Source organism: Grampus griseus, assembly GCF_964374135.1.
Source record: "Grampus griseus genome assembly, chromosome: 4".
Lineage (NCBI taxonomy): Eukaryota > Metazoa > Chordata > Mammalia > Artiodactyla > Delphinidae > Grampus > Grampus griseus.
The window spans coordinates 142,386,298-142,674,655 of NC_138997.1; the positions used below are offsets into that span (position 1 = coordinate 142,386,298).

Sequence of the window (288,358 nt, forward strand, 5' to 3'; positions counted from 1 at the left end):
CAGAAACTAACACAACATTGTAAAGCAACTACACTCCAATAAAAATTATTAAAAAAAAAAAAAGACTATGGTTTAGAGACTGCACTCTTAATTGCTTCTCACCAAATGGTCTTCCTGTGCTGATGAGAGGATTCTCCAGTCCAAGGGTCAGTACTGGGTAGTGGACAGGCCCTTGGGCTAGGTATCAGTGGTTAGTCCCACTTGTTCCACTGTATAATGTCATCACTTACGAAGTCCTCATCTATAAAGTAAAAATATCTCCCTAACCTAAGGATTAAATGAGACAATGTATCTGAAAGCACCTTAGGGAAAACATGATAAAACAGGATAGAGGCATAGTCATCATCTCCATGACTCACAAACTCCAAACCAAATATTCCCCAAATCCAGTTGAGGAGAATGCAACTAGCAAATGCAAAGGATCAGAAGAGTGACCAACACGTGAATTTTATGAGGACAGTACCACAGGCCACTGTAGAGTACACGCTTCCACACAGACTCGTTCACTCAAACAACCCTGCGAGTTCCCAACCTGCAGAGGAAGAGCTGACTCTGAGTTTCAAGTTCCTGAGGCCACAAGATAAATAAAAAGCCGAATCAGGACCTGAACCCAAGACCGCCTAAACCACGCTCATCCATTAACTGCCACACAGGAAGTCAAAATGTGGATACTGGCTGAGAGCAGGTAGCACACCGGGGTCTACTGTCTAACTCAGCACCATCTCCCCACTAATTAGCACATTAACAGGCCTCAATAAACATCGGGTAAGTGGGTGAATGGTAGAAAGGAATACACAATCATTCTCCATTACTAATTTCACAAAATTCTGCTTTCATCCAAAAAAAATGTATCTGAAGTAACATCCACTACTTTCAGATAGCATGTGAGCAAATATTGATCAGTATACTCTTAAGTGCTTTCAAGAAGAAATTCCACAAAGGAAACTACAATTCAGATTTCAGGAGAGGAATCTGGGAGAAGTAATTTTATACATGGTGTCTCACAATTTAACAAATAACCACCACAACACAGGACGGTCTCCACTATAGTTACTATACTGATGCACATATTGAGTTACCCACGCCCAGAACAGCTACATGTAGAAAAAAAGTAGAATTCAACTTTATCCTCTGACAGCATCAACCACTTTCTCTATTTTAGATCCTTCATGATACTGTTACTGTCCTTCAATTACTTTACTATTTTTATTTTTTTAACTATATTTTTGCTGAACTAATGAAGACTTTCAAAATTTATGGTTTTATTGAAACAAAACTTTTTCTGAATTTCATTCCATGAGGGTGCTTACAATGTAAGCGTTTGAGTTGGATTTTTGCTTATTTTTCTGGGAAGGAGGAAGGGGGGAAACCTTGGCAGGGCTGTAAGTAAAGAAGATTAAAACACCACAAAAACAGACTTCCCTGGTGGCGCAGTGGTTAAGAATCTGCCTGCCAATGCAGGGAACACAGGTTCAAGCCCTGGTCCAGGAAGATTCCACATGCTGTGGAGCAACTAAGCCCGTGCACCACAACTACTGAGCCTGCGCTCTAGAGGCCACGAGCCACAACTACTGAGCCTGCACTCTACAGCCTGCAAACCACAACTACTGAGCCTGCGCTCTAGAGCCCGTGAGCCACAACTACTGAGCCTGCGCTCTAGAGCCCGTGACCCACAGCTACTGAGCCTGCGTGCCACAACTACTGCCCGCACGCCTAGAGCCTGTGCTCTGCAACAAGAGAAACCACTGCAATGAGAAGCCCGCGCGCCACAACAAAGAGTAGCCCCCGCTCGCCACAACTAGAGAAAAACCCGCATGCAGCAACGAAGACCCAATGCAGCCAAAAATAAATAAATAAATAATAAAATAAAATGAAATCACAACAATTAGTCTAAGTAAAAATCTGCCAAAGGTAAATTTCTCTGAAAAGTAATCAGGTCAGCTGATGGAAACTGAAAACCCTTTATGCTATGAAATAATTATGAGCACACAAATTCTTAGATAGTCTCATTTTCACAAAAATAAAGACATACTATCAAGTGAAAAAAGCAAGATACAGAGAATGATGTATTTATAGTACCACTTGGTGGGGAAAGGAGGGATAAGAAAAATACTCACATTTGCTTGTATTTGCATAAAGAAATGTAGGAAGAATGTACAAGAAACTTAAAATGTTGGTTTATACTTGTAAGGAATGGGATCTGGGTGAATGGAGGACAGAGATGGCCAGGAGACTCTTTACTGTTCATATATACTTTTTAAAAGTTAAATTTATAAAAAAAGAAAAATTTAAAAATAAAACACCATTAAGAACATAAATAAAATCATAAGCATCCTTGAAGGTATAAATGAACAGAGTACACAGTACCTTGTACTTCCAGCAGCATGATGACATCGAACATTTGTTTAAAGTTTAATATATATTCTGTTAAGTACTTTACTAGAGTGGCCCTATCCTGATTTTACAGGTGAGAAAATGTAGGCTCTAAGAGACTGTTTTACCCTAAGGCAGAGATAGTAAGTTAACCAAACTCTCAAGTTGAGTTAAGAATGTATAGGGTTAATGAGCCCCTCATAGTCAGTCCTCCAAAATGATTCTGTTCGTATCAGAAGCATTTACGGCTGAATATTTCCATAAATCAGTACCGGCTTTACTGTGCAGCCGCTACGTACTTCCATCTTACAAAAAGCAGTGGAGTTCCTGGCTTCTAAGCACAACAGAGCACTTCATCCTATAAGTAATCAAGGGGATTTGATGCACTTCCCTTTGCACGTGAAGGTACGACAGGCAAGGTTTACTACTGAAGAACAGGGCACTTAGCACACTGGTCTCAAAGTCTGAGGCTATTAGGGGAACACACCATCCTGCTAATTCCAAGAGGCAGACCAGGTTTTCTGCCCTTCGTCGTCTGAGCATCTTACACTGCTGTCTGGTGCACAGGAGGTGCTCAATAAAAGTGTGATGAACTAAAGAGCTGCCAGCAGCAGAGCAGCCATGAGGACCCTTAGAGCCCTTCTGAGTCAGTGCTGTAAACATCTCCATCGTAGTTTAAATCTAACCCCTTCATTTGAAAAGTAGGAAAACTGATGGGACTTCCCTGGCAGTCCAGTGGGTAAGACTCCGTGCTTCCAATGCAGGGGGCGGGGGGGCGTTCGATCCTTGGTCAGGGAACTAGGATCCCACATGCCGCGTGGTGCAGCCAAAAATTAATTAATTAATTAATTAATTAAATTTAATTAAATAAAATTAGGAAAACTGAGGTTTGGAGAAGGGAGAAGACGGCCCTGGGCACACAGGGAGTATAACAGGCAGAAAGCAGCAGCCTGGTGTGTCTGGAGTCAGGCTGAGGCCAAGTCTGATGTCCACTGCGCTGCTTACTACTGTGATCCTGAACTTCTGAAGTTGTTTAACTTCTCTCTGGACCGCAGTTTCCTCACCTATGAACGGGTGTTGTCATGGCAACCTTGAGGGTTATCGTAAGAATCAGAAATGCCATTTGAAGAGCATTCAGCTGAGTGTCTGGTAGACAGTGGACACACATTAAAGGGTGGCTATGATTCCTGGGCAAGGCTAGGGCCAAAGTGTCCTGGCCAGGTTTATGGACATTCCACAACACCAAACTGCTTCTTGCTAACATGGTTTTTATTGTTTGTGACAAATAATTAAAAATTTCTGATCTCTGTCACAACTGCAACTGGTTTCAAAAATATATTAAAACATATTTTCTAGGGCTTCCCTGGTGGCTCAGTGATTGAGAGTCCGCCTGCCGATGCAGGGGACGCGGGTTCATGCCCCGGTCCGGGAAGATCCCACATGCCGCGGAGCGGCTGGGCCTGTGAGCTATGGCCGCTGAGCCTGTGCGTCCGGAGCCTGTGCTCCGCAACGGGGGAGGCCACAGCGGTGAGAGGCCCGCGTATTGCAAAAAAAAAAAAAAAATTTCTAGTATATATAATTTATTTCTCATTATCACTACCACCATAGAAATTTCCTATGTTAATATCGAAATAACTTCTGAAGCCTTTAAAAATTCCAAATGATATTTGAAGGGGAAAATTATGGAAGTCTTAAACCATATGAAAAAAATGGCCAAAAACAAATTGAGACAAAGGAAAATCATGCCTCAAATTGCATATATTAGTTTTTTTTTTTTTTTGCGGTACGCGGGCCTCCCACTGTTGTGGCCTCTCTGGACGCGCAGGCTCAGCGGCCATGGCTCACGGGCCCAGCCGCTCCGCGGCATGTGGGATCCTCCCGGACCCCGTCACGAACCCGCGTCCCCTGCATCGGCAGGCGGACTCTCAACCACTGCGCCACCAGGGAAGCCCCATACATTAGTTTTTACTTAATCAAAATGGCACCATTTCAACAAACATGACACTACTGAGGTAGAGGGGAGAATTCAAACTCTAAAAGGCTCCATCCACACTTGGGCCACAGACAGAGCGACAGATCCCACATAATTTTTCAAATGTAACTGAAGTAGAAGCCAAAGGATAACGTCATCAAATGCCTACTGCGCTCCTACCATGAAGCTAACACAGGCCAGGCACTGTTCTTCAATCTGGATGCTTGGGAGACGCAACGCACAGAACAAAGATTTCTGCCTTCAGGAAATGTATATGCTGGCAGAGGGGGCCAGGCAATAAACGTGCCACATAAGTAAATCACATAGTGCCATGGAAGGGGACTGGGAAGACGCGGGGGGGGGGGGGGGTCAGTGGCAACATTAAGAAGGAAAGGCTCCCAGAGGTGACATCACAGGTGGCAAGGGCGAGAGGCACTCCAGCAGAGGGACAGCTAGAGCCAAGCCAGGAGCGAGGACTGGCTTCTGTTTGGAGTGGGAGAGGGGGACAAAACTAAATCCGTTTATCATCATTTTCTTTAAGCACTGAGATATTTCAGTTATATTTTGGTAAATAAGCAAACAAAGATACAAGGAGGGCCACTCATACCTTACGTCCAAAACAGAACTCTTAATCTTCCCCCAGCCTAGTCTCCCTTTTTGGACTCAAACCCTTATAACTCATTCTGCATAAAAATGTGATCAAATCAGGTCCTGCCCCTGCTTAATTCTTATCGAGGACTTGCCATAGTCCCCAGAGTAAAATCTGAAATCTTGATCCCAGCCAGCAAGGACCTTCCCAGTTTGGCCTCCAGACACCTTTCTGCCTTGTTGTCCCAGATACACTAGCCTTCCTTTGGTCTGCAAACACACCCAGCTCCTTCCTGCCTCAGAGCCTTTAGACCATTCTCTGCCCAGAACAAACTTATTCCAGCTCCTTTGAGCGCACTACTCCTTATCGGTCAAGTTCCAGGTCAAATTTCACCTCCAAATTCTGAGACCAAATTTTGAGATTAGGTTCCCTTACTCCCCTATTTAGAGTAGCCCCCACTCCCAGCCCTCTCAAATCACCCTGGGTTTTCTTTCCCTTCAAGGATTTATCCCTACTTTCAGAGCACAGACTCTGGAGCCAGACTGTTTGAGTTCAAATTCCAGCTCAGCCATTTACTGGCTCTGTAAGCTTGGGAAAATGTCTTAACTCCCCTGGTCTCAGTTTCCACATCTGAAATCATGAGGCTAACAAATGTACCCCCTCAAACAGTTAATGAATGTAAAATGCTTAGAACCAGTGTCTGACACACTAACTACACACACTAAGTGTTAGTTATTAGTACTACCTTCAGAAATTCACCGTCTGTCTCCCCTAGTAGACTGTAACCCCCCAGAGGGCAGCAGACTCACCTGTCTCAGTCACTACTGTTTTCACAAGGCTAACCCCTAGAAGTCCCTCAATAAACACACACTAAGGACCAAATACACATCCAGGTCTCACATCTTGGACTGGCAATGCTAATCCAAGTTTGGATTCCAGAGGCATCTGACTAAGAAAAGCCATCACTTTGCCTCTTTCAATCACAACTGATGTACAACTGAAGAGACTCTGGGGGTACAAGCAGCTACTGAACAGACTCCAAATCCCAGTCTACCACTCACAAGGTGGTTCCAGACTGCACACCAACAATCTGTATATCAAATTGGGTTTTGTGTTTTGAGTTACCTGGGTATTATGTTTCCAAGAATTACGTCAATTCCCAAAGTTGGTACACAAAGCTAAAGGTGTATCTGTGTCTAGCTGACTGCTTTTGGAGACTCAAGCACGTATAACTCCCAAAGGTCAGGAAGTAAGAAAAGGAGAATTCTAGACTTAACGGTACTAGAGTCAGGCCCAGAAAGACTGCAGAGACCCAGCTGAGGAAGTAGGAAGCACAGGTTGACCAGCCACATGTGAGTACAGAGAATTCTACGCAGATTTGATAAGGAAGAAAAAAGCCACTCTGCAATCTAGTTAAACACATCAGGAGGGACTAACAACATTAGCCTAAGATGAGAATGTTTTTACCTTGAATTCATACTTAGCTAAGCAATACTGTCACATCTAACCAGAACTTGATCCAGTTTTGAAATGAACAAATAATTCATTCTTTCCCAAATATAGTACACTGTGTGTCTAGGAAAATCTTGGCGCTTTGGCCTTGCAGCCTGACCTTCTGGGGTTAATACAGGAAAGAAATGGTCCATCTAGTCAAGTGTCCAACCCCAAGCCTCAAATGAATAATAATGCTTCATTTACTTAGGGGAGGTAATTCTCCGCTGGTGCCAAAGCCATGACATACTTCAAAATGATTTCCACACAGTTCAGAACACTTCTGAAAAACTACAGCATATCTTATCAAGCCAATAAAAATGCAAAGCACACTCTCAAATAACTGCAACAGCACGAATAAAATAAATATCCCCCAAAATGTGACCCTTTTAGAAAATCCTAGTTGCAGGACCTTGCCTAGAGTGGGAGCTCAAACAGCAGTTGCTAAACGAAACAGTGGAACATTGGAAAGGAAAGTTTACAGTATAAGAAACCCTCCAAATGGGTTAGGATTAAATATAAAGTTTCACTTCCTTTTTGGCTCACATACTCTGAAAAGAAAGCAGAGGTATCAGAAAAATTTCCCTTCTTTGATGGATCGGAAGTGGCTGCTTTATTTGGTATTTCTCTGATTAGTAGGTAAGAATGAATGTTTTTTATATGTTTATTTACATCTGAAATTTCCACTAGGGTCTATTAATTTCTCTGTCTACCTATCTATCTATTGAAATCTTGATGTATTTATTCCTACAAATGTGAAAAAAATAGTATACCTACACTGACCTTTTATCATATTTGACATTCCCAGACTATTACCTTCTATAATTTTATTTTTCAATTAGCAAATATTTTAACATTTTACATATTTAGGTCTGCAGACCTTTTCCTTTGAATTCTTCTGCTTTTAAAGAGAAAGTTATCATTGCTTCCTAGGCACATGTCTAATAAAATGTTCCAAGAAAGTTTTAGGCATTACTCTGAAAAACATTTTACTTTGCTTTTTCTCTACAGTCTCTATAATTTTAAACATTTCTCCTGAATCCATCTGGAATTTATTTTGATGAATGTCTTCCAGTTATCTCATTGCCAATAATCCCTTCTCCCTGGAAACCTAGAGGTGTGTTTCTTCACCCCCCACCAGGCCCCACTGATGAACCTTCCAACTCTGCACCAGCAGCACCCCACTACTGCCTTGTCATCTACCCTATCACCTTTTCCACCTCAGTTTCCTCATTTGTAATAAAATACACTCCAGTCATGTTCCACGGTTGTTGGGGCAATCAGAAATGATAAGTGTGAAATATCTAGCGCAATGTCTGGCACATAGTGGGTACCCTATAAACAGGAAATATTTTAATTATCTAGTATCTGATGAGGATGTAAAAGTAACATGCTAAAAAAAGTTCATTTTAAAAACTTCAAGAACATTAAGTTTAACCAACTAAAAGTTAAAAAACATCATTTTAATTAAAAATAACATTTTATAAACACTATCGTGTTCTATCAACACATGGAGCACAAATTAATAAGTGAAGTTTCTCACTCTAACTCAATCCCTAAACCACTACTGCACTGTAACTTACTGAAAGAGATTTGGGTGTGGTTTTGAAAACAACTCTGGGTGAGGCAACTAAAGATAAGTCAACCAAACATCTGTTCAACTGAACAAATTTAAGTGAACTTTAATGCACCCTATCCTGTTTATATTTCCAAAATATGTGAGATAACACTGGTACAGAAAGAATCTGGCTTGGGTCTTCATCAAAATTCCATTAGCCTCTCAATGCTAACTGATTAATAAATGTGCTCGATTCATATCTAGAGTTTAGACCCTAAAGCCAAGCTACCTGGGTTCTGATCCCAGTTTACCATTTACTAGCTATGTAACCTTAGGCACATGTTACCTCTCTCGATGCTTCAGTTTCTTCATCTGTCAATGGGAATGATATTATTAGCTACTTCCTTGGTTTAAGACTAAATGAGTTGGGACTTCCCTGGTGGTCCGGGTCTAAGACTCCACACTCCCAATGCAGGGGGCCTCGGTTCGAGCCCTGGTCAGGGAACTAGATCCCACATGCTGCAACTAAGAGCCTACATGCTGCAACAAAGATCCTGCATGCTGCAACGAAGACATGGCACAGCCAAATAAATATTTTTAATAAATAAATAAAGTTTAAAAAAAGACTAAATGAGTTAATTTATGTCAAAAGTTTCATACAATGCTTGGCACACAGTAAACAATAGAATAAATGGTAGTCATTATTATCATAAGCAGCAGCAGCATCTTTAAAGACTGACTGAAGCTCTTTCAAAAGAACGCTGGAAGAACATTCTATGACGGGCACTAATTAACTGTCTTCCTCAACGTGCACAGGGAACACACAGCCGCACCACTTTTTAGAGTTCCCTCTCACAGACTATATCACTGCTCTTTATTGTCAGTTTTTAATACAATTCCTAGACTGCAAGCTTACTGAGGCAGCAGCTATTACAATGCTTTACCTTCCAAAATTCCTAACACAATGCTCTGAACACAGATCTTAAATAATGCTTTTTAAATTAATATAATAGAAATAAAAAGCAGTAAGAAGAAACCTTGGCAGTATACATTTTTAGCACCAGAAAGAACTTGAGAAGCCACCTGATCATTTTACAGATGACAAAACTGAGCAAATGACTTTAGCCAAGTCTTATATGCTGGCCAACCTGTAGCCAGCTCCTTCCTGTACCAAGAACATCAACACCTCACTCACTCCACTGAACTCTAACTGTGCATTTTAGAATCACCTCATACTAAACATGCTTTTCTTAAGTTTTAAACCAATGCACAACCACTATTTCCATTACTAATAAATACCACTTGGAGATCTCAAGTAAGAAATATGTGAGGCCCTACCACTCAAATAAGATTTGCAAGTACGAAATACATAAAACCTCCAAGGGCTAAACAACAACTACAACAACAACAGCCAAAACCTTGAGACTAAAACTAGAACTCTGAATTGGAATCACTCACAGAAAGTGACATTACCAGAGGTCAAACAACAAAAATCTGCATTGGTAGAGGCAAAAAAGGAGGAGCTGACGAGCTGAACTCTGCAAGGGGATGGAAATGGTCTCAGGCTGAATAACCTTGGCTCACAGTAGAAGTAAATACAATCTTCTCAGGAAAAAACATCCTCAGTGTTGACTCCCCAGGTTCTTCCACAGGTTAAGATCAACCAAATAGAGGTCCAAGTCAAAAATTCAGTAAACCCAAAAACAATCTCCATGAGTGACAGGCACTGAAAAAAATAAATTATACGTCCAAGCCCTCAAAGACTTCAAATACTAGAATTATAACACAGAACACAGAATAACTATGTATGAAATGTTTAAAAAACAAATTAGTCATAAATACGACAAGTCACAGAGACTACCAAAAATGAGCAGGCAGAGCTGAAAAAGAAACCACAGAGAACTTTTAGAAATGAAATAATTTGAAAAAAAAAGTTTAATCAACTAATGAATTAGTAACAGCTTTGAGAGAGATTCCTGTTTACATACAGGAATCAATGAATTAAAAGACAGGTTTGAAAAAAATTATCCAGAAACCAGCACAGAGAGACAAGGAGATGCAAATTATGACAGAAAAGATATGAAGGACAGAATAAGAAAATCTACTACACATTTACTGAGTTACAAGCAGAGATAATAAAGAATAGAAAAGAGTCAGTATCCAGAGAGAATGGCTGACAATTTTACATAACTGAAAGACACGAATCCACAAATACCAAGCAAAATAAATAGCAATCCATGCCTCATAAATACTGTAACAAATCTTCAGAATAGCTAAGGCAAAAAATTTTTTTCTAAAAGCAGAGGAAGAGTGGCATGGACATATATACACTACCAAACGTAAAACAGTTAGCCAGTGGGAAGTAGCCGCATAGCACAGGGAGATCAGCTAGGTTGTTTGTGACCACCTAGAGGGGTGGGATAGGAAGGGTGGGAGGGAGGGAGACACAAGAAGGAAGAGATATGGGAACATATGTATATGTATAACTGATTCACTTTGTTATAAAGCAGAAACTAACACACCACTGTAAAGCAATTATACTCCAATAAAGATGTTAATAAATAAATAAAAGCAGAGGAAAAAAAGACATCACCTACAAAGGAATTACAATTAGACTGTTGGCAAACCTGTAACAGAAACAACAAAAGTAGAGAAACTACTGAAAGGGAAATAACTGTCAATCTAGATTTCTATACCAAGCAAGCCTATCTTTCGAGAATGTATGTGAAATAAGGTCATTCCAGATAAACAAAAACAGAGGTACCTCCTACAGACCTATAGTAAAGGAGCTTTTTTTTTTTTTGCGGTACACAGGCCTCTCACTGTTGTGGCCTCTCCCGTTGCGGAGCACAGGCTCCGGACGCGCAGGCTCAGCGGCCATGGCTCACGGGCCCAGCCGCTCCACGGCATGTGGGATCCTCCCAGACTGGGGCACAAACCCATGTCCCCTGCATCGGCAGGCGGACTCTCAACCACTGCGCCACCAGGGAAGCCCAGGAGCTTTTAAAGAAGAAAAAATGATCCCAGGAAGAAAATCAGAAATGCAATAAGCATCGTGAGTAAAGAAAACGGGAAAGTAAATCTAAAAATGTTTTTGAAAAACATAGTGATGATGCTGTCCAATTTATGAGGCTAAAAAAAAAAAGGCTAGACTAAAATACTGGATCAGAGTAGCATGTAACTTGATCATTGAGTTTAATTGGAATTAAAGTATTTTAACATCTTTGTTTTCTCTTGTAGTGGAATATGAAATTAATTTCACTTTGTTAAATATGCATGGTAAAACTTCAAGGGCAACCACTAAAAGAACATAATAGAGTATGTAATTTCCAAACCAAACAAAGGGAGTACATAATGAAAAACAAACAAAACTACTTGGTTGTTCAAAAAGGCAAGAGTGCAGGGAAAAAAATTACAAACAGAAGACAAATTGTAAGATGACAGAAGAAGTACAAATTTATCAGAATCACAATAAATGTAAATGTATTATGCCAGTTAAAAGCCAGACATAATACCCACTGTAGTAGGCTAAAGGATGGTCACCAAAGAAATCAGTCTTAATCCCTGGAACCTGTAAATGTTACTTTACATTGCAAAGATTGTGGAAATGTGATTAAGGTATTGGGAATGGTGAGATTATCCTGGATTATCTGGGTGGACCCTAAATGCAATCACCAGTATCCTTACAAAAAGGAGGCAGAGGGAGATTTGGCTACACAGACATAAAAGAGGACAATTTGATCAGGGACACAAAGATTGGAGTGATGCAGCTATAGCCAAAGAATACTGGCAGCCGTAGGAGTCAAGGAACAAATTCTCTCCTCTAGAAGGTCTAGAGGAAGCATGTTCCCTCCAACACAGATTTTGGCTCAGTGATTCTGATTTTGGACTTCTGGCCTCCAGAACTGTGAGAGAAGAATTTCTCTTGTTTTAAGGCACCAAGTTTGTGGTAATTTGTTATAGCAGCCACAAAAAAGCTAACATCCCCATAAAACGTAAGAACAGAACATAGAAAGTTTGAAAGCTAATGGATGAAAATAGGTATACCACGCAAACAACAACAAAAAAAAGCTGGAGTATCTATATCAATGTGAGACAATAAAGACCATGGAAAATAAAAGCATTACTTAAGAATGGAAGTGCTATCCTAAGTAACGAAAAAATATTTCAATTCAACAGGAAGATACATATATATGCCTATTAAAATGGTGTCAACACATATGAAGCAAAAACTATAAAAACTCAGAGAAAAATTGACAAATCTACCATCATAATGGATAGATTAACCCATAATGGGTAGATTAACACCAAAACATTGCTCAATTATTAAAACAGGCAAAGCAGTCAAAAAATTAGCAAACAGTAAATAGAAAAAAAAAGAATAATGTAATCAAAAGATCATTATAAGTATAGAGAACCTTGCACCTCCCTGCTTTCCAAAACAATTAAATTTTATGGGAGTTCCCTGGTGGTCTAGTGGTTAGGATTCAGCACCTTCACGGCTGTGGCCCAGAAATGAATGGGGAACTGAGACCCTGCAAGCTGTGAGGCATGGCCAAAAAATAAAAAATAAAAGCACAAACCACATGCTCCTTCACGGGAAAAAAAAACATACATCACATACGATGTAACTCATGTTTATCTATTCTTGCAACTATCATTCAGCCTTGATTTTTACTGAGAATAAAGATGATGTCATGGGGGACTTCCCTGGTGGTCCAGTGGTTAAGAATCCCTCTTGCAATGCAGGGGACGCCAGTTCAATCCCTGGTTGGGGAACTAAGATCCCACATGCTGCGGGGCGACTAAGCCCACGTGCCACAACTACTGAGCTCGCGTGCCACAACAAGAGAGCCCACACGCTGCAATGAAAGATCCTATGTGCCGTGACTAAGACCCAATGCAGCCAAAAAATAAATATTAAAAAAAAAGAAAGGCAATATACCCAAAACTGGATTTTTCCTTTTTGCCTTTAAAAAAAGATGATGTCATGGCTGTTTTCACAGCGCAATAAATCTGGGGTCAAGAGCTGAAATAACGTACAAGTAACTCATTTTATGAAAAAGGTACTGGCAACCTGCCATAGTTGTAGTCAGCAAAATCCGCACTATTTTCATGAGGATTCTACTTCACCCTAGTGCATCACAAAGCAATCAAAATGAAAACTATCCACCAAGAAAAAGTAAAATATACTTTAAAACTGCTAGTTTGATTTTTATAAAATAGAAATGGTAAAAATAACTGTGAGTGAGTGATATGAAACATCTCAGTGATCTGGACACCTCTAACAGAGATCTACCTCGTGTCCCTACAGAGAAGGCCCTAGCAGCAGTTCCTGTGTACTCATCCTCATGGGCTTCCTCTCTGTCTGACCTGAAGAGCCAAGAGCCCTTGAAGTGGGACCTGTGTTCTTGTTATGTTTGATTCCCAATGCCCAGTGCAATGCCTGGCACACTAAAGGCCTTTTGAAAGTTCAGTGAATTAATAAATCTCCTAAATGTGACTACTGTCATTTACAAACTAGAGACAAAGAAAATTCATACTATTATCGCTTGATGAAATGCTGGAAAAGAAATGTTTCCCTGAAGAAATTCCCTGCTTTCCAAAACAATTAGTCAAACACCCTATGCAGAAAACGGAGCACATTCAATATTCCAGACATCCTGGGTCAGAGACATTCCCAGTGGTTACATTGTCAATGTACGTTGTGCTTCAGTTCCTGAGGACGATTCTCAGAATAAACTGAGATAGAGAGTATCTGGATGGAGGGGTCATCTAGTTCCCCTAAAGATGGACGGACTACCTTCACATCTCTCCTACTGAAGTAGACACTCAGTCTTAAAAGGAGTTCATTCTATGAGACTCAAGAATCATTTCTAGGGCTTTCCTGGTGGCGCAGTGGTTGAGAGTCCACCTGCCGATGCAGGGGACACAGGTTCATGCCCCAGTCCGGGAAGATCCCACATGCCGCGGAGCGGCTGGGCCCGTGAGCCATGGCTGCTGAGCCTGCGCGTCCGGAGCCTGTGCTCCGCAGCGGGAGAGGCCACAGCAGTGAGAGGCCCGCGTACCGCAAAAAAGAAAAAAAAAAAAAAAAAAAAGAATCATTTCTACCCTCCCTTCTTGCCTGAAGCTCTATACAATAATAACCTGATTAATGGTATCACCTGGGAACAAGGTTGGCCTATTAACTAAAACATTTTCTAATCTTGGAAAGCATGGCTTAACCACAAAGTTCTTGCTAAGCTGCAAATACATACAGCTGTAACAAAACAAAAATATCTCTGCACATAGCTTTATTAAAAAAAAAAGAGTGGGAGTAGCTAGTAAACAGGACTCTTTATTGCCTTTCTGTGCCTTTCCCACTTAACATCTGCTTCTCCCTGGTCTATACACTGGAAAAGGAGGAAAGGAGAGGAAACGCACACTGACAGCATACCTATGTACCACATGCATTCAGAAGTTCTCTCACTGTGGCCTCACAACACTTCTAGTTAGACAAGACTGTTACTATTACTACTTCTGTTTCAACCAAAGAAAAAAATGAGTTCAGAGAATTTCACCAGCTTGATCCAGGGCTACACAGTTTGAGTGGCAAATTGCATCCAGACACTATATCCCTAATACCCAGCACTATACCAATAGTTGACAACTAACTTACTTCAGTGAGAATAAAATGCCTAATGCAGCATTCGCATTTTTACAGCTTTACTGATATATATTCACATATCATAAAATTCACCGACTTAAAGTGTACAGTTCAGTGGGTTTTAGTATATACAGAGAGATGTGCAACCATCATCACGATCTAATTTTATAACATTTTCAACACCCAAAAAGAAACCCCACACACATTAGCAGTCAGTCCCCAATCCTATTCCTCCCCTCCCCTACCACCTCTGATTCTCTGGCTTCTTTCATTTAGCAAAACCTTTTCCAAGTTCATCCATTTGCAGCATGTATCAGTATTTCATTCTTTATTACCGGGTTTGTTTCCACTTTTCAGCTATTAAGAGTAATACTGCTACGGACATTCACATACCAATTTTTGTGTGAACATATATGTTCTTCAGCATTTGCATTTTCAAAGGGTTTTCGCAACATTCTCTCCTTTGCATCTTATAACTGTTTCATTTTGTGAGAGAGAACTGAGGCTGGGAGCAGTTAAGTGACTTTGCCACCCACTGCTGGGTAACCCTCAGTGAACCTGCAGTAAACTCGCACCTTCTGGCTGAAGACCTGCTCATTCCTTACCACCACACTGCTTTGTTTCCTCCACAAGACATTTCAAGCAACAGCATGCGGATGAGAAAAACCGCCTGCTTTGCTGAGGAGCTCCCTGAATCATTCTCCGTAAGTCAGTGCAAAAGGCAAATTTAAACTAAGCCTTATCAGATGAAGAGAAGGGGAGAAAAAGGGTTTGAGACACGGTATTCTACAGGTGCCTCCCAGCGCTGGCCTCCTCCCCCCCATGGAAACACTGAAGGTTGCTACTGCAGGGTGCTGCGGAGGCACACGTGGAGTCAACACCCACTGTGCGCTGCCTCTGAGGGCACCCCGGTCCTGTCTGCATGTGCCTGCGGGCTCGATTCCCACATCAGCCTGAAGCTCCCAGGTCCCCACAGCTCCCAAGGCCTTGACGCAGAGCTAAGCTGTTCTGAAATGGGGACAGTATTTGGGGAGCATATACGGTCAGTCGTATAAACCCCCTTTTCCAACCTCCTCAAACAGTTCCTAGGCTTATAATATTTTTGGTAACAAGGTTCAGAAACATGGTTAATAATTATATTAATAATATATAACAGCCACTTACTAGGTAGCTTTTATGCATTTAATTCATTTAATCTTCACAATAACTGTGTAAAATAAGTACTGTGATTACCTCTATGTTACACGTCAACAGTTTCTTATGTGGGGAATACATGTAGTTGGTGGGAATATAAACTGGCATAACTCCTTAGGAGGGTAATTTGGAAACAGCTATGGAAACTAAAAGTACAAATATCCTTGAACCAGGCAATTTCACTTCTGCGACTATATCTACAGATATACTTCAGAGTGCTCAAAGACAAAGAATATTAACTGAAAAAGTTTACAACAGTAAAAATCTGGAAACTAATACCTATCAATACAGCAGTGATTAAACAAATTGTATTGTTACGACGAAATACCTGAGACTATTAAAGAGAACGAAATAGATTTATCTGTGCTGCTACGGAGTATTCGCCAAGATGTATTAAGGAGGAGTAAAATCAATATCATTACGCGTAACAATTTATTTTTTAAAGGAGGTATAGGTACACACCACCACTCTGGCTGTGTGCTCTTGGACAAGTTATAATACTTAACCCGTCTCACAGCTCCCTCATCTGCAAAATGGGACAACAATACTTCCCATGGAGTGCTCAATAAAAATTAACTGTGGCTATTATTAAACTTCATGATTTAATTATGACACTACTAATAATAACAATAATTTTGTCATTATTACATGGGCTCCACCAAAACAATCAATGTCATATCTACACTACCCAGCGCCAGGCCTTACCCAAGTATAGGGAAACGGGCAAACAGCACATGCTCTGCTTCCCCATCGAGTTCACAGCCCACGAGGGTTTTCTTTTCCAGATGTCTAGCCTACATGGCCTGCCCCCACCAACAGGCAACAAGAAACCATGTACAGTGAGACGGGTCTTTGCTGCCCAGATGCCTTCCCCCAAATGCACACAGATTCGATCTCTGATCAAACATCACCTCCTTAGAGAAGCCTACCTCCCTCCCCAATCTGGAACAGATCCTTGCTGCCACCATTCTCCATTCCCTTATCCTGTTCCCTTAACCAGTTACATGGTCTTCACAGCAGTTGTTACTATCTGACATTACAGTATTTCTTCATTACATAACCTCTCTTTCTAGAATATAAGTTCCCAAGAAAGGAAAATGTGTCTCATTCCCTGCTCTGTTCAGTGCCCAGAATAGTACCCAGAGTACAGTAGGTGCTCAATAACTACAGGTGAAGAGATGGGACTGCAAGTTAATGAAAGCTACAGAATGGAAAACATGCTTGCAAAATAACATTTTAAAAATTACTGTCATTTTATCCTGGCAGACTACGTTCTCAAGACACTATTCAGTTAAAAGTTAAGTGACTTCCCTGGTGGCGCAGTGGTTAAGAATCCGCCTGCCAATGCAGGGGACACGGGTTCAATCCCTGGCCCGGGAAGATCCCACATTCCGCGGAGCAACTAAGCCCATGCACCACAACTACTGAGCCCGCGCTCTAGAGCCCATGCTCTGCAACGAGAGAAGCCACGACAATGAGAAGCCCACGCACTGCAACAAACAGTAGCCCCTGCTTGCCTCAACTAGAGAAAGCCCATGAGCAGCAACGAAGACCCAATACAGCCAAAAATAAAAACAAATTAATTAATTTAAAAATAAGTGTCCTCCACACTCCAGTCCTACTGTATTTAAAAATGCTATTCTTCTCCTATGTAGCTTAAATTCATACAAAATCATGTCAAAATATGCTCAACACTTTGAAGCTAACAGATATCAAAGACAATATTATACATTAGTCATAACACTTGTTTAAAAAGGTACTTCTGGAATAAATAAAGCTCAAAGGGCAAAACTGAGTTAAACTTGCTTCCCTTCATTCCTTCCAACTCAAGTTTCCTGCATGTAGGTCAGAACAAGCATTAACTATTAAACAGTTTTGTTAAAGTTTAACATTATGCTATGTTAAGATAACCTAAATATTTTAAGGAGCCATGTGTTAACCAGCAAGCACTGAACAAACTAAGCAAGTATTAGCATGTTTAATCTGTCTGCTACTTAACCAAATCTTAGATTCAATTTTTAAAACCTCAGACGATAGAAAATTCAAAAAAAGACATCCCTTCTACTTGCCAAAATAACTTGCCAAAGCATGGGGGGAAATAAAAAACAAAAGGATAAATATGATTCAAGGTAAAGTGCTGTTGTTGTTGTTTCACTAACTTTAGATTCTCAAGGAAGCTAGGAATTTAATAGATTAAAAAGAAAAAGAAAATGTTGCCATTCACCATCTCCAACGCAGGAAAAATTCTGAAGTCCTACTGCTAACATAACAGAACAAAGCTTAAGAACGTTTATAGGAAGAAATAATGATTCAGAACCCAACAATGTAAAATTTACGATGTCTGAAATCCAATAAAAACTTACCCAACAAGCAGAGAAGCAGGAAAATATGACCCATATTGAAGAGATAAATCAATCAAACCAACCCAGGACTGAAAGAGGAGTTAAAATTAGTGGACAAGGCCACTAAAACAGTTAGTACAACTGTATTACATATGTTCAAAATCTCAAGTAGAGAGATGAAAACTATAAATATGATATGAATTGGACTTCTGAAGATGAAGGCTACACCATGTAAGATGAAAAATTACATTGAACAATATCAATGATAGATTAAACATTGTAGAAGAGAGAGTAGTGAATATAAAGACAGAGCAACAAAAAACAACCAGAACAAAACATAAAGAGAAAAGACAAATAAATGAACAGAGCATCCGTGAGCTGTGGGGCAACTTTAAATGCTCTAACATGAATGGGACTGGAGTCCTCAAAGGCAACATGGAGAAGGAAACGTGAAAAAATAATGGCCAAAATTTTCTCAAGTTTGACAAACACTATAAACCCACAGATCCAAGAAAGCAACTCAATGAACCCCAAGCACAAGAAACATGAAAAAAACTACTGAATACAAAAGCACATCAAAATACTATAAAATTGCTCAAAACCAGTGACAGGGAAAATCTTAAAAGCAGCCAAAGAAAAACACACGTTATGTAGAAGAACAAACATAAGGATGACAGCAGACTGCTTGTAGGAGGTGATGCAAGAAGACAGTGGAGGGCTTCCCTGGTGGCGCAGTGGTTGAGAATCCGCCTGCCAATGCAGGGGACACGGGTTCGAGCCCTGGTCCGCGAAGATCCTACATGCCGCGGAGCAACTAAGCCCGTGCGCCACAACTACTGAGCCTGTGCTCTAGAGCCCGCGAGCCACAACTGCTGAGGCCCAAGCGCCACAACTATTGAAGCCCACATGCCTAGAGCCCGTGCTCTGCAGCAAGAGAAGCCACCACAATGAAAAGCCCACACACTGCAGCGAAGAGTAGCCCCCCGCTCGCCGCAACTAGAGAAAGCCCACGCACAGCAACAAAGACCCCAACACAGCCAAAAAATAAATAAATTTATTAAAAAAACAAAAAACAGACAGTGAAGCAACATCTTTAAAGTAAAACTAAAAGATTTTACCCCAAGGTTTTGAGCTTCCAGACCTTTGGCTCAAATCTACAATTTTGTGTAGTAAGCTTCTGTGGCAACGGTACCTCTGAATTACAAGCATTACATTTTCTCAAACAGTATCATCTCATTTGGCAAGATGAGCTACAATATGCATAGCATCTGCTTTTTCAGTACAATGTTTCACACGCAAAAGGCATGAGATAAATAATTGTTGGGGGTGAATTTAAGAGAAGTTACTGCACCATCAGCAATGGTTCCTCTCTCCTTTTTGCCCCCAAGTATATTCTAAATATGTGATAATAAATCACACACTTGAGCAGCACCTATCACTTACAAAGTACTTTTTCATTTACTCATCATACAAATTCTTTGAAGTAGTTAAGGAAGGTATTATCATCACTGCACAAATGGGGAAACTGACGTTCAGAAAAAGGGAAGTGATGTGCCCAAGGATAAGAGGTGGAGGAAGTGATGGAGGTAAGGATAGGAAAGGGGCTTTGCCATTTCTTGGGTTCTTCCTCTGGGCCAGGTTTAATGCTAGCTTAAGATTAATTTGGCAAAATTTACAGCAATATAGATGGACCTAGAGATTATCATACTAAGTGAAGTAAGTCAGACAAAGACAAATATATGATATCACTTATATGCGGAATCTAAAAAGATGATACAAATGAACTTATTTACAAAACAGAAACAGACTCACAGACTGCAAAAACAAACTTAGGGTTACCAAAAGGGAAAGGTCGGGGGAGGGATAAATTAGGAGTTTGGAATTAACATATACACTACCATATATAAAATAGATAATCAACAAGGACCTACTGTGGCACAAGGAACTCTACTCAATATTCTGTAATAACCTATATGGAAAAAGAATCTGAAAAAAAAGGATATATGTATATGTGTAACTGAATCACTTTGCTGTACACCTGATACTAACACAATATTGTAAATCAACTATACTCCAAAATAAAATAAAAATTAAATTAAAAAATATTAATTTGGCAAAGAAAGTTATACAGCTAGGTGTAACCAGGTGTTTCTAACTCCAAGTAGCTGTTACTATGGAACCACAGCTGAAATACATTAAAGGACAAACATGAAATATAAAAATTCATTCTGGGATAGAACTGGAATAATGAAGTTGAAAATTCTACTCAAAGAAGAGTAAAGAAGATTTCTTGAAGAATGAACAGTCTTTATTTCATTTATTATAATGGACAAAGCCCCCAGTGATAGCCCTGCAACCAATACCATGTGGCATCTCAGGACAGTATTTCTCCTACATAGTTCCTTACTGTAGACCAAAGCAGGATGCAACGAAAGAAAGTCCACTGGCAGACAAAACAATTAAGTCCAGGAGGCAGATGTCTAGTTTGATCTAATGATAAAATTTAAACTCCGGGCAGAAATCAGCAAATGATGCCCCGCCTGAAGCCAAATCCAGCCCACTGCCTGTTCTTAAAAGGGTCACAAGCTTTGATTTTTAAAGGCTAAAAAAAATTGTATGAAACATAAATATATGATAGACACGAAAATCAATTCAAATTTCAGCAACCATAAATAAGGTTTTATGGGACAGTCATGCTCATTCACTTACATATCATCTATGGCTGCTTTCATGCAACAACAGCAGAGCTGAGTAGTTGCAACAGAGATCATACAGCCCTCAAAGCCTAAAATATTTATTATCTGGCCCTTTACAGAAAGTCTGTTAACCCCTGCTTTAAGGGAACAGATGAACCTTTAATAATTTGCCATGAACATTATTTCTCACAAATAAGCTCTTAAAAAATTAGGGCTTCCCTGGTGGCACAGTGGTTAGGAATCCGCCTGCCAATGCAGGATACACGGGTTCAAACCCTCGTCTGGGAAGATCCCACATGCCACAGAGCAACTAAGCCTATGCGCCACAACTACTGAACCCACACTCTAAAGCCCATGAACCGCAACTACTGAGACCAGGAGCCACAACTACTGAAGCCCATGCACCCAGAGCCCATGCTCCGCCACAAGACAAGCCATCGCAATGAGACGTCCGCGCACTACGACGAAGAGTAGCTCCTGCCTGCTGCGACTAGAGAAAGCCCACGCACAGCATCAAAGACCCAATGCAGCCAAAAATAAATAAATAAATTTATAAAAAAGAAAAAAATGCCATTATCAGACAAGATATTTGTGTTGAATGTTCATTAAAAAGCAGTCATATCTTCTTGAATAAAGTATGGTACAACCACATAAAGGAGCACAATGCAACTGGAAGAAGGAATGAGAAATATGTCTATATTATAGTCTGGCATGGATGCCAAATGGTAAGTGAAAAAAAGCCTGGTGGGATTAGGGAAATGCACATCAAAACTACATCAAGATACCACCTCACACCCATTAGGATGACTATTATGGCTACTATCAATAAAAAGAAAACAAATGTTGGCAAGGATGTGAAAAAACTGGAGCCCTTCTGCTCTACTAGTGGGAATGTAAAATGGTACAGCCACTGTGGAAACCAGTACAGTGGTTCTCCCAAATTTTTTAAGCAGAATTACCATATGATCCAGCAATTCCACTCCGGGGTATATATCCCAAAGAACTGAAAGTAGGGTTTCAAAGAGATATCTGTACATCCATGTTTAGAGCAGCAGTATTCACAACAGCTGAAATGTGGAAGCAACCCAACTGTCTACTGAGGGATGAATGAATAAACAAAATGTGGTATTTACATACAATGGAATGTTATTCAGCCTTAAAAAGGAAGAAAATCCTGATACATTCTATAACATGGATGAACCTCGAGAACATTATGATAAATGAAATAAGTCAGACAGAGAAAGACAAATACCGTATGGTCCCACTTATACATGGAATCTAAAAACAAAACAAGACAAAAAGCAATTCCTTAGTCGGTATTTTATAATAACTATAAATGGAGTATAACCTTTAAAAATTATTTATCACTATCTATAACTTATATAATATTGTACATCAAATTACTTCAATTAAAAAAAAAGAAAAAAGATCAAAAACAAGCAATTCCTAAACATTGAAAGCAAAATAAAAAACGAACACTATGCATCCAGTGGTGGCAAAATCATGGAGTAACTATTCAAAGTGACTTTAAAACACGGTAATTTGACTACATATTCCAAATAAGGATGCAAAAAAACCTCTTAAATACTTTATGTCAGTTGGTGGTAGTGTTCATATTACTCTTCTGATACTGAATATGTACAGTGTGGGATAAAACAATGAGTAATTAGAATCAAGATGTTTGTCTTAGAAGAAAAAAAGGTACAGGTGCAAGATTAAGAAGGTTAAATAGAATTCTGTCCTCTTGCTTTACAACTAGAAGTATCAGTAATCCATGATGTGTGCACTGAAAAGACCTAGAAACAATGATCAACTTAGTAGCAATGAACAACTCCAGGGCACAGATTGTGATTACTAAATACTATTTTTTCATTAAAAGAAACCAAGGCCCATTGGAGAAATGATGATTCCAGGGCTGGGACAGAAAATGTACAAGGTGAGCCTGGTGCAGTTTGTCATACCAGAAAGAAGAGCAATCAAAGACCATTAAGAGTTGTGTCTAAAGGATTTAGGAGCCGATTTGAACAGATTCCTATTGGACAACGACGGAACAAGTTGAGCCTCAATAAGGGTCTACGATGAATTGAACCATATCAAATACGTTTAAATCCATGAGTTCACAAGAACACAAATACATATACACAATTCATTGGCTATTTTGGGGGGACACCAACGCATTATTTTGAAAACTAATAAAAAATGGAGCAGAATTAAGCATTTATCTTGCCTTTCCTTAAAGAGTTATAATTCAAGATAACCAAATTACGAAGGAGGGGAAATTACTCTTTATAGAAATATTCAGCTAATCAATGATGAAGTTATATAATTAAATTATCAACATTTTTTAATGCCTCATGAAATAATGACTCTAAACATTGAGCATCAAGGGCTCCTAACAAGAAGAAAGACTACTTACAGCAACATGGATGTACCTAGAGATTATCATACTAAGTGAAATAAGCCAGACAGAGAAAGACGTATGATATCATATATCACACATATTACAGCATATGATATCACTTTAGTGAAATCTAAAAAAATGATACAAATGAACTTATTTACAAAACAGAAAGAGACTCACAGACTGAGAAAACAAACTTATGGTTACCGAAGGGGAAAGGGGGATGGGGTAAGATAAATTAGGAATTTGGGATTAACAGATAGTACTATGCATAAAGTAGATAAACAAGTGCCTACTGGATAGCACAGGGATCTATATTCAGTATCTTGTAATAACCTATATTGGAAAAGAATCTGAAAAGTACATGTGAATCACTTTGATGTACACCTGAAACACTGTAAATCAACTATATTCAATTAAAAAAAAAAGACTACTAATCCTTACCTGCCTACTAACCTATGAAGTCTTCTTGCCAAAAATAAATCAAACCTGAATCTGACTACTCCTTCAGCTCTAACTAAATTAGATTACATTTACAGCAAATTCTGTGTAAACTACAGAAGAATAAAATCCAGACTGTGTGTAATTCCACAGGACAAACCACCAATTTCAGCAACAAATAAATTACAAGAGATAACAAAAGATGGAGGAGCCTATGGATTAAAATAAGCCACAATGTATGAAGAGCATTTGGATCCTGATTCAGACTGTTAAAATCAAGAAAATTTCAACACTAGTTGGATATTTGAAGGTAATAAGGAATTCTGTGATAGTGATATCTGTATTTATCTTTTTAAAAAGATGTATATAGGGCTTCCCTGGTGGCACAGTGGTTGAGAGTCCACCTGCCGATGCAGGGGACACGGGTTCGTGCCCCGGTCCGGGAAGATCCCACATGTGACGGAGCGGCTGGGCCCATGAGCCATGGCCGCTGAGCCTGCGTGTCTGGAGCCCGTGCTCCGCAACAGAAGAGGCCACAACAGTGAGAAGCCCGCATACCGCAAAAAAAAAAAAAAAAAAAAAAAAGTATATAGATATACATACAGAAATACTTAATGGCTAAAATGATATGACATCTGGGTTTGGGGGTACAGATAAAGCAAAACTGGCCATGAGTTAATAACTGCTGAAGCTGGATGAGGGTAAAGAGACGTTTACTATACTAGTCTCTCTACATGTGTGGGAAGAATTAAACATGTAAAAATAAATAAACAAGTCCACATACTCAGCAATAAAAAGGAACAAAATTGGGTCATTTGTAGAGACACAGATGGATCCAGAGACAGTCATACAGAGTGAAGTCAGAAAAAGAAAAACAAATATCGTATATTAACGCATATATATGGAACCTAGAAAAATAGTACAGATGAACCGGTTTGCAGGGCAGAAACAGAAACACAGAAGTAGAGAACAAACGTATGGACACCAAGGGGGGAAAGTGATGGGGCTGGTGTGATGAATTGGGAGACTGGGATTGACATGTATACACTAATAAGTATAAAACAGATAACTAATAAGAACCTGCTGTATAAAAAAATAAATACAATAAAACTCAAAAATTCAAAATAAATAAATAAACAAGTCCAGTTAAACTCTAAGTTTCACATAATAAAAATGTCTTTTTTATATTAACTGTCAAACTGTTAAAAAATTATGATGATCAATAAAATTTTAACACTGGCTGGATATTTGATTATTTTTAATTTTTTTAAAGTATCTTTTAAAGCATTTCAGTATTTTCTGATTCAATACAAGGACTACTTGAAAGAACTAACTAAAAACTAATAACCGATCTAAAGAAACAGTTTTTATAGTAAAATCAATAACAAAAAACTGAATACCAAACAAAACCTTACCAATATCGGATAGCATCAAAGAGTTAAAGGAGAAACGGTGAGGAGTATAAATTATATTTTAGAAAGGAAACTATCCCACCTTTTGGAGACTGGGTGGAATTTAGATTCCTGTCATTCAGTGAGCCTCTGTAACTAAAACCACACAAGCAGTAAAACAAATCATACCATTTGTCCTGCTGTAACCCACGTCAAAACTCTGAAAAGGGCTTCCCTGGTGGCGCAGTGGTTGAGAGTCCGCCTGCCAATGCAGGAGACACGGGTTCGTGCCCCGGTCCGGGAAGATCCCACATGCCGCGGAGCGGCTGGGCCCGTGAGCCATGGCCGCTGAGCCTGCGCGTCCGGAGCCTGTGCTCCGCAATGGGAGAGGCCCGCGTACCGCAAAAACAAAAACAAAACAAAACAAAACTCTGAAAAGCAGTTGGGACTGCCAAAACCATCCACTTCTCTAAATAACAACTTTACTATGGAATATTACTCAGCCATAAAAAGAAACGAAACTGAGTTATTTGTAGTGAGGTGGATGGACCTAGAGTCTGTCATACAGAGTGAAGTAAGTCAGAAGAGAAAAACAAATACCATATGCTGACACATATATATGGAATCTAAAAAAAAAAAAAAAAAAGGTCATGAAGAACCTAGGGGCAAGACGGGAAGACGCAGATCTACTGCGTCTTCTGCGAATGGACTGGAACAGATCTGCAAATGGACTGGGAACAAAGTGAGAGAGTGGCACGTACATATATACACTCCCAAATGTAAGACGGCCAGTGGGAAGCAGCCGCATAGCACAGGGAGATCAGCTCGGTGCTTTGTGACCACCTAGAGGGGTGGGATAGGGAGGGTGGGAGGGAGACGCAAGAGGGAGGGGATATGGGGATATATGTATACATATAGCTGATTCACTTTGTTATACAGCAGAAACTAAAACACCATTGTAAAGTAATTATACTTCAATAAAGATGCTAAAAAGAAAAACCAACTTTACTATTCTAGTTTAACCCACAGTCAGAATACTAAGATTCTGGATTTTAAAAAGTAATTTACACGTGGGCTGGCACCTGCCCATTAACTAAAGACTGCAGTTATTACAATCCCACCCTCATACAATTCACCCTCTTTGCCTGGGATGCCCTCCCCTCTTTGCTGCCTGCTGAACCCCAGCTCACTGACTCCGACTCGTTTTCACTGGGGGCTTCTACTGATGTGTTCAGCAAAGAGGACAGCAGCCTACTTCCTATCCCCATTAAGATTTAACCTATTTTTCACCCGCAAAAAAACCTTTCTGTAACAACTTATCAGCACTGCACACCGCTCTCAGCTATGTTTTTGGTTCTTGGGGATAGGACAAATTGCTTTATGTCATTTAGGCATAAAATCATATGGTCACACCACCAGCCGTTGGAGGTTAACCAAAATACTTACTTTAAGGTAAGACTGCATGAAGTGAACACAAAGACCTGGTAAATATCTTGAGCCATGAATTACAAGAGCAAAAATAAAAGTAATTGCTAAAGGCAGAGACCCTCTGACACCCCCCCCCCCGCCCCACTAAAAGAAACGAAAAAGAAAGGAAGGAAGGAGAGGGCGAGATGACCAACAGCTCCTTCTCTAATAAAGTTGCAGGACAACCCTGTTACCATCCGTAGGCAGATATGGCTTTTGTTTGGGCAGAAGCTGTCGTTTTTTCAACAACACGAGAGCAGACGGGCAGAACCCGGATGCCCGCGTCTATCTGCGTCTGTGCTCGAACCCTGGAGCCGTCAGCCCTGCGGGCCACTGACCCGGCGGCCGCGAGCACCGCGCTGACCCAACGTCCGGCCCGGATCCTCCTTTCCCACACGGGCGCCCGAAGCCCACCACCCAGCCCACCGACGAGCTGCCCAGGCGCTCCCACAGACTAGCCCGTGCGACGAAGGGTCTGCAGGGCGTCGGCCCCTCTGCGCCAGTCAAGGCCGACGGCCGAACGACGGGGACCCCACCCCCGCCCGCCCAGGACAGACCCCCGGGGCCGCCTCCACCCTCCGCGCCGCCGCCACAGGCCCCGCCGCCCGGCCTGGAGCCCCGGGCCTGCCGCCGTCCTGCACACGGGCCTCACCTCAGAGTCGAATCGCGGGCAGCGGACAGGCTACCAGCTCTGAGCGCGGCCGCCGCCCGTCGCTCCGGCTCCGCCCCCTGTCCGCCGCGCGTACCCTGCCGGCTGCCCCCACCGGCCTGCCCGGCCTCCCGCCCCCTCAGCCCTCCGCTCAGCCCCAGAAGCCCGAGCTGGGTGCGGCCTGAGGCGCCGCAGCCCAACAACGCACCACCCCATAGGCCCAGCCCTTGCTGCACCTCCCAGCAACGCGTGCTGCTATTGGCTGAGAGAGGGCGGGAGAGGTGGGGTGGGGCCTGGGTGGGAGGGGTTACAGCCTCTGGCCACCGCTTTTCCGGGGACGGACTTCGGGGGCCGCGCCCTCCCCCTGCGGACGAAGCAGGGTCCAAAGAGTGGGGACGGCCAGTTGCAGTCCCTCATGCCTCGTCGCTGAAGCAGGCCGGGCCGTCGTGCCAGCGGCGCCCGCTCACCCAGAGCCGCTCCGTCACTCATTCATTGTTGCTGGTCAGGCTCGTGGAGGTCTCCTGCGGGCCAAATTCGTGCGATGCGCAGGAGAGCTTACCAAAGGGTAGTTTGCAGGCCCTGCTCAGCCTGAGGCTGGGGGCCTCTCCCTGCCCTCCTCGCCCACTCCTCCAGCGGACGGACCCTGCCCCCTGCCCCCTGTGCCCAGCCCTGTGCTGGTCTGCATCCAGAAGCCCTTGCCAGGGTGCCCGGGACCACGGGCAAAGTTTGGGGTCGGGCTGGCAGCCAGGCGGGGCCCGAAGAGCGGGGCCTGTGGATCCCGATAAGGCTCCATCGACGCGGCCGCTGCCTGATGCCTGGAGCCTGGCCTGCTGATGCTGCTTGAAAGAGCACAGTCACTGCTGCAGAACCAGGGCATTGGTGAGACCAGGCCACCTGCCAGTGACCTGAAGGCAAGACTAGAGATCACATCAGCACCTGCCCCAAAACTGCCCCTCCTTGTCTCATCCGAGTCCCCAAAAGACCCGGGAGACATATGGGCTAGCTCCCTTTATACCCATAGAAAGTTGAGGCCCAGAGCTGAGCAATGGAAGAATAGTGTGGAATCCAGACCTTCCCTCCCAGCAGGGTCCCCTTTGGCCTTATCCACAGAGGGTCGGGGATACTGTCTATGGATAATAGACAGTAACCTCTGATCTCCTGGACACTGGCTTTTCTCAGAAGACTTTTCTGACAAGACTCCACAATTCTGCATCTATCACTTCTGTTTCCCTTGCACCCAGCAACAAGGCCTGGCCCACAAGAGGTGTCAGTGGGGGCTTGCTGGAAGGAGGAAGGGAGGAGTAGAAGACGACTGAGCATGTTAAGTAGAGACATAGAAGATACAAAAAAGACCCAAGTCAAACATAAAGGTGAAAAACAATGTCAGAAATGAAGAATACACTGGGTGAGATCAACAGCAGATTAGACCCAGGGACTTCCCTGGTGGTACAGTGGTAAAGAATCCGCTTTCCAATGCAGACTCCGTGCTTCCACTGCAGGGGGTGTGGGTTCAATCCCTGGTCAAGGAACTAAGATCCCACATGGCCACGGGGCAACTAAGCCTGCGCACCACAACTACTGAACTCGCATGCCTCAACGAGAGAGCCTGCATGCTGCAAACTGTACAGCCCATGCACTCTGGAGCCCATGCACCGCAACTACAGAGCCCACATGCCCTGGAGCCCACAGGCCACAACTAGAGAGAGAAAACCACGCCACAACTAAAGAGAAGCCCACACGCCACAACTAGAGAGAAGACCATGCGCCACAACCAGAGAGAAGCCCACGCACCACAAGGAAAGATCCTGCGTGCTGCAACTAAGACCCAACGCAGCCAAAAAAAAAAAAAAAAACCAGAAAAAAAAACCCAAAACAAAACAAACAACAGATTAGACCCAGCAGAAGAAAATCTTAGTGAACTTGAAGACATGAAAAAAGAAACTAAATGAAACAGAGAGAAAAGAGCTTGGAAAAGAATGAACAGAGTACCAATGAGCTGTAGGACAACTTCAAGAGGGCTAGTATAGATGTTAATTGGAGTCCCTGAACATAGAGGTGAGTGTTGGGAGGACAGAAATACTGTTTGAAGATATAATGGCTGAATTCTTTTAATTTCATGAAAACTACAAACCCACCCAGATCCAAGCAGCTCAAGAAGTAACTGGGGACTTCCCTGGTGGTCCAGTGGTTAAAACTCTGTGCTTCCACTGCAGGGGGTTTGGGTTCAATCCCTGGTCGGGGTATAAGATCCCACATGACATGCAGCATGGCTTCCCCCATGCTGTAACTTCTGGCTTGCTACTGAGCTCCGGTAGAAATGCAGTGTTTCTATGGGACATCTGAGGCCAGAACTGCCCATCACTTGGTTCTGTCAGACCACCAAGGCATAAAGCCAGGTAGATAAATCATCATCTGAAAGCATCTGATCCAGGATTGGATTCATGTACTTACTCTTATAGCTGTGATACCTCTCCCTTAGCTCTCACCTGTGGTCTCAGGGGATTCCCTGTGACACAGTGACAGAGGAGGAAAACGTATATGCTTGGTCCATGGGAAGGTTGGCTAAATATGTTGGTGTGGCCTGAAAATGGCCTAATGCTGCACTGTATCCCCATTCAGTGGTCACCCTGAAAGAAGGTGGCAAAGGGAAATCATCCCGATAGGCAAAGCTTGCAGTAGTGAACTTGACCACTCACTTTGTGGGAGGGAGACATGGCCTGAACTCATGGGCAGTGAGAAATGATTTAGCTGGACGGAGCCTGGACGGAGAAACATGGAAGTTCAGGGACAAGAGGTATGGGGAAGAAGCATTTGGATGGACCTGTGAGAACTGGCACAAAGGATGGAGATCTTTGTATGGCATATTAATGTCTACCAGTGAGCATCCACCACAGAGGCTCTAAACACCAAGCAGATGGAATGGCTCAGCCAATGGGGATCAGCTGGGATCTGTCCTCTGCCACCACAATTGTCTCATCAATGAAGTAGCCATGGTGGCAGGGTGGAGGCTATGCATGAGCCCAACAGCACAAGCTCCTCATAACCAAGGCTGATCCAGCTACTGCCACTGCCAGTGTCTAACCTGTCAGCATCAGAAACCAAGGCTGAGGCCCCTGGAGGAGCCAACCGGCCACTTGGTGGCAAGTTAATTACACTGGATCACTTTTACCCGAGAAAAAGCAATAACCCATACTCACCAAGATAGATTGCCATGTATCTGGGTGTGGATTTGCCTTTTCTGCCTGCAGTAATTAAGCCAGCACCATTATCAAGAGCTCACAATGTATCTGGTTTGCTGACCTGAAATCCCACATAACTGCCTAGCACTAAAGGACCTGCTTTATGGCAAAGTAGGTATGGCAATGGGCACATGACCTGGGACCCACCATTTCTACCACAAACTGTACCATCTAGAAGTTGCTGATCTACTAGAGATGGACTAGGCACATGGAGGCTCAAATGAGGCTCCAACCTGGAGATGGCATCCTGGGAGGACAGAGCACTGTCCTCCAGGAAGTGGTACATACTCTGTACCAATAAGTAACCACTTGGGACTTCCCTGGCGGTCCAGTGGTTAAGACTTCGCCTCCCAATGCAGGGGGTGCGGGTTCGATCACTGATCAGGGAGCTAAGATCCCACATGCCTCGCAGCCAAAAATACAAAACATAGGGCTTCCCTGGTAGCGCAGTGGTTGAGAGTCCGCCTGCTGATGCAGGGGACACGGGTTCGTGCCCTGGTCTGGGAAGATCCCACATGCCGCTGCTGCGGCTGGGCCTGTGAGCCATGGCCGCTGAGCCTGCGCGTCCGGAGCCTGTGCTCCGCAACAGGAGAGGCCACAACAGTGAGAGGCCCGCGAACCCAAAAAAAAAAAACATAAAACAGAAGCAATATTGTAACAAATTCAGTAAACACTAAAAATGGTCCACATCAAAAAAAAATCTTAAAAAAAAAAAGAAGTAACCACTTCACGAGGCTCCGTCCCTAACAGGTGGACTACCCAGTCACCGCCTTGAGGAACTTGCACTTCCTGCTCTGCGACATTAGGTACTGAGCCTAGAGGTTTGGATTACCAAAGAGGACATTTCTACCCATGGACCTAGTAAAGCTGAAGCTATGGCTGCCACCTGGTCACGTGGGACAACTTATGTTAGTAGATCAGTAGGCACAGAAAGAAGTGGCCACGTTGGCAGGGGTAACCGACCCTCGTTGTTGTATGTAGGGCTGCCAGCCTCATGATGGGGGCAGGCAGGAGTGCCTTTGGCACTCAGGCATTCCGAGGGGCAGGGTAGCTCTTGGTTCTCCCATACCCAGTGACTGTAAACAGGCAAGCATGGCAACATGGCCCAGTGAGCACAGGCTCCCAGGGACTCGAAGAGCCAAAAGCCTAGCCATCAAGAAGAGAAATCTAGAAAGGGTGGTGGAAAAGGGAGGTGTTGGGTATCATTTGTGGTTTTGAGTCCAACTGCAGCAGTGGGGGCCACACAGTTCATCCCTCTACCCATCTCTCGGAAGTTCTCCCAGATACTGGGACCAGTGAGAATACTGAAGAGTCTGTGTCTGAATGGACTGAACTTAATATGAGAAACAAGTGGATCTCAGCACTTCAAGGGGTGGACTTGGTAATTGCCATTGATGCCCGGTCCAGATCCCCATTCCACGTTGGTGCTAAAAGTGGTCCCCTCTCCAGGTGCTGTGAATGTTAGCTACTAATTGCCCAGAGAGCCCCTTTTGCCAGAGTGCTGCCCTTGCCCAGGAGATTATCTCCCTACCCAGACAACCCCTGGCTAATAATGCTGATCCAGGGTCACACAAGTCTGGTCCCCTCAAAGCAAAACCAACTCTGTAGGACAAGGCGCATTCCAAAGCTTCCTGTAGAACCAGGCTAAAGCTAGTCTCCAGCTGAGACCACCTCTTTCCCGTGTTTTTTCCTTTGCACTATCCTGATTCCTCCATTCAGCTTATCCTGAGACTACTTGCACAAGAGCAATAAATCACTTGCACAAGATCCCTGTTTCAGGTTTTCCTTCTAAAGAACCCAATCTAAGAAAACTGTATATAAGAAATACTGTCGGGACTTCCCCGGTGGTCCAGTTGTTAAGACTCCGCGCTCCCAATGCAGGAGGCACAGGGTCAACCCCTGGTCGGGGAACTAGATCCTTCATGCTGCAACTAAAGATCCCGCATGCCACAAGGAAGATCCCACATGCCACAACTAAGACCCGGGGCAGCCAAAAATAAATAAATAAATAAATATCTAAAAAGCAACAACAAAAAAGAAATACTGTCTACAAGTCAACACCAAAAAAGCAAACAACCCAATTAAGAACTGGGCAGGGCTTCCCTGGTGGTGCAGTGGTTGAGAGTCCGCCTGCCAATGCAGGGGACACGGGTTCGTGCCCTGGTCCGGAAGATCCTACATGCCGCGGAGCGGCTGGGCCCGTGAGCCATGGCCGCTGAGCCTGCGCGTCCGGAGCCTGTGCGCCACAACGGGAGAGGCCACAACAGTGAGAGGCCCACGTACCGAAAAAAAAAAAAAAAGAAATGGGCAAAGTGGAGTTCCCCAGTGGTCCAGTTGGTAAGACTCCATGCTCCCAATGCAGGGGACCAGGATTTGATCCCTGGTCAGGGAACTAGATCCCACATGCCACAACTAAGAGCCAGCGTGCTGCAACTAAAAGATCCTGCATGCCATAACTAAAGATCTCGCACGCTGCAATGAAGATCTGGCACAGCCAAATAAATAAACATTAAAAAAAAAGAAAAGAAAAGAAATGGGCAAAGAACTTGAATAGACATTGCTCCAAAGATATACAGATGGTCAATACGCACAAGAAAAGATGCTCAACATCACTAAGCCTTAAAGTGCAAATCAAAATCACCATGAGATACCACTTAACATCCATTAGGATTGCTATTATCTTTTAAAAAGAAAAGAAAAAATAAGTGTTGACAGGGATGTGGAGAAATTAGAACCCTTGTGCATTGCTGGTGGGAACATAAAATGGTGCAGCCACTGGGGAAAATGATATGGTGGTTCCTCAAAAAGTTAAAGAATTACCATATGACGTAGCAATTCCAATTCCTGGTATATACCCAAAAGAACTGAAAAGAGACTCTTAACACTTATTTGTACATCCATGTTCATAGCAGTGTTATTAACAATAAACAAAAGATGGAAGCAACTCAAGTGTCGTTGACAGATGGATAACAAAATGTCCATCCATACAATGGAATATTATTTCTTTCCTTAAAAAGGAAATTCTGGGGCTTCCCTGGTGGCGCAGTGGTTAAGAATCCTCCTGTCAGTGCAGGGGACACAGGTTCGAGCCCTGGTCTGGGAAGATCCCACATGCCGCAGAGCAACTAAGCCCATGCGCCACAACTACTGAGCCTGTGCTCTAGAGCCCGCGAGCCACAACTACTGAAGCCCACATGCCTAGAGCCCGAGCTCCACAACAAGAGAAGCCACCGCAATGAGAAGCCCGCGCACCACAACAAAGAGTAGCCCCTGCTCGCCCCAACTAGAGAAAGCTCTCACGCAGCAACAAAGACCCAATGCAGCCAAAACATAAATAAATAAATATTTTTTTTAAAAAAGAAGAAATTCTGACACATGCTACAACATGGATGAATCTTAAAGACATTATGCTAAGTGAAATAAGCCAGTCACAAAAGGACAAATGATGATTCCACTTGTATGAGGGAACTAGAATAGTCAAATTCATAAGACGGAAAGTAGAATGGCGGTTGTCTGGGCTGGAGGAGGGGGAATGGGGAGTTACTATTTAATGGATACAGAGTTTCAGTTTTACAGGATGAAAAGAGTTATGGGGATGGATGGTGGTGATGGTTCACAACAACGTGAATGTACTTAATGCCACAGAACTGTATGCTTAAAATGGTTAATTTATATTATCTATATTTTATCATCATAAAAAAGTTTAAATGCTATTAAAGTACACCTTCCTTTTCCAAGAAAAAAAAGAAAAAAGAAATACTGTCTTATGTAGGAGTTTAAAAAAAAACCCAGAAAACTAGACACATACAACAATAAATATCAAGTAATGAGGAGCTCAATGAAGTTAAAAGTCACCTGAAGGGAATTCCCTTGCGGTCCAGTGGTTAGCACTCTGTAATTCCACTGCAGGGGGCACGAGTTCCATCCCTGGTCAGGGAACTAGATCCCACATGCATGGCACAACTGAGAGTTTGCATGCTACAACTAAGGAGCCCACATGCCGCAATTAAGACCCGGCACAACCAAATAAATAATTTAAAAAAAATAGTGGGCATGGTGTTATTTGGGTGGTGTCATCCAATAAACTACATTTGAAAAGAAAAAAAAGACATAATTAAGCAACAGTAAGTAAGAGAGCTTGGCACTGGTATAGAAACAGACAGACAAATAGAACAGAACAAAGAGTCCAGCCACAAACCTACACATATATGGATATATGGCAAGTGGCGTTGCAGATGGTTGGGGAAGGGACAGGTTATAAATAAATGATGCAGGGGTAGGTGGGGTAACCCTATGGGGGGAAGATGAAAGTGAATCTTTATCTCTTGCTATGTGCAAAAAACAATTATACAGTTGGAGAAGATATATATGATACATTTCGCTGACAATATTGAGGCTATATAAAGAATTCTTATAGACTAATAAGAAAACAACAGGAAAATAGGCAAAAGATTTGAATAGACACTTCACAGGAGAGAAAATCAAAGTGGTTAGTAAATACATGAAAATGTGCCCAACCTCATTAGTAATTAGCTAAATGCAAATTAAAGCCATAATTAAACACCCACCAGACTGGCAAAGATGAAGAAAAGTCTGACAATACCAAGTGTTAGCAAGGATGTGGAACCAAGGGAAGTCTCTTTTACTGCAAAATTCTTGGAAAACAGTGAAAGGCCCTAGAACTCTGGAGTGAGACTCCTAGGTACATACCCTAGAGAAACTTGTGCACACATGCATCACAAACACAGATAAGACTGTTCCTAGTAGCACTGTCTGTGATTGTCCCAAACTACAAACAAACTAAACGTCCATCCACAGTAAAATGGATCCATGAACTACAATACAGTCAATGGAACAGTTTTCAGCGATGAATCTGAACAAACTACAGCTACGCACAGCAACCTGGACAAATCTCAAAGATGTAACGAGCAGAAGCCAGACGCCAAAGGTTGCATCTGTATGATTCCATTCACATAACGTCCGAAAACAGGAAAGCACTGTGATGGATGAAGCCTTCATAGCAAAACAGGAATGTGAGCCTCCCCAAAGCGAGGGCAGGGGTTGTGAGAGAGGAAGGGGGTGGCGCTGAGCTGGGGAGGGCACACGGAGCCTGGTTCACTTCATAGCAATTTGTTACGCTGTACATTTGTGTTCTGTTCACTTTTCTGGATGTGTTTCATTCCACCGGAAATGAAAGGAGAAAGGAGGTGCCTCAGCTCTGAGTAGCTCAGAGCGTGACCAGGGATGCAGCTGGAGGGCGACGCAGGGGCAGCTGTCAGGCAGCCTCTGCAGTTTCTGAGGAGCAGTCTGAGGGAGGCAGATGGGTCAGGTCTGCTTTGCATCCCACAACTCTCCCTCCCGAGAGAGTGCTGGTGGCTTGATGCGGGATGGCCACTAGCAACCATCTCCGGGGCACAGACAGGGGGGCCCGATGTGTGTGCAGGTTGCCCAGCCAGGGGCTCCCTGCTTCTGAGTCACAGGCAGAGACAGGCTGCGGCCTGCCCCTCACTGCCTCTCTAGAGACACACAGATTTGGTTCAAGGGCCAGCTCTGCCTGATATTCCCCGGGTGGCCTTGCTGTCCTCTATGCCATGCCCTGCAGAGGCCAGCCCAGTGCAGCCCAGCGGGACGAGAAGCCCCTTGGGCCCAGGCCTCTGGTGCTCAGCCTGGGGTGCCAGAAGTTCCCCCTCGGACCAGCAGGGGGCGTCCATGCAATGGGACCCAGAATTGGCGTGGGGACTGGAGCAACCCTGGCTTGTTTTGTGAGGTCTCTTCTGGTTCTAAAAACATCTTTTGACAATAAAACTCTCTATGAACAGAAGGTACAGAGGCTCACTGCACTCCTTCCGATGAACTGCAGGAAAAGTACAACCATGTTCAGGGCTCAGCTTGGAGAAGCTTCCCAAAGCGTCCAGGGCCCTCTTCCCTGGCACAGGAATTGAACCATCTCTGGACTCACCATCAGGATGGGCAGGTCAGCGAAGCCTCTCTGAGCCTCAGTTTCCCTATCTGTAAGGTGAGGGAGCAGCACAGCACCTCGGGTGGGGCCCCCATCAGTTTACCCACAGACTGCGGCTGGGAGGACAGAACAGTGAGGCAGGTCAGCCTTGTCCCCCCCACCCCGAGCTGTGGCCCCCTCGCTGGGTGAAGGCATGCCCAGAACCCCGGGAGGCAGGCTAACCAGACACCCTAAAATGACTGTCCGAGGCCACGCGGGTGGCAGGGAGCTAGGCGGGGGCCAGGGTCTGGGCTCAGCAGCGAAGGACAGATCGCAGGGCTGCGTCTGGAATCCAGGCCTCCCTGAGCCTGGGTTTTCTCACCTGTAAAACAGTTCGCCTGGAGGGCAGCTGCTATTAGACCTAAGTCAAGTGTGCAGCTCAGCACCTTGAGTACAGGAAGTGCTCAGCCAGTGGTAACCACCCTCCAGCCCTACGTGAGGAATAGAACATTCATGGCAAGTCTCGGGGGAGTGGGACCCCTTCCAGCCCCTCCTGTGTGCTGCAGGACCGTGCCTGGGGCCCCATCCACTACCCTCCACACACACACTCTAGCAACCGAGGCCCTGGGCCTGGGGTGTGAACTCAGAGGAGGGCAGCTGTCCCGTCAGGCCCTGGGCTGGGCTCTGGGGTGGGCCTCTAGTAGCGACAGGTCTCATCTGTCCAGGTGGCCAGAAGGACCTATCACCTGGCTCTGGACACCAGAACCCCCCAACCTTCCAGCTCAGGGGTCTTCAAGTATGAGCTGGCTGCCAAGTGGCTGCGTGTCAGCTAAAAGCATTAGTGTCATGTGTCCTACAGCAATGAGCAGCACAGCAGACCCCAGAAACTGCTGGAAATGCTTCTCTGATTTCACAGAAAGGGAAACTGCAAGCCACAGTGGGGACTGGTGTGCGTCACTTGGGCTCAGGGCAGTGGACTGCAACTGCAGGAAGGAGGAACTGCTGGTTTCCCACAGATGCTGCGGAAGGAACACCAGGGGCTCCGGTTTCCCCAACTCCACCGGGTGGCTGAAGAAGAAACATCTGTAGAGGTGGTGCTGGACACTCGGTTCCTGGGAGGAGACGGCTGCTGTCTTCTCTGCTGCACCTCCAGGAGCCTCCCACCTGACTGGACTTCTCTCTCCTCCTCCAACGACCTCACCCCGGGACATGCCCAGGGCAGAGGAGGGGACGTCCAAAGGGCCTTCCTCTGGGACCATTAATCAATGGCTAGTGGGCACATAGGCTCTTGTGGCTTGGCTTTTACATCGCAAATTCCTCATTCCCAACGCAAAGTGCAGTGAGGAGCAAATGACCCTGGGTTCCCTGGCAGCCCTGACACCCAGTTGAGTCTGTTTTTATGAGGAAAAGAAAACATTCCAGCCTGGATGGCCACGCCAGGGAGAGCAGGCTGCTGGGATTCCGTGACAGGAAGCAAGGGGATGATCGGTGCTGGGCCTGCACCAGGCATGAACCAGATGACTTGGGCATCTGGGTACCACTGTCCCCACCCACCCCTGGCCGACACAGGGCCTACTCTTCCTGCAGCACTGTAACCATCACTTCCTCCAGGAAGTCTTCCTGGAGCCCCCAGCTGCGTTGCAAGCTCCCAGCCCCTGCACACCCCGCTGCCACAGACGGTGGGCGCTGTGCGTACCTTCTGCCCGGTTGTCTCCCAGTAACCACTGGTTAAGCCAACGAATGACCCGGTTACTGATGTGAGGGGCCTCTTAGCTCTGTAGCCTCACTGCCCTGGACCTGACTTCTGGCAGCAGAACCTGGCATTCTGGATACAGGCTCTGGGCCCAGATTGTCCAACTTTTTGGGTCCTGTTCTGTTACCAGCTGTGGACCCAAGGGTAAGTCATTTAGCGCCCTGTGGCCTAGAAAACAAGACCACCTCCTAGAGGTCCCGTGAGCTGACCTGCTACAGTCAACACTTGGAGGCTGACGTGCCCCCTTCCCAGTGCAGCCCTGGCCACCGGGGCAAAGGTCATCTGCGCTTTATTGTGCGGCACCGGCCCCTCTCGGAGCCTGTGTTGTAGCGTTCCTGGGGGTCCAGCCCCTGCCCAACCCCAAATACCTCAGCCCTGCCCAGCTCCCAGCCCAGTGCTGGGGGGGCGTGCCGGGGGGGTACCAGAATTTCTGTAAATCAAGTCCAGACTGGGCTCAGTCCTAGGCTCCTGGGAGGTGGGCGGGGTGAGACAGGAGAGCGCCACACAATTCCCTGGAGCCCAGGGCCTGGCCGAGCCCCGGGGGACCCAGCCTGCTGGGCGGGGCCTGGCCTGGCAATCTCTGTGAGGTGTCCACCGGGGAGGCCCCGGGTCAGAGCACGGTGCTGGCTCCCGCGTGTTCTCCCGTGCAGGCCGGTCTCCTTCTGCGTGGCCCAGGGCTGTGGCCCCGTGGCCGTCTCTGCCCAGTAGCGTGCAAGCACAGGCGTCACCTGGGCCTGGCGTAACCGTAGGGGTGCCGCAGCAGCAGGCTCTGGTGGCCAGGCAGCACGTGAGTGTGGTAATGCTCCACCAGGCTGCCCACGCTCACAAACAGGACCTCGCCCTCCAGGTAGAACTTCGCCTCCTGGGTGGGGAGTGGGGCAGGGTCAGAGGGGCCGGCCAGCCCCCTGAGCTGTAAGACGGGGCGGTCGGCAGTAACGCTCTGCCCAGGGGACGCAGGCCAGGTCTGTAAATAAGCCTAGGGCCGAGGGCTGATCATCCCATCTCCTCTAGGGTCAGTGGAGGACACAGAGAAGCCAGGAGCGGGGGGAGGTGGGGCCACGGAGAGAGGGGACGGCGGAGGAGGAGTGTTTGGGGGTGCTGGCCTCAGACCACCCACTACCTATGCTCTCCCAGGGAGACTCTGCCCCGACCCCAGCCGAGCCCCGGACCAGGGCTCCCCTCCTGCCCAGGGCCCTCAGGTAGGCCAGCCCGCTCACCTTCTCAAAGATGCGGTAGTTCCTCACTTTGCTGGAGGTTTCGTCCCACACGACCAGAACCTGCGGGGAGAGGAGCGGGCAGAGGACGGCTCACTCCCCTCAGGAAAGACACAGACTCGGGGTGCGGGGGCAGCAGCGTCGAGGCTGGGTCCCTGGGAGAGGGTCCCCCTGCCCATGGACAGCAGGGTCAGGATGGGCGGCCCCTTGCCCCGGGACTCCTGCCCTCAGAGCGTCTGCTAAGACGTGAATGACAGTAGCAGGTGCCTGGTCCACACTAGGACCATCTCCGACACTCAAGGGGAAACAGGCTCAGTGAGGTCACACGAGTCACCCTTGGAGGGGCCCAGGCAGAGCCAGCAGACCTCCTAACGTTCCCACGGCCCCAGGCAGCCTCCCCTTCAAAAAGCAGGAAGGGGAATCCCCTACCCCGTCAGAGCCCCGGGCCCCCCAACCCTTCCTGTGCCTCACACCCGTGCTGGGGAGTGGGCACCACTGCAGACGGTGCTGAGTTCCTGAAAACGGATGGGGAGAAGGGGCTGTAGACCTCAAGGATGAAACCTGGTTGAGAAACCAAGTAAGAGGCTGCGTGGGGAAATGAGCTACGAACTGTAGAGTTCTGTGCTCGCCTGTCAGCCCGGGTTATGTAGAGGGCGGCAGACCCCACCACGCAGCCGTCTTGGGGGCCTTTGCACAGCAGGGTGGCGGCTGAGCACCCTCCCTGGGTGCCTACCTTCCCCGCCTTGGTGGAGGAGTTCCGGATGCAGTAGAGGCCGTCCAGGGGCTCTCCCCGGGGGCTCGTGGCTTTGAACAGCCTACAAGAACACAGCCGTGTGAACAGGTGAGCCCCCCTCGGACAGCTCTCTCAAGGACCCTCCAGCCCCCACCACCACGTGGCTTTCTGTCGTCCCAGATTCTGCAGTTCAGGTTCCGAGAGCACTGGGGACCACGAGGGCCGGCCGCACAGAGCCCAGGGCGAGGCCAGAGCAGGGGCTGAACTGGCAGGAGTCATTCTTTCGCCGGGTTTCTCGTGGCACTCAGCTGTGTTCTCGTGCCAGTAACTGCCCAGCACCGAGGCTGGGTGTGTGTGTGTGCGCGCGCGCACGCAGGTGTGTGGGGGGGGCGGCAGAGAACCTCACGTCTGCCAAGACAAGGCCTTGGAGAAAGAAGGGCTTCACGCTGACCTTTCCACTTCACAAGATTCCGTGGTGTTGATGAAAACGGAGCTGGGCAGTGGCACCTGGAGGGAGGCCGGCATGGTCAGCGTCAAGGCCCGGGTGGGGCTCTCCCCGCTGGCTGCCAGCCTGTGCCGGGAGCCGGGGCTGCGCACCGGGTCCCGCGCCCCCAGCTCCCCCGCGGCCGCCCATCCCGTCGGACATCTGGGCGCCCCACCCGGCCTTGCCTTCTCGTAGTCCTCATCAGAGTCCTCCCCGCCAGCGTCCGCCTGCGGCGTGTCAGCCTGCGCGGGTTTCCGGGGTTTTTCAAAGGAGAAGCTCCTGAAGCTCTGCCCGTCGGGGGGTGATCTCCTGGACGGGAAGCAAACGGAGGAAGGCCGTGTCGCTGCCAGACGTGGGACAGGCCCCCTCTGCTCCCCCCAGACGCTGATCCCCGCGCCTCCAAGTGACCACACCAAGCCTGGGGACCCATGAGGTCTGGCGCCTGCGGCCCTGGCGGCTGTCAAAGGCCCAGGACCACAGAGCTCTGGGGGGCTCCACGCTGACCGCCCTGGGGTGGCAGCAGTCGCCTGAAGCCTGGCCGCCTGAGCCGGCATCACCGGCAAGGGGGGTCCTGGGCTCCAGACGCTGTGGGCAAAGGGCCCAGTGCTGCCATGGACCAGCTCTGTGACCTCAGCCACGTTGCACTCCTCCCAGAGCCACGGGACGGATGTGAATGGGTCGAGCCAAAGGGACACGCCCCTCACTGTGGCCACATGGTCCGAGCCTCCAGGGCTTCAGGGAGAGTTAAAGGAGGCCACCCTGGGATGGGCTGCCAGGCTGTGGGTGAGGCTGTGCTGTGGACGATCAGCTCTGCCACACGCAGCCCCGTGGCACTCAGGTCCAGACCCAGAGCACGAACACATGAGCCAGCCTACAACTCTGTGGCCCCTCACAAAACAGAACCATGAGTGTGCCAAGGGGTTCTCCCAGGCACTCCCGCACGGGTGGCAGTGCTAACAGAGCCCTAGGGAGAAGGGTGCCGTGGTCAAGAGTACTCAGGAGGAACCGTACTAGTGTGCCCACTCAGGCTCCCCGCTGGGGCTCCCGGAGCCTTCCCTGCTGAGGGCCCTGCGGGCTGTGGGTGTGAGGACACACCAGGCTCCCGGCACTGCCCAGCAATAAAGCGGAAAGTGTTTCGAGCAGGCCTCGAGGTGAGTCACACACACGTCCCACATTCCACTGGGAACTGGCAGGTTCCCAGTCGGGAAGGGCACAAAGGCAGCCTAGGTGGCGTCAGAGCCAGGGTGGCATCTGGAGCCCCAGACAGGGCCAGGAAGGGCACTTCTGGCTCAGGAGGGCTCAGTCCCACACCTCCCCAGAGCGCCCGTCCCTGGGCAGGCTGGCAGCGCCTGGAGGGCCCTCACTGCACGGCAGGGGCTCTGGGAGGCTGGGGTGCCCAGAGCCCCGCCTCGCCCACTGCTCCCCAAGGCAGCCACGGGCTCCAGGCTCACCACCCACAGGGCTGGACCTCAAAGGCCAGGCGGGACACCCCTGGGAACACCCGCGTCAGGTGTAGGGGAGGCCATTCAGCCTAGGCAGCCCAGGGCCATCAAGGCGCCTTCCTCCCCCCACCCAGGCCAGGGCCGCCTGGTGCCTGTCACGGGCTGTGTGCCAGAGGCAGGGAGGCTGGGTCACCGCTGGGAAGACAGGCTGGGGGGGGGGGGTCCCAGTGGCACCAGTGCGGCACAGACTCACTGGAGGTGGGGGAGGGGCGGCTTTTCTGGCCTGGGCAGGATCGCGGGCCGGGCTGTGGCCTCGGGCGTGGGCAGCTTCAGTGCGGGAGGCCGGGGGGCCACGGCGGGCACGAAGAGTCCGGGCTTGGCTGCCTCCCTCGGGGGGGCCACTTCAGCCACCTTCAAGAACTTGGGCTTGTTGGCCGGCACGGGAGGGGGCTCAGGTGTGGGTGGCCCCCGAGGGGACAGGTGGAAGGACTTGAGCTTGTCACAGTTCCTGGAGGTGGTAGCAGCTGCGCTGGCAGAGCTAGAGGAAGAGCTGGCGCCGTGGCCAGGGACCCGGGGCTCTGGGCCGGAGCTGGCGTCCTCGCGGAAGCAAGGTGGCTTCCGGCTGGGCACGGCGGGCAGGCCGCCCGGTGGGGGTTCACTCACCCTCCGGGAGGGGGCGGGCACCCTGGGGCCGGGCTCGAGCCACCTCGGGCCCAGCAGCTCCCTCCTGGAGTCCTCGGGGGCCGGGCCGGCATCGGGGAGGCTGCGCTTAGGGGGTGCAGGTGGCAGCAGAGGGCCTGGACCCTTGGAGGAAAAGGAGTGGGCCCGGGGCACATCAGAGAAGACGGGCTTCCTGGGCGTGGGCACCGGAGGTGGGGGGTAGGCCGGTGGGTGGATCAGGGCATCTGCAGAGCGAGGAGACCCATCTGGTGAGCAAGTGTCCCCTGCTGGAGGCCAGAGCAGCAGCACCTCTGCCGGCAAGGGCCGGCCAGGGCCAAGCAGGCATGCAACCCCCCAGCGCCCAGCCCCCCAGCCCGGCCACGCGGCCTACAGCCCCGATGCAGCCTTCCTTCTGGGACGCTGGCCCACCCCAGGCCATCCGGCCCTCCCGATCTGTCCCCCATACGGCAGCCTTCCTGCAAACTTCCTGAAGCCCAGGTGTCACATCAGGAGCCTTCAGCTTCCGGGGGAGCGGGTCGGGGCGAGAAGGACAAAGGGGCAAGGAAGTCTCCCAGGACCGGGCCTCAGCTGGGGCGGCTGGGAGTCCCAGTAACAGAGGTGAGGAGGAAAGGCGGGAGCAGGCTGGGGGAAGCTGGGGGTTGGGTTTGCTCCTAACAAGTTGACAGTGCCCCGAGACACCTAAGGGACGTCGAGTGGACTCCAGGGGCCCAGGCCCAGTTCAGAGGAGGGGCCCCGGCTGGAAATGTCAGGAGTCAACAGCCTGTCGATGACACTGGCCGTGGCCCAGGAGTGACGGGAGAGGAGCGGGCCAGGCCTGAGCCCCGGGGTCGTGCGCGTGGGCACCCCGGGCAGCACAGGGCTGGGCGGGAGGGGACCTGGAGCACGAGGTGTCTGGGGCTGGCGAGGCAGGTGGGGGCAGGGAGGGGGCCCCGGGCCAAGTGCCACCCTCGGGCGCTGGGGTGGGAACCCTGACGAGAGGCGTTCTGGGTGAGGAGCTGGGAATGCGCAAGCAGGTGTGCAGGGGCACTGGGCCCCTGGAGGTCCAAGGTGGGGATAAGGGTAAGGCCTCCGTGGGCTCTCTCCAGCCAGGGGTGGGGCAGACGAGGCAGGGCTTCACCAGGGCTGTGGTCACAGGCCCGAGAGATGAGAGCCCGAAGCGGGCGAGCGAGGGCGCAAAGACCAGAGAACGGATGAGGGTCTGATGTAGGCTCGGTGCTGGCCTGCAGGTCCTGGTGGGCTGAAGGCCCGTGGGAGCTGGGGCCCCAGAGGGAGGAAGCCAGTAGGAGGGAAGAGGGCTGGCACCGGGCGCACTTGAGGGAGGCAGAGCTAAGAGGAGGCCACGAGGAGTTGGGGGGGGCAGAAGACAAGGTGGCTGGAGAGGAGGCCAGGGAACAGGGAGTCCCGGACCATGATGAAATCAACGAGAACAAGAGGAGCTGGGGGAGGAGAGCTGGGGGCGGAAGGAACAGTGAGTGATGCGACAGACGCAGGACAGAGGCGTGGCCCTCCCCCACCCGTCCCTGCGCTTCCCTGGGATGCCTGGTACAAGCCTGTCCCCTTGCCTGGCCGAGGGCTCTGGGGGGTGGGGGCAGGGTGGGGCAGTTGAGTGACCATCTGGCCGCAGGTGCTCACGGCGAGCTATCCTCCTTCCCTGTTCTCAGCCCCCAGGGCCAGCCCTGGCTCAGCGTCCCACGTGTGGGGCTCCCCCTCACCTACCTCTGCACCGCCCCTCCCCCATCCCAGGCGAACTGGAGGAGGTCAGAGGAGCAGGTGAGCAGAGCCAGCCTCTTCTGCTCCGTTCCTCCCAATATTTGGGTTGAAGGAGGAAAACTGAGGCCCGAGGTGGAGACGGTCAGGCCTCAGGCCACCCGGAGCCATACCCAGGCTGACAGCCCCAGCCCAGGGTGGGGGAGCCTCTGCTCCAGGCCTCAGCCCCTGTTCTCTACTCCCAGCGCTCCCCAGGCCCACCGGGTGCCCCACCCACCCTCGGGCTTCCCGGACTCGGGGCAGTCGGGTTCCATGTAAGAGTCGTCCTCATCGTCGTGCTCGTAGTCTGTGGGGCAGATGGAGGGTCGGACTCAGGGCCACCCAGGCCAGCTGCACCCAGGCCGGGGTGGCCGGGCGGGGCTCTCAGGACCTCGCTCCCTCAGGGGGGTCCAGGGCCAGGATGAGGTGGGCAGGATGGGAACCCAAGACCCAGGCTGCCTGGGGAAGCCGAAAAGACGGAGCAGGGAGGCCAGCCAGCTACGTCTCCCTCCGGGGCAGCAGCCAGGCATGGAGAGGCGGCGGGCAGAGGATGGGGACGCGCCTCACCTTCATTGTCCGTGGGGTACGGAGAGAGGCTGATGTCCACGGGCCGCTCAATGGCACCGTAGAAGCTGTCTGTGTCCGAGCTGGAGTCGCTGAGCGCAGGGCGGGCAGGGCCGTGAGTACCGGGCAGGGGGTTTCCTGCACTCACACCCTCGGACACGCAGACAGACACACACACAGACAGACAAGGACGCAGCCACACGCACGTGCACACTCAGACACGCGGATGCAGACACACACACAGATAAACACGAGAACACGCACGGAGACGTGCGGACACAGAAAGATCTAGACACACGTCTACACACAAAACAAGGGCAGACAAGGGGACTGGAGGCTGTGGTGTCTCCCTCCTCAGCCCCACCGTGGTTCTCGCCACAAGTACACCCCGACCGCCCAGACGGTGCCAGGCCTCAAGGCTGGGCCCACGTCCCCACCTGCTCCTGCCCTGGGGGCTGAGGCAGGGGCCTGCGGGACCGCCTAGGTGTACCCAGCCCTACCTGGGCCTCCCTATTCTCATGTCTGAAAGGCCCGGATGGATGCAGCTCCTGCCCAGAGAGCCCCCGCTGCTTGTTGAGCCACCTTCACCGTGCAGTCATCAACGCCCAGACAGGCTGGGCCACTGCCCCGGGCACTCAGCCTGCTCTCACTCCCTAGTGAGGGGCGCTGGGAACCTGAAGGCCTGAGCTGCTAGAAACGCCGGGCTTCCTGGGTGCGCAAGTAGAAGCACGTGTAATCCCCAAATAGGAACTACCAGCGGGGTGCACGCACACACATGCTTACACACTCGGGTGCACACACACAGGTGCACACCCCGCACACACGCGGCCCAGCTGGCACCTTCAGAAAAGCCTTCAAGGAGGGGATTCTGGGCCAAGCCCCCAGGGGTCAGGAGGCAGGCACACGTGTCAAGTCCAGGGCCCTAGTGACACCCACCCACCATCACACCCCCAGGCCCACCTGGCATCCAGAGGCAGCTCCTTCTTCTCATGGAAGTGGCCAATCTCCCTGCGCAGCAAGGTCATCCAGCTCTGCGGGTCAGTCAGGCCCTCAGCGGGCATGATGCTGCCCAGGGGAGGAACCCACCCTCATCCCTCCTCCCCTGCCTGCACTGGCTGGTCTGTGTCGACCACCAAGGTTGGGGAAGACGACCCTGGCTGGCCCTTCTGGGGCCGCGGCCCCCCTTCAGCCAACCCAGGGTTCCTCCTGAGACAGCGTGCTCTGAGTGTGAGGGGGCTGGCGCCAGGCCCTGGGCGTGAGGACTGGAGACCGGGGGGCGGCACCCACCCAGCTGCCCATGCCCCAGCCACGGCCCCTCAGGGCCTGGACGGGGGCCCTGACAGTTCCCCGTCCCCACAAGGCAGGTCCAACCCGGCCCCCCATCACCTTGCGCTCGTCCTCAGAGGAGGCAGAGAAGAACCACGTGCGGTGCTTCTTGCTGATGTGGACGATCTTGAAGGGGAAGACGTTGCTGGACGTCGTCTCCTCAGCTGCCCGCATCACCCTGAGGGCAGTGCCAGTGGTCACCATGCGGCCCATGCCCGCAGGGACGGCCCAAGCACAGCCCCGCCCCTGGACAGGTCTTGGCACCCAGCACCACGCCCCGAGGGACATGGGAAGATCTGGACAGTTGGCCCATCGATGCTGCTGGCTGAAGGCCTGGATGCGTCAGGCAGAAGGAAGCGTGTGGGCAAGGGTGGGCAGTGAGCGGAGGGCACAGGGGTCCAGGAGGGCTTCCAGGGAGCAGCGCATGCAGGGCTCTGAGACGAGGACATGCCACCCTCGCTGCCCACCAATGCTACTTTACTTGGATGCCTCGGGCCCCGCCTGGTCCCTGGCCTACCTCCTGGGGACCCTCATGGGGCTCGTGTCACCCTCAGCCCTGCCCCTGCTGCCAGGTGGCTGGCCTGAGAACATTTCAGGGAAGTGACTCACTGCGGCCGCTCCTGCAGCCAGGACATGGAGTTTGCGTAGAGATCACAAACTCTACCATGGGGGGCGCTGTCAGGCTGGGCGCCTGGGGCAGGTGTGTCCCTCCGGCCCATCAGACGGCCTGGACCATCCCCTGCTGCAAGGCTGCACTCCCACCAGGCCAGGGGTGGTGTGTTTGGGGGAAGGAAATGTCCCTCCCCAGGGGACCCCAGAGTCTGACCCACCAGTGCCTGCTGGCAGCCACAGGGCCCTGGAGCCTCCCCTGACCTCCAACTGGGGGATGGGCACTGGGCTGGGTGCTTGGGGGAAGTTTCCCTACAGAGCTTGCGGCCAGCATGTGAGTGCAGGCCTAGAGTCACCCCCCCGACGGGCGCCAGTCCTGCCACTGACACCACGGGACCCTCAGGTTCTCAGAGGCAGGAAGGGCTGGGCCCTCCCGGGGTGGGCAGGGGCACAGACTAATGCCATTGGGTGCAGGGCCTGGGTGGTGTGACACCAAGACCTAGAGTCAGGAATCACACTTGACCCCCCCCCCGCCCCCGTGCGTGCAGGCGAGGCCGTGGGTGGGCCCACACGTGCCAACATGCCCCATCCCCGGGGAGGGGGGGAGGGGGAGGCCCAGTGCCCATGAGTCAGAGAGCTCCTTGAGGGCAGGCTCCTGGCCAAATGATAGACTGGCAGCCCGCAGCAGGGAACTGGCCCCAGCCTGGGAGGCCCCGGGAACCAGGGGGCCTGGGGCAGGGCCTGGGCTCTTGGCCAAAAGGAGGCGGAGATGGTTGAGGGGGAAAAGGTGGAGAGGAAGGAGGGACGCAGAAGTCACTGGGCTGAGACCGAATGGGGACTCTGCAGAGCAGGCTGTTGCAACCCTTGAGGCTGATAAAGCGGCAGGAAGCCCCAGCCTCGACCCCAGGCCCTCGGCAACGGCCTGAGGCTAGGATGGAGCGGCAGAGGCTGGACCCATCCGAAGGGCTGGGGGTGTGAACCATCTCAGGAAAGCCTGGACTCGCCCTGGGTGGGAACCGGGGGCGAACCCACTGGCCGTGGGGCTGGGGGTCAGTGGGGCACTTACCGGTTGTAGCCACTCAGCGAGAAGGCGCCCTGCGGGGAGGCGGACGTGCTGCTCTTGAAGTAGTAGATGCAGCGCTTGTGGATGATGACGAAGCGCAGGGGCCCTGCGGAGCGGGGCGAGGGCAGGGGCTGAGCCTCCGGGCAGGCCCCACTCCAGGGACCACGCCTGGAGGCCCTGGGCGACTCCAGGCCAGGCCTCCTGCCCCCTCCCCAGGAGTCTACCACGGGGCCAAATGCTGACAGATGGGTGGGCATGCTGGTCCCTCCAGGGCAGGGGAGATTCAGGGGGCTGTGTGGCGCTACCGCAGGCCCTAGGGACAAGGGACTAAAGTGGCTCAAGGAAGGGCAGAGCCAGGGCCAGAGGCCCAGGGAGGCCACAGAGCCGCCTTGCTGGGTGGAGCGAGGCTGGGGGCAAAGATGCCCAGAGATCTTGCCAACAAGAGCCACTGGTGTGGAGCCAGTTAAGGTGAGAACCCCTGGGGCTACTGCCCCATCCCCGAGCAGCCCCTCCCAGGCCTGGAGGCGGCTCACTTACAGCCCCTCCTTGGAGGCTCCCTGTTCAAAGAGGAGGGCAGACCAATCGGAGCCCACAGAGAAACCAAACCAGTCAGCCTGGGGCACCTCGACCAGGCAGCACAGGGCCAGGGAGTCCCTGGCAAAGGGCACAGCTTGAGCAAAGGCACGGGACGCTCGTGGCTGGTCAGAGGGGTGGGCGAGGCCCTGATGCTCTTGGGCTTCAGCATCTCCTAGGCCTGGGGGCTCTCTCCCTCTCCCAGCCTGCTGTCCTAGGCACCAGAGCCCCGGTCTCGTGAAGCTCTGGAGGTCCAGCACCCAGATGGCTGTTGGCCTGGTACGTGGGTTCATTGCAGACAGAGTGACTGCCTGACTCACTGAACACACACCTGATAAGGCGAGGGCACCACCCAGGGGCCAGACCTACCAGGCCAACGAGGGCTCCCGCCCCTGGCCACAGGCTGAAGCTCCCTTGTCCAGCTGGTCAGCACTGTGCACCAAATGCCCTCCTATCTCCACCCGCTGCACCACCCCAGACCCTTCCACAGTCCTGGGGGCTGGGGAGGCCAACCTCAGGGCCCCGAGGGGGTGCCGGCAGGGAGAGAAGGGAAACTCTGGAGGGCCCACCAGGTAAGGAAGGAAAAAGAGGCTCAGAAAGGAAGGGTGCTTGGCCAAGAAGGTCCAGTGGGGCTCAGCCCTGTCCCCACGTCCTCCCATTATGTTCCCCACCACTCAGGGGACTCACACTTGAGCAGCTGCAGCTGGGTGCCGCCCTTCTTGTGCAGGTAGCCAGCCTTGGCCACACCCCCAGGCATGGTCAGCAAGTTCTGAGCACCAATGGCCTTCATGGGGACGGGCCAGTGCATCTCCTCGGCCGCCATGAAGCTACAATAAAAAGGGAAGGGGACATGTCTCAGCCAGGGTTGGGGGCCACACCCTCGCCAAACAATCGTTTGGTGGGTTGGCTGGGATCCACAGTGTCCCAGTCAGCCTGGGGCATCGTTCGGGCAGGGGCCACCCAGTGCACGGTCTCCAGGGGCAGGCTGCCTGCCTCAGGGTTAACCCAGGCCCTCAGGGCCCTACATTCCAGGCCCGGCTGTAAGGCCCCGCTGCTCAACAGCCTCTTACTCATGTTCCAGCTGCTCTCCCAGAAACCTGGCAGGCTCTTTCAGTTTCACACTTCCGGCCTCTGCCTGGAATGACTGCCACCCCTTCTCACATAGAGAACTCCTACTCGCCCTTCAAGACCCAGATTCAGACTCCCCTCTTCTGTGACGCACCTCAATGCCCAGTCACATTCGGGGCCTCCCGCACCGCACCCCTGGTCCCTCTGAACAGCACCCACCCACCCCGCACTGTTTTATCCAGTGCCTGCCCCCACCCCACCCGGGGTATGGTCCGTCCGGGGGCCCCAGTGGAGTTGGAGGAGCAGTTCGGGTCAGACCCAGAGGCCCAGCCTTGCTGGAACTCCTGCCCCATCCCCAAACACACACACACACAAAAACCCACTCCGCTTTCAGCAAACTGGCAGGCTCCAACAGATGTTTACCGTCTCCCGCCTCCCGCCTCCCCGCACGCCTGCTCCTCGGCCCCTGCCCAGGTCGCTCGGGCTGCCCGCTCCAGCTCCACCTAAGCACAAAGCCACCCCTCTGGCCTGCGCCCCAACCAACAGTGGAGCCTCCGACAAAGCGCGCCACCCCCGCGCCCGCCCGGCGGCCCGCACCGGACAGAACCCCGCGGGCGTAGGGAGGAGGGGGCCCCGCGCCCGCCCGCCCCGGGAGGTGCTGACAGACGGACAGGCCCCCGCCCCGTCCGAAGCCCCCAGACCCGCCGGAGCCGGCCCCCGCCCGCCTTTGTTCCCGCCGGAAGCGCCGGCTCGGTCCTCACAGCGTCCACGCGATGGGCACGGCCGGCTTCGGGGGGTCGGCCCGCGCCCGCCTCCCCTGCGCGCACCGACAGGGCATCGGGCCGCGCGCCCGGGCCGCCGCCTCGCCTGCAGCGCCCTCCTCCCGCCAGCCCCTGGCCCGCGGCCGCGGCCCCTCGCCCGCCATGCCGCCGCGCCCCCCGCCCCGCCCCGCCCCGCCCCGCCCCGCCCCGCCCCGCCCCGCCCCCTGCCCGGCCGCCGGCTCCGCCCCTCGCAGGTGAGGCGCCGCCCCGCCCGTCAGCCCGCGGGGCCTCAGTTTCCCCGCCGGCCGCTGCGAGGGTGGGGCTGCGGGGGCGCGGGAACGCGGGGGCGCGGGGCGGACGCCTGAGGGGCCGCCCGAAGTCGGGAAGCCACGGAGGTGAACGGGCAGCCGGCCTCACGACCCCGCGCGGCTGGAGGGCTCCCGACCGCCCCCACACCCGGGCCCCAGCCCCTCCGGCTCCTGGCGGCCGAGACCTTGGGAAAGTGCCTCCTCCTCCTCCTCCCGGAGCCCCGGCCCGCAGCTCTGTCAAGGGTGGTGCGGGCCGCCCCGCCTCCCGGGGCTGAGCTGGAGTTGAAGCGGGGCTGGCTGGCGAGTTTCCCCTCCCCCCGGCCCCCCGGGGCGCGAGCACTCAGGCTCCCGGTCGGGGCTGCCGGTCCTCCCTCGTTCCTCCCTCGTTCCTCCCCCGTGGCCCACTCTGGGCGGGCTGCGTCGCCTCTCTGACCCGGGATTCCTTGCAGGGATCAGGGCTCCGGTCCTTGGCAGCTCCTTCTGCCTGGAAGGATGTGGGCACCTCTCCCAGGAGCCCCCTAGGCTGGCTACAGGCTGGCCTCCCAAGCGTGCTGCCTTCTCTACCTCCACTTGCATACAGGCTGCCACCGAGATGGGCCACCTGCAGCAGAGGGTGGGTCTAACAGCTTCCGCCCTGCTCCCACCCAGCGGGAGGTCCCTGGTTTCCAGGCCTCTGCCTCAGGCCAGGGCTCTGGCCCCTTCCCGCTGCAACCAGCCCCTGCCTCTCACGCCTCTACAGCAGCCTCCCTACACTGAGGCTCCAGCCAGCCTCTGTGCCTGTTCCCAGTGCCCTTGCCAGCCCCACGCCCCCAGCATTCCCAGCCCTCTAGGCTGCCTCCTCGCAGCCCCCTGCCTGTGCCCCCCTCCACCACCTCCGGGCAGCCCCACCCCACCTCCTCAAGTCCCTCCCTGGCCTCCAGTCTCTTTCCTCCATCACCCTCCCCTCAGCACAGGCTCCAGCACACACGCCATGCCCATCACTGCTCTGTTCTAAAGCTCCAGGACCTCCTCATGTCCAGCTGGCCCTTCTGGATCCAGCCCCTGTGGACCTTTCTCACGGGCTGTCCTCCAGCCCTCCACCTCCTGTGTGTGTGCCTGCACCAGCCAGGCCCGTGGCTCCTGTTACTCAAATCCACTGCGCTCCCCCCTTCAGGCCTCTGTCCACACTGTTCCCACTGCCTGCTGTTACAACTGAACTAACTCACCCTCAAGAGGTGGTTCAAATGAACACCAGTCCTTCACAAACTCTTCCCCAAACCGAAGAGCAAGGCACTCATTCTAAGAGGTCGGCGTGGGCTTCCCTGGTGGCGCAGTGGTTGAGAGTCCGCCTGCTGATCCAGGGGACACGGGCTCGTGCCCCGGTCTGGGAAGATCCCACATGCCGCGGAGTGGCTGGGCCCGTGAGCCATGGCCGCGAGCCTGTGCGTCCGGAGCCTGTGCTCCGCAACGGGAGAGGCCACAACAGTGAGAGGCCCACGTACCGCAAAAAAAGAAAAAAAAAAAGAGGTCGGCGTTACCTTGATACCAAAACCAAAGACCTCGCAAGAAAAGAAGACTACAGACCAATATCCCTATGAATGTCGGCGTAAAGTTCCTCACCAAAATACTAGCAAACTGAATCCAGCATCATATAAAAAGGATTCTACGCCACGTGGGATTTATTCTAGGAATGCAAGTTTGATCTAACATTCAAAATTCAAAAAATGTAGGAAATTGCGTGGTGGTCCAGTGGTTAGGACTCAGCGCTTTCACTGCCAGGGCCTGGGTTCAATCCCTGGTGTGGGAACGAAGATCCAAAAGCCTCACGGCACAGCCAAAACAACAACAACAACAAACCCAAAAAACAAAACTCAAAGCAGGTAATACATTATGTCAATCTAATAAAGAAAAAAAAAAGAACATGCTTATGCTGACAGATGCAGAAAAAGCATTTGACAAAATTTGACAATCCTTCATAATGAGAACACCCAACCAACTAGGAGTGGGAGGAACTGCCTCAACCTGGTAAAGGACATCTACGAAGAACCGAGAGCTAACGTCATAAACAATGGTGAGTGACTGAAAGCTTTCCCCTACAAGCAGGGACAAGGCAAGGACATCAGCTCTTGCCACTTCTATTCAACATTGTACCAGAGGTTCTAGTCAGGACAATTATGCAAGAAGAAGCAATAAAAGCTATGCATGGGCTTCCCTGGTGGCGCAGTGGTTGAGAGTCTGCCTGCCGATGCAGGGGACGCGGGTTCGTGCTCCGGTTTGGGAAGATCGCACATGCCGCGGAGCGGCTGGGCCCGTGAGCCATGGCCGCTAAGCCTGCGTGTCCGGAGCCTGTGCTCCGCAACGGGAGAGGCCACAGCGGTGAGGGGCCCGCGTACCGCAAAAAAAAAAAAAAAAAAAAAAAGCTATGCAGGTTGGGAAGGAAAAAGTAAAACTATTCAAAGATGAGATGATTAGAAAATCCAAGGGATCCACTAAAGAAGAATGATTAGAACTGCTAAACAAGCTCAGCAAGGTGGCAGGATACCAGATGGATACACCAAAATCAGTCCTATTTCTCTACACTAGCAACGAACAATCCAAAAATGGAAGAGGGTTAACTCAAGTGCCCCTTCTTTCAGGTGGTCCCACCAGCTCAGGCCCAGCACACAGGGGGCACCCAGGCAGTCCCAAAGGAGGTGTAGAATGCTGACCCCGCTGGGTGCGGGAGACTGCACGTTGCCTGGAAGGCGCAGGAAGCTGGAACAGCCCCACCCTGCTCCATCGCCTCCTCCCCCATCTGTAAGGAGACCTGGCATCTGTGTGGGGCAGGGGGTGCCAGAGGCAGAGCTGAGGATGATGGGGCCCACCCCTCGTCCTGGCTCCACACCTGAGCGAGCATGGGGAAGGAGCCGGGGTGGTGCGCGGTCCCACCCTGGTCAGCTCGGTGGCCAGGCAGGTGCAGGCCTGTGAGGGGCTCAGTCTCACCTAGCCTCCGTCCCTCTGCGGGCAGGAGGAGGGCTCTTGGGTGTCCACGGGCTGACCTTGGGTGGGGAAGGTGGGTTGTAGCAGGCCTGGTCGTGTTCCACCTTCACCTCCCCTGGGAATGTCCCTGCTTCAGGAACAGACATCCACCGCCCTTCTCCAGAAAATGGACCATCGAAGGGGAAGCTCATCCTGATGGCCGGATATCCTCTGGCCGCCCGGCCCTGCCCTGCACCACTGGGTGAGCTGGGTTGGGACCTGCCCAGGAACACAGTGCTAGGCACGCTCCCCAGTCTCTGCTCCGTGCCCACCCCCACCTTCTCTCCCAGCTGCGATTGGTCTGTGTGACCCAAGGCCCGAGGCTGTAGGGGTGAGGGCAGAACAGGCCGGAGAAAGCTGCTCTTTCCCACAGAGAGAGACAGCTCCGTTGGTCTCCAGGAAGCGCAGGCTCTGTGGCTTCCATCTGCCTTGGAGCTGCGAGCCTCTGGGGCGTGTGGTCACATCCCCTGCACAGGCCCACACAGGAGCCGTGGCTCCGCACACTCGGTCATTGTCACACACGGTGCACCCAGACAGGATGTGTGTATGAGCCGCACGGCCCGAAGGCAGAAGGTTCTGTGTGTGCACACGCGTGTGTACCGGTGTGAGCCTGTGCACCAGGTTGCCTGGAAGGTGCATGAGGAAGGCACTGGAGGGCAGGGTTCCCTCGGCTCTCCTCTCCTGCACCCGCAGGTGCGGTCTCGGCTGTGGTGAGGGAGCTGGCACTTCGTGGGACCACAGGGTCGGGGTTCCGTCAGTGGTGACCAGGCCGCCCATGTGTGGGAGCTGCAGGGTGAGGAGGGTCTGGGGGGTCCCAGCCCCGAGGGAGAAGAGACCAGATCCCCCAGTGCACTCACTCACACCTATGCACACACTCATTCGTCACAGGCCTGCATGCACGCTTATACACTCACGCCCGAAGACACACTCTCACATACCCACCTGCATATAATCATACGTGCACACGTACACACATGCACTCGCACATACACATGTACTCGCTCACACAGGCTCACACGCATACGTATGCACACACTCATCGCACATGTACACGCTCACATTCATTCTTATACATGCACTCATTTTCACACATGCCTGCTTGCACTCAAATGTACTCATACACACACACTGACTCACGTGTATATTCACACACACACACACACACACACACACACACACAGCCTCCAGGGACTAGCAGGACCTTTCATGGGTGGCCCCAGTGCCCTGGGCAGGCAGCTTGGGCACAGGTCAGAGTAATCATCACTACCCCGCAGCCCTGCACTGGTGCAGAGCCAAGTCTGACTCGACAGCTCATTAAACCCCACAGGCGTTGCTTTACCTCCATCTCACAGACTAGGACAGTAATGAACAAGCTCAGCAAGTCGTCAACTCGCATGGAGCGCACCGGGCACTCACCGTGGGGACCAGACTCTGTGCTTCTCGAGGACCACCCCACGTCACCATCCTAACACCCCCTGACGTGTGAACCTGTGTCACCCCCACGACACTGATGAACACACCAAGGCTCGGAGAAGCTGAATAACTCAGAAGTCACACAGCCAGTGAAGAGTGGAGCGCTCAGCCTGTCCCGCCCGGCACAGAGCGGGCGCTAGGTGGCGCTGGAGGGGCGGGGCCGCAGCGCCTCTTGGTTCCGTCTCTCCTTTCAGTTTCTCCTCCCCCTTCCTCTTCCCAGAATCTTTCTCCATAAAAGAATGAAAACCAAAAATCTCCAGTAAAGGCCAGTGACGAGCCATGCCAGAGGGAGGGAGGGAGGCACGACCTGGGCTGGGGTCCCTGAGACCCTGAGGCTCTTCGGCTCCCTGCCAGGCCCCCCAGCACTGCGCTCCCAGGGCAGGCAGGCAGTGGGAGCTCACACAGCTCTCCGTGTCCCCGCAGTGCAGGCACGGTCACGCTGACACATCATCACACTCACACACGCACACACACAATGTGTGCACCCAGGACCCAAACGCCAAGGCCACCCAGGCAGGGCAGCACATGACCAGGGGGCGGGGTTGTCCTCTCTGGGCTCCCACTTGCCCCGTCCAGCTGAGGGCTCTCCTCTCCGCGGCCCAGGGCCAGCGTCCTGTGCGCCCCACCGCGGGCCCCGTTGAGGGGGGTTCTGACTCGTCACGGGGACTCCCTGGGCGGCTCTACAGGTGCTGGGCCGGCACCACCTCCCGAGCCCCCCAGCCCCAGGACCGACCTGCTGACCTGGTGGCACTGACCCAGCACATGACTGTCTTCCTGCCTGGCGACGGCTTGGGGGCAGGTGTCCTGGGGCCCAGGAAGGCCATGTGGCTCAGGGGCCACGAGGCGGGGCTTCAGCCGGCCTCCCCTAGGCAGGCGCGGTGCGGGGCCCCGCGCAGCCCAGAGTGCTGGGCCGGCTACGCCCGCGGAGCCTCCTGCTGACAGCCGCCTGCTGCATCTGGGGCCCGTGGCCTCCAGGGCTTCCTCCCCGCCCAGGGCTTCCTGTTGCCGGGCCCCTGGGCAGCCCCGGGTAGCCAGAACTTCCTGCCTTCCACCCTTTGAGGTCCTGAGGCCCAGCGCTGTGCCCAGTCAGTGCGGTGTGGCCTGCTGGCTTTGGGCCACGCCCACTGTGGCCAGAGACCACAGCTCGCCAGGCCCCGGGATGAGGCCAGCTATGCCCCCGGGAGGCAGCTCCCTGCCGGTCCCCCCCAGGGCCACCTCTGTACGTTTGACTTCTTCCCAGCAAATCGCTGAAGCCCCAAAGCCCAGGGCGCCAGGCCTGGCCTCCCTGACCCCAGAGACAGCCACACAAGAAGTCGGTGCTTATGCCCCGCACGAGGAGCTCACTACTACCCGGGCGTGCTCCCACCACCACCACGGGCGCCGCTGCCCCGTTCTGCCTTCCGAGGCTACACGGCGCAGCTGTGCCTCTGGCACCAGAGCCTTCTGCGTTTCAAGGTGGCCACCTCTCTGCCCTTTGACACCAAGGGACCAAGGGATGGGTTCCGAGCCTGGGCCCAGGCGTCGGCCCGTCACCTTCCCTCCTTCCCCCAAGCCTTCTGCCCCACCCCATCCCCCCATACCAGGCACAGCCTCTGTGACACAGCTGCTGTGACAGAGCAGTGATCGCCACTCTCTGCTGCCTCTGTGAACACTTGGCTGGCTAGAAAGCACTTACAGCCCCAGTGGCAAAGCACAGTCCTGTCACTCCCTGGTCCCTGACCGGGTCCCTCCCAAGCCTGCTCTGCCCCACCAAGCCGGGCTTCCTCCCCGGCCCGGGTCCACAGCCAGGAAGCTGGGAGCAGGGATTCAAGCCCAGGCTGCTCAGTGCTGAGCCCCCAGGCCCCCTGCCTCTCCTCCCCCGAGCTTGGGTCTCAAGGTCACACCTCGCCCAGGGAGGACAAGACCAGCTGGAGGAAGGAGTGCTTTGGGGCCACGCCACGGCAGGATTTGAGGGTGACACAGGCCGCAGACTACGGGCGTTGCAAAGGCCTCGTCCTGCCCGCCAGGTTTACCAGGGCATAGCCCCACAGCCAGCTGTGCCAGTGCCTAGTCAGCCTGCATCCCTGTGTGTCGGGGCCTGAGGGAGGCCGGCCCTGGCTGGGGGGCCTCCATCTCCCAATGTGTGCACAGCCCCAGACCCCTGCCAAGGTCCCCGCACCACCCGGGGGCCAGTCTGGGGTGTGAGACTACCTGCTATCTCCTGGAGGATGGGGCTGTTGTGTACGAGCTGTCCTCAGGGCGGGACCCTGGCCTCCGCAGCCTCAGTGCCCTCGGCGGCAGTGGGCAGGCCATGCCTTCAGGAGAAAGCTGACCACAACAGATGGACGGGTGGTGGCAATGGGGAGGTTCAGTGGGGCCCCCTGCCCTTCCCCTTCGCAGCCTGCCCAGAGTGGGGAGAGGGCTCCCAGTCAGACTCAGCTGGGCACCCCGCCCACCTCTATCCTCTGCCAACTGTGGGCCTCAAGCTACTGACTTAGCCTCTCTGAGCCTTAGTTTCTTCATCAGTGCTGAGGGTTGAGATAAAATAGCAGGTTAGGAGCCCCTGGGGCTTGGGCAGCCAGGACAAGCCAGTGGAGCAGTTCTGGGACGGGGCAGGGGCTTCAAGGGGCCGTGAAGTCCAGAGGAGGTGCCCAGCAGGCACTGGATCAGGGGAGGCCTCCAGACGAGGGGCCAGGTTTGACTGAGAAGGAGTTTGCTGGGGCAGGGGTGGCCTGAGGAAGTCAAAGTCCGGGCAGCAAGTGGCCAGAGCCGGGGGAGGCTGGGGGGGCGGGCGGCAGGGGGGGAGGGGGAGGGTGTGGGCACAGGCCTGCAGATGAGAACTGCCCGAAACGGGAGGCCGCCAGGCTCTCACTGGGACATCCCATCCCTCACTGGAGAGACAGAAGGATGGATCAGGAGGCCTGGGGTCTAGGAGCCACAGCCTCCCCTTGCCCCTGCCCCAGGAGGGCCACCAAGTACTATCCACAGCAGAGGCAGAGTAGGCAGAGGGCCACACCTGCTGGAGCCCCGGCTCAGCACTAAGAGGCCTAGGGGCAGTCACGCCCGAGCAGAGGAACAGGGGTCTCCGTGGAAGTCAGACCTGCGTCGACTCCTTCCCCAGCCCTACTCCCTCTGGGAGTCTGAGGTCAGGATTCCCGGGGTTGCTTTGCGACCTCTGAAGGCCCCGCCACTCCAGGCCTCTGTTCCTCCCTATGTGCCCTCCCATCTCCCGAGGCAGCATTTCATCCCTGCAGCAAATAACGCAGCGATTCACATTCCTCAAACAGAGGACATTCAGGGTCCCTCCTTCAATAGTGGGAGCTCCACGACCTTTCACACTGTGCTGAGAATAACCAGCCCCCAAGCAGCAAGATGTGTGGGGCTGGGGTCCCTGCCCTCAGCAGCTCTGGTCTTCCACCCAACCCTCCCCAACTTGCAGCTCCTCCCCCAGTTCCCAGGGCGGCTGCCTCTAAGTTCCAGGCTTGCGGACCACCCACCATGCCGGACGCAGCACACTTAGCAGGGTGGGTGGGACTAGACAGCGGCGGGGCAGGGGCCAAGAGTCGGCCTGAAAAAGTGGAAAGGAGAGCCTTCTGGGTTCCAGGGGTCCTCAGCCTGCCCTGGAGCCAGGCAAAAGCCCAGGCAAATGCCCACCACCTCTGCAGCAGGCCATGGAGCCTGCCCCACCCTGATGCTCACAGCCCACTCACCTGCGGTGACCCTGGGGATGCTAGGGTTCAAAGAGCATGGCACTGGCCGGGCCAATGGTCAGGGAACAGAGGTGTGGGGACTGGAACCACGTCCCTGAGAACCCCAGCCCGGTGTCTCCCGCAGTCTCCCAGAGCCCTGTGCCCAGTCCAGTGCCCACCTGTCACCTTCATGCCAAGGAGGGCCTGACAGGCTCAGGGAGGGCCCTGGGGCCAGGGAAGGGTGGCTGGCACCTCCATTCGTGTGAAAACCTCAAGCTCTCAAAATAAGACGCTTTGCATCAGTCCCTCACAAAGGAAGGGCCCAAGGCCACCCACAGCCACCCACCTACTTAGTCCCCACCCTCCGGGGCCAGGGCCACCAGCCTTTCCCCTGTCTGAGCCTCACTCCTCTCTGCACAGGTGCTGTAAGCTGCCTTCCTGCGCAGGGCTGCAAGGATTCCCGGGTATTTGGTCCTGGGTGCCATCCAGCTGGGCAGAGGGAGCGGGTGGCATAGAGGGCAGGGTCCTGGTCACGCCACCCAGTGTAGTGGGCTGAGTGGGGGCCCCCAGAGACATATGTCCAAGTCCTAGACCCTGGGAACTATGACCATGACCTTATTCGGAAAAAGGATCTTTGCATATGTAATGAAGGATCTTACCATGGGCCCTAAATCCAACAACAAGCATCCTTATAACAGACAAAAGAGAAGGGGGAAAAAAAACCCGGAAAAAGAGATCAGACTTGCGGTTACCAGAGGCGGAGGGTGGAATTGCAGGAAGGTGGTCAAAAGGTACAAGCTTCCAGTTATGAAATAAGTAGGTCCTGGGGGTGGAATTGCAACACGGTGACTGTAGCCGACAGCGCTGTATGATGTGCAGGAAAGTTGTAAAGAAAGTAAATCCTAAGAGTTCTCAACACAAGGAAACATTTTTTTCCCTTTTTTCTTTTCTTTTTATTGTCTCTGTATAAGAAGGTGGATGTTAGCTGAACCCTATTGTGGGAATCATCTCACAGTATATGCAAATCAACCATCATGCTGTGTGCCTTAAACTTAAAAATAAAAAGAGAGGGCTTCCCTGGTGGCGCAGTGGTTGACAGTCCGCCTGCCGATGCAGGGGACGCGGGTTCGTGCCCCGGTCCGGGAAGATCCCACATGCCGCGGAGCGGCTGGGCCCGTGAGCCGTGGCCGCTGAGCCTGCGCGTCCGGAGCCTGTGCTCCGCAACGGGAGAGGCCACAGCAGTGAGAGGCCCGCATACCGCAAAAAAAAAAAAATTATAAAATAAAAAAAATTAAAAGAGAGAGAGAAAAGACACAGAGGAGAAGGTGATGTGAAGACAGAAGCAGAGATTGGAGTGATGTGGCCATAAACCAAGGAAGCTGAGGGCTGCAGGCAGCCACTAGAGGCTGGAAGACAAGGGAGGAAGGAAGGATTCTCCCCTGGAGCCTCCCGTGGGAGCGTGGCCCTGCTGACACCTTGATTTTGGAGTCTGGCCCCAGGACTGTGAGAATAAATTTCTGTTTTTTTCAGCCCGCAGCTTGTGGTACTTTGTTAGGGCAGCCGTGGGAAACTATTTTACACGGGGACTGGCTGAAGTTCTTCCCCTGGATGAAGTTCTTCCCCTGGATGAATTCACAGTCAGTTTGAAGTCCTGGGCGTGCCAGCAGGGCGAGGCTCGCTCTGTGTGAGGCATCCAGCTGGATAGGGTAAATCTGAGCGGGTTTCCACAGCCTCACCACCTCCCACCCTTCCCGTGCACGGGGTCGGAGGCCACACCCAGCCTACACCCACCAGACTTGCTGGGCCCACCTCCGGACCCTGGTTCCCACCCCTGGCCAGCCCTTCCTTGGCTCTGTCCAGCCATTTCCACCACGAAGCAGAGGCCAGGCTGGTTCCCTGGCTGAGTGTATGGGGTCTGGCCCCTGCTTGCTGCCCTGAGCCCTCGACTCTGGGCCTGTCACACAGGACCACCGTGCCCCACCCTGAGTACGCGCAATCTTCTCCACCTGGAAACTATATCCTCTCCAACAAATGCTCCCTCATCCTCTGAAAACAGAACCATGTAGAACCTCACCCCCTCCTCTGCAATCTCCAAGTCAGTGGCACAGCCTTGCCCACCAGGGTGTCACATGTGTTTGTATCCCTAGCACTCCCCATGGGCCTGGGTCCCACTGAAGCCCCAGAGCCCGGTGCCTGGCCCACAGAAGGGGCCAAGAGCCCGATGGATGGGTAGACAGATGGGTTCAGCGTCACATCTACACACACAGCCATACCCCTGACGTGGCTATACAAGCACATGCCTGGACCTCAGAGCCAGAGTGAAGCACTAATCTGACCCCCACCAAGAACTGACGCCCAGTGGCTGTGGCAAAGTCCCATGGCCCAGGACCCCCCCACCGCCTAGTGAGGTAAGCCGCCAGCCAGCACTGGGTGAGCACTGGAGTCTGCTCATTGCAAAACAGAGAACAGGCCAGCATCCCCCGAAGCCAGCAGTGTGCTGGGGTCTAGGAGGCCCCCAGGGGCTTCTCAGGGCTACCCAGGGTGGAGGCGAGAGGCAGTCCAGCCACTCCCGTGTCGGCGGCAAAGGGAATTAGGGGAAGTGCAGAAAGAGGCCCACATGCACAGCTGCCCACACGGAGCCTGGGCTTCAGAGGGTGGTGGCCAAATGGGGTTTCTACTCTGGGACCCTCGGCCCTCGAGCTCTGTCCCCATAGAGGACTCGTAGAGCCCACGTATCCCTGGATGCCCCCCACCCCGCCCTGTAGCAAGTTGGGGCCCTCCTCTCCAGGCCTGGCATCTCTGCCTCTAGCAAACATTCCCAAACTGAGCAGCATCTCTCAAGGGCTGGGGTCGAGGGCTGGATTAGCCTGGGGAGCAGAGCTGGGGCCCCTCAAAGAGTCGGGGCTGCTGCGCACCGCACACCAGGTGCGGGACACACTCAGCAGAGCCCTGGGGAGGAGGGAGCTCGGGGCCTGGCCAGGAAGGAGCAGCACGTGGGTGGGAGGGAGGATGGCTGGGCAGGGGCTCCAGGCCCAGGGTCCCTGTCCTTGGATATGGCCATGGTGGGCAGAGGTCGGTCCGGGGGAAGCATAGGTTAGCATCGTCACTCTCTTGTCTCAAACCACAAGCCAGCAGAGGCGTTTCAGGATTCACACTTCAGTTCATCATGACACTGACAAGTTTCCACTTTTTAATTGCTTGAGGAAAAAGCTCTCCAGAGTGCTGACGTGTGGGCCAGGTCCGCCCCCGTGTTCCTGGCCCCTCGCCTGCCCGCGGAGGCTCACTGCTGCGCATCACAGCCAGCAGGCACCACAGGTTCCCAGCCCCGCCCGCCAGGACGGGGCTGCTCCACCATGGGACCTCGCTAGGCAGGACGGCGCGGTGGTGATGGCTCAGGCTTCCTTGGGGACAGGATGGGCTCAGTCCTAACCTTGAGGCCCACAGCTCCTGTGCGGGGCTGTCCTGAGGGCCACCGGGCATGGCTGGGGGTCAGGGTGACTCCAGGGATTCCGTGGGCCACGCCGTCATCACCGTCGCGTCAGGAAGGGAGAGCGCTCTCCTGAACCTCCCCTGCACAAAGCCAGGCGACACCTTCCTATCCTGCCCCCGTGGGTCTGGAGCCCCGAGTATTCCCGCCTCCTTGCTCACCACTGGCCCCATCTGAGCCAGGCTTGCAGGGTTGAAAATTCCACCTGAAGGTGACGGATACCTTTGCCCAGTGCTGTGCTCAGCCTGGAGCGACATCTCCCTTCCCCTTGGTCCCACCCCTGCCACCTCCGCCCCACGTCCAGACCCACTACCTGCACACACAGCCCCTGCCCTTCTCCTGCGTAGGCTCCGCCCACGTGCAGGGCCACACTGACTGCGGCATTTTCAGCCTGTCTGTTGACTTTCTGACCCTTCTTCGATACAGCTCGATGGGGGGTGACATGACAGCCACTCCTTGTGTCTGTCCCCTGCAGTGTCCCCAGCATGAAGCTGCCCTGGGCACCTCCCGCAGCATGAACAGATCCCACCTCCTTAGCTGGACACTCCCGACTCCACATGGGGTCCCATCACGGAGCTCGTTCACTGAATGAAACTGTTCATCTCTCCCTAAGACCCCCACTGCTCTGTCCCTGGGGGGGCCTCTGGCTGCAATGACAATGCCTAGTGCGGGGGCTCTGCCACCCACGAGCAAGGCCTGCACACACCGGGAGTGACCTCGGCCAGGCGCTTGACCTCTCCCAGTCTCACTGTCCTTGTCCACAAAGCGACCAGCAGGCACCGGCAGGGCAGGTGTAGGGCCTGGACAACGCACCCTCACACCCCGAGCGCCCGGTGGGCTGAGCCCCAGGCAGACCAGGCTGCCCGACACTGCTGCCCACCCTCCAGGGGCCAAGGGGGTGTGGCTGGGCTGGAATCTGCAGAGCCCCGTTGTCAGGTCGCCCAGAAGGGGACAGACCGTCTCCTCTGAGGTCACTCTTGGCAGACGAGGAACACGCAGACGGCAGGACTTCCCCAAACCCAGCCCGCTCCACCGTCTTCCCAGCGGCCACCGTGCATGCTCCTTGGGTCACGTCACCGTGCCTCCCTCAGCACTCCAGAGCCTGGCCCTCAGTGGAGGGTCTGGGCCCCGACAGCAGCCCCAGGCCTCAGGAGCACAGGCTACCACCAGCCAGACCCTCCTGGGGACACATGTACATGTCACATCCTGTGGGGCCACGTCCCCACTTGCTGAAGCCAAGGCAGGGGGGTCACAAAGGCTGGGGGTACTTTCCTGTCTACGGTCCACCTCTCGTGACAGGAGGGCCAAGTCAGTGCGCCAGGGCAGGGGGCACCCTCCGGGAATGTCCGCCCAGTGCCGAGCCGTCAGCCCCCATGGCCCACTCAGTCCCCGGCGGCCCGTCTCCTGCTCTCCCGATGAGGAAGCTGAGGCTGAGCGGGCTGCAGCAGTGGCCACACAGCCAGCACCACCCATGTGGCCCAGAGCCAGGGCCACTTCACCCGCCACATGCAGCCTGACACTTCCCACCAAGCCTGGGTCTCAGGGGCATGAGGAGGAGCCCCAGGGCCTACTGTCAGGAAGGATGCCAGCTCCCACCCGGCAGAGAACCCAGCAGCCCAGAGGAGGGCTCCAGGCTCCGGCCAGAAGGCTGGGGCACACGGGGCTGGGGATGCGGCACATGCCAGCCTGTCCTCGTGAATTCAGAGTCTGCTTCTGTTTTACACGTATCTCCGGAGCCCAGGGGGAGCTCGTCAGGAGACTGTCCCGGCCACAAGCCCCCACCCTGAGCCCTGTTCACCGCTGTCCCCGGTGCTGGGACAGAGGGAGGCCATCAGGGCATCGCCACCTGTCAGCAAACGCCGCACCCTTCACCCCCGGATCCAAGCTGGGCTCCTGATCTGCTGGGGAGGCAGCCACCTCTGACTCACATGCTTGTGACAACGCTTCCACCCAGATGGGGTGACACATCAGGCAGCGTCCGCACGCCATAGCCAAGCAAGAAGGTTACACGGAAAGTGTCTTGAGTAGCAAAGAGCTTGTGCAAAGGGCCTGGGGTTGGGGAGAGAGGAGGTATCCAGAGAGACCTGGCCCCACTGCTCCTTGCAGGAGCCAAGGGTGGAGGCCAGAGGCTGGCCCTGACAGGCACGCTGCAGGGACACTTGCTGTCCGCGGGTGCCAGGCCAGGGCAGCTGTGCGAGCCCTCCACACTGGCAACCACCAGCTGGGGCGTCCCAGCGTAGGCCACCAGGGGCACTGACCTTGACACCAGTAGCGTCTGTTCTTTCACTCATCTCTTTAGGGTCTTTCGTGCCATGGTGGCCTCCCTCAGACCACAGGAGCCAGAAAATTCCTGAGTGCCTTACAGCATTATCACCAAGTCAGGGCTCCCGGGTCAGGACAGGACAAAGGGCATCAGGACCCAGGGGCATGAGGTGTGGCCCCGCATCTCAGCTGCTCCATATACCTCTGGGGGTCCCTGGACCACTCACCTACCTAGGAACCTGGTTCACCAATTGTCCAGCAGTATTTTGGTCTCCTGCCCACCCTGCCACAGGCTGGAGCCCGTCAAGTCCAAGTCCATACCACAAGGTCCCTTCCCTCCTTCTTCTCACTTCAGCAATTTAGGGTTTGGTGTCTCTTCAGTTTTAATCCGTTTATTTTTATCCTTTTATCACTAATGTTCATTTTTTTCTTGGCCGCACGGCCTGCAGGATCTTAGCTCCTGGACCAGGGAGTGAACCCCGCGCCCCCTGCGGTGGAAGCGCAGAGTCTTAACCACTGAACCACCAGGGAAGTCCCCCTAATGTTAATATTTTTAGGCTGTTTTCAAACATTTTTTTCTTTGACGCTGTAGATTAACCTTCACTCTCTGAGTTTTCTATTTTTATATATATATTTTTTTTAATTAATTAATTTTTTTTTGCGGTACACGGGCCTCTCACTGTTGTGGCCTCTCCCGTTGTGGAACACAGGCTCCGGACGCGCAGGCTCAGCGGCCATGGCTCACAGGCCCAGCCGCTCCACGGCATGTGGGATCTTCCCGGACCAGGGCACGAACCCGTGTCCCCTGCATCAGCAGGCGTACTCTCTACCACTGCGCCACCAGGGAAGCCCCTGAGTTTTTTATTTTATTGCATTGTTTCTGCTTTTGCTCACCTTTTATTCCTCGGTCAATTTTAAGTTGGCCTCAGGAGGGTCTTGCCCTCTCACTGGCTACTTCCTGGGGTTCCCCGCAGGCTTGGGGGGGGCGCCCCGTGACGGGGCAGCCCCTCCGCCGGGCTGCCATGGATGGGGGCTGGGGGAGCAGGCCGCAGCCACTCCCAGGCCTGGGTCTCTGGCTGGACAGAGGCAGGGGGACAGAGACACACCCAGAAGGGAGGGAGCCAGAGAGAGGCCACGGGAAGAGGCACGGACTTGGGGGGGGGGGCAAAAGATGGAAGGAGGAGCAGGCCGGCTCCCCATGCGGTGTGGGGACCCGAGAACGCTGTTCCTCCTCAGCCTGGGAGCCCTGGGCCGGGCGCTGGATGGATGACTCACAGCCCTGGCTCCCCTCCGAGCCCCTCAGCTGGGCCCACAGGGGGCCTGGCTGGCCTGACTGTTCCCAGGCGCCCTCACACTGCCCCATTGTTCAGAGGCCCAGTGAGGAGAAGGGTCTGGCGGTGGGCCCAGGATGGCGGGAAAGGGGCCCAGCCCCAGCTCTCCTGCCCCTCTTGGGCAGCCTTGACAGACAGGACAGGGGACAGGAGGGGGTGGGGGAGGGCTGTCTCCATCCAGCCACGCTGCCATCCTCCCAAGGCTGGTGGTCCTGCAGGATGCTGCGCCCCGGCCCCTCTCTCTGAGCCGCTGTCCCAGCCACAGCTGGGAGGCAACTCTCAAAGGCAACTGGGCTCAGTCTCAGGTTCAAGGCCGTCACCCCGTTGGTGCTCAGCCACGATGACGGACGGCTCGCACGCCTTCCCTGACCGCCTCGTGCTGTCCCCACCCTGCAAACTGAGGTCACCCCGGGACACCCTGATGCCCCACAGTCAGGCTGGGGAGTGGTGCCCTCAGGGGACCTCAGAGCCCAGTGCAGGGCTGGAGGAGAGGGCCCCTGCTGAGGCCCATCCCCCCGCTCCCTTCCTCCAGGCCCACCCCTTCCACTGGCACAGCAGCCTTAGAAAGCGTCCCCAGATCCCACAGGCAAAGTGCCCGCGGGGCCCCTGTGGACAAGGCAAACGCTCTCATCTAACCCTCAGCCTAACTAAGCCTCCCAGAGGCAAGGTGGCTTCTGATGGTCAGCAGAGCCAGGGGTCAAGCTCCCGAGTGCCAGCCCCTAAGGCCTCCTCCTGGCTGGGGACCTGCCACCGGGCTGGGGACGCCTGCACCGGGTGGGGGAGGGGCACGGCTCGGTGGTGCTATAGGGACACCCTCCCCTCCCCAGGGAAACAGCCATGGGGTCACACCACTCTCGCCAGAAAAGCCAGCAATGAGGACTGGGTGTGCGGGGGACGGAGGGCAGAGGCAGTACGACCAGAGCCGGGTGCTACCCCACGTCTGCCTTCCCCCGGCCCTGGCGGCCCCTCAGCGAGAGTCACTGACTCCACCCTGGTCAGCTGAACCCCTGCGCCCACGGCACACCTAGCCCTCCTGCAGGTCCAATTCACCTGCTTTTGCCCAAGCTCCTACAGCCCCTGCTGCGGTGCGGTATGTGCGGTGGGGGGCAGAAGGCAGTCTTAAGACCCCAGAGTGAGCTTTCAAACCACAAACCAGCCCCTACTCAAAACCCTCCCACGGGGGCTTCCCTGGAGGCACAGTGGTTAAGAATCCTCCTGCCAATGCAGGGGACACGGGTTCGAGCCCTGGTTCAGGAAGATCCCACATGCCGCGGAGCAGCTAAGCCCGTGTGCCACAACTACTGACTGAGCCTGCGCTCTAGAGCCCGTGAGCCACCACTACTGAGCCCACACGCCACAACTACTGAGCCTGCGCTCTAGAGCCCGCGAGCCACAACTACTGAGCCCGCAAGCCACAACTACTGAGCCCACGTCTCACAACTACTGAAACCTGTGCACCTAGAGCCCGTGCTCCGGTGGCAAGAGAAGCCACCGCAATAAGCCCCCGCACTGCAACAAAGAGTAGCCCCTGCTCGCCACAACTAGAGAAACCCTCGTGCACAGCAACGGAGACCCAATGCAGCCCAGAATAAATTTAAAAATTTATAAATAAGTAAATTTATAAAAAAACCCTCCCATGCCTGACCTCTCAGCCTGGCCCCTCCTGCCCCCTTCCTGCTTCCAACCCAAGAAGGCCCTACCCCAAATGGCACCTCCTACACCATTCTTGGGGGCCGCCCCCCTGCAGGGCGAGAAGATGCCTGCTGCCTCTGCAGGGCTGGGCCTGGGGCTGCCTGTGGGGGGGGCCCCCGCGGGTCCTCCAGGCGGCAGGGGCATCAACACGGAGGCCACTGGGGTGGGGCCATCCCCTCCTGCTTCCCAAGGCCTCACTCTGGAACAACTTCCTGTTGGTGCCCGGCTGGCAGGAACCTTGGGCTTGGGGCCTCCTAGGTCCTGCGTGTGTGCGGGGGATCTCGTTCTCAACGCTCTTCCTTCCCCCGCGACTTCCTGCCCCAGAGCAGGCACGGCCACCACTGACCACAGAACTTCACCCTCCTAGTCACATTCTCGAGAGAACGGAAGGCTGATCTCAGAGAGCTCCCGTCCCAGGTGGCAAACCTTCCAAGGCTGGTGCCCAGGAACCCCAGGATGTCTGGGCAACTCAGGGATGGGCTCCATGCCTCACTCCATTTTATAACAAGTGGACACCAGGGCCACCGGCGCTGAGGCCCAGCTGGGCCAGAACCCGGGCCCTGAGCGCAGCCTGGGGCTCCCCCTTACCCCACCCTCAGGCCCGGCACACCTCCTCTGACAGAAGGACCAGGCATCGGCCTCCTCTGGCAGCTGCAGCCCAAGGTCTGGAACCAAATTAGGCTGGGTCCTGGTGAGGCCCCGAAGGGAAGTGATTCCAGAGTCTCCTGCCCCCGTGGCCCACCCCTGAGCAGCTCCCCTGTGTGGCAAGGAGCCGGCACTGGGGGCCCCAGCCCTGGTGCACCAAAGTGCCAGGGTGGGGTCCCCTGGAGCAGCATATCCTTCCCCCTGGGTGAGCTTCCAGAGAAGTCAGGAGGTGGGGGTTTGGGGGAGGACTTCGTAGGGTCTGGCTGCTTAGTGGGGCTGCAGCACAGCATCGACAAGCTCCCGAGGTGGGGGCTGTAGGGGTACGTGGTGGTGATACCTCCTGTGGGAGGCTGAGGCTCTATCCCCAAGTGCCTTCGGCCCCGCCCAGATCTGGGTGGGTCAGCAGGGAGGCTGTAGTGGCCTGGCGCTGACCCTGGGGGCTCTGAGGCCCTCTCGTGCATCCAGCTCACAGCCGGGCACCACCATGGATCCCGCCCAGCACCCGACGGCCACCCTGCGCTCCTAGAGGTCTCGGGCCAGATGGCGATGGCAATGGGAAGCCGCCTCTCGTCCTGTGCTGAAGGGCAGGGGGCGCGGTCACTCCGTCCTCTGCCTACCGTGGTCAAACCCACCAGCTGATCACTGACCTGCCTGCCAGGGCCCGGCCCCCAGCACTGTGTCTGCCTGGCCATCAGGGGACCCAGCGGCTCTGTGCCAGCTGCCCCTTGAGAAAGGGTCTTCCTTTTCTGGCCTCAAATAGGAGGAGAGGAAGCAGCTGGGGTTACGGAGGACATTCCTCAGGAGACAAGGTGAGTTTCCTGGCAGGCCTCCCTCCCCCTCCCACCTGTCCACGCAGGGCTCCCGGCCCGCTTTTCTGGCTCCTTCCCCACCACTCTCCTACTGGTGGCAGATCTAATCTTGCCAGGCCCCATCTGGGGCACGGGGTCTCTGGGACCCACAGACCAGGTCTCCGCAGTGGCCGGTGGGTCAGGGGAGTTCAGGCTGACCCCAATCTTGGCCCCAACGTGTCTCTAGGAAAGAACAGCCACGGAGAAAGGAACGGCTTCCACTTAGGGTGGAGCGCCCCAGACTTCCCGCCTGTCTCCCCGTCTGAACCACTGCTGGGGCCCCTGAGACCAGGTGACCTCAGTGGTGACTATTAAGGGCTGTGGCTGCTGCAGCCCACGGCCTGGGGCCGTGATAGAAACCTGGAGGGGTTCACACAAGGCCAGAGCACAACTACCCACTGTGATCTGATTGGAAACGTCACCAGCCGGGCGGCAGACTCCTTCCAGGATAACGGGGCACCTGTGTCTCTGATGTGGAAGCAGGAGGTAAACACGCCAGGCTTCAGGTCTCTGGGAGCTCCTGGGATGCTCTACAGGGGGTCGTCCCTCTTCTGGGCCAGACCCACGTGGGCACCGCTGGGCAAGGGCACTCAATTGTGTCCCTGTCCTTCATGAGTCCCCGGTTGGGCAGGGAGAAGCAGATAAGTAGACAAGGTGACCAGGGAACGGGCTGGGGCTTGTAGAAGGCACCTAGCTCCGGGAAGCAGGGGCAGGGGCCAGGGAGGGTCCCTGAGCACCAAGCAGGACAGACACTTATGCCTTTTATTAAACTGCTTCCGAGGGAGAGAGTGGCAGGGTGGGCCAGACAGGCTGAGCTGCTGCCTATCCACGCCTGGCCCTGGGCTTGGTACACAGGGCACCCAGCATGAACAAGAGGAGCAGAGGTCTGGGGGCAGCAGCTTTCTGAAGGGCACAGGGGCCTAGGCAGGGAGAGCTGCCCCAGGAGCGGAGCTCGGAGTGGGGTGGCACGGGCCCAGGTGCCCAGCCAGGGCCCTAAGTGGACTGTGGGTGCTGCCCCTGGCTCCCAAGGCTTTGGGGTCAAGCCAAGGCCTACCCTGGTATTCCAGGCCCCTAGGTCGACCCCTGACCCCACATCACCTTGCAGGGGGCATCCAGCAGTGAGGGCTGGGGCCACAGGGGCAGCCGGGGTATGAGGACACAGAGCTCTCTAATGCCACAGAGCAATGTTGCCAGATTACAACATCCCCTTGGGCAAGGCTAGAGGAAATCCCCCAAATGGAGCTGCAGGGCCGAGGGCAGGGAGGCCCCAGCCTGGGACAGGGCTCCGGATCCCACAGTGGGGGCTCCTCTGCAGCATCTCATCTAACTTTTCCGAGGACACCATGAGTTGTAACTGTTTTTAACCCCATTTCACAAGGAGGGACGTGAAGTCCAGAGAGTCACTGAGACTTGAAGGGGACAGGCTGCTCCAGTGCTGGGAATGCGGCCCCCGACTACTTCCTGGGAGGAGCTGTGCTGGCTCCAAGAAGCCCCTGGGAAGCCTTCCCTGGGCCGGCCCAGCCCCCAGCCGTGGGGCAGCCCACCCTCCTCCCAGCAGGCACGGAGCCAACTCGGAGCGCTCACCCGTCAGCCTGGCAGCTCCTGGGGACAGGGACCTCCCCTGCCTCTGCAGGTTCCAGCAGGCAGACGCCCCACACCCCAACCAGCGGCCTGGAATATGGTTGGCAGTGGGCCGCCCCTACCCTGTTTACTGCAGCCAGCATGCAATAAACATCTGATTCACAAGGAAGCAGAGAGCACTTCTCGGAATTGCAGCACAGCTGCAGGGGAAGGAGTACGGATACCAGGAGGGTGCCCTGCCAACCCCTCAGGCCCCGCCGACCTCCCCAAGCCAGTGTCTCGGCCACTGAGCCCACACCCTTCCCAGAGGCCGGCAGGCAAGGATCACTGACTGGGACCCGCTGTGCCTAGCCCACGGGGGCCAAGGATCAGTCGCCTCTGGACCTGGAGACTGGGTGAAAGAAGCCCAGTCCTGCCAGCAAGTTCCAGCATGGTTCATGACCTGGGACGGGGACGGGCAGGGGCCAAACTGCAGGTGGCCCCAAAGCTGGAACCTCAGGGCTTCCCTGATGGCGCAGTGGTTGAGAGTCCGCCTGCTGATGCAGGGGACACGGGTTCGTGCCCCGGTCTGGGAAGATCCCACATGCCGCGGAGCGGCTGGGCCCGTGAGCCATGGCCGCTGAGCCTGCGTGTCCGGAGCCTGTGCTCCGCAACGAGAGAGGCCACAACAGTGAGAGGCCTGCATACCGCAAAAAAAAAAAAAAGCTGGAACCTCAGAAGTTCTGCTGCCCAGGGAGAAGCTGGGCAGTGGGGGGACCTCAAGCACCGTGAGGCCCTCTCCCTGATGAGGGCCCAGACTTGTTTCGCACTTCACTGGGATGGCGCGTGGAGTTCAAGGGCAGCTCAGGAGCCTGGCTCCCGAGCCCAAATCCTTCAGTGTGGCCCAGAGCCAGGGGCTTGTATCACTAAGGAGGCTCAGGTCTCCTGGCCGTGGCTGAGAGGCAGCTCCATTTCTCTCGGCATCATCCTGGCTGCCCTCCGGTGCCTAGGCCCAGGGGTCGTAAGGAGGCACCACGAGAGTGCCCTGCCAACCCCTCAGGCCCGGCCGACCTCCCCAGGCCCCCGCCTCAGCTACCGAGCCCACACCCTTCCCCCTTCCCGGAGGCCAGCAGGCAAGGACCAGGAGGTGGGCGCTGCTGAGCCTGCCTGCCTGAGGCTACAAAGAGCCCAGAATGCTCCCCCTCCCCACCTCTGGGACTTAAGTGGCCCACATGTGGGACTGTCCCCAGCCCTTGGATGACTGGTCAGGGCCACTGGAGAGATCCAGAGGCCTTTTGGAGACAGGCCACTTACCTGTGGGTAAGATTCCAGCGTCCTGACAGCCCCCTCTCCCTGCCTAGGCCCCTGTGCACTTTCATCCATGCCCCCATCCACACTCTCACCACATCCGGTGCACACCAGGCCACTCTGGTCAAACTGGTCTGCCACTCTCCCCGCTGCCAGCCTCTGGCTCAGTCTCTTCCTACCTTCATGGTTGTCCGCCTGGCTCAGACAGCCCTCCTTCTGATTGCAAACCCTACTTTCACTGGCCACCTGCCGCCCACCTCCCTCAGCCAGGCTGCCGACTGCTGACCATGCTACCTGGGATTATTAGAGAACCACATATGTGCATGCCCAGGCCTTACTGAGGCCATCTATTAGCCAGCCAATGAGGGGAGAGTGGGGCCTGCCAGTCACTGACCCTTGGTGTCCCATGATAGAGCTTCAACGACAGAAACCAGGAGGACCCAGGTGGTTCCCTGAGCATGGCCACTCCTAAGACACTCTAGCCTTTGCCATGAGACCCAAGCGGGCAGGGACCTAGGAGCCTGCCCTTTGCCCCAGATCTCTCCAGGCCCAGTCCCACCCCCACTCCCAAGCAGAGGTGGCCCAGCTATCCCTGCTCTCCAGCCCTGAGGGCCAGGGAAATCACCCCCAGTGGCTCACAGTTACTGAACACCAATCATGTGCCACCACCAGCCCCTGGACATTCAAAACCACCTATAAGGCAGAAAGTGGTTCACTACCCCCATTTTACAGATGAGGAAACTGAGGCTCAGCAGTGTGAAGCCCCCTGGGCAAGATCACACAGCTAGTAAATGGTGGCAGCCGGATTCAAAGCCAGGACCCAGCCACTCTGTGTGTCTCTCTGTGCTCCCTCAGGCTTCCCCCATGTAGGCCTGCAGGCTTGCGGGCAACCATGGAAGGGGAGGGATGGTGGTGGCTGACTCAGCATCTCACTTTCCTCTGTCCATGTGAACAGGAAGGGCCAAGGGAGGTTTGGAGCCGCCCACCCTCCTATCTCTCCCAGGCTGGCCTCCTTGTTGGGCTCCTCCCTGACTCTGCAGGCCTGAGGGACTCTCCAGAAAGGCCAGGCCCTCTGTCAGCACCCCTCTTTCCTGATGGCCAACAGGAACTAGCCTGGGCCATCTACCCATCTGTCCTTCTGTCTGCTGCCTCTGGCCAGGGTGTGCCCCAACACGGGGAACAGAGCCAAGTAATGGAGTGGTGGCTGGGGGGGGGGGGCGGGGGAGGGAGGGGGAATTTGACAGAATTCTCACCTTGGAGCCCCCATCCTGGCCTCCTGGTCTACCTGGAGTGGAGCCCTGACTCCCAGAGGGCCCTCTGCGTGGGTGCCCTGGGTATCGGACACAGTGGGAGGAGAGCCAGGAGATAATGGAGCCCAGCCCCCTCCTCTGGTCTCGCAGAGCCTGGGCCAGAGAGGGCAGAGGGCCGACCCAGGGTTACACTGAAGTCAATGCTGGGCTAGACTTAAACCTGGAAATCTCCGCTGACTCCAGGACTTGCCATGCTCCCTTGGCTGTCAAACTGTCGTGAAAAAATTCTACACATCATCATCACGGCAAGTAACGTTTCCTGAGCCCCTCTGTGCTAGGGCCTGGTTACCTGCCTCGTCAGCAAGATCACATGCGTGTCCTCGACTCGGCAATCCAGGGGGTCCCACACGGAACCCCGCCCCAGGCCAGGGTCACTTAGAGGGGCCCTTTACTCCGCGTGACCTGACCAGCAGGCACGGACGTCATCAGTGTTGACAGGTGGGCAAACCGCGGCACAGAGAGAGGATGTGAGGCGCTCAGGCTGCAGCAGGGCAGCAGGGGGAGTGAGCTCCAGGCTCTGCAGCGGGGCTCAGGCCCCCTCAACACTCCCAGTGGGAACACTGTCTGCACTTCACCAGGGGAAGCAGAGGCCCAGAGCAGCAGGAAAGAGCCGGGCTGCTGGGAGGGGCCGGCCCACATGTGGAAGGACAGCTGTCCCTGACCCCCAACTCTCTGACACTCGCTGTCCCCCAGAATAAGAGTCGCAGACACCCCCAGAGCCACTGGGCTATCAGTCACTCACACTTCAGTGTGAGTCAGCTCCAACAGGCAGCTTTTCTCCACCCTTCGTTGCGCGGCTTGAGGGAAGGAAAGTTTGGATAACCGGCAGGAGGTGGAAGCAAATTCCCCGCCCGGGGCCTTCGGAGGCCGGGATGTGTGGGTCGTGTAAAGCGGGCCTGCGGCGGTCTGCGAGCCCCAGGGGCCTGGGAAAGCGGAGGCCAGAGGGACGAGGGGGACGCGGGACAGATGCGACGCCTTCGCCCCCGCCCCTAGGCCTCCAGGGTGCACCCCGCGCACCCTCGAGCCCGCGCGCTTCCTCGGGCAGTGGCGCCGCCAGGCCTGGCGCGAGCTGGAGCTGACCGCCCCCCGCCCGCCCTACGTAGATGACCCCGGCCCCGGGGACTCCGGCCAGCCCGGAAGACTCGATCGCGCCCCGCCCGTCCGCGCCCCGCTGCCGTGCCTTACCTGCCGAGGCTCTGCTCCCAGCCCACGGGTCCTGCGTCCCGGCAGCGGCTCCCGGCTGGGCCGCCAGGCTCCCGCCCTCCCGGCGGGTAGCCAGGAGCCAGGTCCCGCCCGGAGCTGTGCCCGCCCCTTCTGCCTGGCCCCGCCCCGGCCCCGTGCCCCGCCCCGTCCTCCCGGCCCCGCCCCTTCGACCTGGCCCCGCCCGAGGCTCTGGGCCGCGCCCCTTCTATCCTACCCCGCCCTTTGACTCCCCTCCCAAAGAACCTGGCCCCGCCTCCTCGGGCTCCCTGGGCCCATCCCACCAACTCCTTTTGCAATGCGGAGGTCGCAGACGCAGCCTGCCGTCCTCGGAGTTCGAGGTTGGGTGCGGGGTGGGGGGTCAAGACGTCGGAGTCCGGGGGATCCCCACCTTTCCCCACTCCTGGTCCCGTGGAGAAGGCGGGAGTTGGCTGCGGGTGTGGACAAGCCATCCCTGCACGGCACACGATAGATGCGCCGTAAATAAATGCAAGTGGCACCTGGTGGCCCCACTGGAGAAGGCGCTGCCCCCCCAACCCACTGATCCTGATCCTGCAGCAGGAGGCGGCCTCTGACTCAGGTCAGGAGGCCAGGGGCAGGGGCAGCGGATGACCCCTCCCCCGCCCCCGGCAGAAGAGGGCTCGCTGGGAACCGAACCTCTGGAACCTCGCCCTTGTTTCAGAAGGGTCTCTAGGGCACTTTTCAGCCACTTCCAAACGGGGACACAGCCCTTGTACCAGGTCTGGACTCCCAGGGCCCAGGGTTCTGGTTCCAAGAGTGCGAGGCCCAGAAAACAGGGTACTTTAAATTTTACTTCCTGGGAGGTGCCCATCCAAGGCCCTTCCCCACAGCCATGGGGGGAGGGGGGACATAAGTCCAGCTTTAGACCCAGGTTACCCTGTTTAAGGGGCAGGGGCCTAGGGAAAAGGGGGCTTGTCAGATCCTGTAGGGGAAAGGGCTTTCTGGGAGGAAATGGCTTCCTGAGGGGAGCCCCAAGGGGTGGGGTAAGTGGTGGAGATAGAGTGAAGGTATTCTTGGGAGAGGAAACAAGGCCAGCAAGCTTGCAGGGGACTGGAGCCTTCCAGGGCAGGGGTCAATGGCTTGCGGCACGATGCGGTGGAGGGGATGGGATCCCTGGTCCCAGAGCCTAGGAAGCTGTGAGCAGGGGAAGGACAGGATCTGGCTGGGGCCTGAAGGGGCTGGGAGAGAGAGCAGAAGGCCAGCCCAGCAGAGGCTGAGCCTTGTCCGGGTGGGAGGCCAAGGTCTGCCCCTCTGTGCTGCACTGGGTACAAAGGGCCAGAGTCCAGCAGGGCAGCAACGGCAGGGGCTGGACCAGCTACTCCAAACCAGCAGGGTGGGGGGCATCCAGGGGCTGGACTTGGGTTATGCTGAGGCTGAGGTCCCTGAGGGGTGCTCAGAGTTGCAGCTGGACAGAACTTGGGCCATGTCACTGTCCACCTGTCCCAGAGCTGCCCAGCAACGGGTCCCACACCCCAGAAAGAGGAGACCTGGCTGCAGCAGCACACTCGGGGTCAGAGAAGTTAACTGAGGGTGGGGGGAGGTGGGAAAGGCCAGAACCAAGTGGCTGTGTCCACTGGGAAAAGACACCACTGTACCCTCTGGCAGCTTGCCCGCTTGGCTGGGGACGGCGGGAAGCGAGTTCCCACCCACCCCAGACCCTCCAAGGGGAGGCCACTGGGAGTTGCCCTGGGCTGGGGCTCTGGCTCCACAGCCCAGCTGGTGAGGGAGGGGAGTGAGTGAGGCTGAGGGGCTCTGCCTGCTGCGCTGTGGGGAGGCCAGAAAGGCTGCTGCGGTGGCTGTGAGGCCAGGGCCCGGGGCTGGGACCCGCTCCAGGGGACTCGCTGCCAGTTTGTGCCCTGGCAGGGAGGACAGGCTGGGCAGGGGCCGTCCACCTTGGGCTCCAGGCCATTCCCACATCCCAGCCCAGCCCTGGTGCTCTCTTGCACCGCCTTGCCCTGTGCGGGAGGTGGATGTGTTTTGCCTTTGCTGGAACCAAAGGGGAGGGCAGCAGAGTGGGCACCAGGGCCAGAGAGTGGGCAGCGGAGGATGGCTCACAGGATGACCGTGCGCTGGGCTAGATATGGGGCGTGTCGTCCAGCCTCCGTCCAAGCCATAGCTCCTGCCGCTGGTTTCCCCTCTGCCCCCCGGCCTCCTCCCTCTTGCATCGCTTCTGGGCGCACCTGTCAGCCGTCTCTGGGTCCCAGCACAGGGTCCTCCTTCCTGCTCGGAGGCCGCCCTCAGTGGGTGGTGGCCCATCCCGTGGGCTTGTAGTCGGTGGCCCGCTGTGAGCACCCAGAGGGCAGGGCCTGCACCCACCTGCCTGCTGCACCTCCTGCCCAGTTCCGGCCCGGCCTGAGTGCGTGGGTCAGCACCTCCTCGCCATCGGCCAGCGGGCCTGAGCTGGCCCTGGTGACCTGGAAGGGCTCCCCCGGCCGGGGCCCAGCCTCTGCAAAGCCCCAGGGCAGGAGAAAAATGGAGTCATGGGGCTGTAAGGCCAGCTCAAGGGCCGGCCAGTGCCCCCCCCTTTCCCCACAGGCTGCACCCTGACTGCGGGCCTCCATCAGCACCCCCAAGCCCGGATCAGCTGCTGCTTTTACTCTCTGAGAGGTTTGTTTGGGTGAATTTTCTACCTACCAGGCGTCAGGCAGGCCCCACTAGGAAGATCTATTTTAAAACACCAGCCCCGCAGGTGGAGGATGCGGGGCCCACGCAGACACTCGTGTTTCTATTTTTACTGCCTCCGGAGCCCAGTTTGGAGCTTGAAAGCAACCCATTCTATTTCGGGTGGCTTCCGCCCTCGTGGCGGGGAGGTGGGTGTTTTGTACACAGGAGCCTTCTCTGCCCTCCTCCCTCCCAAACACTCACGTCCTGGCAGCCCCTGCCCCCCCACCCCGTGGACCACGTGACTTCCAGGAAGGCACTGGGGTCGGGAAGGGGAAGCCCATGTGGGGCTTGGGAAGGGGAAGCTGTGGCCCTCAGGATGCAAAGGCCTGACGTCACCCTCAGGGGGCCCCAGTGGCCTCCCCAGCCCGGGGTCAGGGGCAGCCAGCCCTTCCCTGGACAGTGCTGGACACTGGGATGAGGTGCCTGAGGTGAGAGGGGGTGAGGTAGCCTCTGCAGCTGTGAAGCCCGCCTGGACCAGAGGTGGGAGGAACAAGGGTAAGCCTGGGCGGCTCCCAGGAACACGGACCCCCAGGAGGGACTCAGCTCCCCAAGGCCTGCCCTGCAGGCGACGTCAGGCTGCCTGGCAGGAGCCCACCAGGCTCCCGGAACCCACTACCTGGCTGGCCCCCTCTCTGGTTCTGGGTGGGTGTCCCCAGACTTTCAGCCAGTGGCTCAGCCCAGGGCCCCAGGGGGCCACCCCCTTCCCACTTTCCCTCGTCCAGCCTCAAGAGTGGATTTTGGCCTCCATTCCCACTCCTGTGGGTCCCTCAAACCACAGTAGGCCGCTTGAAGGCCCCCAGCTGCCGCCCTAGGTCACTGCCCTATTAAACGTGCCACCATCTGGCCCATCAGCCCAACTTGTGAAAGGCATCCTGACACCACAATGCCCGCCTGTGCTTCCGTCACCACCCGGACTGAGCTGGGGGTCCCCTGTGCCCCAGCTTAGTACCCGGGCCAGCACCCAGCCCAGTAGCTGAGGATGGCTCGGTCCAGCCTGCCCTGCTTCTGAGCCCCTGCCCACAGCCCGCCTCCTCCTGTCCTCTGACGGTGGGATGAACAGGGTCCACCCCCAGAGAACTTGTGAGCAGTGCCCAGCCCGGGACCGGCCTGGCGGGGGGAAGGAGGTGCAGTCCTAGGGTGTCAGGGGAAGTGGGCAGAGTCTGCCTGACAATGAAGACTCGGGAGCAGAGAGGTTTCCGTCACAGGGAAGCTGGAATCAGCCTGTGAGGAAGGCCCGGAGGGGAGTGAGGTGGGACTGAACTGGGCCCAGTCTGGGGGGCGCACCCATGGCCTTCCCTGGGACTCCCGTGGGGGAGTGGGGCTTTAGCCCAGCAAGTCTGTCTGCAGAGCCTGTGTGCAGCTCCCACAGAACCACTCAGAAACACAAGGTCGCCTTTTTTTTTGTTACATGTTTCAAAAAATTCAGAGCCTGCTTATCTCAAGTTGTGCCTGCTTAACTCATCTGTAAATAGTGTTGGAACGCCTGTTGATCATTAGGTAGAGAAAGAGACCTACCTCACATCTTATGCCAACATAAACGTCAGCCACACCAGAGACTTAAAATGCGAAGGGAAAAAACCCCAAAAACCTATTAAAAGAAAATGTAGATGATTCTATGCTGTGGAGATGAGGCAGGATTTCTAGGTACCAAAGATAAAATAACTAACATTTGAGTGTATAAAGGAAAGAACCAGTAGGTATGGCAGCATAAAAGTGACCCCAGAAAGGTGAATGTCAAAAACACCACAAACAAAATTGAAGGGAAAACTGTAAACTGGGAAGGAATACGTGCAAAGTGCATGCATTAACCAGGGGTAAATATACAAAGCATTTTTATAAGTTATTTGCAAGTTTCTACCTTGACTTGAAAATGGGCACAAGTAGCAATTCATAACAAAGAGCTATGTGTGACCAGTAAGACACGTTTAAACAGGTTCTACCTCACTAGTAATTAAATAAATACCAATGGGAAAAATGAGATAGCATTTTTTGTTTTTGAAGATAAAACTCTCACGTGGCACCTCAATAGCCCACAGCAGCATGAATATACATTCACGTATTCCCCTATTATAAGGAGAATCTGTATTCACTCTTTCCAGGGCTGCCCCAGAATGAGTCCACCCTGAAGCACAAGTTCACATCCTGCTGATTTACCAACAAGGTAGAATTGAGCGCGTAACTCATGAGAGTGTGTGTGTGTGTTTGTTTGTTTGCTTGTTTTTGCCATGCAGTTTGCAGGACAGTTATCGAACCTGGGTCCCCAGCAGTGGAAGCACGGAGCCCTAACCACTGGACCGCCAGGGCAGTCCCTAGGGGCTGTGTTTTAAATTTAGTTTCTACTCATTATCCGAGTTATACATGCATGCAATTTAAAGAGCGAGTTTTACAAGCCTTCTTACAAAACACAGCAGTCCCCCAACCCTCATCTTCCAGTGCAACTTTTAACTCACTCTTTTGGTTTCACCTTTGTATCCCCAGACCACACACTTACACTGCGACTTCCTGACCTCGAAAATCATCATACCTTCATTTTGTTCAGATCAATGGCCATGGCTGACATCTTCATGTTACTACATAAACACTGTTCATGTCTGAGCCACATAATGTATTGTGATAACTTTTCCTTCCTTGCTCAACTTCTCGTTTCCCTGGAGTTAATGTCATCTTTTTTATTTTGCTTAATTCTCAGTACTAATTCAACTCCAAATTCTGCCAAAAGTTCAAATCTCCCCAGAGGCATCCCGGTGTATCAGGTATTCTATCACCTGGAAGTAGACTCTGCTTTCTCAGCGGGGGCACAGCCTGCAGTCTGGGACCACCACACCAGCACCCTGAAGTCCCCTTCATCCTTTGCTCCCCGGCAGGATCCCCTGCTTCCTGCTTCCTACGACTTCCTCTTTCTTGCTTTCCTCCCCCTGTTTGGTGGAACACACCAAGGAGCTTCCTGAGAAAGGGTGCAGGGCTGTAAATTTTTTGAGACCTTATCGTTCTGAAAATATCTTTCTTCTACCCTCACTCTTAATGGTTTGGCTGACTATAGCATTTTGGCTTAGAAAGCATTTAACTTCAGAGTTGAGAGATTTTATCCGTCGCCTTCCAGCTGTGAGAAGTCTGAACATTCTGATCTTAGTCATTTGTACGTCATCTGTCATTTCTCTCTGGACGCTTGTACAGTCTTTTCTTTTCTCTTTGTGTCCAGTGTTCTGAAATTCCCCTTTGCTGTGCCTTTACTGTGCATCTATTTTCGTGTTTGGATCTGAGCATTCAGTGGCTCCTTTCAATCTGGAAACTCAGGTTTAATTTCTGTGAAATCTTTTTTTTTTTTGGCCACATGGCTTGTGGTATCTTAGTTCCCTGACCAGGGATCGATTCCGGGCCCTCGGTGGTGAAAGCATGGAGTCTAGCCACTGGACTGCCAGGGAAGTCCCAAATTTCTGTGAAATCTTTTCCACTGTTTCTTTGATTGTTTTCTTCCCTCCAGTTCTCTTTCTAGAACTCCTATTGTAGAGATGTCAGATCTCCTAGACCAGTTCTCTAATACTTCCCTCTCCTGTTTTTCTCTTATTTTCAACTTTTTTCCCCCAGCTTTTTGCTCTACTTTCTTCAAGACTTCCTTAACCTCATCTTCCAACTCTTCTACTGAGTTTTCAATTTCCATGATTGTATTTTTTTTTTTTTTTTTGGCCGCGTTGGGTCTTCGTTGCTGCGCACGGGCTTTCTCTAGTTGCGATGAGCAGGGCCTACTCTTCGTTGCGGTGCGCGGGCTTCTCATTATGGTGGATTTTCTTGTTGCGGAGCACGAGCTCTAGGCATGCGGGCTTCAGTAGTTGTGGCGCGCGGGCTCAGTAGTTGTGGCTAGAGGGCTGTAGAGCTCAGGCTCAGTAGTTGTGGTACACAGGCTTAGTTGCTCCGCGACATGTGGGATCTTCCTGGACCAGGGCTCAATCCTGTGTCCCCTGCACTGGTAGGCGGATTCTTAACCACTGCACCACCAGGGAAGCCCTCCATGATTGTATTTTTAATTTCCAAAAGTTCTTTATATTCCGTAATGTTCCTTCTTTATAGCACCTGGTTTTTGTTTCATGAGTACAACATTTTCTCTTTTCTTCCTGGGGATGTTAACGACGGATTTTCTAAGTCGTCTTCTCCCAGCCATCTCTGTTTCCTCCCAGTTCCCATTTTCCTTGTTTTATCCCGATCTTCCATGTTACAGAGGTCCCTCAGACGTCTGCTCAAACTGGCTGGCTGCTCAGGCTGGAGGGTTGGGCCCGCTGACTGTGAGCTTTAGCAAGCGGTGACCTGGTAGGACCTCCTGGATGATCAGGTTCCCCCAAGAAAACCCCTCTGACATCCCGTCTCGAGGCGAGACCCGGTTTCCAGGGTTCTGGACACTGAGGGTGGGTGGCTGGGACACAGCTGGTGTCTCAGCGTTATGTAAATGTGCACTGATGTCCGCCAGTCCAGAGACCCTCTGTTGGCCCACCCAGGGAAGGAGCCTTCAGTGCGTGGCCTGGGGGTGGGGGTGGTCCAGAGGCCTGGCTGTGGATGAGGGCTGTGGGAGGATCTGGCTCTCTGCCCTATTTCCCACCAGCCCTGCTCATTCGTGTCCGTTTCACTCAACTTATAGAGGCTCCCAGGGCCATCAATTCTGAGCCTTTTCCAGGGGAGTGTGAGGCGCTGGGGTCATGGGGACATGGGGAGCCCTGCCTCTACCCTGGCGTCACCGAGGCTAGAGTTAGTCTCTCCCTCTGAGCCCCAGCTCCCCAGGTGCTCACGAGGATGGTATTTTCCTGGGCTGTTCCCTCCAGAAGGGACTTTACAGCCAGGGAGGAGCTTCCCCAGGAGCCTCAGTGAGCACTGCGGAGCCCAGCCTGCTGTGACCTGACTCGCGCTTCCCTCCCTGGGTTTGCCTGCCCTCGTCAGACTCTGTCTTCAAAAATCTCTTTGTTATGGATAACTCCAATCAGCGTTAAGCTTTAACATCAAACATCTTAACTCAAAGGTAACACTTTGCTGTCACTCAGCACCAGAGTTAACAGGTAACAGCTTGGTTATCAGTGGACACCTCAAATATTAGCCAATACCCTTGCTGATAACCAAGAAAGAGGCTCTGTCTGGGAATGAAATACAGACATTCCCCTGTGTGGGTGGGTGGCTCCTGGGAGGAGGAAAATGGCTCCAACAAGGAATAGAGGCAACAAAGACCTAAGAGGCGGGCTTCCCTGGTGGCGCAGTGGTTAAGAATCCGCCTGCCAATGCAGGAGACACGGGTTCGAGCCCTGGTCCGGGGAGATACCACATACAGCGGAGCAACTGAGCCCGCTGAGCCACAGCTACTGAGCCCACGTGCCACAACTATCGACAGGCGCCTGGAGCCCGTGCTCCGCAACGAGAGAAGCCACCGCGATGAGAAGCCCACGTACCGCAACCAAGAGTAGTCCCCGCTTGCCGCAACTAGAGAAAGCCCGCGCACAGCCACGAAGACACAGTGCAGCCCAAAATAAAAATAATTAATTAATTAATTAAAATAAAAAAAGAAGGTTTGTTTAAAAAAAAAATGCCTAAGAGCTACCATCACCATGTAGCCCAGGGACCACGGCACTGGGAGCTCTGGTGGGCATCACCCTCGCAGGTGAGGTCACCTCCAGTGTATAGGCACATTACTCTCATCCAGATGGGACGGCCTCTTTGGGAGCAGGGGCCACGAGCCACACTGTAGGCCCTCGATACAAGTGTGTTTAATAAATTATAAAAGCGGGCTGCACACGGCTTCTCTCCGTTGAACAGATGCAAAAAATGAGGCCAGAGAGGGGAGAGATGTGTCAAGGCTGCCTGCTCCAGGGCTGCGATGGTTTCCCGCCCTGCCCATCCTCCGTTGCCACGTCCCGTACCCACCCACCCCTGGAGGCTGCCAAAGGTGCCCAGCCTGCAAGTTCCCCGCTGGGGTCCTCACTTCTTCTCCTGGCCCTGGGGACCCTGACGGGGAGATCCCTGCCTTGCTAACCCCTTGAGAAGACTCCTACTGCCCAGGGCTGGAAGGGCAGACTGAGGGTCCCAAGAGTGGGCTTCTTGGCCCAAGGTGGGGCTGTGCAGGCCCCTCTGCTCCCATAGGAAGGCTTAGAACCTTCCTGAATCCTCTCTCCAGGGCCAGAGGGTCCGGGAAGATGTCCCAGCACTAAACGTGTCTGGAAAATGGAGCAAGATAGAGACAAGTGATGTTCCCAGGAGGACTCTCAGGGATATAGTGCGTGTGCTGGGCAGGGCGGTGCCTGCAGGACGGGGCTAGGAGGCTGCCTGCGGGGGAAGGCAGCAGGAGGGGGCAGCCCACACCTTCACTGGGCCTAACCCTAACCCTGCGGTCCAGCCCGGGGATGCCTATCATGCTGGCTGGACAGGACAAAACGGAGGGAGCCCCAATCCTACAGGGGCCACTAGAGCTTGCTTGAGCTCCAGAGACTGGCAAGACCCTCTCCCGTCCCCCCACCCCCAGCTACCCCTTGAGCCTGGGGGTCCCAGGTCAGCCTCATCAAATCATTACTCAACCATGCATGGAATACGTATTTACTGAGCGCCTAAACATTCATTCATTTTGCAACCGAGAGCTGGCAAGGTGGCTACCCCCCACCCCACTCCCCCGCCCCAGGCGAGGGCAGCGCTACCCTCCTCGCTCAGGCCCATGAACCCAGGTCCTCCTCCAATTTCCCTCTCACCCCACCCTAGTCTGTATGTGTTTCCTCTGGCTGCTGTAATAATTACGTCAAACTCAGTGGCTTAAAACAACACAAATTTGTTATCTTACAGTTCTGGAGGGCAGAAGTCTGACACCGGTTGAAATCAAGGTGTCTGCAGGGCTGCATTCCTTCCGGAGGCTCTGACTTTCCCAGATCCTAGAGACTGCCACATCCTTCTGCCCTTCCTGCATCCGGGAGGCCAGCAACAGCGGGCTGAGTCCGGGCCTCTCCACAGCCGTTCCCTCTGCCTGGAGCGCTCTTACCCCAGAAGCTGCATTCCTCGCGCCTTCACGTCCTACAAGTCCTTGCTCAAATGTCCTCCTTCATGTTACCACCAACCTCTGTTCCAGCACCACTATCCCTCTTAGCCTGCTGAGGAGGGAGCAAGTGCTCCAACACCAGGGCGTGCTGCAAGGCAGCAGCCCCGGGCCTGCCAAGGCCTGGGGAGTAACTGTTCACGCTCCTTTCTTGCCCCCATTAGTGAAGCCATAGCTGAGCCAGGGCAGAACGAAGACTTCTCCCGTGGTGTGGCCGGGATGCTCTCAGTAGCAGAGCATCAGGAAAACAAAAGGTCACGGATTGTGGGGGGAGAGAGGACAGCTGAGGGGAGGGAAGTACCAGAGGCGTGTCCCACCAGGCTGCCCAGGGAGAGCCACAGTCCACGTGTTTAAGTATTTCAGAGCGACACGTCAAGCTCTAAACCATGAACTAGACATACTCTCTCCTTGCTTAACAGCAAATCCAGCTTGCAGCACCCTGCAAGGCCAGGTCTGTGTTCAGTCTTGGGCTCCCTGAGTTCTTTGCACGAACCTCCAACAGAGCAGGAGAGTGGGCCCTGTTCCGTGACCTTCAGGCTCCCCGCTCTACACCCCCAAAGTGTCCACCCCAGCTCCCTGCTGAGCTCTGCCTACAGCTCACCAGGGCCACACAACCAGCGGTGTAATCCGCCTTCAGTGTGACAGAGCTGGGGACGAGGCCTGCCCAGGGCCATTTGCCCAGGGAATTCCACGTCCTGGCCCCCAGAGGGTGGTCTAGTAGTGAAAAGCAGGCTCTGAATGACCATATGGACCCCTCGCATAGAGGGAGGGCATGGGCAGAGGAAGGCAGAGTGGGGTTCAGGGCAGAGGACGCCTGCAATCGGGAGGACAAGTGTCATCACCATGGAGACCAGTCAACACAAACCAGCTCACCCAAGGTCTGCGCCATGGCAGGGGTCGCCTTCCCCAAAGCCTTGGGACCCGTGAGTTCCCCTCCCAATCCTCCTAGACACCATCCTGGAGGGAGGAGCGGGGGGGGGGGGCAGTGTGCCAGGGCCTGTTTCTTTCTTTTTTTAAAAAAAATTAATTAATTTATTCATTTATTTAATTTTTGGCTGCACTGGGTCTTCGCTGCTGCACGCGGGTTTCTCTAGTTGCTGAGAGCGGGGGCTACTCTTTGTTGCAGTGCGCGGGCTTCTCATTGCGGTGGTTTCTCTTGTTGCGGAGCACGGGCTCTAGGTGCGCGGGCTTCAGTAGTTGTGGCACGTGGGCTCAGTAGTTGTGGCTCGCGAGCTCTAGAGTGCAGGCTCCGTAGTTGTGGCGCACCGGCTTAGTTTCATGTGGGATCTTCCCGGACCAGGGCTCAAACCCGTGTCCCCTGCAGTAGCAGGTGGATTCTTTTTTTAATGAAAACTGATATGTGAAAGCCTTTATCTTTTTAAATTTTATTCAATTAATTAATTAATTTTTATTTTTGGCTGCGTTGGGTCTTCATTGCTGTGCGCAGGCTCTCTCTAGTTGTGGCGAGCAGGGGCTACTCTTCGTTGCGGTGTGCGGGCTTCCTTTTTTTTTTTTTAACATCTTTATTGGAGTATAATTGCTTTACAATGGTGTGTTAGTTTCTGCTTTATAACAAAGTGAATCAGTTATACATATACATATGTTCCCATATCTCTTCCCTCTTGTGTCTCCCTTCCTCCCACCCTCCCTATCCCACCCCTCTTGGTGGTCACAAACCACCGAGCTGATCTCCCTGTGCTATGCAGCTACTTCTCACTAGCTATCTATTTTACGTTTGGTAGTGTATATATGTCCATGCCACTCTCTCACTTTGTCCCAGCTTACCCTTCCCCCTCCCCATATCCTCAAGTCCATGCTCTAGTAGGTCTGTGTCTTTATTCCCGTCTTACCCCTAGGTTCTTCATGACCTTTTTTTTCCTTAGATTCCATATATATGTGTTAGCATACTACAAAGCTACAGTAATCAAGACAGTATGGTACTGGCACAAAAACAGAAATATAGATCAATGGAACAGGATAGAAAGCCCAGAGATAAACCCACACACATATGGTCACCTTATCTTTGATAAAGGAGGCAAGAATATACAGTGGAGAAAAGACAGCCTCTTCAATAAGTGGTGCTGGGAAAACTGGACAGGTACATGTAAAAGTATGAAATTAGAACACACCCTAACACCATACACAAAAATAAACTCAAAATGGATTAAAGACCTAAATGTAAGGCCAGACACTATCAAAGTCTTAGAGGAAAACATAGGCAGAACACTCTATGACATAAATCACAGCAAGATCCTTTTTGAACCACCTCCTAGAGAAATGGAAATAAAAACAAAAATAAACAAATGGGACCTAATGAAACTTAAAAGCTTTTGCACAGCAAAGGAAACCATAAACAAGACCAAAAGACAACCCTCAGAATGGGAGAAAATATTTGCAAATGAAGCAACTGACAAAGGATGAATCTCCAAAATTTACAAGCAGCTCATGCAGCTCAATAACAAAAAAACAAACAACCCAATCCAAAAATGGGCAGAACACCTAAATAGACATTTCTCCAAAGAAGACATACAGATGGCCAACAAACACATGAAAGGATGCTCAACATCACTAATCATTAGAGAAATGAAAATCAAAACTACAATGAGATATCATCTCACACCGGTCAGAATGGCCATCATCAAAAAATCTAGAAACAATAAATGCTGGAGAGGATGTGGAGAAAAGGGAACCCTCTGGCACTGTTGGTGGGAATGAAAATTGATACAGCCACTGTGGAGAACAGTATGGAGGTTCCTTAAAAAACTACAAATAGAACTACCATACAACCCAGCAAGCCCACTACTGGGCATATACCCTGAGAAAACCAAAATTCAAAGAGTCATGTACCAAAATATTCATTGCAGCTCTATTTACAATAGCCAGGACATGGAAGCAACCTAAATGCCCATCGACAGATGAATGGATAAAGAAGATGTGGCACATATATACAATGGAATATTACTCAGCCATAAAAAGAAACAAAGTTGAGTTATTTGTAGTGAGGTGGATGGACCTAGAGTCTGTCATACAGAGTGAAGTAAGTCAGAAAGAAAATAACCGTAAGTTCTGAACCACACTTTAGATCAACAGGACCGAGGTCAAATTCTCCCCCTAGTGTACCTGGGCCCACGAGGGAGAGCAGGTTGGTGTCTCTACCTCTGAGGTGAGCTTGGAGATGAACAAGATTGTTGAGTGGCATGAGGAGAGGTTCGGGGCCAGCAGGGGTGGATTCCGAGTGCCCAGCCGCAGCCAGGAGTTGGGGTGCGGGCCCCAGTGCTCAGGCGTGGGGGAGGGGTGTTCACACACACTCTGGTTCTGTCTAAAGCTCAGGTCCCCAGTCCGCTGGCCCCTGGAAGTGCTGGGCCACATCACCCCCTTGTGGACACTCGCAGGAGGGCCCCTTCCCGCCCCCAGGGCTGAGGGTGCCGCCCCAGGCCTCCTGGGGCCCAGAGAGTGGTCTCAGGAAGGAGGTGGCCCAGAGGACAGCGGCCCCGGGTCTCCTCCACTGCGCCTGGCCCCTTCCTTGGTGTCAGATGGCCCTGAGCTCTGCCCAGGAGCCGGGTTGCCCTGAGGCACCTGTGCCCACCGGAACCGAACCGGAATCCCTCAGAATTTGCATTCTGATCACTCAGTCGAGAAACGACTGTGGGCACCTGGTCAGGGGTCGTTCCTCCAGGTGGGCCGTTGGTGGGCCCCTGGGCAGTGTGGCCGGAGGGCCCTCCCAGGGCCTGTACCCACCCTGAGGGTCCTGTGCTCTCAGGGCTCCGGCTCTCCCTGCTGAGTCTCCACTGCCCACTGCCCATACCCACTGATGGGGAGAGGGGGTGAGGTCAGAGAGGTCACGTGCACAGAGGGGGCCAAGGGGACAGAAGCAAGAGGCCGCCCCCGGCTCACCGACGCTGCTTCACCCAGCTCAGCTTCAGGGGCCTAGACTCTTTAAGCGGCCGGCATTTCCTCTCTCTTGCCGGCCTCTCAGGGGCAAATGAGACGGTCACTGCAAGCTGCTCAGACACGGCACTGGGGTGACCTCCGTGTCCTTCCCCTGCTGTCCTGGTTCCATCGGCAGGACAAGGAGAAGAAGCTTCCCTCTGGAGCCAGGGGCGGGACAGCGGGAATTAGACGACGGAGCCCTGTGCGCACACGGCTTGCGGAGGGCTTTGGGGAAGACCCAGGCCCGGAGCCTAATGCCCACCCTGTCTGGTCCCTCCCACGCCCCTCCCGCTTGCTCCCCGCCAGCCGGCCCTTGATCAGGCCCAGCACTGGCCGCTGAGGCCTTGCCCTGGCCGTCCCCTTGCCTAGAAGTTTCCATCCCCAGATCCTGCACGGCTCCCTCCTCCCTTTTGGTGTCCAGTGACAGGTCACCTGCCTGTCCTGACCTCTCTGGACAAAGGCCGGGAAGAGTGGTAGGGGTAGAGCTGGGAGTCCTGGCGGGGGTCAGAGAAGGAGGGGCGAGGGACGTGAAAGGGTGGGTGCGGTGGGGACCCCGCCTGCCCCTAGTGCAGTCTCCCTGCTGAGCGGGACCTGGGGAGCCCTGGGGTGCTGTGGGGATTGTGGACGGGGGCGGGGACGCTGGGCCTGGAAGGGCCTTTCTTCTGGGAGCTGACCCAGCACGGTCAGTTCTGTGAGGCCCACCCCCTGGGCGCGCCACCCCTCCTTCTGCGCCCCCAATCCCAGTGTGACACACGTGCCAACCCCACGGTCTGCCACCACTTTCCGATGCGCGAAGATCCCACGCATCAGGGCAAAACAATACAAAACGGTGAACAAAGCCAGTAGCGCGGAGGCCGAGGCCCCTCCCCCTTTCAGGGTCACACCCTGTGACACGGGCACAGGGCACCTGGGATCCAGGGGCGCGTGGGGAGCTGTGTGCGGAGGAAGGATGGCGTCCTCTGGGACGCTGGGTGACGGAGGCGGGGGCTCTTGAGCTGTCATTCTCAGCAGGGGTCTTGACAGAGTGGGGAGGGGTGCCACGCCCAGGCGGTGGGGCTCACGAGTGGGCCCGAGGCGGGCAGCGCGGACTGTGCCGGTTGAGCTGCTGGTGTCTGCCCGCTTCCGCGGTTTGTGGCCGCATCACTCCATGACGTTGTCTTCTCACGGCCTTCTCCTCCGTGTCTGGGCTTCTCCTCTCTGTTCCCTTATGAGGACACACGTCATTGGATTTAGGGCCCATCCAGAAAATCCAGGATGATCTCATTTTGGGATCCTCAAATTAAATCCCATCTGCAAGACTCTTTCCACACAAGGTCCCATTCGCGGGTTCTGGGGGTCATAGGACGCGGACCTGCCTTTTGGGGGGCCACTCCCACCCACTGCAGAGAGGACCCACGTTGCTGCTCAGAGGACGCATCGTGTCATAGAATGCCTGCTGCTGGCCAGGAAAGTTGGACGAAGGGGGATCCACGACCTCATGGGAGAAACATTTCAAGCTGCAAGAGGGCAGGGGGACCAGCGTAGAGGTGGCAAGAAGCATACTCGGTCACCAACCAAACACGGAGGGCCCGGGCCAGCCTGGTGCAGGCTGGGTGCAGATGCCTGGCCCACCCCTAGGTTTTCAGCCGTATCACCCAGCTGCCAGCCCGGGGAAATCACCCGGTCTCGATGCCGGTGGGCAGCGCTGATGTGACTGGCCCTGGCTACTCAACCTCCAGCCCCTCCGGAGGTCAAGATGATACATCATGGCCCACAGCCCCTGCCATACATCACACTGCTAGCACAGACTATCTGATGTGACCCGAGGCCTCCAGGTGAGCAAACATACTCTTGCCAGGCAGGATATTCCCGGGGCTTAGGGGCTGTCTCCCAGGAGCTGGTCCAGGGCCAGTCCTGAGAGCACTTGCCCCCCAGATGGCTCTGCTTGGTGGATAGGGTGTCTTGATGGGAACCCTGTTTCCTGCTCCCCACGAGGCTCTGGTACCCCAGAAGCTGGAAGGCGGTGTTACACACTAAGAAGTCCTTCTATAAAATTACATCCAGGGGCTTCCCTGGTGGTCCAGTGGTTAAGAATCTGCCTTCCAGTGCAGGGGACTTGGGTTCAATCCCTGGTGGGGGAACTAAGCCCGCGCACTGCAACTACTGAGCCTGCGCCCTCTGGAGCCCACGTGCCACAACTAGAGAGAAGCCCGACCACCGCAACTAAGAACCAATGCAGCCAAAAGTTAAAAAAAAAAAAAATTACATCCAAATCACCCAGTTTTTGTGTGGATTTTGAACTTGCTAAAAACAAGTGGACTTCACCTATTTGTGATTTGGGCTAATGGAAATCATGTAACAGTCTGCTAAATATAATGGATATGGGGAAGCTGATGGTGAAAGTCTTTTTTTTTAAATCTTGTAAGGCTGTCAAAGAGGGAACCCAAGTAGAAAATCAGCAAACGAGAGAGATGAATTGGATTTCTAAGGAGGTAGTGTGAAAATTGATAAAGGGAAACCTCACTAAACTGGAGTCAGAAGGCCAGAAGGGGGAGCTCTCAAATGCAAACCACTGGACATCCATACAGATCGCAAGGGAAGAGAGGAATCCTGAGTCTCCTGCAGGAAGGGACGCTACTTTACCCCCAGCAGGAGGAAGAAAGATTTTCTCCTTGCCCTGCAACACAGCCAGTGAGAGGCTGTCACAACCCAGCCAATGAAAAGCAACCATGCTTTGATCTCCCAGTTTCCTCCAATGGACTCTTTGTTTAGAACAGCCCCTCCCAGCTTCCCCTTTTCCTCTATAAAAGAGTTTCCTCTTTGCTTTATTGCACCTGCATGTAGTTTGCCAGGTTACATGTCCTGAGTTGCAATTCCCTGTTGCTCCCAAATAAACTGGTTTTGCTGGTAAAAATAACTGGCGGTTTCATGTTTTGGGTTAACATGATATGGAGGTCCCAGGGCAACTCAGAGGCGGATGAGCAAACAGGTGCGGTACCCACAGAGCCCAAGGAGCTCACAGCTTTCTCGCTGACCCCCGAGTTGGAGGGTAAGTTTCTCTTTTGGATTTGAGTCCGTTCTTGCTGTGTTTTGAAGCTCTCCAGGTGTTGTTCGGGATCTGTTTAAAGGCTTTGTCTTTTCTGTTAAGGCCTTGCTTTGTCTGTAGCTACTCGTTTGGTACCTTGGCCTCTTTTTTTTTTTTTTTTTTAATACATGTATGTATGTATGTATGTATTTGTTTATTTATTTTTAGCTGCATTGGGTCTTCGTTGCTGCACGTGGGCTTTCTCTAGTTGCGGTGAGAGGGGGCTACTCTTTGTTGTGGTTTGTGGGCTTCTCATTGCGGTGGCTTCTCTTGGTGCGGAGCACGGGCTCTAGGCACACGGCCTTCAGTAGTTATGGCACTTAGGCTCAGTAGTTGTGGCGCATGGGCTTAGTTGCTCCTTGGCATGTGGGATCTTCCCAGACCGGGGATTGAACCTGTGTCCCCTGCATTGGCAGGCAGATTCTTAAACACTGTGCCACCAAGGAAGTCCCTGGCCTGACTCTTGAAATCAGGCTGTTTTTACTGGAACTGTGACAGCCTTCGATCCGACTCCTTTTGGAACTGGGTGGTTCCTATTGGAACTGTGCTGGTATTCAGCCTGCAGGCTAAGAACTATTATTATTATTTTATGCTCTAGAGAAAAACCTCTGAAAAATGGGATTCCAGTTATTTAAATGTTTTGAGAGCACCCCTCATTCAGGGACCACAGCAAGTTTTGTTTTCTTTTTTGGCTGCACTGCACAGCTTGTGGGATCTTAGTTCCCTGACCAGGGATCGAACCCATGCCCCCTGCAGTGGAAGCGTGGAATCCTAACCACTGGACCGCCAATTCCTCCAGCCAATTTTATCTTCAGAAAATGCGGTCCCTCCTGTGTGCATTTCTAACTAAATTGACTGATTTAACCAAAAGTAATTTAAAATATCTGTGACCGAATCAAACTTGGGTTTGCTTGCCCAGGCAGTAAAGCCAATCTACTCACACCGGGTCATGGTGAAGGAAACTGCAGCGTTTATTGCAGGGCCAAGCAAGGAGTCTAGGGCAGCTGGTGCTTAAAAGACCTGAACTCCCCAAAGGTTTTCAGGGAAAGGTTTTTGAAGACAGAGTGAGGGAGGCAGGTCGCAGGAGTTTGTGATCAGCTGGTGGACATTCTTCTGATTGGTTGGCGGTGAGGTAACTAGGAGTCAACATCGTCAACCTTCCTGTTTCAACTGCTCTGGGGTCTACGTGATTATGAGAAGCATACAGTTAACTTCTTCCACCTGGTGGGGGTTCTGTATCTGCAAAACAGCTCAAAGGACATGGCTCAGAATATTATCTATAGCCCTTGAGGAGGGACTAAAGGTCCTTGACTTTGTTTAATGGCTAAACTATTATTATTTTGTCTTGCTTGACTGATTTCCTTTCTCTACATTTCTCACTTCTGTGATTAAATTTATTCTTTGGAACGGGGGGGGAAGGCCTACGAGGCTAAAGTTTTTCTACAAACAAGAGGCAGGTTGAGGACACGGGGGCGGGTGTGTCCCAGGAAGGCCCCACAGGATCTACTCGGTTACACATCAATGGCTCTTATGAGGAACTTTTGAACTCCCCAAACTTAACTTTCTTAAAACTGTGTTAGATAGCCATGGCTCGGAAGGAGTCAAAACTGAATTGGATGCCTATTTTGATTGTATTTTGAGGCTTCCAGACGTTATCAAGAGTTTAAAATGGACTTTCTATAAAATGCCGTAATTAAATTCACTGAGGCAAAGAAAGAATTAAAGAAAGACAAGGGCTTCCCTGGTGGTGCAGTGGTTGAGAGTCCGCCTGCCGATGCAGGGGACGCGGGTTCGTGCCCCGGTCCAGGAAGATCCCACATGCCGCGGAGCGGCTGGGCCCGTGAGCCATGGCCGCTGAGCCTGCGCGTCCGGAGCCTGTGCTCCGCAACGGGAGAGGCCACGGCAGTGAGAGGCCTGCGGACCGCAAAAAAGAAAAAAAAAAAAAAAAAAAAAAAAAGAAAAAATGGCTTTTCATGTTCAGCTCTCCAATTTCTTTGCCTCAGGCTCCACTCTGGTGCCGTCTTCCTCCTCGGAACCTATCAGAACCTGCCTTTAAAGTTAAATCTTCTTAGGATCCAAATAAACCCGAGATTACTTACATCCCCCGGCCTAAGGCTGAATTGCAAACCATAATTAAAGTTTCCTAAAGTAACGGAGGACCCTATAGGTTTGCTGAAGATTTTAACATGGTTATTCAAACCTACCAACCTGGTTTCTCAGATCTATATCGGGCAGTCCACGTGCTTTTTGGTGAAGGTCAAGTCAAATATTGGGTGAAATTAGCCCAAAGGAAACACTCTGGAGGGGTTTAGAAGAGCAAACCCCTAACTTCTGGCAAGAGGCTGGAACCCTTGCTGGAGAACTCCACCAGCACTTACAGTAACTATTCCCAAGGCGGTTGATCGGAACCAAATTCAGGCTTGCACACAAAAATCTGATGAACCTTCCCATGACTATTATAATCAACTTCAGATTACTTTTAAAGAAAATTCTGATCTTCCTTCAGATGTTGAGTCCCTTAGGATAGCCTTTAACGCCATGTTTATTAACGGGCTGAACTGGGATCATTTCTAATAAAAAAAGACCAGGGTGGAATGGGAAACTAAGTACACTCCAGATTTAGTTAATTTGGCAAATCAGCTCATTCCAACACTGGATGAGTCACCAAAAGGAAAGACCGCCAAAATTCTTAGTGTTCAACACCAGCAAATGAAGGCTCCTAAATGAAACCAAAATTCTAGTTTCTGCTGTAATTGCAAAGAACCAGGACATTAAAAAAAAAAAAAAAAAAAGATTACTGGGGCTTCCCTGGTGGCACAGTGGTTAAGAATCCGCCTGCCATGCAGGACACATGGGTTCGAGCCCTGGTCCGGGAAGATCCCACATGCCGCGGAGCAACTGAGCCCGTGCGCCACAACTACTGAAGCCCGCACACCTAGAGCTCGTGCTCTGCAACAAGAGAATCCACCACAATGAGAAGCCCGCGCACCACAACGAAGAGTAGCCCCCGCTCGCCGCAACTAGAGGAAGCCCACGCACAGCAGCGAAGACCCAATGCAGCCCAAAATAAATAAATAAATAATTTATATGTATAAAAAAGATTATTGTTATAAATTAAAGCATTTCAGGCATCTTCAGCCCTTTAACCAGCCTTTCCAGTGGCCTCCTAATGAAGGGGGTTTTTGAGGAAATACAGGGGCTCTTCTCACCCCTCCCTCTTAATCAGCTCAGAAAAACAACTCTCCAGATTGGGGAGGAATGTCTCTGTGTCCTTAGTGACACCAGAACCACACTCTTGGTGCTCAACCCCCCTGCTATAAAACAGTCCCTGCCTTGAAGTACTAAAATGACCCAAATCGTGGGAGGTCTCCAATACGCATCAACAGGTTCCTGCGTGTGAACCTATTCCCTTTCGTTTAGGCCCTTTGAGAGAGATGCACCTTTTTCTCCTTAGCTCCTCTGCCCCTATTCATTATGTTGGCTGAGACTTCTTGGAAAAATATCATGCTAGAGCTTCTTTCTCCCAAAAGGGGAAAACAATTGTAGAGTATGACAATAGCCATCCAAATAGCCCACCAGGTGAATTAAATGACCCTTCTACCTCTTTTACTTACTCTGTCTCTGATGGCCCCGGAGCCGATGGGAAACAGCGATCATTTATCCCCATGGAATCTGTTACCACCCTCCTTATGGGCAAAATCCACAGTGCACCTTCCATTTAGGCTCGAATAGATCTCTCAAAACTAGAATTAATCAATACCCTATAAGAAGTCCTTCAAGGTATAAAGCCTGTAACAGAAGATTCCAAGGCTCGAGGTCTCATTATCCCTGTACGAGTCCCTGCAACACTCGTACTTTATGTGCAAGAAAACCCAAGGGCCAAGGGTGGAGGTTTGTCCAGGACCTCCAAGCAATAAACAACATTGTTTTCCCTCAACAACCTGTTTTTACCAACTCCGACACACTACGGACGTCCATTCTCACTGGAAGCAAATTTTTCACTCTAATTGATCTAGGCAGTGATTTTTTTTTCTGTGTTCCAGTGGATAAGGCTAGCCAGTATCCTTTCACCTTCACCTGGAAAGGATAACAATACACATGTACAGTAATGCCCCAGGGTTTCACAGAAAGCCCTTCCTACTTTCCACAGGTCTTGAAAGCTGATTTGGATGATATAAAGTTTTCTTCAGGTTCTATGTTCTTACAATATACAGATGATTTGCGTCTATGTTCACCTTCTCAAACCTCCTTGCAGGAAGACGGCATCCACCTGCTAAAACTTTTGGCTTTAAAGGGACATAAAGTCTCCAAAGAGAATTGCACTTTGCTCAAACTCAGCATGGATATTCAGGGCACTTGATCTTGGAACAAGGACGACATCTGGATCTGGACAGGCCTCGTGACATCCCGAACTTCCCCAAACCTAAAACTAAGTGCCGATTACAAGATTTTCTCGGGCTAGCGGGCTACTACTGACGGCTTTGCCCCTGTGTGCCTTATTAAGACCCAGCAAACCTGACCCTAATTAAGGGATCAAGATGACACAGCTTTTGAAGCCTTAAAGAAAAGCTTAATGAGACCACCTGCCCTTGGGTATCCTAATTACCAGCTTTGCTTTTTCCTTTTTGCATGGGAGAGGGAAGGACATGCCCGTGGAATATTCACCCCAAAACATGGGCAAGGTCACCCACCCATCCATTTCTGATTAAGGCAGAAAGACAGTGACAGGAATTAGGCCTTAATCAGAAAGGCCACCGAATAGTTAATCATGGGATCCCCTTTAGCCATCTTCACACCCCATGCAGTAGAAACCCTCGTGAATTCTCATCACATCTAACACTTGCCGGTCAGTTGCCCCAGCTCCTATGAAGTCCTGCTGCTAACAGCTCCTCACATGACTCTTTCACGTCGTAACAACCTCAACCCTGCTATTCTCCTCCCCCGCTTCTCTGACAAAACACCTCAGGACCGTCTAACACTGACAGGTCGCCTTCTGACTCCCCGTAGTAATTTACAGGGGACTCTTCTAACCAGTGCGGATTCTTCACGATTTACTGATGCCTCCTATTGAAGATGACGAAGGTAAACACCAAGCTGGGTGTGCTGTTACGCCTCCCCTTGAAATTGTCAAGCCGGCACTTTTATCCTTGGCTACTTCAACCCAGCAAGCTGAACTATACGCTCTCATTTGGGCTTGTACTTTAGCCAAGGGCAAAGCCGCCAACGTTTATACCATTAGTCAGTATGCCTTTGGGGTAGACCGTGAGCTTGGGATGCTGTGGAAACAATGAGGTTTCCTTACCTCTAACGGGGAAAAGATTAAAAATGGCTCTTATATCCAAAATCTATTAGATGCCACGCTCTTGCCGGCAACCTTGGCTGTTATTAAGATCCCTGGCGTATCAGCTTGACATAGAGGATAAAAACCTACGTCACTGATAATCCTACCAAAATACTACTCTCAGGAATTCCCTGGCAGTACAGTGGTTAGAACTCAGCACTTTCACTGCCGGGGTCCGGGTTCAACCCCTGGTCAGGGAACTGAGATCCCACAAGCTGTGCATTGTGGCAAAAACACACACACAAACAAACAAAAAACAACAAAAATGCTACTCTCAAAGGAAGTAGCCAAACCTCTGTCATCCAAAGAGATGCTCCCCAAGATAACAGACTAGGAATGCCCAAAAATTGGCCCCAGAAATGGAAAAATGATATTGGAGCTCTAGTAACTGTTGGTTTGATAAAAAAAAGAGAACTCTGGTTCGGGCCAAATAACAAACTGGTCCTACCAGAAATTCTAAGACTCCCACTCCTTGGCACTGTTCATGCATTGAACTGTTGGTCCACTGACAAATGATGGCATGCATGAACTAATATTGGTGGGAAATATATATATATTTTTAATATTCTTTAGTTTTGGCTGCGCCCGGTCTTAGTTGCGGCACGTGGGATCTTCGATTTGGCATGCGGGATCCTTTAGTTGCGGCATGCACGCAGGATCTAGTTTGCAACCAGGGATCGAACCTGGGCCCCCTGCATTGGGAGCACAGAGCCTTATGCACCGGACTGCCGGGGAAGTCGCTGGCGGGAAATATTAATGAGGTCAAAATGAGTGCCGGTCTCACCTGCCCAAGTACAGTCCAGGGCAACCTGCTCTCGTTTTGCATTGCCTTATGGGTCGTGCGAGATTTGGCGAATGGGGTTCATTACAGCTGCCCCATCTCGTGGAGGTACAGTCATACCTTGTTTTATTATGCTTTGCTTTGTTGCACGTCACAGATACCGCATTTTTTACACATTGAAGGTTTGTGGCCACCCTGTGTCAGGCAAGTCTATCAGCGCCATTTTCCCAACAACACTATTTTTTAAATTAGGGTATGTACATGTTTTTAGACATAGTGCTATTGCACACTTAATAGATTATAGTATAGTGTAAACGTAACTTTTATACGCACTGGGAAGCCAGAAAAATTCATGTGACTTTATTGTGATATTTGCTTCAATTGTGGGGGCCTGGAACCAAACCCAAAATATCTCCAAGGTATGCATGCAAATATTTCAGTCATAGTCTGTATATTTTCTGATTGGACTAAAGCTTTCCGTTGTAGACAGGCCACTGCTTCTCTGTGGTTAAATTTTTGGTAGAAAAGATTATCCCTACCTGGGGAAACTCTTTTGAATTTCGTAGTGATCAAGGAACCCATTTTACTGGTCAAGTACTTTGGCAAGTTTGCGATGTTTGGCCGGTTTTATAATACTTTCATTGTGCTTACAATCAGCAATCCTCAGGGTTAGTTGAACGTGCTAACAGTGCTATTAAGACCCAACTGGTGGGACCTCCCTGGTGGTTCAGTGGGTAAGACTCTGCACTCCCAATGCAGGGAGCCCGGGTTCGATCCCTGGTGGGGGAACTAGATCCCCTATGCACGCCGCAATTATGAGCCCGCATGCCGCAACCAAAAGATCCTGCATGACACAACGAAGATCCCGAGTACCGCAAGTAAGACCCGGCGCCGCCAAAATAACTAACTAACTAACTAACTAACCCAATTGGCAAAATTTGTAGATACCCTCCAAAGACTCTGGCCAAAGCCATTGCTGTTGGTCCTTCTAAATCTCAGAGCCACCCGTTTCGGAGCTCGTAAACTCTCACCCTTTGAGATAGTCAAAGGATGCCCAAAGTACCAGGCCCCTCCCTCTTTTGACCTGCAGCTGATAAAAGGAGATATGCTTCAGTATTGTAAAGGCATAATTGCTTCTTCTGAGAGTAGCCATGCTCTTGTCGAGCAATCTTTTCAGTCTCAGGAGACGAATACCTTCAGCATCACACCGAGCAACCTGGAAATTTCTTCTGTTGGAAAAGGCATCTCCAGAAGGACTCTCCTCAGTCTCACTGGAGAGGCCCTTAGCAAGTACTGCTAACCCACCCTTGTGCCACCAAACTCCAGGGAATAGACTCCTGGATTCATGCGACACATCGAAAGAAAGTATCAAGCCCTGACTGGACCCATACACTATTTGGTGACCTGAAGGTAAAGAGTTCCTGGAAGTGAAGCAGATGATATCTGATGAGACAGCTTTCCCAAGGTGTCGAGATCAAGCCTGTTAGAAAGGTCAGGATTCACAGAAGTCTCTCTCTTTCATCTGGACTATAAACTGACTCTGGATTTTTATCCCAACTTATAGTCTTTGAATTTGCAAACTACAGGCTATATTCTCTGATAGAACATTTAGTTCCAAACAGTGTCTTTTGAGATAACAATACTGTTTACTCACTCCATGTTTATTCCGGCATTGTCTTCCCAAAGTGCTTGTTTAATTCCTGCAGTTTTGGTGTGCCCTTGCTGTATTCACTATTCTAAGGTACAGACTTTAGATGAGAAATGCCCGAGAGATCTCTGTCCTACCCATCCTTGTTACTAAAATGTAACCACAATAGGTTTCCAATCTGTGCACTTTCACTCCTACATGGGACACAACACCAGGAAAGGTCCTTCCTGGTATCAATGGACAAAAGGCCACTGAATGTTGGTAAAAAACAAACAAAACCCCTGATTCTTTTTTTTTAATTTAATTAATTAATTTATTTTTGGCTGTGTTGGGTCTTTGTTGCTGTGCGCCGACAGGGCTTTCTCTAGTTGTGGCGAGCGGGGCTACGCTTTGTTGCGGTGCGCGTGGTTCTCATTGCGGTGGCTTTTCTCGTTGTGGAGCACGGGCTCTAGGCGCGCGGGCTTCAGTAGTTGTGGTGCACGGGCTCAGTAGTTGTGGCTCGCGGGCTTTAGAGCCCAGGCTCGGTAGTTGTGGCACACAGGCTTAGTTGCTCTGCGACATGTGGGATCTTCCCAGACCGGGGCACGAACCCGCGTCCCCCGCATTGGCAGGCGGACTCCCAACCACCGCGCCACAAGGGAAGCCCCTCAGAGAAAGATCTTGATCAAAGGGGGGAAGTGGTGAAAATTAATAAAATGAAACTTACTAAAAATGGAGTCAGGAAGACAGAAGGGGAAGCTCTCACACACGTAACACTTAACATCAATACAGGCAGACCTAGGAGATATTGTGGGTTTGGTTCCAGACCACTGCAATAAAGCATATAGCACAATAAAGTGAGTAACATGAATGTTTTGGTTTCCCAGTGCATATAAAATTCCGTTTACACTAATTATAGTCTATTAAGTGTGCAATAGCATTCTATCTAAAAAAATAATGTTGGAAAAGTGGTGCTGATAGACTTGTTCAATACAGGGTTGCCACAAACCTTCAATGTGTAAAAAGGGCAACATCTGCAAAGTGAAGTAAAGCAAAGCATAACAAAACAAGCTATGAATGTACAGAACCCAACAGAAAGAGGCTTAGCTTGCGTCTCTGGCAGGAAGTGACACTGTTTTTCTACTGCAGGCAGGAGGAAGAAAGATTTTCTCCTCACCTGGCAACACCTCAGCTACTGAGAGGCTGTCACAGTTCAGCCAATGAAAAGTCACTTTACTTTGAACTCCCAGTTCCCTCCAATGGACTGCTTGTTTAGAACAGCCCCTCCCAACTTCCCCTTCTCCTCTATAAGATAGTGTCCTTTCCTTCGTTTTACTAGACTCGCATGTGGTTTGCCATAGTTGTGTATCCTGAATTGCAATTCTTTGCTGCTCATGAGTAAACCCATTTTACTGGTAAAAATAACTTACTTTTATTGTTTTAGGTTAACAGTAATTAATCCATTACTTCTGATGTACAAAAGAAAGTTTATTGGTGGGTAATTTTTAAGTAAAATATATTTTGTTGTTTAAAAACGGGGGGGCCAGTTTTTTCTTTGGAGTGAACAGGGTTTGAACACAACAAACCTGCAGAGTTGACGCTTTACTGCACAAATCCAAACACCGCAGAGGTGTAGGATGTGGAAATCCACAGCTCCCACCCAGCTTCACTCTGGGTCCCTTTGTGGAGCAGGCTTCTCATATCTTTGTCTCAGGTTATCTGAGGAAGGACAGTGGATTTGGTTCTGGATGTAGGAGAACCTGGGTAGCAGGTGAGGAGTTGGAGAGGGTCGGAGAAAGTGGCTGGACTGGGAGGCCAACTCACAGAGAGGGTAAGAATGGTGGGCAGTGGCCAAGCTGCCCCTAGAACTGAGGACTCTTTCCTCAACCTGGTGCTCTTTCTAACGCTCCAGTGCACCAGAAGCAAGGACATCACACACAAAAAGCAAACGGTAAAAAGAGTACCCAGTGGAACAGCTCATCACTTGTGCCGTCTTGGCTGGGAAGGCGTGGAGACACTTGGGAGACTGAGGTTTGCTTGTTCTTCCATTTGCCATGGCAGGTATGTCAGTTCCATACAGGAGCTGGAATGGGCTCCACCCAGGCTCTCCAGGACCACCCTCTGTCCCCTAGTCCTTCTCTGTGTTCCACCTCTTCCAAGGGCAGAGGGGACATACCTTCATATGTCAGAGACCTTACTAAAAAAATCTTTGTGCTACTCAGCAGCAACCTCTCTGTTAGGGACTGAATTGTGTCCCCCACCCCCACCCCAAATTCATATGTTGAAGCCCTAACCCCCACTGTGACTGTATTTTGATGTATGGCCTTTACAGAGGTAATTAAGGTTAAATGACATCATAAGGGTGGGTCCTAATCCCATAGGACTGGTGTCCTTGTAAGAAGAGAGACACTGGGGATGTGCACAGAGAAGAGGCCCTGTGAGGACACAGCAAGAAGGCAACTGTCTGCAAGCCAAGGAGAGAGGCCTCAGGAGAGACCAAACCTGCTGGCACCTTGAACTTCCAACTTCCAGACTGTGAGAAAATGAATGCCTGTTGTTTAAGTCTCCTTGTCTGTGGCATTTTGTTATGGCAGCCTGAATTGACTAATCCATTCACTTTCCTACAACTGGGAACTTTGCATTGTGAATACCTTGGGACCCATAGAAGGGAAGAGCTGGGTAGGGGAACATGACAGCAGGTACATGCATGTGTGAGGGTGGTTGCCGGCATAGGTGTGCCAGGGGTCAACCTCACTGGCTACTATTCAGTGGATGGGCTTGGCTCCTGGGGAGGCCCCTGGCCCCTCCACCACCTGCTTCTTGACACAGCTGCTTCCAGAGGCTGATCACAGCAAGGGCTGAAGTCCCAATATCCAGACAAAGTGGGGGAAGGAGGCCAGGAAAAGGCCGCAGGCCCCGATAGGACCCAAAGTAAGACGCCAGGGGAGGGAGAATTTTGGAGGAATTTATATTTAGTAGTTTTCCATCAGGGGAGGAACCAGAGTTGAAGAAGCAACCCATCCCCAGTCTCTTCCTGTACTTTTCACTCCTCTTCCTCCTTCCTGGTCACCTCTGCAGGAAACCCCGTGGTTCTCACTGTTCCTAGAATAAGACCCAACCTCTGTGTAGGGCCTGACCCCTCCAGATCTGGCCCCTACCCCCTCCCTGCCCACCCTAGGCCGCAGTCTAGGGCATCAGCACCAGCACTCCCCGCCAGGCCGACTTACGTGTCCTCCCTCTGCTCAGGACCCACTGACTCAATTCTGTGTGGGCTCCTTCTCATCATTCTGGTTGCAGCTGAGAGTCCCCTCCTCTCTGTTTCTGTCCCATCGTCCTGTTTCTCCTCCTAAGCCTCTTATATGCTGACTTAAAAAAAAAAAAATTATTTATTTATTTTTGGCTGCGTTGGGTCTTTGTAGCTGTGCATGGGCTTTCTCTAGTTGTGGCGAGCAGGGGCTGCTCTTTGTTGCGGTGCACAGGCTTCTCATTGCAGTGGCTTCTCTTGTTGCAGAGCACAGGCTCTAGGTGCGCGGGCTTCAGTAGTTGTGGCATGCGGGCTCAGTAGTTGTCGGGCATGGGCTTCGTTGCTCCGCGGCATGTGGGATCTTCCCGGACCAGGGCTCGAAACTGTGTCCCCTGTATTGGCAGGTGGGTTCTTAACCACTGAGCCACCAGGGAAGCCCCTTTGCTTACTTTAGAAAAATATTTATTTATTGATTGATTTGGCTGCAATGGGTCTTAGTTGAGGCATGTGGGCTCTTTGTTGCGGAGTGCAGGCTTCTCTCTAGTTGTGGTGCACAGGCTCCAGAGCACAGGGGCTCAGTAGCTGCAGCACGCAGGCTTAGTTGCCCCAAGGCATGTGGGATCTTAGTTCCCCAACCAGGGATTGAACCTGCGTCCCCTGCATTGGAAGGCGGATTCTTAACCACTGGACCACGAGGGAAGTCCCAAGATTCATTTATTTCTTTTCTTAAAGAATTTTTACCCCCTTTCTTTCCTATACAAAGTTTCCTTATCGTGTAATTTTTTTTTTTTTGAAGGGAGGTCTGTCTCTGCCCCTAGAATGTTTGTTTGCCCATTAACCCCGTGCTTGATTCAGTCCCTGGATATTAGTTGAAGGCACAGGCATGTTGGGTACTTCCTACCTTAACTTACCGAATCCTCACAATGTCCTGTAAGGCAGATGTTGTTTGAATTCTGCCATCTCTCATCCATAATTCTGAAATCCAAAAAGCTCAGAAACCCAAAATGTTTTTCTCAAACTGGGTCGACATCTGACTTGAACAGCTGTAAGGCTTTTCATGGTCTTTATCGCACTTAGTTTGAATGGTCATCCTGTCTTTGCAGCAATGTTAATGTATCTGGTTTTGGGGTGCTGTCCAATGCCCCAGTGGGAGCACTGAGCAATATACTATTTGCTGGTTGCCTATTGCTGTGTAAAAAACGACTCCAAATGTTAGCAGCTTAAAACAATAAACATTTATTATGTCAGACAGCTTCTGTGGGCCAGGAGTGTGGAAGTAGCTTAGCTGGGTGCTTCTGGCCCAGGGTTTCCCATGAGGTCGCGGTTAAGATGCGTGCTGGGGGTGGTCCCAAGGTAGCTCAGTTACTATGGTGGGGAAGTTGATGCTGGCTACCGGCATGAAGTCTCATGTCCTCATCACATGGACCTCTTCACAGGGCTACTTGAGTGTCTTCATGATACGACGGGTGGCTTCCCCCCAGAGGGGACGATCTAAGAGAGGGCGAGGCAATGTCTTTTGGGACCCAGCTGCAGAAATCACTCCATCATTTCTGCAGTATCCTCTTGCTTACACGGGTCAGCCCTATTCACTGTGTCAGAGGGTGAGATCACAAGAGCACGAATCCCAGGAGTGGGATCCTTTCTGGATGTTGGCGACCCCAATTATATGTACCTATCTCAAATCCAAAGATTCTGAATTTCGAAGTACGTGTGACCCCCAGAATGTTAGAGGAGAGACTGGGATGCCCATTTTACGGGTGAGAACCAGGTTCAAGGGCAGTTGAGTGACATGTGGGAGGTTACACTTACATCAATAGCAATGACAACTCACCTATCTCTAACAGCTCTGGGGCCAGTGCTACTTGGTTTTCTCCATCACTGCTCCAGCCAACAAGAGTGTGTCATTCCTAACCTTAGTCACGTGGACTGTGGGCTCGCAGGGGCAGGAACTCTGCACTCCATCCTCTAATCCCTACAGCACACCTATGGGGTAAGCAGGGCAACTGCCTTTGACCTTCCCTCTGCAGCGGAGGAAGTGTGAGCTGTCTTCGCTTATACTTGTCTGATTCTACCAGCCTGCGGGTGTCTCCCCGGGCTCAGCCCAAGCTTGGTATGGGTTACAAAAATGGGAAAAAACGCCATGCTGCTCTCAGGGGATCTGGCGAGGAGGGCAGCTCTGGGTAGGGGCCGGCAGAGGAGTCTGTGGGAGGGAACCTTTGAAAGATCACAGGTGTGCTTGGGCATCATTGCCGAGGACACTCAGACTTTGAAAAAGAAAATAGCCGTGGAGCCACGGAAGAACCCTCGGAGTTGGTCTGGGGAGCTGGGGGGAAGGAAAGGGATGCAGAAACGAGGACGGGAAAGGGCCAGCTCCCTCCTGCCTTCCGCCCTAAGAATAGTTCTTGCGACCTTAGAGAGGGGATGCGGGGTCTGAGCATGCTCAGCGCCTCGCTGGGCTCAGCTCGTGGAAGGTCGCCGTTTTCCTGGTGCTCGGCGTGGCCAGCCGGCCTGCAGCCCGGGGATTCGGACCTACGCTCGGGACTAACACTTGGGGTCGTCTTTGGCCCCTTCTTTCCCTTCCATCAGTAACCACATCGCAGGCCGTTTGACCCCTCTCCTCGCCCGGGCCCGAGTCTCCGAAAGCTCCCCGACTCGAGGCGATGGGGCCGGTGGGACACGCCAGTCACCCGCGGGCGCAGAGGCCGCGGACCCCGGGCGGGATAGGACTGGGGCGGGGCCACGTTCCCGGCGGCGGGCAGGGCCTGGCATCTCGGCGAGGGGCGGGGCTTGGCCTTTCGGCGGGGGGGCGGGGCCTGGCCTTTCGGCGGGGCGGGCGGGCCCGGGATCTCCGCGGGGGGCGGGGCGCGCCGGGAAAAGTTCCGGGAAGGTGGGCCTCCCGCCCAGGCCCGGCGCGGAAGTTGCCGGTGGTCAGTACCCTGTCGGCCAGGCCCGCAGCCATGTCGTCTGGGAACGCGGGGTCTGGCGGGCGGGAGGGCGCCCCGCGCGCCGCTGCCGCGCTCTGCGGCCTGTACCACGAGGCGGGGCAGAGGCTGAGGCGCCTGCAGGACCAGCTGGCCGCCCGGGACGTCCTCATAGCGCGCCTCCGCGCCCGTCTGGCCGCGCTCGAGGGGGACACGGCGCCGTCGCTCGTGGACGCGCTGCTGGAGCAGGTGGCGCGCTTCCGGGAGCAGCTGCGGCAGCGGGACGGCGGCGCCGCGGAGGCCGCGCTGCGCCAGGTGCGGGGCGGAGGGGCCGCAGGCGGCGGAGAGGCCGCAAGGGGGCCGCGCGAGCCACGCTTCCTCGGCGCGCGGGCCGCGTGCCCGCCGTGTCCCCGGAGTGCGTGCGCCCGTCGGGCGTGAGGGCTGTGTGGTCTGGTTGGGTCTGAGCGGTTTGTGTCTGGGGGGTTCTGGGCGGGTGCGCGCCGCGTTAGGCCTGAGTGTGTCGTGTCGGGTTCTGAGGGGTGTGTGTTTGGGTTACGTAGAGGGTCTGCTCCCTCGCTGGCTTCTGAGGGTTGTGTCTGTCCGTGTGGGTTCTGAGTGTCGTGTGGGCTCACGCTGGGTTCTGAGGGCTGTGTGTACCTGTGGGTGTGAGGCTTGTTTTGCCATTGTCGGTTCTCAGGGGTGTGCCTGTCGGTTTTGGTTCTGCGTTGGTTCTGAGGAGTGTGTGTCTCTGAGTTGCGTGCTGGAGGGTGTGTATGCCCATTTCTGTTCTGGGGGTTGTGCACCTGGGTCTAAGGGTTGCTGTGTCCGCGTTGGTTCTCGGGTGTCCGAGTGATCTGCTCCCATGTTAGGTCTGAGGGCTGTGTCTTCCCGTGTTCAGCTCTGAGAGGTTTGTGCCTGTGTGGCTTCTCAAGGGTGTGTGTCTGTGTTGGGTCTGAGTGGTGTGTGTCTGTGTTGATCCCGGATGTGTTTATCCCTGTTGGGTCTGAGTTGTGTGTGTGCCCCTGCGTAGAGTCTGGGGCTGTGTCTGCGCCCATGGTGGGTTCTGAAGGGTGTGTTTCCTCAGTCGTGTTGAGGGGTGTGTGTATGTGTTGATTCTGAGGGTTATGTGCTCACTCTGGTTCTGAGGGCTGTGTGCCTGTGTTGTGTTTGAGGGTTACGTGTGTCCATGTTAATTCTAAGGCGTATGTGTTTGTGTTGGTTCTGAGGCATGTTTGTGTGTGTTGGAGTCTGAGGAGTGGAGTCCTTGTTGGTTCTCGGGTGTGTGTGTTCATGTTGTGTCTGCGGGTTATGTGTCTGAGTGGTTCTCAGTGGTGTGTCTGTGTTGGGTGTTGAGGGTGTGTGTCTGCTCTGAAGGGCGTCTCTGCATGTGTTGGGTTCTGAGCAGTGTGTTCCCGTATGAGTCTGAGGAGCGTGTACCCCGCTGGTTTCTGAAGGGTGTATGCCTCCATGTTGGGTTCTGAGTGGTGTGTGTGTGTGTGTGTGTGTGTGTGTGTGTGCGCGTGCGTGCACGCCTGTCTTGAGTTCTGAGGGTATGTGTGCCTGTTTGGACTCTGAGAGGTGTGTATGTGTGTTGGGTTCTGAAGGTTGTCTGTCTCTGATGGTTTTGAGGGTTGTGTGTGTGCTGGTGTTAAACCTGATGGTTGTGTACCAGGTGAGTTCAGAGGGGTCTGCTCCCATGTCGGGGAGGAGGGGAACGTGTACCTTTCTTGGGTCTGAGGGTTGTGTGTCTGTGTTGGGTTGTGGCGTGTGTACCTGTGTGGTATATGAGGTGTGTGAGCACTTGAATTGGGTTCTGAGGGGTGTGCTCACCTGTGTTGGGTCTTCAGTTTGTGCCCGTTTTGGGTTCTGAAGGATGTGTGTGCATGATCAGTTCTGAGGGGTCTGTTGCCGTGCTGGGTTTTGAAGAGTGCGAGTGCCTACACTGGGCTCTCAGGGGTGTGTGTGTGCCCATGCTGGGTCTGAAAGGTGTGTGTACCTTTCTGAGGGGTGTGCGCCTGTGTTGGGTCTTAGGGATGAGTGTGCATGTTATTTGTGTTTGGGGCGTGTGTGCACCTGGAAGGTTCTGTGCACGTGTGTGTTCGTGTTGAGTTCTGCATTGTGTGCGCAGACATTGGGGCTGGGTGTGTGTGTGGGACATGCGTATAGGCTCCTGGTGTGTGTGTCTGAGTTGGGTTCTTGGGTGTGTTTGTGTTGTGTTGGGTTCAGGGCCACATGAGCCACAGTTATGTTCTGGATCTCCTTTAGCCCCAGCTGTGAATGTATCTTTCAGTAGTAACACTCCTGCTCTGCTGGGAGTGGTGACAGAGTGGGAGCCTGCCAGAGTGTCTGATAATAGACTTAAATCCTTACTTTTCCTCCTTCATATCCTTGTCAGCGATATTATGTCTATCTGTGTGAAATATTAAACACCCAGATCAGGAGTGAGAGTAACAGTATTTTTCTACAACAGTTTGGAAGTGCCCCAAACATTTTGGTGAACTCTGGTCTGTTATCCCATTCGGTGCATAGCTATTATCTGGGTTTTCCCAGGAAAGGAATTAGGCCTGCAAAAGACAATTTTCACTTCCAGGCTTGACCCTGCAGCCGGATTTTAGAGTGAAAAAGAGGCACGCCTTTTTTTCTTTTAATAAAAGTAATTTTGAATATCTGAAAAATAGAGGAAAGAATAAAGAATAAGATAACCACCACCATCCCACCACAGAGAGATGACCACAGAGCATAATCTCGTGGCCTCTTCCCTGCCTTTCATTTAACCGTAGGGTATGTATCGACTTGGCGTGTTAGAGTTCAAGCTGTCTATACAGTTTTACTTAATGTCATGTCAATATTTTCTCATCTGCATCATTTTAAACGCCTTTAGAAGCCAGATGTCTTCCTCGCTCCAGCTGTCTCCCTTTTCCTGGGCAAGGTGGATTATTACTCATCAGGGCAGAAGGAAGTCACCTGGTCTGCACCCCTGATCTTAGTGTCATGGACACCAGGAGCCATAGATGAGTGTAGATTGGGGACCAGAGCACATCCTACCCAGAACAGGACTCCGCTTGCAGTCTGGTGGCCATTGGTGCTCAGTTGACATGTGTCCCCAGCATCCTGTGGCCCCAGAGCCTCTAACCAAAACCCAGACAGAGCCAGGTCTGTCATCCTAGTACTACTGGTCCTTTCAGCGTAGGTTTTTTTTTTTTTTCTGTCTGCGTTGGGTCTTCGTTGCTGCGCGCGGGCTTTTTCTGGTTGTGGCGAGCGGGGGCTACTCTTCGTTGCGGTGCGCGGGCTTCTCGTTGCAGTGGCCTCTCTTGTTGCAGAGCATGGGGTCTAGGAGTGTGGGCCTCAGTAGTTGCAGCATGCGGGTTTAGTAGTTGCGGCATGCGGGCTCTAGAGCGTGCAGGCTTCAGTAGTTGTGGCTCATGGGCTCCAGAGCGCTGGCTCAGTAGTTGTGGCGCACGGGCTTAGTTGCTCCGCGGCATTTGGGATCTTCCCGGACTAGGACTCGAACCAGTGTCCCCTGCATTGGCAGGCAGATTCCTGACCACTGCACCACCAGGGAAGTCCCTCAATATAAGTTTTGTTTTAGGATTTTAAATTATTTCAGGAGCAATTTAATATCTGATGTCTTATGCAATTAAATATTTGTTGCTTACCCCTACATCTTTCTGGGGTTGGTCAGAGAACCTGGGGAGGAATGGAGATGTTTATCACCTCCCAGAGGCCCTGGATTCACTGAAGTAGCTGTGCAGCGTGAAAACAATGAGAGGAATTGGTCAACAGGTTGGTCTCATCAGTGGCCATGTCAGCCAGCTGGTTAGGAGCAGGGACCCTGGATTGGTGAGGGCTGAGGGCTCCCAAAGAAGATGCTGAGGCTCACAGGTGTGGATGGACTGCCAGGTGACCAGTGCATCTGTGGCCAAGGTGTAGCCAGTGTGTGATGGGACCAGATCAGTCTTGAGAATTCTGGTCTTTTTTGCCACCACAGTGGGACTCAAGACGTTGCCTTATTTGTACCATGAGGCCTGGATGGATGACTCTGCAAAGCTCTTCCAGTTAAGATTTTCTGGAATGATGGCACTGATTCGTTGTGCAGGCTGTAACTGCTCAACCCCGTCTCACCACTGCCTTGGGGACTAGCCTCATGGACCCTGCTTGGTCCTGATGTAGCAACTTGTGGCTTTTCTTTCCCTATGCTGCCATGCCCTCTGTAAGTGGAACAGCGTACACTCTTTACAGTAGGTTATATTAGGTTTTGCGTGCGTGTGTGTGTGTGTGTGTGTGTGTGTGTATGTATTGTGTGTTTATTGTGTGTTTGTTTTTACCATCTATCGTCATACCTCTTTTGATCTGTACAACTGAAGCTCTATACCATTAAACATAATTCCCCACCTCCCTACTTTGTCCCCTACCGACCCCTCCCCTCCCCACCCCCCACTGGCAACCACCATTTTACTCTCTGTCTCTATGATTTTGACTACTGTAGATACCTCCTATAAGTAGAATCATGCAGTATTTGTCTTTTTGTGACTGGTTTATTTCACTTAGCGTGATGTCCTCAAGGTTCATCCATATTGTAACATGTGTCAGAATCTCCTTCCTTTTTAAGGCTGAGTAATACTCCATTATAGGTATAGACCACATTTTGCTTATCTACTTATCTGTTGATGGACACTTGGGTTGCTTCCATGTTTTAGCTCTTACGAATATCACTGCTGCTATGAACATAGGTGTGCAAATATCTCTTCGAGATCCTGCTTTCAATTCTTTTGGGTGTATACCCAGAAGTGGAATTGCTGGATTATATAATAATTCTATTTTTAATTTTTTGAGGGACTTCCATTCTGTTTTTCCACAATGGCTGTACCACTTTACATTCCCACCGACAGTGCACAAGGGTTCAAATTTCTCCACATCCTCACCAATATTGTTATTTTCTGTGTTTTTGATAGAAGGCATCCTAATAGGTGCATGGTAATTTAGTACAAAATGATTGTAGTTTTGATTTGCAATTCCCTATAATGATTAGTGATGCTGAGCATCAATTCATGTGCTTACTGGCCATTTGTATATCTTCTTTGAAGAAATGTCAAGTCCTTTGCCCATTTTTGAATTGGGTTATTTTGCTGTTGAATTTTATGAGTACTCTACATTCTGGATACTAATTCTTATCAGATATATGATTTGTAAATATTTTATCTCATTCTGTAGGTTGCCTTTTTGCTTTTACTTGTCCTTTGATGTGCAAAATTTTCATTTTTATTTTCATTAAAAAACTTTCCAATTTGTCTGCTTTTTCTTTTGTTACCTGTGCCTTGGGTGCCATATCCAAGAAATCACTGCCAAATCCTGTGTTATGAAGCTTTCGCCCTGTGTTTCTTCTAGGAGTTTTGTAGTTTTGGGTCTTACATTTAAGTCTTGGATCCATTTTGAGGTAATTTTCATGTATGGTTTAGATAAGGGTCCAACTTCATTCTTTTGCATGTGGATATCCAGTTTTCCCAGCACCATTTTTAAAAAAGACTGTCCTTTCCCCACTGAATCGTCTTGGTACCCTTGTCAAAACCATTTGACTATCTATGCAAGGGTTTATTTCTGGGCTCTCTATTCTGTCTCTCTGGTCTGTATGTTTGTCTTTATGTCAGTGCCACCGTGTTTTGATTACTGTGGCTTTGTAGAAGTTTTGAAATTAGGAAATGTGAGTCTTTCAGCTTTGTTCTTTTTTTTGTTTTTTTTCCTTCTAAGATTGTTTTGGCTATTTGGGGTCCCTTGAGATTCCATATGAATTTTAGGATGAGTTCTTCTATTTCTGCAAAAAAATTGAGCTTTTGTTTTGTTTTTGTTTTTGGGGTTTTTTTTTGGCTGCACTGCACAGCTTGTGGGATCTTAGTTCCCCAACCAGGAATTGAACCTGGGCCACGGCAGTGAAAAACGCCAAGTCCTAACCACTGGACCACCAGAGAATTCCCTGGGATTTTGATAGGGATTGCATTGACTTTGTAGATCACTTTGAATAATATTGACATCTTAACAATATTAAGTTTTCCAATCTGTGAACATGGGATATGTTTCTATTTATTTATGTTTTCTTTAATTCCTTTTAGTAGTATTTCATAGTTTTCATTGTACGAGTCTTTCACCTCCTTGATTAAATTAATTCCTAAGTGTTTTATTCTTTTTGATGCTATTGTAAGTAGAATTGTTTTTGTGATTTCTTTTGCAGATTCTTCATTGTTACTGTATAGAAATACAACTGTTTTTCATGTGTTGATTTGTATTCTGCTCAATTGCTGAATTCATTTATTCTCTCCAACAGGTTTGTGTGTGTGTGTGTGTGTGTGTGTGTGTGTGTGTGTGTGTAATCTTAAGAGTTTTCTACATGTAAGAGCATATCATCTGAAAACAGATACTGTTTTACTTCCTTTCTTATTTGGATGTGTTTTATTTCTTTTTCTTGCCTAATTGCTCTGGCTAGAACTTCCAGGGCTATGTTGAATAGAAGTGATGAAAGCCAATATCCTTTTCTTGTTCTTTTTTTTCCCCAGCTGCGCCATGCAGGATCTTAGTTCCCTGACCAGGGATTGAACCCATGCCCCCTCCAGTGGAAGTCCTCCTTGTCTTGTTCTTGATCTTAGAGGAAAAGCTTTCAGTCTTTTACCACGGGGTATGATATTTGCTATGGGTTTTTCTTATGGCTTTTGTTATGTGGAGGTAGTTTACTTCTGTTCCTAGTTTGTTGTGTGTTTTCATTATGAAAAAGTGTTGAATTTTGTCAAATGCCTTTCTGCATCAATTGATATGATCATGTGTTTTTCCCCCGTCATTCTGTTAATGTAGTGTATTACACTGAACAATCCCTCCCTTCCTCCCTCCCTTCCTTTTTTTCTTTTTGATGAAATATGTTTGTGAACTTAACCACAGCAGAGTAGTATATTACCTAAATCTATGTGGAACAAATCTGGTGAAAAATTTTCTGATTAGAAAAGTCTAATAATATCATTTTCATTTCATTCCAAGGGATTGATGCTGAATCATAGAAAACAAACATCAAACACATAATTGTGCTTCATGTCCCTCAGAAGGCCTCATTCTCCTATCATTATTGTTTACTAGATATTTATCAACAATTATCTAATTGTCTTCAGATATTATAAGTGAGACTCTAATGATAAAGTTAGGAATGTCAAGAACATGATCAATTTGCAACATCTAGAAAGTAGAACCAAAGTACAGATGGAACTAATTCAAGGCCTGTCATACATAATGAAACTGATGCTCAAGAACGGCCTAGTCACTTTGCTAAAATTGGTCTCTGAACCTTCTATACGGCTGCCCAGAAGATAAATATGCTGCACCTCTTATTCTTTTAAACAGCCAAGGATAACCTTAGTCATGTATTTAGTATTACCTTTTCACTGTCTTTAAGAAGAAACCATGATGAAGCTTGCTAAAATTTTCTTGTGAGAAGTTCACAGGGATTTGTAGAACTACTTTGGGCAACAAAACTGGCTCTTTATTAGGCACCAATGAGAAGCAAATATTACACTGAATGTTGAAAAGCTGTGCACTTAAATCTGGTTCTGCCACTTTCTTAGCCATGTTAATTTGGGCAAGTCATTTAGTATTCTAGTTTTGTCACCAGTAAAACTGAAGTAATAATACATAGCTCATAGGGTTATTTATTCATTCATTCAGCCAATAGTTATTTGTTGAATGCCTGTTGTATGCCAGATGTTTTGTTAGGCCCTGGAAATGCAGAAAGGATTGAGAAAGGCAGATTCCTATCTTTATGAAGCTTACATCTTAGTTGAGAAAATAGACATTGGAGAAATAATCCGTTGCCTTTGTGGAAAATAGGACATAGAACACATGTATGGGATATTGTGAGGAACACATGATTTAACAGGTATATACGTATATATATAATAATCTCCTGCACATAATGGGGACTCAGAAGATGTGAATGTCACCTACCATAGCCACTCAGGTGTTTATTTACTGAGCTTGCATTTACTGGGCGTGTTCCGTATGTAAGGGGAATATGTATAAGCAGGCATCGTGGGTTGTATTTTTCCATTTCTCCCAATAAGTATAGTACATTCATTTCACAACGATGTGTACACTATCAGGGTTGCACCAGTAGCAGTGTTAATCTATAGCAGTGTTAATTCAGTGTCATTAGAGTGAAGAGTGCGTAGAGAATAACACAGGAAGTGGCTATAAAATTAGATTGGGGGCAAATTATGATGGCCTTTACTACCTTATAAAGTTGTTAATTGCACATTCTATTAACCACTAGGCTAGGGGAATGCAAAGATGATCAGTATCCAATTCTTGCCCTCAAATTGTGGAATCATACATGGACATACATGATCACTGCTTGAAGCAGGTTGTAAAAGTGCTGGAGGGATGTGTAGTGGGGAAATACTGAACGTAGTGTAAGTATGGAACTAAGCCAACTTAAGTCTCCAAATCAGAACACTGGTATCATAGCGTCAACTGCTATTTTTTTCCTTTAGCTATAATTGACATATAACATTATATTAGTTTTAAGTGTACAGCACATTGATTCAATATTTGTATATATTGTGAAATGACTACCACAATAAGTCTAGTTAACATCCATTGATCATGTTTTGTATGTTTAACCACCCTTGCAGTCTGTGAAAAAAATGCCACTTGTTCATGGTGTATAATCTTTTTAATATGCCATTGAATTTGCCCGCTAGTATTTCATTGAGAATTTTTGCATCAACATTCATAAGGGATATTGGTCTGTAGTTTTGTTGTAGTGTCTTTGTCTGGCTTTGGTCTCAGGGTAATGCTGGCCTCATAGAATGAGTTAGGAAGTGTTCCTTCCTCTTCATTTTTTTTGGAACAGCTTAGGAAGAATTGGTATTAATTCTTCTTTAAATGTTTGATAGAATTCACCGGTGAAGCCATCAGTTCCAGGACTTGTTGTTGTTGGGAGATTTTTAATTACTGATTCAATTTCCTTACTAGTTAGAGGTCTTTTCAGTTTTTGTATTTCTCTGTGATTTGGTCTTGGTAGGTGTTATGTTTCTATGAATTTGTTTCATCCAGGTTATCCAATTTGCTGGTGTACAGTTGTCCATAGTACTCATTTTATAATCATTTTTATTTTTGTAGAATTGTCAGTAATGTCTCTACTTGCATTTCTTTTTCTTTTTCTTTTTTTTTTTGGCCATGCCACGTGGCTTGTGGGATCTTAGTTCCCTGACCAGGGATTGAACCCGGGCCCTGGGCAGTGAAAGCGTGGAGTCCTAACTGCTGGACCGCCAGGGAATTCCCTCTACTTGCATTTCTGATTTTAGGAATTTGAATCTTCTGTATTTCTTTTTGTAGTCTGTCTAGCTAAAGGTTTATCCATTTTGCTGATCTTTTTGAAGAACCAACTTTTGGTTTCATCGATTTCTCTAGTAGTTTTTCTGTTCTCTATTTCATTTGTCTCTGCTCAAATCTTTATTCTTCCTCCCTTTTGCTAGCTTTGAGTTTAGTTTTTTCTTCTTTTTCTAGTTCCTTAAGTTGTAAAGTTAGTTGTTGATTGGAGATTTTTCTTGTTTTTAAATGTAAGGTTTATATATATATATATATATATAAATTTTTTTTTTTTTTTTTCGCGGTACGCGGGCCTCTCACTGCTGTGGCCTCTCCCGCCGTGGAGCACAGGCTCCGGACGTGCAGGCTCAGCGGCCATGGCTCACAGGCCCAGCCGCTCTGCGGCATGTGGGATCCTCCTGGACTGGGACACGAACTCACGTCCCCCGCATCAGCAGGTGGACTCTCAACCACTGCGCCACCAGGGAAGCCCGTAAGTTTTATATCTTTAGATTTCCCCCTTAACACTGCTTTCACTGGATCCTGCAAGTTTTGGTATGCTGTGTTTTCACTTTAAGCATTTGCCTTTAAGTATTTTCTAATTTCCTTGTGATTTCTTCTTTGATCCATTGGTTTAAGAGTGTGTTTTCTAATTTCCACAGTTTTGTGAATCTTCATTTTACTTCTGTTGTTGATTTCTGACTTCATTCTGTTGTGGTTGGGGAGGATATACTTTGTATGATGTCAGTCTTTTAAAATCTTTTGAGACTTAATATGTAACCTAACACATGGTCTGTCCTGGAAAATGTCCCATGTGCATTTGAGAAGAATGTGTATGTTGTTGGGTAGAGCGTTCTGTAGATGTCTGTTAGATCTAATTGATTTATTGTGTTAAGTTCTCTATTTCCTTACGTATATTCTGTTTGGTTGTTCTATCATTGAGAGTAGGGTTTTGAGGTCTCCAGCTGTTATTGTAGGATTGTCTATTTCTCCCTTCAGTTCTGTCAGTTTTTCCTTCATATATTTTGCCTGTCTGTTATTAGGTACGTCAGTGTATATAATTGTTATATTTTCTTGCTGTATTAAAACTTGTATTAATGTATAACATCCTTTTTTGTCTCTTGTAGCGTTTTTTGAAAAAAAGTCTATTTTGTCTGATATTAGTATAGCTACTCCTGTTCGCTTTTAGTTACTAATTGCATGGAATGTAAATATTTTTCCATCCTTCTACTTTCTTTTTTATTTTTAAAATTTTAAAAATTTTATTTTTGGCTGCGTTGGGTCTTCATTGCTGCACGTGGGCTTTTCTCTAGTTGTGGTGAGCAGGGGCTACTCTTTGTTGCAGTGCATGGCCTTCTCATTGTGGTGGCTTCTCTTGTTGTGGAGCATGGGCTCTAGGTGCATGGGCTTCAGTAGTTGTAGCTTGCAGGCTTCAGAGCTCAGGCTCAATAGTCGTGGCGCATGGGCTTAGTTGCTCCACGGCATGTGGGATCTTCCCAGACCAGGGATCAAACCCACGTCCCCTGCATTGGCAGGAGGATTCTTAACCACTGTGCCACCAGGGAAGTCCCCATCCTTTTACTTTCAATTTATATATGTCTTTGGATCTAAAGTGAGTCTCTTGTATATAGCATGTAGTTGGATCATATGCTTTTATCCATACTGCCAATCTCTGTCTTTTAATTGGAGATTTTAATCCACTTACATTTAATTAGTGATATGGATGAAATACTTGTTATTTTGCTATTTGTTTTCTGTATACCTTATAGCTTTTTTTGTTTCTCATTTTCTGCATTACTATGTCTTATGTTTTGTTTTTTTTTTTCTGGTATGCGGGCCTCTCACTGTTGTGGCCTCTCCTGTTGCGGAGCACAGGCTCCAGACGCGCAGGCTCAGCGGCCATGGCTCACGGGCCCAGCTGCTCCGCGGCATGTGGGAGCTTCCCAGACCGGGGCACGAACCCGTGTCCCCTGCATCGGCAGGCGGACTCTCAACCACTGTGCCACCAGGGAAGCCCCACTATGTCTTAGGTTTGATTTTTTAAATTGTGAAATATTTAAATTCCTTTCTCATTTTTTTGTGGGTATATTCTGTAACTATTTTCTTTGTGTTTACCATGCGAATTACGTTTAACATCCGAAAGTTGTAACACTCTAATTTGAATTTATACCAGCTTAACTTCAATAACATACAAAACCCCTGCTCCCTTATAGCTAAACCCCACCCCTTTTGGTTGTTGATGTCACAGAATTAAATCTTCATACATTGTGTGCCCTCAAACATAAATTAATCTTTTAAATGCATTAGTCTTCTAAATTATGTAGGAAATAACGTGTGGAGTTACAAATCAAAATTACAGTAATACTAACTTGTAGACTAAAAATTTAAAAAATATATATTTATATTAGTCTCTTAAATCATGTGGAAAACAAAAAAGAAGAGTTATAAACTGTTGTTACAATAATACTAGCTTTTATAATTGCCCAAGTCTTTACCTTTATTGACATCTTTATTTCTTCATATAGCTTTGAGTTACTGTGCTTTGAGTTAGTGTCATTTCATTTCACTCTACAGGACTCCCTTGAGCATTTTTTGCAGGGTAGGTCTAGTGGTAACAAACTCCCTCAGCTTTGGTTTATGTGGGAATGTCTTAATTTCTCCCTTGCTTTTGAAAGACAGTTTTGCTGGATATAGGATTCTTTCTTTCTTTCTTTCTGGCTGTGTTGGGTCTTTGTTCCTGTGCGATGGCTTTCTCTAGCTGTGGCAAGCAGGGGCCACTCTTCATCGCGGTGCGCGGGCCTCTCACTGTCGCGGCCTCTCTTGTTGCGGAGCACAGGCTCCAGATGTGCAGGCTCAGTAGTTGTGGCTCACGGGCCCAGTTGCTCTGTGGCATGTGGGATCTTCCCAGACCAGGGCTCGAACACGTATCCCCAGCATTGGCAGGTAGATTCTCAACCACTGAGCCACCAGGGAAGCCCTGGATATAGGATTCTTGGTTGACAGTATTTTTTCTTTTTTGAAGTATTTATTTATTTATTTATTTATTTTATTTGGCTGCATCAGGTCTTAGTTGGAGCACGTGGGATCTTTGTTGCAGCATGCAGGATCTTTTGTTGCAGTGCATGGGCTTCTCTAGTTGTGACGTGCAGGCTTCTCTAGTTGCGACGTGCGGGTTTCTCTAGTTGCAGCACATGGACTTCTCCCTAGTTGTGGTGCACGGGCTCCAGAGTGCGTGGGCTCAGTAGTTGTGGCACGTGGGCTCTCCAGTCGTGGCACACAGGCTCTAGAGTACATGGGCTCAGTAGTTGCCGCGCGTGGGCTTAGTTGCCCCACGGCATGTGGGTTCTTAGTCCCCTGACCAGGTATCGAACCTGCGTCCCCTGCATTGGAAGGCAGATTCTTAACCACTGGACCACTAGGGCAGTCCCCAGCTGTTTTTTTTTCTTTTAGCACTTGAATATATAGGCCCACTGCCTCTGGCTTCCAAAGTGTCTGATGAGAAATCTGCTAATCATATTAAGGATTTCTTCTATGTGACATGTTGCTTCTCTCTTCTTTCAAGATTCCTCTTTTTATCTTTTGCTTTCTAAAGTTTGATTATAATGTGTCTTGGTCTTTTTGACTTCATCATACTTAGAGTTTATTGAGCTTCTTGGATGTTTAGATTCATGTCTTTCATCACATTTGGGAAGTTTTCAACCATTATTTCTTGCTTATTTATTTATATGTATTTATTTCTGTGTTGTGTCTTCATTGCAGTGCACAGGCTTCTCATTGCTGTGGCTTCTTGTTGTGGAGCACAGGCTCTAAGTGCATGGGCTCAGTAGTTGTGGCTCACAGGCTCTAGAGTGCAGGCTCAGTAGTTGTGGCGCATGGGCTTAGTTGCTCTGTGGCATGTGGGATCTTCCCGGACCAGGGCTTGAACCCATGTCCCCTGCATTGGCAGACGGATTCTTAACCACTGCGCCACCAGGGAAGCCCCAGCCATTATTTCTTCAAGTATTCTTTCTACCCCTCTCTCTCTCGCTTCTCCTTCTGGGACTCCCACAATGTGTATGTTGGTGTGTTTAATGGTGTCCCACAGGACCCTTAGGCTCTGTTTACTTTCCTTGAATCTTGATAATTTTCATTGTCCTGTTTTCAAGTTTGCTGATTCTTCTACTGATCAAATCTGCCTTTGAGTACCTCCAGTGAATTTTAAAATCTCAGTTAATGTACTTTTTAGCTCCACAATTTTTTTGGTTTCTTTTTAGGTTTTCTATTTCTTTACTTGTATTTCCATTTTATTCCTACCTTGCTTTCTTGACTTTCTCCATATCTTCTTTTAGTTTTCTGAGCGTCTTTAACATGGTTGTTTTAGAGTCCTTGTCTAGAAGATCCACCATCAGGTCTTTTTCAGGGACAGCTTCTGTTTTATTTTTTCCTTCGAATGGGCCATATTTTCCTGTGTCTTTGAGTGCCTTGTGCTTTTTTTGTTGTTGTTTGTTTAAAACTGGACATTTGGGTGCTTCCCTGGTGGCACAGTGGTTGAGAACCTGCCTGCTAATGCAGGGGACATGGGTTCGAGCCCTGGTCTGGGAGGATCCCACATGCCGCGGAGCAACTAGGCCCGAGAGCCACAACTACTGAGCCTGCACGTCTGGAGCCTGTGCTCCGCAACAAGAGAGGCCGCGATAGTGAGAGGCCCACGCACCGCGATGGAGAGTGGCCCCCGCTTGCCACAACTAGAGAAAGCCCTCGCACAGAAACGAAGACCCAACACAGCAAAAATAGATAAATTAATTAATAAACTCCTACCCCCAACATCTAAAATAAATAAATAAAACTGGACGTTTGGATCTAGTAATGTGGTATCTCTGGAAATCAGATTACTCTCCTTGCCTAGGATTTGCTGTTTTTGTTTTTCTTTGGTTGTTGTAGATCGTCTCTGTACCAAGGATCAGCCTGAGGCATAAATTAAGGTTTTCTCAGCCTGTAACTGGGAATGTGTGGTCACTTTCAAGTTTTCCCCTTTTATGTAGTTGCTTTTGAATATCATAATCTTTAATGTCTGGCTCCCTGAAGCAGAAAAAGAAAAATTAAAAGGGGAAGGAAAGGGCACTGGCCCTTTAAATCCAGTAGCACTTCAGCTGGAGGGGGAGGGTCCTATAGCAATGGGGGAGGTGCAACAATGGCCGCCTGCCTGTTTGGCCACACCTCTGTGATCGGAAGTGGGACGCAGAGGTCAGAGCAGATACCCAGTATTTGGAGGACAGGGTCTTTTTTGCCCACCTTGGCTCCTGCAAGCTGTGTGTAGGCTGTTCCAGAAACAGGTGTATGGCCTCCAGTGGCATGGCTAGGGGTGGGATGGGTAGCTGCTACTGTAGGAAGAGCTGAAATTGACTGAAATTAACCTCAATTTACTGTCCAAGTGCTCAGATGGAAGTTGCAAGTCTTTAGGACTTGAGATCCAAAACAGTCACACTAGACAGATTTCTGCCAGTGCACTGTTTTTCAGGTGAGGAGAAGATTCCCGGTGCTCCCTCCTCTGCCATATTCCCAGAACCTTCCAGGCCGTGCTCGTTTTTGTCCTACCTGTTTGCCTGCTCCCCCCTGCACTCTTCCAGTGGGGAGGAGGTGTGCTGCGTCCTCATCAGTGCCTCCCCTGCTACACCTTCAGCGCATGGCACTTGTGGTGAAGGCCCAGTGAATTGACTTTTCTTAAATTCCCTGCTTGCCCCTGTTATCTTACTCCCCCTTCAGCTGCTGCTGCAGTCTGCACATGGCCAGCCACTGAGAGCTGCCCGGGGAGGAGAGAGGAGAGGACTGTGCTGGGCTGGAGAGTGTCTCCCCCAGATTCCTTTCCACCTGGAGCCTGTGATTATGACCTTATTTGGAAGTAGGGTCTTTGCAGGGGTAATAAATTTAAATGAAGTCCTACTGGCCTGGGGTGGACCCTAATCCAGTGACTGGTGTCCTTATAAGACAGCCATGTGAAGTTGGGGGCAGAGATTGGAGGGAGGCATCTATAAGCCCAGGGTTACCAGCAACCAGCAGAAGCTGGAAGAGACGAGGAAGCATTCTTCCCTAGAGTCCCGGAAGGCACATGGCCTGCTGACACCTGGATTTTGGACCTCTAGCCTGTGAGAGGATACATGTCTGTTGTTTTAAGTTACCTAGGTTGTGGACTTTGTTACGGCAGCCCGAGCAGACTAATAAAGGGATGAAGTCCAAGAGGCTATGCCTCCTTTTTTTTTTTTTTTTTTTTTTTGCGGTACGCGGACCTCTCACTGTTGTGGCCTCTCCCGTTGCGGAGCACAGGCTCCGGACACGCAGGCTCAGCAGCCATGGCTCACGGGCCCAGCCGCTCCGCGGCATGTGGGATCTTCCCGGACCAGGGCACGAACCCATGTCCCCTGCATCGGCAGGCGGACTCTCAACCAGTGCGCCACCAGGGAAGCCCTGAAATCACAGCTTTTGATTTGAATAACTCTAAAATGTAGTGAAAGTCCTCTCTCAGGGCAGGTCTCTCTTTACCATCCGTGTCTACTCCAGGTACACTTCTGAGCCACTGTGGAGGGCGACTAGGTCCAGCTCGGGGGAGTGTGGCGTGTCTATCCCACCAGTAGTGACAAGGCCACCCCAGAGCTGTGATGCTGGCAGGGGGAGACAAGTCCAGGCGAAGGGTGGGCCGTGGCGGGCCTGGCATCTGTGACACTGGAGGGAGGGGCTCCTGCTGCGTTTTCCATGGTAAGGACGTGGGACAGGGGCCTTGACCAGCTGGCACTGCCTTCAGAAGCGGCCAGTTTTTAAAGAGAACAAATAAATCCAAGGCCAGGAAACAATCAGCAGTGAGAGCCTGAGCTTTCGTTGGGGTTTGGTGTTCTTTTTCCTGTTTATGGTATTTTATGCTAAGAAGGCTGTAGTTGGTTCTCAGCTCTGTGAATGCCCCATCGCACTGTGTGGACGTGGCTTCACCCAGACCAAGTGACTTTGCACCAGCCGGCAGCCCCAGCTATGTGGACAGGCTCAGAAGGCCACGCGTGGTGGCCCCCAGCACCCCCTTCCCAGTCCTGCAGGTGCAGCCTGGCGCCGAAGGGCCGTCTGCTGGGAGGAGGTATGGATGCCGACCGGCCAGCTTGCAGAGAGACGCCTCTTCTCCTCCTTTGGTTCAGGGGTGAGGTCGTCGGGGCCAAAAGGTGGAAAAATGAAAGTAATGACCTTCCAAGAGTGGGTCTCACCTGGCTTGACTGGTACCCCTGAGATTGTGACATCTGTGAGTCGAGGGCAGGGAGGTGTGATGGCGTGATGGAGTGCCAGCGCCACACGCCTTGGAGCGGAAGTCCCAGTTGACAGGCTCATTCCCAGTGATGTGTCACACCCGTCATCACCAGTCCTGCTACTTCTTCCGCACTCGGTGGTGGACATTTCCCACTTGCCGGGGCCTGACCTCCTCATCTCCCCCGCCGCCCTCACGGTCTGCCTCGCCATCTGCCAGGCCTCTGCTCTTTCCTGTTTTGAGTCCCTGTTGTGAAGTGCAGATCTAGAACAGCCTCTTCCTCTAGGCCTTTGCTAAGAGAGCCAAACCGGTCACTCTTACTGCAGTTTTTCTTCTTTCCTCTCTTTCTGTTCATTTCTAGAGCGAAGTCCAAGGAAAATGGGAAGGAGAGGAATCTTACGCACTCCCTGAGGGAGTTCCCTGGCGGTCCAGTGGTTAGGACCCGGCGCTCTCACTGCCAAGGGCCTGGGTTCGATCCCTGGTTGGGGAACTGAGATCCCGCAAGCTGCGCAGTGCGGCCAAACAAAATTCCTGAGAGAGGGGGAGGTTTCCAGAATGATTTCTGGGTCACCTGGCTGGAGTGGTTCGGTCACACGCTGGGCTTATCCATGAATTGGTTATCACAGGTGCACGGGGTGTCTGGGTGCAGGAGCGCAGGGAGCGGCCCTTGCCTCGTGGATGCGCGCGGGCCCAGGGAGCCGGGCTGGGACCCGGAGACTGGCTGTGTTCCTGAGATCCACCACTTGTTGTTTTATTAATTTATTTTGTTGAGGTATAGTTAATTTACAATGTTGCATTAATTTCCACTATACAGCAAAGTGATTCAGTGACACACACACATGCATCTATACATTCTTTTTTGTATTCTCTTTCATTACGGTTTGTCACAGGATATCGAATATAGTTCCCTGTGCTATACAGTAGGACCTGGTTCTTTACCCATTCTCTATATAATAATGTGCACCTGCTAATCCCAAACTCCCAATCCATCCCTCCCCCTTGGCCACCACAAGTCTGCTCTCTACGTCTGTGGGTCTGTTTCTGTTTCGTAGATAAGTTCATTTGTGCCATATTTTAGATTCCACATATAAAGTGGTATGATATGGTATTTGTCTTTCTCTTTCTGACTTTATTTAGTATGATCATCTCTAGGTCCACCCCACGAATTATTTCTTAACCCCAGTCTTAACCCAGCCATGTGACCTCTGGGCATTTATCCCGTGGCTGTATTTGCATAAGGGCACAAGGAAGCAGCCACATGTCTGCCAGCTGAAGGTGTGTGTTCAGTAAATCTGGAATCTGTTGTGAAGCTCCAGGCTGTGGTTGAAAAGAACAAGGCAGGTTCTGTGCTGCTGTGGAATAAGGTATATTGCTGAGGAGGAGAAAAGCGTGTTGTAGCATCCGTTTGTGTAAAAGTACATGTGTCATAGATGCTTATAAACACTCTGGAAAGGTCCGTGCCCAAATAGTGAGTAGTTGCCTCTGGCGAGTGAAGCTGGGGGCAGAGGAGCTGCTGGGAGAAAGGAATTGAAGTTTTCATTTGCTTTCCTTCTGTATGTTTGAATTTTTTATAACCATGCACATGTTTTCATTTTAAAGCAGGTAAGAGAGTAGTAATTCAGGGTTCCGTTAGTAATGTTGGCCCTGTATTCCATTCCACTGTGCTAAGAAGCTTCTCGGTTCCTGGGGTCCATCCCTCCTCGTGAGCACGCAGGAGGTGAGCTTGAGCGCCTGCGTGGAGCCCAGATCCTTCTCCTGCCACTTCCTCACGTGGAGCTCAGGCTCAACCCTGACTTTTCTGAAGCTGTTTTTTCATTTGTAGGATGGACTGGTTCATCCTGCTTCACCCCTCTTATGTACTGTTTATGCTGGTGATTACTTTGAAAATGGGAAAGCACAAAACTAAGGCTGGGTTTAAAGTAAATTGTAATTTTAAGGACTTTTTTAAAAAAATTAAGTGGGGTTGGGTATCTTAGTTTCCTAGAACTGCTGTAACAAAGTACCATAAACTGGGTGGTTCACAACAGCAGATGCTTCATCTCTCGGTGTTCTAGAGGCCGGAAGCCCCAGATCAGGGTGTCGCTGGCAGAGATGTGCTCCCTCCGAGGCTCTGGGGGAGGGGCCTTCTTTTTGTCTCTCGGCTTCCGGTGGCTGTCGGCATCCCTGGTTTTCTTTGGCTTGCGGACACATCACTCCAGTCTCTGCCTCTGTCGACATGTGGCCGTCTTCTGTATCTGTGTCCATGTTTCCTTCTTCTTATGAGGACACCAGTCATTGGATTAGGGTCTATTCTAATCCAGTATGACTTCATTTTAGCTCAGTGCATCTTCACAGACCCTAATTCTAAGTAAAGTCACATTCCCAAGTATCGGGGGTTAGGGCGTGGGCATATCTTTTGGGGGGCTACCCGCTGCAGTGGAGTTTCTACCCTTCTCATCAAGAAGTATTTGGAATTGCCGCACTTAGTAATTTGATGATGTAAGATCTAACATTATGAATTTGCTCATGAAAATAGAATTTTAGATGAAGTTTCAGTTAGAACTTTATGGGCTGAAAACTCCAAAGTTAATTATTCGTTCAGAAGCCAACCTCCAAATGAGCGCGTTTATCACCTCCTGATGGGTGTCCGTGCTGGACTTCTGCTCTAGGAATGTTTGTTCCTGATATTGCTTCTTATAGTCAAATCAACTGTGCTTTTAAATCTGCCCCTTAGGAAATCGAGAGACTTTCCGAGCAACTAGAAGAAAAAGAGAGGGAGACGAAGCAGCTGATGAGCCAGCCGGAGCGGGAGCAGAAGGAAGTGGCCCTGCTGAGGAGAGGCGCGGCCCAGAAGGGGCGGGCCCCGGCCGCCAGCGACATCCTGTGCCGCTCCCTGGCCGACGAGACGCATCAGCTGCGCAGGACGCTGGCCGCCACCGCCCACATGTGCCAGCACCTGGCCGAGTGTCTGGATGCACGCCAGCGCGCAAAGGGGGACGCGGGGGAGAGGAGCCCCGAGGTAGGCTGCGGTGTCAGCACGCCACGGTGCGGACCGAGGTGCAGCAGGAGGCCTCGTCTCGCGCTCAGGATCCCTCAGCCGTCATGGAGGTCGAGGGGCGCCCAGGGCCCCCCCTGCTCTCCATAGTGAGGGTTGCAGCAAAGCCCGCCCATCCGGGGATTTCTTCTAGCACGGTGGGAGGTGCAGAACGTGACAGGGAAGCAGGTGGCCTGCGTCACCAGCTGCCACCCCCAGACCTGCAGGTGACCCTGGTCCTCGTGGGGAGATGGCACTGTGGTCTCATCAGCCTTCGCTGAGGACGAAGCAGTCAGAGCAGGGGCGGGAGGGGTGTCCTGAGCAGGTGCTGGCACGCGTGCAGGCGGGCGAGGGGCAGCGCCTCCAAAGGCCGCAGGTGGTGAGGAATCTGCTGGGCGGGCCGGGGCGGGGGAGGGCTCCATGTGTCTCAGCAGGGCTGGCCTCGCCGGGGCCCTCCTGCAGTGAAGGGAGGACACGGAGCCCTTCTGTGTACCTGGCGCTGTGACCCCTGGCCAGGCCGTAGGCAGGGTGGGGCCAGCAGGGAGGGAGCCGGGCCGGGGTCAGGGGCAGGCGGCCTACAGGACTGCGTGGAGCTGGGCTGTGGCTGTGTGCGCGGTCTGGTGGGGAGGGGACAGTGTGGTTTCAGCATCAGGAATTCCCTACCTGGGAGATCAGGGGGCTCCTGGCTGGGGGTGTTGGGAGCACGGGGCGAGGCTGCCTTCCCTGCCTGTCTGATTCCACGCAGTGCACACCCTGCCCCGCCCAGCCCAGATTACTCTTTTCTAGGCAGTTCTCTGATCCTCAGAGGCTGCAACCAGGCTGACTCAGAAACGCGGGGGAGGCGGGGACAGGCCCTCCAGCCCCTTAGCAGCAGCTCCACTGGGAAGCCCGCTGGGGAGAACCTTGGTCTGAGAACCGGTCTGAGAACCGCCCGTCTCCGCGGGTGGATTCCACGAAAAGGGAACCTCAGAAAGCACACAGGCACATTTCAGATACCACAGTGCTCTCTGGGGGCAGGCTGTGACTCTGGGATTTTGAGTCACTGTGTCATTTCCCTCTGGGGATTTGAACACAGCCGCACGTTGTGTTTGGCCCGGGCAGGGGTGGGGCCGGAGCTCTTAACAGGCTCTACATCCGCGTCACTTCTCAGCCCTGGACTCGGCTGAGTCACCGGGGTTTCCCGGTGCCCGCTGGGTTAGGACGTGTAGTTCCCTTGTCATTCGAGGGGAATTCTCAAAAGTACCGGCACCAGCATACAGCCCACCGTACTGTTAAATGCACTGGATTCCTAGGATTCAGATGGACTTTTCGGCTAGCTCTGCCCACCGCCGTTAGGGCTGGTTTGGCACGTGGGTTTCCAGGCATGAGTCCCAAGACCCCGAGTGAGGCACGGGTGGACTGCCGTGTACAGAATCACTGAGGTCAACCCTGCTTGCGTGACGTGACACGACAGTGTGGTGGGCCCAGAGGGAGGGAGCCAGGTCCCTGGCCGGGCCTGCTCCTGGCGGCCCTGTGGCCCTGGGCTGGAAGGTTCTCTGGTGGACGGTGAGATTAAGCTTCCTGCCCTCCCGACTCCCGTGATGATGGAAAGTCTCAGGCATGAGAAGATTGAGCAAGGCTTGGCCCCAGCGTGGGGTGGGCTCGGGCGGGGCGAGGACCACCCCTCCCCCACCCTCGGGAAGGGGCACGTCCCACCTGCCGCAGTGCGGGCTGCAGTGACCATCTGCACCCTCAGTCTCCAGGTGTGGCTTCCTACCCTCTTGCCGCACACGACAGTCACATTCGGTGACACGGTGTCTGCTCTCCGTCCCTTTCTTATGCAGCCAGCGTGTGCAGATGGGGACGGCTCTGTCCACGCGGTTGTTGCGAAGTTACAGGAGGAGAATCGACTGTTGAAGCAGAAGGTGACTCACGTGAGTGTCTGTTAGATGCCCCTCGGGAAGAACTTCCCCTCACGGCCCGCAGATGAGGGTCCTCTCCTCGGCTGTGCCCAGGGGTTGCCCCTGCCCTCAGGCCACTCCGGCTGATATGCGCAGTCCCTGTAGGCCCGACATATTTGCCTGAAAGGACACGTAGAACACGCCTGTCATTCTCCGGCCCCAAGTTAATTCACATGTGGATAAATGAGGTACAAGAATTACTGTCAAGTACAGCTTTTACGGTGGGAAACTGTAGCAAGTCTGCTTCTGTCTACGGCAGTTGTTTGTGGCCATTGTTGCCACGTCCTAGTGTCCCCTCTGCACAGAGCAAACTGAGACTTTTTTTTTGGCCTTCATTCCTTTTATTTTTTTAAAATTAATTAATTAATGTATTTAGTTTTGGCTGCGTTGGGTCTTCGTTGCAGTGCGCGGGCTTCTCATTGCTGTGGCCTCTCTTGTTGCGGAGCACGGGCTCTAGGCGCGCAGGCTTCAGTAGTTGTGGTTCATGGGCTTAGTTGCTCCGCGGCACGTGGGATCTTCCCGGACCAGGGCTCGAACCCGTGTCCCCTGCGTTGGCAGGCGGATCCTTAACCACTGTGCCACCAGGGAGGTCTCCTGAGGCAACTTTCATTTAAGGGGAGACTCACTCTGCTCCTTGTTGCTAGTGAATAGCTTCACAGTTCAGGTTGGCTTGAGAGCAGGTTCTCAGCCGCTGCCACCGTGAGCGTTCCGGCCTCCTCAGGTGGAAGACCTCAATGCCAAGTGGCAGCGCTACGACGCCAGCAGGGATGAGTACGTGAGGGGACTCCACGCACAGCTGAGAGGGCTGCAGGCCCCCCTCGAGCCTGAGAGGCCCTCCCCGCCCGAGCTGATGAGGAAGGAGATCTCCCGGCTCAACACACAGTTGGAGGAGAAAATCAACGACTGTGCAGAAGCGAGGCGGGAGCTGGAGGCCGTGAGGAGGGCCCGGGACGCCGCGTTGGAGCGGGTGCAGATGTTGGAGCAGCAGGTGCCCCCCACCCCGGGGCCGGGTGCTGGGGGGCGCTGGGGGCCTTTCTCTGAGCAGAAACGGCGCTGCCGTCTGACAACCGGTTGAGTGTCTGTCTCCTCACAGATCCTTGCGTACAAGGATGACTTCACGTCGGAGAGGGTTGACCGGGAGCGGGCTCAGAGTAGGATCCAGGAGTTGGAGGAACGGGTGGCCTTGCTGCAGCGCCAGGTACCCTGCAAACAGGTAGAACGGAGGCCCATCTCCCCCGGTCCAGGCTGGGCGTTTTCTTCGTGTTTCTTTCATCGGTTTCAATCCCTTTCTGCGTCTGCCGAGACCTTGATTCTGTGCTCCGGGCAGAGCCGTGGTGCCCGGTGCCTGGGGCCTGGTGGCAGAAAACCTCCCTGTCGTACCGTGTGTGTCTGTAGAGGATGTTGGCGTGGTGGCGTGTGACCTCAGGGGTGGCTGTCGTGCCTGTCCTGCACCCAGAGGGCGCGTCCTGGGCCTCGGGCTCCCTACTGGGAGCTTCGTGCACGTGTGTCCCCTCCTCGCTGTGCTGCAGGGACCCTGGTCGCCCTGTCACACACACGCAGCCCCTGAGGCTCCAGGCGTCTGCTGGCGCCCCCCAGCTCACAGCCCCCGTGCACGGAGATGGGCCGTGCAGGCGGGCAGGCCCCGCAGCTCACTCTGGGCTCCGTGCCGCCCCGCCACAGGGGGTGCTTCTTGGGAGGCCGGGCCTGGGTGGGAACTGACGGTTTCTCACTGCAGGACCCGGGCGCCCACACGCCTCTTCCCTGTTCCTCCCTGGTTCCGTCCAGAGCACCCGACACACATCCTCCTGAGGGGCTAGCACCCTGGCGGGGCGGGGATGCCGAGCTTACCCCGGAACCACCCTTCGTGGTTGGTGGGAGCCATCCTCAGTGCCCCATCCTGCGTGGCTGTGGACCCCACTGGTGGACAGAAGGGTGGCCCGGCCTGCCGAGGCCCGGGGCCTGTGCACCGAGTGGCCTCTGAGCCCCTTTCAGCTGCGGCCTGTGGCCGTCGAGCTTTGGGAGCACTGCTCGGCCCCTGGGCGACACCCCGGGGCGGGCGGTGGTGAAGCTGTGGGCCAGGAGCCAGGGTCCCGCCGCCTGGGCTGCGGCTCCCACACGAGGCGTGATGAGCACTAGGGGTCACGGCGCTTCGGGGCTGACGTCGGGGGCGATCATGTCGGCCGTGCCACGGGCACCCCTGCTGCCTCCAGAGACCCCCCCCCCCACCCACCCAGGAGGGACGCAGTTTGCCAGGCTCCCTCTCTGCACGGCGGCGTGTGGGGTGAGTCTGCTGGGGCCGCGGCGGGGGTTGGGGGGAGTGCCGCCCCCCACCCCCCCAGCTCGGGCCTGTTCCTCTGTGAGCACAGGCAGGAGGCTGTTCACGGAGCACGTCCTCATTTGGGCCCCAGCACCAGGCAGAGCGAAGGTGCACGTCCCACTGTGCAGCAGGTGTATCTCTGGTTGCTGGAGCCTGAGGCCAGCCTCCTAAGCTGACCCTTTGCCTTTTTTCCAGGATCCTCGAGAGCCAGGCTCTTGCCGGGTTCATACTGGGGGCAAAACTCCCGGGTACTTAGAGACTGACGCTTCGGAGCTCGTGGCACCCGGTGGCTGGAGGCCTGGGACGGGATCCCAGCGGCCAGAACTCCCCGCAGAGGGCGGGAGCCCCGGAGCGACCCAGAGAGGCCAGGGGGACCTGCAGTGCCCTCACTGCCTGCAGTGCTTCAGCGACGAGCAGGGGGAGGAGCTCTTCCGGCACGTGGCCGACTGCTGCCAGTGAGCCCTGCTGGCCGGCGGCCCGGGGCCCGGGGGTGCTCCCAGCACGCAGCAGCGAGACGCGGGGCCCCCAGAACAGGCTGGGGGTGCTTCTGAGCCTTCCCCTTGGTCCCCCTTGGGTCAGGGGGCACTTCCGGTGGGGCTGGAGGGAGAGGTGGGGTTGGGAGCATTCGTGCCCAGGAGGGCTCAGCCTCGCCTCTGGTGTGGAGTTTGACGTCCGAAGCTGTCAGTCAGGCTGAGGCCGTGCGAGACATGGCGCGGGGTTCTCCCGGGCCCGCAGGACAGACCTGTCCCAGCCGCACCTGGGGATGCTGCAGGTCACTGGGACAAGGTGGCTGCCCGTGGGAAGTGCGCCCACGCCCACCAGGAGGCGTGCACAGCTGAGCACTGTGCCTGCGCTGAAATAAGGCTGCACTGCAAGAGTGGGTGCTGCATATCCGGAACTTAAACGTGTTTATGTCACATTACTTATTTTTGTAATAAATGCACTTGCTACAGCGACTGCTGCGAGTGTGCGCTGGGGGCTGGGGTGCAGGGACCCGGCACCATTTCCATCTGGGCCTGAGTTACACCAGCCGGGGAGGAGAAACACACTTTCTTACTGTTTGTCACCTGTTTGTTTGTTAGGGCATCCCGAGGGGGTGGTCAGCGGGAGGCCAGCCTGCCCAGCACTCTGCCGTCGGCCTGTTTTAGCTCCAGCCAGGATGTGAAGCGCTGGGGGTGAGGCGGGAGGAACCAGGCGCCTGGCGAAGGCAAGAGAGAGGCTTGCAGGGCAAGGACTGCGTGCATAGTCCTGGTGGGGTCAGGGCTGTGTGACTCAAGTTAACCTTCAGAACGGTCGCAGGAGGTAAGTACTTCTATCGATCATCCTCAACACAGGTGTGGAACATGAGGCACAGAGGGGTAAGGTCACTTGCCCAAGATCACAGTAGCAGGGGACAAAGCTAGGATGTAAACCCAGGCCATCTGGCTCCTGAGCCCACATTCTACTTCCCAACGTGCAGGAGCTGCCGGCACGGTGAAGGGCCAGCATTGGGTGCATGTGCTGTCCCTCCTGCCTGGAACACTTGCTCACCCTCTCCGCTGGCTAAGTAGGTCCTCCTCCAGTTGTAGTTCAGGCGTCAACTCCTCTGTAGGATCCCCGCGCACCCCACTTTCCAGGAGCCCGACTGGAAGGGATCAGTCGCTGCGGCGTGGGTGATAGAACGTCACAGGAAGCCTCCGTCTCACTGCCCTGAGGAGTTGGAGGAGTTTGGAAATAGATGGGGACCTCCCGGAGAGAAGGGAGCTGCAGAAGGGGGAGCCCTCAAATCCTTGGCTGACCCCTGAACTGTGCGAGCTTAGCGTAAGACTCCAAGAATCCTGGGGCAGGAACAGCGGCTGGAGGGCAGGATGTGCTGAGGAGAGCTCCCAGCGGCTGTCCACCATAGGGTGGCAGTTCCGAAGTTGAGTCCCTTGGGGTTAGAGGGGCTGGAAAACCTTGGTTTTCCTTTGAAACCCTCAAAGGGCCACATTTTAGGAGTAAAGTTGACATCTTAGGGCCAAATCAAAACAGCCCTGCTCTTCCAGGCAGCCAACCAGTAATTCACTGGCCTGTTGGAACAAAATCCGGCTTTCTTCGGAGCCAGGACCTTGTACTATATTAACCACAGTCCAATACACAGTAAAAAATACTAGACATATGGGAAAAAAGGCATAATGAAGATATATTCACGCACACACAAAGATATATTCACACAAATACAAGCTAACAAAAATTTATATCCAGCAGATTGTAAGACAAGAAAAAAGTATACTGTGGAAATTACTCAGGCTAGAGGGAAATGATTCTGGATAAAAACAAACATAGAAAGGAATGAAGAGCATGGGAATGGGGACTTCCCTGCTGGCATAGTGGTTAAGACTCCATGCTTCCAATGTAGGGGGCCCGGGTTTGATCCCTGGTCAGGGAACTAGATCCCGCATGCATGCTGAAACTAAGAGTTCGCATGCCACAACTAAGGAGCCCACGTGCCGCAACTAAGGAGCTGGCAAGCTACAACTAAGGAGCCTGCGACTAAGACCTGGCACAACCAAATAAATAAATAAATATTTTTTTAAAAAAAGAGCATGGGAATGAGTAGATATGAATGAATATTGACTGTTTAAAACAATAATGTTGGGACTTCCCTGGTGGCGCAGTGGTTAAGAATCTGCCTGCCAATGCAGGGGACATGGGTTCGAGCCCTGGTCCGGGAAGATCCCACATGCCGTGGAGCAACTAAGCCCGTGCGCCACAACTACTGAGCCTGCGCTCTAGAGCCCGCGAGCCACAATTACTGAGCCTGCGTGCCACAACTACTAAAGCCCGCACGCCTAGAGCCCGTGCTCTGCAACAAGAGAAGACACTGCAGTGAGGAGCCCGCGCACCGCAACCAAGAGTGGCCCCCGCTCGCCGCAACTAGAGAAAGGCCATGTGCAGCAACAAAGACCCAACGCAGCAAAAGAACAACAACAACAAAAACCCCCAATAATGTCTTGAGGGTTTTAAAACATGCAAACGTGACCACAAGAACTTTCTAGGTGAGGGACGGGAGTGTTTAATGAACTTATACAAGTGTAGGGTTTTTGCATTGATTTGTGGTGGACTAATGAACTAAGGAAGCATAATCTCTAGGGTAACCACTAAAGAAGTAATGAAAATATCTAATTAGAAGGTTAATAGAACAGAAAAATGTTTTTATTAATCCAAAGCAAGACAAGTTAGGAGAACCAAAGGGATAAAGGAGAGACGAGACAAAGAGCAGCTGGAAGATGGTAGACTTAACCAACTGTATCAGTAATTACATTAAAATAAATGGACGGTGGGATAGGGAGGGTGGGAGACGCAAGAGGGAGGAGATAGAAATATGGGGATATATGTATAGCTGATTCACTTTGTTATATGGCAGAAACTAACACACCACTGTAGAACAATTATACTCCAATAAAGATGTTAATAAAAATAAACAGACCAAACACTCTGATTGAAAGACAGTGACTGTCTTACTGGATGAAAGTCTCACCTGTGTGCTCATTAGAAAAGATACACTTATGCCAACATTAACCAAGAAAATGAGAGTGATAATCAGACACAGTGGACTTTTAAGACAAAAAATACTACCAGAAATATAGAGCAACAGTGCATAATAAAAGGGTGAATTTATCAGGAATATACAATATACCTAAATTTGTGTAGAGCTAATAATATAAAGCAAAAGAACTAGACAAATGCATAATCATCGTTGGAGATTTTAGCATACCTTTCTCAGTAACTGATAGAAGCAGGGAAAAAAGTCAGTAAGGATACAGAAGATTAAACCTATCTACTTGGCCTAATTTCATATGTAGAACCTAAATTACACCCAAGGAAAGTTAACTATAATTCTTTTCAGGTGTACATGGAATGCTTCCAAAAGAGACAAATCTGTGGACCATAGATCAAGTCACAACATACTCCAAAGAACCTAATCATTGAATTCATGATCGCTGACCACAGTGAAATTAAACCACAACTCAATAACAGAACGATAACTACTAAATTCCCAACACAGTTCTAAATGACCCATGGGAAAAATAAACGCAATGGAGATTAGAAAGTATTCTGAACTGAGTTAAAAATGAAAATACAACTTGCTAAAAATTATGGAATGCAGCTAAAGCAGTGATTAGGGGGAATGTATTAGCTCCAAAGGCATATATTGGAAATGAAGAGAGGTTAAACCTCAGTGATCCAAGTGTTCATCACAAGAAGCTAGGAAAAGAACCACAAATTAGGGACTTCCGTGGTGGTCCAGTGGTTAAGAATTCACCTTCTAATGCAGGGGATGCAGGTTCGATCCCTGGTCAGGGAGCTGACGCCAGCCACATGCTGTGGGGCAACTAAGTCCCTGCGCCACAACTACTGAGCCCACGTGCTCTGGAGCCTGCGCGCCACAACAAAGACCCGACGCAGCCAAGTAATAAAATTTAAAAAATAAAAAGTGCAAATTAAACCCAAAGAAAATGGAAGGAAATAATAAAAGAGCAGAATCAATGAAATGGAAAGCAGACAAAAATCAACAATGCCAAGAGTTAGTTCTTTTAAATAGTAATGAAACTGATAAACCCACAGCATGACTGATGAAGAATAGAAAACAAATTGCTAATTATCAGGAATGAAAGGTGGGCATCACTGTAGATCTCTCAGATCTTGAAAAGAGTATATACTATGAACAATTTACAAAACTGATAAATCTGACAACTTAGATGAAATGGATAAAATCCTTGAAACACACCACTTACTAAAATTGACATAATTAATAGAAAACCCGAATAGCTCTATGTCCATTAAATTGAATCTGTAATTAAAAATCTTTTCACAAAGAAAATTACAGTCTCAGATGACTTCACTGGTGAATTCTTCCAAACATCTAAGAAAGATATACCAATCTTACACTCAGGAAACAGAAAGTGGGAATGTCTCCCCATCTCATTTTATGACACCAAAACCCAAGGACAAGGCAAGAAAGAAAATGACAGACCACTCTCTCTCCTGAACATAGAGGCAAAAGTCCTAAACAAAATATTAACAAATTGAACCCAGCAATATAAAATGGATAATACGTTATAACCAAGTGGAATTTTTATTACAGGAATACAGGATTGGTTGACATAAAACAAAAACAAACAAAACCCACAAAACTAATTTGCCAGAGGAGAAACCATAGGATCATCTCAACAGAAGCAGAAAAAGCTTACGACACGATTTAATACCCACTCATGAGAACACTGAGCAAACTAGGAATAGAAGGGATTTCCTCGATCTGATCAAGGTATGTGTCCAAAAGACCTATGGCCAGCTTTCTATGTGACGATGAAATACTGAGTGCTGCCCCTGCTGAATCCCATCAAGGCAAGGTGTCCACTTTTTAAAATTTTTATTTATTTACTTTTTGGCTGCGTCGAGTCTTCGTTGCTGCGTGCGGGCTTTGTCCAGTTGTGGCGAGCGGGGGCTACTCTTCGCTGCGGAGCTCAGGCTCTAGGCATGTGGGCTTCAGTAGCTGTGGCTCGCGGGCTCTAGAGCACAGGCTCAGTAGTTGTGGCACACGGGCTTCATTGCTCCGCGGCACGTGGGATCTTCCCGGACCAGGGCTCGAACCCGTGTGCCCTGCATTGGCAGGCGGATTCTTAACCACTGTGCTGCCAGGGACGCCCCAAGGTGTTCACTCTTATTGCTGCAATTACACATTGTACAGGAGATACCCAGTGCAATCAGGCAATAAAAGGGAAAAAAGGACAGAAAAATTGGAAGAGAAAAAGATCAAACTATCGCTATTCATAGATGACAGACTGTGGATATAGAAAATCCCTAGGGGACCTTAAGAAAAAAGTTTAGAATTAGTCAAGTTGACCATCTCAAGATACAAAGACAATGTATGAAACATCTACTGTATTCCTGTATATCTGCAACAATTGGAAAAGCAATTGTTATAAACCTGTTGTGGGTTGAATTGTGTCTCCCCCAAAAGATATGTTTACCAAAACGATGCTGAAGTCCTAACCCCCAGAATGTGTGACTGTGACCTCATCTGGAAATAGGGTCTTTGCAGGTATAATCTCAGGTGATGTCCTGCTGGATTAGAGTGGGCCCCAAATCCGATGACTGGTGTTCTTACAAGAAAAGGACAAGAGACAGACACAGGTGAGAACATACCGTATGAAAACAGAGGCAGAGATTGCAGTGATGCCTGTATAAACCAAGGACTGCCAGCGACCACCAGAAGCCAGTAGTGAGGCATGAAGAAATGTTTCCTCACAACCTCTAGAAGGAACCAGTTCCACTGACACCTGGATCTTGGATTATATCCTCCAGAACTGAGAGAATAAATTCCTGAGCCACCTAGTTTGGGGTGCTTTTTTATGGGAGCCCCAGGAAACTAATGCATAACTCTACTTAGGTAATGTCAAGGACCTAAAATGCTTAGGAGAAAATTATCAGAAGTGTGCAAAACCTTTACAATAAAAGCTGTAAAATATTGCTTAGAGAAATTCAAGAGCACACAAATAAAAGATACCATGTTCATAGACTGGGAACTCAGTAGTCCTTAAGATGCCCGTTCTTCCCAAGTTGATCTATAGACTCAGTACAATCTCAGTCACAATCCCAATAGGCCTCTATGACAAACTGATTTTAAAATGAGTACTCCCCCCCCCCCCATTTCTTGGACTCCAGTTACATGTGTGTTAGAATGCCTGATATGGTCCCACAGGTCTTTATTTTTTGGCTGCGCCGCACGGCACGCGAGATCTTAGTTCCCCGACCAGGGATCGAACCCGTGCCCCTGCAGTGGAAACTTGGAGTCCTAACCACTGGACTGCCAGGGGAGTCCCTCCCACAGGTCATTTTTTTCCCCCAGTCTCTTTTCTCTCAGTACTTCATTTCTGGTCGTTTCTGTTTATATGCCATCAAGGTCACAGGTATTTTCTTCCGGCGTTTCTCATCTGCTGTGGTAGTGTTTTTCATTTCAGATATCGTTATCTTTTGTCCTTTGGGTTTGGATCTTTTTTACATCTTCCAGTTCTCCTCCTTGTTCACGTTTTCCTTTATATCCTTCAGCGCAGTCGTAAGATTTGTAAGGGTCGTTTTAAAGTCCTCGCCTGCAAATTCACCATCTTTGGTTCTGCTTCTATTGCTTGTTCGATATTTCTTCCGATTTATGGTTTATATTTTCCTTCTTCTTGGGATGGCCTGCTAATTTTTTGCCTGGATTCCAGCATTTTGAATTTTACTTTAGTGTGGGATGGTTTCGTATTTCTTCTAAAAGAATGTTGGACTCTGTTCCAGCAGGCAGTTAAGTTACTTAGGACCAGTTTGATCCTTCTTAGGCTTGCTTTTAGCTTTAGATTCCATACTAGGGTAAGAGAAGCCCACTGCCGAGCTGAGACCCTTCTGAGGGCTCCACGCCAATACCCGTGTACAACCAGGTCTCTCCACCCTGGTTGCTGGAAACTTTCCCCCTGGATTTATGGAACTTTATGCCACACGTGCACAGATGAGTAGATTCGAGGGGGTTCCCTGCAGACCCGTGGAGCGCTCTAAGTGCAGCCCCTCCTGTCTGCATCTCTGCCCCACACACTCCAGCCACCCCACATGCTGGTCTCTGCTTCCTCTGCTCAGCAACCCTGCTGGGCTCCTCCCAGTGCTGGGGCCTGCAGGCTGCCTCCAGGCCGGAAGCTGGGGCCCTCAGAGGCTCACCTTGTTCCCTGCCCTTCACTCAGGAAACACTGCCACGTGCTGCCTCTGCTCCCACATCCAAGAACACCGTTAAGAAAACTTCCTTGGCTTCACAGTTAACAGCAGGAGGACGGTTTCTGTAGCCACTCTTCCTCCACAGACACTGCTGCTGCTGCTGAGTTTAACAGTCCAGGCACATGGTTCTCACTCTCCAGACGACACCGCATTCTCCACCGAAGACAAGCCGGGGCTCCCAGGACCCAGCTGGCTCCACACTCAGCTACGTGAGTGGTCCTGACAGTTAAGTTCTTCCCAGTCCAGAGGTGTCTGAAATCTCCTTCCGTGCTGCGTGTCTCCACCCCGCAGTGCTGTTTACTCTTAACACTTAGTAGTGGATCCAAAACCTGTGACTGTCAAGGTGAAGCAGCAGAACGTCACTTGCATTCTGTCATTCTCTGTGATGACTTGGAGGTTTTATTTTTGTTTAAAACAGTATGAACTGTGGGTTAAGTTTTTTCTTCTCCTTTTAAAAAATACAGTAATGAAACTGAGAAGTATCAATCCTTTCTGGTACCGTAACGTTTTGATTTTTTAATGGCATGAGTATGTGGGCAAACTTCAATAAAAGAACATTTTGCTGTTTTTTTAGCTACTGTTACTTCATCGTAAGATTACTTATCAACGTGATCTGAAGAGGCTCCCCCAGAGGCTGACCCCAGGTCGGGGAGTGACCTCATCGGGAACCTGAGGGGCTTGCCTGGGGCTTTGGTGTCCCCACCTGTCAATGTACGGACCGGGGCGAGGGCCTGGCTCACACCTAGACCACAGTAACAAGTCGCCAGAACCCTTGACCAGGGCCTGGGCCTCCCGGGGCCTGAATCCATCCTCTCTTCTGTTCCCGAGATGCCCCCTTGAGGAGTGATCCAAAGGAACATCAGGGTTGGTCTTGCAGGTTGGGTGGAATTTCCAGGGAACTCGGGAAGTGCGTCCCGGCAAGGAGAGAGGCCGGGTGGTCCTAGGGGCCAAGCGTGCAGACTCGGAACCAGGTGTAGACGGCACGCCCGCGTGCTGGGCGGAGCGGGGTGTGGAGGCGGCAGGGGCCCCTCAGGAGCCGTGTGGTGGGGCGGGTGGTGCTCAGTGCTGGGGCACACAGGGCTCCCCTCACCACGGCTCACCTCACAGCAGGGAACCTGTAGCTCTCAGCAGCCAACGCGGCCCACAGGGCAGACGAAGCGGAGGCTTACCTACGGGTGGCTCTGCCCCCGACGGCCTCAAGACTGTTCCCCGGGAGAACAGGGGTGGGCACAGGCGGGTCTCGGGGCCCGAGCGGGCAGCTCCCCCTAAGGGGTCCAGCCTGGACTCGTCCCAGGGTTTGCTCCCTGGCCCTGCCTGTGCTCTCACCAAGTGCCCGGCCTCAGCAAGGCGGGGATGAGCCCAGCCCTGGGCTTGGGGTCCTGGGGGAACGTGGGGGGGTCTCTGCCCCTCCCGAGGACACCCTCTGGCGTGGTCACAGCCCGGCCTCAGTTTCTTCCTTTGCTGGATCACCCCATCACCCAGAAAAAGGAACCGGCCTCTTGACCCCAAAGCCCCTCTGCCTCCTGCCCCTCCCCCACTCTCCTGTAAACCAGCTTCCACTGGGCGCCGGCCAAGGTCACCTCAGCATCAGAGCCACGTGGCCAGTCTCTCCCTGCCCCACGGCCTCCAGGCTGCCCTCATCCTCACCTGCTCTTGAAGCCTGGTTCTGGGGCTCGAACCCTGGTCCCGTCCACACAGGTTCATGAACATTTCACCAGGTGCCTGATGGGCACTGCAGACGGGACCCCTCCAGGGACCGCAGCCCCTCCTTCCCAGAGCTCAGACCACAGCCTTGGGGTCCTCCTTGCCCCCTCTCATCCTCCTACCTGCATCCCGTCTGTCAGGAAGCCCTGTGGGTCCAGCCGTCAGAGTAATTCCGCAGGCCAGTCCCACTCACCCTCTCTCAGGCTAAGAGCCAGGCCGGGCACGGTCTCCACACAGAAGCGGGGCCCTCGCCGCTCCCCCTTCACTCAGGGACGAGCCATATCCTTGTATGTGCACAGAAGCAGCTTCACCAAGAGGCCGGGAGCAGCGGGAGCTATGGAGTGTTCTAGGGGGTGAGTGGAAGCCAGGCTGCAACCAGGCGGCAGCTCCACGCCAGCTTTCTGCACACTGATGACAGAGCTCAGAAGAAAGGGACCATGCTGGGATTCCTTTTGTTCACTCTAAATGCTATTAGCACGTTGTTGCCAGCTTATACCCGATTAAATACTTGTAGTTCTTCATTGCTGTCTCAGAGGTCACCCTCCCTGCGCCCCCGAGACTGGGTGGGGGCACCCGCCTCCAAGGCCATATGGAAGCCCAGCCCACTCCCCACTCCCCTCTGCTGGGCCCCCCAGCCCCTGCTCCACACCCCTGCTGTCCTCTTGGCACTTACCACTGTGGCCCACCGACAGCGCTGAGTCCCTGGCTGGGCTGTGTCCTGGGCACGCGAAGGCCCGGGTGACCTGCTAGATGGAGGAGGGTGAGGGCACCAGGAATCGAGAGCTGCCGCCGCCGGCGACCCTAGAGGTGCTCCAGGGCCAGGGCCCGGGGTCCCCTCGGGGGCACAGCCATCAGCTTGCCCGCCCCCTCCCCGCCGCAGCCCATCACAAAGCAACCAGACGAGGCCTCCTGCTGTACTAATGTATTCCATCTTTCAAAAAGAAAGACATGATTTTAATATTACTTAACAATATGTTAAAAAAGTAGCCAGGCAGGCCTCCGTGTTAATACAGCCGAACACTCTAACAGACTTGATGGTGTGAGTACTGGGTGGGTGCTTTGTGTTTGAACTTTCTCATTCTGCAAGGGATCTTACACAAGCTGGCTACAAGTCAGGGGGATCAGACACGGACAGCGCGACGTGTACACTCTTAAACAGTAGATTGTGGAGGAGAACGGAGAGCCCTGCCCTGCCCGGCCGCCTCGGGTGGGACGCAGGGCACAGAGAGCTGAGCGCAGCGACACCCCGGCAGGGCAGGTGGCGGGACAGGGCGAGACACAGAGGCAACGGGCCACGTGGGGATGCGAACCCGTCCGGCCGCGGCCCAGGCCTCCGAGGCCGCGGCGGTGGAGAAGGTGGCAGAGCTACTGTTCCGATCCGACGGCAGAGCTACGGTCAAGGCGGCTCACTCACAGACTACACGCACACGAGCTAACAATGCGGGTCGAGCAGCAAGTTCTCGGTCGGGAGGGGGCTCGGGTGCGGCGGCCCACCCGCACAGCCCGGGGCAGGCACGGCAGCTCCGGGCCCGGCCCACCGCCCGCGTGTCCCTCTCCAGGCGGTCCCCGTTCAGTGGGCAGCAAAGGTGGCTTTTTTCAAGCTGAAATTGGACCAGTTGATGGACAGTCTCTGTCGGGTCTGCCTAGCGGAATCCAAACAGAACCTGCGAAGAAAAGAAGCCCAGCGGTCACGGGAGGAAGAGGCCCACACCCGGTATGCAGCCGGAGAAGCCCAGCACCCAACTGGGCTCAGCGTGCGGGACCCCGCTGGCGTCCACCGTCTCCCCACGCCTTGCTGCCGGAGGAACAGGGTCCCCCCTTCAGGACACTGGCCAGCACCCTGGACATCTCTGGCGCTTTATGTCCTTTTCTCTCGTTCTTTAGGAAGCCGCCCGTCCCAGCCAAGCTCTGCCCACGGCCACCAGCCTGCCCTCATTTACCCACGAGGTCACAGTGAGTGTGATGTGAAACAAGCATTTGTATGAGACACAGTTACAACACTGGCCGGCCCCTCCCCCCGCCCCCACCCCCGCCTTCAGGGGCAGGTCGAATGCCCACAGGCCTCCAAGGCCAGCGCAGCCTCGCCGTCGTGCTGCCCCCTGCTTCCCAGGCAATGATGGCCGAGTTCCGTACTAGATGAAGCAAAGAACATTTTCTTTCAAAAGCCTTTACTTTTGCCTAATTTCTGAAATTCTCACCCTTCCAGCACTAACGTGGGTAGCAGGAATTTGGATTAAACTAGAAAATGGTGTTGTTGTCACTCGTGCAGCAGGTGAAATGAAGTGTTTTTGCTTCAGCTGTGGTTAAATCGCTGAACCAGTCATCGGTGCTGTGTGCCTGGAGGACTGTGTCCAGGTAGATGAAGCCCCCGGCCACCCTGCCCCTCGGCGAAGGGCTGCACCGTCTCCCAGGATCCAAACTCTCTTTCCCTGGACACGGCTGGTCAACCCCAAGTCCTAGTGGTGTCACCTTTTAAACCTTCTGGAAGCTTCCACCTTCTCCTCCACTGTCTCTGCATCAGCACGTGTGTGTCCCCACCCTTCACGCTGCAGCCAGAACGCTCGGAAGCACCAACCACGTCCCTGCTCCAAGCCGCTGAGAGGAGCTGCAGCCCGAACCAAAGCAGGGTCTCCACGGGGCCCAGGCCGCCTGGTCTGCGTCCTCCCCACACCCTGGCTCCACTCTGGACACCATCTCCCGTCAGGCCTCCGTACTGCCAACCGTGGACTGGGTCACGCACACTTACATACACGTGTACAGAGCACGCGAGTACAGGTAACTATAAGGCAAAAAAAGCCTGGGTACCCGCCCCCCGGGTCAGGAAAACCAACATTGCCAACCCTGGGGCGCCATGCTGTGCCCTCCCAAGCAGGGAGCCACCACCCCAGCCTTTGCAACCAGCAACCCTCATGGTTCTTTGTAGTTTCACGACTCGACGGTGGCTCGTGCTGATTCCTTTCTTTCTTTTTTTAACATTTAATTAATTAGTTACTTAAGGCTGTGTCAGGTCTTTGTTGCGGCACGCAGGATCTTCGTTGAGGCACGTGGGATCTTTTGTTGTGGCGCACGGGTTCCAGGGCACGTGGGCTCTGTAGCTGCACCACACGGGCTCTCTAGTTGAGGCGTGCGAGCTCAGTAGTTGTGGCACGTGGGCTTAGCTGCCCCGCGGCATGTGGGATCTCAGTTCCCCGACCAGGGATCGAACCCGCGTCCCCTGCATTGGAAGGCGGATTCTTTATCACTGGACCTCCAGGTAAGTCTCTCATGTTGATTTCTAAACACACAGGAACAGAACCGTACTGTATGTTTTCATGTCGCTCCTTTCATTCAACAGTACGTTCATGCGATTCCGCCGCAAGGCCACAGGCACGGTGGGACTGTTTGCTGGAGTATGTGGGGCGCACAACTTGGCCGCTGCAACTTCACACGAGCTCTTCTCCAAGGTGGTCTGACCTGCCCTGCTGCTCCTCGCCCGCGGAGGGAGTCGGGCCCAGCTGCTCCCCAGTGCCAGTCGGGCTGAGGCCGCCACAGTTAACTGGTCACAGGTTTTCTGCGACACCGTTTCATTTGCCCACTTGTCCACAGGTCTGTCTTTCCTTAATGGTCTGTAATGTTTACACATCGTGACACTAATCCTCTGTGATGTGCTGCAAATATTGTTTTCTCACTTTCTTTAAAGCAAACTGTTGATTTTAATGTAGCTCAATTTATCAATCTTTTGTTTTATGGTTGGTGTTTCTAAGAAATCTTTCCCTATGCTCAAAATTAAAAGGTTTGCATATGACACTTAAAATCTTAACCCATCTGAAGTCGACCCTGAGTGTGGTGTGATGCAGGGACAACACACCTGCACAGCTCCATTTATGCACACCTTCTTCCCACAGTGATCAGCCGACCCATCTTCTGTCACACACCAAAGCTCAGTGTTCGTACAGGCCTGTTTCTGGGCACCAATGTCACCACATTTTAATAACCAGGACTTTCCAAGTCCTTACAATGGGTAGGAAAAGGAGCCTTCCTTATTCTCCCTATTCTTCTAGGAGGATACTAGCGATCCTTGACAATTTTTTTCTTTTGTGGGTCAATGTAACACATTATAGCAGGGTGAATAAAACAAATGTATGACATGAAGAGTCATTATAAAGCAAATAGTGTGGATCACCAGAGTCAAGCTGGGGACCCCCTGCCTGGTGTTTCCTCTCCTCCGAAGTAATCACCATTCTGGCTTTTTACGTTGATCACTTCCGTGTCTTTCTTTCAAGTTTTAATGCCTACGTACGCATCCCTGAACATAGTTCACTTCTAAAAACATACTTTATTTAGGTATAATTTATGTACAGCAAATTGCAGTTAGTGTAGAGCCCACAGTGCTGACAAACATATACGTCTGGGAAACCATCACCTCAACCAGGACACAGAACGTTTCCGCGAAACCCCCAAGTCTCCTTGCCGCTCTAGCCCCAGGCAGGCAAACAGGGACCTCTTGGCCTGTGACCACAGATGAGCGTGTGTGTTCTGGGATTTCGCGTCAGTGGAGCCTCCGCACGCATTCTGTCTGGCTTCTTGCACTAAGCAGGCGCCTCTGAGGACTGGCCGTGTGCTGCGGCGGCAGCCTTTTACTGCTGAGTGGCATCCACTGGAGGGACAGAGCACCGTTTTGTTTATCTGCTCATCTGTGTGGACCTCTGGGTTGATCCCAGTTTTGGGCTACAAATAAGACTTCCAGGAACATTCAGGAAGAAGTCGTCGTGCAGGCATCCACTCTGCCTTCTCTTGGGCTTTTGGGCAGCCCCCAGCAGTAGAGCTGCTGGACTGAACAGCAGGCATATTAAACAATGTACTTTAGTTCTGCCCAATTTTTAGTTTATGTAAACTGGATATCGCGTCCATTCTTGAGCACCGGCCCTTGTCTAACGTCCAGTCTGTAAGATGCATCTGTGCTGCGGACTGCTCTGGTTTGTTCCTTTCTGTTGCTGTAACACTTCTCCTTTGACTGTACCACAATGTGTCCAACCCAACCAGTTTTAGAAACACTGTGTTAAGTTCCACAAAACCCTTCTTGGGTTTTAAATCCACAGATAAACTTGCGGAAGCTGGGGAGCTTAAAGGTACTTTTTTTTTTGCTATGTAGTTCCATTTGTATGAAGTTCAAAAATACGCAAAACTGATGTATGGTGAAAGATCACCTTTACTTTGGGGGCGCTGGTGATGACTGGGGACGTGTGAAGCAGGCTTCTGGGTGCTGGTAACGCACACCTTGGCCAGGTGGTGGTTACCTGGATGTGCTCACTTTGTTAAAGTTCACTGAGCTCGAAGGCACTAATCTTCTACGCATGAACACGAAGAACCTGTGTGACCCGGGTCCCTCAATGCTCTCCTGTGAAGTCTCATCGCCTTCTGTGCACGAGTCTTGTGCAACTCCTACTAGCTTTATTCACGGACGCTGCACAGATCTTGCTGCTGTGATAAACGCTGTCTTCACGTAAACTACATTTCTGAATTATTGGTGGCGTAGAGGAAAATAACTTCCGTACACTTATCCTACAGCCAGGCTCTTGCTAAACTGTCCTGTTTTCTTCCGTCGTTTCCTATGTAGACAATGAGATCATCTGTAAAATGAAATTCTACTTCCTCCTTTCCGTGCCTCATGCCTTTAATGTCTTGTCTGTCTTACCGTGCTCGCCAGGAACCACGATTTAGGGTTGACCAGAAGAGGACATAAGAGGGCGGCAGGGCGGCTTTGTTTTTGCACATGCTTCCACATCTTTCCCGTTTTGGAAAACGTTTCATGTAGCTTTCTTTTCTCTTCTTTCTCTCCCTCTTTTGGTAAATTCCTTTTTTAGGGTTAAAGATATTTTCTTCTATTGCTTACTATTTAAAAAAGTAGTTACAAATGGGTGCTAAGACTTTAGCACAGGTTTTTTCTGAACTCACTGGGATGACCGCATGACCCTCCGTTACTATGTTACTGTGCCAGATAACACTGCGGAGTTCCTAACGTCAGAAACTCCTTGCATTCAGTCCTGGGGCAAAGCCGGTTTGGTAACAGGCTGCTCTTTGAAAACACCGTACACTGTTGGATTTAGCATGTGAATATTTTCGTGACGATTTTTGCACCTAATACTCATGAGAGAAACCAATGTCTAATTTCCCATTTCCTTCTGGTGCTGTTTTTGGCAGATTTTGGTCTCCACATTTTACTTCTCTCATAAAACAAAGAGGGGAGCACGCTCCTGTGCTGTCTCATTTCAGTTCTCCGGTAGAATCTACAAGACAGAATAATCTTTCTTTGAAAGTCTTGGACAATTCTCTGTGAAACTGTCAGAATGTAGTTTTCTCACTGGGAAGACTCAGAACTGCTGCTTTAATCTAATAGTTACTGGACCATTCACGCTATTTTTCTATTGGGTTAATTTTGTGTCTTATTTAAGTTTTAAAGTTAATTGTTGTGAAGTTGCTTCCAGTCTCTGGAGTTACGTCCTCCTTTTCACTTACGTACTCACAAAATCAAAGAAACCTTTTATATTACAGAGAATTTCAAACACACCCAAAAGCAGAGAATGGTAAAATGAACAGAGCCACCATCCAACTGTGATAATGATCAACATTCTGTTTCTCCTTCCACCTAATTATGGTGTTTTGGGTGTCTTTTTTCTACTTTTCTTGACTAGTCTCTCAAAGGTTTATTTATTTAATGTTTTCAAAGAATCAAATTTTGGCTTTGATGATCTTCTCTTTGTTTCCTATTTCATTATTGCTCTTATGTATTATCTCCTTTGTTTCACTTTCTTTGAGTTTATTCTATTGCTGTTTTCCTAATTTCTCAAATTAAATCCTAAACTCATTAATTTTCAGGTTTTTAATACTTAACTCCAGCATTTAAGGCTTCAGTGGAAGTGCTCCCAAGGGCAAACCTTTTCTTTTTTTTAAAATTTTCTTGAAGTGCAGTTGATTTATAATGTGGTGTTAATTTCTGCTGTACAGCAAAGTAACTCAGTTTTATATACATATGTATGTGTGTGTGTGTGTGTCTGTCTGTGTGTATCTGTGTGTGTATATATGTGTGTGTATATATATATATATATATGTGTATATCCCTTTCCACTGTGGTTTATCATAGGGTATTGAATCTAGTTAGTTCCCTGTGCTCTACAGTAGGACCTTAGTTGTTTATCCATTCTCTATATAATAGCTTACATCTGCTAACCCCAAACTCCCACTCCATCCCTCCCCCAACCCCCTCCCCCTTGGCAACTACAAGACTGTTCTCTATGTCTGTTTCTGTTTCATAGATAAGTTCATTTTAGATTCCACATATAAGTGATATCATATGATATTTGTCTTTCTCTGACTTACTTGACTTAGTATGATAATCTCCAGTTGCATCCATGTTGCTGCAAATGGCATTATTTCGTTCTGTTTTATGGCTGAGTAATATTCCATCGTGTATATGTACCACATCTTCTTTATCCATTCATCTGTCGACGGACATTTAGGTTGTTTCCATGTTTTGGCTATTGTAAACAGTGCCATTACGAACATACGGGTGCATGTATCTTTTTGAATTATAGTTTTTTCTGGCTATATGCCCAGTAGTGGGATTGCTGGGTCATATGGTTGCTCTATTTTTAGTTTTTTGAGGAACCTCCATACTGCTCTCCACAGTTGCTGTACCAATTTACATTCCCACCAACAGTGTAGGAGGGGTCCCTTTTCTCCACACCCATGAGCAAAACCTTTTCTGCATTCCACAGGTTTTCACATGCAATATTTTCCTTATCTTTTAGTTCTATATATTTTTAAATGTCCACTGTGGTTTCTTACTTGACCCATGAGTTATTTAAACTTACATACTTCCAGATTTCCAAATATTTAGGGACATAAAATCTATCTCTTGTAAATATGCAACTTCAACATGTTGTGGTCAGAGAACACAAATTATACATCCTTCTTTGACATGTTTGAGCCTTGCTTTCTGTGGCCCAGCACATATCCCGTTTCTGTGGATGGCCCCATGTGTGTAAGAACTCAGCTCTCTGTGTCTTGGATGCAGGGTTTCACCTACATCCATTAGACTGAGCTTGCCGGTCAAGTTCACAGGGGGGCCTGGGCTGCTCACGCCAATCAGGGCGCACCAGGACGGTGGATTTGTTTGATTCTCTGTGAAGCCCAAATTGCTTTTTGTATCTTGAGGCTATTTCATTAAGTACTTGTGTTTAAAATTCCTATTTCTTCCTGACAAAGAACATTTTATCATTATGTAGCAAACTTCATCTATCCCTTGTGTTAAAATATACTTTGTCTGAGAAGAACAACTGTAACAGTTTCCTTTTTCCTTTCTCTTTATTTCCACCTTTCTTTTCATTATAGTTTAGGTATGTTCTTGTAAACAGTATATATACATATGTGTGTGTGTGTGTGTGTGTGTGTGTGTATATTTATTTATTTAAAAAATTTAACACAACCTGACAAACTACTTTTAATTTTGTCTGCTTACGGCCTATCATGGTTACTGACACAACTGGACTTGTGTCTATCATCTTTTTAAAATTTGTTTGTTGTACTTTCTCTACATTTATTTTTTTTCTCTTTTTGTTTTGATTTTTTTCCCTTCTACTGATCAGCAATTTATACACCCTATTTCTATTCTTTCAATGCTTGCTCTTGAAACTGTGTCCTGCCCGTTTAGCTTAAAGTCTGAATGTTAACTACCTGAACAACAGAAGGACTTCAGGATGCTCAGTTCTGATGATTTCACACCTAACTGACATACTACTGCTGTTCAGTACTGGGGTTCTTTCAAACATAATGTCAGTTAGATATTTACCTAGATTTATCAGGCTGTTTTTCATTCCTTCCTGTGTATGTTACAGTGATCTTCTGAGATCAATTTCCTTTTTCTTTTCTTTCTTCTTTTTATTTTTTTGGGGTCACGCTGCGCAGCTTGCAAGATCTTAATCCCCTGACCAGGGATTGAACCCATGTCTCCTGCAGTGGAAGCATGGAATCCTAACCACTGGACCACCAGGGAATTCCCGATTTCCTTTTTCTTAAAGTATACTTGTAGATGTTTCCTTTTAAAACAGGTCTCTTTGTAGCAAGCTCCTACACTTTTTCTTTATTATGGGAAAGAACAGTTTTGTGGGATACATAATTATAGACTGACAATCTTCTTTCAACACTGTAAAGATCACTCCATGGTCTCTGGTTTCATATGCTATGTCTAGAAACGGATTTTTGTTTGTTTATCCTACTGGTATATGTTGTGCTTTTGAATTTGTAGATTCAAATTTCCCATTAGTTCTGCAAAATCCTCAGGCATCTTATCTCTTTAAATCCTGCTTTTCTGTGGTCTCCATTCCCTCCCAGAGGGGCTTCCGTTAGGTGTATGTCAGACTTAGCCACTCCTCCATGTCTCTTAAGCCCTCTTTCACATTTTCTATTTTCCTTATAATCTTGGTGCATTCTGGGTACACTTTCCAGTTATATCTTCCAGTTCATTAATTCCCTCTTCAGCAGTGTCTAATCTGTTTATCAGGTATCTATCTACTGAGGTCTTGACTTTAATAATTCTATTTTTCATTTCTAGATTTTTATTGTTGGTCTTGGGTGTTTGATAATCTTTGTTTATAAGGTCATGCATGATTTTAAGGTGTGTGAATCCTGCAGGTCTACCTTGGGAAAATATTCCTCCAAAGCTTTGCCTACATCCAAGAAATGCCCCTGTTCCATCCCCTGCTCCCCAGAATCCAGCTTCAGAGCAAACTGTGTTAATAATTCAAGTAATTTAGGGACCTCCCTGGTGGTCCAGGGGTTAAGAATCCTCCTTCCAATGCAGGGGATGCGGGTTTGATCCCTGGTTGGGGAGCTAGACCCCACATGCCGCGGGGCAACTAAGCCCACGCGCTCTAGAGCCTATGCACCGCAACTAGAGAGACCACGTGCGACAGCTACTGAGCCTGTGCGCCAAAACTAGAGAGCCTGCGCACTGCAACGATAGATCCTGCATGCCACAACGAAGATCCTGAGTGCCACAACTAAGCCCCGACACAGCCAAATAAAAAAATAAATAAGTCAATAAATAAATATTAAAAAAAAAATTGGGGACTTCCTTGGTCGTCCGGTGGTTAAGAATCCACCTTCCAATGCAGGAGATGCGGGTTCAGTCCCTGGCTGGGGAACTAAGATCCTACATGCCGCAGGGCAACTAAGCCCCCATGCCACAACTACTGAGCCCGCACATACCACAACTAGAGAGAAGCCCGCGCTCCACAATGAAGAGCCCTCTCGCCACAACAAAGATCCCGCAGGCCGCAACTAAGACCCAATGCAGCCAAATCAATCAATCAATCAATTTAAAAAAATAATTCAAGTAATTTAGCTACAGGTTCTTTTGGACTTTGTACAAACATATTCACATCACCTGAGAATGACAATGCCACTTCTTCATCTGAATCCTTATCCCTTTGTTTCTTTTTATTTCTTTAGAAATAGAAGTTGTGATAAGGGGCATTGCTGTCATCACTTCTTTAATCTCAAGGAATGGCTTGTAACGTTTCACCGTGACGTATATAACACCTACTGATTTTATGGACGCCCTTCACCACGTTTAGGAGAGGCCCTTCTCATCCTAGTTAAGGGTTTTTACTATGAATGCTTAACTTTAGCAAATGCTGTACCATCTGCTAAGATTTAAACACACACACACACACACACATTATAAATGTATTTAATTTTAAGAAACATTTAGAATTTTACAATACTTCATTTATGAATGAATGACTTTTTGTACTGCAAACTGCTTTTGTGAGTGTGTGTGTATGTGTGCGTGCTTTCTGAAACCAAGAGATTAACGTACTTCCAAAGAGAGAACAAGGTACTTTAAAGAAAAATTTTCTTGTCATGACTCACATAGTAGATATTATTGAACATATTATGACAAATATTATTAAACATGTACTAATAAAGTCTGCATATCAGGAAAGCTGACTAAATTAACCGAAGTGTTACTTTTCTCCTCTAAAGCATGCCACATCACTGTGTCCCAATGCCAGCGCATATAAAGCTCAGCTGGGAGGCTTGTGAGAACACGGATGTCGGGTCCCAAGTTCCTAGGCGGTGCTGCTGGTCCAGGACCACTCTGAGATACGCTGCTAGAAACCAGTCTTTACACACACGGGCAGGGACAAGTGAATGAGGTGTGAGAGCGTGGGCGAGGAGGCTAGTACGCGTGTGCCCGGGCTGTGGGTGGGATGTGCACGGCAGGCCTTCACGTGCTAGAATGCTACAAGGCAGCCAGGCTGCTTGGCTAGCTGACACAACTTCTGTCCCAGACAAGCAGCCGTGCTATGTGGGAGGGTCACGTGTGGTAACCACGAAACCATCCCTTTTTCGGACCACACTCCTAACAATTACCTTTTGAAATATTCCACTTCCCTCTCTGTCTCGTCCATGTCCACACTGTCTAGGTCGATATCTTTAGGCAGAAAGACATCATCTGTAAGATGAAAGAAAAGAGGTAAGTCAGCTGAACAGCAGGCCATCTTAGCGGGACACAGCAAAGCATTTGGTTTTACTTAATTTCAACAAGTTCACAAACTAAAGATCTTTTCTAAAATGAGATCTTGCATGGGACTTCCCAGGCGCTCCAGTGGGTAAAACTCCGCGCTTCCAACGCAGGGGACGTGGTTCCATCCCTGCTCGGGGAACTAAGATCCCGCATGCCGCGGGGTGCGGCCAAAAACAAAAAAAAAAAGAAAAAAAGAAAGTGAGAACTTGTCTAATAAAATTTTTTAAAAAATTTAAAAAATGAGAATTTGCAAATGGCCACAGGTGGGCAGACCTCTCTCATGCACTTGGGAACATCCAGGTCACGTGGAATTAGCGAACTCCTGTGCTGAGTGAAGGAACCACTGCTTCAGGTCCAAGAGAAGAGACATACCTGCTGCCGCCACCGGGAGAGCCCTTGAGAAGACAGAGGCTGTCTGCCCCAAGGCCCCGCTGGAGGGAGGGCAGGGGGGTGGGGGGAGCAGGGGCACGGCTGTCAACAGACGCCGCGGACGTGTCTGTACCCAGGACCCAGATGTCAGCCTCTGGAGGAAGACGGCTCTTCTAGGCATTCAGTTTATCCAAGCAACATCCAGAGACTTCACCAAAAAGCTTTTCCGGTTGTCCCTACCAAACGCAAGGCTATATTTCATTTTGCAGTTGAGCAACCCTCTTTGAAAATAGGCTACAGCAGGGAGACGACTGATGAGGGAGCCTTGGCACCTCTGAGGGTTTTAATTCCCTCCTCTGCTCTGCCCACCCTGTTTGGTACCTGCCCGGCGCTCAGAGGCTCCATCCGTGCACACCTAGGTGCTGGGGGGCACTGGCGGTGTACGCACAGCACCCGGCTCCACTCACGGATGAGTGCAGACCACCGACAGTGCTCTGTTAAAGCCAGTCTCCATTCCCTGTCCCCACCTTAGCAAGGGACAATTTTTCGGAATCCTCAGTAAAGGACCCCCGTTCCTCCCATCACTGGGCATTTGCACAGCGGTAATGAAGGTGTGGTTTACCTGCATACCAGCGGCTAACACTGCTGAAGACTCCCAGCGCCATGCGGAGTGCCTTCACGTCCACCAGCTCAAGGCAACGCCGCGGGCACCGAGGAGCCCCCGCACGGCCCCCTGCACGACCACAGCCCCTCCGGCACAGACAGCTCGGGGCCTGGGTCTTCCTCGACTCCGCCCCTTGCCGCTGTATCCCTGTGGTTTCAGCCACACCTGGATACCAACACCACCAAACCAACCCCGCCCCAGACCTCCTTCATGAGCGGCTCGTCCATAAAGCCACCTCCTCTGTACATCCACCCTTCAGGCAGCCGACCCCCAAGGCGGGCAAAGCCGCTGTGATCTGCTGCGGCCGCTCCCTTTCTGACAGTGATCTAGAAATGATCCTCCCCCCACCCCCTTCCTCACACTCACGTCCCACCTGTCGCTCCGTCACCATGCTGGGCACGTTCCTCGTCAACAGTTGCAGATGCCTGTCTCCATCCCACTGCTGCTGCTTCTGGGATGCCCCCCCAGCCCCCGCCCAGGCTCCCTGGTCCAGGCCGCCAGCCCGCACAAGTCACCCTCACAACACGCTCCTTCCCAGCCACTGAGACCGTTCGTTCATCAGGCCTCCGCTGCACACCTACCGCAGGCATCTCCTGGAGGCCCACCGGCTGACCCTGATCAAGGAAACAGTGATGCACGAGGAGAGGAGAGGTGAGGGGGGCCAGGAGTGTTTACAGGTGTAAAGAAGGTAAAGTCTTAGAAAGGCCAAACTCAAGTTATTCCATAAACAAGTTCTAGAAGCGGAGTTGGTTCAACCACAGAAGCAAACACAGAGCAGACACGTCTGCTGGGAGTGCTCTCATTATAAAGCGATTTCTAATACTCTTCTAATTAGAACTGATAACCGGTATGAAAAATCTTGGCACAAGAAAAAAATGGGACAGAACTATAACCAGATTCAGTATCAGACAGACATTTTTCACAACAAAACCGTTATTAACCAGGGTGGAAAGAAAGAGCGACCTAAAGAATTTCGTACCCGCCGGGCTGTCTGTTCACTGTTCAGACCACAGGAAACAGTTTGCTTCGCCAGAGCTTGGAGGACTCTGCGCCCCTGACCCCTACTTGAGGACACGCGCCTGGGAACACCGCTACACGAGGACCAACACGGGCACCTAATGTATTCACGCGCAAACCTACAAATACTATGCGCTCTGACAAAGCAGAAACAAACGCAGCTGAAAAATGGGAAGAGAAAGGCCAGCACAAGCGGGCAGAGGAGAGAAAACAGGGTCCGTGCACGGCTGTCCCCCAGGCAGTAGGTGGTGCCACAGGCCCCCATCTGGAGCAGGGATGGGGCACTAAAGGTATAAGTGCAGGGGCAGCACCGGTACAGAGTCGCAAACGTTCCTAAACACCAAGGATATACAGAAAGAAAGGCAAACATCTCACACAGAGAGAGAATCAGCGAATATAAAATATAAAACAGAGGACTTCCCTGGTGGCACAGTGGCTAAGATTCCACGCTCCCAATACAGGGGGCCCGGGTTTGATCCCCGGTCAGGGAACTAGATCCTGCATGCATGCCGCAACTAAGAGTGCTCATGCCACAACTAAGGAGCCCACAGGCCACAACTAAGACCCAGCAGGCCAAAAAATACAAACACACACACACATAATATATGTATGTATTAAAAAACTGATCTAATAATTACCAAATAATGTCAGGGCTGTCCTATCAATACATGGAAACAGGCTCACCTCACCTGTAGATAAGACTGTCAATGTGGCTCACACAGCAGGACTGAGGTGTCTCGGCTGTATGCAAGGGAATGACCTAAAACCAAGTGACTCAGATAGACCAGCAATGAAGGAATGAGGACAAAGGTGCCCCACCAGGCAAACAGAAACAGAGAGAAGGGGTAGCAATCACCATCTCAGACAAAGGAGAATTCGAGCCAAAAGTGTGAAACATGACAGAAAGGACATTTTTAAACAATAAAAACCAAATTCAATGTAAGAAATTAGTTAGGAATATGTACCAAGTAACAAAGAGACCACCTTTTTAAAGCAAAACTACAGGAAATGCAAGAAAACACAGAAACTCAATAATAAATAACAATATATGTCAAGAGGACAAAAAACAAGTAAGGATACAGAAGACCTAAACCTAAACCTAAATCAAAAATATATCATGGATATAAATATATATTTAGTTTAATACCATGATAGCAGAGAAAATACACTTGTATCTCAAGTGAACACAGAGCAGTCACAAAAACTAGTCACAAAGAAAATACCAGTAAGTTTCATGAAGCAGAAATATTACAAACAATACTCTCGGATCACAGTGTACAAAACGTAGAAATTATTAACATAAACGAGGCTCTCCCACCTGGAAACCTAAAAGCCACCTATTAAACTACTGGGTGAAAGAGGAAAAGAAAACCACATGGAAACTGCTGAATTTCTAAAAAAGAAACCAAACGGAAACATTATCATACACTGTGGGATATACTTAAAGGAATGATCAGAGAAAATTCAAGGTGCTAAATACTTTGATCAGTAAAAATGAAGGAATGAAAAGAAATGAACTCAATTCCCAAATCAAAAAGTTAGAAAGAACAACGAAGTAAAACAAAAGGAAGCACAGGATAAAAAGATAAAAGTAGAGACTAATGAGGCAGAGAGACAAACAACAGTATACACCCAACTGATAAATCAAGAGCCTGGCTTTTGAAAACATTATATAGATAAACTATTAACTTTAACTGAGTCAAACAGAACAGGGAGAAAGAAAGCACAAACATACAAAATAAGAAATGACAAGAGGAAAATAACCGCTGAAAGAAATTTTTTAAAAAGTACGTACTCGGGCTTCCCTGGTGGCGCAATGGTGAAGAATCTGCCTGCCAATGCAGGGGACACGGGTTCGAGCCCTGGTCTGGGAAGATCCCACATGCCGCGAAGCAACTAAGCCCGTGAGCCACAACTACTGAACCTGCGCGTCTGGAGCCTGTGCTCTGCAACGGGAGAGGCCAAGACAGTGAGAGGCCCGCGCACCGCAATGAAGAGGGGCCCCCGCTTGCTGCAACTGGAGAAAGCCCTCGCACAGAAACGAAGACCCAACACAGCCATAAATAAATAAATTAAAAAAAAAAAAAGTATGTACTTCGCAGACATCTATGTGAACAAGCTGGAAAACTGGCTGAAAAGATAATTTACTACGGAAATACAGTTTAGCAAAATTAACCTCAGTGAAGAAAGAAATACTTAAATAGACCAATTACCATAGAGGACAGAGAGAATACCATCAGGCAACTTCTCCACAAAAAGCACCGGCCTGGGGGGCTGCACAGGAGATTCCTGTCAAATCATTAAAGCCTAAGTAGTCCCAATGGAAGGTGAATTGCTCTAGAATACTGAAAATGAAAAACAAGCAAAAAAAGCCTCCTAATTCTTTACGAAGTATAACAGGTCTAAGAAGAAAAATTATGTTTAATCTCCGTAGATACTAGAAAACCTTTGACAAAATTCAACACTCATTCCTGATAAAATACTCAAGAAAAACAGGAATTGCTGGATATTTTCTTAACATGATAAAATATATAAACCCTACCCTAAAGCCAGAATCTTAATGTAGAAACACCAGACGTTTCCATTAAGTTCAAGAATGATGCAATTAAACAAGAGAAAACAAGAAGCATAAGAATTGGAAAAGAAGTAAAGCTTTCTCTATTTGCAAATAGATGATAGAGTAGCTGGAAAACCCCAGAGAATCAACAATAAGACTCAAACAATGAAATAATCTGCTAAGGTAGGAGATATAAAGTTAACATACAGAAAGCAACAGCTGTCATACACACAAATGACCAGTTAGAGGAGCACCATCCAGTAGAAACACAACATGAGCCACATACATAACTTAAGATTTCGTAGTAGCCAGCTGAAAAAATTAAACAACTGAAATTAATTTTAGTAATATACACTTTAATTAAATATGTCCAAAAGATTATCATTTCAATACATAATCGATGTAAAAAATTATACTGGGACTTCCCTGGTGGCACAATGGTTAAGAATCCACCTGCCACGGAAGACCTAAACAGACATTTCTCCAAAGTAGACGTACAGATTGCCAACAAACACATGAAGAGATGGTCAACGTCACTAATCATTAGAGAAATGCAAATCAAAACCACAATGAGGTACCACCTCACACCGGTCAGAATGGCCCTCATCAAAACATCTACAAACAGTAAATGCTGGAGAGGGTGTGGAGAAAAGGGAACCCTCCTGCACTGCTGGTGGGAATATAAACTGATACAGCCACTACAGAGAACAGTATGGAGACTCCTTAAAACAACTAAAAATAGAGCTACTATACAACCCAGCAGTCCAGTCCCACTACTGGGCATATACCCAGAGAAAACCATAGTTCAAAAAGATACCTGTACCACAATGTTCACTGCAGCACTATTTACAGTAACCAGGACATGGAAGCAACCTAAATGTCCATCGACAGACGAATGGATAAAGAAGATGTGGCACATATATACAATGGAATATTAGCCATAAAAAGGAACGAAACTGAATTATTTATAATGAGGTGGATGGACCTAGAGTCTGTCATACAGAGTGAAGTAAGTCAGAAAGAGAAAAACAAATTCCATGTGCTAACACATATATATGGAATCTAAAAAAAAAAAAATGGTTCTGAAGAACCTAGCGGGCAGGGCAACAATAAAGACACAGACGTAGAGAACGGACTTGAGGACACGGGGGGTGGGGGGGCGGGGGGAAGCTGGGATGAAATGAGAGAGTAGCGCTGACATATATAAACTACCAAATGTAAAATAGACGGCTAGTGGGAAGCAGCCGCATAGCACAGGGAGATCAGCTCGGTGCTCTGTGACCACCTAGAGGGGCGGGATAGGGAGGGTGGGAGGGAGGGAGATGCAAGAGGGAGGAGATATATGGATACGTATAGCTGATTCACTTTGTTGTACAGCAGAAACTAACACAGCATTGCAAAGCAATTATACTCCAATAAAGATATTAAAAAAAAAAAAAAAAGGAATCCAATGCAGGGGACACGGGTTCAATCCCTGGTCCAGGAAGATCCCACATGCCGTGGAGCAACTAAGCCTGTGTGCCACAACTACTGAGCCCGTGCGCTGTAACTATTGAAGCCCGCACACCTAGAGCCCGTGCTCCGCAACAAGAGAAGCCACCGCAATGAGAAGCCCGCGCACTGCAATGAAGAGTAGCCCCCGCTTGCCTGAACTAGAGAAAGCCCGCGTGCAGCAACGAAGACCCAGTGCAGCCACGCCCCCCCAAATATATATACATATATATACTGAGTTATTTTACATTCCTTTTTTTTTCATACTAGGTTTTCAAAATCTGGTTATGTTTTTACACTCATAACCCGCACAATTTGGACCTTCCACACTTCGGTGCTCAGGGGTGACATGTGACTGGCTACTGCACCAGACGGAGTTGGAAGGTATGATTGCAGAAAACACCCCGTTAAAATTAAAAGGAAGGAAGATTAAATACTTAGGAATAAGCTCAATAAGAAATGTGAAAAACCTATTAAGAGAAAATTTAAAACATTCCTAAAAGACATAAAGTAGACTTGAACAAATGGAAAAACTCCCCTTGTTCTTGGGAAGGATGAACAACATCACAGACACCAATTCTCCCTAAATTATCTTATAAATTTAATGCAATACCAATAAAGATACCAACAAGGTTGTTTTTTTCTTTTTTTTAAGGGAGCTACGCACACTGACACCAAAGTTCTTATGGGAATACAAACATGAAAGAACAGCCAGGAAAACTGAAAAAGGCTGTGAGGAGAGAAGAGCCCTTAAGTCATTAACATGTACAGAACCCCTGAAGCAGCAACTCAATGCAATAATGGCGAGTGAATGAACACAGAGGGAAAGAAAAGAAATTCCAGAACAGACCTGAGGACAACACGGTGTAGCACATGGTGGCATCCTGAGTCGCTGAGGCAAGATGAGCTTTTTAATAACTGGTGTTGGGACAACTGGTTAACTATTTGTAAAAGATAAAGCTGGATTCATGCATCACACGATACAAAAGAATAAAGTCCAAATAAAGGTATCGGGAGCTAAGTGAAAAAAGTGGAACCACGCTAATACTAGAAAAAACTTGGCACATTCCTCCTTAACCTTCGTGTTAGTATAAACAATCACACCTAACAACTACTTAAAGTCCAGAGTGAACTATGTATAAAGTAAAAGAGAAAACTTGTGCTTGGCTAAAAAGCACTGGAAAGAGTCAAAGACAACTTAACGACCTGGGGCAATATCCCCGATTCATAAGGAACTCTTAAAAAATGGAAGGAAAAGAGCAAAAACCCAATTAAAAAATGAGAAAAAGTTACGAACAGAAAATTCACAAAAGAGATATAGAAACAGCCCTTAAAAATATGACCTCACTATAATTAGAGAAAAATGCACATGACCACTTCAGGAATAAGTGCGCCTAACAGATGGGCTCAAGTTACAAAGCCTGACAACACACTCTCCCGGTGAGGCTGTGGCCAAACAGGGGCTCCACAGGGTGGGAGCAATGCAGGCTTCAGAGGAGCAGGCCACATCAACAAGCCCTGTCTGCACTGACCTCTGTGACCCAGCGCTCCCGCAGAAACACCCACGCACAGCACCTGCGCTCCGCCCCGCTGTGTGTCATTACAAACCCCGAGAGCGGGGCAGTGTCCAGCGGAGCCCACTCAGCACCTGAAAGCACAAGGAAGAGCTGCGGACGCACACGGAGGGCCTTTGGAATACAGGATGTGGGGAAAAAGCCACGGGGAAAGGCGTCTCTAATATGCCAACCTTCTGTGTAAAGAACAGAAAAGCAAATAAGAAACTAAGTAGGAATGGGATAGGGAAAAAGAAATCAGGATTAAGGAGGGGAAACAAAACAAAATAGATACAATCAGAAACAAAGGAAGCCGGCTGCACTTCCTAGGAGTCCCCGCGGCTGTACTAAACGTGCCGCACTAGGTCCTGTGGGGGGAAGAGACCTGCCAGCCCTCCGGCTAGAGAAGGAACCCTGAACAGACACGGAGGGCAGGTGCGCCGGCCGGTCTCCCACCGCGGTGGGAGCAGGCAATTCTGAAGCCACCCGTGTGTCCCCCCCAGGACCGCAAGGCAGGAGACACACTGTGGACCGCGGGGAGGGGGCTGCAGGGAGCGCAGTGTGGTTGTTAAAATCAAGAAATTAACACTGACGCAAGACTGTTACCTAGCTGTAGGCTTATGCGTGTTTCTCCGTTCATCCCTTTAACGTCCTAGGAAACAAAGTTTTCTCCTGACACAGGATCCAACCCAGGGTCACCGTCATTTCTCTTTAATTTCCTTTAATGGGTCAGTTCCTCACTTTCTCACAACCTGACATCTCTAGAGTATGACCCACCCATTTTTTAGAGTAAATGGCTATCTAGAGTAATTTCAGTTTGGTGCTGTTCCTTCACAGCCAGGTTCAGGTTACGCAGCGTTGGCGGCAGCGCCTTGGGGGTGACGGGTCTGTGTTGGTGGGTGCCCTGCCGTCAGGAGGCACACTGCCCGGTGTTGGTAACTCTCCTCCTGGACCGTGGTGCGTGCGGTCGGCCTGTCTCTCCTCTGCCAGGCTGACACCTGACCTGTGCGTACCCGGAGTGTCTCATGGGGAGACGAGTCCCTTACGCTGTATCAGACATTCATCCACTACTTTTAGCATCCGTGGACGACAGTGTTGCCCAGGGGGATTATTACTGTGCTCTTTGCCTACATAATGGTGACTTTTCTGATGCCATTCCTTCTCCCTTTCTTACTCAACGTTCTGTAGGAAGAGCTCTTCTTCCCCACGTATTTTTTTCATTTACTTCATTATTTATACAAGGGCGGGTTCGTAGATGCTTTCTTTATGCTATAGGTTATAATCCTTTACTAACACTATTTCGATGCCCCCAGATTCAGTCGGTGGGAGCCCCCTCTGCATGGCCTCTGCACCCCGTTGTGCTTTGAGCACTTCTGTGCACAGTTAGATGTCCCGGCTCTGAGACCCAGAGCTGGTGTGTGGTTGGCAGGGCCTAGGAGGGGGAGCGAGTGTGTGTACGCAGGCACGTGTGCACTCCTCGTGCCCCCCCCCACACACATCTGTGTCTTTCGGTATCTAATCTCTGCAGTAAAAACCACCCGTTCACCCTGACAACTGCAGTCCGGCTCCGGTGCCACTGCGCTCCCTGCAGCCCCCTCCCCGCGGTCCACAGTGTGTCTCCTGCCTTGCGGTCCTGGGGGGACACACGGGTGGCTTCAGAATTGCCTGCTCCCACCGCGGTGGGAGACCGGCCGGCGCACCTGCCCTCCGTGTCTGTTCAGGGTTCCTTCTCTAGCCGGAGGGTTGGCAGGTCTCTTCCCCCCACAGGACCTAGTGCGGCACGTTTAGTACAGCCGCGGGGACTCCTAGGAAGTGCAGCCGGCTTCCTTTGTTTCCGACTGTAACCATTTTGTTTTGTTTAGTTGTTAAAATCAACAACGACATCGTGCCCCCCCCCCCATCTGTATCTTGCTGTATCGAATCTCTTGTTTTGAGGAAATACACACAGCAGTATTTCAGGGTAAAAGGGCACTCTCATTTGGTTCAGAAAAGTAACCAAGAGGGAGAGATAGGACACAGCAAGTGTGGTGACACGCTGAGCTGACGGGAGCATGTGGGAATCCTTCGTGCTCTTCCCTGCAGTTTGCGGGAAGTCTGAAATTATTTCAAGGTAACCGAACACAACCACAATGCCTACGCGTCCCTCACGGCTGGTGCAGAGGTCACACAAGGCACGAAGCCACGACATGGACGGCAGCACCCCCCTCCAGGAGGGGTGGACCCTGAGAGGCACCCGACCCAGCGCCCTCCTCGCCCCACGATGCTCCAGCTACACAGGCGCCCCCTTCTGCTCTGTGTTTATTTACCGATTGAGCCGCTGCCTCTGTCTCCCTTCTTCTTCTTGCTTTTCTTGCTCTTGCCCTTGGGCTGCGGAGAGTCTGCTGGCACCGGCTTGCCACTCTGCGGGTGCTCGCTGGGCGCGGCGGGCTCTGCAGGGCCCGGGCTCGGCTTCTCCTCCCGGACGTGGTTCAGCTGCTTTCTGTTGTTGTTGTTGCTGTTGACTTTCCTCTCCTCCCTTCTGTGCTCCGCCAGGGGCGTGAGGTCAAGCACTCTGGCCTTTGACTCAGCCTGGGGCCGGGGCCGGGGCTGGGCCTCTGAGGCTCTGGGGGGCTCCAAGGGCTTCCTCGCCGGCTCGCCGCCCGCTTTACTGCTGTGCTTCAGCTTCTGTTTGCTGTTTCCCTCCTTGTGCTGATGCATCATGTCCAGGAGGAAGGACAGCGGCTGCTGCTGCTTCCCGTTGACCCCCTTCGGCAGAAGGAGCTTGGAGTCTCTGGCGGCCACGGGGTCGGGGGTGTCCGCGTCGGCCCCCGGCCCCGGCCCCGTGTCTCTATGGTCCACGTGTCTGGAGGGGGAGCGAGAGGAGGTTTCCGGGTCTTCGCTCGGCTCCAGCGAGCCGTTGTGCATGCTCTCAGAGCCGGGCACAGCCTCCGCGGCCGCCTGCAGACTCCGAGCGAGCATGTCCAGCTCGGGACAGGCCTTCCTTGGCCTCTCCTTCTTCTTCTTCTTCACGGCCCTCAGCTTCTGAAGCTCCTGCAGCCTCTGGAGCTCCTCCTGCAGCCGCTGCTGCTCCTCCTCCCGCCGCCGCTCCTCCGCTCGCAGGTGCAGGTGCTCCCGGGCCCGGGCCTCCGCTTCCAGGCGTGCTTTCTCCTCCAGCTGCCGACGTGAAAGGAAAAGGCAACTTAGGACAACAGTAAGTGCTCTAAAAAAAGTAAGACACGCACACAAAAGTGAGATAAAACTGAATCGCACGATAAGAATAGAAACACTGAAAGGGGCTGTGACAGGTCAAAAGCTTAAAACACACCTCCATCAAAGCAGGGGGTGGCAGTCAACAGAACATCCCTTGTAGCCTCCGACCTAGCCCCGGGCACAGAGGACGAGGTCAGAGCAGCCGCCGTGCTCCTGCCCTGCGTGGGCTCTCCCGTCTGTGCGCGGCGGCAGGTGGGGGATGAACTGGACAAGAACAAGACTGATCGCGAGGCAGCAGTTACACAGCCGCACAGGTGCCGCCAGAACCTTTCCAGGTGGGGAATGCTGCTGATGCGTTCATGTGGGTCAAAGCGACATTCAAGAAAATGTGTACTGAAAAGCTCGCAATTTCTTTTTCCCACCCTAGCAGGTAAAATTCCCAATATATTTTCACTAGTGTGACAGAGCAAATGACTTCCTAAAATATTCAACATGACGTGGCAAATAGACAAAGGTTATTTCTGCTGTCCAACTGGCAGGAAATTAATTTTCAACTCAAGCGAAGATTGTATTTTTTTAGTGACACACATTGCAGGAGCACAAATGGAAAAGATTCCTTCTGATTAGAAAACAAACGAGGGACTTCCCTGGTGGTCCAGTGGTTAAGACTCCGCACTCCCAATGCAGGGGGCCGGAGTTCGATCCCTGGTCAGGGAACTAGATCCTGCGTGCTGCAACTAAGACCCGGGGCAGCCAAATAAATAAATAAATATTTTTTAGAAAAAGAAAACAAACAAAAACCCAGTGAGAATAAGGAGAACGGCTCCTCCATCACTGGGCTCCAGTAAGGCTCACGATCGTGAGAATCTCTGAAAAAAACATTTTGCATGGGAAAATGTAAAGGTCCTTCCGAATTTAAGTATTCTTCATTATGTTTCAGAAGGCAATATTTTTTAAGAGACAACTTGCTTGTTTTGCTAAATAACTTAAACATAAAATGAGGTTAAAAATTCAACGACAGGTTTCAGAAAAATGTAACTTGCCAATTCAAGTAAAGATCATTTAAAATTCCTGCTCCATCTGTTAAAGGAAAGCTTTGCTGGAGGCAGCGCCTGACAGACAAACTCCCACCGTGTCTCTCGCAGTGGCCCCTGCAGGCACTCCAGGGCCTCCAGTCTGCAGGCCTGACCTGCCTCAGGACAGACTCTACAGGGAATCCAACCCCGGTGTGTGCTGCCTTCATTTCAACAGGAGACAAGGCAGCTTTGTGGGTCCCCCTGCAAACCAGGTGCGCGGCAGAGAGCACGAAGGGTGAGAGCGGGTGCCGAGGGCGACCCGGGATGCACCTGCAGCGTGGTCCGCATCCAGGCCGCCTGCAAGGACAGAAGATAGGAGTCCGGGTGGGGGCAGCCCTGAAAGCACCTGAGCCAGTCCAGAGGCTTCCGACGAAGCCCAGTGGCGACGGTCTCCAGGGCCTCGGACCACCTGGGACCCCGGGTGCTGAAGCACCCCTGGGTGGAGAACACACCTTCTCCCCACACCAGGTCTGGGGCAGAAGCAGGCCGCCCCCTCCAAGCCCCCTAATTAGACCTGTGGCCAATCCAGACCTATCTCAGGACCGGGGGTGGGTACAACAGCGGCAGTGAATCCACTCAGTTCAATCACAGCTACCTTAAGAGTCACGGCAACTAAGCTGGAAGCAACACCACACGACAAGTGGCCCAACCCTGGGTCCACTGTGGGCATGTCTCCTCCTTCACAGGGGCCTCACGCCCTCCCAAAGCAACCCATCCTACAGTCAGAGCCCTGTGGTCCTGACGAGTCCCCTCTGGGCACAGCCCACACCTGCCTGCTGAGGCGGGCTCGTGGAGCCTGACACCTTCAGGGAGCTGAAACCGGGAAGAACCTCCAAAAGAACTGGCGGGGGTGGGGAGGAAACCCCAGAGGAGATGCTGTTCCCATCACTTTCAGCGTCGCAGGAAGTAACGGATACAATTTCTCGCCTAGCGGCACAGTCTGCGCACCACGCTCCCGCGCTGAGACCCGCTCAGTCCGGCCGCAGCTCCCCACTGGGCCAGCCTGGCCAGTCTCAGCAGCTACTTGCCTTTGTGGCAGCCCCTGCCCTAACGGTGTGGGGGCCTCCTTACTCTCGACGTCACTGCCACATGCAGGCCCTCCTTCGAGCGGTACTCCCTGATCCTCCTCTGCCAGTGGGGCCGCTCGGGGCCCTGCACCAGCCTCGGGTCAAAGGCGCTCCTTCAGCCCCAGTCTCCAGAAGCCCACAGTGCCCCGCCCTCGACAGCCAGGGCTGCTTCCCCTGCTTTCCTGGGAAAGAAGTTCCTTCGACAGACAAGAGGCGGAGGGGCTGCTGCTGCCCCGACGCTGGCCAGCACAAGAACCGCAGGCCTGTTTTAGAGCCATTAACAAACCCCTGGCACAGGAGGGGGCTCCACGGCCTGAAAACACAACCTGGGTCTTGAAGCAGCGTCCAGTTCAGGCTGGCAGGCGGTCAGGGGCTCCTGAAGCAACACTGGGAGGCTGTCGCCCAGCCCCGACCTCAGAGGCCCCCCGGAGGCCGCCTGGCGCAGACCCTCTGTTTACCTTTCTCTGCTTATGCCGTGCACGCTTGGCAGCCCGCGTGCTGCTCACGGGCTTGGTCTCCGAGCTGTTTATGAACTGGAGCAGGTCCTCCACCCTGCGATGGTCAACCACACTCTCCCTTTCTGAGAGCTGATCCGTTTTCTTAGGCTGCTCTTCCTTCCTCTTGGTCAGCCGTAAACGAAGCTTTTCCCTCATTTCTGCATAATTTCTACTTGTTGGCGCAGCGGGAGGCTAAGACCAACGGAAACATGACGAAATGCAAGTTTTCATGATTTTGAGTATACCAAATTTCAGACCATAGCATTAAAAGTGAAATTTTTATTGCTCAAGTGACACATGCTCATCCGGAAAAGTAACTAAATAGAAGAAACAAATGGCGAGAAAAAGAAAACCTTTCATCACCAATTACCCAAAGGTAGTATTTTGGCATTGACCTGTCAAGCTTTACATATTCACAAAAACATCTGGCAGAGGATGTACAACTACGTACACAAATGGTTATTTTTAAACTAAAAAGAAACTATTATACATGCTGTAACTGATCTACTTTTTATGTAATGTGGTGTGACTATCTTCTCGCATCAATAGATGTGTTTATAGCATTTTTCCATCCCCTCGCAGGTTTCCTCTTCAGAGCCGAAAAGCCTTCTCACTGACTACTAAAAACACCTGCATGAGCTGAGGAAACACGGAGAGACTAAAGCAGAAAAAGAACAGCTCCCGGCCCTGCTCTTCTCGCCGCCCAGCCCCAGACACCACGGCTGACACCTGCTTGTACGGATGGAATGACTGTCCTGGCACACCACACAGTGCGGATGTGTCTCAATGCACCGTGCAGTCGAGCAAGAGGAACCCGCCTGCACAGGCCGTCCACTGTGTGGACTCAACAATTCCCACGCCTGGGGAGTTGGTAGGTCCTATCTAATCAAATGCAAAAATGCAGAGATGAAATACTCAAAACTACGTGTCATCATTTCTTTACGACAACTACAACCTAGAAGTGGAACCACTGTTTTAGACGGTATCTTGATTTTAATTATGCTCGCAACTAACGCTTTACACACAGTGTAACCATAGCCTGAATTCAACCTGGTACATTATTCTTGCAAAGGAGCTTGCACATTTTACAATCCTAATTTAAACATGCAATTTACAAACACCCATGGCGAAACACTAATTTTACGCACTTAAGTGCGCGCTCCGGCACCTGCCCCTCCCCCGAGGAGGCCCTCGGCAGAGGAGAGGCCAAGGCACTTACCCCGCCATGCCCGAAGAACTCACAGTAGCAGCAGTCACAGTACTTGCCCTCCTTCTGGTTGGTGGAGGTGGAGGTGCTGGAGCTGTGCTCGGAGCAGCTGTCCTCATCCGCAGTCTCGTCTCCGTCGTCCTGCTGCGGGTCATAGACGCCGTTCTCGCAGCGATGCCCTTCACAGTCGGGGTCGCTGCAAAACCGCGCAGGGCCCGTCAGCAAGCAGCCTGCCCCTCAAGGGGTGCGAGCATGGCGAGCGGTGGCCGAGGTGGTTCTTTCCGACCAGCCTGCCCTCACCAACGAGGCGCGGGGCCTGCACGACCCAGGCGCCGCGCAGGCAGGACAGGCGCAGGCCGGCGGGCACACCCAGAGGGGCTTCTCAGGTGCACACACACGGCCTCTCCACTGTCCCTCCCACCACCATTTCATCCTGGGGGATGTCAGGGCGGGGGAGTGGCGGCAAATTCAAAGGTAACGAACACTGACTTTTTAAAGAAAGCTGTTGAGTGTCCGTTGCATTGTTCTTTGCTCAGTGTGTAACAAACACGACTTCAAAACACCCACGGGCCCCCTGCCGCTGCCGGCGGTCTGCGCACAGACCCACAGTGGTCCTGTGCTCTGCGGAACCGGCCGAGACCGGAGCCCGCCCCTCCCCGCTGCCGTCCCCCGCTGGTGAGCTGCGAGTGTCTCCGGCAGTCCTGCAGGGTTTGGTCGCACAGCACCCATTCTGAAGCGCGCCGGCCTCCCCCCCGCCCCCCGCAACCCGCCCCGCCCCGGGCTCACCTGCAGACGCTGGGAGGCGCGCTGACGGAGCCGTCTGTGGTGGGGGCCACGGGAGCAGGACAGAAGCTCTTGCGTGAATCCGCAAACCCGGGAGAGGTGGCGGCCGTTTTGGGGAAGGACGGGGCTGCGAGACTGGCAAGGTGAGGCGCGGAAGCTGGAGAGAGGGCGGCGGGAGGGAGGGCAGGAAGCGGCACCAGACCTGTGGGGCTGTTCCTCGGGGCCGCCGGCACCCCGTGCCTGTGATCCTCCTTGTTGATGCCGTGAAAGACGTCACCTGCGTTCAGAGATGCCAGAGTCACTGCCAGTGGCGAAGGTCAGGCAGACGTTCAGGCTTCTCTAAGTTAAAACTTTTTTTTTTTTAAACCAACTTTTGGTCTGAAAATGTTCAAATCTATAGAAAACTTGAAGGAATAGTACAAAGAATACCCATACACCCTTCACCTAGACTCAAGAGTATTTATTATTTTGTTATATTTACTTTGTCTGTCTCTCTCACACACACACACACACACACACACACACACACTTTATTGGTGGCTTAACATGTGGAAGCAAAGCTGCACTCACTCCTAAACATTCCAGCCTGGACTCCTGAGAACATGCACGCTTTGCCGTAAAACCTCGACACCAGCGCCAACTACAGACAATTAACCTCATGGTGACATTCTCATCTCACGTACAACCCCATCCAGACTTCTGGCCGCTCCCACAGTCCTTTGCGGCTTTCCCCCGAACCCAGCATCTTTTAAACTTTCTTTTTTTCCTTCCACAATACTGACATTTTTTGAGTTGAGGCCAGCTGTCCACAATTCTGGATTTACAGTCTCATGTCCGATTTAGCTGAAAATATTCTACATGAATCCTGCAAAGGTTACGTTGGATCTTCCCATCTGATTGCACAGGAAGCACCTAACGTGTTTGCTGCCGTCGGTGAGGCTACATCTGATCAGGTGTGCGGGGGGGCAGTCGGCACCGTATCTTCCCTTTGCCATCTGCCAGTCACCTGTGGGTGCTGCTCCCAGACACCGGCACTACTGCATTCCCCAAACTGAGAGCCAACGTCCTGACGCCCATGAGGACGCTTACCGGGCCCCCTGTCAGCGGCTGGCTGCAGAGCGGCCTTCTATCTGTACCGGCCTTGCACACGTAGTCAGCAGCGAGCCTCCACCCAGACAGCTTCCCGCCCGACCCCCTCTTTTGAGCGCCCCAAAGGGTTCTCGACGTCAGCTGCGTGCTACAATGCGTTCCTTCATTCCTTCTGATGCTCAGACAGTCCTAACTTCGGCTAGTGAGGCCTCTCTGATCCGGCTCCCGTGTCCCTTTGACATTTGCCCCTGGTCTCTGACTGCCCCCCTTGCTTTCAAGCCCCCTCTTCGCTGTGCTCAGGGCAGAGTGTGACAGCGACACCACCTCCACACCAGTGACCTGCACGGCAGCAGGGGCTGCATCTCAGGCTGGTCAGCAGCCCCATCAGCTGACTCTCCGTGAGGCTTCTACTTTCAGATGCCTAAAAATTACTCCACGTGTTCAGGAAGCAAAGACCTCTCCCCACCACAGAACAAGAAGCGCAGAGAGGAAAGGCAGGACACAGTGTGGCAGAGCCCTGGAGGGTGTCAGTGTGACAGTGAAGTTCTCATCAGAGCCCTGGAGGACACGCTCTTTGTGCACGAGCGTTCTTAGGTGTTAATTACACTGACATCCCTGGCCAGGCCGAGTGAAAGGGAATTACAGAGCTGCTGAGGAAGAAGGAGCGAATACGCAGCGCCCACCCCGAGGGCTCCTGCGGGCTGGTGGGCCTTACCGAGGGAGGGCGGTCTCTTGGACGACACTCTGAACTGGCTGTTGCTCGACTGCACCGTGGTGGCCGTGCAGGACACGGAGGAGGTGGCTGACGACGTGGCCATCACAACTTTGTTTGCTTCCATAAAAGCATCTTGGAAATTGTACAAACATTTCTTTTTCGCAGCGTTTTTTTTCTCTTTGCTATCCGGAACTGCAGGCGTTTCATTGCTAGATGGAGGTGGAAGAGCTTCAGGTCTTGTTTCTGAGAGTGTTGGCCCTAATATGTCATTCCCTTCAGAGAAGAATGGGAAAATTAAGGCTTCTAAAAGAAAGAGCATTTAGCTAAAACCTAAAGGACATCTGCTGAATAAACTATTAACACTGGGGCTGCTACTTAAGTTAGGATTCCAATGGGATGACACTAGTCAACTAGTTTTCATCTCAGAAGAAAAATTTATTGAGCACCTACTATGTGCCAATTCCTGTGCTAGGTGCTTTCCAAAAGTTATTTAATGTCTTAAAATACTTTCTGAGCTTAGTACTATCATTCCTATCCTGAAGATGAAGAAACTGAGGCTCAGAGAGGCTAAGCAACTTGCCCAAGGTCACACAGTTAGAAACCCTTTCTAAGCACAGACCAGATGTCAAGTCTAGCTTGCTGTTCTGAGCACATGCAGGGGCGGGGGTGTGGGACCACCAGGGGCTCTGACCACGTGAAGACAGAGATGAGGCAGAGGTACCAACCCCTCTTCAGGCATGCCCTGCCCTGCCACTGAAGAAACAGCTGCACCTCAGCAGTTGAGGCCGCAAGGAGGAAGGTGCTTGTTAGAGGGGACAGGTCCCATGTAGGGTCAGTGCAGAAAGAGAGAAAAGGAACGTAAGTCATAGCATTCAAGCCACACCACCCTGCTGCACCGGGTCGAGGTCTGCTGGTCACCAATGCTCAAGAACCAAAGGCCCAACACTGCACCCTGGAGCCAAGACGCTCAGCAGCCCTGGGGCGGGAAAGACCCAGTGTCCGAGGCCCGTCCGGCTCCTGTGCCGGCAACGGGCCGCCAAGCCCAGAGCCTTGCTCCGTTCCTGGCGGCAGACATGGGTGGCTGGAGCAGCCTGAAGGGGCCAAGGGGCCTCCTGCTAGAGGTGGAGGTGAGGGGAAGCAGCAGCCCGGGCCCCTACTGGGGAACTGCAGCAACAGAGAGGGCAATCCACTCAGCACAGATCATTTTAAACTTTAAGAAAGTTTTAATGAGTTCCTTACCAGAAATTGTATCTGGCAAGAAAGTGCCAGGATTCCAGTTCTTATCATTCATCACTTCTGATCCCCAAAGACTTATAAATTTAGAACTATTCCACTCTGGAGTATTCCCAAAACAGCTCGGATAAATATGGTCTTGAAGAGATGCATTGAATACCTGATGTTTATTTGTGTGATTCTGAACAGGTGCTGGCGGTAAAGCCTACAAAAAAAAATGTTCTAATCATATATCAAAATTAATATTCTATTTACCTAAGTAGTTAAACTACAAACAGACAAGTCATTACTGAAACCCTGTGGGACGCGCCTGCCGTGAGCAGGTGTCCCGGGAGCACGTCTTGCAGAGGCTTACTTGAGTATTTATGAGGCTGTACGTGACGGGGCAAATCTGAACCAGAGGTAGATTTTAAAAGCAACTGATGCTCAAGGAATGTATCAGACAAACTTTAGACAACTTGGTGACTTCTCACATTCCTCCCTAGTCACATTTTATTTTATTTTTTTAAATAAATTTATTTATTTGTTTTTATTTTTGGCTGTCTTGGGTCTTCCTTGCTGCGCGCGGGCTTTCTCTAGTTGCGGCGAGCAGGGGCTACTCTTCGTTGCAGTGCACGGGCTTCTCATCGCAGTGGCTTCTCTTGTTGCAGAGCACGGGCTCTAGGCGTGTGTGCTCAGTAGTTGTGGCTCGTGGGCTCTAGAGTGGGCTCAGTAGTTGTGGCGCACGGGCTTAGTTGCTCCGCAGCATGTGGGATCTTCCCAGGCCAGGGATGGAACCCGTGTCCCCTGCATTGGTAGGCGGATTCCCAACCACTGCACCACCAGGGAAGCCCCCTAGTCTCATTTTAAATGAGGCCCATTTGCATGAGATCTGTTCCTGTGGCTTCTTCTCATCTGACATTTTAAAAATCACCGTGCACCGCAAGGAAGAGTAGCCCCTGCTGGCCGCAAAGTCAACTTTGGAATCACTCATAAAAATGGTCAGCTCTTACGCTGTTCCCTCACACTTGGACAAAGTGCAGTGTAAGTGTGAAGAAAAGATGGATTCTACATTGAGCTCTAAACCACCCTCCCCGGGGCGGGGAGGGGAAGACCCTTGTCTGAAGGTGCCAAGGGAGGGCGCTGGGTCCACACATTTATGGGGTGACTGGCCGTCAGCTGCTCCCTGCACACGTCCTGGGCCGTCCCTCCCCTTGGTCCCCCTGCCCCCGCCCCCCATACCCGCAACAGTCTTCCCCACCGCAGCCAGAGTGGGCTCATGGAATGTGAGTAGGAGGGCGTCACTCCCACACTCCGGCTGTGCCACTGGTCTCCCACTGCTCTGACGTAAAACCCAAAGTCCTGAACGTGGCCGGCCGCCCCCGTCCTTCCTGATCACGAAGCCCCTGGACACACGGGTCTTTCCTTGGTCCTCAAACTCCAAGCTACTTCTTGACCCACAACTTGGCCCACACTGTGTCCACTTTCTAGGAGGTCCTAATCTCAGCTCAGACCTTGCTGACTTGCATTTATCCTACTGGCCACAGCCTAGATGTCACGTCCTTGGAGAAGTCATCACTGCCTTTGCTCTCACCACCCAGCACCCAGACCACGGGGGGCCTTCCCATCAAACACACTAAAGTCCATCAGTTTTCCCTCTCAGCACTTACCACAGTCATAATTCAAGACTTATCTTTAACCTATTGGTTTAACGTCTGCCTTGCCTCGAGTTACATAAACTGCAAGGGGATGGGGCTGCCTGGATCCTGGCCCTGCCGCCCCCAGCATCTCGCTGATGCAGCACACGGCCTTCCCTCTGCAGGGGTGTGCCCAGGCCCACCCAGACGAGCTACAGGTCTGTGCTGGGAGCGTCCCTGAGGACACAGGAATGAGCAGTGAGTGCTGTGAGCTCAAGTGGGAGGGTTTGGGGATGATTCCCAGGGCGGTGATGGTCTGGCAGAACCCTGAGGGCCTGGCTGGGCAGAGGGTCGAAGGGAAGGGTCAGAGCATGGGGATGGCCAATGTCCAGGGACAAGTGTGCCACCACCTGACGGGCTGCAGGGGCCACAGCAGAGACAACCCCGTGTGACTTCCGTCCTGAAGGGGCTGGGAAGCCACAGAGGTTTCTACGCAGCAGGGTGAGACGGTCTGGTCAGCTGATTAGAAACATGGATCTGTGGCAACCTGGTGAAGGAGCCAGAGGGGCAAGGATGACGCAGAGAGCAGTTAGTAAGGGGCCGGGGAGGGCTGGAGCGCTGGCGGGGCAGGTGGGGAGGAAGGGGAGGGTTTGGGAGCTCCAGGCCGGCCACGTCTGAGCTGAGACTGTGCTCAGGTCAGAGCTGCTGCCTCTGGCTCCACCCCTGGGAGGTGTGGCCAGTGACGGAGCTGGACTTCCGGGCTGCCCAGTCTGAGGGGTTCAGGGCCAGCCCGCCCTTTACTAGCTGTGTGACCTCAGGCAAATTACTCAATCTTTTTGTGCTTTAGTTTTCTCATCTGTAATTTGGAAATACCTACCTCCAGGGGACGCGGTAAGAATTAAACCAGACAGTGCATGTCAAGGGTTTAGCATATGGCCGGGCCCAAAGGAGGCATTTCCCAAGTGCTAAGGTGGGTCTCCCTAGACACGAGCCAGGCCCCCACCCCACCCCCGCCCCCGCTTCCCTCCCTCAGCTCGGGCCGCTGAGCAGCTTAGCGCACCTGCTGAACGGGCTCAGAGAGACGAAGGTGGAGGGTGAGGCTGGAGCGGATTCAGGATTTGAAAGTGGGAAGAAACAGGGCTAGACTGGACGCCCAGGACCAAAGCAGAAGCCTGGACCAGCTGTTCTGGCGGAGCAGCCCCAGGGGCAAAGGGCGAGGACAAGAAACCTGTATTTCAACAGATGTCAGTTTCCACAAAGAAGTGACAAACTAAGAGCTGCTTTGCTGAGAAGGGACGGATGAAAACTAACGATCAAATGGAAGAAGGTTTCTTAGTCTTGAAGACCTTCTGCTAAGGGCAGACATACCTGACAGGTGGGAAGCAGCCGCTTGCTCACCACGTCAGCTCTGAGAAGCAGCTCGGAACAGCAGAAGCACGTTGAGGGCTCGGAAGCTACTCAAGAACTTCGGAGACCCTCTGGGCACGGCCAAGCGTTGCTGGCTCCTTCCTCCCGGAGAAAGCCTGGCTGACCGCCGGGAGCCGCCGCCTGCGTCTTTCCAGAGAGCCTTTGCTCACCCTTCAGCACTCTGGATACCCGAGCATGACCTCTCTGCAAACCCACCCCACAGGCTCGGGGAGTTCTCCTTCAGTGTTACTTTCCTACTCCGCATCTACAATTCCTATTAAGGTACGTCATAGTATTTTGAGTTTTCAAATTTGACTGACTGTGTTTTTGTCTTCTCTTTAGACCGCGAGGTCTCTGAAAACAAGCACAAGGACTAACCAGTTTTAGTTTTCTAGCATGTAGCACAGGGCCTGGCACATACCGGATGTTCAATAAATGGGCAGAATTTAACTTGGCGGAATAAGGGGATGTAGCCATGGAACTGTTATGCTGGAGACATAAGTCAGCGATTCTATACATCTGACTCACACACTTCTTCAGAAGCCTGTCTACTCAAAACAGGAGGCCCAGCTGTAGAGAGCAAAGGGAGCAGGGGTCTGTAACAAGCAAGCTGTATTTGTACGAATGCTTCTGCACAAGACGCCTACTAACTTCCATAGCTACGGGTTTCCTTCAGGGAAAGAACAGGCACCTGTCACCCAGACCATTCTGGGGCCACGCCTCCATAAAAAACACTAATGACTTAAGCACCAAATCAGCCTCTCAACATGTGGCTAACGCTATTAAGTTGGAACACTGCTTTCAATCTTTACACAAATCCACATGGCTTCAATTAACAGAAGTTCTCAATTGTTCTCCTCTTTGAGACAAAACTGACTCACGGGAAAGCAAAATTTTGCTTTCAGTGGAAGCTCCGACACACACACTAACTGATGCCCTCACCACGCGTGCCTCTGCGTTTATGCAGGAACCTAAGACCCAGCCCGTCTCACACCCAGATGTCATCCCAGATGCCATGAGCACGGAGCCGAGAGAGCACAAGGCTGAGCCACTGAGCACGGGCGGGAGAGGCCGCTGACGCCCAGCGTGCAAACAAAAGGGTCCACTTATATCCCAGCAAACAAGAGAGTGACGACCCCTCTACTCTGCACTTCTTCTCAGAGGCTCTTCAGTACTCCTGCCAGAGGAGAAGAGGCAAGAGCCCCACCTCTGTTTCGCTGTTTCTTAGCGTCAGAAGAACTGAACTCTGCCTCTGAAATAAAACGCAGATCACAGGTCACAACGTGACCCCCAGATGGCAATCTATTTATGTCCCTATTTTCCACACGGCATTTTTCTCCGTCGAATTCCAATTGATCTTACACTTGTACCACGTTTAACTTTATGAGATACTTCTGCAGTGCTTGTACACAAGTAACCCGGTGAGGAGGTGACAGGTTCACAGGCCCACAGCCACGTGGGAGTCACGTCACCAGGCTCCACTCAGTGCACTGAACTCACTGACCATTTCCAAATAACCCCTATGCTCCCGTGGAGACTTCAAGACATGTGTCCACCTTCAGCTCCAGGCCCTCCCTAATGGGGCAACTGCTTCACAACACATTCTCCAGATGGAAAAGACACAGGACTTAAAGCTGGAAGCCTCGAGCACCGCTCCCGGGCCACGCGCAGCAGGGGAGCCTGCTCTGCTGGGGAGCAGGAGGTGTGGCCCATGCGCTCGTCTCCAAGGCCGCAAGTTCTCCCTCCCAGGCGGGCGTGGTCCAGTGAGGGGGGACGCTTCGCTTGACGTCCCAGATAACTGGCACCAAGCACTTTTGTAACAAAGGGCTGAGCTACGGAGAAAGCAAGGGAAACGGTCCACAAAGAACTGACAAGAACATGGCAAGAAAAACAGGACCCAGTGGAGGTGCGGGAAGGGATGGCTGCCCTGGGGACGTGTGCGCCATCGTCACCGTGAGGAGGGGATAGGTCTGTGGTCCCACGGGAGGAAGGAGAGCTGGAGACAAGGGGAGCTGGAGGGTCCCAGAGGGTCAGCTCCCGGCTGGCACCTTTGCACCAGCAAATGCGAACCCTCTCTTGAGGAAGCGTCCCCTATTCAGCACCTGCTCAACAAAACATGATCTCATGATAAAAACAGATTTAGGTCCTCAAGGTTTCATTCAAACACAGAATAACTGTGTGTAAAATGCTTAAAGAGAGGAAAGATGAAAGAAAAAGTGATCAAGGAACAAGAGAATATAAAAAGTTTCTAACACATTTGAAAAATAAATAAATTAAAGCTTAGAAATAAGAATTACAGGTGGGATTAAAAACTCAAACTTAAGGGGCACGTTAGACCCAATTACAGAGAACCACTTAACTGGAAGACTGATCCAAAAGAAGTTCCCAGAACAGACTGAGAGACGCATTTCAGGTACAGAGAGACCATCAGGTGTGACGTGCAGGATGAGAAGGTCTAACCAGAGGTGCAGGGAGAGACAGCAGAGCGGTTAAGAGGGAATACAAACAAGATAAAATGGCTGAGGATCATCAGACGGGGGATTTAAAGTTACTCACACGCTGAGGGCTCTGACGGGAAAGGTACACAACATGCACGAACAAATGGGTAATGTGGGCAGAGAGATTCTAAGAAAGAATCAAAAAGAAATGCCAGAAATAAAAAACACTGTAAGAGAAACTAAGAATTGGTAGACTGGACACAGCCAAGAAAAGAATCAATGAGCTTCAAGATAGGTCAGGAGAAACTTTTCAAACTGAAATGCAAAGAGAAACAAGAATTTAAACAAACAAACAGAATCCCCCAAAAAACCACCACCAACAATGACCAAAAAAGTAGAACAAAATGTCCAAGAGCTGTGGCGCAATTTCAGCAGCCATTTCAGTGTGGTGCCTGGAGTCTGGAAGGAGGCGGAACAGGCAGGAGGGACATCCGAAGGACGAACAGCCAAGCACGTCCCAAACTCACAACAGGCACCAAACCACAGACCCAGGAAGCGCGGAGGACACCAAACAGAACAGATGCCTGCAAAACCCACACCAGGGCATATCACATTCAAGCTGCAGAAAACCAAAGACAACGAGAAAAGCTTGAAAGCAGCCTAAGGGGGTGGGGTTGGGCGGGGGGAGAAACCCCTGTACCTACAGAACGAGGAACACAATCACAGAGGACATCTCATTTAAAACCATGCAAGCAAGAAGCGTGGAGTTAACTGTGTTTTAAGTGTTCAAAGAAGAAAAAAACCCACCAACCTAAAATTCTGTATCCAGCGAAATTATCCTTCAAAAGTGAAGGAGAAATAATGACTTCCTCAGACAAACAAAAACTGAGGGAACTCATCTCCAGCAGACCTGCCCTGCGAGAAATGTTAAAAGATTCTCTTCAGGCAGAAGGAAAATAATATAGCTCAGAAATTTGGATCTACATAAAGAAAGGGAGAGCAATGGAGAAGGAATAAATACAAGTAAAATAAAATCTCTTATTTTTCTTATTATTAATTGATCTAAAAAATAACTTTGTTTGAAGTAATAATAACAGTGTACTAGGTGGTTAATATATGGATAAATGAAAATAATGACAGCAATGTCACAAGGGATGGGAGGGAGGAATTGGGAATCATCTGTTAACAAGTACCTATACTACACAGAAAGCACAATGGTGGTCTCTGAACAGGGACTTAGATGAGTTAAAACGTATGTTCTAATACAACTGCTAAAGTTGAAAGAAAGGCATAATTAATATCTAAGAGAAGAGATAAAATGGAATCAGAAAATGCTCAATTACAAGTGGAGAAGGCAGGGCTTCCCTGGTGGCGCAGTGGTTGAGAGTCCGCCTGCCAATGCAGGGGACACGGGTTCGTGCCCCGGTCCAGGAAGATCCCACATGCCGCGGAGCGGCTGGGCCCGTGAGCCATGGCCGCTGAGCCTGCGCGTCCGGAGCCTGTGCTCCGCAACGGGAGAGGCCACAACAGTGAGAGGCCCGCGTACCGCCAGAAAAAAAAAAAAAAAAAAAGTGGAGAAGGCAGAAAAAGAAGCCTCTGATAACAAATAGAAAACAGTTACAAACATGGTTGTTATTAATCCAAACACGTAAAAGAATCACTTTAAAAGTGAATGGTCTAAATACACCAATGAAAATACAGAGATTATCAGAGTATATTAAACAACAAGAACCTTCCCCCCTCCCAAAAACCCCAAGATCCAAGGATACCTGTCTACAAGAAACCTACTGTAAGTGGTGGGTGGGGAGAGATACACCATGGAACACTAATCGAAAGATGGTGGAATGGCCATCATCAAACACTCTAGAAACAATAAATGCTGGAGAGGGTGTGGAGAGAAGGGAATCCTCTTGCACTGCTGGTGGGAATGTGAATTGGTTCAGCCACTATGGAGAACAGTATGGAGGTTCCTTAAAAAACTACAAATACAACTACCATATGACCCAGCAATCCCACTACTGGGCATATACCCTGAGAAAACCAAAATTCAAAAAGAGTCATGTACCAAAATGTTCATTGCAGCTCTATTTACAATAGCCCGGTGATGGAAACAACCTAAGTGCCCATCATTGGATGAATGGATAAAGAAGATGTGGCACACATATACAATGGAATATTACTCAGCCATAAAAAGAAACGAAGTTGAGCTATTTGTAATGAGGTGGATAGACCTAGAGTCTGTCATACAGAGTGAAGTAAGTCAGAAAGAAAAAGACAAATACCGTATGCTAACACATATATATGGAATTTAAGAAAAAAATGTCATGAAGAACGTAAGACAGGAATAAAGACACAGACCTACTGGAGAACGGACTTGAGGATATGGGGAGGGGGAAGGGTGAGCTGTGACAGGGCGAGAGAGAGTCATGGACATATACACACTAACAAACGTAAGGTAGATAGCTAGTGGGAAGCAGTCGCATAGCACAGGGAGATCAGCTTGGTGCTTTGTGACCGCCTGGAGGGGTGGGATAGGGAGGGTGGGAGGGAGGGAGACGCAAGAGGGAAGAGATATGGGAACATATGTATAACTGATTCACTTTGTTATAAAGCAGAAACTAACACACCATTGTAAAGCAATTATACCCCAATAAAGATGTTAAAAAAAAAAAAAAGAAAGCTGGTGGAGCTACACTAACTGCAGACGGAGCCGACTGCAGAGCGAGGAAAGTTATCTGGGATAAAGAGGGCCATTACTTAATAATAAGGGGTCAGCTCTGCATGAACACGTAACAATCCTAAACATGTGAGCACCTAACAGAAGAGCATCAAACTACACGAGGCAAAGCCCGACAGAGCTGCCAGGAGAAACAGGTGGATCCACTATTACAGCTGCAGACCTCAACCTTCCCCCATCAGAAATGGGGAGATCCAGCAGGGAGGGATCAGTAAGGACACACCCGAGCTCAACAGCACCATCAATCAACTGCTACTTCATCCAAAACCAGCAGATTACACGTTCCTCTGAAGGAACATGGAGCATTCACCAAGGAGACCACATTCTGGGCCACAAAGCGCACTAACAAATTTGGAAGAACAGAAGTACAGTGTCTGCTCTCAGACCAGAATGTAATTAAAGTAGAAATCAGTAACAGAAAGATAGCTAGAGAATTCCCAAATATTTGGAAATTAAATTCCCTATCACTTACAATTTTAATTTTTTCTCTAGTATTTCATCACTATATTTACCTCCTGCAACTACTTTTAACTTTCAAATAACACATGTGAACACACAAATGAAATGTATCATTGGTATGAAGACATCTGAAAACAGAAATAGTCTTCAAGTTTTTCTAATTTCAGGAAAATAAAATTTTAACACTGCTCATTCCAAGCATTTTAGGTCTTAAATATATTTGCCCACGATGGCAAAAGTATGAATTAAAAGAATTACAACTACAGTGACATAAAGTCTTCAAGGCGACAGCTGTCATTTCACCAGACCAGAAATTTCTAAAGGCCCTGACAACACAGAAACACCAGCAGGTCAGAAGAGCCTCAATGGGGACGGTGCCCGCCACACTCAGCAACACCTCCCTCCTCCCAACTGTGCGTGGACCATCGCGCTGAGCCGTGCTGGCCTCTCTGAGAAACCTGCTCTGACGGAGCTGAGGGTGAGTCTGTGTCCTTCTAATACAGCACATTTCTTCTCTACCATCTCCTACGGGGCTGGGAACACACGATGCATTTAGGTGTAGACGCAGCCACAGTACTCAGGTTAGTCAAACTAACTCCAATAACACAAACCAACTTTGCAAAACCTGGTTTAGTGACAACGTAAGATTGTTTAGAAAAGCAAACATTTTTTTTTTTTTCTTTTTTGCGGTACGTGGGCCTCTCACTGTTGTGGCCCCTCCCGTTGCGGAGCACAGGCTCCGGACGCGCAGGTGCAGCGGCCACGGCTCACGGGCCCAGCCGCTCCGCGGCATGTGGGATCTTCCCGGACCGGGGCACGAACCCGCGTCCCCTGCATCGGCAGGTGGACTCTCAACCACTGCGCCACCAGGGAAGCCCAAAGCAAACATTTTTATACCAGGTACAAATGAAGTATTCTGTCAAATGCATCTCAGTTTTCCAAATAAAAATGGCATCCAACTAGTGTATTTTAAATGTATTTGAATAATCTTGACATTAATACTAAACTGGCTGAAATACAGCTTAACAGCTTGTCCTCCATATTTGCCTTTCCAGCCACGAATCTTTCACATCTATCTACTGGATTACAGTTTAACGTATCAAATAAATAGATCTCGATACAGATGATGCTCCCCCGAAATGTTCTCCTTCCCCTTTACCTTCTATAGACTACTTACAACGTCCTGAGAAAAGGCCAAAATTCGGGGCGGGGCGGAAATCAGTTTTAACTAGAGGTCCCAATAGCCTTTGGGGATAATCAATTTCACTACTTTACTTGAAGATTTTTAAGAACTAATTCTTGAACAGCTTCCACCAGCAAGAAAGTATGAGAGACCATTCTATACTCTTTTCTCTGGGTGGTTCCCTAGGGACTAGAAACTGGAGCTCTATTCAGGTAAGAACGGGGAGCCAACAGCTTCCCGAACTCATACGTTCACCCAGAGGGCAAGGGCTGTGGATCAGGGAGACCATGAAAATAGCCTGGCCTTGAATACATACCTGAATAATGCTACTTAAAATCACCCCATTAACAAAGGTATCATTAAGTGTTCAAATTGAGCAATTCAATCTAATAAAATTTAAGCATAAATGTGAGTGGTCACCAAGCACCTATCATAAGAGAACATGACAAGCTGATTACACTCTGTTATAAACCAGTGGTTATAATCTCTCGCCTGTGCCCCTCCCCAGCTATGGCAACGTGTGGCCTTCTTGAGAAAGCCCCTTTCAGGCCACGTCCTCCCTTTCTCTCCCAGTGGAGAATCACTGCTTTAAGTAACGTTATCAGTAAAGCTTGGGGAAAATTCTACTTTTGACTGACTAGAACTAATAACACGAGGCAGAGTAAGTGACCAAAAAATAAAAATTCGTGATAAGAGTCAATAAAGGTAAGTTCAAAATAGCTAGAGAGGCACAAAGAACGAAACTAACCTGCAAATCTCACTGCAAAGTCTAAGATACTGAACATAAACCTGAGGTTCTCGGAGAAGAAATGCACGCAGATCACACTGTCCCAGCCCCTCACTACTCTCCTGGCCAGGCCTCCCGGTCTGCCCCCAGCCCCTCCCACTCATCACCTGCCCGGCACACGGGCTCGCACCGCATGGCACCCAGGGTCCCGCCTTCAAGCTTGTTCCTTTCTACATAAAAGTCCTCAGTCTCGTGCTTAGAGGACACTCATTTTAGACCCTGTAGAGCCCAGCCAGTGTTAGAGGACTCATGTCACATTCAAATTATTTTACCCACCACACTGAGAGAAAGAGCCAGGCCTCCAAAAGCTGCGGGTAGAGAACTGACCTGCTCTCTGGGTGGGGAGAAGCCCTGTGTGGAAGGTCCCCGAGCACAACCCGTCACCCCGGCACCATCTGAAAAACTCTTCACGTACTAGTTAATTCTGGAGGAATAAACCATGACTTTCATGATTGTTTTTACAAGTGTAAAGGTTGAAAATTCTGAGTTTAAGGTATTACGGTAAAAGGAAACATTTACAGACCCTCCAATCAAGCGCGGATGCTGTCCTACACAAGCTGCCAACTTATGGGTTTCCGTTTGTTTCAACATGTACCCCTCAAGGTCTGAGTGACGGGTGAGCTTTCCAGCCCTTTCTGCCCTGACTTACCTTACTGTGTGTGAAGGGGGGCGCTGTGTACAAGGTGGGGTGGATGAGAGGGCGAGGCAGGTGTGGGACGGCGTGCAAGGGCACATGTCCATGGATGTGGGGGTAAAGATGCAGAGCGGGGTGTGTGGGCTTCTCGGGGCTCAGGAACTGGTGGCCAGGAGGAAGGGCTCCAGCGGTCACTGCCGACGGAGTCAATCCAGACGCCTCTTGTTTACAGACGTGACATTCACAAGTGTTTGGAGCTTGCTCTGCCTAAAGGGAAAGAAAAAAGAAGTATTTAGTAAATGAGTATTTAGGGAAACAAAGAATTGTACGGACTGAATTAGAGCCAGTCACACGGCAGATACAAAGGCAGCAGGGCCCGTCCTGACACCCCAGGTTGACGGGTCCCTCCTTGTGAGGTAAACGAGGGCCCCCAGGACTGGGACTGAAGAGACCTGAAAAGAGAAGGGGGTGCGCACCTCCCCCCAGCTGGGTGTCTGCTGAGGCAGCAGCCACATCCATCTGCATCCCGCGCCTGTCTGAGCAGGGGCAAGGGGACTGGCAAGACGGCAGAGCGGAGAGAGGGAGCTGGGACCAAGGACAACAAGACCACCAGTGAGTGCCATGCTCCGCCGGGCTCACACTGCTTAACTGACGGTTACACAGAGATTCTTCAAAATGCACCAGAGATGGGACTTCCGGCTAAGGTGGAATGAAGCAGTCGGTGACTCTTCTCCCTCAAAACAAGTGTAAAACTGAACACAATTGTCAAAGGCAATCGTTTTGAGGCTCTGGAAATCAACCAAAGGAAAATAACAAATTGAGAAGCGTTTATTCATGCAAATCTGCTAGAACTTTCAGGTGAGAACAGAAGGGGTCTAGCCTTCTTGCCCAGGGCTCTTCCTGTTCCCAACTCCCCACACTCCTTAAAAAATTAAACTTTAAAACAAACAAACAAAAAAACGTAACTCAAGAATAAATAGCAGAATTAAAATGGTACATTAAAATTTTCTTTGATATGAAAAAAGGAAGTAAAGGAGGGACAGAGGTACAAAAAACATGAGACCTACAGAAATAACCAGCAAAATGGCAAATGTAAATATTGTCAATAATTACATTAAATGTAAATGACTCATTGCAAACAAAAGGCAAGGACTGATGGACAGGATAAAAATATGAGACCAAACCAGAAGACTGGAAGGCAAATTTTAGACTCAAAGACACAAAGAAGCTGAAATTAAGAGCTGAAAAAATATATAACAGTACTCCGAAGACAGGTGGAGTATTAATATTAGACAAAATAGTCTAAGATAAGAAGTATTAGCAGGGAAACAGTTCATAATGACAAAAGGGCCAATATGTTAGGGAGATAGAACAATAATTACGTGCATACACATTCAACAACACTGCCCCAAAATGCACGAAACAAAAACTGGCAGATTTGAAAAAGGAATAGACAACCTAAAAGGCATACTTGAAGACTTCAATATGTCTCTCTCAAAAATTTTCAGAACTAGATAGAAAATCAGGAAGGATATAGAAGACTTGACTAACGCTATCAATCAACTTGACCCAACTTTCATTTACAGGCCGCTCCACCTAATAGGGGCAGAATACAAGTGCACCTCTAGGACAGACCACATGTTAGGCCATAAAACAAGTCTCAATAAATTTGGAAGCTCTAAAATCAGTAATCTAAGCTTTAGATTCAACAAGCTAGAAACAGAACAAACCAAACCCAAAGAATATAGAAAGAAATAATGGAGATCAGAACAGAAATCAATGAAAGAGAAAAGAGACAAACAGAGAAAAGTAACAAAACCAAAAACTGGTTATTTACAAAAATGGACAAACCTATAGCCAGACTGACTGAGGGGGTTAAAAAGGAGTAAACAAAATTACCCAAATCAGGAATTAACATCACTACAGACTCTACAGAATTAAAAGAGAGTATAATAAACAACCATATGATATCAAATTAGACAATTTAGATGAAATGGATAAATTCCTAAAAAGACACAAATTATTAAACTCATCCCAAGAAGAAACAGAAAATCTGAATAGACCTGTAGTAAGTAAACAAAATTTGAATTAGTAATTACAAAATTCCCCACAAAAAGAGAGCAGGCTCATGGGATTTCACTTGTGAATTCTATCAAATATTTAAGAAATCTCAATCTTAGACAAATTCCTTCAGAAAATATATGCAGAACAAACAATTCCCAACTCATTCTATGAGGCAGGTATCACCCTGATACCAAAGCCAGACAAAGACATCATAAGGATGGACAACTATAGACCAGTATCTTTTATTAGCACAGATGCAAAAACCCTAACAAAATAACCAATCAAGCAACATATGAAAAAGGGACTATGCCATGAGCAAGTGGAATTTATCCCAGGAACACAAGGTTGGTTTAATATACGAAAATCACTTGATGAGATACACCACGGTAACAGAATAAAGGATGAAAACCACAGGGTCTCAACAGATGCAGAGAAGGCATATGAAAAACCCAAAGCATGTTCATGATAAAACTCCCAAAAAACTAGGAGTAGAACAGAATTTCCTCAACTTGACAAAGGACATCTATGAAAAACCTACGGCTAGCATCATACTTTACTGGTCAAAGACTGAATGCTTTCCCCCTAAGACTGGGAATAAGCAAAGACATCTGCTTGCACCACTTCTACTCAACACTGTACTGGAGGTTCTAGCTAGCTCAATAAGGCAAGAGTAGGGAATTAAAAGAATCCAGATTGGAAAGGAAGAAGTAAAACTGTTTATTCACAGACAACATGATCTTGCATGTATAAAGTCCAAAGTAATCTACCAAAAAAAAAAAAACCAACCCCCAAAACAACACCACAAAACTTCAACCCTTCTAAAACAAGTTTATTAGCAAAGCTGCAGAATTCAAGATCAATATATGAGAATCTATTGTATTTCTATATATTACCAACAGTCAATTGAAAATCGAAATTAGAAAACACCTTTACTATAGAATCAAAAGACATCTAATACTTAAGAATAAACTTAAGAAACATGTTCGAGAACCACAGACTAGAAATTTTTAAAAACCGCTGAGAGAAATTAAAGATGACCTAAATAAATGGAAGCAGCATGGTCACTGACTGACAGATTCAATTTTGTTAAGACTGTATTTTCCCAAAATTGATCCTTATCATCCCACAAATAAAAGATTAGGCCCAGAGAAGTTTGCTGATGAATTCTATCAAATATTCAAGAATTCAATGCAACCTCTATCAAAATCCAAGCAGGTCTTTTTGGAGAAGGTAACAAATTGTTCCTAAAATGTATACAGGGAATTCCCTGGTGGTTCAGTGGTTAGGACTCGGTGCTTTCACTGTGGTGGCCCAGGTTCAATCCCTGGTCGGGGAACTAAGATCCCACAAAGCCATGCAGTATGGCAAAAAAATAAATAAATAATAATAAATAAAACAAAAAATAAAATGTATATGGAAATGCACATAGATTTTGAATGCATTTAGACTTTGAAAAGGCTAAACAATTTTGAAAAAGGCCCACCAAGCTGCAGGGCAGATACTACCCGATTTCCAAGCTTACAGTAAAGCAACAGTCAAGTAGAGTATGGGTTTAAGGACACAGAGATCAAATGAACAGGATCCTGAGTACAGACATTAACCCATACATTTATAGTCAATCGATGTGCAATAAATAGCCAATGCAACTCAACAGGGGAAAGGATGGCCCTTTCAACAAATGGTACTGGGACAACTGGATACCCAAATATGCAAAAGGTGAATTTGGACCCTAACCTCAGACCATAAGCAAAACTGAGTCAAATGGACCACAGACCTAAGTAAGAGCTAAAATTATAAATATTATAGAGGAAACGAGAGTTTTGTATTAGGTAAAATTTTCTTGGATATGACTTCAAAAGCATGATTCATAAAAGAAAAAATTTATAAACTGGAATGCATCAAAATTAATAACTTCTGCTTTTCAAAAAACACCATAAAAATACTAAGACATACCACAGACCAAAAGAAAATATTTGTAGATCACATACTTGATAAATGACTTGTACCAATATATACCAATATATACAGAACTCTTTTTTTAAAAAATATTTATTTATTTGGAGGTGCTGGGTCTTAGTTGTGGCACGCAGGATCTTCGTTTCAGTATGCGGGATCTTTAGTTGCAGTGTGTGGACACTTCGTTGAGGCATGCAGGATCTAGTTCCCTGACCAGGGATCGAACCCGGGCCCCCTGCATCGGGAGTGTGGAGTCTTAGCCAATGGACCACCAGGGAAGTCCCCACAAAGAATTATTAAACTCAAAAACAAGACAGAGAAGGAAATGCAACCCAAACGGTCCCTCAATATATGACAGAATGAGCTCAACTTTGCCCATAAAAAATGGAATGAAAACTGAAACCTCACGGGGTTACCACTTCTCATCTACCAGACTGGCAAGAGCTCAAAACTCTTCCAGGGGGAGGGGAAGGCATCACGCTGACCCGGTAAAGCCACTCCTGGTGACCGCTCCTAGGGACAGAACTGCCTACGTATAAAATGTCAGATATGTAAGGTTACTCACTGAATAGTTTATGATGGGGAAACAAACGGAAGCAAACACAAGTGTCCGTCAGCAGGGACTAAAAAGAAAAACAAAACGAAACTATGACACGTCCACATGATGGAATACAAAGAGACCAGCAGCGGAGCAAGAGGAAGTGCGCTCTGTACAGGTGAAGCTGGTCAGGACACACTGCTAGGCAGGGAAGAGAACAGAGTGTGCATTAGTATAAGCCTTTTTCATGAAAAGGCGAAGAATAGTTGTATTTGCATAAATAAACACTGGAAGGACCTAGTTTTAAATAGGTAAAACTGGTTACGTATTGGGACTAGGGGCTGGGGGTGAGCAGGCGCTGCAGCCGGTAGATGAGGAAGGAGGTGGGAGCGAGACTTCTCAGGGTAGTAACACCTTCTGGTGTCCTTTCCTGCAGATTTACACCACCTACTAAAATGGTTTTAATCAGCCTGGACCTTCATCTGTTCTTCCTTTCATTTAAAAACGGCTTGAGCGCCTATTATAAAACTCTGAGTCTCTAAGAAAAAATAACAGTCTGGTAAGGTAACCGCACCTCTGGCTAACAGAAAAACAGACACTATCAGGAAAGAAAAGCTCCCTTACAAAATCAACCTCTTCTGAAATTTTAACATTCCACTCTTTCATTTTATTAAAAAAAAGCCCTTCCCTTGCTTCCCAGACAAGAAAACCTCCCCAACACTTAAATATCTGGAACCACTCTGCGGTGCCGCAGAGTCAAGACGACACTGATCACAGATTCAGGAAAGAGGAACAGGACTGAAGGGAGGGAGCGAGTCACGTCTGCTTATTTGCAAGGATGCCTTGACTCTCTCCAGGCCTAATCTTCAGAAGGTTTTCGAAATAAAATAATTCTGTGTTCAATAACGCTCACGTTTAGAGAAACCAGAGGCAGAAAAGAGACCTCTGGCAAAACAAAGTTCGAAAAAATAAAATCATACCTGCTGAGTTGAGTAAGACGGGGGTGGACTGTCCACTTTACTTTCCTCCTTCCCAGGGCTCCCGTCTCCTAGAGCTGTGTCTTCCTTCGGGGCTCCCGGGGGCTCCCCACTACTTTCGCCGTCTGCCTCCTCGTCATCAGCCTCTGAAGAACTACTGCTGGTACTGCTTACCTGAGGGGACTTTAAAAACAACCCTTTGTAATTTACACTTTTTGAAACAGAAGAATGGAGGCAACTGACACACCAGACACCGTCTGATGTCACTTACTGTCACTATGAAGACGCATGCCCATACCTCGTCCTTCAGGGCCATGTTTTCCCCGCCACCGTTCAGTTCACCGTGGATTCCATTCATGCTGGCCACCACCTCGGCATCATCATAGTTACTCAGCGGATAAATATCAGCAAACTTAGCTGACAACGGCGCAACATCTTCATCGTCACTACAACTGAGAGAGCAGAGACGTCACCAGGGGGCCGCTCTCCGCGAGCACAGCGAACGCACCACCCGCCAAGCAGACACCGCGCTCGTTCACAGGAGTGCTGCACTGAGTGCCACGCATGCCCCTCAGCATCTCCTCGTAACCTGAACGCACGAGGAAACGCCTGGAAGATTACCATTTGTGCTATTTGGAAGAACGGAAAACAAGACTCCAGAAGGAGAAACATTAAGGAAACCACAAAATTTAATCAGATTAATTGATGTTGCACATCTATTCAAGTTGAAGTGCCCTGGTGTACAACTGTTCTCTCCGCCATTTCCAAGCAGACACAATTTTTGATTCTAATTAAAGGGGTACGGAGAACAACCGTAGGTCTTTACCGTTTGTTTTTATAACCGTCAAAATTTCAGACACAGCCAGCTGAACAAAACATTAAAGGCACTTATGTGACAAAATACTACAAGATTTTTCACTACAAGGCCAGCTGTGGCCAAGTCCAGTCATAATCTTAATTACCAGCTTTAGCAAGACATCCAAGCGATGGGCAAATGGAATATCTACCAAAAAAAAGTAAGAAGACTTCAAGGCTAGAGCCTATGAAGACCACTTAAAACGTATGACCTTCTGGTACATGGAAAGAGCTGGTGCAGAGCTCCTGGCTCAGTGTGCACGGTTCAAGGCACGACTGTAAACGGACACCCCACGGGTCCACGTAAACATGCCACCGCGCCCGCCTGGAGCCTCAACACTCAATGGCCTCCAGAAGGAACAAGCCTAAGAACTGGAGACCTTTTGGCTTTAGGGAAGAGTGTCCAGAATTGCCAAACTCAGGTTCTTTTCCACTTTTAGGAAGACAAGAGTCAATAGACTACAATGTGCTATCATCCGGAGCTCATCACAGCAAGCACGGACAGTGCCCAGCAGGCCTCCTGGGGTCCCACTGCACCTGAGGTAACAGCAGGCTTTGCCCTGGGCTGCACCCACACCTGCTCCTGAGGTGTTAGCATCACCACGACCCAGAGGAGGAAGCCAAGGTGCAGAGATGAAGGAACTAAACCACGTGCTCCATGCAATGGAGGCGACCCCAGAACCCGTGAAGTCCAGACAGCACTGCAGCCCAGCGACTAAACCGCCACGCTTCTATTTCACCAACTTAGAAGCGGCACCACGAGAGACAACACGAACCAGCGGCCACATGGAGCTCCTTGGATCACAGAGTGTCTACCGGGAAGACACGGATCACAAGGTGCTGGCGGCCAGATGCCCAGAGCATCCGCACATGGCCCCGGCTCCGCCACTCAACGCAGCATGGGAGACCACGGCTGGCGCCAGCCGCCAGGACACAGGAGCGGGGCAAACTCTTCCAATGTAAGTTCTTATTCGACTGCACACGCTGAACTGCGGGATGCTCCTGTGATGAGCTAGCTGGCAGCTGGCTGTGAAGCCCTCAACACTCTGCACCGGCTCCGAGAGCACAGGGCTTCTACAGCTACGAAGCACCTTGAGTTCAGTGAAAGGAGTCACGGGGTGCTCAGGCCAATCCCTTTACTATTCTTCTGTGTTTGAGACCAAATCCACATTGAGAATGGAAAGACTCCGAAGGAAAGCCTCAGAGTCACCGTGCGAAATCCAGACGGGGGAAGCGAGGAGTCTGAGAAATCCGGGGCACCATCCGTCCACTGGGAGCCATGGCGGGGGCCGGCCACCTCCACAGGGTTCCCGGCACCCACACACACTGTGACATGCAGAAGGCACGTTTTATTTCTCCAAACATATACCCGCGTGCAGCCTGTCCAGAAGCTAGAGCAGGTAGCCTCAACACGAGACACGGCCACAAGTCCGAAGAAACATGGGCCCACTCCCCTCCCTGTGAACTGGCGACAGCTGCACAGCCACCTCGCTTGTACAAAACATCCTTCTAGGTAATGTGGGAACACGGAGAACAGAACCTTTCAGTCACGTGCTAAAGTGATCATCTGAGTTCTTAGCAAGACATGGAGCAAGCATGGATGCTGGGCTGATGATGAGGCGGAATGAGCAGCGGGCTGGCCCCCCGTGATTCAGTGAGCGCGGGCCAGGCCGGCGCTGGGAAACACTTCCCTGCAGACCAGCATGTGTTTGTTTGCCTTACTGCAGTTATTCATTCACCTTCTTTTAGGCAGGTCATGAAACAGTGTCAAAGTTTGGGCTTACTGATTCCATGTTTTAAAATCTATTTAAAAGAATGAAGGGTCCTTTTTCTTGAAAAGCACTATAATGCTATCCATACTTCTGCAGACATTACTGTCTCTATTTCTCATCATTGGATTAGTTAAATTTCTGAAACCTTATGACAAAGTCACGACTTACAAAGTTGGTGCAGAGCCATTGTCTGTGAGGATGAGTCTGGGATGTTGCTGAACTGTAATGGGAGAGCTGGAACCTGACCCTGAGCTTGCTGATGACACGCTAGGTGGGCGCATCTCAGAGAGATAGTCGGGAGCAGAGTCCACCTGGAGTGGTAGCTGGTGAATGTGGATGTCGCCAGTGACGGGGGGGTCCATGATACCACAAGTGAGGATGTGTGAGAGGCTGCAGTCATCGCAAGCACATCTGATTGGGAATTAAGGACAGTTACCGAGACAGCCAACAGAGAAGGGCAGACCGTGCTCTTTAGAGGTTGGTGCCGGCCCTCTGTGGGGTCAGCGAGGGTCCCGCAGGCCCGCTGCGCGCACACGCAGGCTCACCTCCTCCTGTAGTTGCAGTTGGGGCAGTCGGGCATGCTCAGTCGCGACGACAGCACGTGCCTCATGGTGTCCGTGAAGCTGTTTTCGCCAGCGACGGCCTTCTTGTTCGTCAACTGGAGGAAATCACGAGACAACGGGTTAGTTTTACAAGACGCGCCGCCCCGTGACACAGCTTATATTTTCCAGTAATTGTGGTAGTGTGTGTCACACTCAGAACCAATGACCACAGCTTCCTAAGGTGGGGCAGGGCCAGGAAAAGGGGCCGCAGATGTGTGAGGCACACAGCCGTGGGGCTGGGAGAGGCCCTGACACAGGCCAGGGACCAGTAACCCCTAACAGGCTTCCTCACCAGCAAACACGCCACAGCGTCCCTCACAGCAGACACCCAGCCTTTACCCTGAATCTGCCGTGGGCTTGGTACTTGCTAGGTACCGGGAACATAGAGATAATCACTGCCCTCAAGGAGCTTAGATTCTGGAAGAGGGAACAGGCAAGAAACCAAATTTGAAGACCGTGACGTAGAAGGTGCCCTGGGAGACCTGCTCAGCATGCTGGAGGGGTGGGGGAGCTGCTCGGCAGGTGCCAAGCCTCAGCAAGGCCCAGGTGCAGTCTGGTGATCCCATCAGAGGCAAGGAGGGCGTGCGGGCCAGCGAAGAGCACTGAGCCGGGCATCCCCTCACGAGACCCTTGGCCGCTGCTGAGCCTGGGCTGAGCAGGGGTGCGTCTCGGGAACAGCCTCCCCGCCATCGGGCCTGTGCACACAGAGCTGTGGCACCCAGCGCCCACGAGTTACACAGACGCTTATGAGGCACGATGGAAGCTGGACAGTCAGCACGAAGGCGGCAGTGGGCGGGTGGGAAGGAACGCAGCAGTGAGGAAGGCCAGCTGGAGAGGACGCCAGTGGAGCATGGAGGAGGGGGGAAGCGGCCCCTCAACCTCCACTCGAGCGGGCGAGCCTCTGGATTTTAGAGAAGGAGCCTGTGGACTGGCTTGGGCAATGGAATGGGTGGTGGCCAGAAGAGCCACGGGACAGGACAGAAGCCACACAGGTAAGCGAGCGGAGCACGGCTGCCCTCTGTCTACCTGTGGAGCCCAGAGGAGACCACGCGTGCGGGCGAGGCTGGGGCCACCGACACCTAGGGAAGGCCAAGGGACAACGCCCGGCAAGGGAGACTAACTGGGAGAGAAGCCAGCACATGCACGGGAAGCAAGTTTCCCAGTGAAGTCCAATGCCCTGAGACCACCACACCGCAGCCCCCGCGAGTTCTGCCAAAGCGGCAGGCAGAGGGGTGGGGGGAAGAGCCGCTGGAGGAAGGGGTGCGCTGGGGCCGCCAGCAGCCACGGCGAAGGCATGGCCCCTGGCACACGTGGCGCGCACCAAGTTTCAGCCCTGCGACTTCACTGTATGCACCCTGGCGAGTAAACTGGGGACACGCCACCCGCCTAGGAGGAGTCCGTGGGGACTCAGGGGTGGCTGTGGCCCGAGCGGGTGGCTCTGTAAAGGCGGGTGTCCCCTGAGGGATACAGGAGAGAAGGAAGTCGGAAGGAAAACCAGTTTACACCACTGCCACCACAGTGAGCAGAACCTGCAGTGTGGTGCTGAAGCGCCGGTCTTTTGGAGCCGTCCACCCGCGGGAGCAATTCCCATTCCTGCGAACCGCCCCTCCGGCCCACAGCCTCACCTGCTCTTCCATGAATCGCCTTTGTTTAAAAAGCTCCCAGTCTTCTGTCAGCGTGCGCTGTTTGGTTTTCATTGTCATCTAATTCATGGGGGATATAAAAAACAAAAAGTCTTAGTACCAGCAAGAACTACCCCGGACATTTTCAAGGGGAGACTTTTAAAACGATACATACAAGAGACCGCGTCTGCGGACAGAAGCCACAGCACTACAGAAACGCTACCTTATACTCGATCTCAGCGCCTCACGTGACTCGCTCAAAATCATCGCAAATACTTTTCTTGCATGAAAAACACAGCGAGGAGTGCAGATTTTAAAGAGAAATTAACGTATCAGAGGTGGATCTGTCAATACGGTGAGTGGACAGTCACAGTTCACTGAACAACCGCGAGGGGCCCTGCACGTGAAGCGTGAGCCCTGGGGAGGTCGCCCTGAGCACCACAGCAGGCACCAGGGGCTGTGCAGGGAGGGGCGGGGGCCGCTGTTTAAGCACGAGCTTCAGCTTGTGAAGATGAGAGAGCTCTGGAGCTGAACAGCGGTGACGGTCACAGCAATGTGAGCGCACTCAGTATGAATGAACTGTAGACTTAGAAACGGTTAAGGTAGTAAATTTTGAGTAACGTAGATTTTCCCACAACTAAAAAGAAATTGAGGGGAATAGGGAATTAAGAATGGGCTCAAGGCACTGCCTTATTTGAAGGAGGAGGCTACGAAATGATTAAATCTTGGTGTTTATATAAATGTATTCTTGTAAATTAACCACTGAAAGGATATGGGATACATATCTTCAAAATTATTAGAAGAAAAAAAAAACGGAAAAGGGCGTATATTCAGTCCTACAGGGAAGGACATACTACAACCAGCAGCGCTCCCAGCTGCTGGACGGAATGCTGCTCGACTCACAGACCACCTAATAAATAGCCTATTACATCTTCAAATTAAAACAAACAAACAAACAAAAAACTGCCCGTTAAACCCTCCAAAATAAAACAAGAGTAACTTAATAAAATCAAATTCATGCACTTAAAATTTTTTAATAGTTTAAAAGTATCAGAGAAGAAACCAAAGTTGAAATTACAGTCTGTTTAGAAACAGCTGACAAGGAAAGCCCCACAAATCAAATTTTATAAGATGAGCCCAAGATGCAGAAGAAAATGTACAGTTTAGTGGCGTTTATGAGAGAACAGAACAACAAAAAAAGCCTGAAAAGTATGCGTTCAATGGAAGAAGCCCAAACAAAATGAAACAAGAAATCAACTGATAAGCAATTAAAGGTAAAAGCTGAAATTTGGAAAACCAAGAAGTAAATGTGATCAATAAGCCCAAAAGTTGGTTCTCTGAACTTCCTCCCAGGCCGAACAAGGGAAGAAAAGGAACAACAAAAATAGCGGGAGTGAGAAGGGACACGGACACATACAAAGATTTTCTAAAACCACAAGAGAAAACCCCTGTGCAATTCACGCCTTCCACATATAAGAGCAGCTGCCAACAGGTGGCTCGCGGCTATCTTGTCGGCCCTGCACAACGTGTTTTACAAGCTGAGCCAACGTGAAAAAGCCTTTGAGATTTCACCTAACAGTCTAGACTCCTGGCCTCTCTCGACGCTGGACAGCTCAGAGGGCAGGCTGTGGGCACGGCTGGGACGCCAGGGGCACTCCTTTTAGGGGAGCAAGTGCTCTCATTACAGTGCGAAGTTAGAGGCAGGGGAATTCTCCTGTAGCCATCACGCACCCATTTTCATCAGCTGCCCTGTAAGCACAAGCTTAAGCCCACCCCTTTATATGAATGATGTGGATAATTTCCCAGGCAAATATCAATTTGTAAAACTCACTTAAGAAGTAGGTTCATGAACACAATGTGTACTGAAAAGGCAGTAAAAGATACTGAGTCCTTGTTCCTTCCCCTGCAAAAATGAACCAGGCCCCAGAGTTTCATGGTAGGGTCTATGCAAACCCTTTGTAGATTAGGAAAGTTGAACTATTCCTAAAAACTGGAAAAACATGGAAAGTTCTCAATTCATTCTATGAGATTAGCATAATTATCCTTTATATAAAACAAACAAGACCTCAAAGATGAAAACTCAGTAATACCTCAGAATACAGATATAAAAATCCTAAATAAAATGCCTAATAATGGATTAAAGAATAATATATTATAATCTAGTAGGGTTTAATTCCAGGAATGCAAGGATGTTTCAAAATTAGGAAGCCTAATCTAATTCATACAAAAACACATAAAAAGAGAAAAAACATACAAACTTAATGTCTATTCCTGCTTTAAAAAAATTTTTTTTCATTAATTAATTTATTTTTAGCTGCATTGGGACTTCACTGCTGCACAAAGGCTTTCCTAGTTACAGCGAGCAGGGGCTACTCTTCGTTTCGGTGCGCAGACTTCTCATTGCGGCGGCTTCTCGTTGCACAGCACGGGCTCTAGACGCACGGGCTTCAGTAGTTGTGGCACGCGGGCTCAGCAGTTGTGGCGCGTGGGCTCTAGAACGCAGGCTCAGTAGTTGTGGCGCACGGGCTTAGTTACTCCGCGGCATGTGGGATCTTCCCAGACTGGGGCTCGAACCTGTGTCCCCTGCATTGGCAGGCAGATACTTAACCACTGCGCCGCCAGGGAAGGGCTCTTTAATTTGCTAAAAAGTATCAAAAATTTGTAGGGCAAGCATCAGACTTAATGTGAAACCTCCAAAGCGTTCCACAAAAGCCAGGAACTGAACAAGGATGCTGCTGCTAGTAACACTCTTACTCATGACGCTTTGAAGATTCTAGCTGAAGTGAAAAAACAAAACACAAAGTTCAAATGCTAATAAAGAGGATAAGACAAAACTATTATTATTTGTAAACGATGTCATGGTCTCCTAGAAAACTCAAAGCAATCAATTCCAGAACTATTTGAGAGATGATGACACGGTGGGATGACTGGACACAAAGCAGAACTCAGCTCGCCTATAAGGACCAGCAATAACTCCTTAGAAAATGTATTCCACCATCTAAGATGCCACTCGTGATAGTCCCTAAAACTGTGAAACACCTACATATAAATTCAGTAAGAAATGTACAAATTATAAGACCATAATATAGGCTATAAAAGACAACCTAAAAAAGGAGATATATACCATAGTTTTGAATGGGAAGATTCAATATTGGTGCTAATTCTCCCTTTACGTAACGTGGGTCTGCAGTTTTCAGGAGAAACATTTTTCTTTCGTGAGTAACTATTACTGTTGCAAATTTTAAAAATGATTTAAAATGAGCTAAACATTAGAAAAAGTAATCATTTCTTTATCTTATTACAGAGCTCAGTACAGAGTTGTTTGATAAATATAATCAATAGAAACCTCCTCTTTGACCTTCTCTTCGCAGCCTCTGGGATTAATTTTGTGGAACATTTGGGTACCTGTAGGCTTATATATGCGTCACACAACAAACAAAGGATAAATCTTCAAAAGCAAACAAGAACAACGGATTTCAAAGCTGTCAACTGTCTCCCCATGGCCATACGTATTTGTGAATGCTAATTATTTTCCAGATGTGCAACGTTTTGCAGTCTTGAATTACTACGTAGTTTCTAAAATGCTACTTGATGAGAAGAGACTGACATCCATTCCAAGGATTCTAGAATGACTGGTACCCTCTGGATGCAACTAAAATTGCTCGATTTCCCTAACTGGTATTAATGGCATCGTAGTTCCTTGACAGGTGAATGAAAATAAGAATGCACCTTTGGGTTGCTTTAATGAAAGAGGATGGCTTTCCACTGTGAAAAGACAGAGAATGCTTTCTTTTTTTTCCTTGTAAAATACGTGTAACCTAAAATAAACCATCTGAACCATTTCAGTGGTATCCCCTCTCTCTTCATCTTGCAAAAGTGAAACGCAGTCCCCGTTAAACAATAACCGCCCGCCTCCCTTGGCCCCCGCCACCCACCCTCCTACTCTCTGTCTCTATGGATTTGCCTACTCTAGGGACCTCAGGTGAGTGGGATCAGACAGGATGTCTTTTTGTGTGTCTGGCTTATTTCACTTAGAGTAATGTGTTTAAGGTTCTTCCACGTTTTTAGGTCTTCCACGCAGGTCCCTGATTCACTTTGAGTTCCCTTTTCCATATGGTATTAGATAAGGGTACAACTTCATTCTTTTGCAGGTGGATACCCAATTTTCCCAGCACCATTTGTTGAAAAGACTGTCTTTTCCCCATCGAAGGGTCTTGGCACCCTTGTCAAAAATCACCTGACCATATACGCAAGGGTTTGTTTCTGGGCTTTCTACTGTTATCCACTGGTCTGTATGCCTGTCTTTATGCCAATACCACGCCGCTTTGATCACTGTGGCTTTGTAGTAAGCTTTCAAATCAAAAGTGTGAGCCTCCAGTTTTGCGCTTTTTTTCCCCAAGACTGTTCTGGCAATTCTGAGTTCCTTGAGATGCCGTATGAATTTTAGGGTGGGTTTCTCTATTCTTCAAAAAACATCGCTGGGGTTCTGACAGAGACTGCACTGAATGTGTAGGCCACTTTGGGTGCTGCTGGCGTTCCCACAGTGTTAAGGTGTCCAATCCCGGAACACAGGAGTGTGCCTCCATTTATTGGTGCCCTCTTTATTTTCTTTCAGCAACGTTTTGTAGTTCTCACTGTACAAGTCCTCCACCTCCTTGAGTAAGTTAATTCCTAAGTATTTTACTCTTTTCAATGCCACTGTAAATAAAACTGTTTTCATAATTTCCTTTTCAGATTGTTCACTGTTTGTTTGTACAAATGCAACTAATTTTTGTGTGTGCACTCTGTATCCTGCTACTTTGCTGAATTCACTTACAGTTTTTAAATTTTAACAGTTTTTTTTTTTTTGCAGAGTCGTTAAGATTTTCTACATATAAGATCACATCATTTGCAGAGACCGTTTTACTCTTCCTTTCCAATTTAAATGCCTTTTATATCTTTTTCTTGCCTAACTGCTGTGGCTAGATTTTCTAGTACTATGTTGAATAGAAGTGGTGAAAGCAAGCATCCTTGCCTTGTTCCGGATCTCAGAGGATTAAAGGCTTTCTTTTAATCTTTCACTTCTTTTAAAATTAATTTTTATTGGAGTATGGTTGCTTTACAATGTTGTGTTAGCCTCCACTGCACAACAAAATGAATCAGCCATACATATACAGATATCCCCTCCCTTTTGGACTTTAATCTTTCATTATTGAGGATGATGTTTGCTATAGGTTTTTTATATTTGTGGCTTTTATTATATGGAGGTAGTTTCCTTCTATTCCCATTTTGTTGAGTGTTTTTAATCATGAACGATGGTGAATTTTGTCAAATGCTTTTTGCTGCATCAACTAAGATGATCATGTGGTTTTTCCTTGTTGATGTGGTATGTTATATTAATCAATTTTCATACCTTGAAACACCTTTGCATTCCAGGAATAAGTCCTACTTGGTCATGGTGTATAATCCTTTAAATATGCTGAATTCTGTTTGCTAGTATTTTGTTAAGGATTTCTGCATCAATATTCATAAAGGACACTCACTGGTCCGTCGTTTTCTTTTCTTGTAGTGTCTTTGGCTTTGGTATCAGACTTAGGCTGGCCTCATAGAATGAGTTAGGAAGTGTTCCCTCCCCTTCAGTTTTCTGGAAAAGTCTGAGAAGGATGGGTATTAATTCTTCTTTAAATGTTTGCTAGAATTCACCTTTGAAGCCATTGGGTCCTGAACTTTTCTTTGTTGGGAGATTTTTGATTACTGATTCAATCTCCTTACTAGTTATAAGTTACTAGTTACTAGTAACTATTCAGATCCTCTATTTCTTCATAATTTTGTCTTGGTTGGTTCTTTGTTTCTAGGAATTTGTCCATTTCATCTAGGTTATCCAATTTGTTGGTGTACAATGGTTCATAGTACTCTCTGGTAATTCTTTTCATTTCTGTAGGACTGGTAGTAATGTCCCTACTTCATTTCTGATTTTAGTAATTTGTCTTTTTTCTTTTTCTCTTAGTCCATAAGCTAAAGGTCTGCCAATTTTGCTGTTCTTCTTGAAGAACCAACTTCTGGTTTCACTGATTCTCTCTTCTGTTTTTCTATTCTCTGTCTTTGTTTACCTCTGCTCTAATCTTTATTATTTCCTTCCTCCTGCTAGCTTTGGATTTAGTTTATCTTTTTTTTCTTTCTACAAGTTGCAAAGTTAGGTTGTTGATTCGAGATCTTTCTTTTTTAATGTAAACATTTATAGCTATAAGAACAAGTATTTTTAAAGAAACAAATTCGCTTTCAGTCTTACTTTTTAAGACCGTATTTTCCTTTTAGAAACAACATGTATGTTGCTATTTTTACACCCCCCCATTTTATCACAATAGCAGTGATAACACTGTGCATTATATTCCTGATTATTATATTCCTCGCAGCAAGGAGGTTACTGCTTAGCACAGTGCTTAGCACACTGCACAGCAAGCCACCATTTATCTTCTTTCTCTTCACCTGAATTATCATTTTAGTTACACCGTTTTTCTGAAATCATCTAAATAAGATCACAAGTTATTGATTGTCATCAGAAGCTTACACTGACACAGCATGATGGAAAAGTCAGGGATAAATCAGACCCCCACTCTAGCGCATGGCACCAATCTCTGCAGAAGGAACCACCAGCTGCAGTGGAAGCCCCTTCAGATCAACTCCAGACTGAAGGCTCCTCTGCGACAGACGGCGAGCCCCTGCTCGACACAAGGACCAGCGCTGCTTACATGCCCGCAGGCCTTCGTTTGCACTTGTACTCACGAATGAGCGTCTCCCCACTGCCACTATGCAACTCTGCAAACTCCCCGAGTAGTGCTCAGCATCAAACACAAAGTTCAACAAGCCCCACTGTCAGGGCCAGAGATGCAGGGGACCTCACAGGTCACCTACTCCAGCCACATCTAAGATTCCGATGTCAGGACTCCCCTGGTGGTGCAGTGGTTAAGACTCCACGCTCCCAATGCAGGGGGCCCGGGTTCGACCCCTGATCAGGGAACTAGATGATCCCACATGCGTGCCGCAACTAAGAGTTTACATGCCACAACTAAGGAGCCCACATACCACAACTAAGGAGCCAGAGAGCCGCAACTAAGGAGCCCGCCTGCTGCAACTAAGACCCAGTGCAGCCAAATAAATAAATATTAAAATAAATAATTAAAAAAAAAAGACTGCTGTCAATTCACTTCTGCACGTCTCCTCTCACAGGGAGGGGGCAGCTCTGTCTTCCTGTGTTTCTCCCTGGGGTCAGACTTCAATCGCTGGGCTGGAGGCCTCTCTCTCCAGACCTCCTCACAGCACTGAGGACAGGGGCTGCCCCAAGTTCCTGAGGCTGCACTGCCATTTCCTGTTGGGGTCTGGCCTGTTCGTAGATGCCTTGAGGACAGACAGCGCAGCCCTCACATCTGGACTCCAGAACTCTGTCTAGGACCCTCCCCAGCACAGGCTTCCAAGTGACAGTCTGTTTACTGCTGCCCATCAACGTTTCAGCATCTGATCCGCCCTCCAGTTGATTCGCCAGGACCCAGCTTCTCTCTACACGTCTGTTACTACTGTAGATACTAACGGGGTGGCAGAGGGGCCCAAGGCAGAGCTGCCAATGTCACTGTCCAGGCCCACAGCAAACACTGATGGGGGTGCCGTCTGGACGGACTGTCTGCTGTTGTCCTTGCAGCAGTTTATTGCCCACATGGACCCAGAAGGTTCTCAGGGGACGCGGCACATGGCTTGTGAGGTTCTAGGGTGTCCTCCCTCCTCTCCTAGTCCAGGGACCCTGAAGACAAACGGAGGCCAGTGTAAGCAGCAACCCTTGGTGAGGACAGACTCATCCTCAGTCTGCTGGACAGGGGGTATTTTCTTCAGCCTGATGTTGGGGACAGGGGTTCCGTGACCTGATGCAATCCACCCTTCCTGTAAGCCGAGACGGCAGGACAGAGACTTAGCAGGTGGCGTAACCTCGTGGGTTCCCACAAAGCAGCCCAGACCAGCTCCTGTTTCTCACACGTCTCTCTCCCTGAGAAGCCTTCGCACATCACTCGTTCTTTTAAAGCAAGAATGGCTCATCAAATTTCTTCTATCGTCAGCTTGGACCCCGACGACGAGAGTTCAGCCAGCGAGAGGCTGGCGTCTAGTCTTTGACTTTTTTCTGAAGGTCCCTCCTGCACAGAGAACTGATGCCCCAACGTCCCGGGAAACCAGGGCTCCCAATTCTCCCCTCTCCTCTGTACTCTGGATAAACCACCGCACTTAACTGATGTGGGGTTTCCTCTAAAGGTAACCCAGTAACCGGCTCGGTGCAGCTCAATTCAGAACACAAGGGACTGTTTACTGCGGTCCTGCTTTTTAGTAACCACACACACACAAAACTGATTCAGAATTATATAATACAAAGGCTCAAACAGAACCAAAATGTCATCTAATCTGATTCTGTCATTTCACAAGTGGGAGACTAAGTAAGGCCCAGGGAGGGGAAAGGCTTGAATGAGGCTCACAACCAATCTGGGGCAGGGCCTGGCGCCAAATGCCCCTCAGGGTCCTCCGCAGGACCTGAGTCCAGAACACCCCGAGGAACAGGCAACAGCCCCCGTCCCCTGCAGCAGTCTCCCCTCCGGGCGCCTGTGCCCTCTGCTGCCCGGACAGCAAACTCCTGCAAACGGGCTGGTGCACGCGCAGGCGGCAGGGGGGAGGGAGCTGTCTGCTCCCCTGCCTCGGAGTGACTCAGCTGCCGGCCGCCTGGCTGCACAGGCCTCAGGGGCCGAGCTCGCTGCAGGTCCAGGTGGAGGATGCACAGGTGGAAGATGCACGGCTCCCTGACCCCGTGCCTACATTTGCCAGCCTCAGGCGAGTCACGCAACCTGGGGCCAGCCCTGCCCCCACAGCGGCCGAAGCTGAGGCGTCAGTGGTCAGCAACGAGCCACAGCTGGAGAATTCGAGTGCGCCGGGGGCCCCAGGACAGCGGGGAGCGTGGGCCAGGCACAGAGTGGCTCCCGAGGCCACGTGCTACACGTGCAGCAACTGTGGAAGAGGCCAAGCGCATGGCGCCGGCGGAGCCACCTGCCCAAGACAAGCTCAGCTCAACAGCGCCGAGTTGTCGCGTTGCCAAGGCGCACCTGACAGAGGGGAAGGCCAGGATCACGCGGGAGAATATGGTCGGAACCGCTCCCCTAGCTTCTGAATGAGAGACTACTTAGAGTAACGGTCCCTGAGGCTGCAGAGGGAGAACTGCCACACGAAACACGGAGTGAGGCTGGAACGAACAGTGACGTGGGCACACGCCTGTCCCTTCCTTCTTCCCAATCCCTCACCACGCTCAGGTGGCAACGCCGAGACGAAGCGTCAGAGCCAGCGGCCAGGCGGCACCCAGGATCCCAGGCAGACTCTGCACCAGCACCCGCCTTACGCCAGAACCAAGGTTCTGTTTTCCTACAGCCTCAAAAGTACAACACGGAGCTGTCACTGTTCCCTTATTACTCCTCACACCCTGCAGTACCCTGGAAAAGATCCATGCTGAACGCCTCCCCTGCCCAACCCTCCTGGGGGTTTTAGAAAGGCGGGCTGGCCGGCCGGGATGCCGGCTGGAAGCCCTGCCCGTGGGCCCCATCCCCACAGCAGCGCCTGCCTTCCACCCTCCTCCACCCCTGCAGACCACCTGCCCAGCACAGCCGTGTGTGTTCGTGTCTGCACTCCCGCTCGACATGCTTAGGGACGGGGGGAGAATGGGCTCTGAAGCTCACGTGTGGCCAGTGTTCAGTAAACGGGTCCTGACACGGCAAGGTTCAGCCGTTTCCAAAGGCCTCAGAGGCCCCCGCCGGCAGCACCGAGTCTGGGCAGCAGCCTGTGCCCGTGACCGTGGCTGTACCCAGGCCAGCAGGGACCTGACCAGCAGCTGACCCTGCGGGCATGGCTGGGCGTCCCCTCCGGAGCAACAGCAGCTGGGAGCCCCCGCTCGCACCCCTCCCCTGGGCACGTGGCGCCTCGCGGCGGGCCCCTTGCGGCCGTCCCAGCGGTGCACACCCACCTGCTCGTCCACGTAGGCGTCGATCCTCTTCTGGCACTCCAGCCACTCCTCGGCCACCCCGCGCAGCTCCTCCTCGGAGCGCTGGTACCGCTGCAGCAGGGTGCTGTACGTGTCCTCGTTGCAGGTGTCGTGCGTCGTGGTCCCCAGCCTGGGGAGAGAGGCCTTTCAGCACCCTGGCCATCATCTCCCCTCCCGAGGTGGCAAGTGGGGCACCACCACACACCCCACGAGGCTGCTGTGCGGGATGAGTTAAGCACACAGCCCAGGCACCCACGACAGAGTCTGGCCTAGAGAAGACGCTCCAGGAAGCAACAGCTCCTAAGAAAAAAATGAGTGGTGAGTCACGCTGTTCTACAAAGACTAAGGGCCAGAGATTCAGTTCACTGGATGTGGGGTCGTAAACTGTTTTTCCCTACTGAGATTCACTGACACAGAGAGAACAAAACATTTAATGAGAAATACAAAATTTGGACCTGGTTTTCAAATCAAGTAAAACAGGAAATTCAGTTCAATAAAAAATATAATCATAGTTTCATTTACTCTGTGTATCTTGCTAAGAAAGATGGTAAGATGGCAGACGAGAAACTAAACAGAAAACAAAAGTCACAAATAGAGGTAAACACCTGGGCTTCTCAAGAGGAGGGTGGCAGGGGAGAGAAGGAGAGTGGGGGAGGGGTGCAGGCTCACAGGCAGGTTATCTTCAGACACCGTTCCTTTTCCTAATACCTAAACGTGTCAACATTTGAACCAAAGCAATGGTGATAAAGACCTCATAACACAGAATTTCAAAATCAAAGGCCACGTTTATAATCGCTGACGAGCACAAAGATGACGCGCGGGCTTAATAATCACTGCTGTTCACACGAAAGAACTGGAAGTGACCCGCTGGGATCAGTGATACCACACCAGACACGCCTTCTAACCACACACTAAGTTACACCTATGCGCTCACACTCAGACTCAGACACACATGCACTTACAGACACATGTTCTGAAATGGAGATGCTCCCATGTTAAGTGAGGAAAGGACTACGTCACCACGTGTAAAGATGCACATGTGTGGGAGGCGTGGACACTGGAAAAAATCTGGAAGCAGCACCCAGTTGTTTATGGTACCTACCTTACCCTACCTCTTCAGGGTTTCCTTTGCTTTCAGAATTGTATTGCAATGACAATCTAATAATTTTATAATGAAAATAAACAACAGCGATTTAAAAACAAGAACTTTTCCATGGGTGCAGACACCTTCCTTTCCACCCTGGTGACCACTGCACAAAGACGCACGTCGTGCGAATGGACTCATTCTTGCCGAAGCCGTCTACACTGGCTCCATCACTTCAAGGAGGGAGCACGCGGAAAACAAGGTCACTGAAAAGCTGTGCAGGAAAGCCCAGAGCCAGGAAAGGGCACGACGCGACCCACGTGGTGATGGGGCTGGCTCAGACACCGAGGCTGTCCCCAGGAAACAGAAGTCCTCAAGACCCAGAATCCAGGGCCTCTCGAGGCCCCCCTGGCTCCACCCAGCACGTGGGTGCCTCCAGGCCTGAGAGCACGGCAGCCCACGAGGCAGCGGTCTTCTCCTCAACCCCTGCCTCTGCAACCCTGCTTGTCACAAGCTGATTTCCACTCTTCGTGCAAACCCCACCTTGCCCGTTAGGCCACCCAGAAGACTGGGGTGGAGGCGGAGGGGACTCATGCTCTCCCCCGCTCCTGCCTGAGGTGAGAACCGCTCCCCTCCTGTCCTACGCGCAGACTCTACTTAGAGCCAGTGGAGGGCAAAGCAGCCGGGGGTCCTGGGACTTCTGTGGTGGGGCACTCAGAGCACAAGCTGTAGGCACAGGGCTGGAGTCCAGAGAGGAAACAGGGAGCTGCTAGACTGCAGAAAGTGTCCTCAGGGTCAACAGCATCAATGGGTCAGCAGACAGGTTACTACCTACATATTCACTCTGCAAACACATGACAGTTAACAGCTGGTAATATCTATTATGAATATTGTCTATGTGAAACAATAAGTGATAAGGAAAATGAGATAAAATCAGTTCAGGTACGTTTACTTACAAGCCTAATTAAACATTCCCCTAACAATGAATGTATCAATATACTTAAAATAAAGACCAAATTGGGCAATAGCTACTAAAACCACCACAACAAATAAGGAGAGACAACGGGGCTCCTGGTGTTGCCAGAGGGATGGAAGCAGACTCGGACAGAGCTTCTGGTTTCACACGAACTCTCAGGCAGCACAGACAGTGAGTGGCCTGCTGGAGGAACCAGACGCTGGCATCGCTACACGACAAACGGAGCTGGTTCCTTAATGGGTAAGTTGTGAGGGAAAGTGGATAGGGGTGGGGCCTGCATGTTAAAGCATCTCAAAAGGCAGGGAGAAAAAGGGGCCAGGAGTGGGGGTCAGTGTTTAACGGTGACACAGTCTCCATCTGGGGTGACATCCAAGTTTTGGAAATAGTGGTGACAGTTGCCCAATGTTATAAATGTAATTAATGCTACTGAATTGTACACTTTAAACTAGTGAACTATATGGTGTGTGAATTCTATCTCAATAAAGCTGTTAAAAAGCAGAGAGACATAACTTTCCTAAATTAAGTCAGTTCCTTGAATGAAGTCAACCTTTGGGTAGATCATTTGTATTTAAAAAAAGAGAAAAAAAAAACGACAGCAAATAAAAATCAGGCAAGACTATGGAAATGCACATGAGTAATAAGAGAATAAAGAACGGGGGACTTCCCTGGCGGTCCAGTGGTCTAAGACTCCACGCTTCCACTGCAGGGAGCACACGTTTGATCCCTGGTCGGGAAGCTAAGATCCCGCATGCCGGACAGTGTGGCCAAAAAAAACAAAAAGAGAGAGAATAAAGAAAGGGAATCACAGGATCGCTGTGCAAGACAACCAAGTGACAGCTCTGGGCGAGGCTCCTGGGCCCGGTGGGGCATGCAGACGGACTTGCTTCTAGGTGAGCACGCTGGGTTGGGGCTAAGGGATGTTCACCTGCTATCAATCCATTCAGCTTACATTTATTTTGTGTAGTTTTCTGTATCTGTATTTTACTTTATAATAAAGTTAAACAAAATGCAGGCCCAGAGACAAAGTGTCAGTGTTACGATACTCACAACTATGGATTTTGTGTGCCACGGACACAGTTATCACTTTAGGGGGTAGTGTTTGTATATAAGTTGTCACAAAATTTTTAGGAGTTGTTAACTAGGTATCTGTAAACTAGAAGTTCAAATCTGAATTGTTCTTGGGTCCAACAAAGGTGTCCCCTGGGGAACTTGAAGGAATGGCTCCTTCTGGTGCCCCAGACTCCTGGGGAACGCCCTGCTTGCCTTCTCCCCAGCTTCCATCCCCATCTCTATGCACCCTGTCCCTCACCCGCTCCTGGGAGCAACTCTGCAGCTTGGCCCCAGGATTAACACTGAAGACTCTAAACCACTGCTGATCTTTGGAGACTGACCACCATTCACAACGAACAAGATGAGAAATCCAGAGCCAGGGCACAGGAAAAAGTGGGGTTCTACAACACGTTTCAGGTTTCTGCCACCCACCCATGGTTTGATGAGAGGCCCATCAAACTCCCTGGCTCACCAGAAAAAGAAAAAACAAGGCTAAATACCCTGGAATGCTGCTATAAGGACCCCCACCCCCACCCCCCCCACGCACACACAAGATGCACGTCTTTTTATAAGAAGTGCTCTTGCTGGATTTGAGCATCGTAACTGGGCACAATCTCCATGAGGGTCGCTCACGTCTCATGGAGACATGGACACTCGTACAGGACACGCATGTCTCTGTGCACCCACCATGGAATGTAACGGCGCTGTCGGAGTGGTGCGGGAGCTGCTGGAAGCAGGGTGCGGGCCACACCAGTAACTCTTTGTCCTGACCACCTTGGCCCCAGTCCTCCTTCCCCAGCTGCTTTTAAGGTTATTCTTGCTCTGGAGGTAAGGGTGAGAAGTGGGAATAGCTAGGACCCCTCAAATAGGAGTTAGGAATACAGGAAACAAAGACTGGATTGAAACATGGATTTCAAGAGAAAAAAAAAATAGGTGACTATTGTGTAAGTTAACTACAACAATAATATATTGACGTAAAAATAATTCCCCTTCTTTGCGAATCTGGCCCAACCATATTTTGGTGTGGACCTTTAAACCAAGATGACTACAGTCTGTGCTGTTCTATGATGCGTCTACAGCCTGGGAATCTGTTCACAGGTGGTAAGCAGATGAGGAACAAAATGACCCGCTGCAGGGCTGAGGTAGCTCACACCTGGCTCTCTAGCACAGGGACAGCAGATCCAAGGAGGGGCCCAATTTGTCAAGCCACCTCGGAGCAAACACCCCCGGCTGCACTTTCCCCTTCCCCCTCACCAGGGCAAGCGACCTGAGGCTATACTTGGGACTCCGGGCTTGGCACACCTGATGAAGCCCCACGGAAGCTCTACAGCAGTAAGAAGAACCCAAGCCATGAGCCACGATGTGGAGCGAATGCTTGAGAGACCTGACAGCGTGTCTAATACCTCCCCTAGCGCCCCAGAGCCCCTTAACACCACCAGCCCTCCCCCGGCCCCCCAAGTGCCCCAGCACAGACCACACCACAGCCACCTGGCAAAGCCTGGGACTTGTCAAGTGAACTGCTATGTTTACCGCAGCTTTTCCTTATTCAGGAGAAATCTGTGATGCTAAACCTTAGTAGCAATGATACTGGGTTTATTATTTTAAAGTTCAATCGTATTACTCTTTGGGTTTTGAGCTTTCAACCAAACTGTATTTTCCCCTAAGCCCGGTAATTTTCTGGCAAGAACTGCCCCTGCAGTGGCATTCAGGTGCGCACCTGCTGCACCCCAGGGACAGGAGCACGCCGTCACGCCAGCAGGACACATGCAGGTGAAGACCGAGTACCTGATCTGCGACACCAGTGCCGGCAGGCTGCTCTGGAGAAGTGGCTCCGAAAAGACCAGATCTTCAAAGAGGTGCTTATTGTGCAGCTCCCACGTAACCTGGAACTTTTTCAAGTGTTCATTTTCCTAGTGAGATAGATACACAGAAGATACATCCAATCAAAGACTGAAAAATTCCCAGAAGGGTTTCTCCCCCCGCCCCCAAACCCACATCCTCTGTCCAGGCCCAGAACATTCTGCTCATGAGGGGCTGCTACTCCCTGTGCATCCAGCCTCCCTTCCAAATGACTCGACACAAAACAAAGGGGCGGCGAGATGCACACAATGAGGGGACAGAAGAGAGAAACCAGCGTACACGGCCAGCAGCCACTTCTCATAGCCATGCCTCCCAAACGTACTGCAAGCCCTACCTCTCAAACAACTTGAGTAAACGCACACAAATCCTCTGATGCCGAAGGACAAGCACTTCCGCACCTGTCTCGAGAAGTCTCCCGTTCTGACAGACACAGTAACTTCCCTGCTAGTGACAATGCGGGGAAGGTCAGCTCTTTCTTTCCCTGCTAAACATGGGCAACCTCATCAGTTACTTTCGACAACAACTTTTGAACATTTGGAAGCATTCTGGCCATCACAGCGAGTGACCTCCAGAGAGGACAGGGTGACCGGGGCAGACAGCGCCACGACCTCCCCACGTGCAGCGTTCATATTCAACAGCTCTGGCCGCAACCACGCGTGTGTGAACCCACACGTCCATCTGTCAGTCACACGTACACTACTCGTGGCGCATCACCTCGCACCTGGGGAAACATTCCTCACCTGAGTGACGGACGGTCTGGAGAGGCTTCACTGGGCATCACACTCCAGTCCCCTCTGAACAGGTGACGCATGCCGCCCCATGTACTGGTCTGTTCCTATTTACTGTGTAGCCCAACTGAGCTGAAATTATGACACCTGGAGACGTCAGGACACGATCTACACGTGGAGATCCCATTGCTCTGTGCCCTGATCACCAGTGGACGGAGGGGCTGAACGAGCAACTCAGGGTGAGCACACACCTGCAAGACGCTGCTGAGCACGTGTGCTCCTGCCCTACCATGCACGCACACCTGCTCTCGAGTTGCACGCAGCCCTCTGCCTGTACTCGAGACCCGCACAGAGACTCGGCAGGGCACCTATGGCATCTGCAGGAGGGCATCTATGGCAACTGCAGGAGGGCATCTATGGTACCTGCAGGAGGGCATCTATGGCACCTGCAGGAGGGCACCTATGGCATCTGCAGGAGGGCATCTATGGCACCTGCAGGAGGGCATCTATGGCACCTGCAGGAGGGCGTCTATGGCATCTTCAGGAGGGCATCTATGGCACCTGCAGGAGGGCGTCTATGGCACCTGCAGGAGGGCGTCTATGGCATCTGCAGGAGGGCGTCTATGGCACCTGCAGGAGGGCATCTATGGCACCTGCAGGAGGGCATCTGTGGCACCTGCAGGGAGCCTCAAGCCCTTGACTCTGGCAACGTTCCCAGTGCCTGTCCTCACTGCACGTTTAACCGAAACACCAGTGCCTCCCAGGTCTAAGTTTTATCATTCTTGTTTCACACGCAGCATCTCTCGGAGCAATTACGATACAGGAAAGCTGGGTGGGGCAGAAGACCAGGGCCTGGGAACCGAAAAACTAGGCCCAAGGCCTGGAATGAGGCCTGATTACAAGCACATAATTTTAAGAACGTGCTTGTAATAATGACATAGCCACCGAGGCAGTGAGGAAAGGACATGTGTCACACACTTCAGCAGAGACCACTCTGCACAGGCGCTGTGCCAGCACGAGGACACAGAGACTAGCGCAGCAGGTCCCTGACTGCCGCGAGTCCCCAGGGGACAGAGGATTGGCGACGGTCTGATTTATGATTTGTCTCCATGACAAAGGAGCTAAGGCAGCAGCCAGACTAGGCCCTCAGCCAGATGACAGAGGGTCCAGGGAAGGCGTCCAGGAGAGCCGAGGGCCTGCCTGGTCTCCCCTGTCAATCTCTGGGACAGAGTCAACAGTCCCTGCCCGCCAGCCTGTGAGCAACCCTGGGCACTGAGTTACAATACTTGCAAGGGTGGGACCACAGCTCTGGATTTGGGCTCACATTAACTAAAGGTAATAAAGGTAAAGACCGATTTATGAGGAAGATGTCTGACATTTTTTATGAAATCTGAAATTATACTTCCAGGTGAGTCATGCAAGAGAAACAGCAGACCCCAAGCTCGTTTCACAACCTCAGATCAACTTGGGACGACAACACATGCTAGTAGTGCGAGTACTTCCCGTGGGCCACCCTGAACTTGGTGCTGCCGTGCCCCATTCACAGGCCAGAAACAGTGTGCAGAGGCTGAGCAACATGCCCTGGGCCTGGGGGCACGGGGTGTGCGGGGGGGGTGCTGCCACAGCTGCTACGAGAGACGAGACCCGGGGGTCGGCGGAGACTTGGTGCTGCCCCAGCCGCAGGCCAAAGAAAAAGCTCCCGGATGGCCTGAGCCTAGGCACTTCCACCCAAACCACTCTCACTTCTCACTTCACCTGCAGGGAGGCGCTTGGGGGTTGGAAGAAGAAAGAAGAAGTGTGTGCAGTCAAGTCCTACAGCACAGCTTGAGAAACAGCTGGAGATCCAAGATTCTTCTGGCCTTGTAAATGGAAATGCAGATTTCACAATTCTTACAGCCTGGGAAGGCATTTCCTAGGGGAACTGAGGCCTAACTTTGGTCCCAGCTTTATTTCAGTGTGTACAACATTAGAAAACCTGTGGCTGGTTTGATGCCCAGGACACGAGCACATTTCCCAGGAAAGGCATGTGTTTGAAGACACCTCTCTACGCCCTGACACGGTCCGTGGCCCTGCGGCGGCAGGAGGGCCGGAGGGGCTGTCTCCAGAGAGGCTAAGGGAGTGAGCACAGCGTGAGCTGGCAAGTGTGCACGGCGAGGGGGCTTGCCGCTTCAGGGACAACTGACCCCACTTGTGGCCAAGCCCAAAATCCGAGCTCTCAAGCAAACATCAGAACTTCGGAAAACTTACATCTGCCACTGTGGCCTTGAAGCTTCTCCACATTTAAAGATCTTTCTGAGGAGGGTCACAGGGATGGTGACAAAGGCCATTTTTTATATTGAATATCGTGTTGCCTAACATGACACTGAATATCTTCAGCAAGATCTGTGTAGCTCACTCGGTGAACCAGTGTTTTCAAAATGACCGACGTCTGATGCTAGAAAACGACCTGAAGCGTGAGCCACACCAGGGGACTGTGACGGAACAGAGCCGGCTCAGCTCAGTGACCCGGTTTCAGGTTCTACACTGCAGCTAGCCATTAAGAAGCACTGGGACTCCGGTGTATTCTCTCAAAGAAGAATTTCCACAACAAACTGAAAAGTCTATTAGACTATTCTTCCAAATACATATCTGTGGGAGGCCCAATTTTCTTCAAAAACTTCAACCAAAACAACCTATGAAGATACACGGAGCACAGAAGCAGATGTAAGAACACATATGTCCTCCGTTAAGCCACACTAAAGAGATGTGCAAACAGGTAAACGGTGCCCCTCTTCTTACCAAACGTTTTGTTTTGGAAAACAGTTTTTTTATTTAGAGATATGCTGTCTATGTTATGCAATGAGCTGTTATTTTAAAAGTGATTTAATGAATATCTTTAAATTTCTCCGTTTTAATTTCACCACAGTAAATATTGATAGATAATATCTGCACAAACAAATGCTATTTGGGGCTCTCCGTTTTTAAACGGAAAGGCGTCCAAGTCCAAAAATGCTGAGACTCTGAGACACGGACTTGGAAGTTAAGCTCACCTCGGCTCTGTCAACTCCTACCCTGCTCAGATCACGGGGTAGACCCGGAAAGACGCTGTTATAAATCTGTGAACTGTTCTCAATCCGGTTTGAACACCCCAAACACAAAAAGAGATTTTTGAGATAACTGGGACATTTTTCTGAGCGCACAGAAATCACCATCAATTTTCTCAGGTGTGACAACGGTACAGTGGTTACATGGGATGAAGTGAGCTCGCAGAGGGGATCTGCGTGTTGCCCGACTCACTGACTTCTAGGTTTGGGGGTTTTCACATCACATCAACAGCCCCCCACCCCTGCCAAGGTCACCCTAGGCACAGGCCCTTGCTGTCCCTCCTGTGGGCAGGGTCTCTCCTGCCCCCTCACAGAAGCTGTGATCATCTGTGGTCCCAGCATTATGTGCTGGACCTAGGCTGTACCTCCTTTCTCCCAGGACGAGAAGAAATCTTTGGAGGGAATGCTGGCTTCTGAGCACATGACTTTCTCAGGATTCCACCAGCTTTCGATTTGTTTTTCCCTCCAAGGCTTCTTGCCTTTCATGCCAACTCAGCAATGCGTTTTAAAAGGTTCTACCTTGATTTAGCCTGTGTTATCCAGAGTTCAGCTGTCTCCCCTGGAGGAAGGAAGGGTCCAGGTTACTGGTGTGGTGTCTCACTGGAAACCAAAGTGAGTATCTCCACGTGCAAAGCCAAGTGAAATAGATCACTGACCAAACAGCTGTATTCTGAGCTTACAGCTTATGCTCAATAAGCACGGTTCAAATTATTTTCCGGTAGCTGAGTAAGATGGCGTGCACTCTAACCAGCCGAGGAGGGTGAGGCTGAGCTGGCCCTGGCTGGCTGGGGGGCAGCAGCAGCTCTCCGCACCGCTCTGTGCACCAGGCTCAGGCCAGTGATGGCACAGGGGAAGCGGCAGGGGAGCTGGACTTCTGGAGGACGGGGAGACATTCAGTGAGCCAGGGGCGGGTGCTGCTTGGGACGCCCGGGGGTCAGCCCCTCAGGCTCGGTGCTGAAGAGGGTAACCGCCCGCCCATGCATTCACCCGCTCATTTTCTCACGGTGGGTGCTTCCCTCGAGGTTTTCGGGACTCACCTGCGGGAACGGCAATGCTCTACTGAAGTGGTGCCGCTCGAGGAGCTCTGTGAACCCCCCGAAACTACCTGCAAAATGGTTAATTTTTCTATCGAGGTCTATCAACTTTAGAGTCACATAAAGACCTTATGCTTAAAACCTTCGGAACCACTGGTTACTGCATTTGTTTCAAAATGCAGTTTTACCACTAAGAAAGCACCCAAAACCAGCCCAATGAACTCTCACTTAACAGTAAAATTTGAGTGATGATGAGAAACTCCACAGACTATTAGTAAGTCGAGAAAGCAAAGACGGCTTGTCCCTCTGTCCAGCCGGCAGGTGCGCCTGAGGCTGTCGAGGACCAGGCCCAGGAACTGAGTTTCTACCAGAGGCCTCCTTCCACCCCGCTGTGGTCATCTCCCTTCTGAGGCAGTCAGAGACCGCCCACAGGGGGTCAGCGTCTCACGTGGTTCTATGACCCTATCCTCAGTTCAGCGCTGGGCTGGTGAGTAGATCAGTAATGGTGAGCCGGGGGGCCGGACACAGGTGCCCTGCCGTCCCCCATGCTCTGCACTCCACCTGAGAACACAGCCCCCATCTGCAGAATTCACAGCACAGCCACTCCTCTGTCTCCTTCCTACTGTCACCCACTCCGGCCCTCACCTCACACGGTCCCCACACCGTGCCCCCAGGACCCAAGGTCCCCGAGCAGTATTTCCGCTTTCATCCAGCAGCCAAGTCCAGAGGGGAGAGAAAGAGGAGAGGAATCAGGCCCCCAGCCCCGCCTGCACATCTCGGAGGAGGGGAGGGGCGTGACGGGCCTCCAGACCCCCCGCTCCTGCCCCCCGTCCCGGGCAGGGGACATAGCCGACTCACCAGGGTGCCGAGGAAGGTGCTGATGGTGCGCGCCGCCTGGCACAGGGCACCGTACTCCTCGAGGAGCAGGGAGATGAACTGGTGCGCTTGCGGGGGGCCCTGCAGGGCGGACGGCGACTTCACCCTGGACGCGGCCGACAGCTGCCGCAGGAGCCGGACCTTCATCTCTAGCACGTACTCTCTGGCCTGCTGCTCCAGCCGCTGGTACAGCTGGTAGGGGTCCCGCTCGCAGAGCCTGCACAGGAGAGAGAGTCACCACTCGCCCGCAGGGGGACCCTGGGAGCCTGGGGGTGCCCACCTAACAACGACCGCCATCTTCTCACAGTCAGCCTGCTTGACAGAGGGGGAGCCCCCAGAGTCACTGGCCAAACAGCAGTGACCGGCGTCCACTGAGAGCTCGCTGTCAACCCCCAAGGCGACGCCGGGTCAGACGCGAAGCCACATGGCTGGGCGAGTCCCCGGACTCAGGCAGCCAGCAGGTAGCAGAGTGGGCACAGCGGAGCCGCGCGGGGGCGACAGAACTGCCAAGCCCGGGAGACCCCAGCACTCATCTCTGACCACTTATATGCGGACAGCGGAAAAGCCACGGCCCCCAGAGGTGACACCTGGCTGCAGCACGGGAGCGGGCTGCTCTTCCTTCTTCCTAGGAATTCAGTATCTGATCCAAATGGGCTGCTTCTACTATTTTCATAATCAAAAGAAACTTTACAGACAGTGTATCTCCTTTTAAATCATCCCACCAAAAGGTACTAAAGGCGGTAAGAGAAAATGTGTAAGCTGAAGGTCAGAGACAACAAGTCAATACACGCCCCATCAGGCCACACAGCAACGACCATCTTCACGAATTTCTTCCCTAACTTGGAGAGCATCAGCTTTTACAAACTTGTTCTATAGTAACTGGCATGACTATGTTTCAAGTGACCACTCGTTTCAGCTGTGCACTTCTGAGGAGCCTCCAGATGGAAACCTACATCCGATGAAGCGACAACTACAGCACCCGCCTGGAGCCCGTCACCAGGAGGAGCCGCTGGGACAACCACAGCACCCGCCTGGAGCCCGTCACCAGGAGGAGCCGCTGGGACAACCACAGCACCCGCCTGGAGCCCGTCACCAGGAGGAGCCGCTGTGACTTCCGCACCCACGCTGTACAATACATTAAGCTGTAGCTCCTGGATTTGGGTAGTGGATACTTTCACCTCTGGGCACCACGCTGGGTCAAAAGAGAAGACTGTAAGTTGTCACCTATTCCACTTTTAAGTGACCACACTACCTAGGTTGTAAAAGACAAGAGCCGAGTGAAAATGGAACTTGTGTAGCCTTACAAAAAACATGGCCAGAGAAACAGTAAGAACCGATGGGACTCCCACTGTGGTGAGTCTACTTCACACAGATATATTGACTTTCTAGCTTAGCATGACAATCATAATTTTAATTACCAGTATAGCAACTGTTCTCTGAAACAGAAGGTATTTCATCTCTTAAAGGAAAGTCACAGAAGACTCAAAATGACACAGGGACAATCGAACTTACAAGGAGACTGGATGCCTCCTTCTTGGTTCTCTTCGCCTGCTGGAATTAGACATGCGTTGCATTTTATTTCTTTGTCCATTTCTGTATCTTATAAATTTAATGACTTGACCACATGGTACTTTTGCAAGTAGACTTGTAAAAAGCGCTATGGCCAAGGGGCAGGAAGATGAAGATGCGTGGAAGCTCACCCAGCTGTGCGTTCAACAAGCACTGGGCCCAGGCGGCTGTGTCAAAGCCACAGCAGGAAGACGCCAGGAGAACAAACTCTCAGGCCGCTGGATGCTCGGAGCACACACACATACAGAGCGTAATTCCAGGTAGTGGCGGCAGTAACACGATAAAAAAGAAGGGAAGGGTTGATAAAGAATGATGCGGGAGGCCCCTCGGAGTTTAGGTCAGGTGGTCTCTTTGAGATGGTGACTCTGAAGTTTAAAGTGAAGGATGGAAGGGAGGAAAAAGAACCCTGAGCAAGGAAGAACATTCCAGACCGAGCGAAGAGAAGAAACCAGCAGGTCTGTGGAGGACGGCACGAGAGCCAGTGTGGCTGAACGCAGTGATGATGTGCAAAAATGGGGGGCGGTGGGAGGGGGAGGCAGAGCGGCAGGATGCCAAGGGCCACGGAAAGGGGCAAAGGAGAATCGCCGCCAGCTGTCAGGTCCTAGACACGGCCTTTACAGACGGCCCTTCCCGGTGTGTGCTGGCGTTCAGACAAGAGAAGGGTCCTTAGACATGGAGACGAGGAAAAGCGTAGGACGTGGAAAACATGTGGAAAACACGCGACATATATATAACCGGACCTCAAATGGCGGCGTGGAATGTTTCCATTCTTAACGGTGTGTTTCGTTACTAGAATACTGCTGTTTCCCAAACCTCTCTGCCGTTAACGTCCCATCTGAACAATCGTTTACTGAGCATTTCCTTCCAACCGTCTCTGATTTTACTCTGGCCTCTTCCGAAGCATTCACAAGCTGTGAAGCTCCGAGTGTGACATGCAGGTTATATGTGCGTTCCTAATATTCACTAGGAAACCTAACTTCTAAAAAAGGCACACACCACCCAGAGCCATTTCACGTAGTCAAACCCTAGACACACCGGCCGAATCACTAACTAGTTAATACAGCCCATAGCCAGCCACCACCCCCATCTCCAGGAGGAACTCTACAGTACAGCGAACAAGAGGTTACAGAACCCCAAAGGGGCTGCATTCAAAACATGAAAAAAGGACCAAAATGAGAATCAGTTCATGGAACGTCTCGCTCAAATTTACTGCTTTTATTGGGAACATCTCCAAACAGAGGAAACAAATGGTACAAACTCTAAAGGAAGAATAAAAATTACACCCACTTCAAACTCTGTGCTGTCACTGAGCACAAGGTCCCCGCCTGCGCGAGCGCCCTGCCGGGAGCCCCGCCCAGTGAGGAGCACCTGTGTGAACGGGCCTGTGACAAATGGCTCTCCATCCGCCACCGGACCTCACGGGGCCTGGGTTTCCTCATCTCCTAAGCGGCATAACTGCCTCTCCTCCGCGGGGCAATAGAGCAGGAGTGCCTGAGAAAGTGCTCAGCGCCATCGCGGGCACAGCAAGTGCCCAGAAGGAGTCTTACTGTCAGCCTCAACACTAAGGAAGGAGACAAGTACGTTCGCTTTCATTACACAGGTAATAAGCCTTCCATCAGAATGAGAATCTGAGAGTTCACCCAGCCCGTCTGCTGCAGGCCTGCCACGTGCCCGGGGCCGAGCTCGCGGGACAAGCTCTCCCAACCCCGAGAGGGGAGTCCCCCCGAGCAGAGGGGAAGCCCGGGTGGGCGGCTGGTGGGGGAGGGCCGCGCCTGGGCAACACGCACCTGTCCACGAGCTCCTTCACCCCCTCCTTGTCGGGCACCAGAGACTGGTCCTGGTCGTCCGCCAGCGGGGTGCCCGCCTGCCGGTAGATGCAGCGGACTGTGTAGCGCACTTCCGACCAGTAGTTCTGCAGCTGCTGAGGTTCCCGCTCCGCCTCTGCCGAAATCTCCCTGAGGACAAACGCCCACAGGACCGGCGCCATCAGCCCCGGCACAGCCCCCAGGGCCCTTGTCTGTCAAGGCTCCCGTGGGCCCTGGTCCGCCTCGGCCGAGCCGGGACCCGAGACCAGTCAGGACCCGCGCGTCTGGCTCCTCTTCCCAGGCCTCTGGCAGCGGCAGTGACGGCCTCCCCAGCCTCCAAGTCGGAGGCATCCATCGACCTGAGACCCTAACTGTTTCGGGGAGGCTCCCGCCCTCTGTGAGAATGTGCCTCCTCCCACCAGTCGTCAAGGGCAGCAATGAAGGAGGACCCCACCCCCCGCAGGCGGAGGGCCCCCCCATACCCGTACCTGCGCTCGCTGCAGGCCTCGCAGGCGCACGCGGTGTCCGAGGGGGCGGCTGTGGGTAACGGCTGAGCGCCCAGGGTGAGCCTCCCGCCACCGGCCTCGGGCTGCGAGCTGCCGAGCGGGGAGTGAAGAAGGAAGTCTTGACCCTGCTTTAGAGAAAAGAGAACAGACTCATTGTGAGTAATGCTCACGGCCCAAATTCGTTACTAAGTATTCAGGACAATGCCTTTTAGAAAAAATGGAAAACCTACACATCAAAAAGAAAATATTTCAACCAACACTACATAGGAAACTTTCTCTCTGACACCCAAGAATTTTGTCTGGAACCGATTATTTTTCTACCTTCTGATAGTCACATCATAACCCCACGAGGACGGTCCACGAATCTCCTTCACACATTAAAAAAGAGCGATTCTACTCCCAGTGCCCTAACTGGTACCTGCAACCACCATCCCGGGGGACGCCGCTCGGCAGAAACCTGAGCCTCTGCCCCACAACGTCCAGGAGGAGGTGGGCTCAGACCCTGACACCCCGCGGCCGCCATGGAGATCACGACCCCTTACCTCCCCCTGCCTAAGAACATGGTCCCATGACCCGCACAGCCGCCACCTGGTCCCTCGGGGACGTGGGCTCCAGGTTTAGGGCTGAGGACCCACACACAGTGCAGGAAGGTGCTTGCACGTCCCCCCAGGGCTCATGAGCAGGGCAGCCAGCTCCGGCCAGCGCCCCAGTGGCCTGAAGAGAAGGGCCAAGTCACAGGAAAGGCTCCTGAAGGGAGGACAGCATCGCTCCTCCTCCCGTCACCGTCAGGTCAAGTGCAAAGGCTCTGAGACAAGCCCGGCTCAGCCCTCAGCCGGGTGCCAACGCCCCCGCCTGCGGCCCCACCCCATCCACTGCTGGATGAAGCGCAAGAAAGTCCTCCAGTGGAGGGGCTGGGAGCAGGGGAGCCACTCCCAAGCCACGGGTAGGGCTTGCGCCATCATTAAAGAACACCCCCAGCCCGAAAACGTTCCTGCTGGGTGAGCGGACCCCGGAGTTACACCGGGGGCAGAGCGGGGACGGGGGTGTCACACAGTCCCCAGCAGGCAGTCAGTGCAAGGGCTCGACTGAGGCCTAGGAAAACCTCGACAGGGCCTCCTATGGGCAAGAGCCACCTGCCATGGACGACCTGTGAGGACCGCAGGGCCTGGGCACCAGAGGGGACCACAGGGAGACCAGCAAAGAACGGAAGAGTGGGGGGCGGGGGTGGCAAGGGGAAGGCCGCAGGACAGGCACCGCTGCCCTCCAGCCCCGCAACATGCCCTTGGGTGACGCCGACGTCACTCATGGAAGCTGGGGGAGAAGCTCTGAACCAGATGAGACACTTGTGTTTTCTGCAGATGGGACATGCATTCCTGACAATGAGACAATGCGGATTCTAACTGTGCCTGGAGAGGCCACGGGTCTGACGGACAAGTCAGCGAGGGGCAGGAACGGGCGGTCAGACGAGACGGGTCTGAGGCGGTGGTGGAGGAAGCAGGCTGCTCCCCGAGAGCAGCGAGGCCGCGCGCCCTACCTCCACCCCCCACGCACCCACACTCCACCCCACCCACGTGTCCAGCCCAGCCGAGGCCACTGTCACCCACCCCAGGCCTGGATACCACAGTGCTACAGCCGCCTTGCACACCGAGGGTCCGTTCTCCAAGCAGCAGCCAGAGTGGTGTTTAACGCACGAATGAGACCACACAGATCCCTGCAAAGACCCGCCCACACCATCTGAACAGACTCTCATGTCTTCCCGCTGTCTTCAAGGTTGGCCAGGACCAACGTCTGCTTTTATTTCACTGCACTTGCTCCCTTCACCCAGAGGGCTAATCTACTAAGCCTTTGAATGGCTTCCGACAAAAGAAGAATTCTCTCCATCAATCACGCCTCAGCTAAAAGATACCTACTCAGGGGGGCTGGCTGAACCAGTTCTCAATTCTTGCGTCTCAGCTCCAAACCCACCACCTTCTGCCCTGCAAACACTGCTCCTCTGCTGTGGTCGGCACCTGGCCTCTTCGGCAGAGGCCTCCCTCCTGGTCCCCGGATGCACTGGCCCACTCCTACCACTCGGAGGCCGAGGGACCAGGTGCAGCCCCTGCTCCGGCGAGCCCGCCGGCCGCTGCTCCAGCCTCCCAGCAGCCCCTCTGCTCCAAGCGTGTCCTCGAGCCCTCCCCTGACCCCGAGTGGCTGCTCCCTGGATGCACCACGACTGTATCCTTAGAGCTCCCTTCTCGGGTCTGGGCATGGGTCTCCCGTCACTAGCTCACCACCCTCCACATTCAAGTGACCCTGTTCACATCCGTGGTGCGCTGCCGCCTCCTGACCTTGGTCACCCTGGCTAATCTCTGACATCACAAACTGCTATCTGAATTCCTGGGGTTTTCCTGTTTTAGACCTGTCTTCACCACAAGAAGATCAGTTCCGTGAGAGCAGGACCCCTTCTGACCCGCCTGCCACTGCACACGAGCACCAGCGACGCTGCCTGGTACCCTGGGCAGACTCGGAACAGCAGCCAAGAACCTGAAAAACCTTTCCTACTGACATGGGAGGAAGCTTCAGACCTTTCAAAACGGGGCGCGTGGCTACCATATGGTAAATCCTTAAACGTGTCACCTCACGGTGCACATCTTACATTTAACTTCAGTTACTGTGTTATGCCCAAGTCCAACACAGTTTAAAAGAATACAACAAAATCCAACACTTCAACAATGTGAAATATACAATGTCCAGCATCCAATAACAAAGCCAAGAGGCAGGAAAATACAACACATAACCAGGAGGGGAACCAATCCATAGAAACAGACCCCAAATAACAGAGACGATGCGACCAACAGGCAAGGACCTGGAACTGGAGACTATGAATAAACTCCATATGCTCATGAAAGTAGAGGAAAACAAACATGGTGAGCTGAGAGACCAAAGATGCAAAAATACGCAAATGGAACTTCTGGAGATGAAAAATAAAAAATATCTTGAAAGAAAAAAATACATGAGATAGACAAGAGCAGATCACACCCAGCGGAATATCAATAAACCTGAAGACAAGTAATACAAATAAATATCCAGACTGAAGCACAGCGAGAACAGGATTGAGAAAAACAAACAAAGCATTTGTGAGACAAAAGCAAGATGTCTAACACACAGGTAATTGTGTCCCAGGAAAAAAGGGGCTGAATCATTGACGATTTCCCAAATCTGATGAAACTGTAAACTGCCGTACCTTAAAAGCTCCTGCAATCCCAGCACAGTAAAGCAAAGCTAACAACCGAGTCACACAGAGCAGAACTGTTAAACGCCAGTGAGAAGCACACAGCTGAGAAGCAGGCAGAGGAAATCACCCCTTCGGTCTACAGGAGCAAAGAGAAGAGCAACGACGCCACTGCGCGTCAGAAACAGGGTGGGCAGCAAAGACCTGACCTACAGCCTAGAATTCTGAACAAAAGTAACAGTTAAAAATGAGGGCAAAATACAAGCTCTCAGTCAGACAAACAGAGGCTTCCCTGCAGGACAAGAAATGTTAAAGGCAGTTCCAGTTAAATGGCCCCAAGTGGAGATGTGGGGCTACACATGATGAAGATGTGGGCCAAAGACCCCTCTCATTTGTAAACTCTTTTAAAAAGATAACTAACCTGGGGGGGTGGGGTGGGTGGGGAGAGGGATAAATTAGGAGTTTGGGATTAGTGGATACAAACTACTATATATAAAATAGATAAAAAACAAGGTCCTACTGCATAGCACAGGGGACTATATTCAATATCCTGCAATAAACCATAATGGAAAAGAATATGAAAAAAGAATATGTATGTATAACTGACTCACCTTTGCTGTACACGAGAAACTAACACAACACTGTAAATCAACTCTACCTCAAAAATAAGAGAGAGACTAAGCAAACTATGATATCAGAATGATGGAATACTCTGCAGCCATTAAAATATGTACAGAGTCTATACAGAGATATGAAAAAAGCAAGTTAACTATTTAAAGCAAAAATAATAAAAATCTATGGTACAGTTTACAAGAGATATGCAAAAAATATATGACTACACTAACACAAAAAACGGTGGTGCTCTGAGTACAATATTGAAAGGTTCTTACACTACATATTAAGTACATAATATTCTTTGAAAGTAGAGGCTGAAAAGTTGAAGATATATACTGTAAACTCTAGAACCATTAAAAATTATGAAACAAGGTGATATAGGTAATTAGCCAAGAGGAGGTAAACAGGGTCATAAAAATATTCGGGGACTTTCCTGGTGGTCCAGGGGTAAAGAATGCACCTTAAAATGCAGGGGACGCGGGTTCGACCCCTGGTCAGGGAACTAAGATCTCACATGCCACGGGGCAACTAAGCCCACGTGCCATAACTACTGAGGCCACGCACCTCCACTAGAGAACCCATGTGCCGCAACTACAGAGCCCACATGCCCTAGAGCCTGCACGCCACAACTAGAGAAGAGAAAACCTGCACACTACAACTAGAGAGAAGCCCATGTGCCTCAACGAAGATCCTGCATGCTGCAACTAAGACCCGATGCAGCTAAAAATAAATAAATAACAAATCTTAAAAAGAAAGAAAGAAAGAAAAATATTCAATTAATCCAAAAGAAAAGACGGAAAAGAAGAACAGCAAACAACAGATGGGAAAAATAGGGGGGGGGAAAAAAGCAAGATGGTATATTTAAATCCAAACTATCAATAATTACATTAAATGGAAATAAATATTCTAATTGTTAGCAGAGAGGGTCAGACTGGATTAGAAAGCAAGAGCCACTATGTTTTCTACAGGAGATTACAAAGACACAAATAGGTTGAAAATAAAGGTTAGGAGACAAATTCCATGCAAGCACTAACCAAAAAAAGCTGGGTGGTATTAGCATCAGCAAAAGTTGGCTTCAGAACAAGGAATATTGGCACCAGTGAAGGGGATGATGAATATGATGATGATAAAATAATAATGACAACAAGACTGATTCAACAAGAAGCAATAACAATGCTAAACGGGTAAGCACTCTAATAACAGAGCTCAAAATACGTGAGGCAGGAATTAAAAGGATAAATGTAAAAGTCCACAATTACGTCTGGAAATTTCAACACTCCTTTCAATTACTAGACCAGACGGAAACATCAGAAAGGGTGTCAACGTGACCACCCCCGTCAACCAATCTGATCTAACACTCACAGTACACTCTTCCCAACAACAGCAGAACACAAATTCTTTCAAGTGCACATGGAACATTAACCAAGACTGAACACAAAACAAATGTCAACACGTTAAAAAAAATTCAATCATATTAAGTACGTTCTCTGATTACAATGATAATAGTAATAAAAAGGTCAAAAGGTACAAACTTCCATTTATAAAATAAATTATGTCAAGAGGATCTAATGTACAGCATGGTAACTATGTTAATAATGCTCTACTGCATATCTGAAAGGTGTTAAGAGAGTATATCTTAAAAGTCCTCATCACACACAAAAAAACTGTTTTTGTAACTATGTATGATGATGGACGTTAACTAGACTTACTGCAGTGATCATTTTGCAATCTATACAAATACTGAATCATTATGTTGTACACCTGCAACTAATAGAATGTTGTATGTCAATTATACCTTAATTCTGGGAACTCCCTAGTGATCCAGTGGTTAGGACTCAGCACTTTCACTGCCAGGGCCCAGGTTTGATCCCTGGTCGGGAAACTAAGATCCCGCAAGCTGTGTGGCACAGCCAAATTAAAAAATACATATATATACATATACCTTAATTTAAAAAGACATCTAGAAAACACACCAAATTATAAGGAAGTTTAAAAACACACTTCTAAATAACCCATGGGTCAAAGGATAAATCATGCTAAGAGTAAGTATAAAATATTTTGAACAGAATGAAAAACACAACATATCGAAATTTGTGGGATGCAGCTAAAGGAATGCTTAGATAGAATTGTCGGGAATAAAACACACATCAGAAAAGAAGAAAGGTCTCAAATCAATGATGTAAACTTCTACCTTAAGAAACCAAGAGGGCTTCCCTGGTGGCGCAGTGGTTGAGAGTCCGCCTGCCGATGCAGGGGACATGGGTTTGTGCCCTGGTCCGGGAAGATCCCACATGCCGCGGAGCGGCTGCGCCCGTGAGCCATGGCCGCTGAGCCTGCGCGTCCGGAGCCTGTGCTCCACAACGGGAGAGGCCACAGCAGTGAGAGGGCCGTGTACCGCAAAAAAACCCAAAAAACAAACAAACAAACAAACAAACAAACAAAGAATAATAAATTAAGTATAAAGTAGAAAGAAAGAAAGAATAAACCTAAGAGCAGAAATTAATAAAATAGAAAATGGAAAACCAATTAAAACAAAATGTGGTTCTTTTCCCTTTTATTGAAAAGATCAATGAAAATGATAAACCTCTAGCCAGGCTATCAGGGAGAAAAAGAGACAAAAACAAAACCCAAACAACTGATATCAGGAATGAAAGGGAGGGCACACAATCACTACAGATCCTGTGATAAATTTAAAAATAACAAGGGAATATTCTGAACAACTTCACACCAATATATTTGACATAAAAAGGGCGAATTTCTTTCTCTCCCCAGTTTTACTGAGATACAACTGACATATATCACTGTATATGTTTAAAATGTACAGCGAAACGACTTGACTTGCATATACTGTGAAATGATTATGCAAATTTCTTTAAAGACAAAAATTAACAAAGCTCACTCATGAAGAAAGACAATCTTTACTAACTAAACTGGACTCACAGTTCAAAACCTTCCCAATAATGCCAATTCTAGGTCAAGAGAGCTTCACTGGTGAATTCTACCAAACATTTAAGGCAGAAATAATACCAATTCTACGCAAACTTTTCCAGAAAATTAAAGAAGAGAGAATACTTCCCAGCTTATTCTAAAAGGCAAATATTACCCTGACACCAAAACCACACAAAGATATTGTCAGACAAGAAACTTAGAGACTAATATCCTTCATAAACACAGATGCAACAATCTTTAGAAAAACAGTAGCAAATCCAATACAGCAATCTATAAAAAAGATAATACACCATAACCAAGCGTGGATTATCCCAGGAATGCAAGGTTCATTCAACATTTCAAAAATCACCATGATTAAAAAAAAAAAAATCACCATGATTAATTTTGTTAACAAACTAAAAAAGAAAAGCTCTATGATCATCTTAATAGATGTAGGAAGAGAATTTGTCCAAATTAAATATCCATTCATGATAACTCTCAGCAAACTAAAAACAGAAGTAAACTTTTTCAACCTGATCTACAAGATTCTTCTTCTATACTTAATGGTGAAAAACTAAATGCTTTCCCCTTAACACTGGGAACAGGGAAGGATGTCTGCTCACACCACTTCTATTCAACATCATACTGATGGCTCCAGCCAACGGAATAACGAAGAAGAAAAAAAAAGACATACAGATTGGAAATGAAAAAACACATTATTTTTAGATGATGTGATCAACTACGTAGAAAACCCTACAGAGTCTACCAAAAGACCACTAGAATTAATAAATGAATCTTGGGACTTCCCTGGTGGTCCAGTGGTTAAGAATCGGCCTTCCAATGCAGGGGACACAAGTTCAATCCCTGGTTGGAGAACTAAGATCCCACATGCCGCGGGGCAATGAAGCCCAGGCGCCACCAACTACTGAGCCCACGCACCACAACTAGACAGCCCGCATGCCACAAACTACAACTCTGCAACTAAGCCCGTGCGCCATGACTACAGAGCCCACGCGCTCTGGAGCCCGCGTGCCACAACTAGAGAGAAGCCCACGTGCCGCAACAAAAGGTCTCGTGTGCCGCAACTAAGACCCAATGCAGTCAACAAATAAATAAATAAATAAATGATTTTAAAAATAAATGAATCTTCACAGGATATAAGGTCAATATACAAAAAACAGTTACACTTCTATAGACTAGCAATAAATGATTGGACACTGAAATTTTTTTAGAAGTACTATTTAAAATAGCAAGAAAAAGATGAAATGCTTTGGAAATGTTTCAATACACTGTGTGTAAAGCCTACGTATTGAAGACTACAAAAGCACTCTGAGAATAAACTTAAAAACTAAATAAATGAAAAGTCATATCATGTTCATGGACTGGGAGACTCAATATTACTTTGATGTCATTTCTCCCCAAATTGGTCTACAGACTCAACACAGTGCCAGTTAAAATCTCAGTGGGTTTTTCTGCAGAAACTGGCAAGATGATTTTAAACTTTATATGGGAATGCAAAGGACCTAGAACAGCCAAACACTTTTTAAGAAGAACAAAGCTTGAGGACCTTTACTACCTAATTTCATAACTTACTATAAAAAGTTTCAGGAATCAGGACAGTATGGTACTGCCAAAAGCATGGGTATACACGTAGAGTGGAAGTCCAGAAGTAGACCCACACATACAGCATCAACTGATTTTTGACAGAGATGCCAAGGTATTTCAATGAGGAAAAACAGCATTTTCAACAATAGTTCTTGAACAACTGCATGCCCATATACAAGGATGAACCTCAACCCTTACTTCACAAAAGATACAAAACTTCACTCAAAATGGATCAAGAATCAAACGCAGAAGCTCAAACTGTAAGACATCTAGGAAAAAACACAGGGCAAAAAAATCTTTATAAACTTTGGGTAGCAAAGATTTCTTATACAGAACACAAAAAGCCCAAATCATTTAAAAATCGATAAACTGGACTTGACCAAAATTAAAATTTTTTGATGTTCAAAACACAGTGTTATTGGGACTTCCCTGGTAGTCCAGTGGGTAAGATTCCACGCTCACAATGCAAGGGGTCTGGGTTCGATCCCTGGTCAGGGAACTAGAGCCCGCATGCATGCAGCAACTAAGAAGCCCGCATGCCGCAACTAAAGGATCCCACATGCCGCAACAAAGATCCCACGTGCCACAAGTAAGACCCAGTGCACCCAAAATAAATGAATAAATAAATATTAAAAACAACAACAACAACAGTGTTAATGTAATGAAAAGGCAAACCACACTGGGAGAAAATGTCTGAGAAACATACCTGATAAAAGGCTTGTATTCAGAATATATAAAGATTTCTGGCAACTCAATAGTAAGACAAACCACCCAATTAAAAATATGCAAAAGGTCTGAACAGTCACTTCACTAAAGAGACAGAAAATAAGCACATGAAAAGATGCTCAACAAGTCATTAAGAAAATGCAATTTAAAACCATAATGAGATAACACTACGAGCCATTATCAGACTGGCCATAATTAAAGGCTATCAATATCCAACCTTGGTGAGGATGGAGATATAAAGGAGAACTCTCACACGCGGCTGGGAAACAGTATAAGCGTTTTGGAAAACAGCATGAGAGGTCCTTATAATGTTAGTCACACACTTACCCACAACCTAGCAATTCCACTCCTAGGTATTTACCAAAGAGAAATGAACTCTGTCCAAACAAAGACTTGTACTCACATGTTACCAGCAGCTTTATTCATGATAGCCCAAACGAGGAAACACCACTGTCCCTCTATTGGTGAGTGGATAAACTGTGGTTCATCCATACAGCGGAATACTGCTCAGAAATCATTAACTACTGATACATGCAAGAACATGATAAGACTTAAAAGCATTATATTAAGCTAAAAAAGGCAAAGACTACCATTCAGATTATCTTTCTGTGAGGCTGACTCAAGTTCTGCCCTCTTGATCTGACAATTCGTGGTAGCAGTGACACATTTTATTAGCACAACCACTTTCATGAGGTTCATTACAAAGGAATTTTATATGTTTGCATTATGAACCAAGACTCAACAGAGCAAACATTCGAGATAAGGATGACTGTTAACAAACTCTTAAATGGTTGGTTTCAATTGGAACTACATGCCTTTGATTAGAACTGTGGTCATGGTAACCATTAAGAGAACCTGGCTACTTAGTGTAAAACGCAAGACTTACATTTTAACAATATATAGGTGAACACAGACACAAATGCTAATGTCCACAACCAAAAGCCTTTATACATCAGTCAACCCTGAAAACAGGAAATTAGAATATTAATTTGCTAAGTAGTCATTCTTGTGGCAGGATGCCTGAGGGCTACACAGGCCCCTTTAAAGAAAAAATAGGGACTTCCCTGGTGGAGCAGCGGTTAATAATCCACCTCCCAATGCAGGGGACAGGGGTTTGATCCCTGGTCCGGGAATATCCCACATGCCATGGAGCAACTAAGCCCGTGCGCCACAACTACTGAGCCTGCGCTCTAGAGTCCACGAGCCACAACTACTGAGCCCACGTGCCTAGAGCCCGTGCTCCACAACAAGAGAAGCCACCCCAATGGGAAGCCCACGCACCGCAACAAAGAGTAGCCCCCGCTCGCCGCAACTAGAGAAAGCCCGCGCACAGCAACAAAGACCCAATGCAGCCATAAACTAATAAATAAATAAAATAATAAATAAATAAAAGAAAAAATAATTCTCCAGAGTACCATCTCCCACTCCCCCACACCAGACTTAAAACTATTTTTGTTACTTAAACAAACACAAATGTAAAATGCAACATAATTTATGTTTTTAAGGCCTTTTTATAACTATAAAAAACCAAGCTGGTCTACAACTTAAATACAAAACCCTCTGAAAATCATTAAAATTCAAATTAACATTATTTTAAAGACACAGATGGGGGAATTCCCTGGCGGTGGTCCAATGGTTAGCACTCAGCACTCTCACTGCTGAGAGCTGGTTCAATCCCTGGTCAGGGAAATTAAGATCCCACAAGCCTCACAGCAGGGCCAATAAAGAAAGAAAAAAAAAAGGATGATTCGTTGAAACCAAATTGCTAAATTCAACACAGCCTGGTTCTGACAACTAAGTGCAGGCAGGCTCTCCTGAGTGGGTCTCTGCACAATGTCTCCACCATCCCACCTCTTTGCCTGTCTGAATTTCTCCTGCACAGAGCGGGTCACACCTTTGATGGGTCTTTGCTTGGCTTCAGCAGAGAATGTGAATATCAAGACAACTGCTGCTGCTGCCTCAGTAACCCTGAAAAGCAGTGCACCCAGGCCCACAGAAGTCAGGGGCAAAGCCTTCCACACGATCTGAGCCTGCCTGCCCCATTATCAGAATACAAGCCATCAGAGAACTCACAGATCAGGAACACACGTCCACAGCCCCAACAAGGTGTGAACTCTACTGTACAGGAAGCATACTGTAAACATTCTTAAGTCCTGAAACATTACCTGTGGATACAAATCAAAGGAAGGCTCGGTCCTTCATTCAAAAATCATTCCCAGGTACCTGCTCTGTGCCAGGCCTGTGTAGACACCCTGAGATGGGTGAGACAGGAACCAGGGCAAAGGAGCTGCAGTAGAAACTCGGCGTGGGGTTAGGGGGTGCCAGCAGGTCGGAAGGGCTGAGGCGCATGCCGGCGGTAAAGGGTAAGCGACTCTGCTCTCAGTTACCCTGGGGCCAGGCCTCTGCTGAGCCTGTTCAGCCGAGCCGCCCTGCCTGGCTCTCTCTCCAACACCGGACGCTGCTGAGGGGGAAGGTCCTTGCCGATGGGCAGTGATGTCTCCACCTTCAACAAGCACCTCAGGCTGTCCAGCAACCCGGATGCCCCGTCAGCTCACTGTTCTCACTGAAACCTCACCCACTCCCTTGCTCCTTCCCAGTCCCCTCAATCCACTCTCGCTCTCAAAAACAAGTTTATAAAAAAATTCTGGCAGCAATTTTCTCAACTTCTACACTCCTCACCCGACCTTACTTGCATCCTCTACAGGCTTGCCTGCAAATCTGTCTCTTCCAGAATCAGGCTCTCCTGTCTTAGTGGGGCCTCATGAGGGCACCATCTGTCTACCTTACTGCTCCCCCACCCCAGCCTCAAGCTCTGCCTCCCTGACGCCAAGCCGAGGTGAGAACACAGGCGACCGGGGCTCAAGTGCTGCTGGCGCTCACTCCAGAGGCTGGGGCTGCCTTACGAATGTGTCTGAAGTAGCTGTGACCCAGCAACTCCACTCCACAGATAAACACTTTGTGATGCCTGGGCTCAGGGATGCCCGGAGAGCTGGTAAAACATCCCTTCTGGGGGTGTCTGTGAGGTGTCTCCGGAGAGACCAGCACTGGAATGGGCAGGCTGAATACCGAAGGCAGCCCTCCCCAGTGAAGATGGATATCGTCCACTCCTCCGAGGGTCTGAACGGAGTAAAAAGGCAGAGAGATGTCCACCTTCTGCCCTCGGACACCAGCGCTTCCGGTCCTCCGGCTTTGCAGAATGTGCACAGTGAGACTTCTGGCCTCCATAACCACTTGAGCCAGTCCCTACGATAAACCTCTTCTTTTCTTTTCCCTATCTATCTAACTATCCATCCATCCGTCCATCCACCCATCCATCTCCTGTTGGTTCTGTTTCTCTGGAAAATCCCGACCAAAACACACCCTAACAAAACTCTTACAAACGAGTACCAAGAGATGGATATATAGATGCCCGACGGCATTTTTTTATAAAATAACTGCAAAACCCAGAAAACAACTCTGTATCTTCCAACAAAATTTGTTTAAGTAGTATTTTTTAATGGGCATTTTGTTTTCGATACTGGGCTTCAATATTTTCCCCCAGTTTTATGGAAAGATAATTGATGTACATCACTGTAAACTTTAAGGCATACAGCATGATGGTTTGATTTACCTATATTGTGAAATGATTACCACAATGGGTTCAGCTAACACCCATCTTCTCACACAGATAGAGGACAACCTTTTTCCTTGTGATGAGAGCTGTTAGCATTCACTCTCTCAGCAACCTGCCTATGAGTCATACAGCACCGTCGGCTACAGTCACCATGTTGTACATCACATCCCGGGGACATGCTTATCTTGAAACTGGAAGTTTGCACCTGTTGACCACCTTCTTCAATTCCCCATTCTGTCACCCTCTGCCTTTGGTAACCACAAGTCCGATTTCTTTTTCTCCAAGTCTGGCTTTGGGTTTGTTTTTTGTGTTTTTAGATTTCACATGTAAGTGAGATCATACAGTATTTGTCTTCCTCTGTCTGACTTACTTCACTAAGCAGAATGCCTTCAAAGTCCATGTCTATCCATGTTGTCCTAATGGGAAGGCTTCCTCATTTTTTATGGCCAAATAACATCCCATTGTTTTTATATGTATGTGTACACACACACACACACACACACACACACACACACACACACACACCCCACATCTTCTTTATCCATTCATCCAACAATGAACACTTAGATTGTTTCCATGACTCGGCTATTGTACATAATGCTGTTATGAACATGGTGCTGCAGGTAGCTTTTCAAGTTAGTATTTCACTTCCTTTGTATATATTCCCAGAAGTGGACCTGCTGATGCGTATGATAATTCTATTTTTAACTCTTTGAGGATCCTCCATACTGTTCTCCACCGTGGCTCCACCATTTTACAATCCCACCAACAGTGCACAAGGGTTGCTTTTCTCCACATTCATGCCAGCATTTGTCATCTCCTGTCTTGCTGATGATACGGCCCTTCTAACAGGCCTGGTTCTGATTTGCATTTTCCTAATGACAAGTGATGTTGAGCATCTTTTCATGTACCTGTTGGCCTTTTACATATATTATTTAGAGAAATGTCTATGGGTCCTTTGCCCATTTTTTCCCTGGCTTATTTGGTTTTTTGCTGCTGAGTTGTATAGAGCTCTTGAAATATTTTGGATGTTATCCTCTTATCAGATATATGGTTTGCAAATATTTTTTCCCATTCTGTAGATTTTCTTCTTTTTTTCTTTCTTTTTTTTTTTTTTTTTTTTTTTTGCGATACGTGGGCCTTTCACTGCTGTGGCCTCTCCCGTTGCGGAGCACAGGCTCCGGACGCGCAGGCTCAGCGGCCATGGCTCACGGGCCCAGCCGCTCCGCGGCATGTGGGATCTTCCCGGACAGGGGCACGAACCTGCGTCCCCCTTATCGGCAGGCGGACTCTCAACCACTGCGCCACCAGGAAAGCCCTGTAGATTTTCTTTTTCACTTTGTTGATGGTTTCTTTTGCTGTCAGAAGCTTTTTAATTTGATGTAGTCCCAGTTGTTTATTTTTTATTTTGTAGCTTGTGCTTTAGGTGTCAAATCCAAAAAGTCACTACTAAGACCCATGTCAAGGAGCTTTATTCCTATATTAAGTCTGTAATCCATTTTGAGTTAATGTTTTTGAGTGGTCTAAGATATGGGTCAAGTTTCATTCTTTCACACGCGAATATCCAATTATCTCAGAACAATTTATTGAAAAGATTGTCTTTTCTCCACTATTCAACAAAATTATTGATGAATAAATTACAGTATAGCAACATGTTGGATTATATGTGAATTGTATTATGTGAAAAATGAATGAATTATATTAGGGAAAATGCACAAACTGCAGCTACCCAGACAGCATGAGGAATCATAAACAGAGAAGACAGCATAAGCACACACTTTCATAAAGGTCAAAAACAAACAAAAATAAATAATTTATTATTTAGAGATACACATATAGGCAGTGTAACTTTTTTTTAAAGGGTTTAATAAAGTAAGGGAATGAGCAATACAAAAGGACAGCATTTACCTTGGAAGGGGAGAAACAAAGATGGAGAAGGGAAGAGCACCCAGGCACACAGGTGTTAGGGAGGGCCTGATTTTTAATGCTGACTGGTGTTCATTTTATCATCCCTCACAACATGTATACTGTAGACATAATTCATATATATATCAAATATCACATAGAAAAAAAATAAAATTTAAATGGGAGGAAAAACCTCTCCCCACTACGAGCTCTTTTCTTCATTATTTCAACATTTCCAAGTCCCTCCTCCAGCTGTGTCTGTCCTCTCCTCCCCTCACAGTCAAGCATCTGAAAGATCAGCCCCTTAACTGGACTTGCTCAGCTTCCTCTCCACTGAGTTATTGTTCACACAGTTCAGCCGGGCTTGTGCTCCAACTGAACACAGACCTATCTAAGGTCAGATACCACTTCTCTGCTGCCACACCAACACTCTGTGTCCTCTCGCAGCTAACTTTTCTCAGTGTCTGTCAGGACTGCTGGCAGAGTGTCCTCCAGGGACCTCCCAGGCTCTCCTCGTCCTGCTGATGTACCAAAGCTACAAGGCTCTGTCTCCCCTGCCCACTCCCCACGGGCCACTTCTCAGGGCTGTTTATGCAGCTGAGGACCCTGAGACAAAAGGCAGGCTTGCTTACTGCTTACAATAAAAGGGCCAGATCCCCACCCGCACCACCACCCCCAGCCCGTGCTCCTGAACTGGGACACAAACCCCCTGTACCCCCTGCACCGATGTGGGCCTTGGGGAGGGGAGGGGGTGAGGAGAACGGGAGGTTTCTGCTGTGCCGAGTAACAAAGTCCTTCGTCTCTGACTCAGGATTCTCAAGTCTTCTGCCAGCACCCATGCAACAGGAACAAGCCAGCTTATTACCTTCAGGTAGGGTTAAAAAAAACTAACCCCAGACCCAACGACGACGACCTTGTGCTTGTCACACTCCCTTGCTTTTCGTTCTACTTCTCCGCCGTCTGCTGCTCAGTCATCCCTACCTCCACTGTCAGGTGTTCTCTAGAACTCCTCCTCAGGACTCCACTGCTCCCTCCACCCACTGACTTGGGTATCGTGCCAGGGACCAAGGTTGAGAAGAGGAGTAAAAGCCATCTGTTTGCTTGTTTTTTAAACTGAAGTATATAGTTTTGATTTACAATGTTATGTTAGTTTCAGGTGTACAGCAAAGTGATTCAGTTACACACACACACACACACACACACACACACACACACATATTCCTTTTCAGATTCTTTTCCATTATAGCTTATTACAAGATATTGAATGTAGTTCCCTGTGCTATACAGTAGTTCCCAAAAGCCGCCTGTTTTAACGACTGTTGCATGAATGACCAGCAAAGGACATCTGAGACAAACAGCCTGTAACCTAAAATTGCAGATCTTGAAAAAAATTTGGGATTCCACTGACAGAAGTAAAGTCAAAAGGCCTGTTTACCGTATATTCAGATGGGGGGTGTCTAGCAACGTCCCATTAACAACTTAAAAAGAGAAGTCAATTACACCTATACCAATAAAGTTAGAGGAAGAAAAATTAAAAGATATCATTTAAATAGTATAAATAAGGGACTTCCCTGGTGGCGCAGTGGTTAAGAATCCGCCTGCTAATGCAGGAGACATGGGTTCGAGCGCTGGTCCAGGAAGATCCCACATGTCGCGTAGCAACAAAGCCCATGAGCCACAGCTACTGAGCCTGCGCTCTAGAGCCCGTGGGCCACAACTACTGAGCCTGTGTGCCACAACTGCTGAAGCCCGCGTGCCTAGAGCCCATGCTCTGCAACAAGAGAAGCCACTGCAATGAGAAGCCTGCGCACCGCAACGAAGAGTTGCCCCCACTCACCGCAGCTAGAGAAAGCCCACACACAGCAATGAAGACCCAACGCAACCAAAAATAAATATAAGCTAATAAATAAATTTTAAATAAATAAATAAATAGTATAAATAAAAGTATGTATAGGTAAATGATTTTTTTAAAAAGGTGCAATGGGGGACCTCCCTGGTGGTCCAGTAGGTAGGACTCCGTGCTCCCAATGCAGGGGGCCTGGGTTTGATCCCTGGTCAGGGAACTAGATCCCACATGCCGCAAAGAAGATCCTGCAGGTGGCAACTAAGACCTGGTATAGCCAAATAAACAAATAAATAAAAGGTGCAATGGCATAATACAGAAAAATATGAAACACTTATAAATGGAGAAAGACCCCATACTTACGGGATTAGAAAACTCAGTATTCATAAGAAGTTAATTCTTCTCCTACTGACTTACAGTCAGTGCAATCCTGGTCAAATCTTAACAGGGGTTTTTTTTTTTGGGGGGGGGGAGGAATTGAGAAGACAATTATCATTTATACAGAAATGTAAGGAACCAAGAATAACCAAGACATTTTTGATGAGTACAAGGTAAGAGGGCTTTCTCTCTGAATACATTTGTTACAGAGCTACAGTAATTACCACAATATACACAGCAAAGTAGACTTAGTAGCCACTGTGTTCTTCACCACCACGTGCTTAGTTAAAAAAAGGCCAGTGCCACTTAAGAGTGTCCTAGATGCTGCAAAATCATGAACTGTATTAAATGTCAACCTTTAAGCACATGGCTTTTGAATATTCAATGTGATGAAACGGGAAGTCTGCATAAAGCATTTCTGCAATATTCCAGAGAAAAGCACTGTGCGCTGTGAGCTGAATGAGCCACTCCGTCCATGAAACATCAATTTTACTTGAAAGAATGCCTGACAGACCAATCTATGTTTATTCAGACTTGGATACTGTCAGACATCTTCTCAAAAATGAATGAAATAAGCCTGTCCCTTCAAGGAGAACAGCTGATGCTACTTGTGGCCAATCATAAAATCTGAGCTTTCAAGCAAACATTGGAAGTTTGGAAAACTTGTATCCATCACTGTGGACTTGAACACTTACCCACATTTAGAGGCCTTTCTGATGAGATCGGTGGTGGCAGTGACAAATGCGACTTTAATAACACAACAACCTGAATAATGTAAGGTGTCACTATCTCAAAGACCTCCCTTACTCAGTAAACAGCTATTTTACAAATGACCAATGTGTGGTGCAGAATCATGTGTGGGTAAGAGGTTCACTGAGAGTGCAAGATAGACAATGGATTTCAGTTTAACAGTGTAGGAAAACTCCTCTGATATCATTTCAGACTCTACATTACAGCTAACCATTAGGAAACTATTACCTGTCATGGTTTGGTGTGGTATCAAAGAATATCCAGTTATCTGAAGAAGCCATTAAAATATTTTCTTCATGTAACTTCAGTCAAAACAACCTATCACCCAGAATGAACACAGAAGCAGGTATGAGAATTCAGCTGTCTTCTATTACCCAAACATTAAGAAGATTTGCAAAACAGTGCTATTCTACTTACTATTTTTGTTTTGGAAAATGGTTTTCATTACAAAATATGCTATTAATCTTAACCCCATGACTCTGCAATTCCTTTCCTACATGTATATACAACAGAATGTGTGAACGTGTGCTCCAAGAGCATCATTCGTGATAGGAAAATTTGGAAAACAACCAAAATGTAGTATAAGTTCACAAAGGTGAAGAGTATATAGTAACGAAAATGAAAAAACTACAACATTTATGAATCTCAAACATAATGCCGAACAAAATAAATCAGACACAAAATAATGCATACTGCATGATACCTGTATAAAGTTCAGAACACCAGAAGAACAGAACAACACTGCTTAGGGACGGAGGTGTGGGTGCTGTAACTAAGAAAGAGGAGCTGGAAAGACTGCGAACTCTGCGGAGAGGTGGGGGGGGGCGGGAGAGACACAGAGGGGATCTAGGTGAAGGGCAGTGCTTGACTTGTGACCTGCACCGTAGCAGAAATAAACCCAAACAGATCAGCAATCACAGGAAGTGACAAAGATTAATTTCACCATTAAGAAGTAGCTTCTCGGGGCTTCCCTGGTGGCGCAGTGGTTGAGAGTCCGCCTGCCGATGCAGGGGACACGGGTTCGTGCCCCGGTTCGGGAAGATCCCACATGCCACGGAGCGGCTGGGCCCGTGAGCCACGGCCGCTGAGCCTGCGCGTCCGGAGCCTGTGCTCCGCGACAGGAGAGGCCACCACAGTGAGAGGCCCGCGTACTGCAAAAAAAAAAAAAAAAAAAAAAAAAAAAGTAGCTTCGTGCCGCACACTAAAGACTAAAGATACCACACATAGCAACGAAGATCCAGCACAGCCAAATAAATAAATAAATAATTTAAATTAAAAAAAAAAGAATCAGAAGAAGAAGTAGCTTCTCAAATGCAAATCAAAACCACAATGAGGTATCACGTCACACCTGTCAGAATGGCTATTCTCAAAAAGGCCACAAATAACAACCACTGGTGAGGTTGTGGAGAAAAGGGCAGTCTTGTGCACTGCTGGTGCGAATGCAAACTGGTGCAGTCTCTGTGGGAAACAACGTGGAGGTTCCTCAAAAAACAAAAAATAGAACTACATACAATCTGGGTAGGCAGCTGAAGAAAATGAAAACACTAATTTGAAAAGACACATGCACCCCAATGTTCACTGCAGCACTGTTTACAACAGCCAAGACAAGGAAGCAGCCTAAGTGTCCATCGACAGATACTGGATAAAGAGCGTGCGGTACATAGATATACACGTATACAATGGAATGCTACCCGGCCATTAAAAAAAAGAAATTTTGCATTTGCAACAACATGGATGGACTTGGAGGGCATTACGCTGAGGGAAATAAGTCAGAGAATGACAAATGCTGCATGTTATCACTTACACGTGGAACTGAAAAATAAAACTACCGAATATAACAGAACAGAGAAACAGACGCGCATATAGAGAACAAACTAGTAGCTGTCAGTGTGGAGAGGGAAGGGGGAGGGGCAAGGTAGGGGCAGGGATTTAAAAGATACAAACTACTATGTATAAAATAGATAAGCAACAGGGATATAAGGATATATTGTATAGCACAGGGAATACAGCCAATATTTTATACTAACTATAAATGGAGTATAAACTTTAGGAATTGTGAGTCACTATGTTGTACACCTGAAACTTACTGTGTATCAACTTTACCTCAATAAAAAAATAAATAAGTGGCTTCTCAAAGGAGACCAAATTGAGTATACTTCTATGCTGACTGCACAAGGACACTTACAAGATGCAACACAGAGCAAATGAGAACAAGAGGCTACGAAAAGGAGAGGAAGGGAGGGAGGGAGAGAGCTCAGCGACCTGCACAAACAGTAAACAAAAAGCCCTGAGGAGGGGCCACCACAACCAAAGGAACAATGTACTGAGATTTAATCAATCAACCTGTATTCATCCAGCACAGCCTTAAAACCTAGAGAGCAAAAATGGAAACATTTACAAGAAAAAGGGACAAATACACACGCACAGTGGGAGGTGTTAACTGACCTTACTCAGAAATCAGCAGATTAGGCACAACAAAATTAGTTAAGAACACAAAAGGATCTAAGCACACAATTAACAAGGGGTTGATCTAATGGGAGTACACAGAGTCCTCTATCTAAACGCTGAGAAAACATTTTCAAGCACACATGGAACTTTTATAAAAACCTAACCACATATTAGTGAAACTGACTGATAAGGGGTCACTGTAATACATGTCATGATCTCCAACTGTAACAGCATTAAATTAAAAGTCAATATGATTAAAGGTGATCCGAGAGATATATGTTTGGATATTTACAGATACTTCAAAACAATTTATGGTTAAAAACAGAAATAATCAAAATTGGATAACACTTAAAATTGAGCCAATACAACTAGCAATTCAAAATCTAGAGCAGTAATTAGAGGTTTCCAGCACACATCAGGGCAGAGTAAGAAAAACTGATGAGAAGAACTGCAGGTAGAGAGACAGAAGAGTGGCCACAGAGAAAGAAGAGACGAGACCTGTGGTGGCCTCAGCAGGGCTGTGTGGTGAAGGTCACCTGGCAATCAGTGAGTGGCACTGGGCTGTCTCCCATCCGCCCCCCAGCAGGCAGGCTGAGCAAGGCCAGGTTCCCGCCAGGTCTCTGGGGTGAGATAAGTACAAGAATGCAGCTCCCAAGGCAGCTGGTACCAAGCTCAGGCTCCCCAGACACTTGTCAGCAGCCCTGAGAAGAGGCCTAGAAAATGGAGAGCCCCCCACACTGACACGCACCTCACCTTGTCACAGCATCTGTACCCTGCTCCCAAGAACAAGAAACTGGGAGAACCACATGTCTCAACTTACTGACAGCGTCTGTCTGTAATTCGGGACCCTGTGGTGCTTGCCATCACTACCTTTCAGCACACTGAACAGAACAGAACATCTGTGGAGGGATAAACAAGAATCTGCCCACAAGCGAGCCTCTGGGAAGACAGAGAGGATGGTGAGGAGACACGGTAGAGGGATGGACTCTGCACCAGTCTCTCTGTGCCCCGGAACTTCTATCAGAGGCACCACAGCGTTAACCAAATACTGCCGTGTGCGCGTGTGTGCGTGTGCGCGCACGCACAGGCACACACACACACACACAGAGTAGTAATTAATGAAATAGACAAAGTGCAAGAGATTTTAAAAATTAAAAAAAAGTTCTTTGAAAAGACGAAATCAACACACTTCTAGAAAGAGTGGTTAAAAAAAGAGAAAGAAAAAGCACAAATATGAGGAATGAAAAGAGCTGTATCTACAGGTACGGTAGGAACTGAAAACAGACCACCCACACACAACTTCATACCCCAAATGACAATTTCTAAGAATGTAATTTACCACGACTAACTCGAATAGCAATGGAAAATCTCTTATCACTTAAAGAAACTGAATCAAAAGTTTAAAAGTTACCCAGAGACATGCCTGTCTGTGAAGGGAACAGGAAGAGGCTGACAGCAGGAGGCGCGAGGCCACAGGCAGATGACGCTAGAGCATCTGCACTCTGCTGGGCGCGAGCCGGACGGGAGCAAAGAGAGGGAATGAACAGCAAAAGCAACAAGGCCCTGCAGAGGATGGACAGGGGTGGGCACCTGGGAGGCAACTTCCCTCGGCCACAGGGGTGACCAGCCCAGCAGGGCCAAGTGGGTGGGGGGGTGTTTGGGAAGAGAGGAGAAGGAAGGGAGTGCTCCATCTCTGCATCTGGGGGCGCAGTGACAAAGCCAGGGCGACACGCTGGACGCCCTTCCACGACCTGGCACCTCGCAGTCGGGAAGCAGGACCCCAGCGGTGCTTTTCTCCAGTCACGTCTGCCAGCCAGGGGCAGCACTGAACCAGGCCCCAGGCAGACGAGTTAGCGGCTTTCCAAGAGAGAAATGACAGTGAGCTCAGAGGGACCTGACGGTGGGAAAGGGACCGAGGAGGTCCAAGAACTATGGCAACGGAGGACACTCAGGCAAGTGACCTAGAAAGACAGGATCCAGTCGGACGTGTGAACCGAAGTCCTCTTAGGTGTGTGGGCAGGACAAAGGTCTAGGCACAGAAGAGGAGGTCTCTGGAGAAATGGACAACGTGGAGCTGGGAGGCACAGAGCAGGGAGAAACATCAGTGCCCCACCACGACTGCCGGTAACAGAATGTGTATCTGCAAGAGAGCAATTCAGCTCCGGGTCCACTGTCCGTGCTCAGAGCCCTTACCCTGAAGATCAGAGACAGCGGGACACACACAAACTCGTAACTCTGGGCCCACCAGAGAGCACAAAGGACCAGCTGAACGGGACAAGTGTGACAGGCCACCTGGGGACAAGGCGAGGAAGGCAGGCAGCCATGAGTGGGTCGGAGGCCACAGCGCAGCATGTGACAAGTCCTTAAAGGTTGGGTGTGGCCGGTGGGACTTGCCAGGCCGGGCCCTTCTCTGGGAGCCAGCAGAAGCCTTCACTGCTGAGGTGGTGGGCGGTCTGCACCCGAGGCCCAGGCTGATCCTCCGAGAAGAGGGGACCGAGCCCTCCAGGAGACAGGCCCAGGACCCACACGGACACGAGCACAGGCCACACCCCGAGGCCCCTACAGATGCAGGCAGAGTCTGGCTGCCACGCGGCAGGGGCAGCATCACCAGGAAAGCTGCACCCCGAAGCCTGGGCACAGGACTGCCCAAGGCTCAGGCCGGACAGGGGAACCGAGGAAGCACCAGGCAGGAGGCTCTCGCCGCCGGCACACGGCGCGGGCAGAGTGTGGAGAGAGACCCCGCGGCCCGCACAAGCACAGGGGGCAGCAGCCGCCAGGGGGACGAGCCACAGCAGCCCCAGGGCCCGTCAGACTGGCCGAGCGGGCCCCCTGCGTCTGCACGTGCTGCCTGGCACTGCCCTCAGCGAGAGCGAGGAGCAACAACACTGAAGGGAGAAGCAACACCAACACTACACAAACTCTTCCAGAAAAGAGGAGCAGGAACACATCTCAACTCACTTTACGAGGCCCTGAAAGACACAAAAGACAAGAAGACTTTAATGAGCCTCCATGGGCAGACCCTCATCACAAGCACAGACGCGCAGTTCTCAACCAAACGTGACACGGACAAAGCATGTCCACGGAAAGACATGTGCAAGGACGTTCACAACAGCTTGACGCAAAGAACAGTCCAAATCTGGAAACAACAGAAACGTCCATCAACAGTGAACAGGTAAACGAACTGTGGTATATCTCTACAAGTTATTCAGCAATAAAAAGGAACAAACGACTGATGCACAACTCTCAAAGCACAACACCAAGAAGTCTACGGGACACCCCAGAAAAAGCAAATCCACGGGGACAAAAATCACGTCCGTGGTTATTACGAGGGGTTGGGAGGAGGGGAAGGGCTGCCTACCGAGGTGAACAAGGGAACACCTGGGGGTTCTGTATCTTAGCCGTGGTAGTGGTGTTTACACAACTGTATAAATCTGTCAAAACTCAGTGAACTATATACACTTTAAAATGAGTTTTACTCATTTACATCTCATTAGTTTAAAAAGTTCAGCAATTTTAACCAGCTTGAGCAAAGAGGCCAACTGTACAATAGCAACAGAAGGTTTACGTCTACAAACATAGGTCAACATTATACCTCTGTGGTCCCTGGTGTCACTTTTCTGATGAGGAGAGAAAGCCTCGTGTGTTGATCCATTATCCAGGACAAACTGGGAAGTCAGGAAATGAGACTCCCCTCGTGGCAAGACTAGTTATGGGAAATGACAGGCAATTTCGCTTCTGCCTCCAAAACCAGGATGAGCAACAGCAACCCTTCTCCCAAAGGCACAGTCAGGCCAAAACACAAGAGCAGGACTGGAAACAGGAAGAAGAGACGGCAAACTTCAAGAAGCAAAGAAAATGCGCTAGCCGGGGGAGACTCAAGAATGCTGACTGGAAGTGAGCAGGGAACAAATGGGTATCAGTAAGCTACACAGCCTTCCATTAGAAAATGGAAAACAGACCAAATACTTTAAGTGGACACAGGAAGAAAACAAAAGTAAAATCAAATGATAAAAGCACAAAGATCTGAGGGTGAAAAGACTTCAGACCGACTATGCCATCTTTTTAATCCCTAATTCCGGATTTATCCATTGCTTTGTTCATTCATTTATTTATTCATCAATTCAAATATTTTGGGTACCTAAAATATGCCAGGCTAGCACTGTTCTTGGTAAGAAAATACACAAAAAGAGCTGCCCTCTTGGAGTGTATAGTCCAATGAAGGAAAAAGACAACCAAAATGAAGAAGTAAAGTGCACAGTGTATTAGAAAGAAGTGCTGAGGGGAGAACAGAGCAGGAAAAGGGGTGGGGGGAAGAGGCTGAGTGAGAAGCAAATTTCTAGTTTGATAAACAACAGATTTTGAGTTTTAGCTACTAAAGCACTACTATAGAAACTGGCACGTGAGCTGGGGTGCTGCCTTCAAGGAAACCCTAAAACAGAAGCCACTGGCTCAGTGGCGGGCAGCAAGGGGGCTCAGGCGAAGGGGCAGCAAACTGTCGGCGACCAGTGTGGAAAGCAGTCCCAGGTCAGGAAACAGAATGTGGTGCTGGGTGCTGCTGTCATCGGCCACGTGCAGAGTGGCATTAGCAGAAAGACAACAGCTCAGAAAACAATCATCAAGCAGAAATCAAAGGAACGGAAGAGCCCTAGAATGCGGGGCCTCAAATGGCTGCAAAAGCCAACTCCTTCCAGAACCCAAAGAGCAGGTTTGCAAGCCCTTTCAGAACCAGGGCCCATGCAGACACCGTCTGGGCTAAAGATCCGGATGTTCTCAAGAAGGCCTCATTTAGCCGAGGCAGGAAATCAATGGAAAAGGGGTGGGGGGGAGTCCGACTTGAGAATTGCATCTGGGAAAGAATTTCAGGCGAGTTACCAGCGCATGGAATTGTCTAGCACTAATAAGCACACGAACGCCTCTAGCTTTTCACCAAGCTACACTGCCAAAGACACCCTGAGAGCAGACTTAAAAAGCCAAAACCCACCCTGCGGGCCCCCCAGGCTTGCTGACGGGGCTGTCTGACCGAGGAGGGCAGGGCCCTTCCTACTGACTGCAGGTGTCATCAGGAAGAGGGGCGGGGACCCCAGCCGCTGGAGCCAGGGACGAGGAGATGGCGCGGGAGGGAGTTCCTCCAGAAAGCAGACCCAAATGAGCCATCTCGCGCGCCATTCCGCTCCGCCGGGCCGGGCACTCACCGCCGGCGGGTCGAGGCTGCCGCGCCGCTCCTCGTTCTCCACGGTGCGCCGGCAGTCCGGGCACACCCACAGAGGCAGGTGCAGCACGCTGTTGCCCTTGGGTGCCATGGACAGGGCCAGCTTGCTTGCAGTCTTTACTCCACTCTCTAAGAACGAAGAGTCTTTCCGCTCGCTTCTGCACAGAAGACAGTAATCCCCAGCGGGGTAGGGTGGTGTTCTATGATTCATGCCAAAATTAAAAGGAGTCTGGAACAGAAAAAAAATTTGTATTTTCAAAACATGAGCCCGAGAAGGGTCGTCTGCACCGTAGAGAAATCATCCTGAAAATCCTGAAGATAGGTTCGAGAGAGGGACACCTGGGCAACAGGTGAGCAGGGAAGCCAGAGTACACATGGGATGGAGCTGTCAGGACCCCCAGGCCTCTCTCCCATCTGGAGTGCCCCTACCGTGAACCCATCAGGTGGGAAAGTGCACCAGGACCCATGCCAAGCCTATTCTGGCTGGAACGTTGCCCAGATGCTCCCCCAGCCCTGCCCAGCCAGCAGCCCAGCTCTTCCCTCAGCCCATGGCTCTCTCCCTGTCTTCCTGTACCCAGGCTCGCACAGGCCATTGGCTGTACTCGTTACCTGGACTACGTATAAGCATGTACACGACTGGTACATGTCAGCCACAGCTGACAGAGTGCTCTCAAATGGGCCCCAGGCTCCATTATCAAAGCCTGGAATGACCAGGTATCAGGTGCTTAAACAAGGGGGCTGAATGGATAAATGAACAAATGAGTGATTCAAAGAATGAATAACGGGACTTCCCTGGTGGCGCAGTGCTTAGAAATCCGCCTGCCAGTGCAGGGGACACAGGTTTGAACCCTGCTCCAGGAAGACCCCACATGCCACGGAGCAACTGAGCCCGTGCGTGCCACAACTACTGAGCCTGAGCTCTACAGCCCACAAGCCACAACTACTGAAGCCTGCATGCCCTACAGCCCACGTGCCGCAACTACTGAACCCATGTGCTGCAACTATTGAGGCCTGCGCGCCTGGAGCCCGTGCTCCGCAACAAGAGAAGCCACTGCAATGAGAAGCCCGCGCACTGCAATGAGGAGTGGCCCCTGCTTACTGCAACTAGAGAGAGCCCACGCATAGCAATGAAGACCCAACACAGCCAAAAATAAATAAAATTAAAAAAAAAAAGAATGAGTGACAGCACCATTAAGACGCCAAAGACTTGCACGTATATTCTTACCTGCTTTCATAAACCAGTGATCAAAACTGCTTACACCTGTCACATCCACAGGGTTCCCTGGATTTAACCAAACCCAGCTCAGCAGCCATCTGAATGTCTGGGGTGCAAGGGGAGAGAACTGAGTACTATCTCCCATGGAAGTAGCTGTCTTTCTCTGTCCCAACAAATCCAAGCAGCCTGTCACCGACAGAACAGCCACAGCCTTCAAACCTCTCTAGGCCGCCTTGCTTACCCAGAGCAGAAGATGATGGGCCCCAAGGTTAGAAAGGTCCCCGAGCAGAAATCATAATGCTAAGAGCCAGAACTGTCTTGCGAGCACCCAGTTCATTATCCACTCATCTGTCTGTCTGTCCATCGTCCATCCATCCAGTGTTTACCGGAAGCCCACCGTGTGCCAAGGCACAGGCCCAGGCACTGGAGACACAGTGGTGAATAAAACAAAAATCTCTGCCGTTAGGGAGGTAATTCTTGTCAAACACAAAGACAAAGTAAAAAATACAGAACATTAGATAGTGGTAACTGAGAAGGAGAGAAGAGCAAGAGAAAGTGTCTGGGGCCGGGGACGATGCCCTTCATTCACCGTGGCCATCAGGGCCTCCCTGAGGAGACATCTGAAGTGTGGGGCTGCTGGAAGCCGCACGGACACCTGAGAGCAAGCGCACAGGCCCCGGGGCAGAGACGGAGGGGAAAGGGAGCAGGGAGCCAGGCACGGCCTGGCCCCACTCGTGTCCTAACGGGGAGACAGGATGTGCGTGGAGAAGAGATGCGATGGCAGAAAGGAAGGGGCCCAGGAGACCGGGGTGAAGCCGCTGTGAAGGCAGAGCCCATAGGACGACCGAGGAGCCCGACGTCAGGGGAGAGGAGAGAGGACAGACAGCCCCCCCGACTGTGGACTGCGCGTGTGGAACAGCTCCGAGGTGAGGAGGACCTTGGCCGTAGGCATCTGGAACACACTGCATGTCAGGCATCCTTACAGGTCAGGTGACTGGGTCCTGCTGGTCCCAGAGGGACACCAGACAAGCACAGACAGAACTAGCCAGCGCCCCATGGCAGTAAGTGCTCCTCCACCAAGAGGAAGAAATGAAGTCTCCAAGGGTGCAGAGTGGGACCAGCAGGAGAGCACGGCTTCAGCGAGAGCAAAGCTAAGCTGAGACCCAAGTGCTAAGGAAAAACAAACGGAAAAGAGCCGTGTGAAGATCCTGGAGAGGAGCGCTGGCGCAGGGAACTGCTGCGAACGCGGGCCTGTCCGGGGCAGGATGAAGGCCGGAGGCTGAAGCTCGTGCCCCGTGAGGGGCTGGAGATTGCTCAGAAGGGGGTGGCGTGACCCAATTTTCATCTTACAGGGAAACCTGTTGTGTGAACAATGGACTCTGAGGAGGTGACCACACGTGAGGCAGTTCCAGGTGCAGGCGGCCCTGGAGGAGCAGAGCGGTCAGGCTCGGGGGCTCGCCCGCCCGGGCAGTGGACCCACCAGCAACGGGGGACAGGCTGCAGCGGTGGAAGGAGCAAGGGTTGGTTTTGGCCGCTGTGCGGTCAAAGTGTGCGTCAGCCACCCAGACAACGTGGAGCACGGCACCTGCTGGAGCAGCGACCGGAGGGGTGCAGCCGGATATGCAATTTGGGGTCTGTAAAGCCAGAGCCAGATGGGATGATCTGCGGAGGGCATGCAGCCAGTGTCCTGAACGGAGGTCAAACTTCTCGAGGCTTGACCACTATGCTCAAGAAGGAAGCGAGTCCTCTCGGGAGGTGAAGCTCTACTCTGCGAACCTCTTTCAGACAAAGCAAGTGACACTCACACAACAGCAAAGCCTGACTAAACCTCAAGCTAACCACATACTAGTGCTTGCCACGTGGTCACCCTCCCGTGACTAAACGTGAGGGACAAATATAAGTCCCACTGGTTCTCGTAAAAACATTTTACAGGTGCACTGAAGTATAACTGAGGAACAATAAGCTGAAAAGATCTAAAGTATGGGACGTGAATAGTTCGGACACGTGAACACGCGCGTGAAACCATGCGACAACCAAGATAATAGACATCGTCCTAACCCCGAAGGTTCCAGGAGGCCCTCTGCTCCCTCTTTCTCCCCGCTGCCTCTTCCCTCCACCCTTCAGAGGCCACCACTGGACTGAGTTCTGTCTCTGCAGATCACTGGGCAACTTCTAGAACTGTTTATAAATGACGTCACATAACATATTCTCTTCTGTCTGGCTTCTTTCACTGAGTGTCATTACCTGGAGATGATTCCATTCACAAGTCTGTTCTAGTCCTGAGAGTAGTCCATTGTGTGGGTGAGCCACAACTTGCTCATCCATTCTTTTTTTTCTGCCCTTACTTTTTATTTATTTATTTATTTTGCTTACCCATTCTGCTGCTTGGAACCATTCAGGTTATTTCCAGTTTTCAGCTATTACAAATAATAGTGGCTATGAACATTCATGTATAAATCTTGCTGTGAACACATGTTTTTGTTTCTCTTGCATAAATACCAAGGAATAGAATGACTGGGTTGTCTAACTTTTAAGAAAATGCCAGGACTTCCCTGGCGGTTCAGTGGTTAGGACTCCATGCTTTCACTGCCAAGGGCCTGGGTTCAATCCCTGGTCGGAGAATTGAGATCCCACATGCCACGCGGCACCGCCAAAAAAAAAAAAAAAAGAAGAAATTGCCAAACCTCTCCCAAAGAGCAGTGTTAAAGAGTCCCGGCTAGCCTATATCCTCATCAGTAAGTTTTTAAATTGCAGCCACTGTAATGTGTATAGTATTGTCTCAATGTGGTTTCCCTAATAATACGTTAAATATCTTTTCACAGGCTTATGCAGTATCTATTCAAACTTTTGGCCTGGCTCAAGGTCTATCAATTTTATTATTCTTAAAATAATCAGCTTTTGGTTTCATGGGTTTTTCCTTATTAAAAATCTTTCTTTCACTGACTTTTGCTTTTATGTTATTATTTCATTTCTTTGAGTTACTTTGGGTATAAGCGGCTTCTTCATCTTCTATTTTCTTAAGGTGGAAGCATAGGTCATCAAGCCCTTTCTCTTGCATAAAAAGGTGGTTAATGCTGTAAATTTCCCTAGTAAGCACTGCTTTGGCAGCATTTTACAAGTTCTGATGTGTTGTGTTCTCATTCTCATTCAGTTCAAAATACTTTCTAACTTCCGTCTTGATTTCTTCTTTGACTCATGAGTTGTTTAAAGTGTGGTTTAGTTTCCAAATATTCGTAGTTTTCTAAATATCATTCGGTTACTGATTTTTTATTTTTTTATTTTTTTATTTTTTTTTTGTGGTACGCGGGCCTCTCCCGTTGCGGAGCACAGGCTCCGGACGCGCAGGCTCAGCGGCCATGGCTCACGGGCCCAGCCGCTCTGCGGCATGTGGGATCTTCCTGGACCCGGGCATGAACCCGCGTCCCCTGCATCGGCAGGCAGACTCTCAACCACTGTGCCACCAGGGAAGCCCTCTGTTACTGATTTTTTAAAATATAATTCCACTGCAGTCAGAGAGGATATTCTGTACTATTTTAATTATACCAAATTTATCAATACTTTTTTATGGCCCAGAATATGGTCTATTTTAGTAAATGTTCAATGTTTATTTAAAAGAATGTGTATGTATGCTGCTGTTGTTGGGTAGAGTGTACTATAAATGTCTGTTCAGTCACGTTGGCCAATGGTGTCATTCAAGTCTTCTTTAACTTCACTGATTTTCTATTTACCTTTTCTATCAATTATTGAGAGAGATATTAAAATCTCCAAACACAACTATGATTTGTCTATTTTTCCTTGAAGTTCTATCAATTTTTCCTCCATATATTGTGAAGCTTCATTATTAGGTTCAAAAATGTTCAGGACTGTTATGTCCTCTTGATGAACTGAGCCCTGTACCAGTATGACGTGACTGTTTTTACCCTGGTAACATTCTTTATTCTTTGCTCCTGTATTGATTTGTCTTACACTAGTACAGCCACTCCAGCTTTCTTTTCACATAAGCAATGCATATCTTTCTTTATAACTTTTTTTTTTTTTTTTTTTTGGCTGCACCATAGGGCATGTGGGATCTTAGTTCCCCGACCAGGGATCAAACCCGTGTCCCCTGCAATGGAAGCCTGGAGTCTTAACCACTGGACCGCCAGGGAAGTCTATCTATGACTTAACTTTTAGCTTACCTGAGTCTTTATATTTAAAGCAAGTTACCTGCAGAAAGCATACAGTTATGTCTTGTTTTTTGTTCCAACCTCACAATCTTTTAAAACTGGGATGTTCAAACCATTTACATTAAATACAATTACTGATATGATTGGGTTTTTTAAATCTACCGTCTTATTCTTTATTTTCCTACTGATTCATTTTTTTGTTTCCTTTTTCTTCTTTTTTAGCCTTAAAAAGTTGAATAATTTTTGTGGTGCTGTGTTACCTCTTCTGCTGGCCTGTGAGCTACTCCTCTTTTCTTTTTGAATTGGCTGCTTTAGTGTGTACAGTATACATTTTGCCTTGTCACAATCAGCGATCAAATAAAACTTTATCACCTTACGTTTCCCATCTCCTGGTCTTCTTTATGCTACTGTTGTCATACCTTTTACCTCTACCTAAAACCCCCATAACTCATTGTTATTTTTGCTCCAGACAGGAAATTATATTTTAAAGTAATTTAAAAAAACACATTTACCCATATATTTACAATTTCCAGTGCTCTTCATTTGTTTGTAAAGATTCAGATTTCCATCTGGTGTCATTTTTCTTCTGCCTGAGGACTTTCTTTAACATTTCCTGTGATGAAGAACCCCTGGTCATGAATTCTTTCAGCTATTTATGTATGAAAAATCTTGATCTCATTTTCTTTTTTTTTTTCATTTTCATTTTTGAAACATTTTTACTGGTTTAGAATTCTAGGTTACGTTCTTCTTCCTTTTACTATGTTAAAGCTGTCCTCCTTCTATCCTCTGGCTTGTACTATTTGCCGTGAGAAGTCTGCTATTAGTCTTATCGCTGAAGTTTTCTTTTAATCACTATTTTCAGCATTATAAAATTACGATGTGACTGGGTGCAGTTTTCTTCATGTTTCTTGTGCCTGAGGCTTTTTGAACTTCTTGGATTTGTGGCTTAGAGTTTTCATCAAACTTGAAAATTTTTCAGCCATTATTTCTTTAAATATATAAATTTTTATTCCTCATCCCCACTCTTTCTTTCTTTCTTTCTACATATAGTGTGCTGTTTGAAGTTGTTTCACAACTCATTGATGCTCTGTTCTTTTTATTTTGTCTTTTTATTTTTATTGTGGTACGCGGGCCTCTCACTGTTGTGGCCTCTCCCGCTGTGGAGCACAGGCTCCGGACGCGCAGGCTCAGCGGCCATGGCTCACGGGCCTAGCCTCTCCGCGGCATGTGGGATCTTCCTGGACCGGGGCACGAACACGTGTCCCCTGCATCGGCAGGCAGACTCTCAACCACTGCGCCACCAGGGAAGCCCTGTTCTTTTTAATTTTTTTAAAATTTCAATCTTCAACTCTCTCATGGTTCTTTTTGGGTAGTTTCTATTCCTAGCTCTTCAAATTCACTAATCTTTTCTTCTACAGTGTCTAATCTGTTGCTAATCTTCACATAATGTATTTTTTATCACAGACTGTAGTTTGCAACTCAAGATGTTCATCTGGGTTTTCTTATATTCTGTTTCTTCTTAACACACTCATGCTTTCCTCTATCTTCCTGAATGTGGAGAACATCCAATAGCAATAACAACTGTCCTTATCTAGTAATTCTATCATATGTGTCATTTCTGAGTCTGTTTCTATTCATTGATTTTGCTCCTCATTGTGGACGGTATTTGCTTGCTTCTTTCTCTGCCTGGTAATTTTTGACTAGATTACAGTTTTATCCTGTTAGGTACTATTTCATTCCTTCAAATATTTCTGAGCTTTGTTGGGGGCCATGGTTAGGTTATTTGGGAAGAGTCTGGTTCTTTGAAGGCTCACTTGTAAGCTTTGGGAGGCAGGATCAGAGCACCTTTAATCTTCCCCACTACTGAGGCAATACCATTGGGAGCACACACTGACTGCTGGGAACACTAACTACTTGGGGCCCTATATGAGCTCCAAGGATTGTTCTACTACTCACTTCCAGGGTTCTTTTCCTGTGCTCAGAGTTTCCACATGTGCACGTGCTCATCAGTACCCACATGAAGATTTGAGGGGAACGCTGTGTGTCTCCAGAACTCTATTTTTCTCTTTGCAGCTCTCTCTCTTCTCTGGTATTCTGCCCTGCAGATTCACTTTGGCCTCCCCAAATTCTCAGCTCGGTCTCCTCAACTCTGTTTGGGCTACTCCTCCTTCCTCCTCGAACCATGGCCTGCAAATTCTTTCCAGGTAGTAAGTTTGGCCAATCCTAGGGCTCATCTAGCTTATCTTCACTCAGGGATCATGGTCCTGCACTGTCTACTGTCCAATGTTGGAAAACTGGGATGTTTGTGTCCTTCATTTAGTTAAGGTAGGAGGATAAATCCAATCCAATTACACTGATCAAAATATCAATTTTAAAAAATGTACCAGAATGAACATAACCAAACAAGCGCTTTCTCCCAAATCCTATACAGAGAAAAGATATTTATACAAATATATAAAATGTATATATATTAAAGTAAGGGACTAAGGTAACCAAGAAATTTTTCCCTAAGAGCATGTACATATTCCTAAAATGGTCATACTGCTGAAAAAACTTGAAAATGCACTACAACTGAGTCCCTACACCTACGGGGTAAAATATTTTACCCTTTCTGAGTACACGGATTTTCTACTCTGAGGTAAAAGCTACCATTTGTGGCCAGCATTTGTGTGTACCAAATCACAAGTATTCACTTTCTTACTAAGCTTATACTCTAGCTCTGAAAGTAATTTCCAAAAGAAATTCCAAATTCAACATGAAAAACTCAGATTTACTCTTTAAAGACCTTACAGGTAAACTTCTTATAGACAAAAAGGAAACATGGCATTTTAGGGCATTAAAGACACTAAAAAGCCACAGCTTCGCAGGTGATAATGGCACATCTCAGATCACACAGCCAGTGAGGGCTAAAGCCAGGACTCTACTGTACACAACACACAAATGTGTCTGTTTTCACTGCATTATCATCTCCTGCCTAGAACACGACACGATTATCTCCTCCTGACTGGTCCCCAGCCTGCAGGTCTGTACTGTCTGCCTTCCACACATCCTTTGCCCCTTGCAGAGTGACCTTACACACTGCACATGTGACCAGAACATTCCTCTGCTTTGAACCCTCCAGCAGCTCCTACAGCCGAAAAGGATCAAGTATGATCACTGAGTCTCTGCCTCATTACCCAGATGAAATTCCTTCCAATTCTACTGGGTGGGCCAAAAGGTTCCTTCAGTTTTTTCCATAAGATGTGGCTCTAGTAGCACTTAGTCGTCTTTAACTTCATTCGAAACGTTGTTAGACTCTATGTGACAGCTGTCATATCAGCATGCATTTAAAAAAAAAGACCTATCAAAACTGGTGAATTTTTGTGTAGCTATTTTAATACTGAAGATGAAAGAAAATAGCAACATTTTTGGCATATTATGCTTTATTATTTCAAGAAAGGTAAAAACGCAACTGAAACGCAAAAAAAGATTTGTGCGGTGTATGGAGAAGGTGCTGTGACTGATCAAACGTGTCAAAAGTGGTCTGTGAAGTTTCGTGCTGGAGATTTCTCGCTGGACGATGCTCCACAGTCAGGTGGACCAGCTGAAGTTGATAGCGATCAAATAGAAACGTTAACTGAGAACAATCAACATTATACCATGTGGGTGACAGCCGACATACTCAAAATATCCAAATAAAGCACCGAAAATCATCTGCACCAGGTTGGTTATGTTCATCGCTTTGATGTTTGGGTTCCATGTAAGTTAAGCAAAAAAAAACCCTTCTTGACGGTATTTCCACATGCGATTCTCTACTTAAACATAATGAAAATGTTCCATTTTTAAAACAAATTGTGACAAGTGATGAAAAGTGGATACTGTACAATAATGTGGAATGGAAAAGATCGTGGGGCAAGCGAAATGAATCACCACCAACCACACCAAAGGCCGATCTTCATCCAAAGATGGTGATGTTGTGTATATGGTGGGATCGCAGGGGAGTCCTCTATTATGAGCTCCTTCTGGAAAACCAAACGATTAATTCCAAGGAGTTCTGCTCCCAACTGAAAACAGCACTCGACGAAAAGCATCCAGAATTAGTCAACAGAAATGCGTAATCTTCCATCAGGGTAACGCACGACCACGTGTTCCTTTGATGACCAGGCACAAACTGTCACAGCCCGGCTGGGAAGTTCCGATTCATCCGCCGCGTTCACCAGACATTGCACCTTCAGATTTCCATTTATTTTGGTCTCTACAAAATTCTCTTAATGGAAAAAATTTCAATTCCCTGGAAGACCGTAAAAGGTACCTGGAACAGTTCTTTGCTCAAAATGATAAAAAGTTTTGGGAAGACGGAATTATGAAGTTGCCTGAAAAATGGCAGAAGGTAGTGGAACAAAAGGGTAAATACGTTGTTCAATAAAGTTCTTGGTGAAAATGAAAAATGTGTCTCTTGTTTTTACTAAAAAACCAAAGGCACTTTTTGGCCCACCCAATACACCCCTGCCCCGTTCAGTTATGGGGCCTTAGTACATGCCATTTCCCGCCCCAAAACACCAATCCCCCTCCTTTAACCAGGCAACTGTTAGGCATCCTTTCGAACCCCACTGTGGTATCCCTTCTTTTTCTGTGAATCCCAGTCTCCTCCAACATGCTCTCCTCAGCCAATACAAGCCACCACATAGCTAATCACTCCAACTCCTGTAAACCTTTATGCTTACACAGGTTTTCTTATACTTTCACATGTCCATCTTCTCATTAAGTCCCATAAAGCACCCAGAATACAGAAGGCATCTAATAGATACTCACTGAAGGAATTGAAACTACTCCAAATCAGTAATTCACATTTTGTCTTCCCTATTTCAACTACAATTTTTCTTTCCTTATTTCACACACAATCTTTTATTAGCTGCCTGTGCTGAAGTCCAGGGATGACTCCATGTGTGGTCAATCCTTTCTGCTGCTTTCCTGAACTCTGCTCTCCCAAAGCACATGCAAATGCCTTGAGCAAGTGGCACTGCCTGGGAATAATTACTAACATTAAGACTTAAGTTCCCTCCTAACTGGTTACAAAAAAACTGTTAACAGAATCATACCATGAGTTAGGTGCAAAATTACCTTAAGTATTTAATGCTTTGTAATTTATGCAATCTTACAGAGTAAATATTTAGCAATTTATAGATTTCAAAGTTGTTCCATTTAAATTCAATAAACATTAATTATTGATTCCATATTATTACATTATTATAGCATCCTTCTTATAGTTAATGTAAAAATGAGTTTTCTTTAGGATTTTTCATTTCAGTTTTTATGTTAAAAAAAAAATACAGAAAGCCTACAGAAAACTGCAACCATTTTTTCTTACTGCTGCAAGTTAACTTCCTGAATTGGCCCAGCTCTTAACCACTAGTGGGCGTACAGAAGTAAATAGGGTGGTTCTGTGAACTAATGAGGCAAAGTGGTATTTGCTATCTGCCACAACCATGGTTATAGAAAATGATTTTATGCATGTAACTGTTATTAACATGGCTTTCCTTTACAAATGTAGTTATGTTTAAAGTCTAGTAAACAATGTAATTACTGTTACTTTTTTTTTTTTTTTTTTTTAAAGAATGGATCATTTTTATTTTATTTTTTGGCTGCGGGGCACGTGGGATCTTAGTTCCCTGACCTGCATCCCCTGCATTGGAAGCACAGAGTTTTAACCACTGGACCACCAGGGAAGTCCCTACTGTATGTTTTGATGCTACTTATCTGGAAGAAAATAAATGTCTGAGTAAGCCTCAGGATGCCAGGACAAGTTTAGTATCACTCACTGCTCCTTCATCTGACGGCGCAGCAATTCACCCATTCAAATATTTACAAAATACTTCAGGTCTCTGCATTCAAGTTCCACATGGCAAAAGAGAAACATAACTTGAATTTATTAATAGCAGCAAATCAGACAGTTAAAAGACTTACAGCTCTGGAAATATGTATTTCTTACACTTCTCTTTACCAATCTTTAAAATACAACTAATCTACTACAGTTAAATGAAAAATTGATTATCAGAGTACTACTAATTTCTCAGACTGCAGTCTGCATCCCCTTATAAATCTGAAGGTACCTGAAAATCACAGCAGCCAGTCATTTTGTATAGGATGTTAACAGTGTTTACAACAATACATCAGAAGGGAGGGGAAAAAAACCACATAAATAGAACAGAGACTGGGGAAGGCTTTTGGTCAGTCCCTAAACGGGTCATCCACGTTTGAAAACTGAGTGACCTGGAGTAATTCCAAAGGTAGCCACTCACATGTTGGTGAACCCCAAGTCATCAACATGGCCCTGCTGACATGAGCAGAGAGGCCAGGGCCGGAACCCTTCATCCACCCCTCCCCCCCACCATCACCACCACTCACTTGGCCACAGGGAGGCAGCTGGCTCAAGGACAACCGAACCAGAGGCTGGCCAGGGACCTTAAGTACTGATGCCCACAGATGGTGCCTGCAGGAATTATGGTCCAGGGACTTTCCTGGTGGCACAGTGGTTAAGACTCTGCACTCCCAATGCAGGGGGCCCGGGTTCAATCCCTAGTCAGGGAACTAGATCTCACGTGCCGCAACTAAAGATCCCGCATACTACAACGAAGATCCCGAGTGCCACAACTAAGACCCAGAGCAGCCAAATAAATAAATAAATTCAAAAAACTGTTATGGTCCCAAAAATTCACAAGGCTGGGAGATGAGTTAGGGCGAGGGGCACAGGAACTGCCATCAGAGGGTTAAGAGTGTTAAGGGAACAGGGAGGGGTGCCTTTGGGCAGGAGCTGGAGAGAATGGGGAGCAAAGATGCAGACACCCAGCTCCGGGAAGGTGGAGCAGAGACGTACACATGCACCACGGGCAGGGCACACACGTGGGCAGCAAGAGTAGGTGGGCTGGGCTCTGGGCCCCTATACAGACTGGGTGTGTCTGCTTCAACAGGGGATCCTGGCCAGGTGAGTAGGCGCCCGCCAAAACATTTGGTCTCCTCCAGTTTCGGAACAAGGGGAAACTCTGAAAACATTTACTGAAGATTACAAGGGCTCTTCGTGCTAGAGAGGGTGAAGGAAGATGGGTGTACTCCATACAGCTGATGGTGGCATGAAGGTGCAACAACCTTTCTGGAAAAATCACTTGGCAGTATGTTTCCACAGGCTCCCAGCCGTCTACCTGCACCTGTGCCCTCGGGCACGCCTACGCTACACGTGCCTCCTCACTTAGGTGAAGCCTTCTGCTCAGGCACCAGACTCTGCCAGCTGCCTGAGGACTCTGTTCCACTGATCGTCCCCTCTCTTTTTTAAATCATCGATTTTTCCTTCTTTCCTGCATCGTTTCCATTAGGATAAACAAAACACCCTCCTCTTAACCTCACTTCCACCTCCAGCTACTAAGTGCCTATCTTTTCCTTCCTTTTCAGGAACACTCCTTCAAAGCTCTCCACCCCAGCTCTGTCTAAAAGAAGTATGATGCAAGTCACAAACACGAGCCATGTAGTAAGTTAAAAACAACAACAAAGGTAAAAACAACAAGATGATAACACTCCACACTGGTCAGTATGGCCAAAATCCAGGACACTGACAACACCGAATGCTGGCTGCCGAGGGTGTGGAGCAGCAGGGACCCTCGTCACTGATGGTGGGAACCAGAATGGTGCAGCCACGCTGGAGGACAGGTTGGTGGTTTCTTACAAAATTCAACATACTCTCACCATACAACCCTGCAATGTGCTCCTCAGAATTTACCCAAATGAAATGAAAACTTGCATCCACACAAAAACCTACACACAGATGTTTATAACAGTTTTACTCATAGTTGCCAGAACTTGGAAGCCACCAAGGTGTCCTTCAGAAGGTGAATGGATACATAAACTATGGTACCTCCACGTAACGGAATAGTACTCAGTGCTAAAGAGAAATGAGCGATCAAGCCATGAAAAGACATGGAGGAACCTTCAATGCATATCACGAAGTGAAAGAAGCCAGTCTGAAAAGGCTACAGACTGTATGATTCCAACTATACGACATTCTGGAAAAGGCAAAATTATGGAGACTGTGAAAAGATAAGCAGTCGGCAGGGATTGCGAGGGAGAGAGGGTGCATAGGCAGAACACAGAGGATTTTTAGGGCAGTGAAACAACTCTGTGCGATACTACAAAGATGGACACACGGAAAACCCGGACTTTGGGTGATGATGATGTGCCGGTGTAGGTTCACTGACTGTGACAAACCATGGTGGGGACACTGACACTGAGAGGCTGTGCACATGTGAGGATATATGGGAACTTTCTGTACTTCCTGCTCAATTTTTCTGTGAACCTGAAACTGCTCTAAAAAAAAAAAAAGTCTATTAAACCCCCCCCAAGAACACAGGTGAATTCTAGTAAGATTTTATTTAACTCAATATACGCACAACATTATCACATCGAAGGTAACCACGCCCACTCTCCAGCCGCCTACCTCCAGTAGGGCTCTCGCTCCCCACCAATCTTCCAGCATCACACTGCTCTCCATGGACATACGACACACAGCTCACCTCCTCCTATCTGATATTCTTTCTTAGACTGGCCTCCCAGCTGTCACACCCTCTTGGTTTTTCTGAGAACCCACTCCAACCCCAGAGGCTGTGCCCTAAGCAGAGACGGCAGATGTGCTTCTCCGGACGGGATTCTCAACTGCAGGGTCAGTCCCAGCCGAGCTCCTCGCTCCCTCTTCAGAGTTTGCGCCTCGTTTCCCTCCCCTCCCTGGTAACTTTCAAGGGAGAAGAGAGAAGAGAAGCCTTCCCCTCAAGTCCTCGGGGGTCTACAAATGGTGCCGTGGATCGGGAGGTGCAGGACGGGGGCCCACAGAACGCCCGCTTCAAGTCCCAGCTACATCTCAATGAGCGTCAGACAAAAAGCAAACTATCCTCAAAAGGGGAGTTCTAGAAGCTGAAAGGGCTAGCCAGCTGGTGACCTGACGAGTCCTGAGCTCGATGCCCTCCTGCCAGGAGGCGGCCACCTCCCCCGTTCAGTCAGGATCAAGATACCAGCTCCTGTGAGGAGGCGCCGGAGGGGACGGGGGCCAGGGGCAGGTCTCCAGAGGACAGCGTCGCGCGGACAGCAACACACCTGCACCCGGCAGGCCCTGACCTCGGCCCGCGAGTCCCCCCCGCGTGGACCCCAAGCCCACAGAGAACGACGTCTCCCATTGCCGACAGGGCACACAGGCCACCTGCACCTGTGGCTCCCAGGCTCAGGGAACAAACTCCATGGACTGACAAGCAGTGACAACCAGTAAGGGCCATCAAATGAGGAATGCGAAACCAACCTTCCCACAGGCAAGAAGGGTCACCACACCCTTACTTGAAGCCTGAGGCACAGACATTGTTGCAGGTAGAGTGAAAAGCTAGTATATCAGAATTCCTAGAAATGTACTGTATTTCATTTTCGGTGTTTTCCTAACTATAATCTCATATTTTGATTGAAAAACACAGACTGTATTTCCTGTAACTATATGCTTAAGCATTTTTTCTGGCATTAAGTATGAGATACACAAGGTTATACATAAAATTGTACCTACGACATACAATGCTCACTATTATATATAAAACAATAAAAAGTTTAACAAAAATCTACTCCAAAGAACTTCTGAAATCTGTTTTTAACCCTAATGATCTCATCTCAGTTACCAGTAATAGCTTATTTCGAAAAGAGCAGAGTTATCATCTCACACCCGTTAGAATGGTCATCACCAAAAGACAAGAAATAGCCAGTGCTGGCGAGGCTGTGGAGGAAGGGGAGCCCTCCCTCCTGCACCATTGGTGGGAATGTAAACTGGTGCCGCCACTACAGAAAACAGTACGGAAGGTCCTCAGAAAACTAAAAATACAGCTACCATATGATCCAGCAATCCCATTTCTGGGTATTCATCAGAAGAAAACGAAAACGCTAACTCAAAAAGATATATGCATCCCCATGTTCACTGCGTTATTATTCACAATAGCCAAGAAAGTTATGGAACAACCTAAGTGTCCACCAATAGATGAATAAAAAAGATGTGTATATACATACATATCTGTATCCACACAAACAATGAAATATTACTCAGCCATAAAAAAGAATGAAACCTTTGCCATTAGAGACAACATGGATGGACCCTGAGGGCATTATGCTAAATGAAGATTACATCAGAGAGAGAAGGACCAATAGTGTATGATCTCATTCATATGTGGAATCTAAAACAAACAGACAAAATCGAGCTCATTCATACAGAGAACATACTGGTGGTTGCCAGAGGTGGGGGGGTTAGAGGATGGACAAAAGGAGTGAAGGGAATACAAACTTCCAGTTGTAAACTAGCAAGTCATGGGGATGTGATGCACAGCACAGCAGCTAGGTAATACTACCTGCATATTCAAAAGTCACTAGAGTACCCAGGAAAAGTGCTCATCACAGGAAAAACATTCGGTAACTGTGTGAGGTGATGGGTGTCAACCAGACTTACTGTGGTGATCGCTTTGCAACATACACAAATACCCAGTCATTACATTGTACACATGAAACTAACAATGTTGTGTCACTATACCTCCAAAAAAATTTTAAGAGCAAAATCAAAAGAAATATTAGATAGCTTTAAGATCATCGCCAAACTAACACAAGACTAGAGGTGCGCATCCAACTTAGTAGCCACCGGCCACAGCTGGCTACGGAGCACTTGAAACGTGACAAGTTCAAACTGAGACGTGCTGAAGTATAAAGTGCACGCCAGATTTCACAGACTTAGCACGAAGAAAGCAATCAGTTCTTTAGCAATCATTGTTATACTGGTTCCATGCTGAAATAATCTTGAGGCTACTCGGGCCACAAGTAATAGATACTAATAAAATTGATTATACCCGTTTCTTTTTACTTTTGTAATATGGTTACTGACAAATTTCCAATTACATACGTGGCTTACGTTCCATTTCTATCGGGCAGTACTGGGTTGGAGTGTCACTACTCCTCTCTTTTCCCATCTTCTGTGAGTGCTATCCAACACTGGGCACAGAAGGGAAGGAAGCCACAAGGAATAATTAATTTACAAACAGGAAGAACAGCTAGAAAATCAGGAGTTGACTACAGTCGACAATAACTCTATACACCATGTTGGTTTAAACCCCAAAGTCTTTTAACACAGAACCGTAAAACTTCTGTAAAACAAAGTTTTTTTTGTAAATACCAAACTTAGACAAAATATCTGCAACACAGAGGCAACAGGCCAATTTCCTAAATATGTACAGCAGCTTCCAATCACCCCAACAGCCCTACACTGTTAGTGTAATTATCATCCTCATTTCACTGAGAAGGAAACTAAGGCATGGAGTTTATGAGACTTGTTCAAGCTAGTAAGTATCAGAGCAAGGATTCAAACCCAGGCAAACTGGCTCCAGACCACTGGAGGGTGTGCTGGGGTCACTTCCTGGGCGAGGCAGCTTATTGGATGAAGGTCACCTTCCCAGAGAGAATGCAGCTGTGAACCCTAAAGCTCATCTTAGCTGGGACACAGGCACCGCAACCAGGTAAAGGAGGCTGAGCCTAAGCGGGCACCAAAGTCAAACACACGTACATTAGAGAAGATGAACAAAGCCAAAAGCTGCTTCTCTGAAAAGACCAATAAAATGGACAAATACTGGTAAGAATCATTAAGGGAGAAAGTACAAAACACCAAAGTCAAAAATGAAAAAGACATCATTACAGACCAAACGAACACTTAAAATAATAATAAGGATACTACCAGCATCTTTAGGTCAAACTTTAGGTGAGAGTTTGATGAAGTGCTCAAAGAATTCCTAGAAAATATAACTTTCCAAAATAAATAAATAGAAACTAGAGCGATATTATAATTATTAAATAAATTCAAACATATGTAACTCCAAGCCTAGATGGCTTACACAAAAAATTAAGTAAGAAAGCAATCTAATTTTAGACAAACTATTGCAGATAATAGAAAAGAGTACACACTAAAAACTAACCATAATCTGTATACCAGAATCTGACAAAGAGAAAGGAAAATCCCAGCTTACTCTCACTCATGAAAATAGATGAAAAATTCTAAAGGAATTTATGAGCAAACCAAATCTAGTAATATGCAGAAAAGGATATTACTATTACCAAATGGGTTTACCCAAGAATGCAAAGTTAGTTTAACACTGAGCTGATTTTCTAATTACTCTGTCATACTACAGAATAAAAGACAAGTTATCATGTAATTAAAACAGATGCAAAAAAGGCTTTTGATAATATCGAACATCCATTCATTAGTAAAGAGCATTCTAGGAAATCAGGAATATAAGGTAACTTTCTTAAACTGATAAAGGCTGTCTTAAAAAAAAAGACCCTATTAACACTAAACACAGTTAAAGATGAAACAATGAAAGTTTTCCTCTTGAGATCAGGAATGAGATGACGGTACCTACAATCGTCATTTCTATTCAGCATTATAACAGAGATCCCAGCCAGTAGAGTAAGGTAAGAAAAAAAATAAAAGGACTAATGATTAGAAAGGGGGAAAAGAAGTGCCATTATTTGTAGATGATGCTATTGTACACACAGAAAATCCAAAAAGATGTAAAGATAAATAAGGAGAAGTAATAGTTTTCAAACGCTGACTTTTAAAAAATTTCAGATACCACTTAATTATAACATCTAAAAGAGAAAACTCAAGCACTGCCCTCTCCCCCTTGGAAGCTTTGGCCATCTTAGTTGGTGTGAATGAGTGGTGCTGAGGGGGAAGGACAGTCCTGGGTAGGATGCACCTGTCTGAGGTGCACCAGGGCTGGGAATGTGGCTGGCAGTTGGAGACTGGTACGCACAACAGGATTGAGTAAATAAGTAAACATGTTGAAGACAATGTAGCCAGGTTTTCCCTGTAGGAGGAGAGAGGTACAAATACAGAAAGGAGGAAGACAAATAATAAACTCCAAATGTTGGACTGGAATTGAAAAGATTCAGTGTGAACTCCTGGTTTCAATAGATTAAAAAACCTGATGAGGAGTGTGGGTGTCCACACACACACACACACACACACACACACACACACGCCCACCTACTTCCTAGCTCTTATACCTGTGAGGACATTTAGCACCCAAATTTTTTTTTTTTTTTTTTGTGGTGCGCGGGCCTCTCACTGCTGTGGCCTCTCCCGTTGCGGAGCACAGGCTCTGGACGCGCAGGCTCAGCGGCCATGGCTCACGGGCCCAGCCGCTCCGCGGCATGTAGGATCTTCCCGGACCGGGGCACGAACCCGTGTCCCCTGCATCGGCAGGCGGACTCTCAACCACTGCGCCACCAGGGAAGCCCAGCACCCAAATTTTTACTTGTAAATACTACTGTCCATTAAAAGGAACCGGGGCTCCTTGATTGCATGGCTGATTTCAGGACTTGAGAAAACTCAAGATGAGAATGCAACATCTGGTACCATAAAGTAAGGAAATATTCAAAGAACGATGAAGACATGTCAAAAGGATTCGGCAGCCAGCCTGAAGGGGCTCCCACTGACTAAATCTGATATACACTGCATAAAACAGGAAACCACACCAAAAAAAAAAAACCACCAAACAGGAAGCCATAAGTCCATACTTACACAGGGGATATACAAATAACAAGGAAGAAAGGAAAGTTCTAGCTCACTACAGAATTTCAATAAACGTAGAAGGAATAATGAAATTAGAAGATCACCATTTGGCTACCACTGAACTAATGGATTCAACCAAGAATTATCGATGGATGCTAAATTAGAGGGAGAAAGTTTGATGAGAAACAGGATATTTATGATAAAGTACTTCTCTACAAAAGACATATTAATTACTTATTATTAGTAAGTACAAAATATTACTAATTAACTTTACAGTGAAAAAGCTGGTCAGACACCACCTTAACCACATGATAAGAGTTACCACCACCTGTAACGGAACACATCAATGTCACAAACTCCTAAGATGATGTGCTGCAAAGAATACAGCATGACTTGTGTGGAATTCCCATCAAAATGCAAAACTTCAGTCCAATCATGAGGAAACATCAAATATACCCAAATTGAGGGTCATTTACAAAGTGCGTGGCCTGTTCTCATAAAAAATGTCAAGGTCATAAAGGACAAGAAAAGACGGAAAAACTCTTCCAGATTCAAAGGAGACTAAAAAATATGGCAACTAAATGCAATGAGTGATCTTGGAACTTATTCTGGACTATAAAGGAAAGGGTTGAAGCAAAGGTCTTTTGTCTGTTTTTGCTTTTAAGAACATATTGCAGACAAATGGCAAAATCTGAATGGAAACTCTGGGTGAGATGCTAACACTGTAATAAAGCTAACTGTCTGATTTTGACAGGCATACAATATAGACAGAAAAGAGTGTCCTTGTTTCTAGGAAATACATACTGAGGGGTAATAGGCATTATGTTTGCCATTTCTCTTCAAGTAGTTCAGAAAAAAATTAAAAGATATATGTGGGGGAGGAAGGAGAGAAAGAAAAGAAGTGGGAGAGAGGAGAGAAAGAAACAGAGACAGAATAATAAAGCAAATGTGATAAAATGTCAAAAAACTGGGGAACTGGGGTCAAGGGTATATAAAAGTTTTGTACTATTTTTGTACTTTTCTATAAATTTGAAATTATTTCTAAGTTAAATCATTTAAAAAGTTATCAAGCACCAAAGGATAAATCTAAAGCAAGAGAGAAACCATACATACAGAGAAGATTATAAACCTTTATTGAGAAACGATGTTGCAAATAAATGGAGAAAAATACACAGACTAAAAACACTCAAGGTGACAAAGTCAACATTCCTCAGAATGATCTACACATGCAATGCAATCTGAATCAAAATCCAAACCAATTTTCATGTGGTAACTGAGCAAGAATCTAAAGTTTGTATGGAAATACAAAGGGCCAAGAGCAAGGCAGCACTCTAGAAGTGTGAGGAGGACTACTGAGACTTACCAAGAAGCTGCAGCAACTGCGAGAGTGTAGTGCCGGCCCAAGGACAGACAGAGGAAGGAACAATACACAACCAAGGTACACATGGACTCTAAAACTATAACAGAGACTGCATTCCACAGCACTGGAAACAGTCTTTTTAAATCATGATGCTGGTTCAACTAGATATCTAAATGGGGGAAAAAATTAAATCGAACCCCCATCTCACACCATATACAAAACTCAATTCCAGAATTATAGATCTGAATGTGAAAGATAATACTGGTATCCTCATGACCTCAGGGGAAGAAAAACATTTTTAAGCAAGATATCGAAAGCACTAAGACATAAAGGAAAAGATCAACAGATTCAACTCCTTAAAATTAAAACTTCTATTCAAAAGACAACATTAAGAAAGTAAAGGACTTCCCTGGTGGCGCAGCGGTTAAGAATCCGCCTGCCAACACAGGGTACACAGGCTCGATCCCTGGTCCAGCAAGACCCCACATGCCACAGAGCAACTAAGCCCGTGTGTCACAACTACTGAAGCCCGCGCACCTAGAGCCCGTGCTCCACAACAAGAGAAGCCACCACAATGAGAAGCCCGTGCACGGCAACGAAGAGTAGCTCCTGCTCGTCACCACTATAGAAAGCCTGTGCGCAGCAACGAAGACCCAACGCAGCCAAAAATAAATAAATTTAAAAAATAAATTTAAAAAAAGTGAAAAAGCAAGAAAAATACATACAACCCAATAGAAAAAAATAGGCAAAAGACCCAAACATCACAAAAAAGGAAACCCACATAGTCAATTAACATAGGAAAAGGTAGGGCTTCCTTGGTGGCGCAGTGGTTAAGAATCCACCTGCCAGTGCAGGGGACATGGGTTCAAGCCCTGGTCCGGGGAGATCCCACATGCCGCAGAGCAACTAAGCCCATGCGCCACAACTACTGAGCCTGCGCTCTAGAGCCCGCGAGCCACAACTACTGAGTCTGAGAGCCACAACTACTGAAGCCTGCGTGCCTAGAGACTGTGCTCCACAACAAGAGAAGCCACCACGATGAGAAGCCCGCACACCACAGCAAAGAGTAGCCCCCACTAGCCGCAACTAGAGAAAGCCCGCGCTCAACAACAAAGACCCAATGCAGCCAAAAATAAATAAATAAATAAAGTTATTTAAAAAACCAAAAACCTTGTTTAAACATATGGAAAGGTAATATTTACAGTGAATCACCACCATAAACCGAGCAGAGTGGCTAAAATGAGAAACTGTGACAAAACCATATTTAGTCAAAAATATGAAACAATGGGAACTTACAAACTGCTGGTGGAGTGGAAATATGTATAACCATGCTAGCAAATAAGCATTATATTAAGACTGAAAACACACATACACTATGACCCAGTAATTTCTCTTCTAAATATATATCCTTCCTGATATGAAGTCTTACATGAGCCAAAATACATGTACAAGATTATTCATACGAGCTCCAAACTGGAAAGAACCCAGATAAATTGTGGTCTATTCATACAGTGAAATACTATTCAGCAATTAAAATGGACAAACTGTAGATCTGTTCACAACAAATGTTAAAAATACTGAGTAAAAGGAGCTATACGCCAAAGACTACATGTAGTAAGCTTCCATTTATGTAAAGTTCAAAAACAAAGACAAAAAATCCCTATAGTGCTTGGGAATGTATGTTTAGCAGCTATCCACGAAAGGAAAGAAAGGGAACTGTGATCAGGATGTAGCCTTCGTGGGCTTTTGGAGTCCCCAAAATGTTCTATTTCTTTATCTGAATGGTGCTTATACCACGGATCAAATTAACATGACCTGCAGAGCTGTAAATTTTGTATGCACTTTTATGATATTTAACAATAAAAAAGTTCTGAAAAAAGAGAAATAAATATTTGACAAAGGAACAAGGTAATCCCATGGGGAAAGGAGAGGCTTCCCAATAACTGATACACAACTGGATATCCATCTGGGGGGGACACCTCCAACCTTACCACACACACCATACATAACAACTAACTTGAAATGGATAACAGACTTACACATGAAAGCTAAAATTATAAAACTTCAATAAGAAAACAAAGAATAAAATCTTCCTAATCTCAGAGTAGACAAACATTTTTTCTACTTAAATTAGACAAGATTTCAACCTTGGGGTAGAGAAATTTTGGGGGACCCCTAAAGCACTAAGCATACTTGATAAACTGGACTTCATCAAACTTAAAGATACCTGTTTCTCAAGACATGGTTCCTTTGGCTTCAACTCCAGGACGGAGACGGCCGGGAGGAGCACTGCTCCCACCTGTACAATAAAAACCAACCAGCCATGCAAATCCATGACTTTTTTGGGAACCTATCAGGAAACTAATGTCACTGAGCAAACTGCCCAAAACCTAAGTGCCTGCAAGAAAAGAGAACACACACTCAGCCAAGGTAGATGCAACCACACACTGGTAAGAAGAGTTCATTGAGAACAGATGACATACTGGTGAAGGCTGAGTGCAGGCTGGCAGGACAATGTCTGGGGTAACAGAAGTTGGGGGAGTCTGTACCCTTCTGCAACCCCCCTATGAAACCCCCCGGATGGTCGCTGGGAAGATCTGCAAGAGCCCTAAGAAGCATCGAGGGCGGTGCAGAACTGGGGAGGGGAGCAGCAGCCGTGTGTGAAGGGCAAGCAATGCCACCCCATCCTTCTCCATATCCACTAAACCCACAAAGGAAAAAGCCCTTCCCTGTACAGATCATACAGCGAAAGGCGCTGGTGAACACTCACTGCAAGCTGGGAAAGGAAAAAGGGGACTGGGGGAAGTACTCCTGGAGAATGGGCAAGATTACACAGTGAGCCCACAACTACCGCCAAGGAAGGGCAGGAGAGCTGAGAGGGCTGTACCCCAAGACTCAGGGGCCCCATACACACCTAGGACTCAGCCTTACTCAGAATAAGGAGCCAGCACCACACCACTACCACACATGTCCAAGTCAAAAGCTTCAAGTAGGGAGTTCCCTGGTGGTCCACTGGTTAGGACTCCGTGCTCCCACTGCCAAGGGCACGGGTTCAATCCCTGGTCGGCGAACTAAGATCCCACAAGCCACAAGGCATGGCCAAAAAAAAAAAAAAAAAAACTTACAAAAAGCTTCAAGTGGGACTTCCCTGGTGATGCAGTGGTTAAGTTGCATGCCAATGCAAGGGATACAGGTTTGAGCCCTGGTCCAGGAAGATCCCACATGCCACAGAGCAACTAAGCCCGTGTGCCACAACTACTGAGCCTGTGCTCTAGAGCCCGAGAGCCAAAACTACTGAGCCCGCACACCTAGAGCCCGTGCTCTGCGACAAGAAAAGCCACTGCAATGAGAAGCCTGCGCACCACAATGAAGAGGAGCCCCCGCTCGCCGCAACCAGAGAAAGCCTGCGCACAGCAACGAAGGCCCAACGCAGCCAAAAATAAAAATAAATAAATTTATTAAAAAAAAAAAAGAATGCCCGCTCTAAGGCCAGACTGCCCGGTTTCACTTACTAGCACGTCAACATGGGTGTTACTTAACCTTTTGCCTCAGCTTCCTCATCTTCAAATACCTGCCTCACAGGCCTGCCACGAGGAGTGAGTGAGTGAACACAGGTAAGGTGCTCAGAGCCCTACCTGGCACATAGTGAAGGAACACCACGTGTTAGCGAGCGTCACACAGGAGCACAGAGGTCTGCTCCTCGAGGGGGAGGTCACTGTCATCTGACCAAAGACCATCAGACTGAATTCTGAAAAATGACTGTGAAACAGGGAACTCCCTGTCACTTCAGCTCCAGGATGGAGACGGCTGTCACTACTGAGGGCCTGGGTTCAATACCTGGTCAGGGAACTGAGATGCCACAAGCCGCACAGTGTGGCCAATTAAAAAAAAAAATCATTGTGAACCAGAGAGCTCAAAAACATTCCACCTAGGCACTGTATTCATATTCTCTCAAGATACATACATTTTTAATTACTCTGTTTTGGGAGTTAAGATACAATTAACTTTTAAAAATATTCACTGCGTTTACGTTTCTCTAAGTGAAAAGAAACTAGATGATCATGAGCTGAGAGCCCTGGAAGCACCCCCTCAGAGAGGCTGGCTCTTCTGGAAGCACGTGGTAAGGGGCTGGGGCTCTAGGACTGAGCACTACCCACTCAAACCCGTGCCCGAAAGGTCTGGGCCACGTCCCGTTGAAGAGCAATCATAATGGTGCAAAACGGGCGGCCAAGCAATCACCCAGTGTCTGTTCGCACCTAATGGTCTGTGGTGAATGCAAGAAAAGGTAAATGCAAACAAAGCACATCACCAGAAATACACTCACAGAAATAAACCTCAGGGTTAGAAAATAACCTCCTTCTCCTACACTCCTACTTCTTCTGTGCAGTACAGGCAGTATTTACTGAAGATGTACAAGGTGCTGGAGACGGCTCCAGAGACCAATCTATCCTCTGGCCCTTGGGAAAATGGCATGGGAATGAACTGTTCCAGGAAAATGAAAGCCAGAAGAAGAGGAGATGACTCATCAGGCCACACAGCTAAGTGCCGGGCACTGTGCTAAACGCACTCAGCTGCTTCCTCCCCTAACTGTTACAAGGACTCCAAAGGGAGGCACTATTACCTCACTCTAAAGTCCTTAAAGCTTAGTAACAGGACCATAAAGTAACCGCACCTAACATCACAGAGCTAGGATTCAAATCCAGGCAGTCCAGGGGCTTCCCTGGTGGCGCAGTGGTTGAGAATCTGCCTGCCGATGCAGGGGACACGGGTTCGTGCCGCGGAGCAGCTGGAGCACAGGCTCCGCGGCGGGAGAGGCCACGGCGGTGAGGGGACCGTGTACCGCAAAAGCCTGCCGCAACTGGAGAAAGCCCTTGCACAGAAACGAAGACACAACACAGCCATCCATCCGTCCATCCATCAATAAATAAATAAAAATTAAAAATGAATATCTGCTTTAAAAAAAAAAAAATCCAGGCAGTCTGAATTCAGGACCTGAATTCACAACATTGTGATTAACTGCCTCTGCTGGTCTACTTCCTGGGAGGGTCAGGGAGGGCTTCCTCCTCTCATGACCCACCTGGATAATGGCTCTCATCTTTCAATATAATTCATGCATCATCTTCTCTTTAAAACCTGACTCATTTGACTCCCATTCTCTCCCAGTCTTATCAATTAGTAATATCCTCTGTCTGCTCACACAACTTTCTCACTAGGTGTGCCTGCCTCTCTCTCCCCCAGTGAATTGACGGCACACTCCTTGAGACCAGAGAGTTTGTCCCAATCACATTCCTTCTACTAACACCTTCCATAACATCGCTCACAGGGCAGGCAATGTCCACGGAATGAACAAGCAGAAGAAGACCCTTCAGTCTTCTTGGGCTTATCATCCATCACACCCAATGGTTTTCAAAGTGATGGCAGCAGATAGGAAAAGGTTGACTGCCTGACATGAGAGTTACCTGAACTTCCCATCAGGATAACTTATGCAAGAAGATCCTGAAATCACATGTATATGGCACAATCAAGTTGCTACACTGCAACTTCTTTAAAAACTACACCTAGGGCTTCCCTGGTGGCGCAGTGGTTAAGAATCCGCCCTGCCAGTGCAGGAGACATGGGCTCGAGCCCTGGTCCGGGAAGATCCCACATGCCGCGGAGCAACTAAGCCCATGTGCCACAACTACTGAGCTGGCACTCTAGAGGCCGCAAGCCACAACTACTGAGCCTGCATGCCACAACTACTGAAGCCCATTGCCTAGAGCCCAAGCTCCGCAACAAGAGAAGCCACTGCAATGAGAAGCCCGCGCACCGCAACGAAGAGTGGCCCCCGCCCGCCGCAACTGCAGAAAAGCCTGTGCGCAGCAATAAAGACCCAATGCAGCCAAAAATAAATAAATAAATAAACCAATTAAAACAAACAAACAAACTACACCTATGGCCTCCTGGTGAGTTCCTTATGATCAGTAACGAAGGAAGAAAAATTTAAGTCCGTGTACAGAGAGTGGTAAATGATGTCCTGGCACTAGTCAGCAGTGGATGGCTGCAGCAAGATGCTGCAACTCAGAGATGGTCCTGAAGGCTCCGATGAGGAGGTGAGATCCAGCCAGTGAGCAGACATTCAATTAGTATGCGTGGTTGTACCCCTGGTCAGGAAGGAGAAATGGCCAGAGAGGCAAATCCACACCGACTCACTGACAGCAGTTAATGTTTGGCTGGAGGGTCAGGAATCTGGAAAGAACAAGGAGGGATAATCAGTGACAGAGATCTAGAGAAGGCTCTGAGAATGGGCAGGGAGTGCAAGGATAGTTGTGTCCTACACGAGTGCCCACAATGACAGCCACTGCAGAAGCAGGTGGACAAGATGACCTGCCCTGTGTGTCTCTCTCAGCCTCTCTCACCAACTCTCAGTGAGCTCACGAACAAAGAGACACGGCAGCAGGGACTGGAGTGATGAATCTGCTCAACGACATGAACTTCCACCAAGGATGACCTGGATTTTCCAATGTTAGGTATCTATCTGCAGGGCATAGCTTCTCGGGTATTTGGCATTATGTGCTTTCTCCAGCTCTGGACTTGGGAAGCAGCAACGTAGCTGGGAGCCCCAGAGAGCTGGGACCTGTGCCCCAGCCTCAGTTACTGCTTGCTGCACCCTCTCCTCGGTGCCATGCCTCCACACACCAGGGGTCCTTCAGGGCTGGCTGTCTAGTGAGCCTGCTACCCAACCTTTGTCCCACACAGATCCCTAGAGCTGCCCTGGCCCAAGCGATACACAGAAGTGTAGGAGTTCCTGTAGAAGGGGGCTACCAGCAGTGCTACCCTGACCCTTTCCGTGTGCCTGCCCACCAACCTTGGCTCACGTGAGCCCTAGAGGTGCATTTCCTGTGGCCCATCCAACACAGAAAACACACACCCCAGGACTCACTGAAAGGGTATCCTAGCTGCCTCTGTACGCCCACCCACCAGTCTCAGCTCACCTGAGCCCCAGATTGCTTCTGTGTGCCCAGTAACTGCGAACTAGCCGTGGCCCAGGCCATCCAGATGCAACCATACCTGCTCCAACAAGGTATGACCTCCAACCCTGGGAAGCAGTCCCCTTCCCAATGTGTCCTTCTTTAGGTACTATCCCTGAGCTCGAGAGTACAGAGTTCTCTTTCCAGTTTACAGTTATTCTGGGACTTCCCTGGAGGCGCAGTGGTTAAGAATATGCCTGCCAATGCAGGGGACACGGGTTCGAGCCCTGGTCTGGGAAGATCCCACATGCCGCAGAGCAACTAAGCCCGTGCACCACAACTCCTGAGCCTGCGCTCTAGAGCCTGCAAGCCACAACTACTGAGCCCATGCACCACAACTACTGAAGCCTGTGCACCTAGAGCCTGTGCTCCTCAACAAGAGAAGCCCGTGCACCGCAACGAAGAGTAGACCCCGCTCACCGCAACTAGAGAAAGCCTGCGTGCAGCAATGAAGACCCAACGCAGCCATAAGTTAATAAATAAATAAATTTACAGTTATTCTCCTATCACAGCTTAGTAATTCCTTAATATATTAAATTTGCCTTGTTTAAATTACTAGTATACGGTTTTGTCTCCTTGTTGGGCCCAGACTGACACACTGTGTCTGCTCCCCAACGTCACCATCTATGGACTCGCTGCATACGCCTTATTCACTGTCATGACACCACAATGACCAAGGAGTTTGCTTCAGGGTAAAAGTGAGGTGATGAGCCCATGATCACTGGATTCACTCATCTATCACATACCTCACCATTCAGAAGCAACTGGCTCCAGAGTATGGTGGAATGGCCTACTGGGAACTCACCGCACCGAAGAGGGGACCTTGGGGTTAAAGAGCTGCCCCACAAGCTGCAGCTGTATACACTCTGCACAGATGGCCAACAGACGCTGCTACACCTCCTACTGTCCAGGAAAGAGGGGTCCTAATGAGAGCAGCATCTCACTGACACCTAATGACCAATCCAGGAAGTTTTCCTTCCGGCCCACTCAACTCTGGTTCTGACAGGTTAGAAGTCTTAGTACCCAGAAGCTGAGTGCTCGCCCAGGGTGACACAGTCTCAGGACACCAGAAGCCTGCCCGACCAGCTGGACTCCTAATGCCTTTGAACCACCAGACTAAAAAAAAATGAACAAACAAAAAAACAGTGACTAAGTACAGTGATGGTCAAGGATAAAGAGCACGTGAAACAAGCAGTGAATCCCAAAAAATATGTCTTTAAAAAGTGTATGTATTTCTAGGGCTTCCCTGGTGGCACAGCGGTTGGGAGTCCGCCTGCCGATGCAGGGGATGAGGGTTCGTGCCCTGGTCCAGGAAGATCCCACGTGCCGTGGAGCGGCTGGGCCCGTGAGCCATGGCCACTGAGCCTGTGCGTCCGGAGACTGTGCTCCACAACGGGAGAGGCCACAGCAGTGAGAGGCCCGCGTACCGCAAAAAAAAAAAAAAATAAATAAAAATAAAAATAAAAATATATATATATATATGTATTTCTAAACTAAGCTTCCTTCTAAAATGTTAACATGTCTTCCAAGAATAGTAACATTAATGCTGATAAATTTTTTCCAACCCTCTGAATTCCTCATGAAACAGAATGAAGAAAAATTAATAAAACATCACCCCAGAACTCCCCCCAAAAAATTCAGTCAGCTATGTTTTTGTTTTTCTACATACACATGCTTCTAAATAAAATATACCTAAAAACCTATGAAGAATGTAATGGAATAAATCAATGGGGGCAGACTAACAGAATGCCTTCAGTGTCTCCCTCAGCACCATCCACTGTCAAGGGCCGACCAGCACAAACGGATGAAGCATCGGTGTCAACTAAAGAAGAAATGGCAGGAAGACAGTCTTTTGGTATGAAGAGCCTGGGACTCTGGAGTCAGAATGCCTGGATTTGAATCCCAACTCTATCTCCTAACAAGCTACCTAACTTTGAGAAGTCACTCAACCTTTGTAGAACTCCTTTTTTTTTCTTCTGAGAAACTGACACCCCATAGGTGTTAAAAAATATTAAGTTTATTTTTTAAAACAACACTGAACTCTAAAGCTGCTTAGAAAATATACATGCAAAATAAAATATAGTACAACAGTGATTGAAGGCTACTCACTGTTTACCCTTAAGCAAGTCATTAAGGCCTCCAAGCCTCAGTCTCCTTATCTGTAACTGGAGGATTTTTAAAAAATCCACTCAGAGGGTTGCCATAGAATCAAATGAGATATTACAAGTAAAGTACTTAATAGAGAATCTAGCACATAGTAATCATTAAGTCAAATAGCAGCTATGTGTTACCATAAAATGACAAAAATTTTAAATGGGCAAAATAAAGCAGGTAACTGCAAATAAAATAAATGCATGGGTAGCAATATTAAAATCAGAAAAAATATAAGTAACAAAGATTACTCTGTTAATAGGAGGTAAAGTTTTAATGAAGACATGTTTATTTTCTGTATCAATATAAACATGTTGAAATACATAATGCAAAAACCATTAAAGTCTCCAGATAAAAATTAACAGAATTTACCAACAGTCATACAGGGTACCTATCAATATGTAACAAACCAAGTAAACAAAAACATAAATGACAAATTTAAATAAGGCTTAACGGTTGGATTTATGTCAAGATTTAAACTCCACGGAATACTTCTTTTGTTAAGCTCCAGAAATACAAACCAATCAAACAATATTCTACCAAAAAAACAAACAAACAAAAACCTACATTTCAAAAGGCACAAGCTGTAGAGGCCATATTCACTTAAAAACAAAAAAAACGATGAAATATAAAATTCATAAAGTTGAAACCATATACTTCAAAATCCAATTCACTTCAATATTCAAAGCTCTCTCAGATAAATACTGTAACAAAGAATAAAATCTGTAATTACAGTCCCACCAATAATTAATACTAGAGAACAGAGATCATCATTGAATTCTCAGTAACAGCTGTAGTAACTAGCAAACAGTAAGTACTAAATGAACATTTGCTGAGTGAACAGATTTCGAGTAACAACAAAACTGAGAACAGTGTATCTCAACACTTTAGTTGTTAAGTTCACGGCTTTAACCACCAGTATTATTTTGAAGGAAGGGAAAGAAAAAAAAACTTTGGCTAAAGATTAGAACCAATTCAGAAAGGCCCAAAAGAAAAACAAGGACAAGTTACTTTAAAATATGAAAAAGTTAATGACATATAAAAGAGAATTGTTAAACAGTAAAGAGTAGTTAAAACCTGGCAGTTCTCACTGAATTCTATACTTAAAAATGGTTAAAAAGGCAAATTTTATGTTACATATATATTTTACCACAATTAAAAAAATAATTTTTATACCTGAAACTAACACAGCATTGTAAATCAACTGTATTTCAATAAAATTTTAAAATAAGGACTTCCTTGGAGGGCCAGTGGTTAGGACTCCACGCTTCCAATGTAAGGGGTGTGGGTTCAATCCCTGGTTGGGGAGCTAAGATCCCATGTGCCGTGTAGCACAGCCCCCCAAATTTTTTTTTAATTAAAAAAAAAAAATCTAAAAAAATTAAAAAAGAGGGAATTCCCCTGCTGGCCAGTGGTTAGGACTCTGTGCTCTCACTCCCGAGGGCATCCCTGGTCGGGGACCAAGATCCTGCAAGTGCAGTGTGGCCAAAAAATAAAAAAATAAAAATAAAAATCTCACGATAAAACGAAAAAATATAAATAAAATTTAAAAAGTATTTTTTTAAAAAGGGCAAGTCTAAAGGGGGGGAGGTTATTGAAAATAAAATAATATTAAAAAACAAAGAGCACAAACATTAACTAAGCACCAAGTCCAGAAATAAGTCCCATTATATCAAGTCAATATATTTAAAAGGAAAATGAAAGGAATAAAGATTTTTAAATTTTAATTAAACGAAGGATCAAAATTGACTCAGCCAGAAACATTAAACCTAGACCAATGACCATGAAGAAACTGAAAAATTTGCAGAGAATCACCTCCTTTAAAAGTTCCAGACCTGGAAAGTTTAACAAGTGATTATCCTTTAAGAAACAGAATATTCCTGGGGACTTCCCTGGTGTCCAGTGGTTAAGAATCTGCCTTCCAATGCAGGGGACGCAGGTTCAATCCCAGGTTGGGGAACTAAGATCCCACATGCCGCAGAGCAACTAAGCCAGCGTGCCACAACTACTGAGCCCACACGCTCTAGACTCTGTGCGCCACAACTAGAGAGAAGCCCGCACTCCCAACGAAAGATCCTGCGTGCTGCAACTAAGACCCAACGCAGCCAAATAAATAAATGAAACAGAATATTCCTGAGCACAAACGACATGCTTACTTAATGGAGTTAAAGGTTAAATACTCTTAAAAACGTCTTCAAGTTATGAATGGCACAAGATAATTAACATTTACTGAGTCCTTCTAAGATTATCACTCTCTCATCTACCTCAAACTACCAGAGCCATGGTTTTAAATAAATTTCTACCACTGTTCCACTATTTATGGATGTTCTGAAGTCAGTTTATCTTGTACAACAGACTCCTGACATTCTCAATGGACACATCAGGACCTTCAAGAACACATGATAGGGCTTCCCTGGTGGCGCAGTGGTTGAGAGTCCGCCTGCGGATGCAGGGGACTCGGGTTCGTGCCCCGGTCCGGGAAGATCCCACATGCCGCAGAGCGGCTGGGCCCGTGAGCCATGGCCGCTGAGCCTGTGCGTCCGGAGCCTGTCCTCCGCAACGGGAGAGGCCACAACAGTGAGAGGCCTGCGTACCGCAAAAAAGAAAAAAAAAAAAAAAAGAACACATGATATGACAAATAACTAAAACATTTAAATGACCTCATCAGACCTTTTAAGAAATATATAAGATTAAACCACGCACTGCTCTTTTTGACTTTACTTATTAATCTCATAAGATGGTCACTGTTCACAGGGCAGAAGAGTCACAAAAAGCTAGAATGAAATAGGTGTGGGGGGATGGGCAGTCCCCAGATACGTGACTTTCAGGAAAACCTAGGAACTTCAAGGTCTTCTCCATTCAAATTCATGCCTTTGTAAAATTAAGAACAGAATGGTACCAATTAGTTACACCCAAAATAATGAACATCTCTAAGAAATATTACATGGACTCCTTATATCCTCAATATTTGGAGGTATTTTAGTCTTCACATTAACTAAAAACCTTAGGTAATGTAACAGTGAGATGAATCCCTATACAAAGAAGTCTAATGACACTCAAGCAACCACATCAAGAAAGCTGTACGGAAATGACCCTCCAAACTACAGAGACTGCTCAGAGAACAGCGCATCTCCAGCCTAGGTTGCCCACACCTGTTACAGTACCTCCCCCAGGTACTGGACAGGTACAGGTACAGAGTCAGCTCCCAAAGCTCAGGTACTGCCTGGCTCTGGCCCCTCACCCCTAGCTGTGCAGCTGGCCTTGAACTAACCCTTAGGCTTTCCATGCCTATTTCGTCAACATAAAACGGGGATAACAGCACCTCCACTTCAGACTACTGAGGGCAAAAAAACATACAACCTAAATGGTTAGAACTTTGCCTGACACAGAGTAGGTGCTATATAAATGCCAGCTAATGTTTCCGCTGCTGTTGTTTTGTTTTCGGCTGTGCCACACAGCATGCGGGACCTTAACTACTTGACCAGGGATCAAACCCGTGCCCCCTGCAGTGGAAGCTCAGTCTTAACCACTGGACTGCCAGGGGAGTTCCTAAATGCCAACTAATGTTAATATATACTAATAATTGGGTTTGTGGCAGAGCTACTCAGCGATTACTAGATACACTGTAAATTAATGCCAACAGACCATATAAACTAATTTCTGATCTGTCTTCCATTATAATCCTGGACAGCTGCTACTTCTACCTCTCACTGCTGTCCCAACTCACCGAAAACATAAGCCTCCTGGGAGTTCCCTGGCGGTCCAGTGGTTAGGACTCAGCATTTCACTACTGAGGGCCCGGGTTCAATCCCTGTTCGGGAACTAAAATCCCGCAGCCAAAAAAAAAGCGTCCTGAGAGCAGAAACGGCTCCACGTGACACTTGCTTGCAACCTCACCACGCCCAGCAACACCCAAGATTTATACATGTTCCTCCAATGTTACAATCCCAGCATCTAGCATGTACCCAACACATCAAAAAGCCTCAACAAATGTTTGCCCAGTGAGTAAATTTGCATTCTTTAAACTACACCAACTTGCAATCCAAGCTCCTGACTTGGCGAGTCTGGCCCTTGTTGCCACTGACCAGATTCTACTCATTTGTTGGGCATCAACCCTGACTTTGCTCACTCGGTACACTCACTCCAAAGCTGGCTCCCAGATGGTTGCTGTGGTTCGCTGCTCCCACAATGATGCGCTGTCCTTGCTCCCTCCCCTCCCGACAGGTCAGCCATCTCTAACCCAGGGCTCAAGCAAGAGGCAATGCAAGTGTTTGGGGTTGGGGCGAGGAGCATGACCCAGCAGACGGAGGGGGTGGGTCATGAACCCAAAAGGCTAGAAAGCTTTTATTCCTCATATTTTTAAAAAAGTTTAGTTCAGGGCTTCCCTGGTGGCACAGTGGTTGAGAGTCCGCCTGCTGATGCAGGGGACACGGGTTCATGCCCCGGTCCGGGAAGATCCCACATGCCGCGGAGCGGCTGGGCCCATGAGCCATGGCCGCTGAGCCTGCGCGTCCGGAGCCTGTGCTCCGCAACGGGAGAGGCCACAACAGTGACAGGCCCGCGTACCGCAAAAAAAAAAAAAAGAAAAAAAAGTTTAGTTCAGCTTCTCAATGCTTCCAATAGGGCAAAAGGCCTACTTCCTACCCAAGTAACTAACTGTTCGGTAGCCAGACTTAAATGATGAGTTAATATTGCTTCTGATTTTAATGTTTGTTTCTAAATTAGTGCAAAATAATTTATATAGTAAAAGATGCCGTGCAAGTAAAATTTTTTTAATATAAATTTTATGTATTTATTTATTTATTTTTGGCTCCGTTGGGTCTTCATTGCTGCACACAGGCTTTCTCTAGTTGTGGCGAGCGGGGGCTACTCTACTTTGTGGTGCGCGGACTTCTCATTGCAGTGGCTTCTCTTGTTGCGGAGCACAGGCTCTAGGCACACGGGCTTCAGTAGTTGTGGCACGTGGGTTCAGTAGTTGTGGCTCGTGGGCTCTAGAGTGCAGGCTCAGTAGTTGTGGTGCACAGGCTTAGTTGCTCCGCAGCATGTGGGATCTTCCTGGACCAGGGCTCGAACCCGTGTCCCCTGCATTGGTAGGCGGAGTCTTAACCACTGCGCCACCAGGGAAGTCCCTGTGCCTGTAATATTGAAAACTCCCGTGTTCAAATGTACTATGGCAGTTCAGATGTAAGCATTAATACTAGGAAAGAGGTCTCAGCTTCTGAACGTTAGAGAACCCTGAGGCCCTGGTCTTGGTCTCTGCTCACTCTATGCTGTCCCTCCGCCAGCCACATCCACTACCATCAATACACACACAATTCCCAAAAGTTGGTTTGCGGGGGACTTCCCTGGTGGTCCACTGTTTAAGCACCCAGCTTAAACGCAGGGGATGCCAGTTAAATCCCCGATCAAGGAACTAAAATCCACATGCCGCCGGGCAACTAAGCCCATGCACTGCAACCACCGAGCCCACGCACCACAACTAGAGAGCCCATGTAACACAACTACAGAGCCCACACGCTCTGGAGCCCGTGTGCCACAACTAGAGAGAAGCCCACGCACCACAATGAAGAGCCCACGTGCTGCAACGAAAGATCCTGCGTGCCACAACTAAGACCTGGTGCAGCCAAAAACTAAATTAATTAATTTATGAAAAAAAGAAAAAGAAGTTGGTTTGGGGGCTCAAATGTCTATGGTACAACTGTCTAATCTGCACTGCCCCCGCTTGGATGTCTCAAGGCACTTTGAGCTCAACATGTCCAAACCCAAATCTACATGCCTCGGCCTCTGTGGCAATGGTGAGCCAGAGCCCTGGCAGCGTCCACCGCAAAGAAAACAGCAAGAGAGCAAAGGGACAGCCCTGCCCAATACAAGGAAGACCTGTGCCCTGATGAGACACCCACAGCCCGTTCTCCACATCCATCCCCCCATTTTCCACATCCCATAAGCAAAATTCAAGTAGGCACACCACATGCCCTGTCAAATGCCCACCCATGCCTGACACCAGGCCACTCACTAGTCTTCCTGCTTCAGCCTCTGCCCTTACATCCATGATGCATCTGCAATCACTCTTTTAGAACCTAAGTCACAGCACTTCACTCTTCTGCTCAAAACCCTCCCATGCTCCCATCTTAACAAGATAAAAACCGATGTTGTCAGAGAGACAGACAAGACCCTCTGTCCAGAACAGAGCCCGACAAGCAGGCACTCAGCAGACACTGGTGGGACGGAGGGACAAGCGTGATGTACACATGGCAACATCGGAACCCCAAAACGAAGCTGCGGGCCAAAGTAAGAGTAGGACCCGCACCCTACACCATTCGGTAATAAACACACAAATACATACAAGAGAATGAAGACCTGTCCCCCAGACATAGCCCTTCTGCAGTATCTCCTATCAGGAGAAATCCTTTCTGAAGTCAGACTCCTAAGAATTCGCTTTGGCCCTCCCACATTCAATGCACCTCATTCGCCATCTCCACTGCCACCGCCACCTCTCACGTGGGTTACTGAAGTGCCTTCCACCCGTCTCCCTGTAGCCACTGTCACCAAGCAAACAAACCATTATCCTCACTGCAGCCAGAGAGCTCTTCTCTGCTTTTCAAAGCCCACCAAGTGTCTCCAGGTGCTCTTAACCAAAAGAGCAAAACCCTCTGGCCCAGCCCTGCAGGCCCCACCCAGAGCTTCCCAGTCTCCCCCTCCAGGCCCCTTGCTCCAGCACACCCGGAGGTGAAGCTGGGCATGGCACAAGGCTTCCCTCCTACCTGGCCTAGTGATAGTTCTAACCCACAGGCAGCCGCGAGGCCCAGCCTGAAACCTTTCATCCCACCTAAATCTCTCATTTTACATACCAGAGGAGGACAAGAGACTCTCTGGGTCACACCGAGAATTCCTAGCAAGGCTAGAAAAATGCCCAGGTCCCCGGTCCAGCCAGTGCTTGGAGGCTACATCCTCAGATAATCTGGTTTCCAGTAGGTGCCGTACAGGACCTCATTCAGGGGGAAAAGGTATTAGAAAGAAAGCTTGAAATGTTACTTTCAGCTTAACTTTTAGCTGAAACTCAGTCTTCATACTCTGTTTTGCTGTCCTGACCAAGATTTTAGAAAGTGGTAAATCAACAGTTCTGCTCTAGAATTTTACTTCTAGAGGTAAATTTTACTAAAGTTTACCTCAAAACTTTCTTCCGCCAAGACACCTTTAAATAAAATTAGGTTTTCTGCCTCGAGATCACTAACTTCCAAACTCATATTGCACATGTGAATTTTTTACAAATAACTCAACACAAGCGCACTGTCCTATCAGATGTGCATCTCCAAGCTTGCCTGCAAGGTGGCCCTCATCAGGGAAAGTGTCCCCACAGTCCCCCTGCCCTGTACTTCAGGCCCTGCCCTCTCCTTCATGCCTCAGAATGGATAATAAACCCACGGGGGAACAGGCAGCCCATCACAGCACGGTCGGGGACCCACAATGAAGCCTAGCATAAAAATATGATCTGGTCCACTTCTGAGAAACGTGAACCAAAATACAAAGCACAATCAGCCAGTAGTCATCGAAGGCTACCAGGAGGAAGAGCTGCGGCCATGGCAAGCAGAATGGCCCAAGAGCAGACTCTATGGGTAAGGTGGGCCAGGCCAGAAGAGGGAGGGGCTCAGGGAAGCTGCCCCACAGCAAGAAGGACCTACAGGACAGGCAGGGTGCCCGTGCGTGGCAATTCTTATCTTAAAGTAAGCTGAGCGGAGCAACTTTCTGTTTCGTGCAATCTAAAGATCCCTAAATACAACAGAGAGTGGGGGGAGGAGGGAAGGGTCAAGGTGAGGAAGAGGCACTGACGTGGCAGCACTCAGAGCACTCGACTTCCATCTGGGAAGCACGGCCAAAGGCAGCCCACCTGAGACTGAAGCCTAACAGAAACAATGATCCTCCTAAACCGGCAGCACAAAAGCTCCCAGCCCTCAGAGTGAGGGCTGAAAAGTAGCCTGGGCTCCTCTAGCCAAGCCCTGCTCTAAGCAGGAGCTCTCCAAGTGCTGCACCCATGGGGTAATTTGCACACCTTCTTCTAAATGGCACACAGCCTTACATCTAGATGTGGGAAGGTTTATTTCCTGTGTCACCATGGTATTTCAGCGATGAAGGGGAGAAAAGAGTTTCAATTATTCCAGTCACGAGAGAGGGCTGGAAGGCCCTTTAGTGCTGTGTGATACACCAAAGGACTGTGTGGTGATCCCTGCAAGAAGGAATAACAGGAGGTGACCAAGAGTATTACTGTTCTTCCCCAGTACATGAAATACTTAGGAAAAGTTTAAAATGTACTGAGAAAAAACATAGAGATTTCGTTTATTCTGATACCTCCTAAGCGTATCATCAAAGTTGTTTAAAAGAGATTTACAGAGATGCTTCTTCAGCTCAGAATGACCCTCTCAACTTAATAAAATGCCTTAAGAAATCCAGATGTCCAAATCCACGATGGCTCCCAGAATGTACTACCTTCTTACAAATGGAAGATCTGAACACACTGAATCCAACCCTGCAGGCAGAAATAAGGCTAAGGTGATTTATCCAAGGGAGCACAGACCCAGACTGGTCCCAGGCCGAGCAGATGGCAACCAGAGACTCCACTCAGTGCTGCCTAAACGCCCAGAACTAATTCTGAAGAACTCCTGGGCTATTTCGTGGAAGAGGGTCACAAATACAGAAGATATTCCAAAGTGAACATTAGAAGTCATGCTTTAAGTTTCTGTTGCTTAAATATTACTTGTGAAAACCTCCAGATGTATGTGAATTATCCAGCATCTGACTCTAAGAGTACGGCTCCACTTTCAAGGGCATCTGAATGAGATGAAATCAAATTATGACAATATACCAGTCCTAAAATTTCAAGGATGAATGTATGAATCCCAAGACCATCCAGAAATTTCTGTCATCTTTAACTTCTTTTATCAGTGCCTTATAGTTTTTTTTTTAATAAACCTCTTATTTTTTTTATTTTTTAAATTAATTAATTAATTTATTTATTTTTGGCCGTGTTGGGTCTTCATTGTTGTGTGCGGGCTTCTCATTGTGGCTTCTCTTGTTGCAGAGCACGGGCTCTAGGCACGTGGGCTTCAGTAGTTGTGGCACGTGGGCTCAGTGGCTGTGGCTTGTGGGCTGTAGAGCTCAGGCTCAGTAGTTGTGGCGCACGGGCTTAGTTTCTCCGCAGCATGTGGGATCTTCCCGGGCCAGGGCTGGAACCTGTGTCCCCTGCATTGGCAGGCGGATTCTTAACCACTGCGCCACCAGGGAAGCCCAGTGCCTTATAGTTTTTGAAGTACAGGTCTTTTGCCTCCTTAGGTAGGTTTATTCCTAGGTATTTTAGGATACCTTTTTGATGTGATGATAAATGTAATTGTTTCCTTAATTTCTCTTTCTGATCTTTTGTTATTAGTGTATAGAAATGCAAGCGATTGCTGTGTATTAACTTTTTTTTTTTAATAGGAACTTTTTTGTTTTTTGGCTACATTGGGTATTTGCTGCTGGGCAACGACTTTCTCTCGTTGAGGTGAGCAGGGGCTACTCTTCGTTGTGATGCACGGGCTTCTCAATGCAGTGGCTTCTCTTGTTGCGGAGCATGGGCTCTAGGTACACGGGCTTCAGTAGTTGCTGCACGTGGGCCCTAGAGCGCGTGAGCTTCAGTAGTTGCAGTGTGTGGGCTCAGTAGTTGTGGCTCACAGGCTCTAGAGTACAGGCTCAGTATTTGTGGTGCACGGGCTTAGTTGCTCTGCAGCATGTGGGATCTTCCCAGACCAGGGATCACACCCATGTCCCCTGCACTGGCAGGTGAATTCTTAACCACTGAGCCACCAGGGAAGTCCCTGTGTATAAACTTTGTATCCTGCCACTTTACCAAATTCATTAATGAACTCTAGTAGTTTTCTGGTAGTGTCTTTAGGATTTTCTATGTATAGCATCATGTCATCTGCAAACAGTGACAGTTTTACTTCTTTTCCAATTTGGATTCCTTTAATTTCTTTTTCTTCTCTGATTGCCGTGGCCAGGATTTCCAAAGCTACATTGAATAAAAGTGACAAGAGTGGACATCCTGGTCTTGTTCCAGATCTTAGAGGAAATGCTTTCAGCTTTTCACCCTTGAGTATGACGTTAGTTGTGGGTTTGTCATACGTGGCCTTTATTATGTTGAGGTAGATTCCCTCTATGCCCACTTTCTGGAGAGTTTTTTTTTTTTTTTTTTTTTGCGGTATGGGGGCCTCTCACCGCTGTGGCCTCTCCTGCTGCAGGGCACAGGCTCCAGATGCACAGGCCCAGTGGCCATGGCTCACGGGCCCAGCCGCTCCACGGCATGTGGGATCTTCCCAGACCGGGACACGAACCCGTGTCCCCTGCATCGGCAGGCGGACTCTCAACCATTGCACCACCAGGGAAGCCCAGGAGAGCTTTTTTTTTTTTATCATAAATGGATAAAATACCTAGGAATAAATCTACCTAAGGATGCAAAAGACCTGTACTCCGAAAACTATAAGACGCTGATGAAAGAAAATGAAGATGACACAAACAGATGGAAAGATATACCATGTTCTTGGATTGCAAAAATCATTACTGTCAATACTGACCCAAGGCAGTCTACAGATTCAATGTGATCCCTATCAACTTACCAATGGCATTTTTCACAGAACTAGAACAAAAAGATTTTAAACTTGTATTTTTATGGAAACACAGAAGACAATGATAGCCAAAGCAATCTTGAGAAAGAAAAATGGAGCTGAAGGAATCAGGCTCCCTGACTTCAAACTATACTACAAAGCTACAGTAATCAAAACAGTATGCTACTGGCACAAGAACAGAAATATAGATCAATGGAATAGGTAAGAAAATCTAGAAATAAACCCACGCACCTAAGGTCACCTAATCTATGACAAAGGAGGCAAGAATGTACAAAGGAGAAAAGACAGTCTCTTCAATAAGTGGTGCTGTGAACACTGGGCACCTACAGGTAAAAGAATAGAATTAGAACATTCTCTAACATCACACATAAAACATAAAAATAAATTCAAAATGGATTAAAGACCTAAACGTAAGATACTACAAAACTCCTAGAGGAAAACACAGGCAGAACACTCTTTGACATAAATCACAGCAATATATTTTTGGATCTGTCTCCTACAGTACTAGGAAAAAACCAAAAATAAACAAATGGGACTTAATTATACTTAAAAGCTTTTGCACAGCAAAGGAAACCATAAACAAAATGAAAACGCAACCTACAGAATGGGAGAAAATATTTCCGAATGATGTGACCGACAAGAGACTGATCTACAAAATATACAAACAGCTCTTACAGCTCAATATCAAAAAAGCAAACAACCCAATTAAAAAATGGGCAGAAGATCTAAATAGACATTTCTCCAAAGAAGACATACAGATGGCCAACAGGCACATGAAAAGATGCTCAACATCACTAATTAATAGAGAAATGCAAATCAAAACTACAATGAGGTATTCACCTCACACCAGTCACAATGGCCATCATCAAAAAGTCTACAAGGACTTCCCTGGTAGCACAGTGGTTAAAAATCCACCTGCCAATGCAGGGGACATGGGTTTGAGCCCTGGTCCGGGAAGATTCCACATGCCGTGGAGCAACTAAGCCCACACGCCACAACTACTGAGCCTGCACTCTAGAGCCCATGAGTCACAACTACTGAGCCTGCGCACCGCAACTACTGAAGCCCACGTGCCTAGAGCCCATACCCCACAAGGAGAAGCCACTGCAATGAGAAGCCCATTCACCACAACGAAGAGTAACCCTGCTCACCGCAACTAGAGAAAGCCCGTGCACAGCAACGAAGACCCAACGCAGCCAAAAATAAATAAATACATTTATAAAAACCAAAAATCTATAAATAATAAATGCTGGAGAGGGTTTGGAGAAAACGGAAACACTGTCGGTGGGACTATGAATTAGTACAGCCACTATGGAAAGCAGTAGGGGGATTCCTTAAAAAACTAAAACAGAGCTATTATATGATCCTACAATCTCACTCCTGGGCATCTATCCAGAGAAAACCATAATTTGAAAAAATACATGCACCTCTATGTTCACTGCAGCACTATTTACAATTGCCAAGATATGGAAGCAACCTAAATGCCCATCAGCAGATGAATGGATGAAGAAGATATGGTGTCTTTATGCAATGGAATATTACTCAGCCATAAAAAAGAATGAAATAATGCCATTTGCAGCAACATGAGTGGACCTAGAGATTATCATACTAAATGAAGTAAGCCAGACATAGAAAGACACAAATATCACAAAATGTCGCTTATATAAAGAATCTAAAAAAAAAGGATACAAATGAATTTATATACAAAACAGACCCACAGACATAGAAAACAGACTTATGGTTATCAAAGGTGAAGGGGAGAGATACATTAGCAGTTTGGGATTAACATATATACACTGTTAATATAAAACAGATAACCAACAAGGACCTACTGTATAGCACAGGGAATGATACTCAATATTTGGTAATAACCTATAAGGCAAAAACATCTGAAAAAAATAGATATATATGTATGTATAACTGAATCACTTTGCTGTACATCTGAAACTAACACAACATTCTAAATCAACTACACTTCAATTAAAAAAAAAATTAGTGGGACTTCCCTGGTGGTCCAGTGGTTAAGACTCTGCACTTCCATTGCAGTGGGCTTGGGTTTGATCCTTGGTTGGGGAACTAAGATCCCACATGCCACGTGGTGCAGCCAAACAAACAAACAAACAAAAATTTGTGATTTTGTGAGCAGATAATATTTGAGTCTAACTGATTATGAAAGCATATTCATTTTAATTTTAATGGAATTAGCTAAAATAAAAACTGGGAGTCACAGGGCCTTGATTGACACTTGCTGTTCCCTCGGCCTCTTACCCAGATGTCTGCACAGCTTTGCTCTCTCACTGTCGTTGGGTGTCTGCTCATTGTTACCTTCTCAGGGGGGCCTTCACTGACCCCGCCCCCCACCACTTAACACTGCAGGCATCATGCGCACATGCCCCACCCCATCACCCACCACCCCACCCCACCCTACCCTAACTTACTGTCTCTTCCCATGCAAGGGGGCAGGGGGATCTTCAACTGCTTCGTCCACTAATGTATTCTCAGTGTGAAGAACAATCCCTGACACATAACAGATGCTATAAATATACGGTGAATGAACCAGTGATTCAATGACGCTAGATCTCAGGTGTGCCTCTCAAGCTCCCAAGAGTATTTCAGGATGGTAAACACCAAAATTTGCACTATTAACACTGACAAAGAGCAGTAACCTCACACCTGCACAGTTATGTTTAAATATGATGGAATAAACTACCTCTGGACTGGTTTTGTTTTACTGTTAAATAAAACCTAGTTTTTAGAAAATTATGTTCCACCACTCTTAGCAACAGAATTTCCATTACAATTTCTCAAGCCCACACATGGATTTCTAATCAACCTGGCTTTTTACAAGAGTCTGGATGAGTAAGCCCATGAGTGTTTCAATAAATAACTAGGATGATATTGAAACAAACTGTGTTTAACTTCCTGAACAAGCTAAAGACTTAATCCTACCAATCATGAGCTTCCATGCAACAGGAAAGGGAAGAAAATGATCTTAAGATTCTCCTATATTCCAGAATCAGAATTAACTAAATCTGGAATCAACTTTGCACACAAGGAAACATATTCGAGGCATTATCTCCTAAGACCTAAGTTCTAACTCTCCAAATAACCAACCCCCCCCTTTTTATTCCCCCCTCCTGTTTTGCCCCTTACCCTGTAGTCGATATACCTGGTAGTAACACACACTCCTTACTGCAGGAAACGCTGGCCTAGAATGCTTTCCTGTATCTTTCTCTTTAGCACTTTTGAACGTCTGGACTAAATTGGCTATACTGTCTAAACTCACATCATGGAAAATTTCTGCACTTCAAATGTGATACTGAAATTTTCAGATATCTTTCTAAAAATTCCTAATTCTACATTTCATTTGATCCGTTCAACAAACACCTATTGGGGGGGCGGAGTCAAGATGGCGTACTAGGAGGACGTGTAATTCGCATCTCCTCACAACTAGGGCATCTACCAGGCACTGGTGGGGAACCACAGACACTTAAGCGGCCGGGAGGAACCCCCAGCGACAGGCTTGCGGGATCATGGTTCCCAGGCTGGAGGTCAAGCCCGAGCTCTGAGTGGGAGCTCCAAGTACAAACCGCTGTACTAATAGAGAACCTCAGACCCCAGGGAATATCAATCGGAGTGAAGTTTGAACAGGTCCTCATCTCAGCGCCAAGACCCAGCTCTATCCAACTTCCTGAAAATGCCAGTGCTGGACGTCTCAGGACAAACAACCACTAAGACAAGAATACAGCACCACCCGTCAAAAAAAAAAAAAAAAAAAAAATGAAACGACAAAAAAAAAATGTTACAGATGAAGGAGCAAGGTAAAAACCCACAAGACCAAATAAATGAAGACGAAATAGGCAACCTAACTGAAAAAGAATTCAGAGTAATGATAAGAAAGATGATCCAAAATCTCAGAAACAGAATGGAGAAAATACAAGAAACATTTAACATGGATCTAGAAGAACTAAAGAGCAAACAATGATGAACAACACAATAACTGAAGTTAAAAATACTCCAGAAGGAATCAATAACAGAATAACTGAGGCAGAAAAACAGGTAAGTGAGCTGAAAGATAAAATGGTGGAAATAACTGCCAAGGAACAGAATAAAGAGAAAAGAATGAAAAGAATTGAGGACAGGGCTTCCCTGGAGGCGCAGTGGTTGAGAGTCCGCCTGCCGATGCAGGGGACGTGGGTTTGTGCCCCGGTCCAGGAAGATCCCACATACTGTGGAGCGGCTGGGCCCGTGAGCCATGGCCGCTGAGCCTGCACTCCGCAACGGGAGAGGCCACAACAGTGAGAGGCCTGCATACGGCCAAAAAAAAAAAAAAAAAAAAAAAAAACCTAGGGGTCCTGAAAGAAGAAGAGAAAAAGAAAGGGTCTAAGAAAATATGAAGAGATTATAGTCGAAAACTTCCCTAACATGGGAAAGGAAGTAGTCAATCAAGTCCAGGAAGCACAGAAAGTACCATACAGCATAAACCCAAAGAGAAACACGCCAAGACACATATTAATCAAACTATCAAAAGTTGAACACAAAGAGTGATTATTAACATTTATTAAAAAATACACACTTCCTGAGTTTGCCTGAAGATGGCGGAGTAGAAGGACATGCTCTCACTCCCTCTTGCGACAGCACCGGAATCACAACTCACTGCTGAACAATCATTGACGGGAAAACACTGGAACTCACCAAAAGAGATACCCCCACATCCAAAGACAAAGGAGAAGCCACAATGAGACGGTAGGAGGGGCACGATCACAATAAAATCAAATCCCATAACTGCTAGGTGGGTGACTCACAAACTGGAGAACACTTATAATACAGAAGTCCACGCACTGGAGTGAAGGTTCTGAGCCCCATGTCAGGTTTCAGTCTCTGGCAACAGGAGGAGGAATTCCTAGAGAATCAGACTTTGAAGGCTAGCAGGATTTGCTTGCAGGACTTCGACAGGACTAGGGGAAACAGAGACTCCACTCTTGGAGGGCACACACAAAGTAGTATGCGCGTCGGGACCCAGGGGAAGGAGCAGTGATCCCATAGGAGGCTGAACCAGACCTACCTGCTAGTGTTGGAATGTTTCCTGCAGAGGCGGGGGATGGCTGTGTCTCACCATGAGGACAAGGACATTGGCAGCAGAAGTTCTGGGAAGCACTCCTTGAGGTGAGCTTTCCCAGAGTCCGCCACTAGCCCCAACAAACAGCCCAGCTAGACTCCAGTGTTGGGTCTCAACAGGCCAAACAACCAACAGGGAGGGAACCCAGCCCCACCGGATCAGGAGACTAGTGGATTAAAGTTTTACGGAGCTCTGCCCACCAGAGGAACAGCCAGCTCTACCCAGCACCAGTCCCTCCCATCAGGAAACTTGCTCAAGCCTCTTAGATAACCTGATCCACCAGAGGGCACACAGCAGATTCAAGAAGAACTACAATCCTGCAGCCTGTGGAACAAAAACCACATTCACAGAAAGACAGGCCAGATGAAAAGGCAGATGAAGGAACAAGATAAAACCCGAGGAAAACAACTAAATGAAGTGGAGATAGGCAACCTTCCAGAAAAAGAATTCAGAATAATGATAGTGAAGATGATCCAGGGCCTCGGAAAAAGAATGAGGCAAAGATCGAGAAGATGCAAGAAATGCTTAACGAAGACGTAGAAGACTTAAAAAACAAACAAACAGGGCTTCCCTGGTGGCTCAGTGGTTGAGAGTCCGCCTGCCGATGCAGGGGACACGGGTTCGTGCCCCGGTGCGGGAGGATCCCACATGCCACAGAGCGGCTGGGCCCGTGAGCCATGGCCACTGAGCCTGCGCGTCCGGAGCCTGTGCTCCGCAACAGCAGAGGCCACAACAGTGAGAGGCCCGCGTACCTCAAAAAAATATATATATATATAAAAAACACAAACAAACAGAAATGAACAATACAATAACTGAAATGAAAAATACACTAGAAGGAATCAACAGCAGAATAAATGATGCAGGAAAATGGGTAAGTGACCTGGAAGACAGAATGTGGTGGAATTCACTGCTGCGGAACAGAATAAAGAAAAAAGAATGAAAAGAAATGAAGACGGCCTAAGAGACCTCTGGGACAACATTAAACAGAACAACATTCACATTACAGGGGTTCCAGAAGGAGAAGAGAGAGAGAAAGGACCCGAGAAAATACTTCAAGAGATTATAGCTGCAAACTTCCCTAACATGGGAAAGGAAGTAGCCACCCCAATCCAGGAAGCACGGAGAGTCTCATACAGGATAAACCCAAGGAGAAACACGCCAAGACACACAGTAATGAAATTGACAAAAATTAAAGGCAAAGAAAAATTATTGAAAGCAGGAAGGAAAAAACGACAAATAACATACAAGAGAACTCCCATAAGGTTAACAGCCGATTTCTCAACAGAAACTCTACAAGCCAGAAGGGAGGGGCATGACATATTTAAAGTGATGAAAGAGAAGAACCTACAACCAAGATTACTCTACCCGGCAAGGATCTCATTCAGATTCGATGGAGAAATCAAAAGCTTTACAGACAAGCAAAAGCTAAGAGAATTCAGCACCACCAAACCAGCTCTACAACAAATGCTAAAGGAACTTCTCTAACTGGGAAACATAAAACAAGGAAAGGACCTACAAAAAGAAATGCAAAACAATTAAGAAAATGGTAATAGGAACATACATATAGATAATTACCTTAAACGTGAATGGATCACATGCTCCAACCAAAAGACACAGGCTCACTGAAAGGATACAAAAACAAGACCCAAATATATGCTGTCTACAAGAGACCCACTTCAGACCTAGGGACACACACAGACTGAAAGCGAGGGAATGGAAAAAGATATTCCATGCAAATGGAAATCACAACGAAGCTGGAGTAACAAAACTCTTATCAGATAAAATAGACTTTAAAGTAAAGATTATTACAGGAAACAAGATATGACACTACATAATGATCACGGGGTCAATTCAAGAAGAAGATATAACAATTATAAATATATATGCACCCAGCATAGGAGCACCTCAATACATAAGGCAACTGCTAACAGCTATAAAAGAGGAAATCAACAGCAACACAAAAATACTGGGGGACTTTTAACACCTCACTTACACCAATGGACAGATCATCCAAACAGAAAATTGATAAGGAAACACAAGCTTTAAATGACACAACAGACCAGACAGATTTAATTGATATTTATCAGACGTTCCATCCCAAAACAGCAGATTACACTTTCTTCTCAAGTGCGCACGGAACATTCTCCAGGATAGATCACATCTTGGGTCGCAAATCAAGCCTCAGTAAATTTAAGAAAATTTAAACCATACCAAGCATCTTTTCTGACCCCAATGCTATGAGATTAGAAATCAATTACAGGGAAAAAAAACATAAAAAACACACATACATGGAAGCTAAACAATACGTTACTAAATAACCAAAAGATCACTGAGGAAATCAAAGGGGAAATAAAAAAATACCTGAGACAAATGACAATGAAAACACGATGATCCAAAACCTACAGGATGCAGCAAAAGCAGTTCTAAGGAGTAAGGTTATAGCAATACAAGCCTACCTCAAGAAACAAGCAAAATCTCAAATAAACAATCTAACCTTACACCTAAAGGAACAAGAGAAAGAAGAACAAACAAAACCCAAAGTTAGCAGAATGAAAGAAATCATAAGGATCAGAGCAGAAATAAATGAAATTGAAACAAAGAAAACAATAGCAACGATCAACAAAAATAAAAGCTGGTTCTTTGAGAAGATAAACAAAACTGATAAACTATTAGCCAGACTCATCAGGAAAAAGAGGAAGAGGACTCAAATCAATAAAAGTAGAAATGAAAAAGGAGAAGTTACAACAGACACTGCAAAAATACAAAGCATCCTAAGAGACTCCTACAAACAGCTCTATGCCAATAAAATGGATAACCTGGAAGAAATGGACAAATTCTTAGAAAGATATAACCTTCCAAGACTGAACCAGGAAGAAACAGAAAATATGAACAGACCAACCAATCACAAGTAATAAAATTGAAACTGTGATTAAAAATCTTCCAACAAAGAAAAGCCCAGGACCAGATGGCTTCACAGCTGAATTCTATCAAACATTTAAGAGCTAACACCCATCCTTCTCAAACTCTTCCAAAAAATTGCAGAGGAAGGAACACTCCCAAACT

The 288,358-nt window shown here is 49.3% G+C and overlaps 4 protein-coding genes across 10 annotated transcripts in view; 1 reads left to right on the plus strand and 3 right to left on the minus strand.

Annotated features, from left to right (window-relative positions):
- ADD1 (adducin 1) overlaps window positions 1-27,363 on the minus strand; it is a 76,524-nt gene extending 49,161 nt beyond the window's left edge. For both annotated transcript variants that reach the window (XM_082653161.1, XM_082653160.1), the window contains exon 1: window positions 27,214-27,363. The gene's annotated coding sequence lies outside the window, so the exon portion shown is untranslated. The remainder of the gene's footprint in view (window positions 1-27,213) is intronic.
- An 11,067-nt stretch (window positions 27,364-38,430) lies between these two features.
- SH3BP2 (SH3 domain binding protein 2) lies at window positions 38,431-50,568 on the minus strand (the record flags this gene model as incomplete). 2 transcript variants are annotated; one of them, XM_082653259.1, is made up of 13 exons in its annotated part: window positions 38,431-39,002; window positions 39,358-39,417; window positions 40,088-40,169; window positions 40,539-40,594; window positions 40,757-40,880; window positions 42,267-42,918; window positions 44,679-44,747; window positions 45,008-45,096; window positions 45,965-46,035; window positions 46,391-46,508; window positions 48,006-48,108; window positions 49,263-49,402; window positions 50,405-50,568. In XM_082653259.1, the coding sequence occupies 13 exons, from the start codon at window positions 50,566-50,568 to the stop codon at window positions 38,865-38,867; spliced, it is 1,866 nt and encodes a 621-aa protein (XP_082509385.1). In that variant the 3' UTR covers window positions 38,431-38,864. The 2 variants fall into 2 exon arrangements, with proteins under 2 accessions (XP_082509385.1, XP_082509386.1); XM_082653260.1 differs by lacking the exon at window positions 44,679-44,747 and having other exon boundaries at window positions 50,405-50,538.
- A 54,582-nt stretch (window positions 50,569-105,150) lies between these two features.
- TNIP2 (TNFAIP3 interacting protein 2) lies at window positions 105,151-136,931 on the plus strand. Of its 4 annotated transcripts, none has more exons than XM_082652675.1 (6): window positions 105,151-105,449; window positions 124,445-124,729; window positions 126,568-126,657; window positions 127,406-127,672; window positions 127,778-127,897; window positions 136,735-136,931. In XM_082652675.1, the coding sequence occupies exons 1-6, from the start codon at window positions 105,171-105,173 to the stop codon at window positions 136,831-136,833; spliced, it is 1,140 nt and encodes a 379-aa protein (XP_082508801.1). In that variant the 5' UTR covers window positions 105,151-105,170; the 3' UTR covers window positions 136,834-136,931. The 4 variants fall into 4 exon arrangements, with proteins under 4 accessions (XP_082508801.1, XP_082508799.1, XP_082508800.1 ...); XM_082652673.1 differs by lacking the exon at window positions 136,735-136,931 and adding an exon at window positions 129,197-129,951; XM_082652674.1 differs by lacking the exon at window positions 136,735-136,931 and adding an exon at window positions 129,197-129,951 and having other exon boundaries at window positions 127,778-127,882.
- A 2,316-nt stretch (window positions 136,932-139,247) lies between these two features.
- On the minus strand, window positions 139,248-240,082 carry FAM193A (family with sequence similarity 193 member A; the record flags this gene model as incomplete). 2 transcript variants are annotated; one of them, XM_082653546.1, is made up of 20 exons in its annotated part: window positions 139,248-140,133; window positions 149,885-149,966; window positions 159,996-160,842; window positions 163,480-163,710; window positions 164,738-164,921; window positions 165,512-165,785; window positions 167,313-167,585; window positions 168,552-168,750; window positions 179,822-180,073; window positions 185,345-185,524; window positions 185,640-185,793; window positions 188,137-188,379; window positions 188,514-188,626; window positions 190,196-190,273; window positions 200,208-200,355; window positions 205,121-205,245; window positions 210,899-211,133; window positions 214,273-214,440; window positions 214,779-214,924; window positions 240,011-240,082. In XM_082653546.1, the coding sequence occupies 17 exons, from the start codon at window positions 211,061-211,063 to the stop codon at window positions 140,040-140,042; spliced, it is 3,642 nt and encodes a 1,213-aa protein (XP_082509672.1). In that variant the 3' UTR covers window positions 139,248-140,039. The 2 variants fall into 2 exon arrangements, with proteins under 2 accessions (XP_082509672.1, XP_082509673.1); XM_082653547.1 differs by lacking the exons at window positions 188,137-188,379; window positions 214,273-214,440; window positions 214,779-214,924; window positions 240,011-240,082 and having other exon boundaries at window positions 210,899-211,063.
- Window positions 240,083-288,358: the final 48,276 nt, after the last annotated feature.

Excerpts from the sequence above, each read along its gene's own strand:
- TNIP2 (XM_082652673.1), top strand. The coding sequence starts at position 105,171 with ATGTCGTCTGGGAACGCGGGGTCTGGCGGGCGGGAGGGCGCCCCGCGC. Across the intron at positions 126,658-127,405 it reads TGAAGCAGAAGGTGACTCAC|GTGGAAGACCTCAATGCCAA; the intron begins GTGAGTGTCTGT and ends CGGCCTCCTCAG. Across the intron at positions 127,898-129,196 it reads GCCAGGTACCCTGCAAACAG|GATCCTCGAGAGCCAGGCTC; the intron begins GTAGAACGGAGG and ends CCTTTTTTCCAG.